Raw genomic sequence first — 288358 nt, forward strand, 5'->3', positions numbered from 1 at the left:
CACTTTAACACTCTGACCGCCACGGTGGTACAAACAAACAGTGCGGCGGTCACCGCCAACAGACAGGCGGGAGACAATGCACCGCCCACACTATCATGACAGACCAATCCAGCACCTTTTCCGGGGAGGATTCACCACTTATAAAAACACAGCGGAAACAGGAATCCCGAAGGGAAAACTCTCACCTCTACACACCCCACGAGGAATGAGGACACCATGGACCCGGAACTCCAAATTCTACCTGCAATAGTCTTCCTGCTCCTCTACCAGGAGCACGAACGCCGGCAGCGAAGACCATGGTGAGTACTGCACCTACGACACAGAGGAGGGGGGAGGCAAAAAACAGGGACACACACACGCAACACCCCCACCCTCACCCACTACAACACACACACTAATGCATATCAATACATCACAGTTACTCCCCCCAAGCCCCCCGGAAGAATGCAAAGACAATAGAAAATTAGTGTAACCATTGTAATATATTAAAAGCAAGTAGGCAGAAATATATATATACACCATGTACATAATATATACCAAGCATAGTAGTCCAGGTAGTGCTCTAAGAGAGTCCGTGGAACACTGGGACCACGCGGTATGGGCGAGGTCCACACAAGATCCCCGACCATGATGGAGAGAACACTGCAGGGGCATCATAGAGCAACTAAACAGGCACCTCATGTGGAGGGAAAGGGGGGGCACCTCAGCCGCTTGAGTGCACGATGCCAAATCCACGAGGGGGCCACATGCCCACTGTTCCATTCTGGCAAAGCCACAGTCTCTCAAGTCTCTACAGTGGGTGGGTTGCCCACTGTTCAGTCCTGGGGAGTGCAAAACCACAGTCTCTCAAGTCTATACAATGGGTGGGTTCCCCACTGCCATATCCTGGGGAGTGCAAAGCCACAGTCTCTCAAGTCTCCCAAGTGGGTGGTTTGCCCACTGTTCAATCCTGGGGAGTGCAAAGCCACAGTCTCTCAAGTCTCTACAGTGGGTGGTTTGCCCACTGCCATATCCTGGGGAGTGCAAAGCCGCAGTCTCACAAGTGGATAACAGTCTCCACTGGTTCTGGAGGGGGCATGGTGCCCAGAGTGCTTCATCCTGCTAAGGACAGAGGTAGTGGATGACAGTCTCCACTGGTTCTGTAGGGGGCATGGTGCCCTGAGTGCTTCATCCTGCCAAGGATTGGGGTAGTGGATGCTTTTCTCCACTGGTTCTGGAGGGGGCATGGTGCCCAGAGTGCTTCATCCTGCTAAGGACAGAGGTAGTGAATGACAGTCTCCACAGGTTCTGGAAGGGGCATGGTGCCCAGAGTGCATCACTCACCCCGTGACGGACCTAGTTGCGTCAGTGCCCTTGCCGCTCATGGGCCAGCGGTGCTTGAGATGGCGGTGCCCTGTTCAGCGGTGCTTGAGATGGTGGTGCCCTGTGCAGAGGTGCTTGAGATGGCGGTGCCCTGTTCAGCGGTGCTTGAGTTGGCGGTGCCCTGTTCAGCGGTGTTTGAGATGGCGGTCTCCATTGCAGGGTCTCAGCTGCTGGCGGTCCTTCATGGCCCAGTGGGGCTTGTACTGGCGGTCCTTCATGGCCCAGCAGGGCTTTTGCTGGCGGTCCTTCATGGCCCAGCGGGGCTTTTGCTGGCGGTCCTTCATGGCCCAGCGGGGCTAGTGCTGGCGGTGGCCTCCTGGGCAGGTGGGCTGGTGCTGGCGGTGGCCTCCTGGGCAGGTGGGCTAGTGCTGGCGGTCCTGTCCTGGGCAGCTGGGCTTGTGCTAGAGGTGGCCTCCTGGGCATCGGGGATGATGGCGGTTTTCTCCACCGTGCTGCTCTTCCCAGACTTGCCGGGTTTCTTTTGGCCCTTCCCCACCTTGGAAGGTGTCACAGCTGACTCTACACTCCCACCGGGACCCCTAGGAGCGGCTTTGGTGGCTGGAGTCTTCCCCCTCTCCCGTCGGGCACTGGCCAACTTCTGATGCTTCACAGGTGTCTGTGCTGTGGCTTTGTGCCACACTGGCTGCCCTGGTGGCCGGTGCATTCCAGATTCCGGTGACTACAGGCACCACTGGTCCCGGAGATGTTGTGGCTGAGGTGCTAGTTCGGGACCTAGGAGACAGACGGGGTGGGGGAGGTGTGGGAAAGAGGTCAAGGTTGGACAGGAAAAGTTTTTGGGACACACTGGGACGGGTAGCTGGAGGGGGTTTGGGAGTGGAGGAAGAGGTGGTGGTTGTAGGAGGTATACGTTTGGTGACTTTGGGTGAAGGTTCATGTGCTGGAGGCTGTCGTGATGTGGATGGCTGTTGGGTGGGTGTGTGCCTGCGTTTGTGTATCTTGGGAGGGGGCGTCACAGACACACTGGGAGAGGACATAGGGGAAGTGTGAATGGTAGTGGGGGTAGTGACTGCACATGAGCATGGTGTGGTGGTGGGTGTGCTGGAGAGGGACGTACTGGCTCTAGAGGTAGTGCATGCAGGGTTGAGTGTAGACGAGACTGGGAGGGAGGAGGGAGGAGGGAGACGAGGAGGAGAGGGACACAGTGGAGGCAGTGGATGTTGGTGTGTCTGCATGTGTGTGATGCTTGCGTGAGTGCCTGTGGGATGTGTGGTGCTTATGTTTGCCATAGCTTCCCTTGTGTGTTGACGTGTGTGCATGCTGGTCTGTAGGTGTGCTTGGGATAGGCTGAGGTAGAGGGGATTGGGTCTGGGTGGAGGAAGTTCGAGGGGGGAGGCTAGAGACGGGGACAATGGCTGCCATCAGTGCTGAGGCCAGAGTCTGAAAAGCTCGCTTAAGGGCCGCATGACCAGAATGAATGCCCTCCAGGAATGCATTTGTTTGTTGCAACTGCCTCTCTACACCCTGGATGGCATTCAAAATGGTAGACTGTCCAACAGTGAGGGACCTCAGGAGGTAAATGGCCTCCTCACTGAGGGCAGCAGGGGTGACTGGGGCAGGGCCTGAGGTCCCTGGGGCGAAGGTGATGCCCACCCTCCTGGGAGAGCGGGCACGGGGCAAAGGCTGAGGGGCTGCTGGGAGGGAGGTGCTGGTAGGGGAGTGGCGGCTGTACCTGTGGATGCGGGGGGCACAGATGTTGCTGCCACCACAAGGGAGCTCCCATCAGAGGATGGGTCCGTGTCCCTGGTGTCAGCTCCTGTTCCCACCATGGAGCTCCCCTCGCCCTCCGTCCCACTGGTGAACTCCGAGTCCGTAGTCTCACCCTCCAGGGCCATGTGGGATGCAGCTCCCTCGTGCTCCGGTGCCACTGCTCCTCTACCTGATGATGCTAATGCACACAAGAACAGGGAGACCACAAAAAGTGGGGGGACGACAGAAGAAAGACATGTTGAGTGCATGCATTACCGCTACCGTTGGCGCACACGACAGACACAGAAGCTCCCTGCACTACGCTGCACTCTTGGGGTCCACTGTTCAATTCCTGGGAAATGGCCTACAAGGCTATGGACGACATCTGCACACATAGATGACACAGAGGCATGACTAGGTGTACACATGGCCTGCCTTGCGGAGGGGCCTTGCCTAGTGAACTCGCCCTGGCCTAGGGAAACCCACAACCCACCTCCCCCACTCAGACACCCCCACTGCACGCAAAGTCAGCAGAATGAGAGTGTACTCACCCCCTTGTGGCTGCTGTGATGCCCTCAAGCGCACCATCCAACTCCGGGTAGGCCACTGCCAGGATCCTGAATATCAGGGGGGTCATGGTTCGACGGGCACCACTTCCACGTTGGGAGGCCATCCCCAGCTGAGCCTCCGCCATCTTCTTGCTCCAGCGGCGAATGTCCTCCCATCTTTTCCAGCAGTGGGTGCTTCGTCTGTGGTCGACCCCCAGGGTCCGGACGTCCTTGGCGATGGCACACCAAACATCTTTTTTCTGGTGGGCGCTGACCTACATGAAATGTACAGGGGATAAAGAGAAGTTATTACCAACTGCACCGTCAAACTGATTGGCCCCCATCCCTACCCTTGCCATGTGGCACATGCATTCACCGTCTTTCATGCATGCAGCACTCTCCCCCCTTCCTTCTTACATCCAGCCCACTCCACACAGGCATAGCCCATAAAAACATGCTCCCTGTGTACTTACCTGTTTGTCTGGAGGACCGTAGAGTAGCGTGTACTGGGGGAAGACGTCATCCACGAGCTTCTCCAACTCCTCCAATGTGAAGGCAGGGACCCTTTCCCCAGACACTTGAGCAATTGTTTCTTCCAGACTGAGGTCACAGCAGCACTTGCAGTGTAGGTCCATTCCTGTCGAAGATCAGGTATCGAGTGATTGAACAGATAGAAAATGACTGTCACGTCCGCGGCGGTGCGTACCGTCACTGCCAGCGTACATCGTCATTGGCTCCTGGGACCCATAGGGTCCAATGTTAACCAATGCAGCATTGCGCTGCGGTCTTCGACCGCCTACCGTGACAGTGTACAATGCCAGCGCAGTTACCTCACATCCCATTGTCCCACTTTACAGGTAAGGCAGCTGCCATTTCAGGGGCCCACATGGCTTCATTTTCAACTGCTTCACACATACCTAGGCCTACACTCTACACACATACAGGCCATCTTTTGTGTATGAATGGTGTTCTGTGTAAAGTGTGGGTACGTACCTCTGAGTTGTTTGACTCTGTGCTCGCTGTTGTCCTTCATAGGCACCGTCCGCTGGGACATGTGAGGAGATGTTGGCATCCTCTGGTGTACCGACCGTTTGTGGACCTGTCGACAATGGAGGAGCGACATGTGATTATCAGACGTGACCGTGCCACCATCCAGGAACTGTGTACCCAGTTGGAGCCAGACCTGATGTCAGCAATCCGCCATCCCACAGGAATCCCCCCTCAAGTGCAGGTGCTGCCAGTGCTCCATTTCCTTGCAAGTGGGTCTTTTCAAACAACAGTGGCCATAGCATCAGGGATGTCCCAGCCTATGTTTTCCAACGTATTGTCCAGAGTGTTGTCTTCCCTTCTGAAACACATTCAGAGCTACATCGTTTTTCCTCAGGTGGAGGATTTGCCTACAGTGAAGGTGATTTCTTTGCCCTGGGACACATCCCCAACATCATAGGAGTGAACAGGTGTACAGAAACCGGAATAGTTATCATTCGATGAATGTACAGATGGTATGTTTGGCAGACCAGTACATCTCCCATGTGAATGCCTTGTTCCCCTGCTCAGTGCATGATGCCCACATCCTGCGGCATAGCAGCATCCCTTATGTGATGGGTCAACTCCAGAGGCACAGTGTGTGGCTATTAGGTGAGCACCTGCAAGCAAGTCAGTGGGAATGGTTGTCTGGGTCTGGGCATATCCCTCCAGGTTAGTGTGTGTCTAACAGTTTGCAGGTGACTCTGGTTACCCCAATCTGTCATGGCTACTGACCCCAGTGAGGAATCCCAGGACAAGGGCAGAGGAACGCTACAATGAGGCCCATGGGCGAACTAGGAGGGTGATCGATTGGACCTTCTGCCTCCTGAAGGCCAGGTTCAGGTGCCTCCATATGACAGGTGCATCCCTATTCTACTCACCAAAGAAGGTGTGCCAGATCATCATGGCCTGCTGTATGCTTCACAACTTGGCTTTGCGACGACAGGTGCCTTTTCTGCAGGAGGATGGTCCATATGGCGGTGTTGTGGCAGCTGTGGAGCCTGTGGACAGTGAAGACGAGGAAGCAGAGGAAGAAGACATGAACAACAGGGACTCAGTGATCCAGCAATATTTCCAGTGAGACACAGGTGAGAGTACAGACCTGCCTACTACATGTACTTTAACACTACTACCTCTCTACTGTCTGTCGTTTTCACCCAGTGTATGGTCACTAAGTTGTCACTTTCCCTTACGATTTCACAGATGTGAGTCCCACTGTGTGACATCTGCTTAGATTCCTCATGGACTAGAGCTGTGTGACATAGGTATGTTGACATTACAATTGAAAGAGCATTTTGTCACTGTAATTGCTAATACACTATTTCAAAATGACAGACAGACTCCAGATTGTTTTGTGCTTTAAGTGTGTTTATTTAAGTGCTCGATATAGGAGGGGGTACTGAAATGGTGAGGGGTGATGGCGGAGGAATGTCCATGGCAGAGTCCAGTCTATTAGTCTCACAGGTGCATTGCCCATATGGGCATAGGAAGTGGAGCTTGGCAGTTTAAGTATGGACAGGGTGACAAAGTGGGACAGTAGGATGACAATCAGGGTGGTCTCATTTCTTGGCGGGGGTCTTGGCATCGTGCTCTGTCTTTGTCCTCGATCTCAGGGACCGTTTGCGGGGTGGTTCTCCCTCTGCAGGGGGTGGGGTGCTGGTGTGGTGGTCCTGTGGCGGGGCGTCCTGTCCACTAGCGACGGCTGAGGTGGTGGGCAGTTCATCGTCCATGCTAGTGTCAGGGGCCCCTTGTAGTGCCGCAGTGTCCCTCCTGGTGTTGAGTACTTCCTTCAGCACCCCTACGATGGTGCCCAGGGTGGAGCTGATGGTTCTGACTTCCTCCCTGACGCCCATATACTGTTCCTCCTGCAGGCGCTGGGTCTCCTGAAACTTGGCCAGTACCTTTGCCATAATCTCCTGGGAGTGGTGGTAGGCTCCCATGATGGAGGAGAGGGCCTCATGGAGAGTGTGTTCCCTTGGCCTGTCCGCCCCCTGTCACACAGGAGCCCTCCCAGTTCCCCTGTGTTCCTGGGCCCCCGTCCTCTGGACCGTGTGCCCACTGCCACTGCCCCCAGGACCCTGTTGTTGTTGGTGTGGTGGGTTAGCCTGGGTTCCCTGTAGTGGTGGACACACAGCTGATTGATGTGTCCTGGGGACGGAGTTATGGGCCCGCTGGGTGGGTGCTGTGCTGGTGTTTCCAGAGGGGGGAAGGTCTGTGGTGGCCTGTGACTGGGTGAGGGGAACCGACTGTTCCGAGGTCCCCGATGGGCCAGGCTGGTCATCTAGATCCAGTTGGACAGAGCTGCTGTCATCACTGTGGACCCTCCTGTCCGGTGATGTTGGGTAGGGGTCCTGCAGGGGTATAAAAGGATGGTTATTACATCTGTGTGTGTCATGGTGTGCAATGAGTGAGTGACCGTGTACCCCAGTGCTTGCATTCCTTGTGTGATGATGGTTTAGGGGGTTGTATGGGTATGTGCAGTGGGCATGCTTTAGTGATGGGTGTCCATGCTTTGTTGTTGCATGCAGGGCTTGGTGTTGGGATGGGTGGTTTGTGATGTTGGGACATATGTGAGGAGTTGGGGTGCTGGGGGTGAGGGTGGGGGTATGTGCTGGCATGCAGGTAGGTTGGGGGATGTAATAATTAAGATTTGTCTTACCAGAGTCCATTCCTCCACCTACTCCTGCGAGGCCCTCAGGATGCAGAATCACCAAGACTTGCTCCTCCCATGTTGTTAGTTGTGCAGGAGGAGGTGGGGGTCCGCCGCCAGTCCGCTGAACCGCCTGGTGGTGTCTTGAGACCACGGAACGCACCTTCCCCCGTAGATCGTTCCACCTCTTCCTGATGTCCTCCCGATTTCTTGGGTGCTGTCCCACTGCGTTGACCCTGTCCACTATTCTTCGCCATAGCTCCATCTTCCTTGCTATTGAGGTGTGCTGCACCAGTGATCCGAATAGCTGTTGCTCAACCCAGACGATTTCCTCCACCATGACCCTGAGCTCCTCCTCCGAGAACCTGGGGTGTCTTTGCCGTGCCATGGGGTGGTATAGGTGATGTGTGGGGTGGAGTGTGTGGTGATAAGTGTGCTGATATGTAGTGGTGTGTTGTGTGAGGTGCGTGGAAGTTCTGTGGGTGATGGTGTTGTGTGCCTGTGGATGCTGTTGTTCTTGCTGGTGCTGTCTCTCTCTGGCCCTCTTTTGGAATTTTTTGTTGTAGGGGTTTGTGGGTGATGTGGGTGTGTGTTTTATATTGTAATGGGTGTGTGGGAGTGGTGTGTGTGTATGTGTATCAGGTGTGTGTATTTCGAATTGTCCAATGTGGGTGTGTTTTGTAAGAGTGTGTGTATTTTGAGCGCGGCGGTGTGTACCGACAATGGAATACCGCGGTTGAAAGACTGCCCCGTGGATTTGTGGGTTGTGATAGTGTGGGCGTTTTTCTGTTGGCGTGACGGTGGAGGTTTTGTTTTTGCCAGTTTATCACTGACCTTTGGTGTGGCGGACTTGTGTGGGTGTCTGAATTTTTGCGGATTCCGAAATGTGGGTCATAATAGCTGTGGGGGAATTCCACGGCCGCGGCGGTGTGTTGGCGGTCCTCTGCACGGCGTTAAGCGGCTTTTACCGCCAATGTTGTAATGAGGGCCAAAGTGTGTAATATGTCCTAATAACCTATCAAAGTAGGCCTAACCTCCTACCTAAAGGAGAGCTGGTTATGTTAAAACTAATCTGCCAATGCCATGTCCATGAGAGGAGCCCCCAACCCTTGTTACCTTGGAATGAGGTCTCTATCCCAGACTCCGTAGGGACACGAAGACTGGGTCAGCGTCAATACGATGTGCAGCATTGATATCAGCGATGGCGGCAATGCTCTCTGGTGGAATCCCTCTGATTATCTGTCTAAAGTGTGATGTATTGATACAGATCTACTTGCACCCCTGACATAGGTGTGTTCCCAAACAATAGATAACAGGCATGCTTGGGGCGGCAATTAATATAAACAATTCCCTCGAAAACATGGAAGTGTGAACACCTATTGTTTGTTTGTCTTTGTCACTTGATCTTGACGCCTTAACGCGGTGGCACTGATAATGCAAATCATAACAAGTGGCCTAACTATAAACAAGGCAGCCATCTTAGAATAATTAAATAATTAAATGGGCTAAGACAGAGCAAGGTAAGTAGGTTAAAAGTCACTAGGTGACGGGGGCACGAGTCTGCAAGCCAAAGGCTAAGCTTACTCCTGTTATCCCATTAAAACAAACTAGGATTCACTACAGTGCCTGAGAACACTAAGAAGTACAGGCAGTGGGTGACCATCAATAGACAGAGGGTGGAGGCTCTGAGAGACACAGGAGCCAATGTGACTACATTGAGGAGTCAGCTGGTATCAGCTGGTGTCAGCTGGTGTCTGAAGAGCAGATTGATCCCTGGGTACTTCACCAAGTAGTTGCAGTGGACAACTCAGAGTGCCTGTGCAGAGTGGCGCAGGTTCCGTTTGAATTGGGGGGGGGGTGGTCTCAGACTCCTTGAAGATAGCTGTGAGTCCAAACATGCCTGTTGATTGTTTGTTAGGCAATGATCTGGAGGATTACCCTTGGAAGGAGGTGGAACACAGATCTCACTTGGAAATGTTGGGACTGCCTAGGTGGGTACGCGTATCCACCCGGTCAATGGCAGCCCGTCAGGGTGGTCAAAAGCCCCTGGAGCCTGAAACAGTGGCCCAGGGGACCACCAAGAAGTGGAAAGGTAGGGGGCACGGGAAACCGACCCCAGAAGTTCCTACGGTCCAGGAGGAGGCGGAGCCTGTGGGTGACACCCCAGAGCCTACAAGGGAACAGGTGGCTGAACTGGGTGAGGTCCTTGAGCTGTCACAGTGGCAGCAGGAAGGGGGGCCCACCAGGAAAGCATTCTGTGCAGCACAGAGGACATGCCCTACTCAGGAGGGTTTGCGGCAGCCGGCTGCAGACCAGGTGAATGGCAAGGAGCCAGGATCGCACCTGATCTATTGGGAAGATGACCTCCTGTATAGTGAGCCTAAGGTTCCTGAGCCTGGATCAGCTCGTGTGCTGGTGGTACCCCGGTGCTTCAGGGCCTTCCTCCTGGGGTTGGCTCATGATGTGCCTTTAGCTGGACCTTTGGGGCAGGACAAGACCTTCTAGAGGCTTGTCACCCACTGGCCCCTAATACGCAGGTACTCAGATGCACATTTTAGGTCTTGCCAGACTTGTCAGGCAAGTAGCAAGAGTACGGGGAAATGTAAGCCTCCCCTCCAACCTTTACCTGTTGTTAGTACTCCCTTTGAGAGGGTAGGTAATTGACATTGTGGGGCCCCTGGATCCCAAGACAGCCATTGGCAACAGGTTCATCCTGGTCTTGGTGGACCATGCCACTCGGTACACAGAAGCTATTCCTCTGAGGTCAATCACTTCCCTTGTGGTGGGTTGTGCTTTGATGGGGGTTTTTACCTGCATGGGGTTCTGCAAAGAAGTGGTATCTGATAGGGGGACCAACTTCATATCCATGTATATGAAGTCTCTGTGGAAGGAGTGTGGGGTAACCTACAAGTTCACCACTCCCTTACCACCCCCAAAGTAATGGTCTGGTTGGTAGATTCAACCACACCTTGAAAGGCGGATCATGGGCCTGTGAGAGCCCTTGAGGCGGAAATAGCACGTCCTCTTGCCATGCCTTCTGTTCGCCTACAGGGAGGTGCCTCAAAAGGGACTTGGATCTAGTCCCTTTGAGCTGATTTATGGCCACCCTGTGAGGGTGTAGTGTAGCCATTTTTAATATAGCTTCATGCACCTTAGTTTATCATATTAGGCTGCTGTGCACTTTGCCCTAGATATATTTTACTCAGCTTTGCACTGTTATTTTACAGTAACCAGTTTTACGGTCTTGTTTTAATTTAGTCTATCACACTGTTTAGCTTAGTTCAGCACTGTGTTCACAAATAAAGCATTCTTGATCGCCCCGTGCTTCAGTCAAGGCTGCAGTCTGGTGCATTGCCGGTAAACGTGGTAGAAGTTTAGTCTCCAGTATTCGTAGAAAATGCACATCTTTACGTAGGGACATTTTCTTAGAACATCTGCGTGTTAGTTATAAAAACACTTTCTAGTCCTAGTATACGTCAAGAGGGAGATTCCGGCCAAGAACCTACAACTAAATGCTGAATGCCCCGTTGCAGATGCTGACCTTTGCTCAGGTATGAGGGTTGATGTCGTCCCGGGGGAACCTGAAAGGCAGGCTTAGAGCTTCACATGCTGTGCTTGAAATATAACTTAGAGAGAAAATAATCTAGCGGCACTATGATAGCCTTATTCTTGTGCTTTACTCTCATCATTACTAGGTTAATCATACTGTGTATGAGAGAACCGGTTGTGACCTGAGTGACCACGACTTCCCTGGGAAGTGCTAAGATGTAATGCGCTCGGCTGCCCAATTGTCTCTTCCCTTTGGGAGAGATGAGGCACTGCTAGTTAGCCAGACCAAAACCCGGATTTAGAGTGACAAGTGTCATCCACTGTGGGTCAGACTCAGTCCCCCACACTGTGAACGGTCTTGCCGCTCAAAATCCAGTAGTCTCATTAGTATAATGAGAGCCTATGTGACAAGGGGACCTTTAAGTCTGGTCAAGAAGGCTTTGGAAAAAGCTCCTAGTAAACCCCCCCAGGATGTATTCAGTTACATGCTGGCTCTGAGAAACCAGACTGCCCAGTTCAGGAGTCTCACACAGCAGAACCTGGGAGCAAGCCAGGAGGACATGAAACGCTGGTATGATCAGATTGCCACTCTGGTCGAGTTTCAACCTGGACAAAAACTGTGGGTAATGCCGCCAGTGGAGCCTAGGGTGCTCCAGGACAAGTGGACTGGGCCATTTGAGGTGGTGGAGTGCAAGACTGAAGTCACCTACCTGGTGGACTTGCAGTCTCCAAGGAACCCTTTAAGGGTCCTGCATGTCAACCACCTCAAGCCACACTTTGAGCGGACTGAACTGTCCATGCTCCTCGCAACAGATGATGGGGTGGAGGAGGACAGTGAGTCTCTTCCTGACCTCCTGTCTGCAGGAGAAAAAGATGAGTCTGTGAAGGGAGTGATCCTCTCCCCCTCCCTGACTGAAGAGGAGCAGGGTGACTGTTGCCACGTGTTGGGACAGCTTGCCTCACTGTTTTCCCTGATCCCAGGAGTCACACACTTGTGAACACATGATGTGGACACTGGGGACAGTACACCCATTAAACAAAAGGTTTATAGGGTGACTGACAGGGTCAGGGCTTGCATTAATGATGAAATGTCCAAGATGTTAACCCTAAGGGTTATTGGGCAATCCAGCAGTCCTTGGGCCAGCCCAGTGGTATTGGTCCCAAAGACTGCTACACCTGGTGCCACTCCAGAACTCAGGTTCTGTGTGGACTACCAGGGGCTCAATGCGGTCAGCAAGACTGACGCACACCTCATCCCCTGATTTGATGGGCTCATAAGCCGGTTGGGAGCTGCCCAATACCTCAGCAAGTTTGACTTAACATCTGGGTACTGGCAGATTACCTTAACTGAGGGGGTCAAGGAGAGGTCAGCATTTACTACCCCAGATGGACACTTTCAATTTAAAGTGATGCCATTTGGGATGAAGAATGCCCCTGCCACCTCTCAGAGGTTGGTCAACCAGGTGTTGGCTGGGCTGGATGAGTTCAGTGCTACCTACTTGGATGACATTGCTGTGTTTAGTTCCACCTGGGAGGAACACCTGCCACACCTCTGGAGAGTGTTAGAGGCCCTGCAGAAGGCAGTTCCCACTATCAAGGCAAGCGAGTGTCGAATACGGCAGGGTTCTGTGGTGTACTTGGGACACCAGGTAGGGAGTGGCCAGGTGGAACCTCTACAGCCAAAGATTGATACCGTTCTGGCTTGAGAGTCGCCCAAGACGCAGACTGAAGTGAGAGACTTTTGGGGTTTCACAGGATACTACAGGAGGTTTGTCAAGGTATATGGTACCATTGTTATCCCCCTGACTGAGCTGACTTCTAAGAAGCAACCTAGGAAGGTGATCTGAACAGAGGCTTGCCAGACCGCTCTTGATGCCCTGAAGGCTGCCATGTACACAGCACCTGTGCTGAAGGCACCTGACTACTCCAAGGAGTTTGTTATGCAATCAGATGCCTAAGAGCATGGTATAGGAGCAGTACTCTCACATTTTAATGAAGAGGGCCTAGATCAACCCATAACCTTCATTAGAAGGAGGTTACTTCTCAGGGAACGTAGGTGGAGTGCCATGGAATGTGAGGCATTTGCTGTGGTCTGGGCACTGAAGAAGCTAAGACCCTTCTTGTTTGGAACTCCCTTCCAGGTTCAGGCCGACCATCGGCCCCTCAGATGGTTAATTCAGATGAGGGGTGAGAATCCAAAACTGTTGAGGTGGTCCATTTCCCTACAGGTGATGGACTTTATGGTAGAACACCGTCCTGGTACAGAACACACCAACGCTGATGGTCTGTCCAGGTTCTTCCGCCTTAGTGATGAGAACTCCCATGAGGTTGGGTAGTTGCTCCCCACTTTCAGCTGGGGGGGACACGTTGGGGGCTTTTCATCCTTGGCGTGGTCTCCTTTAACTTTTAGCCTCTGTTTCCCAGGTTGTTGATGTGTGCTAGACTCTGTTTTTGCTGTTTTTGTTACTCTGGGTGCTTTACCACTGCTAACCAGTGCTAAAGTGCAAGTGCTCCAATACAAAATATGTATGTAATTGGCTTATCCATGATTGGGATATTTGATTTACTAGTAAGTCCCTAGTAAAGTGCACTAGATGTGCCCAGGGTCTGTAAATAAAATGCTACTAGTCTGCCTGCCGCACTGGTTATGCCACCCACATAAGTAGCTCTGTAATCATGTCTCAGACCTGCCACTGCAGTGTCTGTGTGTGCAGTTTTAAACTGTAAATTCGACTTGGAAAGTGTACTCACTTGCCAGGCCTAAACCTTCCCTCTTCTTACATGTAAGGCACCCCTAAGGTAGGCCCTAAGTAGCCCCAAGGGCAGGGTGCAGTGTATGGTTAAGGTAGGACATATAGTAATGTGTTTTATATGTCCTGACAGTGAAATACTGCTAAATTAATTTTTCACTGTGGCAAGGCCTGTCCCTCTCATAGGTTAACATGGGGGCTACCTTTAAATATGATTAAAGTGTAGATTCACTTTGGGAGCAGATAGACATGTGGAGTTTGGGGTCTCTGAGCTCACAGTTTAAGAACACATCTTTTAGTAAAGTTGATTTTAAGATTGTGTGTTTGAAAATGCCACTTTTAGAAAGTGAGCATTTTCTTGCTCAAACCATTTCTGTGACTCTGCCTATTTGTGGATTCCCTGTCTGGGTCAGTTTGACAGTTGGGCTGGTTGCACCTCCCACTAGACAGTGACACAAAGGGAGCTGGGGTATAGTCTGCATTTCCTGATGAGCCATCTGTGCTAGGAGAGAGGGGAGGAGTGGTCACTCACACCTGAAAGAGCTGTGACTGCCCTCACATAATGCAGTCTCCAACCCCTGGTGTGTGTCTTGGCCCTGGCCTGGGCAAGGCAGGATTTCACAATCAAGAGAGGCTTTCCTTTGAAGTAAGCCTACTTCAAAGGGCAAAATGGGTATAAGAAGGGCACCCAAAACCACAGACTTTAGAACACTTCTCGAAACCAAGAGTGAAATTGACGCATCGCAAGCCCTTTTTGACGCACACTCGACAGTGCGGAGATATTTTTGAGGCACCCATGGTACATTTTTACGCTAACAGCGTTAGCGTTGTGTTTAAAATTACATGAAGACTCTTTTTGCATTTTTAGTGATAACTTGACTTGTGTATTGTGGATTTTTGTAGTTGTGGTCTTGTTTAATTTAGATAAATATTCTCTCTTTTTCTAAACTGGTGTTGTGTCATTTTGTAGTGTTTTCATTAAGTTACTGTGTGTGTTGGTACAAATACCTTACACCTAGCACTCTGAAGTTAAGCCTACTGCTCCTGCCAATCTACCAAGGGGGTAATCGGTGGTTAGCTGAGGGTGATTCTCTTTTACCCTGACTAAAGTGAGGGTCCTTGCTTGGACAGGGGGTAACCTGACTGCCAACCAAAGACCCCATTTCTAACACTGGGGAACTCGTAATGACCAGTGTCTTGCACATGTACACTTACTATGTCTTAAGGTTTTGCAAAGACAAATTAGGGGCATATTTGCTCATGCACACATATACCCTCACATGCATTATGCCTTGGGGCTGTAAGGCCTGCCAGAGGGGTGACTTACCTATATTACATGCAGTGTTAGCGGACATGGCACGCTGGGTGAGTGCCATGTCAAATCTGTCACTTTTAGGTTCATCTTGTCACGCACTTGCAAATGCAGTCTGCATGAGGCTAGTTTGATGTCTCTCAGAGTGGCACAATTGGTGCTGCAGCTCTGGGAGGCTCTCTTCAGTACCCATGCCCTTGGTACCAGGGGTACCATTTACTAGGGACTGACACAGGTAGCTGAAGTTCTAAACATAGTACAGTTTTGGGGAAAGAGATCTGGCCCTGGGAACCAGTTTAGCAGGGGCCCAGGTCACTCACTGTTTGAAACCATATCATTTCCAGGCAAAAGGTTGGGGGCTACCATGTCAAATGAGGCCCTTTCTCACAGTTCCTCATCCTCAGAGTTTTCTTGATGTTCCTTCTGCTTCTCTGGCTGCTGTGGCACCTCCTGCTACTCACTGCCTCCTGTTGCCTTTTTGGATGGTAAAACATTACCAAAAAAAACCAAAGCACAGTTTTGCACTAGTAGCACAGAACAGCCCGAAACAATGACCCAAATATGAATTGGAAGATTCAAGAAGAGAGAAATATGTGGGAACTTCCTTTGAAGTTAATGAAAGCAACATCCTGGTCCAGGAAGTGTACTTTTTGTAATGTGGTGCAAATCCATTCAGTAGTTTTTTAGAAAGCCTCCAAATATATAGACAGAGCCAACAGTTTGCAAAATGAGAGCTGATTGGCTGCCACCACATCAACATCCAAAATCCTCTCTGGCTCCCAGCATAGCCACCCTTTCATGTGGCAACTCACCTCCACAAGGGTAAAGACAATATAATAGAACCATACCTTCAACTCCAACTTATGAAGAATATCACCGGCCCCCCTTCAAAGACATAATTTACATTAAAGTAGCCTGCTTAACACATTAAGTGCTACATGTCTGTATTTCTAGCTATGTCAAAAACAAACTACTTCCACGTCAAGCAGGCAAGAAAACCAAACCACATAAATCCAATTTTGAGAGATCACTGACTTCCTTCAAAGTAGGTAAAATGTGTGCATCAACTTTAAAGTGTTACATCTCAGCTTTCCTACCTACCACAAAATAAGCAACTCTCCACAGGAGGTGAGAAGAACAGAAGAGGCAAATCCACCTTCATACTGGAGATCCCAATTAGCAAGAGGGCAGAAATGCTGAAACTGGCAATCTCCTGCCAAGTTCCAAGAATATGGAATCAACCAACAGAGAGCCTAAGAGTGAACCTTAACTAGCTGGTATTCCAAAAGGACCTAGCCCCCCCCCCTCCTTTTCAGACTGCACTTCACAAACTAAGGCATTGTCATATATGTGTATACTGTGACAATAAAACACTGTTGTAGCAAACTTGACTTTTATGCGTAGTCATTCCATATTTTTTGCCTTTTTCTGTACCCTGTTTTTGCTGGTAACAGGACTATATTCAAAGTGACACTACCATTAGATGCCACAGTGCATGTGTTCTGGCCCCAAAATGGTATAGGTAAAGCTAGTTTTGCATAACTGGTCTATTTAATTTTCCTTTAGGGCCACATTAGCGGGCACATAAATTGCATCACTGGCATGTAGTTTAATTTCATTTGAGGGTTGGAGTGTATATTTACACATCCAAAAATATAACAAAATTGTTATTGTATGTCTGCTTGGACCATCACTGTGCTCTGGCTAGGCTGCGGTTTAAAGGCACTATGGTAACACATGCAGTAAAAACATGGTGAAAAGTGCTTTGTCATGCAGAAACAAACCATGTAAGCCCATAAGTTAGGATGATTAATACATAAAAAGGCATAATTTGTATTTAAAAAGTGCATTCTTGCAGTGACTAAAGGCCTAAAAACTATTTCACTGTGTTGGTCCTTATACATTTTCCATGGGTCAGACTTAAGTGTGAATACAATATTTAATTTCATATCCCCTCCTGAGAAATGCTAACAAATTCTTTCAAAGTTATTTCTTACTTAGTTTTAAAAATCTGATTCAAGGATGAAATAAGATTTTTGATAATTTAATTGGACCTTTATAGAAATGTGCTTTAGTTAGCCTGGGCCAGAACTGGCTGAAAGGCATTTCTGCAACACATTTGACATGCAAAGATGGAATAAACATCATTGTGTGGGAGATTTAGCAACCCTGTCTTAGAAGACAATGGCCTGCCTCTGAGCTTAGGAAGGGCAGGGGGGTGTAAACTATTGGCTAATAAGCAATGATAAGCTAATGGGATGGAACAGTTGGCAGAATAAAAGAAAGTCCTATTTTGAGTTGGATATGCAATGGAAAGGATTCTATGTATTCACAGGGCCCTCCTAGACAGCTGGGCTCCAGTCACATAGTGGAAGGGAGAACCTGTTTAGACATTAGGGCTCATCTAAACAGGGTAGTGGTCAAGGATCTGATGACAGGCTTCTCTGGTGGCAGAAGGGGTCTACAATATTGAAATAGGCTCCTGTGTAAGGCAAAGAGGAGGTCCTACTAAGGAGGTGCAGGACTACAAGAAAATAGTTAGGATAGTGAGGTAGGTTCTCTCCAGTCACTGGGCAGTGTACAGGATAAATATGGGACCTCCAACCACCACTTCCTTAGAATGTCCCTGGCTAGATTCCACCTAAAGATGAAGGCTCTGCTAGAAGGAGCAAACTGATTTCTGATTTCTCGCTCTTGCTGGAATGTTAGGACTCACTCAATTATTCTTCACTCCCAAGGGTCAAGTGGTTGGCGCGTGCAGAAGGACTCCTGACTGAGGACCCATCTAACTAGACAGGACTGGATCCTGTAGGAGACATGGTTAGAGAGGGGCCAGGTTCCTAGTAGCCCACCCTGACTAGCTAAAGGCTGCAGGACTGATTGGAAGGAACTTTCCCAACAATGAAAGTGGCATTTAAATTATTTTTCCACATTCAGAGGACTAGCACCAGTGCTGAGGCTTGCCCTAAAAGGTCACACGCTAGGTGTGCAGGAAAATCAGGTCAATCCTTCTCAGTGGTGTTTGCCACTTGAAAACAGGTTTAGCAGGACCCCAGTGTAAAAGTAACTGGCCTCATGGAGCCCTGCCTAGCTTCAGTTTTCAACTTTCCCCCACTGAAGGATTTTGACTTACAAAATTGGACTATGACTGGATGTAGACTTTGGTGAGCAGCCTACCATAAGCCATGGGAGTAGAGGTGATAACCTAAGACCTACATACTATCAGGTGAGCTACCACCACAACAGCTCCTCTTAAGGCATTCAAACTTAACCTGGCAGTTGTTTTTCCACGGCGAAGGGGTAATTTGTCTCTTTTTTCTCTTTAGAATGACCAGGCTTTTCCAGGTGACTGAGAAGATAAAAATAGTTTATCTGACCTTCCGCTCTACATAGGGTGGATGGTCTGATGTACTTACATTCATGACCCTAAGTCAGTTGAACTTTCGTGTAAGGTTTCAGCTGTCAGAACCAGAGGGAAAAGCTTGGCAGAAACATGATAATCCATCCAACTCTAATAGTCTGAGCTGACGATCAGTTCTGTAAAGAGAGTACTTTGTCAGGCAAACTATAACTGAGATGCTGTGTCTGAAGATAAATCGTGGGCCGGAGCGTGGTAAAAAAGTCCATCAACCAAGCAAAGCCCACCAGAGTTTTCCATTGAGTGGTTTTGCTGTCATTCCCAACAGCTTCAGGGGGAGCTGAATGACTATGTATTGCACTTTAAGGGCCCGTCGCTGTCCAAAGCCTTATACTTTACTTTGGCCCAATGTTGTTTTCTTTGTTGTTGGTGAAGTGCTGCACCATCCTTGTGACTTCTACAAATACCCTTAGTAAATAAATCATTTAAAATTTTCCATTAAAACTATATAGAATCACCTGCATTCTATGAAGAGGACCATTTGTGAAAATGTTAAAGGCCTTCAGCTGCTAATCTATCTCTGGTGGTCACGAGAATCATGGAACAAGATGTTTTGAGAAAAAAAAACTCCAAATGACGAGTACACTCCAATGGAAACCATTCACAATTTGCATTTATTTATTAAATTATTCTTGGTTAATTCATAAAGGCATTTTCTGCTGAATAGGCATGTTTGCATGTGTAAATACCGCTAACTGTACCTTCCTGGAATTCACAAAAAAAGCTGGTTTTACTTCTGCAGATTCTTCTGCTGTGAGTGTGGAGAAATCTGCAGTAGTAAGTCCTATGGAAGGGGTGGTAAGTATGAGGAACAAGGCTTGGTTTGCCTAGCATGTCTCATGTTTTAGCCTTTTGAGACAGTTGTGGTGTTGTCTTTCTACTGTATCCTATGCTATCTGCTCTCACTCTAGTCCTACCATCCACCAAAACATAAGTCACATCCGTGCATAGTGCTATAATGTGTTTATCTTATTTCGGATGGGAATACTGTGCCACAGGCAACTGGTATATGTAAAATGAAGACCAAGGCCCATATTTATACTGTTTTTGCACCTACGTCATTTTTTTATGCAAAAGCGGCACAAACTTACAAAATATAATTGTATTTTCCAAGTTTGCGCCACTTCTGCTTAAAAAAAGTGACTCAACTGCGGCACAAAAAAAGTATAAATATGGGCCTAAATTTGTGTTAAGATCACCATTCACCTATTTTCACATTTAGACCCAGCAAAATGGGTTTGCACCAGATGCTCCCACTGTCTTGGCATCTGATTAGCAGATCGGAACTAAAAATGGCATATACAGTGTATAAACAGTATATACTGTGATTCCACAATCATAACATAAATTATTACCATTTTATTTACTACACCTCCAGTGAAATAGATCATTATATCTAGTGAATATCTATAGCATGCTAAGCTTTGAAAGGTTGAATCTCGCCCCTAATTTGTCCACAACTTTTAGAGACTAAAGCAATACTTAATTCAGCAGTTACAATGACAATCTGGAATATGTTTTTTTTTTTTAACTATACAGGAACGTGGGTAGTGCTATTGACCATCTTATTTTCTTCTCCCTTGTTCATACTACACTACAAGTTAATTCACACCTGTCATTTGTGACTGAAGTCTCTATATGCACCACATGTTCTTTCATGTCTGGGATTATTTGTTTGTTACTATAGGCACACTCTTCTTTTTGCAATGTCTTAGATAACTGATAAACTTAGGCTTCCACCTTAAACAATAAATTCTAATCTGTAAATATACTGAAACAAACGTAGATAACTATTCCAATGATCTTGGGTAATAAATGTAAAACAACAATAAATCAATTATTCTTAACAAATAGAGAAGTAATCTTTCATTTACCCAAGACGGAAATAATTTGATAGTGTTGTTCACGTCCATTAACCACTAGTTTGAAGGCTTGTACTTAATAGATAGCTTCAGGCCAAATTGGAAAAATATCATCTCTACAACTTTTCTGTACTTGAACTTTGTCTCTATGGGTTAGAGTCGTCATAAGTATATTCCTCTTTAAACGTTTGCAGACCGATCTTCCCCATCACGTGACCACTGTTGTTGGAGGTGCCTGATAGTTACTGGTCACAGCCAGGTGGCACATATTAGACTACATCTGGGTAAGAGACCATTGGTTGCACTAAACCAGGTAAGATGTAATCATTTATTTTCTTCTCTTGCTCTCCTTCGCTGACTGAATCCATGACTAAATCTAAGACAAGATAAGTGTGACAGTAGGAAATTTGCACAAGAAGGAGTAGGGACTCCGTCCAGATGAATGCTGTGGGCCAGTAAAGGCCATAGAATTAGGGCTGAAACATGTTGACGGAAGACTCCTAAGGATATGCATCATTCTTGATCCTTAACTACCTGGGTGGCACCTATAAAATATAAATCAGTGTCAATTGTTAGTGGCAATTTGAAAACAGCAACTTTTTCAGGATAACTATGCCAAAATAAACATGTAAGATAAAAAAAATCATAACGTCTAACAAGTGCTATATTGCCATCTCAAGATTCAGATGACCTTTAAAAATCATTCTGATGTCAGAATAACCCGTTGGTGGCAGCACTGAAACATATTACACAGTTACCTGTTATGTCCCTACTCTCTCTCTCAAAATGAATGCAACTTCCATTGATCCACTACCCGCGTGCCTGATTATACTAGTGCTAAAATGATTCATTTCTACTTTATTATAATCGTCACAGTAAAGATGACCTGCTGCTCCTCTGGTTGACAACCAGGCTGCATGGCCTCATACACAGCCATTGAGCCATGGTGCAAAGATGTGTGTGTGTGTGTGTGTGTGTATGTGATATCTAACGTTTGTACAGGAAATATGCCTTTCCAGTACAAAGGCATTTTTAGATCATTTCACTCATTGTACTGTGCAGCACTTATGCAATGTATGAACTGTTTGGACAAATAAATACATTTCTTCAGCTTGATTTCTGTCTCAAGGATGCGCTGTTTTTGAGGCAAACCCCAGTTTGACAATTTTAGTATATACGTTTTTGTGACAAAAATGATTTTCTTTTGTTTTAATGCTCAAGTAATCCCCATGTAACATCTTCTTGACACAGCCACACGAAGTAATATTTACACAGTAAAAGTGCCACTTTCACAGCACAAAAGTAGCTTTGTCTGGAAAGTAAGCACCATTTCATTTTGGGTGACTTGTCTTGACATGTCTGCCCCCTTAACTTCAACAACTCCTTTTATTATTCTTTAATGATCCCTGTCACCTTTTGCTGAAAGACTTCAGAGAATTCCTACCTTACAAGTGGAATGTATAGCTAAGGACACCTGTTTGAATGTTCCTGCTCTGCCAATTCAGATGTATAATTTCCTCCACCTACATAGTCTTAGTCCTCTCTTTAGTTAGTGCCAAGCTCTATTCTATCAAGTACCTTTATTCTAACTTACCCAAATACCATCTTTACTTGTCTATGAGACACAGTCTAGGCTAGTTTGAAAACATAAACTTCATATCAGATGTTATTTTAAAAAAAGTATATGGCATTTAACCCCGCCAAGCATACATTCAAAATCCTTTGTCTAGTATATTAGTGCTACCAGGCAAGACTTTTTATTTCCACAAAGAATCTTTCCTTACAAACTATGGAACCTTTTGTTCTGACAGCTTTATATAATCAGTTGTTGCCTTAGGAACCAGGTTGTTGTTCCAGTTTCTCCACTTTACCAAAGCAGTCACTTTAACTCCCCGTGTCTTGTATCTCTTATCTTACAAAATTCAGAGCATCAATGCCTCTATTTAGAAGGTGGTGGGAGGATACCACTTCATTCACTGCCACCAAGATTATAGGTAGGAAGGAGTCGGACTACCAGCTGCCTTGCTGGTGGTGGTTTACTGGTAGTGCCTCTACACCACATTTAATTTCATGCCTTCTGACACCTTTTAACTAGCCAATTGAATGCACTACCTGATTTAGAGAGAGGAAGAGGTAAACAGTTAATGGTGGTAGGCAAGTTTACATTTCTGACATCACAGAGTCAGCCAGGTCACCATCTCTTATTCTTACAGAACACTCCGCCCAACCATGTAAACAAGACAGGGTAGAAAGAATTGTAAAGTCTCCTGGCAATGGTGCAGAAGAGTGATTCCTCTATGAAATCAAAGATGCTGTTCCACCCATCCATTCACCAGCAGGTGTGCCAGATGGTCCAGTTGTGCAACTAACTTGCTTTCACTATTGAGGTTTTCGCAGTACTATGTTTGTGGCCCATTAAGGCAGTTAATTCACCAGGCTGGAACCAGCCTCTTCTACAAAAGGGTCTCTTTGGTTTATAATCTCCGTAAAGAGAGACAAAAATTGTGGGTCATATTTACCAAAAATGTATCCAATAAAACACAACACAGCTGCATAAAAGGGAAAGGTCAGAAATGTGCCATATTCACTACTGTACTGTGCATTCTTGTCCTTTCCTAGTGTTGGCGCACTTTTAGTTGCCTAACGCTAATGCAGGCACCCCTGCACCATGTGCAAGGGTGCCTGCTTTGCAGGCAGGGTTTTTTGATTGTTTTTGTGTAGAAAGGCATCCTCAGAGAAATAAACATATTTCTCCTCAATATGCCTCCCCTAGGGAGGCGTAGGATTTTGATGCATTTCCAGGCCTACCACTAATTGTTAATCTGGGAATGTGTCATAATGCATGGGTAGATGCGTAGTAACATCCACACTCCACCCACGTAATGCCTTCCTTGGGCAGAGTAACACAAAGCATTGATTTGCACTGCCTTGCGTAACTCCACATTTAACTAGTCTTGCAAGGCCTTAACACGTGACCTTGGGTGACTTGGGAAATATCATACAAGGTTTTGTGATGCCCTTGCACCTCCTTTTGTGGCGCAAGGGTTACGCAAACCAATGATAAATATGAGGTTTTGGTTTCACCTAAATCTCAGAGGTGCGACATAAATCTGTTTAAAAAAAGGCTACCTTATTATAATCCTCAGAAAGCCAGACACAATCACTACCTCAGTGCAATCCCCTAAATGCCACCGCCGAACTCTGTGTTTTACAGAAGCTGTTGCTAAGTAACATATTCACTCCTAAGCATAATTCCCCAATGCGGACAATGCATTGACAGCATTGTTTAGAACCTGATCCACCAAAAGTTGTATTTTCTGCGACGTCCCCCAATAAAGAATGTAATTCCCAGTTCCACCCATTACTATGACCATCAGGCTAGGTTGTAACACAGCTTCACACGATTCATGCTGTAGGTTTCATGCGTTGCTTCCTTTACAAATGTTAAGACCACACACTCTTAACTCTGCTGACATACTGTATTATGCTTATTAGACAAATGCAATTATAACATCACATAACATCACATTTTGCTGTTGCTTTTAGAACATGCCGGGTAAAAATATTTTATTGGATGAAATGGTCGTTTCTTCAGGCAAAGTTTGGTTCTTTCATATAATTTATTATACCTTCAAAATGTTGAAGCTGTCTGATAAAAGTCTTGACAAAATATAAATACCTGTAAAGAAAATATAGTTTACAATTCTCAGATAAAATCTGTGTGGGGGATTGGGGAAAGGGGCGGTTGTTTAAACATTTTCACAAAATACACATAGTCACCAAGACCAACAATAAAAATACTTTACGTTTATGCAGCACCCTCTGGGTTGGAAACATTCAAGGGGAAGGCCTACGTATATTGTTAAAGCTTGGTTGCAGGTGAAGCTTTGGCTACAGTAGTGCAGTAGGGACAAAAGAGAACAGAAGTCAAATGTGTTTGGTTGCATGGTGATACACATACACCTAACTAATGGTGGCTTGATGCAAGTGCCTTACAGTTGGCTCTTTACTGAAACTATCCATGTATTAAATGAGCTGGGATTTTAAGAACAATGTTTCAATTGGGGCGCAATGAAAATGCTAAATGGCACGTGGAACGGATACACGACCTAAGAATTAAGGTGGTTCGTGCGTTTTTTAAATTGCTGCTAAATTCACTACTAAACTGTTGTAAGACAAGCGAGCAATGACCATCGTACTGTCAGAATCTGGTCTCAAGCTAGGCTAAAATCAATGGTCATTATCAATTCGCCTCAATTTTTGTTCCATGTACGCTTTTATTCTCAGTCTCGTCTTGATAATAAGGCCAATTAAGGCAAAAAGGTGAGTTCAAACGTAAGTCGTCTGAACATGCCAACTTTCATTATGAAATCAGGCATGTTTGCATAAGCACTGGTTACAATGGAAAGGGAAAATGTGTGCTTCTCCACTCCCTCTCCCCAAGAATGGTGTAGTGGAGCAGCACTGTTTAGATCTTTTCCAATTGCAGCTGGTACTGGCGAGGAAAAGCTCTAACTTCCTCAACGTAATGTACAGTTACCTTTCAGGTACCTTTCTTCAGTAGAGAATGAGCTATCATTTCGCTACATCTCTATTGGTATGGCAGACTAGGTAGTTAGAATTGTTAATTTATTATACAATGACCTCAAAGCCCCTGAGGCCCAGATCTACTAAGCCTTCGCAGCGCTCTTGCATCGTGAAAGGCAACGCAGGGTAACACAAAGACTTAATTGGATTTACAAAGCTGTGAAAGGACCTATATGTGTGGCTTTGCGTGGTTTTGTAAAGAAATGTAATGCAACGCGGTGGTTTGGGCTATGTTGCGTTACATTTCTTAGTTGTAGGCATTCCGTGGGTGGAGCATGGGCATTCACATGCATCCACCCATGGATTTCACACAATTCTTGATTTACTAAGGTTTGCAAAGCTGGAATTGAGTGAAATCGGTACGCCAACCTCTGAGCGGAGGAATAGGGAGGAATATATTTATTTCTCCTTTTTACTTCCTCTTTCTATGTGTGATACATTTTGCATTACACAAAGAAAGAGAATAATCCTCTCTGGATTGTTTTGTGCAGGAATGTATCTCTTCCTGCAGGAAAACAATCCTACCTGGAACCCAAGCACCCTTGAGCAGACTGCAAGGGTACCTGCATTGGTGCTAGGCAGCCGCAAGTGCTCCAGTGGTGAGAGAGAGCTGACCAGTGCCATATCTTTGTAAGTATGTGCAATTCAGTTCTCTCCTATTCACGCAATGGAGTGCAGCAATTTACAGAGCTGCATTGCGTTGCATAAATTATTAGTAAATTTGCCCCCTAGAGGCACTGCAGATAGACTAACAATGCACCCAGGAGAAAGAAAACGGCCCAAACGCATCACTTAGGAGGAGATAAAAGTAGATTTGGCTCCTGTTGTGAGCTTCCAGTTCCACTGGCAAGTGAACTGCTTAGTTTAGATAACGGAAGATCTGTAGTTTGGGTTACAGGGACAAGGAGTTGACTGTAGCACCACGGACTAAACAAAAAGGCAGCTTTTCCAGCTAGCAACTTTTTATTGTGAAACACTGCCTCAAACACAGTCTAATTCTAAAATTCGTATTGTTCAGTCTATATCTTTTCACAGAATACAAATCAAAAGAAGCCATTCATTTTATCAGAGCCCATTTTGGACTATGCAACGAATGGACACTATTTCTAAGGTCTTTCTGTGGCTTCATTTCTGGGAAGCTGATTTTTGTCTCTCTTAGTACTCTTTTCTTACAATTAATACAGCTATTGTATGATCTGTATAGAGTTATTGTCTTTTTGACTGTTTTTTTTTTAACATTGAAAATAATTGGGAATGACAGGGGTAGTCACCTTTGTTTAGCTCTCTAAGGTGGAATTGTGTTTTGCACATCTTAAAACACTTTTATTACCAAATTTAGGGAGCTTGATGTATAAGGTGTATGTGCTAAATAATTTGTTATTATCTGAGCCATACAAATTCAGCCCAATTAGAAACTACAAATGTTCTGTATATTTGCAAGTGAATTATCAAACTGCTACGTGTCCAATTGGTTTGCTTACAGCCACAAACAAAAGTCTCTGACACCAGAATGCTTCATCAGCTAGTCTAGAGGAGTCGTTTACACAAATAAGACCTGATCAGCACCCTCAAAAGGCAGATCGTGATTAATAGAACCCATATCTACAGACACATATGCCTGGATAAAGATTAACAATAGTGCAAAATCTGCATGTCAGGAGGATTTTCTGCGGTTGGACTTTTTGGGCTGGGGAGGGTACATGGGTGTTCTAAGGGAATCAACAAAAGTATTGTCTTTGCAAACATGGTAACAACCACAATATCATACCTTTTAGGGCATTCCAAAATACTGGCAAAGGTTCTGAAACCTAATACGGAATTTCGTTACTGAAAAAGAGGCATTTAGATGTGAAAAAGCCAAACACTCTCACATTTCGTAGGAGTATGCAGAAAGAGATTTTTTCAGTTAGTTGAGGGAAAAAAAGAAAATAACATATTGGGTCCATTTACAACTTACCTATAACAGTAAATGGGAGGACTTTTCTTCCTACTAGCATTCTACCTGTTAGGCATTGGAAGTCTAAAGTTTTTTTTAGAATTCATGAGCATAAAGTACATCATTTTGTAAATCATAAAAAAGGAGAAATTTCTGTAAAATGGTAGGCCTACGCATACGGCGTGAAAAGTTACTTTTTTAAAACTGGTATGTAATATGTAAGTTAAGTATTTCATTTAGAGCATAATGTAATAACGATCTCTGTGATGGGTCCTGTACACTAGATCAGTGGTTATTTAGTTTATTTTCTTCTGTGGTCCACCAATGAATCACTTCTGGAAGCCAGGGCCCCTGAATAATCAATTTCTATAATTTGAACCTTAAGACAATACACTAAAATAAGGAAACAAGTATACATCCAGGAAATGCTCAACTTATGAAGTATTTAAAGTTATTTACAAACAAAACATATGTGAAAATATAAATTTTTAATTCAATGGGGGTGTTAGATTCAAAACAAAAATGGTATGCCTAAAAGATACAGTGATATGATAGCGTCTAGCATATCAATTGTATTTTGTTGCTCCTGAAATATGCTCTCTTTATGTCGGAGCATACCAGTACTGCTTCAGTTAAGGCCATCAATCATCCAGACCTGATTATATTTGAAGTATTTGCCCTGCTCTTAAGAATCAAGATATACATAAATATACAATTTAGTCATCTGCTAATAATATTTAATTTCATAAATTGTTGCGGATTGCCTCAGTAGGTGTGACCACAGATTAAGAACCACTGAACTAGATCATGCATTCCATTGGGAAACAACAACCCTAGGGTTTTACTACTGTTTTTTTTGTACAGTGTTATTGTTAAGAGAAACTTTTATATTCGATTGATTTTTAGGCAAGCATATGTCACAATTTACAAAAGAAAGAAGGGGAGTATACTAGCCCACTGAATAGCTTTGTAATGTTCAATATAATATTGTAGATCTTAGTGAAAGTGATAGGAATGGCTTTGAAGATTCCTTCTTTGGCCTAACTACATGTTTTGATTTGTTCAAAGTTACAGTGCCATTTGTCAAAGCAAATTCTTTTGGAGAACCAAGGAGGTTCATGTAACGGTCACCAATCACTCGAAAAATTGTCAATGACAAAAATTTGACTTAAGCATCAAACATCATCTAAAATTGATGTTATGAAATTTTATTATATGCAAAATCTTGCAATGGCAACTCCGGCAGGAGTAAACCAAATCAAAAATCCAAAACAAAAAACATTGACTGCTACAGGATTGAATTTATGGCATACATATTTTACTTAAACATAGCCTCAGCTAATAGTAGTGGATAGAGATTACAAAAATGTGACTGAAAATATCAGCCCCGGACGGGGCCATGCTGGGAAAACACAAGCTCGTTATCTTTACCCAATCCAAAATCACCTTCAGTAACTAACAATAAGGCAACTATATCTTGCTGAGGTTTGAGACCTATTAGGTAAATTATGTACTAAATTTATTTTCTAAAGGGATATGCATTAATATTTGCCTGAGAGCAGCATTTCTGAATCACCTGTATAGAACGGTTTAGCTAGTGGGTAAGGCACAAGTCTTGAGCTTCCGGGGCTTAAGGGCCAGCCCGTTGCTGACAATCTTTAGATTCTCTGGATAGTCATATTTTCTGACGGTGCTTCAGTAAAATCGACAGTGCACAGAAAAGCAAAAAATCTGAAAATATTTCAAAATTTCCATTCATCTTTATATTTTCTTCTCAATCTAGGGTATGGCACTCTGTTTGTAATGTGCAGTATATAATTGCAAAAAGAGTTATTCTGTTACATTATATTGTATAAAAGGTGTCAAGTAGGTTGAGACATTTTGCTTGTCATTGCAAACTTATGTTTTCTGGCTACTGACAACTATCTCAGTTCTATTGACAAGTGCAACATGTCAAATAAAAGATGTGTATCAGTGTGTTTCTCATCAGGCTTCTGCAGATAGTTTGATGTGTACAATGATTATGTGGAAATCGAGGTGACATAACAAGGCAACTCCCAGACGAATATACAAACTATTTGTTTCACTTCTGTATTTTGTGCTTCCCAATAAATTACACTGTAAATGAATGTTCCCTATGAAAGAAATGCAAGAGGATCCCTCAACTTCTCACCTTGCATGATAAAGGAAACTCTCTGCAAGTCGAGTGGTACAGAATAAGGAAAATGCATCTTGATTGGTTCACTGTGCATGTGCTCTGTATTACTGCCACTTTTAGTTTGTTGAAGCATTCCTTAAGAAATATTATGGGTAATAACTAGCTTAGAGTACCTCAAAAAACAAATCAAACACTTGAGGCCTACTTTTTGTTAATTCTGGATTCTTGCTCTGTGAATACATTCCATACTAACAAAACAAATGAGATTAAAAGGAAAGTAAAAATATTTCTTGTGGATGTATTTTAAGCACACTTTAGGAATGATGCTCAAGAACATGAAGCCCCTCATCATGAGTGGCCTGGGAAATTGGTTGATATTTCCCCACTCTCAGAGTTACAAATACTAGTAAGTTCGAGGATGCTGAATTTCAAACACTTTGCAAACTGTTCACTGAGGGTCTAATAAGAAATGAGGAATTACGGGGACAGTCCCCCAGTACTTCCTCATTTTCTAGCAGCCAAAATCTCCAGGTGAAAGTTAACAGATCTCAGGTGTTACAATGGTTGTCATAATTCTAATTAGGCCAGTAATCTGTTACCGGTCCAATCAGAGTTAGGTTGCCACTTGCAATGAATGCCTAAGGGTTACATGGGTGAACAATGCCTTCTTCCACATTTGCAGTGTCTAAAGAGTTAGCCACATAAATCGAATATCCTCAAAACAAGTAATGGTCAGGATTGGGACATGAATATTTCCAACTCAGTATCATAGCTCAAGGTTTAATTTCCCTCTTTCAGAATATCAAGTAATGCTTTCATCAGTCTCTCATCCATATGTTTGTAAGGTCTGGCGTTATAGAATAGGTCAACATAGTCATTGTACTGACTGTCCACTGAGTCTTTTTGCTGTGATTTTTTGCTTAGGTTTTCAAGAGGTTGGGTGTAATGTCCATAAGGGGGCTGCAAGTTTACATTGGACAACTTCTTGTTGACTATATTCTGTGGAACATTCTTTCTGAAAGCACTTTGCAATAGATTTTGTACAGCATCTGACTGTTCTGTTTCCTTCTTCTTGATAATGCTAGGTGGGCTTTCTGTGGGCTTTGGCTTTCCAGTCATTGTGTCCTCCACGGCATGGTCCTAAAAAAGGAACAGGTATTCATTTTAAAACAAAGTGAAACAGTATTTCTCTATAAATTCTTATAGATTGTAGTTATTGATTTATGATGGCTTTGGTAAAACCAATTTAAGTTAACAGATGATCTAATTAAACGTTATTCAACATGACATGTTTAATAGTGATTTTGGGACTGATAATCTTTTCCTGATGGATACCTGACATTGACAAACAATTTAATAAGCTACTTTTTACGTAGGCATTCCAAGTTATTCTTCTACCAATCTAACTAGGAAAATAGTTTATTTATTGCAACAACAAAGTAAATCTGGGTCATGCCTACAAATATTCCCACTAGGGATGATAACTATGGCTCTATAAATTTGTGTCCTAACTAGGCTGCTAATAATTAAATGTGATCACTTTATAAAAGCAGTAGTGAACACAAACTAAACATCCTGTAGGTTGAGGTAGAAAAAAGGGAAAGAAGAACCAACACAATTGTGTTGGTAGTCCGTTCTGCTGACTAAAAGAAGACCAAAGAATGTGAAAGAAATTAACAATCCTGCTAAAGCATTCATGCACATTAGAAACATTTGCAGGATTCCAGAAAAATGACATTGCGTGCATGTAGGCATATTTTCTAGTCTGATACTTAATTACAGGTGTTTGTTTAAACATGACTTTTAGAAGCATGAAAATATGCCCAAAATTCTAAATCTCCTCTCCTAGTTTTTGAGGAAATGATGACCTTTTCCTGCTCGGACTCGGACAAATTTTCTGTCATACTTTTCAGACATTTATATGTATGTTCTTGTGCAGACCACCTTGCAGAATACATGCTGACACACATTTCTTTAATTGTCTGCTTATTGAGTGATTTCAAATCCTCCCTTGAGCTCGCCCTGCTACTCCCTTTGATCAATTTGGCTTTTGGACAAAAAATATGGATGTACTATTTGGATATTTAATTCAATTCTAATGATTTTTTCAGAACTCAAATATAGTATGTGTCAAATAGGGTCAATACTAGGAGAGGTTGCCTGTAGTTTGATGTTTGTGGATTGATGGAATAAAAATTTGCTTTCTGCTAGTAGCTTAGTCAGGGGTTGTTTCACTGTAGAAGAAGGTACAATGAACCAGATTAATGGCATCTTTTGATCTTACCTGTCATAGAATCTATCTGCCAGTATGACAGAGAAAAGATGCCTGCCACACTCATGGAGAATGGTTTGTGGCTGTTACAGTGACCAGCATCCCAGCAGCCACCTCATTTGAAAAATGTGTTCCACACAATTCCATCATTACTAATGGAATTGTCATTGCTAATGTCAGTAAATGGTGAAGTGTATCCCCAAAACAATGTTGCATTTCAAGAACCCATGTTTGGACTTTTCCCTTACATGCTGCACATTTTTCCGAGCACACCTAGGACACTTTTATTTGGTTCTGTGCAAGAATGCTAAAATTCTATGGAAGTCTACTTCAAAGATGGCAATATTGAAAACAATAACAGACTTGCACTCAAAATTGAGTGATATCTGGTGGCATCATAACAGGTTGATGGTGTTCACGGTTCTGGAGCCAGAGGCAGTGCCTCCATTGGGAGCATCACCTTCCTCCCTTACTATTCGCTATCTACATGAGGGAAGGCAACATAAAGTGGGGTTGTCATTGCATCCCCAGTTCTTTAGCAAATGTCCCATTGTCAATCTCCTTTCAATTAGGACCTAGGTATTAATAGTAATACAAATATTTAGAGCTATTTTCATCATACATCTCTACATTGCAAGCTACTGCCAGATCATAAGCAATAGGAATAGCAGAAAATGAATCATTTTAGAGACTATGAATTTAATACGATGAGACACACAAGTCATCAGAGTACATTTTGTGTGTCACACTGAATATTTCTTGCTTTTAATTGTGGTACTAATCAGTGTATCTTTATTTACATATATCTAGTGCGTACCATAAACGGAATTGTTCCTAAGAACCTGAATAGCAGATGATGTTATTACCAGACTTACATTTGATCTCTCTTGGTAAGGGGAAAGGTTAGGTGAACCCTGCAAGTGCACACACCTGCGACCTGAGGTCTCAGGTTTGCCGTTCAGATGGACAACTAATCAATGTTCCCTGTTGATGCAACATTTTTAGGTCCTTATGCTGGATTCATACACATTTTTCAAATCTTTTATATCTGGAAGATTAACATTAAAAACAATCAACACAATACCTCCATTAAGTCAGTCATCTTTTCTACTCCGCGCCTGTCATTCTGGACAGCATTGTAAGTGGTATATACTCGAGGCAGCTTCATATGTTCAGGCTGCGTAGATGTCCCATGCAAAATCAATTTCCAGTTTACAATTCTTCCTTCATTTTGCATTCTTCCAGACTAATGGAAAAAACATCAAAATACTGGTTTAGGGAAAATGTGTCCTCCCAATAGAATTAATACCTACTCACTAACCAAATTGCAAACATATGTATGCCACACTTTTGTCAGCTTTCATAAATGATGTTGTATCATAAAGGTCCTCAATGCAAAATCTGTGGGTTGTGAAACTCAACTAGCAGAAAATGTCACTCTCATTCATTTATCACAGAGGCTAATCAAATGAAGTTTTTTTTAATGACTTTAGTTGGTATGTTATGATATATTTTTCTAAGGCACTCATACTTTGAGGAGACTCCTATGGATCATGTAAAAATATAAGGGATAGTACCTTAAGACCAAGGAATACATCTATGGAGACTGTCTATAGTACAACAATTGAGGGTTAAATTGTACACAAGGTAAATAAAGCTCCGATGAGAAAATAGAAAAAAGGAGTAGCAGCCTCACCAAGAGATTCTGCTCTCCTTCCCCCATAGGCAGGCTTTGTGTGCAGCTGTATAGTTTGCTGCCATAGAAAACTGCCTCTAAGCATAGTCCTAACCTCCTTTCTCTCCACAGGCAACAAGATGATATGATATTGAGATCCAGTCTGTAAACAATCACATTCACTCTCACATTCCCATCTCTCTCTCTTGGGTTATATTTCATGATCCTTTGCCATGGTTTGAGTTGCATGTCTGTTCTACACTGAAATACCATCTTACATAAAAAGCATGTCCTAATATTGTTTAAAAATAAATAATCCTATTCGGTGTCGGTTTTTGATTAGTAAATCCAATGAGACTATATTTTGTTAGACTATGTTTAGGACAAAGTACTTATGTGAAAAAATATTGTGCTGAGGATATTCTGGTTCCACACCGTGGTTTGAGCAGAATGGATTTCTAATAGGACAACAAAACACAGCCCACATTGACAAAGCTAGCTTTTTCTCCGACGTATGGACAAAACAGCCTACATATAAAATGTACCACAAGAATTTTATGCATAGGACATCGCCTACAGTTTTTTTTTTTATTATAGAGATCAAATAATACGTTAAGGACGCTGCACCAAAACAAACAGAATCCAATCCTATGCACCAGAGGTCTTTTATTTGAGGACGTGCTCCACCTGGGGGGGTCTGTGGATCTTTTTCCAGGGTGTGAATATACCTCTGTAAATACTTGTAAATGAAGATGGACTGGAAATTCGATCTTGTTGGCACTTTCCCAGACTGTCTTCATTTGCATGCACCCCAAAAGTGTATTCCAAAGTGCCATGGGACAGGGACAGTGAGTGTGGTGGTGGGGTCAGAAACATGGCTAAAAAGAACAGAATATTCTGTTGAGAATTTGTTAACATTTTTTTTTTTTACTTCAAGTAATTGCCTATATAATAATGCATGCACAAATTAAATTAAAAATAAATTCAAGTTAAACTAATCAGTTGGCAATGTGCTCTTTTACCTGATGAAACTTCAGCTGAGTAATGTGATCACTGCAAATGTCTATGTATGTGACCTGAGAGAAATTAATACTAGCTGAATACTAGTTGGCACAGTAGGGAATAGTGACTTGAGTATATAGAGTGCTACAAAGCCCCATCTTGTGACAGAGACCACTGTAAATTTTTTAGCAGTTATTTTAAAGAAGTGTTACACAAAGTATAATCACAAAATAAAGTAGTGATTAAGGTAAAACAAATGCTTTCAAAATGCAATGCAAACATTTATATAAATGTGCAATAAAAAGACACACTGCAGAGCTCAAGGACTGATTTGAGTTTGGCAGAGAGGCTATGTCGTCGCAGAAACAATGTAGTACCCTCTCTGCCAAAATGAAGGTCCTCCTGCCTCATTTAGAGTTGGACGGACCTTCAATATGTCGACAGTGGAGATCACTCTGTCTTTGCCATTGACTTACACATCAGAAGGCACCACAGAGTAAGCGCAGTCAAAGATGTTGCCATTTGTCAGCTGACCCTATTTAGAATGGGTGAACAAATGACAAGTTTTTACTGTCCATTACTAGCAGGAAAAACCTGGCAGAAAGGGGCAGTCAAAACTGCAAAATGACCCTCACACCATGGAAATAAAACTCCATTGATGAGGGGATATTTTTTTATGTTCAGAAATGAAATCCCGCTGTGAAAAAAAACATTGAAAATTTGCTGTACGGCTCCGTCATGTTTCAATGACATGAGGTTGAAATTCAGGACACTGGCAGGAGGCACAAATAATTAGGACAAGCTAACTTTAGAAAAGTGGCATTTTCAAAATTCTGACTTGAAGTCCGACTTTACCATTAAAGAGGATTTTAAACTAGAATACATTTGAGTTTTAATAGCACATCTCTATTTGTTCCTAATCCAAAGTTATCACTTATTAAATGTAATAAGGTAACCCAGTGTTAGTCAATGGGAGAGATAGGCCTTACAACGGTGAAAAACATTTTGCACTGCCAGGACATGTAAAACATAAGTACACATGTCCTACTTTTTAAATAGCATGCCCTACATTATGATTGACCTATATGTATTTAAAAGGAATGTTTAGGCCTGGCAAAAGGTTTATGTTGGCAGGTTGAAATGGCAGTTTAAAACTGTACTACAGGCTGCACTGGCAGGCCTGAGACATATTCAAAAGGTAACTTTAGAGGGTTGCACAATGAGTGCTGCAGGCCCACTGGTAGCATTTAATTTAAAGGTCCTACCTACATGTAGTACAATTTACTAAGGACTTGCAAGTAAATGCAGTGTACTAATTAGGTGTAGGCCAATTTTATCATGTTTGAAGGAGAGAGTGCAAGCACTTTAGCACGGATTAGCAGTGGTAAAGTGCACAGAGTACTAAAGCCAACAAAAACTAAATCAGCAGAACAGGAGGAGGGAATGCAACATTTTTGGGGGAATACCACGCCGAAGATGTCAGGTCCAACAGTTCAATATTTTTGCTTCAGAATCATACACCTTTACAACAGATTTACTAGTATTTTAACTATACTTCAATTTATGTAATCCTTAATAGTGCTGTTAGAACTCCACGCTGGCAACCAGGACTGCTGCCTTTCAAAACTCACTTTTACAATGGGAGTGCATACATTTGTAAAAATGCAAGCTCTCTGATACTGCAACATACCATAAAGAGTTCTAATACAAGACTAATAACTTGTAGAACTAGTATACCTAGCAATTGTAATCACAAATACAAGTTTGGTCATACACCTCAATCTTGATCTCTTACTTTATGTTTTTATGTTATTTTTTAATCCAAAAAGTTATTCTACTCAACACTGATGCATTAACCCAGTTCTTGATGACCAAATATTAGTTTTAGTCACAGGCATTATACACCAAATGGAAGCAATCACTTAAAAACCACAACTGAATTTTACTAACTTCTCATTCTGCCTTTTCCTGTCATGTGTTGTTGTCTCTTCAGATGCTTTTTCAAACCTTCATTTCACACTATAACTTCATGTTCCATTTATTTTCTCAATTATGGGGTCTTCATCAATTGAGAACACCTAATATTTACCCCCTTTTTAAATGTAGGGATGCAACAGCTGATTTTGGTGATTCTACTGTTGGCCAATATACGTTATCCAAATCTGGTTGTCTCAAACAGGAGACCATATATGACCCCTTCCATGCCCCTCCCCCCAGCACCTACACTGGGAGGAAACACCCAGGGCTCTTTGTTTTTTATTTCACAAAACAAAAACTTTGCAAAGAGATTGGATATCAACATGGTGCCCTCTTTGAAAACTTCTCTGATCTGTGCAAACAATGCACTTGCATAGGTGCAGAAGGCATTGGTCTATCTGCCAAACAGGTGGAGTTCTTACTATTTGCAGGGCAGTCCCCTGCCAGGAGAGCAGATGCCATGGCTTCTGCTGCCGTGGCAAGATGGTGGCCAGAGTCCACATTGGTCTGAATAACCTCTCTGACCTTAGACTACTACCTTATCCTAATAGTTTGATGTTTGAATTCCACCCAGGACAAAAGAGAGTGAAAGTCAATTGTGGTATCAAGAAATAAATATGTGTGGAGAGAAGTAGATTGGTAAGGTAATTTGGTGTGTGGCCATTTCTAATAAGCTGTGTAATTTGAGGCAATGTTTTGTGGCCCTTCTAATTTAAGCAGTCTGCTTTATTTATGTAACACAATCAAGGCCGGCTTTCTGAGTGTTGCCACCAGGCCCGTTCATTGTTGATTCTGCCACTCATATTTTATCCTGCAGCATTTTTGTCCTAATGAATCCGATTAATGTCCTGTTGCTTAGTAACAGTGTCTTGGAAGCATGCTCCTCGAGGGCTTGACATTTGAGAATAGATCAATTCATATTCCAGAGGCTCAGGAGGAATTTTGAAAGTTACTGTAGGCAGCGTTAACAAGGGGGCAGAGTAATGAATTTTTGCTTGTAATGGTTTTCTCTGGCTGGCTGAGTCGTTGAATGTGCCTTGTTAAAATGACTGGATGCCTTCAGGAGGCAGGATTATACAAGAGCAGTGGAAGGCTGGCTCATTGCAATATGCATGGATAACATACTTCAGATCACTGTAACAGAACAGTATTTTAAAAAGTAGAAGGTTTGTTGTACTATACATAGCAGGCTACAACCACTCGGGTCCAATTCGGAGTAAAGGGGAGCAAAATAGCAAAGTTACCAGATGCAATTACCCTCTGCCTGATTCATACTGGGTGGCTTTTTCCACACCCGTTTATTCTGGATTGAAAAAAATCTTACAGCAGAAGCCAAACCTCAATTCCTGTTTTCTTTTTTAGGTTTTGCCTGCACAGCACTTGCACTGTGCTTGTGAAATCTATTGTACTAAATTTAAAAGGTACTTATATCCCACCCTTGCTTTTCATTGGTTCCTGTGCTTACCACTTACTTTTCCTCTACTTCTATTGGCTGTAGCATTCTATTTCCTGTTGTTACTGGTGTGTTTCTCTTATCAGTGTCCTGACGCGGAAGTACTGTTTTCATCTGCTTTCGTGGAACTTTTTTTTATGTTTTAGCTGTGGTTGTGCTGTGCTTGTTTTGTTTGTCTTCAGCTCTTTATGTAATCTCTTTGTAGCTGTCTTGTTTCCCGACAAAGGTCAGTGTTCTAGTGTACTTCTCTCCAGTGGAGCCTGTTCTGTTGTTTCTGTAACTTTCATGTATTATAACATTAGACTTGGAACCCATTGTTGTCCAAGCCTTGCTTTCAGCCCTGAGCCCTGCCCTCTGCAAAGCCTCCAAGTAATTTGCTATTCCTGCTTGAGACACAATTGATGAAAAGCACATCCGCCTTGTACTTGACTGCGGTACCCAGAAAGGGATTGGTCTGACACAGCTTCGGTCGGTCGGTGCAATACAGCCTGGTTGAAGAACCCTAAACGCGCATGTCAGTTTGGCTTGCCTAAGATGGCCGGCCAAACTGCCATGCGCAGTTTGGTGCACTCACTCCACTCCAACGCCCCCCTCTCATGGACAGCCCTGCCCCTCCCTCCACAAAGCCAGCAGCTGAAAAATAAAACAATAATCGAATATTGTGTTATTTTCCAGTTGCTGGCTTTGAGCCAGTGGGGCGACGCTCCTTCGCCATTGCGAAGGAGCCACCCCTGATCCTGACACAGACATGTATTCCACAGCCAGGCAAAGGCCCAGAATGGTTAAGCAAGAAAATGCCCACTTTCTAAAAGTGGTATTTTCAAACACACAAGTTAAATACCACTGTCACTAAAAGATGTATTTTTAAATTGTGAGTTCCGAGACCCTAAACTCCACATCTCTATCTGCTCCCAATGAGAAATTATGTTTAAGAGATATTTTGAGGCAATCCTCATGTTGACCTATAGGAGAGATAGGCAGTGCAATAGCGAAAAACGAATTGGGCAGTATTTCACTATCAGGACATGTTAAACACACCAGTTCATGTCCCACCTTTTGAATACACAGCTCCTTGCCCATGGGGCAACCTGGCATCTACCTTATGGGTGCCTTTCATGTACTAAAAGGAAAGATTTGGGCCTCGACATGGCAATTTAAAGCTTCACACACAGACACTGAAATGGCAGGTCTGAGACATGATTACAGGGCTACTCAAATGGGTGGCGCAATCAGTGTTGCAGGCCCACCAATAGCATTTGATTTACAGGCCCTGGGCACACAGGGTGCACTATACTATGGACTTACTAGTAAATCAAATATGCCAATCATGGATAATCAACCTTAATTACAATTTACACAGGGGGCACTTGCACTTTAGCACTGATCAGCAGTGGTAAAGTGCCCAGAGTACCAGAAACAGCAAAAACAAAAAGTACAAGAGGCAGAGGCAAAAGGACAGGGGAAATCACCCCAAGGATGTCAGGTCTAACAAAATCCTTTCAAAATACTACCAATTCAAGTTCAACAATGCAAAGTATACAATACTTACTATTTAGAAAGGATCAAAGCTTTCTCTTTTTAGCTGTTAAAAATGTTGGGAAATAATTGGTTAAGTAGCAACAACTGAGATAGGTTACCTAAGTAAGAGCATTACAAAATATGTACTTTCACGAAAAGACTAGAAAATGGCCATATTACCTCCTCCCTCCCAATATTTGCCTTGGCTATTTTTGCTGGCCGTAAAACTCTGTGCACTGTAACTAGTGGTAAAGTACCTGTGCTCCTCCTTTCAAAATAATGAAATTGGCATACCGCTAATTGGTATAATTAACTTACATATAATTCCACAGTATATTCTACAAGGTGTACACAGGGCCTGCAAAGTAATGTCACTGGTAGGCCGTAGCACCCATTGTGACATCAACTGCAGTAACAATACAACCATGACTGTAGATCTACCTTCTGTAGCCTGGATGTGCAGTATTGAAAATGCAAATTTGACCTGTATGAATAACCTCTTTTGATATGTCAAAATGTTTTTTAAAATATTATTAAGTCAATACTAAATAGGTCTTATTAGCCATAAGGCATGATGTGTGGTATTTAAAAGTAAGACATGTAAATGTTTAATGTTACACATCTCCTTTCATTGACAAAGCCCAAAAGCTATTTTCACTGTAGCAAGCCCTGAAAGCTATCTTCACTGTACAAAGGTTTGTTGTTCCACAGGGAAGCATTGGGATGCAAAATAAAATGTAATAAGGTTATCTCTGGCTAGGAAACACCTACAAATATCATTCTTAGAATTATTGAAATATGTATTAAAAGTCCAGTTGACAGGTGAATTCAGATGTTTAATACATACTTTGGAAAATGTACTTTTTTCCTGCCTAATCTCTCTGGAGGCCTATTTGCATGAGCTCCACAGTTATGTGGCAGCTGAAAAGCCACCTTTTGAGATGTGAAAACTGCTCCCAGAGCAGGGCAAAGGCCTTGGTTGCAGGAGGTGTATCTGTTCCTCTGACTGGATGACCACCTGAGTTGTGCCCAGAAACTTCTTTAACTACTAACAGGCGAATTCTCTAACAGGCAAATGTTAGCTGCCACACTGGTCTTAGGTAGAAAGGGGCACTGTGTGATTGCTTGGAGTAGGACACAAAGGAAATGGCTTAAAAGTAGGTAGGGTTATCTATGGGAACTTTCACCCTATTGGTTAGGAACAGGTCCAGAGTTTTCCCTACCACCGGCTGGTGCCAGGATAAATGTGACACCCCATTACGCTCTTCAGAAATCTTTCTGGACCTGCTGTCTGTAACCAGAGAAGAGCCTAGAACACTAGACCTACTTTTCTGCTTGTACAGGACAAAGAAGTGCACTCCAAGTGTCAAGTTACATGGACACAACATCTACAAGAAGCCTTTTTCTGCAATTGTCTAGCTGACCAGTTCCAACTGGACCTGCCCTGCACCCTGCTGGTGGCCTCTGATGGAGTGAGTCTTGACTCCCAAGTGCTGTCCCCAAGGTCCTGGAACCTTATCTGGTATCAAAGTGTACTCCTCTTATCATCTCTTGAAACCTGGGACATAGAAGCTTTTCCAGAGCACCAGGGCCAACCTACCAAGCAGATCCGAGGAAGGTTCGCTGCCACTGGGCCAAAGATTCAGGTTGCTCCTTCTCTGAGCATTTCCACAGCAACCAAGTGGTACCTTGTGGAGAAGGTATTCAACCTCATGGAACCCTCTTTGGATACAGACTGCAACCTTTTCCTGGTGGAAGAATCTGCGATCCAAAAAAGAGACAAAGACCAAAGATAGAAATCTTCACTGGGTAAAGGTGTCAAAAGTATTCAGACAGAGAGGGACCTTCCTTGGGTACAAAACTCAAATATGAGTTTTAATGCCCAAAAATCAACAGATTTAATGGGACCTTGTCTAGTGGGTATCCACGCTCTTCAGCCACAGCTTTCTTCGTTGCCCCACTGAGGATTTTAACTTCTATTTCAGAGACTAAGTGGATGATTTACTAACATTTGATGCAATATAATGCTGCAAGGGAGGTCTCTGTACTGTGTTGTGTGAAAAGAAAAGAGCGGAAATGCACCATATCAGCTAAGATATGGTGGAGTTCTGCCCTCTTATAGTGCTGGAGCACTTCTGGTTGCCTAGCACCATTACAGACACCTTTGCAGCATGTCTCAAGGGTGCCTGATTTGAAGTCAAAATAGTTTTTGTACGGGAAAGCATACCTTCATGCACAAATAACTATTCTTAATGATGTATTCCTCTTTTGTATGAGTGCTGCAGAATGCAGCACACAAGCAAAGAGGACGTAAAGTGGAGAAATAAAGATATTTCTCCTTGTTACACCAGCCTCATATAGGAGCACCATGTTAGTACAAACCCATGATTACTGATTTTAGCCAATATGGGTTTGAGTCAAAATACATAGGTGGATGCATGGGAACACCCATGCTCCATCCATATAATGCCTATCTGATGTAAGGTAAAACAAGGCAGTGCTATGGGCTCCATGCATTACTTTTTGTTTTTTAATGAAGCCAAGCGAAACCGCGTAAATCAGGCTTTGCGTGACTTTGTAAACCCCAACATAGATTTCGTATCGGCCCTCGCTACAAAAGTGACATAACCAATAACACAAAATCTTAGTAAACTTGAGCCTGAGTCCAAAAGTAAAACTTCCTACTGGGACGGGTCTGGTTTCTGTATCTGACCCATGCTTCTTTGAGGTCAGCCTTAACTTGTGCATGGATACTGGTGAAGTGCAACCAGATGACTGTGGTTGGCGCTTAATGCTTTTGGATGCTATTTTATATTTAAACTTTAAAAATTCATAACTCTGGTTTCTCTTCTTGGATGTTATTGTTTTGGTGTAATTGTATTTATTTATTTCTAAATTGGTTTAAGAACTTTCTTGGGTATTAACTTTACTACTGTTTTGGTACTGCATAAACACTTTACACATTGCCTCTAAGTGAAACCTTTATGCTCTGTGCCATAGCATAGCTACCAGGAGTTGATCTCAGGTTTATTTAGTTACTTTAGTAATTCACCCTGACAAGGCTTGTGGTTATTGCTTGAGTTGGGTACTCACCCTCCTCAACTAATACCCCAGTTTCCTACACACAGTATCTACATCGAAATAGTAAGCAAGGTGAGGATTAAAGAAGATTTTAAACTTCTATTAAAAAAGTGAAAGTTCTGCAAAAGCTTGCAGAAATAGAGGGCGTAAATTGCAATAGAAACACCAGAGAAACAGCAGTTGAAAGGATTAATCTCTTCTAAATTTAAGAGTTTGCAAATGTAAAACATTCTAAAACTCATAAGTTCTGGCCCCACCCGAGATCTTCAGTATGGTTGCCAGTTAAGAAGGCGTAACGTCATGCACAGCCCATTGGGTAAGACATTTGATCCTAATCTGTGCCTGAGCTGCTGAAGGCAACAGTGAAGTTCGTTAAAAGGTTAAGTAATATGGTCAGAAATGTTGTGATCCTATAATATAGCCTGAAAAACAGTATAGAAGACTGATTTCAGGGAAGCAAGGTCAGAGTTGGGCAGACCCACCAAGAGTAAGGGACATATCACATAAAGTGACCACTACAATTGCTAATTTACAACAATGTCTGTGCCACAATTTTGAAATTAGTTATGTCTTAAATAGATGAACAGCACTATTTTGCCACCTTAGACAGTGGTGAAATGGTGCTGGAAGTTGGGTTCTGGTTGCAGCACCCCACCCCCCCACACACTTTTTGTCTGGTTTGTGATGCAACTTTGACTGAAGTGCACAGGGTTCCTGCTGACCAGGTCCCCAGTGCCAATGTTCCTTCCCCAAAACAAGACATCTGGTCACTTGATCCCTAAGTTACCAGGCCCTGTAGCAACTTTGTAAGTCCCTATTAAGTGGTACCTCTAGTACCTATAGCCTAGATACTGCAGAGGGTCCCTACGAGCTGAAGCACAACTTGTGCCACTCTGAGGAACCCAGCACCAAACTAATGCAGACTGCCATTGCCGGCTGCGTGATAATGTGCTCCCTAAAAGTGAAAACACATGGCTTACAGATTGTATGCCATGTCCCCTAAACACTGCATGTTATATTTGTAAGCCACCCCTACAGCAGGCCTTTAAGCCCTAAGGCAGGGTGCATTATGTTACATGTGTGAGCATATCTGCAAGAGCAGATATGTTCCTGCTATGTATTTGTCAATTCTTAAACATAGTTAAGTTCACAGGGAAGTCATTTTAAGTACATGTGCTGGACACTGGTCAATACGAGTTCCCCAGCTACATGAGGACTTAACTAAAAATAGGGATGTTTAGTATCAAACATCTCATATTAATATACCCTTATTTACTCCAGTGATGGATGTATTACTACATGCACCCAGAGGGCACCTACCAGGTGCTCCCTGAAAATCTACCCACTGCTGGTGAACTCACTGACTAGTTCTAACCAGCTGCCACCAATAGACGAGAACCTGACCCCCAAGGGTGAGAGTCTTTGCTCTCTGGAGGTCAGAAACAAAGCCTGCTCAGGCAGCGGTGTTATACACCTCTCCCCACAGGATGACCTGCGTTCCAAGGCAGAAGCTTCAAAGAAGCCCACAGCCTTTGGAAGGCAGAACTGGCCTTCCTCAGAGGGAGATGCCGACCCTCCTACCCCAGGGCCCATCTGGCTCCTGGACAGGTGGGAAAATTAGCTATGCAGGAGGTGTGTTACATGTCCAGACTGGACACACCCCTAGGGTGACCAACCTGAAGTGGACACAGACTAGAAAAATTTGCCATCTTGTGTGTGGTGGAATTTAGGACCTCTGAACAGAGTAATGTCCACTACCCACTGGAAGTGGTCATCTAGGGTGTGTAGTGACCCCAAGGGTAAGTCGCCTACTGGCTAATACCCTTCATTTCCCTTAAAGCCCCCCAAATTGAGTACTTAGGGGACTCCCTGGTACCAGATCCTCAAATCTTTTCTGGACACAAAAGAAGCAGTGGAAAAGAAGCCTGCTGAACCCAAGAACCGAGAAGCATGACTGACTTGGCTACTGCACCTAATCTGTCTTGTCGCTGAAGCCTCACAGAGAGCTGCAGCGCTTTGCATATCACCAAGAAGTACTCCCTTGGAGCAGAGAAGCTGCTTCCCTGAATCTCCAGGCAACCAAAGAAGAACTGTGAAGTCAGGGACCACCAAAAACCTCGACACTGAACATTACTACTGCATCAGAACCACCTAGCCTGAGCTGAAGTGGGCTAATGGTATCAGTGTGGTCCCTACGCCCTTCAGAGACACAGTCTACCTTGAATGCGCCCACTGAGAACTTCACAAAAGCATCTGCAGCCTGTTTCTGCAGACCCCTCTGCAACTGTGAGTGACCAGGAAACAAAGACCTGACTCCCCAGGACACCTTTGCACACGTCTACCCTGGACCGAGGCGAACAGAACCAAGGGTTTCCCCACATCTCCCAGCCTTGGGAGACCTGAGCCCACTTATTGGCTTGGTCAGACTGGACCCCCAATCTATGCCTGCAGACTGTTTCTGCGGGCTCCCTGCAACCTGTGAGGAACTCCAGTACTAGACCAGATGCCAGAAAACACCATTGCACCCAAGCTCCATTGCCATGGAAGAAGCAGATTGGTGGTGTCCCCATGTGTCTGAAGACCTCAAGGGTCGAGCCTCTGCTGTGTGTTCCCCTGTACTGATCTTCCAGTCAATCCTTGCAGCAGCTCTGTAACCCTACCAATCCCAATAGACTCACACAGGGCACCCGAAGCTGAACTGCACCCCTGCACCTACACGCCTCAGTGCCACCACAGGTGACCTGCTAGAGTGGCCTTGACCTTGACCCATACTCACCCTAAGTCCAGGAGATTGGTCATGTAATTTACTGTACTATAGCTGTATGCATTGCTTGTTCTTACTTCATAGGATAACGTTGCTGCATCTGAAAAATGCACTGTCTCAACTTTTAAAAACTCTCAAAATTCCTAACTTGAAAAGTACTCACCTGATTCCAGTGATACTGGTATTAAAAGATATACAAAGTGTTATTTTTATAAATTGGCTTCCTTTTTGTCAATATTCTTTAAAGTAGAAACCAAAGGGGGTGTGGTCTGGCCACGAATGAAGATGGTCGCCTGATATTGGAGCTCCATGCGGCGGTGGGCCCTGGACGGTGTCAGAAGCGCATGGGGAGAGGCGGAGGACCACAGATGCGGCCAGGGAGCTCCAGACCACGATGCAACATGCACAGTATGCCCTGGGGAATGCCCCCCACCGTAGATGTCAGCTTTGCTCGCAGCCGTGCGGTTGAGGCCTAAAGGAGTTGGAGGAAGCAGCGGCCTCACATAGGAGATGGGCGAGGCCAGCGGCAGATGAAAGAAGCACTGCTGAGGCAGGGTTCTCCTGCCTAAGACGTTGCACCGGCCAAACTGAAGTGCACAGCCAGGTACGACAGCCGCAAATCACGGGTTCTCACCCTCCCTCCCCCAGCTTTTGCTATCGACAGCGGCCCCCTAAATAAATCAAGCGGGGGTTCGGGACTTGCCTTTGCATGCGTCCCTTCAGAGGACAATAAACAGTAGCCTGGGGACAGCCGGGCAGGAGGATCCCCGCTTGTCTCCTTTTAGGGGGTGAACCCCACTCCATCCTCCCCAAATAACAAAGAGGAAAGACAGGTCGTAGGGGAACATAAAGGCATGAGAAAAAAATCCCCCCCCAAAAAACAGGAAACAGAAACAAAGAGAAAACCATGGAAAACACAAGAACATACGGAACTACCTCCTCCCCCCAGGGGATCGACAACACCCCTAATGTTCCTGAAGTCCGGGAAGGAACGTAGGTAGACCAGCACCCACCAGGACCACTGAAGCCCAGTGGAAAAGTCCAGCCTAAGGCAGTGGCATGTATGGAGGAACTGCTGACACAGGGCCAGTAAGTGAACCCTCTAACCCTTCCCTCTCCAGTTCTATGTCGCCTGTCTAGCCTCACAGCGAGGAGTTGAACCAGGCCTGAAACGGATGGCCAAGACTAACCTATTGTCGTGCACGCCGAGGGGACCCACTCGAGGCCTGAGACTCAGAGAGGCCAGGGGTGGCAACCCCCATCCATTCTTCCACATACCGAGTTGTGACCAGACAAGGAAAGTGTGGGGGTGGTGACAGGACGGTGGCCATACATCCGAAGGAGGAATGCGGCCCCCGTCAGGGCCGTGTCGCAGGGGAGGATGGCACCAGGTCGCACATGGGGAAGGTGCTATCACTACCCAATTCCCCACAGAGGTTCAAATCCAGAGGTTTTCCAACTCTCCCCACTCTCCTGTCGTGCTCTGGTCCATTTAACTGTTAGACACATTGCTCCCCGGAAGTGAAGATCTGACGCTGAACCCAGAGAATAGGTTTGGAAATGCCCAACTGCAAAACTGCTGGTAAACCCTCCAGTAAGCAAACCCGGCAACTCCTCTTCTCCAGAGCGCTCCAACATCCACGTTCAATGTCCACCAAAGGGCCACTACTGATGGAACCATCTATCACCATTGCCAGCCTAGCTATGGACTGTATACTCCAGGAAATTACTGCCGTAGGGCGCATACTGGAAAGAATGGCCTCTACCATCTGTATGCTGGCAGCAGAGACCAAATCTATCCGGCTGGACATTGCCAGCTTCCCTACTCGGCTAACGGGGCTGAAACAACATGTATCGCTGATGGAGAACCAACTTAATAGAGCACTGGACCGGGACCATGAGATCATCACTCTGTGAAGTAAGCTCATGGACCTAAAGGATAGGAGTCTTAGGGGCAATGTCCATTTCTTCAGCTTCCCGGGAACAATTGGAAGGGTCAGATACCCAAGCCTTCCTTCAGTTTACCCTCCCTACATTTACAGGCCTCACCCTTGAGCCCCCATTGGAATTCCAGAGAGCCCACCGCTGGGACTGCGGTGACAGGACAGCACAAACCGGCCTCCACCGATCATGGCCTGCCTATTGTGAAATGAGCAAGCCCATCAACTTATGCCCATGTCCCATACCACACAGAGGAATACAAGATCCAGATCGCTGCAGTATTTTCAAAAGAGACTAGTGACCGCCGCAAACCATTTCTAGCACTTCGACCTCAGCTTCACCAATTGGATGTGAAATATGGATTGTTCGAACCAGCGAGAATATGGGTCACTAAGAAAGGCAAATCTAAAGACTTCTACAAACCTGATGACCTACAAACATTTCTGCATGGATTGGCAACCCAAGCTATGGATACGTTCCCTCTAGACAGATCCACGGATCAGACTAAGGGCCCCATGAACGCACCACCCTTACCGAACTCTCAGGGGAGACAGGCTTGACGCGATGGTTACACACATCAGAGGGGAACGGATTTGTATGGACTCCCGGGGCCTCATGAGGACAGGGACCTAGCGCTACAGGCAGTGGTGCAACACACACAACAACAGGACAGAGACAAGTCCTGTTCACTCCTGAAACCTCTGCATATTTATAGTTAACAGAATAATGGATGAGCGGGCCATACCAACCTGCGAGGAAGAGGCTGCACGGTATCGAGTAGTATGACCCTCTACTCCGATGGACAGCTGAGTATATGACTGTATGCCTTATACTTTAGGATATATCTAGGATGCTAACGGATCAGGAATGTAGACTGATAGATGTACATGGACTTCCACGATGTTTACTGTTTATTGTACTACACCATTACTGTTTTGGTTCTATCTGCCGCAACCTCCCCCCTCTCTCATCATCCCTCTTTCTCCTCCTCCCCCCTTTCCCAGTTTCCTTCTTTTCTCAGCTCCTTCCTCTTTTTTCTCTTATCCTTTCTCCCCCTTTCTCTATGTCTCTTTCTTTTAACCCTTTCCTCCTCATCTCTCGCCCAAGTGGCGTTATGCACTATTCATATTGGGGACGCAGAAGAGTTATGTAAGACACATTGGGTTATGACTGTTATTGTATATTGTGCCACTGTGCAACTGAAATTTGCCTTAAAGCCCGTGGTTATTGGCTAATGGTATATGGTTAATGATCCTCATTTGATAACGTTTTATGATGTATTAATGTTGAACCTGTTGTAGATGGAATGCTGCCCATGTGCTCTTGACTGTCAACTGTTTACCATTTCATGCTTATAATGGGTGCTGATGATTTTTGTGGCTCCGTTCATCCTAGGCTGCCCTACATGCCCACCCAGCTGTTGCTGTGATAAGCCTCACCTGCAAGGGGGACTCTCCAGGTGACCGGTGCTCAAGTAAAGCTGTAAAGCGGAGGTGATTCAATCACCCTCTCCCCTCCTCCCCCGCCCACTCTCCCTCCCGCCGAAACAAGTGCTCCTGTATATATTGACCAGCCCCCCAGCACCCGACGATCATCATGATCTCACTCTCCCACTCCAAGAATCTCTCTAGCCGCTGAATGGCTTGTCCTTTTCCCAGTGCGCTTTGCCCGGCCAGGGTCTCTCCAGCCGTGCAGGCCCCACAGGTTTAGACCCAGAATCCACAGATCTTATACAGAGGATACACCTCTATCCACAACAAGATCCCCCCTCCTCCTTTTCGAGCTCAGTACCCTTCCCCACTCCATCCCCCCTCCTTACTGTGTCTCCCTCACTCCCTCTCCTCCTGTTTTCTACAATCTACTACTTCCCACCACTCCCACTTATCACGTCCCCCCCAGGAGGCCACCCGGCATCGCCTCATCCCTTCTCTATCCCTTCACAGATCGACCACTGAGAAAGGCTACTGGCTTGCTTCAGCAGTGAGTCTTACCCCTCTCCCATCCCTCTATTGACTCCTCTCACATCCCCCTCCCTTCCTTAACCGACGCTATCCTTCTTGTCCCCCGCCCACCCATTAGTCAGCCACACACCATGGCCACTACTATGGACGGCCAAGCCCCTCCTTCCCCCTATCCACTCAAGATCCTGTCTTGGAATGTCAACAGCCTGACCCATTATATAAAATGAAAGAAAGTCCTCTCTTACCTCCAATTCAAAGGGGCAGATGTGGCTCTTCTTCTGGAAACACACCTCGATGCAGCTGAGTCAAGTAAATTGCAACGGGGCTGGGGAGGGAAAACGTTCTTCAGATGCTGCCTAAAATCGTGAAAGGAGGTCAGCATGACACCCAGAAGGTGTGGCGTGGCAGTCCTGATTCGCAAGGCAATACCCATGGTGAAGACATGGTCGGACCCAGAGGGCAGATATGTGTTTACCAATGTAAAGATAGGGGATTTTGCTCATGTGTTGTTTCAATCTATGCTCCTAGAGGTCCCAAACGTCCGTTCTTCATCCAAATCAATCACCTACTCACGGAGATTAGATCATCCTGCTAATTCATAGGAGGGGAGTGGAACCTAGAACGTGATGCAATACTCAACAGGACCGGCCCCATAGATGTGGGAAACAATCAGGACAGAGCCATACTAATGGACGTGTCTGCGGACCACGGGTTGTTGAATCACTGGAGGCTTACACACCCAGCAGATAGAATATACACATTCTTATCGCCGGCCCATGGGACACAGTTGCAACTGGACTACTTCCTGGTGACACAAAACATTGTGGCTCAGATCTGCGACTCCCGCATCCTGGAGTGTGCCCTTCCAGACCACTCCATGAACCTGCTGATCATTGATTCAGTGTTGGTCTCTCTGGGCCGAAAACCATGGTGACTAGCCATGCATCGATACTGCACGCCTCAGGGTAAAGCACAACTGCGGTCACATGTTTCCAACTACATGCATGATAATAAGGGAACAGTTTTATCCCAAAGAATGCTAAGGGCAGCCGCCAAGGCGACCCTCCACGGGCAAATGATGCGAGATGCTGCCCAGGCCAACAAACAAAGGATGGCTCGTCAGATAGAACTGGAGGGTGATATTGCACGCCTCACCCAACAATACACAACACAACCCTCATTCGCCACGCGCCAGAGCTTTAAACGAGCCTGAGTGGCACTTAATGAACTATCCACGTTGCGGGCCGAATATGCACTGCAACGACTGCAGGGTCGTCTATATGAACAGGGGAAAAAAGCCAGAAGGCTCTTAGCAGCCCAGCTTCGTCAGAGAGAAACAGCGCAGGCCATCCCTGCCATCTTGTCCTCCAGGGGCGAGCTGTTGACCCAACCGATGGACATATTCAATTAGTTTGAGAAATTCTACTGTTTATATACCCGGGAAACAACTGCAAGCCCCGCCCAGGTGGAATCCTTCCTAGAAGGAGTCCGCTTCCCTCATCTGACGGCCATTGGTCACGCTCTACTAGATGGGGAAATTAGCAAGACAGAGATGACACAGGCCATAGCTGCTCTCCTGTACCACAAATCACTGGGGGAGAAGGGCTTCCCTATGGAATTTGACAAATGGGCCAGTGGGCAATGCCTTCTGTGAAGCTGACCAGGTAGGAACGCTTGGCCCCATTTCTAACAGAGCAGTGATCGTGGTCTTGCCCAAACCAGGAAGCGATCTTCTCCGCTGCAGTAGCTATCACCCTATATCTCTTCTGAACGGGGATATTAAAATAATAGCCAGTGTTTTGGCGGCCCAGCTGTGCAAGGTCATCCCATACCTTCTACACCATACTCAGGTGGGGTTTATCCCGGGCCGCTCCTCTAGAAACCACCTACGCACCTTACACTCAACATATGGGAGCCTAGGAACTTGCCAGATAAAGCCCTAGCACTCTCCCTCAATGCTGAAAAAGCGTTTGACCGTGTGAAATGGGGCTACCTCTTCATAACCATGTGGAAATTCGGCCTGGGCAACCAATTTATTGCAAAAGAGCAGATGTTGTATGGAAATCCAACAGAACAGGTCAACTGCAGTGGTTTTATATCAGATCCTTTCCCAATACGCACAGGGATGAGGCAAGGATGCCCCCTCTCTCCCCTTTTATTTTTACTGGCCATGGAACCATTGGCAGCTACAATTCGACAATCTCCTCAACTAACCACGATCCCTTTGAGGGGGGTGTCCAAACTCTACCTCTACGCAGACGACATACTGCTCACTTTGACGGACGTTGGGTGCTCCCTCACAGCCCTATTGGAGATTATTGATGGCTTTGGACCCTATCTGGGTACCAGGAAAATTGGGATAAGAGCGAAGTGCTACCTCTCTCCAACCACACCACGCAGGCGGCAATCCACGGCTTCTCCTTCCGTTGGACGCCGCAACACCTTAAGTACCTGGGGATCCTCATCAACCGTGATCTGAACCATATGATAGCAGACAACCTAGACCCCCTCATCACTCATTTGGTCGTGGAAAAATGGTCTCAATTAGGCCTCTCTATGTGGGGAAGAGTGCGTGCAGTGAGCATGGAGTACATAGGTACTAAGCATGTTGCCTCTACAGGTGCCACTTTCAACCCTTAGACAGATCGGCAAGGCAATCAGAGGCTTGGTGTGGGGTTCCTCCCGCCCCCACTTGGCGTCAGCCAAGATAATGGCGAGCCGCTCCCACAGACGCAGAGGGCTTCCGTCGATAGAACATTATGCCTTAGCCCTACAAGTCTCTCAGTTAGTATTTCCATTATCTGAAGTAACGGACCCGACGCAATGGGTCATTACAGAATGTACACTGCTGGATGGCGGAGATGGACTGAGTGTCTTGTACGGTACTCAGACTAGTTCTGGTAACCCGATGCTGAAGGCAATGCATACGGCTTGGCGAAGGGCTCCTCACCTTTTAACGACCCGCCCTCTTCTCCACTCGTGGGGCCCTATATGGAACAATAACAGCCTAAGGATAGGAGGGACCTCTTTTCACTGAGAGCCTTGGAACACAGCAGGTATTGAATACCTAGAGCAGTTGATCGAAAACTGAGAAATTAAATCATTTGATAGCCTAAGGGAAAAAGACGGCCTCCACCCTGCCAAGAATGGCGTTATATGAAACTCATGCACTGCATCCGAAGCAGTATGGGAACTGGACTCTGGACCTTGCAGGTCTCCCCTATTCTGTCTTATCTTAAGACGTGGGGTAGCCTCAGGGGTGTGATGGCGGGCATATAAGGGGTTCTTACAGGTCACCTTTATTCCAGCCCATCTAAGATAACCTACGCTCTAAAAGGTGGGTACGCATATAAGCAGAGATCGAAACGGAGTACTGGATGGACATTCTGGAGGCCTTGGACAGAGGAGTCAGACAAGCACGCTTGGAGTTTTGTCCTTTTAAAGTGATCCATGACTGGTACCGGACGCCCAAAAAGCTGCATAGAATAGGCCTCCAACCCCATGCCGACTGCTGGCATTGGCCCGAAACTTGATGTGATCTATTCTATGTCTTCTGTGAATGTTCATTGATCTGGCCCTTCTGGGAGGCTGTGGCCTCTACCCTTAGTGCTTCTATGACACTCAGACACCATTCTCCTCCTCCTTCGTACTCTTACACGATGTGAGAGAAACCTTTGAGCTAACAGGGCCTCAGCAGCACCTGCTATTTACAGGCCTAGCGACGGCCAATATTTGTATCCTCCGACATTGGAGATCCCCTATACCTCCCATGTTGGAAGAATGGATGGTGGCAATGATCAGAACCACCCCACATGAGCGCATTATATACATGATGCAAGACTAATCCACCCAGTATGAGCAAACATGGGCGCCCTTTACCATAGATACTCCGCCCACCCACAACGACCATGGCTGACAATGTCTTCTCCCCTCCCTTTTCCTAGTTGACTGCTTTCATCTTTTATCCTCCACATACACCGCTACTTTCCCTCTTCTCCCACGCCCCTCTCCCCCTCTTTCTTTTGTTGTATTCCATTATACTGAATCCGGTTTGTCGTTGCCCCCCCCCTTTGACCTTGCCCCTCTCCAACCCATCCTACCATTCCCAAGTACACTCTGGCGCTTTGTTCTCTCTCACAGCTCACCATACCACACTCTAGCACAGGCTGCCTTCCATACCCTTATACCCATAAAATCCTCACTCACTCCAAGGTAGGGACACTTGGACCTGACATCTAGCGCAGCGGCCTACAGTCTTGACCCTTCGATTGAGGCACACCACTGCACCTATTCCTCTCAATGCTTTGCTACTGAACGCTCCGTTCCCATCCTCAGCCCTCCTTCATTGAGAAACCCAGATCACCTGATGGGCAGCCCTACCCTCCCTACCCAGTGCCCCCTGACCGATGAACTGAGTCGCGAGTACTCTCACGGGTTCTTCCGGCACCTAGGCCAACATGCACCCATCCTGAATCATCACCCCAGTGGCCCAATAGCGGCCTGTCCCAAGCTGGACGGAAGCTCCCCTGCAAAGGAGATTATTTCTACTATTTTAAACTGCCTTTACTGTTTATGTGCCAAAAGATGGTTAATTGCATTCTGTTCACTTTTATATGTTTCGAACCATGGCAGTTTAAACTATGTATATGTATGCAGCCTTATTATTTCAATCCAATAAAGAATTACAAAACAAATAAATTAGGAACCAAAATAACAGAGCAAAAAGTCAGACTGTAAAATATTATTTTGCAAAAAAAGTACACATACACGTGTCCCAAATTTTTGAAAATTGTGTACATTTCCTTGTGACTCTTGCATAATGTAGATTGTATGAGGTTTGTACATATTTTAATAATAATACTTATAGGGGTTACTTTAACTGATTATCATACCTCAATGTATGAATACTGTGTTCAATGCAAAAACTCAACAAAAATGCAAATTCAATGCTGTTATTCCTAAATGATTTTTTGCCTTATGCATTTAGCTTCTTCCTACAAATCGTGTAAATATTTGATCGACTGCTTGATTTTATACCACTTTCATTTCAACTTTTCCCAGGAAGGTGAGAAATATTTTGTAGGGTATGTGTTGCACAATATTTGCATACATTTATTAAATCTTCATAATCTGTACTTTGTTGTTGTGAAGCAAATGTTCCTTTCATGCCCTTCCTCACTCCTCATGGTATCCATTGGTTTTCCTATTGTCAAGGTTATTCGGAATTTGCATGTGTGTGTGTGTGTGGTGCACACTATCGCCTGCATCACATATTTGTATCCCACACACACACAAGTGTTTTATTCGTATCTTGCACATGCCTACTTTCTGAAAACCTCTGTTTACTGTCATGAATACATTTTCTGTTTCAGCACCTTTGGCTCTCCATGTGACTCGTGATTTGGTTTTGCTTGCAGTAGAGCATGTATATTTGATCAAGGAATTTACTGGCTCTCAAAGACAACAAAGAACTACAGGTTTATTTATTCTAACGAAACAATGCGTTTTGTAGTACTCTGGGTGTTTGGGGTTCCTGGGAAATAACACGAAGCCTGCACATATTTCCCCAACATTTGCAGTTTATATCAAGCAAGGTGGTCTTGGTAAAACCTTCTTTAAGTCCTAGATAGTTGATGACAGTAGAAAAAAGTGCAGCACGCTAGTGATAAACAGTCCCAATATTTACGGACGACAGACTTGGTAGATTGCATCAGTCATTTGGTTGTTTGCGAAGCTGGTGCATGCTCGATGAGCAAATCAAGGTGTGTTAAGAGTGTTAGTAGTTACAGTAGGAGACAGGCTATAATCTTTTCTTCCCCTCTTGAGTGTACATCTCGACACATCACCTTTATTCCTAAAGTGGGCTTGCTTAGAAATTGGACGGGCAAACATAATAAAGCACTGTTTAAAATCTGAAGCCTGACATCTGTCTAGATATAAAAAGCTCTTAAATGTGAAGGGATAAAAGAACTGAGCAAGTATTAAGAGAAACCTGAGACAAATGGGGGTTCATACATACATCTCTTACAATAAACTCAATTTGAAATCTGTCATACTTCCAGTGGGAGCTCAGGCAAAACCGTTAATAATCACTGTGAAAATTGTACTTGGTGGGTTGAGCTGATGGAAGAGAAGATGGCTGCACGGTTGATTCTCAGATCATTGCCTGGCACACTGCAAAGTGATGTGATTTCTCCGATGAGAAGGACCAGACTTGATGCATAAGGCTCAATCAGTGTGACAGAACATTTGTCTTGAATGGTGGCCAATTTAGGGTCACAAAATTGGAGACAAGTGATAAAAACGTAAAGTGCAGTAGTTCGAGCTGCATACTTTTCTAAGAGCTATGACTACTACTCAGGGAGGAAGAGAATTATGTGTTGTTAGACCTGGCATCCTTGGCGTGGGCTCCCCTTTCTTTTTTGCCTCTGCTTCCTACGTTTCAAGTGTGTCCTGGACTTAGTTTTGTAGGGTTTTGGTACTCTGGGCACTTCACCACTGCTAACCAGTGCTAAAGTGCAAGTGCTTCCTATGTAAATTATATGTGAAATTGGCTTTTTGTAATGATATGTGAGTTTTGACCACTGACTCCACGTTGCACTTAGCCTAGCATTACACTATCACATTAGTGACCACCACCTTAATTTGGCCTATTAACTTTATCTTAGCATTAGACACTGCTACGTTAAAAGCTGCAAGTAGTTTTCCACATTGTGCAAGGTGCACATGTTTTTGTTCTTCATTTTGTTTCCCACCAAGGGTGTAGGCTGATAAGAATGTACTCAGACGGCAGGGAACAGACTTGTTTTGGATTGGCACCCTGGGACTGTGGCCACGTCCTGGGGTGTTATTTTCAAAGCAGGCCTAAAGCAATCAGCATTTTTTGAAGAAATAAACTTCTGCAGGGAAAGGGAAGTTCAAGACTTTTCCTTTCTTGTTTGTTCAAAGTATAAGAGGCTGAGACCAGATAGACGAGGGACAGAGAGTGTTTGCAGATCTCAGGCACATCAAGGATGCTGGAGTGTGCCATCCTTCCCATGAGGATAATTGATCTCTCTCTCCTTGATCGATTCTGGGATCTGGCGATCTGATGCTGAATATCAGGGAGATGAAGCAGTGATGCCCTTTTCTCATGGTGATGCATATTTTTTAATTCATTATTTGTGTAACATTATAATATAGATACATATATTTGGAGTGTATATTGCAGTGGAGAATCATTTGTACATACTTTCATTTCATTGCTGTGACCATTTTTGAACGTGTGTTTTCAGCATGCTAATCTCCTTTTAGGAACCTTGTGTAGTGAAACCATAAATGTCTTCTTTGGACTAAGAAGCACATTCCAGAGATTTTTTCAGTGCATGAGTGTTTCAGCTTGGCCATTAATTAAGCAAAATACTTTTCCATGAATGGCATATTTGACTTAGTAGTCAGTCCCTAGTAAAGTGCATTAGAGGTGCGTAGGGCTGTAAATCAAATCTTACTAGTGGGCCTGCAATACTGATTGTGCCACCCACATAAGTAGCCCTGTAAACGTGGCTCTAACCTGCCACTGCAGTGTCTGTCTGTGCAGTTTTAAACTGCCAATTCGACCTGGCAAGTGTAACCACTTGCCAGGCTCAAACCTTCCTTTTTCATACGTCTAAGGCACCCCTAAGGTAGACCCTAGGTAGCCCCAATGGCAGGGTGCAGTGTATGTTAAAGGTGGGGCATGTACTGATGTGGTTTACATGTCCTAACAGTGAAATACTGTCAAATTTGGTTTTCCCTGTTGCAAGGCCTATGTCCCTCATAGGTTAACATGGGGGCTGCCTTATATAACTTTTAAGTGCAGTTTCCTTTTGGGAGCAGATAGAGATTTTGAGTTTGGGTTCCCTGAAATCACAATTTAAAAATACATATTTTGGTAAAGTTGGTTTTTAAATTGTCTGTTTGAAAGTGCCACTTTTAGAAAGTTGGCATTTTCTTGCATATACCATTCTGTGACTCTGTCTGCTTGTGTATTCCCTGTCTGGGTCAGACTGACAGTTGGGCTGTTTGAATCTCCACTAGACAGTGACATAAAGGAAGCTGGGGTGTAGCCTGCATATCCTGATGGGCCATCTGGTCTAGAGTAGAGGGAGGAGTGGTCACTTACACCTGAAAGGGCTGTGCCTACCCTCATACACTGTAGTCTCCAACCCTCTCGTATGAGTCTGGGTCCAGGCCTGGGAAAGGCAGGACCTTGTGAACAACAGAGACTTTCCTTTGTAGTTTGCTTACTTCAAAGGCAGAAAGGGGTATAAGTAGTGGACCCAAAACCCAAGATTTTCAGATTACTTCTGGATCCAAGAGTAACCTCTGCCAAGAAGAGCTGAAGAGCTGGAGGAGGAGTACTGCCCCTTTTCCTGAGTCTGTGCTTTGCTGGGTTGGCCTGCAGTTGCTGCCTCTGCCTGAAAGAGGACAAAGACTGGACTCTGTGCTATATTCCTGAAATGTCTCCAAGGGCTTGGACTGAGCTTGCCTCCTGTTTTGAAGTCTCAGGGCCATCAAATACTTTTGGCAGCACCTGGACTCTCGGCTGAGATGCCTACCCTGCCAAGTGTTGCCACATCCAGTCCCTGGGACCTTGAAAGGTGAAGCTGGTAGAACAAAGGTGGAAATCCTCACACAGGAGCCATGCAGGGAAATGTTTGATGCACCACCTGCAACGCGGCTGTAAAAATGATTTGCCACCTGCCTTGCAGCTGAAATTGATGCACCACTTGCATTGCGGCTGTAGAGATGACGCAACACCTGCTTGTGACTGCTGAAAATGACACAAACCCCCACAAAGCACAGTTTTTGCATCACTGTGCAGCCAGATTTTGTATGCACCATTGCTGGGCGTCAACATCAACGTGAACCAGCATGGACCCAAGGTGCCCTGTCTGGAAATCGACACATCACTCCCTTGAGAGAGAGAAAAATGATGCATCGCTGACTTTTTGACACACGCTCACCCTTGCGGCTTTATTTTTGACGCAAACCAGGTAATTTGTGTAACAACAATGTTTAAATGTTTTTCTATCGAGTAAGAATCTATTATTCGAAAAATTCATAACTTTACTTTTTAATGTTGGATTTTTGTTGTTTGGGTCTTTTTTGATTTAGATAAATATTGCCTATTTTTCTAAACTAGTGTGGTGTCCATTTTTTTAGTCTTTTCACTTTATTACTGTGTGTGATGTTACAAACACATTACACATTGCCTTTGAGATAAGCTTGACTGCTTGTGCCAAGCTGCCAAATGGGTGATCAGGGTTGTCTTAGGAGTGTACCTCCCTTATCCAGACTAGTGAGGGTCCCTGCTTGGACAGAGTGCAAACTGACTGCAACCAAAGACTCAATTTCTAACATGTGTCATCAGAATAAATACAATGACCACCTCCACTTGTTAGATCTTCCAGTGCATCATGCAAAGGTTGCATGTAGTAGTTAAAAAAGACTGGTGACAATGGTGACTCCGGTGGCACAGGACATTTCAAAACAAATGGAGGTGACTAATGATATGGACAGCTGACTAGGAAAACATGTTATGAAGCAAATTTTGAACCACTTGATTGCATCCTTCAACATACCTGTCGCATTGGACAGACAATGAACCAACATTGAGTAACAGATCGTGTCAATAGCGATCTGCAAATCAAGCAGCACCAGAAGGATTGCTGACCCATCCTTGGCTGCCTAACCATTAGGTTTCATATTTAAAGTAGCAGACTGCTGTCTCTCTATGAAGTTTAAAATCAGACTATCACACAACCATTGATGAATTTGCAGATGTCTGCTGATTTGGGAGGCAACACCATCTTCCAGAGAAATTAGTGTAAAGCAGAAAGAATGATTAAGTGGTATTTGTTGCATCTACTATCCATCTATCAGAAACCATTTCATGTCCCTCAGTGTCCCTATCCAGAAACTGTTCTGGTTTTAACCCCCTACCATTCTGAGTTTGCATGTTTTCACTGATTTTTCCACCTTATCTCTGATTAAAACCTGGTGGGCATATGTAGCTAGCAGACACCCTATAAGATAAATACGCTTTTCTTGGAATGGGTCAATGCTGATGGTATTCTTTCTGAGAAATATTTTTTTTGCTTTCTTTTCTTTTTAACTGGTGCAGAATATTTAATATATACGTGTCCTAGGTGGCCCTAGATTTTTGCCAGTGTTGTGTCACTACTTGCAGGAAAGCTGTTCACTTTCTCACTGGTACAGAATACTACCTATAACAGTATATCTATAACAGTATAAACTTATCAATCAATGTGGTCAGGGTTTGGTTATAATGGTGAATATTCAAACATTAGAGAACTCAAGCAGACATTTGATTTTTTAAAGATTTTTCTTTGATTGCTCATAGTTATGCGTTTCATAGTAAGGTTGATTAACGAGAATGCCTATAAAACATGGTGATCAAAAATGACCTGTCGTGGTCAATTCATGATGTGAATGTGCTACTGGCAGATTGGTTAAAGTCACTAGTCATTGAGTATAATCCGATGTATGTATGTAGGGGCCATATGTGGGGTGTCTTACTCATTGGTAGAGAATCAGTGCTAACAAATAATCAAGTATTGATTCCACTTTGGAATCATAAGCCTCAGCTCTAAAATTAAAATCTCCCATGACCAGTACTTCACTTTAGTGAGCGTACATAAGGAAGATTTAACCAAATATTTCCTCCTCAAAGCCAGAGTTGCCTCTTTTGGGTGTACTAATTACCACCAAAATGCAGGTGGTGTTCTCCTTCATAGCTATCTACATTATAGGGCAACCCTTCAAAAGATCAAAAAATCTTGGCAAGAAATTTGGATGATGAAGCAAATTGTTTGGGGCTAGAGCAACTTATCTAGCCTTGACTAATATCATTATTAACCTGGAATATTGCATAATTATCTAAAGGTATAACATTTATATTTGCTTAGAAATATTCTTTGTACCCTGCTTTTATTCTTTTTCAGATGTTAATGTTCCTTTAACAGATCAAAAAGATCCCCAGCGTGGGCAACTATATAGTTTTCATCTGTGTTCTTTGAAACTTCTACATGTGTTGCAAATTGAGTTAGCTTTTCCCCTTGACTGTCCTAAGCATGGGTGATATATGTGATGGGCAAAGCACAGATTCTAAATAAATTACATTTATTTTCCTTCTTTTCCTCTAGTCTGTTTTTTTTTAGATAGCATGCACTACTTACCATAAACTGAACTGACTCTTGACACAGAGATGATGGCAGACTTTCATATTACGCATCTAAACCAGATAGTTAACAATCAAGACTTAGAAGTGCATGGATACAAACCTATTATGTAAAGGTTATACAGCAATGTCCACTTCATGTGCTCAACCCACTGGGATCTCAGAGCGATTTAGCATGATTTTATTAACTAACATCTGTCCCTTGATGTATTGCTCGACTCAAATTTTGTGATTTAACTATTTTCATTCATACTTTTTTTGTAACCTTGAGTTTTTTTTTTAAATAAGTGTGATACCCCTCTACTTAACTATAGACGTACTATCTTCTGTCGGACATTAGCATCAGGCCTCTGCATGTAGCAGATATATCCTAGCCTGAATTTACATTAAGAGGAGCAAATTAGCCGATTTTGGTTCCAGGCTGAGTGGCTAAGGTGTGCAAGTGTAGAACATATCATTTTGAAGTCACAGGCTCAGTCATGGCCTGTGATCTTTGAGTGTAGCATTAACAATTCTTTTTTCAGTGTTAATGGTCTTGGATTAATTTCCAGCTTATAAAATCAGCTATCACATTTGTCAAACTTAATAAAGAGACAAATAACTGAAATGTAATGTCTTCCTCAGTTATATCTGCAGTTTTGAAGTACTGTGGTGGGGGATGATTTGAGTAGTAGCTCGCTGTGAAAGAAGTGATGATGGGGATGACAGATAAATGCATCACTCATTGACATCTCTGTAGCAACCTCCCCCAGGAACACCTTGTGGAAGCCCACTGATGTAAATATCTTATTTTTAAACAGTGTGTCATAGCGGAATTAAACTGTTTCTAAATTCTTCCATGTTTTGGCAGACAAAGGAGCTGATGAACAGATAAATGCATATATTATATCAAATCACACAATTTGGTCAAGTGTGAAACCTGATATCAGTACATGCTCTGTGGACACTTATGAACTAAAGCACGTGTTAAACATGTTTAAATACTGAAACAGAAACTAATATCATATTCTTTTACGTGTCTAAGGATGAAGTGAATGCTTGCTACAATGCAGGACTGTCAAAGACACAAAGGGTTACCCATGTCATTAATTGAAATACAAGTTAGGCCCGGGTAAACTTTTAGTTACACCAGTGTTATCCTGCAAAATTTTCAGTATTTGGTGTTATGGTTGTTACACAAAATGTAAAAAATTATGCCATTATGCAAATCACATAATTTCAAATCTATCTGGGTAAATCTCATATTGCGGGGAAAGATGTGAATAAAGGGAACGCAAGTGGATGTTGTTTGCAGCACTTGTGGTTTTTAGGTCGAGTGAGCAAGCAATTCCGACCTGTTGTAAGTATTGTGGGCTTTTAACCACGCCCATGTCATGCTTATCACTTTCACCCGTTTCTGGGCTTGCCTTTCAAAAATCCCTTGATGACATTGGTAAGTGCTGTACGTTTGTCCCAACTTGGGGCTTATTTGGTACTGCCTTGCAGACTAAGCCTGTTACATGGATTGCTGCATGAGTGCCAATATGCTTTACTGTGAGCGAACAACTTTTTTTCTTTTGTGTCTCTCCTTTGTGCTCATGCTCATGGCGGCCATGGCACTTTGCATCAACACACAGTGCCCTCACCCAGCACCTCCCGCCCATCCCCCAGTTTCCTGTTCATGCCTGCCCGTCCCCAACACCCCTTCCACGTCATTGCTTGTTCTTATTTTTTAATCTTTTGTTGCTGCATTTTGTACCTCGTGCAACCTTCCTGTTGGAGAGCAGACCCGCCCACATGTTCCAAAAAATTTCTCTGTTGCTACAGGGTTCACCGTCAGCCCACGGAACCTAGCTTCCAGTGTCTTTTTGTTTGCTTTCTACTTCATGGACTAATAGCAGTATTGTAGTGACAGCTCAGTGAGTTGCGGGATCGCTGGAGCATTGCCCTAGTGATAAACTTTTGAGAGAAATCAGGCAACCAGGGTCTGTATAAGACTCTTTTAGAGGTCTCAAGTGTATAAGGTACATGCTTGAGTGTCTAGGCCAGTACAGTGCTTCTCTTTATATTCAGAATTTATAATAGGATATACAGGACTACAAAACCTAGAATGCACAAGAATGGACCTTGGAAATGTGAACGGTCTGCTGTCTCCTGACCTATGTCTAAATGTGGTAAGGCACAAGGTGAGAGAAAGTATGCAGAATGGGAGAGTGATCACACATGCATGTGACAAAGATATTGACTTGTGAAAATTAAAGGGGGGCGCAAATACACACTTGTGCGAGAGGTACACAGACTGCATTTTTCACTTGGCTTGCTTACTAAAGATTCAGGCAGGTTTAAAGAAAATAAATGCAGTAAACATAGTTTTTTTTGCTTTGTATTCAAACTGAGAGATATATATTTACACTGCAGTTTCCACAAAACGTTTCGTTTTTTCTGCAAACCATTGCTTTTCCCACGCACATATTATGAATATATCTTCTCAGATTACTATATATACTTTTATTGAGATTTTATTACCTCTAACTATATATTATACTTTTCTACGCTGGTTATTGCTCCCAGAATTAGACATCTGACCCCAAAACTTGCACACAATATTCCAAATTTTGTCTCTAGAAATATATACAGCAATCTGGGCTGGGCTTGTTGCCCTTCTCAATACTGAAATCCTATTAGATTGTTCCACATGGAATGACTGTGAGGCAAATTTACATACATTTAGTTTCAGTTTAGTTTTAGGTCACTGTAGGAACACTTTTTGTAGGTTATTTTTTATGCTTCTTTAATCCAATGTGAGCTGTGATAACCTCACTCAGCCTTGGTTCTTCTTGGTATTTTGGGTCTTTGTGTTCTATTTGTAAAACTAGTACAACTATGCCAGATGTATTGCCTCCAGCCAATCTTAACATTTGACCCAAAGTCAAGTTGCATTCTGGGATGTATCATTTTGTCTTGTCTCTCAATCAAGTGGGCTTGGAAGTCCTAGCATGTTTTTGGCCAAAAAGTCAACAATGACATAGTGTGCCATAGATCATACCTATGCATAGGTTCTTTTTCCCCAATAGACGTGTGACTTTAGTTTATCCTTCAGAGCTCAACATAACTGACAATAGTTGATGTACCATGTGCAAGACCTACAATCTATTTGGGTCCTTTTTCAACAGTATGGCATTCTTGGAATTGTAGTACCATTTTTAACATTTTAAAGATCGTCTGGAACTATCCACCATTCAGATGGTGTCAGCTAGAAAGCCAGGACTAGCAGAAGGTATCAGATATAACATGGTAACCTTGCCAGCAACACATGTAAATAAAATCAGTATTTATGAAAATCCATATGTGAAACTTTTAGGGGGCTTCTACCTCACTATCCACCAGCAGCATTTTGGTACCTGTAGTTTTGCTTTTCTCTTTATAAATATATGCTTACAAGTCTCACCACACAAAGTGGTTGTTAGACATTACAGCCTTAGGGGGTCTTCCCTTGAACATTTACCTGCTTTACCTCATTTTTGCTGATCTGTTTTTGTTGGTCTTAGGGCTCTGGGCACTTTACCACTGCTAACCAGTGCTAAGTTGTATGTGCTCACCTCCCTAAAACATGGTAACATTGGTGTATCCACAGTTGGCATATTTCATTTACTTGTAAGTCCCTAGTACAGTGCACTATGTATGCCCAAAGCCTGTAACTTAAATACTCCTAGTGGGCCTGCAGCACTGCTTGTACCACCCACTTAAGTAGGTCTTTAAACATGTCTCAGGCCTGCCACTGTAGAGCCTGTGTGCTGTTTTACTGTCATGCCTTAAACTCCCCTTTTATTACACATTAAAAAAACCTAGGTAGGTCCTGTGTATCCCAGAGGGCAGGGTGCTGTGGAAGTAGAAGGTAGGACATCTGCTACTTATTTTTACATGTCCTGGTAGTGAAACACTCCCAAATTCGTTTTTCACTACTGCAAGGCATACCCCTCTCATATGACAGCATTGGGAATGCTTTAATACATTTATTGTAATGTTTGATTGAGGAGGAGGAGTAGGATGGTCATGTTTGGCACCTCTAGACTTGTAATAATACATTATCTTCAATGGTAAAGTTGGATTTTTTATTACAACTTTAAATATGCACTTTTAGAAAGAGGGGATTATTCTGCTCTTAAGCCCTGTGTGCCTGCCACTAATACATGTCTGGGTTGGGTGACAGCTGGGCTTTGTGCATTCCCTCTAGACAGTCACACACAAAGGGAGCTGAGGTGTGCCATTTACATCCCGATGGCCCAGCACCAAGCTGATGGGCCTTCCTGAGCTAGCTGGGAAGGAGGAGCTGACACTTGCACCTGAATAGGGCTGTGACTGCCCCTCACTCCCTCCACAAAGAGCTGCATAAAACCCTGTTGTGTGTCTGGAGCCAGGGAAGGGAAGACCTGTGTGTGCTTCAATGCCTCTGTTTGAAGCCACCCCCACCTCAAAGACACCACTGGCTATAAGAACTGCACTTATGATCCTACAAAATCAGTACACTTTGGGACCTGAGGATACTCTGCCAGGAAGAAGGACTGCTGTGCTGCTAAAGGGACTGCCACCCTGCAGGAATTTGCTGGACTCCTGCTTTGCAGTGCATCCCCTGCTGCCTGCCACACTTCTTTCCTGGAAACCAGAAGGACATGACCTGCATCTCTTCATCCCCATAATCAAGTGACTCCAAGGGCTTGCTGGCTTGCCTCAGGAAGTCTCAGGGCCATCAAAGACTTCCCTCAACTCTGCTTCATCCGTTGGCCTCTGCCCACTGTGAGTCCTGCCCTGCCAAGATGTGCCAATCCAGTCCTGGACGTTGAGAGTGGAATCAGTAGCTGTTTTTCTTCACCTCTCAGAACCGACACAGTGCTCTTTAACACCAACGCATTGCTTATTCAACGACGACGCGTGACCCGACTGTGAGGTTCAACAATGACGCAGCGTCAATTTGAGGACAACGTTGCATGACTCGATTATGACACATTGTCTGCATCAAAAGGGATTCAATGCCGATGTGGGACCTGACTGAAAGGCTCGATGACAATGCTTCCACCAGACTGCTTGAATTGGGACAGATGCATTGAGCCTTCGATAATGGTGTTTGCTCCATCCAAGGTACTTTTCCAGTGGGCCCAGCATGGGTCCTATAGCCAGCTTTCCCCTCCAACGAGGCCAGGCTGAACTTTGGATTTACCCCAGTCAAGCATGACCTCAAGTAACTTTTTAGCACTACTGACTTTTAACCACTACGTTGCAATTAATTCTTTAAAAATTCATATCGTGAGTTTTAGTTATTGGATTGTTGGCGTTTTGGTCTTGTTTTACTCAGATAAATGTTCTCTATTTTTTAAGCTGCGTGGAGTGTTTTTGTTATGTCTTCCACTATGTTACTGTAATTAAAGTGTTGCACAAATATCTTACATATTGCCTCTTAAGTTAAGCTTGACTGCTCATTGCCAAGCTACCAGAGGGCGAGCACAGGTTAATTTAGATAGTTTAACTGACTTACCCTGACTAAGATTGTAGTCCCTATTTGGACACAGTGCTTACCTTTGCCAACTAAAGACCCACTTTCTAATAGTGATATTGGCTGAATACCTGACACAGGCTCAAAATACCCAGACATAACACGAGGCCAGCTAGTAGTCATGGACTGTGTTTCACGACCATTACTGATGTGTACTATATTTTGGAACAATAGCCATGATGCAGGGTAGAGTAACTACATTATAAATGGCAAGAATCGAAAAGTTTGGGATTACCACACTATATTCTTTTTAAAATTTAGTGACATTTTGAAAAAGTAACAATTGCACACTATTTTCGATTAAGACAATATTTTTGCAGTTTCACATTATTTTACCTCACATTTATTTAGATTCATAACATGGTTGGCTCTTTTTGATAAACTTTTTTAGAAAGAGTTGCCATTCAAATCCTCCACTAAATCTTCATAGCAAGGGAACATTTTACCACCAGATCTAAAAACGCATCAGTCAATGCCTCTGATGTATTCAAATCTGTGATGTGTTTCTCTCTCTATAACACTGCACACATTTGCCTCTTCAATATAGTCCCAGAATAAATATTGTAGATCTACACTTTGGTTCGTTGAATTTTGTTATGCTTGTCATTACCTATAATATCCCTTGTTGTCCAGCACAATCACAGTACGTTATTCAAATACTTGTGGCCTTGGATTTAATGTAATTAGGTTTAATAACACTCATAAACATTCGTCATCCATGTATAATTACAACAACAGCTCGTTCGCCATTATAAACCTCACTATCAAGGCTGTTGATGGTAAACTCACGATCTATCTTTATCAACAGAGCATAACACTTTGCTACTCAACAAAAGTCATCACTTCAAAGATGACCTTACCTATGGCCAATTTCAGCGAAACCACACTAATTGCAAATGGAAGGTAGACTGCTTCAATGAGGCCTCTCAAAAGAACCAATATTGAGTTTTCCTTTTGTATGTGCCAAAAAAATCAATGCAATTTTTGTGAATAATTTCCTATTGGTTACCCAAAATCGGATCGTTTGCCTGCAGGTTTCTTCTGCTATTTGTTCCCTCTCCTCTTTTTCACTGCGTGCTTCATCATCCTCACCGTCTCCGCCCCCCCCCCCCGCCCTTCAATGACATCTTTTTAGCCGAAGGCCACATTAGCAGCTTGCACTGCTGCAACTGGCAAAGGGAACCTTTTACTTCTGTTCTGCCGTCCTCCGACTGCTTATCTCTCAAGACTGCCTCATTTGTAAATGGTATTGATAATGAAATTGCTGGCGAGCCTCCTGCCCAAACCTGACTCTGGCTTATTTCGAACTTGGCTCTGCCCATGGAATCTCTGGCTTGCTCACCTCTATATAGAGTGGTGATGTTTCCAGCACGGCTTTTTTGTTTTTAAAGCATCGTTTTTCACTTCAACTAATACCAGTATTAATGATATCAACATATTTATAATAAAATGCATGATTTTCAAACTTTTGCGTTCAACTCGAAGTTCCAGCTTCACACTCGGATACTAAAGGTTAGTTTGCAATAATGACTGCTTCGTCACAGCTCAGTGATAGTACTATGCCGCAGAGCTAGGCTGGCAGCAAAGCCAATGATGCCAAACGACCCTCTTTCTTGCATTACATTAAATGTGCTAAATCTGGAACACCATTTGTGCATGGCAAACTTACAGATGTTCGATGCACTGGCATGTTTTATGCAACAACTCTATTAGCCAGAATCTTTTTAAGCTAGCACACATGGGATCCTTCAGAAAATAAGATTTCAAAGAGTTTAGTTGTGCATTTGCCAAATCCTCACAGCTGCTCGAGAATTGCCTTGTCTGGCAGATGGAACTTTTGGAGTGGACAATGCTAACACACTATATATCGGGGGTAAATTGTCAAGGCCCAAATGGACAGCACGTCTAAAAAGAAACAGGTATTCATCAGTCACTTGTCAACAGTGTGGGAAAAACATTTTCTTGAATAGTTTTTTACCACCATCTTAGGTATGACTTGATTATTTTTAAACTAATTTTTATTGGTTTCAAAAGTTTTATGCAGGTGCACAGCGGGTAAAAATGCATATTGTGAGCATTAGTGTGACAACTGTTACCAGAGGGGACTGGCCATTGTAAGTCAGCAAACTGGTGCACATAAGGAGGTATTGGTTCGAAACAGTATACAATTTAACTAGACATTAAAATACCTGTAATTGTCAGGTCACAACAATTACAAGAAATCATATGAAAGAAAGCGTAAAAATATGTACAAATAGTAGCCCATATCTAGGCATTTATAGCGGATGGTGTCCAATCTAATATACTGATGTGATGATGAACTGATGTGCACATACAACTTAAATCCAATTAAATCCAGGCATACTCTCACAAAGAAACATGCAATCTAGTGTGGGGGACAGATGAGGAATGCAATGGAGTACAGTCATTAGTCTATCTCACGAAGCAAGAGTTGTGGCTAGGGTGCGTATGAGAGTGCCTGTAATTCACTTACGAGGGTGTCCAATTCTAGTGCAATAGGGACTCTATGCAGGCCCCGGGCTTCTTCTCGTCGTAGGGCTACTGATTCAGCTTTATCCAATTTTAGGGTATCAACATACCAGGATAGCAGCTCTGGTAGCCGAATAGCCACCACTGCATCACAATGGATCTCTGAAACTATCAGTAGAGCCAAATCTATCAAGTAGTTAGTAATGCTCCACGACTTCTTGTGTTTAAATAGTCCCAAGAGGCCAATTTCCATAGTGCACAATTCCACCAGCTTCGTGATATTTGTCAATCCATCCATGACTTCCCTCCATAGTATCATTGCTTTCGGACAATCCCAAAACATGTGGGCCAAGTCAGCAACATTATTGGCACATCTAGGGCAATTTGAGGCAACGTCATATATCCTTATCAGACACGCAGGTGTAAGGTATGTTCTGTGCAGTATGTTGTGCTGTATAAATTGACATTTTGCATTGCGAGAGAACTTGTGCAGGTGTACTAGGACTTTGTCCCACTCCTTTTTCGTCAGAGCATGACCAATTTTGCACTCCCATTCCTGTTGAGGGGATTGCAGTGAGTCCTGTGGGGTGTGAGCTAGTGCACAAACAAACCATGTGGTTAATCGGAGGCTGCCTCCCAAGATGTGTAGGGTGCACACCAAGGGTTGTGTGTCTGGTTCAGTATCTGTGGTTTGCCAGAGGCACTGTGATTAAGCCAGCTGTGTGTGGTAGGTCAGAAAATGGCTCAGTGAAAGATTATGATCTACTTGTAGTTGCTCAAATGGAATAAGTTACCAACACAAAAGGATGATGGACGGAGTGCTCAACAATGCAAAAACTCACCCCCAGTCACAGATCTGGGTTTAATCCATTGTTCTTTTGCTCACCATGCCACCCCAGTTTGGACCCAGCCACATGCAAATCAATCTTGACCCTGTTCCTTATGGGAACAGTCCAGCCCGGACTGCCAAGCCAGGTCCTCCCTGGACTGGAAACAAGCATCCTGGAACCGGTTTCAGGGTATCACCCATCATCAGCCAGGCTAGCTTGAATCCAGTGGCACAGTGAGCAAGAGACCCAAGTCTGGGCATACCCTTCCCACTTAGGGCAACGTTAGCAACACAAAAGGATGATGGACGGAGTGCTGAACAATGCAAACACTCACCCCCAGTCACAGATCTGGGTTTAATCCATTGTTCTTTTGCTCACCATGCCACCCCAGTTTGGACCCAGCCATATGCAAATTAGTCTTGACCCTGTTCCTCATGGGAACAGTCCAGCCCGAACTGCCAAGCCATGTCCTCCCTGGACCGGAAACAAGCATCCTGGGACCGGTTTCAGGCTATCACCCATCATCAGCCAGGCTAGCTTGAATCCAGTGGCACAGTGAGTAAGGGACCCACGTCTGGGCATACCCTTCCCACTTAGGGCAACGTTAGCAACACAAAAGGATGATGGACGGCGTGTTGAACAATGCAAACGCTCACCCCAGTCACTGATCTGTGTTTAATCCATCATTCTTTTGCTCACCATGCCACCCCAGTTTGGACGCAGTCATATGTAAATCAGTCTTGACCCTGTTCCTCATGGAAACAGTCCAGCTGGAACTGCCAAGCCAGGTCCTCCTGGACCGGAAACAACCATCCTGGGACTGGTTTCAGGGTATCACCCATCATCAGCCAGGCTAGCTTGAAACCAGTGGCACAGTGAGCAAGGGACCCACATCTGGACATACCCTTCCCACTTAGGGCAACGTTAGCAACACAAAAGGATGATGGATGGAGTGCTGAACTATTCAGACACTCACCCCAATCACAGATCTGGGTTTAATCCATTGTTCTTTTGCTAACCATGCCACCCCAGTTTGGACCCAGCCATATGCAAATCAGTCTTGACCCTGTTCCTTATGGGAACTGTTCAGCCCGAACTGCCAAGCCAGGTCCTCCCTTGACCAGAAACAAGCATCCTGGGACCGGTTTAAGGGTATCATCCATCATCAGCCAGGCTAGCTTGAATCCAGTGGCACAGTGAGCAAGGGGTGCTTGTTTCTGGTTCAGGGAAGACCTGGCCTGGCAGGTCGGGCTGGACTGTTACCATGGGGGAACAGGGTCAAGACTGACTTGCATATGGCTGGGTCCAAACTGAAATGGCATGGCAAGCAAAAAAACTGATGAATTAAACCCAGATCTGTGACTGGGGGGTGAATGTTTGATTTGCTCTGCATTCGGTCCATCATCTGTTGTTTTTGCTATTGTCGCCCCAAGTGGGAATGATATGCCTAGACGTGGGACCTATGCTTGCTATGCCAGAACAGGTTGTTAGACTGTTCTAGGGGCTTGCCTTTTGGCACTAATATCTTGCAGATCATTCTCTGGGCACATTCCTTCATGGGTGATCCCAGCTCGTCCAATTGGCATCCTGCTAACCATCTGGGTAGCCATTGTTGCTGTGCTGCCAAATAATAATGCTTTAAATTAGGGGCTCCCAGGTCCCCTTTTTCTACTGGTAATTGGAGGTTATGAAACGCAATCATGTTTTGCCCTTTTTCCTAATAAAGCTCCCCAACATACCATCGAGAGTGTGAAATGTGGAGTGAGGAACATTTACTGTGAGGTTATGGAAATAATAAAGAAAATAAGGGAGCATCACCATCTTAGACAGCTATGCTCTGCATGCTCCAGAATGTGAGCTGTGGGCGGAACGAGGCAATGGTCCTCGTGAGGTTACCGTTTGTAAAATCGTGCGTAGTGTGGTATGCGCGAATGTCAAGGTACCAAAATTTAAGTTGCTCCCACCTTATAGAATGGAGGCTGTCGGTCAAGTGGTGTGGCGGGCAATATGGGCTCTGGGGGAATTACCAGGACGTAGCCCAATTCACTTCCCGTCTCTAAGTGGCACGGAATTCCTCTAAGGCCTCCTGGATCTCTCCAGTCCCCTGTCAGATGTCCCAGATATAGGGGAGCACATCATCTGCATATAGAGACACGATATATAATTCTTCTCCTATGGGGATGTCCCATCTCTGCCCATCGCATTGCAGCAGCTGAGATAACGGCTCCATTGTTAGGGCAAAGAGCAGTGGGGATAATGGACATCCCTGGCACGTTCCCCTACTGATTGCAATCGGATCCGATAAGAGTTGACCTATCTTAACTCAGGCCACAGGGTCTGCACAGAAAAGTTGTATGAGGCATAACAGACTTTCAATAATGCCCACCTTTAGGAGTGTTGCGAACACGAACTCCCAGTTCACTGTCTCAAATGCTTTTTCTAAGTCTAAAACCAGACAAACTGCATGTGTCTGGTGGATGGGTGGGAGTTCCAGCACTCTGTAAACTTAGGTATCTCTTAGTAACACATTTTCTTGAATACGACATGCTTACACGTGCATCTGATTCATAAACCTTTTTTCCTTAAGCATGTTTAAATCAATGAAAAGCTTTATATCTGTAAGTACAGCAAGGGGTAGTTAGTTGTGCTTAATACAACCTAAAGATTAGCATCCAAGAATATAAAGTAAGTTGAGATCTCACACTGCATGTGAGAAACAAGTGCCTGTAGGCCATGAAAACAGCTGAAGCTCTTTTACATCTAGTTTAGTTCTCTAATTCCTTGGGCACAAATTCACATCCGTGCAAGAAGAGAGGATGCAAAGAAATAGCAAGAGCCCAAGTATCTCGCAGCTTCCCATTTGGGAAACTGAGATTTTAGCAAATATTTGTGAATCATTGTAAAACACATGAAATCTCCCAGGTGTAGAACAGATCTCAGTGCCAGAAAATAATAATAATAATAATGATAATGATAATAATAATAATAATAATAATAATAATAATAATAATAATAATAATAATAAGGATAATCACGTTGCTCCCAATGACTCTTTACAAACTTGGTTATTAACAAATAAGATTCCCCTAAGAACGAAGCCAAGCTACTCCAGACTAACCAATGTTTGTACTGGGGTAAAACTCGAGAGGCCATTGTTTATGTCATAAAGTTTACAGAACAACATCTTTCACCTTGACTTCCTTCAAACATAACATGCATTGAGTTTTCTTATGCTCTACTGATGCAAGTTGAAGAACGCAGTAATCCCACCCTATTTTTATACACATTTTATTAGTAAGAAGTTGGGTTGTCTGGAATGTTGAGTACAGCGCAGCCTTCTTTTCATAAAAAGTTCCCTCTTTCTTCCATTTAATATTTGTTATTAGATATAGAAAGACTAGTTAATCCAGTTGTAAATGTCAAGTTGATAACCAATGCACTGAGCAGACGGAAAGGAATTGGCACATATTCAACGCATTTTTTTAAGGATAAAAAACACAGAAGCAATGGACCAACCAACGTGCCCTCTTCATTGAATTCAGCAATATCGCTGGCGATCATTCCCAAATGTTTACTAGTGTCTGAGCCACAGCTGTGGTACAGTCTTGAAGTGAAGATATTTCTGTTTACACTGGTTGTCAATACTGATGATGCTGTAGATCATAATCTATGCGTTACCAGGAATACTTACCAGGTCACTGATTTTTAGAATCCAGGATCCTGCCGGATTCTCTCCCCATGTGTGCACAGACATGAAGTCCCAGTTTCTGAAGCCACTGGAAGAAGTGTCCCTCTCTCTTTCAGCCAGAAGAACGGTATTAGTCCCTGCATTAGATGATGGTAGACAAATTACAGGTCTGCAGACATTGTTGTACATAATGGTTACAGTAAAAGCAACTTGTATTCACGAGTTTTTTTTTTTAATGGAGGGGCCAGCACTTTCTACGCTACCGAGACTACAAACAGCCCAGTGTGCTCTAGCTTAGTAAGCAGCGCAGCGAAACAACCACAACTCAGTTCGAAACTCAGCACTGCAGACCTGCTGTTTGGTCACAAAAACATGTTTTACAATTCTCAGCTAATGTTTCTTCAGCTATATTGGAAATAGAGGTAAGTACGTTATTTCTATTGAATCCACTCTGCATGCTCCCCCTAATAGGTGAGTATTGTTGTTCTCTCTTACCTTTAAAAGTTGAACGCTCTTCTTAAAAATTTGAATTATAAACTACATTTAGATCTATTTATGATGGACTTAGTAATTAACAAATTAATATAGTGTATTTCTTCTTTGGATAATAGACTTGCAAGTGCTCAACACATGACACACAGATGACAAAACGTGGCCTATATGTTTTACGGCTAGGGAACCTTTTGTACTTGTACTAGACTAGCATTGTGTTTCTCAATCTAAATACCCTGTAGGTTGCATCCTCCAAAACACTTGCTAACATTCTGTAATCTCCACGTTCAAAGCCCCCTCCCTCTCATCTGCCAATCACCTTCAGCTCATCCTCAGGTGCCCTGGCTCTCATTCTTCCCTTCCCCTCCAGTTCATGCTCTGGTCCTCCTCCCTAGCATTCTCCAGCTCCAACTCTGACATCCACATTTCCTCTGTTCCCCCACTACCTAGCATTCCCCTTATCCGTTATCCATTAATTAACCTATTCATCAGTCATCATATTCCAAAAAGAGAAAAGGCTCCGACCTATGACAGGACGCAGATGGATATTCACAACATAAGTCAATTGATTGTTTCACACTCCGACTTATTAGAGTCATATGTCAGTTGGGCTCTATCTTCAACAAACATAGGTCCGTTGGCCTCCTGGCCGCATAAACAATATACAAAAAATAAATTAACTGAATAAAAACCTCTGTGGCTGGTTACTCACCCATGATTTAGTTCTCCATTTGCATTTAGATTTGTATTCAGATATTCAACAAACATAATGGACAGAAATGCCACATACGTCTCATCAGCCAGTACTCAAGATGTGTTTTAGCAGCACATGATTAAAAAAACTGTGTATTTAAAGGAGGATGGTGAGAGAAAATGTACAATATCACAGTAGGTTTGCTTGACAGATAGTTGGCCATGGAATTATCATGCTTCACACTGTACAGCACATGGGAAAAGTGATTGAGCTGGATGGCTGAACTCTACGAAGGAGCCGAGGGGTGGGCCAAATATTAGGTCAAGGGGAAAGGTGTGAGAGGTAACAGGGATGATAGGAACAGACCTAAATCTTCAAGAGGTGCGTCTATGAAAGAACTGGGTATTGATGTGGAGCCTGTGTGCAAAGAGAAGAGAACGGCCTGGGTGAAGACAGTCTGAAAAGGTTGGGAGGGTGAGTCAATGGATGGATTTCACCACTTGATTGAGGAATTTGCCGAGGGGGCTATTGCATAATGTGAGCCATCCTGCCACATGTCTGTGAGTGACAGTTCACTGAGGGGTAGCATGTTAATTTGGATCTTACCAACAGTGATGGTGAAATAGGGGCAGAAGGGAAAGATGTTGAGAATGTGGCAGCTGGCACAGTGACAGTGAAGGACATAAAAGGAAGCGTCTCTTGTTTAAATGACAGCTGATAGTTGTGGGCCTAGGGAAAGGGGGCACGGAATCACAGTTTAAATAGATAGGATCTTAATGGCGTTGGGTGCAGTAGACAGAGGTTAGTGAGGACCCCAAAATGTTAGTTATCAACTGAACGTCCAGTAACAGATGTCCAAGGGGCATTTAAATACTTGAGCGAAGAGCAAGTTGGTAAAAGACGGTGGAGTGAAGAAAATGCTGCAGTCATAAGTAAAGTGGTGACTGAAGAAACCGAATGAGGATTTAATGAGTTTATAAGTGGAAGGCATGATTGCAAAGAACACCATTTCTTACAATAGCTGGCCATGGCAATTTGCCATTCACCATTTGCATGAAGTGATGGATCAACCTTTTGTGGTTGTTGTGCTAGTGTTAGAATAAGATGAAGCCTGGAGGGGGCAGAAGGTGCAAATGAGGTATAATGTGCTGAATGCAGTGCCTAGAGTGCTGTTACATCAGAGGAGACAGAGAGTAGTAATTCTGGGCCTGTTGGGTGGTCAGAGAAAGGTTTTTTAACCTGTTGACTGGTCGGAGGGCATTGGATGAAAGCTTATATGTTGATGTGGTGGTTGTAATGAAGATGATTAGACTGCGTGGGCTTCAGGATGTGACGGGTCGGAAGGGATCAATCAAAGGGAGACTAACATGAGTTTTGAATGACAATGGTGGTGAGAGAGGGGTCTTGTGCTACATTGTGGGGAGGTAGTGTGGATGGTATGTTTTAAAGAATCTATTTAGATTTTATTTGGTTGAAAGGAACAAATCAAGGCAGGAACGTCAATTATATAATGTCAGAGTTTTCATTTTGACAAGTTAAAGTTTATTTCCTCCAGCACAGAACGGGGGGGGGGGGAGACTAGTGAGGTATAAATGTGAACAGTACCTGAGGGTGAGGTGAGTGTAAGATGAAGGTCCCCTCTCCGTGAATATTCAATCGTCGCTTCAAACTGCACATGTTCCAAAGACGTGATGTGATTAGCTTGGCCCTCACAGGCCTTGGTGGGAATCTCAATGCTCAGCTCCCCTTCTGATCTCAAAGACCTGCAGGAATTCCAGGAAAAATAAGGCTTTAGTCACCGTGTTTGAGCATGCACTGCGGCTGATCAGCTTTCTGCGCGCGTCCTCGAGGGACTGTGAGATAAATTGTTGCCAAACTCCAAACGACGTAATGTCTTCCAGTGCGCGGGAGGAGGAAGGGGCGATATTTAAAGTGCCTGTTTTAGTCAGCCCTGAATATCTCTAAATTATTCCACAAAAATCCTCTTAGCTCTTTTAGTATGCAGCAGACACTTTGGTGAGCATCAATTGTTTATGAATGATCTGTCATGGTGCCACGTATTCGCGCTAAAATTATCAGAGGCAGATGATTGCCCGCGTGACTGACTCGTCTTTGTGAGAGATTCAACTTTACAAAAAAGAAAAGGAACACAGTGTTTAGCGTTCCTATAAATAACGGCACAAAGGATAGCTTCACTTTGCATGGTAATTAGGAGGCAGTCTTCTATGGCTATGCGTTCGGGTGTGTCATGTATGTGGAGGCGTAGGATGTGCACGTGTGCTTCCCAGTTTCCAGAACAGGATAGCACTGTTACTGCCATAGCTATCCTACATTTTTATAAAATGATTCAATCGATCACTTTTAAGGCTGTGGTGATCACAGAATTTTACACAATGTGACATCCCACAAGTCCTTTCACCCTTATATTAGACACCGACAGTGATTACTTATAGCATAAAGAAAGAAACCCTAGTGACGTCAAATGCCCTTGCTCAGAACACCAATGCCTCCGTCTTCGATCACTTAGCATTTTTTGTCTCTTTATCTCCCTATCACAGGCTCTTTTCGCCACAACTTTAATACCTTATCATCAATTCTTTATCTCCCTTTCTCTCTATCTCCCTATTCTCATTTCTCGCTTTCCTACCTTTCTCTCTCTTGCTCTGGGTCAGACTGGCTATGAAAAATAAGACCCAGTCGCCAAAATTGAAGGCAGCTGCCCACCACCTGCACAAATGAACCACTGAAGGCTGTCTAATGATAGCTGTATTGTGACACCAGGTTCGTATGATTGTCGCAAACACAGTAGAGAAGGCCTGAGATTTCACGCTGCATGGCTGCCTGGAGGTGGAAGGAGGTTGGCGCCTTGGAGGTTTTCTGTTAATTGTTCTAATACTATTCATTGGCATCAAAATCAGTTGCAACGTGTTTAGCTCCTTGGTGATGAGAGGGCGTGTTTGCTATTCTCGTGACGGAGTTCTCTGTTTCCATCTTATCTATGATAGAGTGTCTGCCCTCGTGCAACGCATCATTCACAAAAGTGGGCCGTCAAAGATTCATAGAGTTTTGTTGACTGCCACTGACTGTTTAATGGCGGCTCCCTTCTGTATTATTCATGGGCCAATGTTCCCTTTATTGTGGGGATAAGAGGAAATCAATAATGCAATGAGTATTATTCAGGTCTCTATTGATATTCATGACAGCAAGAGCAGTGAGTTCTGATCACCAGGCTGCAGGTTAACTTATTTTGTGTACAGGCCAAATTCATAATCAAAATCAGTGCTCAAGATGTTTGGAATGGTAAAAGTAGGATATATAATATTTTTTGTGTTAAAAAGAGCACAGACTCCAGAATCGAGAATAGATAGTGTAGGAAATTAGGTTTCTTGTTGAGGGGGGTGAAACCCTACTCAAGCAGCAACCACAATTTCTTTCAGGGTGAAGGCACAAGCAAACAACAAATTAACCTGTTCTCAACCCTCTAGTAGCTTGGCACAGGGCAGTCAGGCTTAACTTAGAGGCAAAGTGTAAAACATTTCTGCAGCAATTCACATAGCAGAAAAGTGAAACACAACACATGAAACATCCCACAATGATTGAGAAAAATAGAGTGAAATGTAATACATTTTATGAGATCAAAATTACAATAATCGAATTAGTAGAAGCAGAGATGTGCAATTTTAAAGATTTAAGTGAAAGTAGTGCACAAGTATAAAGAGTCAACTGTGTGAGCTGGTCACACCAAGACCATATATGTACTGGAGAGTTCAGTCTTAGGATCCAATATTTATACCTAGAGTATTTATAGTTGAGGTCCTTTGTGCTAGCCAGTTTACAGCTTTATTTTTAAGTTCACTCTCAGATTTCTTTTTCATTCAATTCAGGATGAGAACATGGGATAAAATCATAACATGTGGTGTTGATTTTGGTGGAAGGGGAATAACACTGATGGATAAGGATTGATCACGGCTCCTACTAGGGTCGTGATCTGATTGTGCATAGTTATTTTAAGAACTGAGGAAATTTGAATTAATATACGTATTCCTTTTTATAAGAAATCTGTGAATTCAATGATTTCTATTGTTTTAAGATCTACTCTTTCAACTTTTATTTTAAGATGGAATGTAGTTTTAAAGTTTTTAAGAGTAATTATGTGAAAGTAATATGATTGTTTTTATGGTTTACTAATATATTAACTGAATAAAGAATTTTGACTGAGTGACTGACTTTTATCTGGAGTCCACATTGAAGTAGGAGAAATGACTGGAGATTTCCACTCCCAGAGGTGCTTGGAATTTTCTTCCACCCTGCCTGGACCCCAGTTTGATGGGATCACAATAGACTAGTGTCAAACCCTTTGTGGGTGTGCTCAGGCAGAGCCTTTGTGGTGTGCAAGTGTGGTAGGTGACAGCTCCTCCCCTCATCAAGTTAGAGATGATCCATTCTGCCAACACCTATGGCCCTTTGACACTGTCTGAGAGCAGTACACAAAGACCAATTGCCAGCTACGCCTAGTCATGTGACCCAGGAAAAAGGCTGCAGGCACCAAATGGTTGGGTCAAAAGTGGCATTTTCAAAAGAGGCTTAAAATCCAACTTTGCCATTAAAGAGGTTTACAAATGACACTTTTTAAAATACCAAACTAGGCATTCCTACCAGTTCCCAGTCAAACACTATTACTTATTAAATCTAATAAGTTAATCAAATGTTATCTTAAGGGTGAGGTAGGCCTTGCAGTCATGAAAACAAACTTAAGGGCTTTCCATTCCCAGAACATGTAAAAGATAAAAGTATACGTCCCACATTTAAAAAAAACGGCACCCTGCCTGCTTGGCTGATTGGCGCCTGCCTGAGGGGTGATCTATTTGTTTTACAAAGGAAGGTTTAGTCCTGGCAAAAGGTTTATTTTGCAGGTTGAAATGTCAGGCTAGACTGCACACACTGACTGCAATGGCAGTCCTGAGACATGTTTAAAGTGCTACTTAAGTTGATGACACAATCCGGCTGCAGGCCCACTAGAATCATTTAATTTACAGGCCCTGGGCACAGGTAGTGGCACCTTAATAGGAACTTAAATTAAATATGCAAAGCCAAATCTACTATGTTTTAAAGAGTGAGCTCAAGAACTTTATCACTGGTTAGCAGTGGTAAAGTACGCAGAGTCCTAAAAGCCAAAAGAAATGGTGCATAAACCAGAAGGGTGAAGACAAAAAGTTTGGGCATGACCAAGCAGAAAGGGCTGTGTCCAACCGATGCATATGTAAAAAAGAGTTGCACTTCTGCATCAAAATTACACATTTGTGGAAGTGGAACTATTTCATTAATTTCACACTTAAACTTTGGTTGAGAAAACACATAATCAGAGTTTACTGGCATGTGAAATGTGTTGATACTAAGTAGAACAATCACATTTTGTCCATTATGTAAAAAAACAGTACACAAAAAGGTTCAAAAGCAGCCCAGGGTCCAGGTACATCAGTTTGTATACATGTGCACAATGCCTGCAATGCTTCTCTAGCAGGTGTTTGATCCGTGCCCTGAAATAGATAACAGGATCCAAATACATGGTGCTCTTTACTCGAGATACAGCTTCTAGGATGTGATGATAGTGATTATCCAAAACAGAACAGGAGTGAGATAATTTTAAGGCATGAGCAACCCATTGGTATTAACAGCTTCAACATGCTCAACCTGCAGAAAAGGAATAGCAAACTGGAAACCAAGGGACGAATCACAAATATATTTTGACTGGTGCCATTGCATGTCCTTTGAGGTAAGTTAAAGCAGTGCTTGCTGCAAGCACCTTTTACCACTGTATTGTGAAACCAGGACACTAGCAGTGTTAATGTAAGACAAGAATGTTTGTGTACAACTGTTGTGTATCATTTTGTTGTGGTGATTACATGTTCTGCAATTTATTGTGCTACTCTTTGTGTGCTGCATTATTGTAATGTGTTTTTGTTGTTTTGCACTGAGACTTCTATATTATGTTGTTTTGTTGTCGTGTACCCTGTTATGTTTAGTTCTGTTGCTATATTACTTTGTGTATGCTATTGTGCCGTGTACAGTTGTTGCAAATAAATATGTCTGCAAATGCTAACAGCACATGCCTTTAAAGTTCCTGTGATAAACAGACATGAACCCTTCTGTATGGGTAAATATTGATAATCCGGCATGTGGTATTTGCATATATACACATAAATTCACAGAGCTGCGCTTTATGGAAGGAATGACTGATCCTGTCCTAACTGCACCAGCCTTTTCCCAGTAACATGAAGTCCTGTCAGGCTCAGCACAGAAAAGTTCATCTAACTTGATTCACAACATTTTTGCCAACTTAATTAATCATAGTTGCACAAATAATACACAACAATCATCTAATCTTTATAACTTATTTAAGCCATAAAACAAGTATGAAAATAGTAATTATTTAATCTAAAATACTAATTCATACCGATAATGTGAGGAATTGGATTATTATTTGGGTTGGATGACTATCCCCATTAAGGAATATTTACAACCCTTCTCAGGGTGAACCTTTAAAGTCACTAAATTATCCTGAGCTCAATCCTCTGGTAACCATAGTGTCAAGCAGATAGGCTTAATTTAGGGCACTGTGTAAAGTATGCAACAGTAGAAGAGGAATAAAGTCAAAATGGAAAACAATAGAAATCAATGTAATTTTTAAAAATGTAAGTAATAATAGCACTAAAAAGCACAAAGCATCAATGATAGTCACTGGTTACAGGAGTCCGGAACCAAGACACAATTTGAGGAAATCTGTGGCATAGCGCAGGTTGGATACACCAACTAACTTTGTCCTGATTAAAGATTTTACCTTCTGATGAACTCTTTTATGTTCCAATCCATCAGAGGAGTACTTTTCTAAAGCCTCTCATGACTTCTGGGGGGAGGGCATTTAGAATCTCACAGAGTGTCAGCCCGAGGCTAACAACAAGACCGAGTCCTGTTCCAGTTGTCACTGGTCAGCTGGGTACTTCCAGGAAAGGGCCTCTTGTAGCTTTTTGATTCCCTGGAGCTTGAACAGGAGGTCTTCCTTATGATCCTTGGAGTCACATCTTTGCCTTAGATACAAAATGGTGCAGGCCTAGTCCTCCATGGCTCCTCTAGGATCACAGACAATAGGTTCAGTCCTCTTCTGATCTTCCACAGTTCGAGGAAGTGTTCTGAAGTTGGTGTCTGGGGGTGCCACATTTATGCCTGGCATAGGGTAGTGGGTGGGAATGACTCCTGGGCACACCCTAATCAATAGGGAAAAAGGCCATAGCCCAGGGACAACCCTACCAACTTTGGGCATTTTCAAAATGGCAAAAGTCTTCAGCCACACTGGACCTGGGCTCTGAGGGCAGGGGTTGTGTTTGTGGAGTATCCTATGATAATCCTAGTGTCCTATCATAGCTAATACTAAAGTCATGGTAGAAGCAACCACTGTCCCCACAATAAGTCCACATACAGAAGTCTGATAGGGCAAAAGCAGAGTCCGTCTGCAATCAGACAGTGAATCCACAAGAATTGTCTTGGCATCCTATTCTCTCCCCTTTCAAGTGTGCCCCAACGGTTTTGTGTAAACTCAGAAACAAATGTCTGGTAGAACAAAAGCAGAGTCATTCACCTAATAGACAGTGGAGCCACAAGACACATATAGGCATCCGTTTTTCACCCTTTCTATTGTGACCCAAGTGTCGTACGTGAAACCAGCAGAGATATTTAACTGAATTTGACACTGATGTGTCAAAAAGGATGGCCACAGTCCCACCCTTCATATTCTGTGGAGTTCAGAGGAGTCACCTCTGCCCATTTATATCAGTCCGTTTTTTAATCCTGGGAGGCATTTCACATCCATTCTCATCTTCTGAAGACTAATTACTGGCTGGGAGAAGTTGGAAAGCCAATGCAAATTAGCCTCCAGGAACTTCAAGCAGGGAAAAGGTAACTTTACTTTTGCTCAATATTTAATTAAACATAGGAATCATTAGACTATAATGAGAAGCTGAGCTCAAGATGCGACTGAGAAGATAATGCCTGAAACAAAACCTAAGAGGAGAACTGTCGGGTGAATAAATGTGTTTTCTTTGTCTGTCTCAGGACCTTTGGCAGGCTTGTAGCATCTGACTAAAAGGACAGGCTGTTCATTCATTTGTGCCACAATACAAGTCTTTCAACAGGTTTACTGAGATTGAATCATCACTTCATCACTTGGATCATACAATCTTCGAAGAAGCAGAACGTTTGGTCAGGGAGACCAATGTGATTTACTTGCTAATTCAGACATAAAGTCAGAATTAAGGCTTCTGCCCAGTCACCCTGAGAGCTTCTCCTTGCTAGGCTTCTGCGTGAAGAGCCATTACCATTTTAAGAATCATTTATCTATGTGGTGTGTAGTGCCACATGCACCTTTTGGCAGTTCAGTATTGTTTTGGCACTACATTGCAGCAGAGTGTGGGATACAGTGGACTGGATGATCTTTTGTGGCCAAGAGAAGCATGTAAGGTGTGGTAAATTAGTGAACCGAGTCCCGCAAATAGCAGAGATCAAGTGTCAGTATTGTGCCAGACAAATGCTAGGCACCAAAGACCGGCATTCTTAGGGATAGAATTAAATTTAGTTACATAGGTGTCTAATTTATTAATGCATAAGGTGACCACTTTAAAAAAGGGTACTCTGAAGTTGGCATAGCCCCTGATATGGCAGCTCATCTTTGTGGCAACTGAAATACTCTTGGGAGGCCATTTTAAGTCACCTTTCCAGGTGAGCCTGCAGCAGTGTTTGAATTTCACATGGCACACCAAGAAAAGGAGTGGGCACAACAGACATAGACATAGACAGAAAATAGTTTGAACTGTACATCACTTTTACCACAGTGCGGATGAACAAATGATGTACCATGGATCGCCAAGTGATGTAGAAAAACAGTTTACAAGTCTCCAGTGTAGATTTTCTGGTGTTGCTCCCTTTTGTGTCATTTTTTAAATAATTTGTCATAGCTTCACATTCTGGATTGAGGGCTGGCCCCTAGCCAAAAGCATTCATTTTGAAATGTTTGAAATTAAATGTAAGCCTTTCTGAAAAGTTTCTTCAGCATTGTAACAAAGCTGATGCCCTTTCTTGCTCTAAGATAAATATGTTCAGAAAAATGGTTAATCTGGGCAGAAACCAAAATGAATTTCTTCCCAAAATACCTCAGAAATGTTGGACCCTCTAGAGTAGATGATGTGGTATGCATGACAACCACACTCCATGTAATTACAAACACCTTCTTTGGTCCTGGACATATGAGTCACAGCCCAATACTTTCTGGGTATTGTAGTGTTGCCCTTTTTCTATTGGTGCTATAGACTAAGCCACCTGATACCAATTATTTGCAGATGAAAAGTCCTGGACTAAATGCAGTGTTGTCATGTGGTGATAATATCCAGAAGCTTCCTCCATTTCAAAGCACGCACCAGGTATAAATATTGGACCCTTACACCCAGCTTGTCAGTACAATTCTGGACCTGTGGACTTTGCCAAGAAGAAGGACTGCTGCTGATGAAAGAACTTTCACTCTGCTGGACTGCTGCTTTAAAGGACTGCTTTCCTGCTGTGTTGACCTGCTATTCTGCTACCCTCTTACCTTGTGTGAGAAGGACTGAACCTGCACTTCTAAATCCAGGCCCCCCGAGTGACTCTAAGGACTAGTAGACTGGTGTTTTGATGAGGAGCCTCAGGGGCATACCAGCCTTCCAATAACCTTGAACCCAGCATCTGGGCATCTGGGAGACCTGCCCTAACACCCAAGTGGGGCCACTGCAATCCTGGACCTTTGGAAGTGGGCTTGAATATGCTCTGCCAGCCCAGATGAGGATCCAGCAGAACCAATGCATCTCCTCTATGACGCAGTACATCTCCTGCAGAACTGGATTATTGCCTTTGCTGCTCAAGCATCCCCCTCGGACACAACCTATCGCCTGTCATGGTGACGTTCCCGATACAAGAACTTTGCATCGCCAACCTCAGCCCATTAGGGCTGATGCATCTCCAAACATGGACAATGCCTCACTCAACACAGCCTGTTAGTGCCACCACCGTACAATGCATCTCCACATATGGACATCACATTGCAGCTTCCAGCTCCCCGGAAGCACTGCTGTGCACTGTATCTTCTCAACTGGACATTGCATTGTCACTACTGCGTGACGAATCCTCAACATAAGACTCTGCATCTCTTCTCAAGATTAAGGTACTGTGTTCAGAAGGCCAAGGTGGGTCCCTGTAGCCAGACCGCGCTCCATCATGGACAGCCTAAACTTGTGGCATTGTCCTGTCCCAGCACAACCAGATAATCACAGTTGGCACTTGTGCTTTTTGGTGCTATTTTCACTGAAAATTTCAAACTTGAACTGAAGTCTTGCATATCTCTGGTTCTAATTGGATTTTTGTAGTATTGGTCTTGCTTTATTTATTAAAATGTACTCTATTTTTTTTAAATGTTGTGGGATTTTTCTTGTGTCATGTTTCACTTTATTACTGCTTGAAGTGTTACGCAATACTTTACACATTGCCCGTAAGTGAAGCCTGACTGCTCTGTGCCAAGCAACCAGAGGGTTGAGCACTGGTTAATTTGGGTTTGCTTGTGACCTCACTGTGACAACAATTGTTGCTGCTTGAGTATGGTTTCACCCCCTTTAACCAATAACCCAATTTCTGACACATAGCATGCTACTTAATAGGTCAGTTCTAAATCCTTACTGCATAAGACAGAGCCCAAGTTCATTATTAAGGCCTTAATCAGAAGTTGAAGTGGTCCTTGCAACACAAGCGATTTTTCAAACACCATTTAAACAAAAATTATTTGACTGTCTCTCTACACATTACCATTATGTTTTCTGAGATTGAAGACTGGGTGTGCACAGCAGTAGAGAGCTAGTGGCTTCATGGGGTGAATTACTCAGTGGCATAACTGAGCCAATTCCAGCATTTCTGTTTGCTTTTGTATAAGCTCCTGCTTTTAAGTGCTGTGGCAGACCCTGAAGCATTGGACTTGTATCAGGTCCTCCTTCAGAACTGCCAGTGAGACGTGTTGCATTTTCGCAAATGTCATCTGAGAGTCTGGCTGATTTGGCTCAACTTCTATTTTTTTTTCAAAATGTCTATGGAATGATGGTCGGGTTTGCCTATATAACTCACCCACTCATTGCCCTCAAAGACACACTTTTATGCCCCACCTGATTCATACTTTACGGACCACCAGCGGTCTGTAGTGAAGATAATCATTCAGCCTATTTGTGGAGGAAACATGTTTTTATAATATTATTGTTCTCCCTTTTCTCCATAAGGAAAACACATTTAGCTGGGTAGAAAAGTCTACCGCTTCTCAGCCCAAAAATTTGAGGGTGATTGATATCATTCTCACCCTATTTTCTCCCTTTCACAGGACAAAATTGCATAAATATAATTCAAACCCCCACTGGAATGGCTGCATTCATTCATAACGATTTCCATAAAATTCCTAAAGGCTAATACAAAGAAATCACACATTACTCTCCGCCTACTGCTGATTACATACTTGAATCTTGATGTATTATGTTTTATTATGTGCAGTAGTAAATGGAAATTATGAGTCTGAAAACACTGTTCTAATTATTACAATTCGGGGTTAATGTCCATTCATTGTATTTTATTTTGTTAGAAATATATACATATCTATGTACAAAGAAGGGCTTACAGTCAGCCTCTTCATTAATTGATCTGTTTGCCTCTGCCCAGTAAAGTCTATGCCATTCAGCAGGTGGTTAGTCCATTTAGGTCATTGAGGCCCTCATTAGAAGATTGGCGGTAAATGCTGCCTTCCACCATGGCGACGGTCGCCAAAAGACCGTCGCCATGGCTAACATCCGCCTGCCAGATTATGTCCTGCAGCTAGATTTCTGCCACAAGAAAGGGTGGAAATCCGGTTGTGGCCATACTGGTGGATGGTGTTAAGGTGGCACTGCTACCACCAGCAACGCCACACCAGTAGACCGCCACCAGCTGTATTATGACAAATAATATGGCCTGGTGGTGTTCTGCTGGTGGGCACTGCTGGTGGTAGCAGCCCCCCATCCCGTCCCCTGCCGGAAGACCCCCTGGATGCAGGTAAGTTGGGTTTCCGACAGGGGAGGGGGGCGGGGGTGTTGTGTGTGTGTGTGGGGTTGTGTATATGAATGTGTGAGTGTGTGAGTGAATGTGAATGTGTGTTTAGTTTTGTATGCATGTGTGTATGCATGTGTGAGAATGCATGTATGAATGGAAATGTGAATGCATGTTTGTGTGTCAATGTGAATGTGTGTATGGATGTGTGCGAGAGTGAATGGATGCAAGCAGGAATGAACGTGTGTATGCCTGTGTGAGTGAGTGTGTGTATGAGTGGTGCGTGTCTGCCAGTGTGGGTGAATGGGGGGGTGGGGGAATGGAAGGGGAGAGCATGGATGGAGGGGGGGGCATCTGGGAAGTGTTTTGGGGGGTGGGTGAGCATCCTACTAGTGACAGGGAAGGAATTTTCGTTACGAACGCCACAAAAACTATGGTGGTAGGCAGGGTCAAAATGCTGCTGGCAGCACAATAGCAGCCGCCGGGGTGGAGATTGTTATCTCCGGCCCGGCGGCTGCTACCGCCACGGCGGTAGGAGTGGTATATTGGCAGGTTGGCTGTGTGGCGGTATGTACCGCCAGCCTGTTGGCGGTACTACCACCACATTATCACCGACCGCCGGGGTCGTAATGACTCCCTGAATGTCTTCCCTGTCAGTGACAGCATTTTCACTTGCACATGTGCAAATTCTCCCCAAAAAGTGTCCACTTTAGTGCCACAGCTGGTAGGGAATGGTCTGCTTGTGATTCATGTTTTTTTTTAAATTTAATCTTATGATGGTTCATTTAACGTTTACTTGTTTTTGTGTAAAGATACACATCAACTATAGACCAAAGTATTTCTATCTTTTATAACACGTTTAACGTCTATTGCATATGTTTGCAAAAAATGTAAAGTAAAATTGTGGGTATATCAGGGCCAGACCTATTGCTTTTGCCAATGCTTGTTATACTTATGACTTTATGAATTGTACTTAACCCCTTCCCCGCCAAGGACGTAATGGTTACGTCCCATGGTGCAGCGCTCAGGTGCCACGGACATAACAATTACGTCCTTGTACCGGCGCTCGGGAAGTGCTAGTGCTCTCCCCGAGGGCCATGGGGGCAGGGATGGAAGGGGAATTGCTTCCCCCCCAGTGACATCTGACGACATCAGCGTGAAATTGCACGCTAACCTCATCAGAGGCCACCCCCATGCTTTCAGCACAAAGAGAAATGATTTCATTTCTCTTCCGATCAGGGGGAGGGGTGTGGCAAAGAGACATGAAAGGAAAGACCTTTCCTTTCATGTCTTTCTGAGCATTTCTGCAGCCCGATCATAGAGCAATCGGGCAGCAGAAATGCCCACTAGACACCAGGGAGTTTTTTTTGTTGCATATAAACAATAAAGGGGAGCGACCCCTTGAGCAAGGGTCTCTCCCCTGAAGGGCATTCTTTTAAGGCTTTTTCTGCCCCCGGGGGTAGATCGGCCTATTTTAACTAGGCTGATCTGCCCCTGGGGGGGCTGAAGCCTTTAGACACCAGGGATTTTTTAAAACTTATTTACAGTGGGGAGTGACACTTTAGGCAAGGGTCACACCCCTGGGAGGGGGCAAATTGTTTTAGGTCATTTCTGCCCCCATTGGGGGCAGAGCAGCCTATTTTCTTAGGCCAATCTGCCCCCAAGGGGGGGTAGAAACCACTTTGCGCCAATTTCACGCAAAGGGAGCAACCCCTTAGGCAAGGGTCGCTCCCCTGGGAGCAAATATATTTTAGGCCATTTCTGTTCCCCTTACGGGCAGATCAGCCTATTTCTATTAGGCCAATCTGCCCCCCGCCCCAAAAGGGTCAGAAACCACTAGGCACTAGGGATTTTTTATTTTTTATTTTCACAGATGGGGAGCGACCTCTTAGGCAAGGGTCGCTCCCCTGGGGGGCAAATTTATTTTAGACAATTTCTGCCCCCCTTACGGGCAGATCGTCCTATTTCTATTAGGCCCATCTGTCCCCAGTGGGGGGGCAAAACCACTTAGGCCCGAGGGACTGGTGTGTGTGTTTTGATTAGTGGGCAGCCCCTTGGGAAAGGTTCACTCCCCTTGGGGGCACATTACTGTTGGTCATTTCTGCCCCCATTGGGTGCAGATTGACCTATTTTGTAAGGCCCATCTGCCCCTAAGGGGGGGCAGAAAGCCCAGCAGAGACCAGGGAAAAATTATTTTTTTTAAAAAGAGGGTGGGGGGTATAACCATACCCCCATCCCAAATAAATGGAGACAAAGTTGTTCTGCCCACCGGTGGGCAGATGGGGCAATTACCCCCGATCCACTACCCAGGGGGGCAGAAAGCCTACTAGATGCCAGGGAATAAAAAAAAAAAATGTGGGGTGGTGGCTACCAACCTGTCTGGGCATGGTTATGCCCCCACCCCAACCAAAGGTGATAACAGTCTTTCAGCTCTCCCCCCACAAACTAAAAGATCTTATCCCAAAGGCAAGCAAGAGGACATTTGATTATTTTGGGTTTGGGTTTTGGTTTTACATTTGGGCCATGAGAGCTTGTCTAACTCTCCAAATTGTCCCACTTGGAATGGTGAGGGCTGCACTTTTTGGACTTTGGGACGCTGCCATGTAGAAAAATCTGTGAGACCTAGACAAATCTGAAAACTAAACATCAGGGTGAATCCAGGGTGGTGTGCATCATATGCACCCGCAGCATTTTCATACCCTCAATGGCCTACAAACCTCCAACCTTGCTTGAAATCACATATTTTCCCCACATTTTTGTGATGGAACCTTCCAGAATCTGCAGGAATCCACAAAATTCCTACCACCCAGCATTGTCGGATCCAAACTGAGAAATATTCTGCCCCAGTTGTCAGCCTAAAAACATTTTTTTTTCAAACTGCCCTTCTGGACCAGCTTTGCTTCCCCCCCCTCACTTTTGACATGTTTTTTGTCTCTTCCCTGTCACAGACACTTGGTCCACCTATACAAGTGAGGTATCATTTTTACTGGGAGACTGAGGGGAACGTTGGGTGATAGGAAATTGTCTGATCCCTCAGTTGTCTAGTTTTCAGAAATGTCTGGGTTTGGTAGGTTTCCCTAGATGGCTGCTGAGCCCAGGACCAAAAACGCAGGTCCCCTCCACAAAACAGGTAGTTTTGCATTTTATAATATTGAGGTGTCCATGTAGTGTTTTGGAGCTTTTCCTGCTACGGGCACCATGCCTACCCACACAAGTGACATACCATTTTTATCAGGAGACATGGGGAAATGCTGGGTAGAAGGAAAATTGGACCTCCCTGCAGATTCCAGAACTTTGCAGCAACAAAATGTGAGGAAAAAGTGTTTTTTACCTAAGTTTGAGGTTTGCTAAGGATTCTGGGTAACAGAACCTGGTGAGAGTGCCACAAGTTACCCCATCCTGGATTGCCCTAGGTGTATAGTGTTCAGAAATGTCCAGGTTTGCTAGGTTTTCCTATGTGCCAGAGGAGCTAGAGGTGAAAATCCACAACACTTTGCAAAGAACAGGTAAGTTTTTTTGGGAAAATGTGATGTGTCCCTGTTGTGCTTTCAGGCATTTCCTGTCGTGGGCACTGGACCTACCCACACAAGTGAAGTACAGTTCTCATCAGGAGATTTGGGAAATGCTGGATGGAAGGACATTTGTGGCTCCTCTCAGATTCCAGAACTTTCATTCACTGAAATGTGAGGAAAAAGTGTTTTTTGCCAAATTTTGAGGTTTGCAAAGGATTCTGGGTAACAGAACCTGGTGAGAGCACCACAAGTTACCCCATTCTGGGTTCCCCTAGGTGTCTAGATTTTAGAAATGCACAGGTTTGGTGGGTTTTCCTAGGTGCTGGCTGAACTAGAGACAAAATCCACAGCTACGCACTTTCCACGTCAGTTGTCAATGTAAAAATGTTATGTGTCCATGTTGCATTTTGGGGAGCTTCCTGTCGCGGGCACTAGGGCTACCCACACTAGTGAGGTACAATGTTTATTGGGAGACTTGGGGAAATGCTGGGTGGAAGGACATTTGTGGCTCCTCTAAGATTCCAGAACTTTCTATCACTATAATGTGAGGAAAGAGTGTTTTTTTGCCAAATTTTGAGGTTTGCAAAGGATTCTGGTAACAGAACCTGGTGAGAGCCACACAAGTCACCCCATTCTGAATTTCCCTAGATGTCTAGTTTTCAAAGATGTATAGGTGTGCTTGGTTTCCCTATGCGCTGGCTGCGCTAGAGGGCAAAATCCACAGCTAGGCACTTTAAAAAAACAGGTCAGTTTTCTTTTGGAAAATGTGATGTGTCATGTTGAGTTTTGGGGCATTTCCTGTCGCGGGCACTAGGCCTACCCACACAAGTGAGGTACCATTTTTATTGGGAGACTTTTGGAAATGCTGGGAGAAAGGAAATTTGTGGCTGCTCTCAGATTTTAGAACTTTCTATCATCAAAATGTGAGGAAAAAGTATTTTTGCCAAATTTCGAGGTTTGGAAAGGATTCTTGGTAACAGAACCTGATGAGACCCCCACATGTCACCTCATCCTGGATTTCCTTAGGTGTCTAGGTTTACAAAATGCACAGGTTTAGTAGGCTGAGCTAGGGGCCAAAATCCACAGCTAGGCACTTTCCAAAAAAACACATCAGATTTCAATGTAAAAATGTGATGTGTCCATGTTGCGTTTCCTGTCGCGGGCATTAGGATTACCCATACAAGTGAGGTACCATTTTTATCGAGAAACTTGGGGGGGAACACAGAATAGAAGAACAAGTGTTATTGCCCCTTGTCTTTCTCTACATGTTTTCCTTCTAAATGTAAGACAGTGTGTAAAAAAGACGTCTATTTGAGAAATGCCCTGTAATTTACATGCTAATAATATGGGGACCCCAGAATTCAGAGATGCACAAATAACCACTGCTTCTCAACACCTTATCTTGTGCCCATTTTGGAAATGCAAAGGCTTCCTTGATACCTATTTTTCACTCTTTATATTTCACCAAATGAATTGCTGTATACCCGGTATACAATGAAAACCCATTGCAAGGTGCAGCTCCTTTATTGTGTCTGCGTACCTAAGGTTCTTGATGAACTCACAAGTCCTATATACCCGCGCAACCAGAAGAATCCAGCAGATGTAACAGTATATTGCTTTAAAAAATCTGCTATAGCTGGAAAACTTATAGAAGAAAACGTGGACAGAAATGGCTCATTTTTTTACCTCAATTTCAATATTTTTTTAATTTTAGCTGTTACTTTCTGTAGGAAAACCTTGAAGGATCCACACAAATTACCAAAATTATGTTGAAAAATGTGGTTTTCTGATTCACGTCTTCCTGTTCCTGAAAGCTGGGAAGATGGTGATTTTAGCACCACAAACTCTTTGTGGATGCCATTTTCAGGAGAAAAAACACGTGCTTTCTTCTGCAGCTCTATTGTGGCTAATATCTTGGTCTCATCCTGGGGAACCCACAAACTCTGGGTACCTCAAAAATCCCTAGGATGTTGGAAAAAAAAGATGCAAATTTGGCATGGGTAGCTTATGTGGACAAAAAGTTATGAAGGCCTAAGTGCGGACTACCCTAAATAGTCAAAAAAAGGCTTGGTACAGGCAGGGGAAATGTCCTGGCAGCAAAGGTATTAAAGTACCTATACAATTCTACCCTAGTATTCATCACTTTATTACCATGTAATTTCAAGTCATGTAACTAGTCATAGGTAGCCTACCTTTCGAATCACACCTGTCCAGGTAATTTTTAGAGCGCAAGAAATAACTTTAGAACAGAAATGGCTTGACTGCAGAAGAAAATTAATGACTGTTTCACAATAACATGTGAATAGCAAGAACATGTCATGACCTTCTGATTTGAACCTTAAGAGGGAAGGATCTTTGCTGGAGTTAGACAGGATAATGGTAGGGTATTTTTTATCTTTTTAGTTCTGGTATAGAGACAGCTTTATCTGCCTCACTAGCTTCAGGTAATGAAAATAATTCAGATGAAAATAAATAAACATGCATAGATGGGCTTTGTGTATACCCTCCTGATCCACTGGGCAGCTCAACTGTCATTCACATTTTGCTTCCACCCTCTACAGCATACAACCCACTTTAGACATTGGCTCTCTTGTACTGTGACTGACAACATTTCACATATTTACTAGGCCTTGGGGGAACTCGCAGAGTTTTGCTCTATGGAATTCCACGGAGTTACAAAAAAAATGTGCAAGATTCCACGCAATTCCATGAATGCGCAGAAAAAAGCATGTTGGCTGCGAGCGCTATGATTTAACACCAAGAGCTTGTTCTGTGCTGAAAAATGAGGAGGAGCACCACCATGTGGTGTGCCAGATGGTGCAACTTCCAACTGCGAATAGTTGTGGCTGCCCAGGTTGGAGAAATCTCACTGGGTACCCTCCTAGAGTCTGAAAATCCTGGCATGGGACACAAAATCTTGCTTGCAAACTTACTGTTCAGAAGCTAGGTGCAAAAAAAATTCTGCCAGGCGGTCATTGGAGAAATTTGGTCAGAACTCCACATTGCAAGCTTAAGGCAGAGTGCCCACAATTCCGCCAATTCCACTGGCAGAGCAGAATATATAGCCCAGCTGTAATATTTACACACCTGCATAAAAAGAGGAGCAGTCCTAGGCCAGGACAGGAGGGCCAATAGTCTACTTTGGTAGTGTATTTTTTCAATTCATCCTTTAGCTTTAATTTTTGCCCCCTTTTGTTTTTAAACTATGTCTTCAAATTACAGAAATTCAAACCTAATATTACCTTTCCTTTGTACCAATGAGAATCATATTTCCTTGTGATATACATTAAAACTAAGAAGTGTTTCTGTACCTGTTTTAAGTACTGCTTCCCGCTACAAAGCACCCAAGTAATCAGTTTCAATTATATGCAACATGTATTTTTAATTATATATTCACGCCAAACAAATGACTGCCACATTTAGATGGTGTTGTATTTTCTTTTTTTGCATGCCATAAAACAATCCTAACACCTTGTCAAGTTCAGACTTTGTCAATGTTTGTTTATAAGTGATGCTTTTGCCTTTCCTGCAGAAAGCATTACTGCAGAATGTGCAGAGGTGTCATTATTCATGTATCCATTTTTCCATTAAACACTTATGAGTTTGGCTACCAAAAAAATTCCGTCCGCCAAACTCCTGACAGGGTGGCTGCCGCCTACGAGGCGACCTCCCCACTGGAGCTTTTTTGAGTTTCCTGCTAGGTTGGCAGGCAGAAACCTATGTTTTTGCCTGCTGGCCTAGTGGGAAACAGGCTGCATCATTATCTCCGGCTTGTAATCGAGCCAGCGGCAATTCTGTCACCTGCAGGGTGCACAAGCACCCTCGCAATGTCCACTGTCTGCTTTGCAGGCAGTGAACATTTGCATGATGCTGGCCAGGTGGACCCCTTGCACTGCCCATGCCAAGTGCATGGGCAGTGCAGGGACCCACATGTGGCCCCCTGCACCTGTACTCCACCAATCTTTTCATGGCAGTGCTACCGCCATGAAACCACTGGTGGAGAATGTGGTCTTAATACCCAGGGCAGTGCTGCTTCCAGTGCTGCCCTGGTGGATTAGGATCACTGCCACCACCAAACCATCAGGATTCAAGATCCTGCAGAGCTGGCGGTTCCCTGACTGTCGGACTGCCCCATTGGCGGAGGTCCAGACCACCACCGAGAATGTGGCGGTCTGTAGACTGCCACACTCGTAATGAGGCCCTCAGTGGAGAATTAAACAAATTACAATTATTTTAATAAATTGTTACTTTTCTCTGAAATCTAATCAAAAATATATTTATGATATCATGTACAGAAGATATCTGTGATATCTATGTATGACGAGGAAAGGTAAAACATTTACACTTTGGTTTATACAATTTCACACAATTGAATCATGCACTTTGTTAGCAATAAGCCATTGTCTCCAATGAGTCGACGATTCTCAAAATTTCGAATTACCACTAATAAAATACCTTACCGTGGTTGAAAATTGCTGTCCTTTACAATACATTCTTTTTTTTCAGGCACTCCTTTCCAGGTTTTTGGGTCTGCTAAATCCACCAGGGCTTTGGCATTGAGTAGTCCAAATCCAAATCGACTGTTCACCATCAGTCCTGCACCATTCTTCTTCCAGCCTGGATTGTTTGCCAGTGGGTCATACTCTGATGTCCAGACAACTAAATGTTGCAAATCCCGCCAGGTCAAATCAGGGCTATTTGGAAAAATAGATTGAAAAATGTTAAACTTGATGAAATGCAATATATTTTGGACTTTTTGTTGGCTAGCTTTATGTCATCTGATTAGATGTACGCCCAGCTTCCTGGTGCAACAATAAGTTTGCCTAGCCCTGTATGGGCTCTTAATTGCCTATATAGACACATATCAGAAGTTGTGTTTTGTACACTTGTTTTTATGGCTATATATCACTTTATTTTTAACTGGTAAATCGACCATCTTTTTTTCTATCTTACCTGCTTTTATCCTGCCAATGTAAGCTAAAAATCGCCTCTCGTTTGCTGGTGGCTGCTGCTCTTTCAACTCTACTTCTTTCCTTTTGCTGTCTGGCAATTTCTTATGCTTATTGTTCAGTTTGAGGCTCAAGCCATGGCATTTTATTTTTAAGTCTAATTAGTCTGACACCGTTTTTCCTACTAGTTCATGACAATCACTCTGATTAACCTGCAGTGTATTAGTAATACATAAAACACACATAGGGCCTGATTCTAACTTTGGAGGACGGTGTTAAACCGTCCCAAAAGTGGCGGATATACCACCGACCGTATTACGAGTCCATTATATCCTATGGAACTCGTAATACGGTAGGTGGTATATCCGCCACTTTTGGGACGGTTTAACACCGTCCTCCAAAGTTAGAATCAGGCCCATAGTATTTGTTACTTATGCTTTTTTGGGAGAAAGGAGTATTCCTAAAATCTGCCCCTCTTGCGCGCAGCCAGAAGAGATTCTAAAAAGGAGCTATGATCGCAAAATTGTATTGCAGTGAAACATTTTTAAAGCTTTTTCTACCCAATGTATCGTTCTGAAGCACTTGCCTGTATGGTAAGCATGCTACGCTGAGCAGGCTGCGTGGTTGGAAGAATGTTGTGTTTGTTTTGAACCTATGGGGGAAGTGGTTCCATGATGTGCATTATGACTACCGAGGTGAAGTTATCCTGTTATGGGACACGTTTAGCAGTGGGATGGGTAAAGAAGTGGGAGTGGTAGCTAAGCAATGACTGAATTATTTCATTCTGTTGTGACTGTCCTTTACCTTTAATAGCATTCACTTTTTCTGTTATGATGAAGCATTACAGTGTCTACAGGAAGGAGCAATTGCAGCCAATCAAAACGGGTGGGATTTTGAATTGTAGCTTCAAAGCTAACATAGGTCAAAATGTATTTATTTGAAAAAACCTAGTTTGGTTTATCTGTATGGCCTGTATAATAGAAGTTTAAGGTTCTTGTATGTCTGTGTTGATAATCTACAAGCATTTGCATCAAGTTTTCAATTGTATGCAGAGGTGAGACAAAAGCTGCTGTTTATTTGTAGAGCGGAGTTCTTGTATAGATTTCAGAGATGTTTTCACTTCTAGGACCAACAATCAGAAAACAGAATCCAAACGACTTTCTTGCGTAGTCAAATATTTATAAAGAAAGGAGGGGTGTGTGGTTGAAGACGCACAAGATGGCCACTGGCTAACGGAGCTCCCACTCCATGGTCTGGACCTTTACTTTTTTCTTTGTCTGGAGGAGCAACTAGCCTCTTTCCATTGAGATGGTGGTTTTCTGAAGGTCGGGATCCTCGGTGGTGGGCTGTTTTTAAGGATTTGAGTGCCCAACAGCCTGCATTTAGATTCTCTTCTCCCTCAAGCGGCAGAAAGTGATTGGTGTTTCCTGCTTTACATGGGCTGACAGGAATTTAAGCATTCACAAGCTCCAAGGGATGTCTTGCCTACAATTGTTTGCTGATTTGGGCTCTGTCAGGCAAGTCAACATTAAAACTGATGCAAACCATACTCTTTTCTCCCTGACGATTTCTCCTTTGTTTCTTGTAAGCTTCATCCACACAAAATTTACTATGATATTCCACATCATTCTGCTTTGAACTCCTCATTTTTATATATTCAGCTTGCATTTCTCACTTTTGGTCAGACAATTAAGTCGCTGGAAGGATCTTGTTATTTATTTATCTATTTTATTTTCTCTTCTTTCTCCTTATCATAAGCTTGTGCTGATCCGAATCTTGCTCATCATTCCTCCAATATGGTGAAGGGTGGTAGTATCTCTACGAAGAGCAGTTCTTTCAATAACAGATCTTCTGCCACTCGCAAAGAGAATCTAGGAGGTGGGAGCAAGAGAATTGAAAAAGACTCAACTTCTCTCAAGCAGGAAATCACCCCTCCATGTTACCATGTTGTTTGAAACCCTTTATGATGGAAACTACTACTACTCTCCAATGTCTTGATGACAAATGGTCTTCCCTTGAATCCAGGGTCTCGAATCTTGAACTTCACACAGTGGAATCTCGAGGCACCACTTCAAAAGTAAACATCATAGCCAAGGAAATTACGATTCTTGAAAGACAAACCAAGGATTTACAAAACCAAAATCAGCACAAAAATCTTCGTGCTTATGGTAATAAGGAAGGCGCAGAAGGAGGTGACGTGATTGCTTTCCTACACACTAACTTACCCAAGATAGTGGGTCTCACCACCAGTTCCTCTCTCAACATCCAAAGAGCCCACCAGCTCAGACCAAAAACTTCCTGCACCACCTCTACTTCCAAACCTAGAGGAATTATCATCCTTTTCCTCCCATACACAGATTTAATGCAAGTTCTTCGAACAACATAAAAAGATGATCTGATCTGGCCACAGGATCTTTCTCTCACAGGAAGGCTCCCTAGTCACAGCTGCTTGTTGCAAAGACTTCTGGGACGTGTGCCTCTCTTTGCGTGCTATGGGTGCTAGATATGATCTTCTACACACATGTACCTTCAAGGTCACCTACAAGGACAGGACAACCTTCTTCAACTTGACTGCTCAACTTAAGGACTTCAGTCACCTTCACAAAAGAGAAGCTATGAACACTAGCAGCACCTGAAGTCTTACTCACAATTTAACCCTTGTCTTCTGTTCCCACTCCTCATTGGGATGTTATTTTTGTATAGTTGTCTTCTTTTTTTCTATTTGTTTGTTACCATTTTCTTCTCTCCTTTTCCTCCTCGGGTCTTAAGTCTGTCAACATTGGCGTCGTCCTTCTGTTTGTTGTTAAGTGGTGTTTAGTCTTCTTTTAAAGGGATGCCTGTCCCAAGTATTCCATCCTGACAGGTAAGATTATTTTCATGGTTTATGCTTGCTCTTCACTGTCATTTTCCAGTCCTGTTTCCTTCCTTCTTTCACTGTCTTTTCCTTTTAATTATTTCTCTTACCTTACTTTCATTTTCTTGAACTGGGTGCTCCTGCTGGGTCATTTTTCGTGGCGTTTCTCAGCACTCCCTCTTCAATTTTACTCTTTTATTCTATTTTCCTCTTATGGTTCTGGTCCTTCGGACCCTTTGCCACACTTTTATGGCCACGTATCTTATGGGTTTTCTTTGGCTAATTCCCTGTTCCTTAATCCACCTTCCTTCCTGTTTTTTACTTTTTTTGTCTGTTGATATTTATTTTTTTATAGCCTTCTACCTAAATTTTGTGTTGCTCCAGTGGCGCTAGGGGGTCTTAATTATGCCCCAAAGACTCCTTACACATCTTTCCAAATCTTCATTCCATGTAGCAATATAACAAGAAATCCACCTTCTTGAGAAAGACATCCATATGCTTAAGAAACGTTGGGTTGGTTCTGTTTATTGTTCTCCCACTGTTTATCATAAAAATGGCGTGATAATACTATTTAATAAAACTTTATCTGTTAACGTTCTAAAAACAAGAAGGAGATGCACAGGATAGAGGGCTCCATTGAGACATAACAATTAGTGGGTGTCCTTATTCTTTTATTAATGTTTATGGACCCAATGCTGTGGACCTGCATTATTGGAACTCCTCTCAACCAAGCTATTATGGGTCAGGAACATCAATCTTAGTTTAGGAAGTGACTGCAATCAGTTTTTAACTCTTTTTAGAAAGGAAATCTGCTTTCAAATGTATCCCTAATAATATGCAAAAGGCCTTCCAAAGAACTATTTCAGATAGAGGTCTAGTTGACGCCTGGCATATTTACAAACCCAAACTCTTAGAATATTCTTACTATTGTCCTACCAATCACTCTACCTCTAGAATAAATGATATTTTCCTCTATAAAGTCCTCACTCAATGTCTAATTCACACAGAATTCAGCTGTATGTTGGTCTCTAATCACACCCCAGTGATGATAGACCTTGAAACCTATCATTCCCCCACACGTACCAGTAGATGGCATTTTAACAACTGGTTGTTGCAGGATAAACAGTTTGTCACAGACTTTGAGTGATTCATTACTGAATTTTTTCACATCAACAACACTCCAGATGTCTGGCTCCACCATGTCTGGGATTCCTTTAAAGCCCCAGCATGAGAATACATTATTAATTATGTTTTCCAGAAGAAAAAAGGTTGCCGCTAAGGAATCTCCTAATCTCTTACAACACAATAAGAAATTAGAACATGAATATTATTCCATATCTCACAAAAAATTTCTTGACCTACTCATCCAGGCCAAACTTAGTTTTAATAGAACCTCAATAAATATTGCTTGTAATGTTATTTTAATAATTAACATCAAACATTAGGGTGGCTCCAAAAAGGCAGGTAAAATGTTATCCAATTACCTAAAAGCTAAGAGACAAAAGTTAAAAATAGAAGTTATTCATGTTGCTTCCGGTAACCAACTATTTAAAGACCAGGACATTATGGCTCACTTTGCTGAGTTTTATTCAAAACCTATACACCAAAGATACTCTTCCCACTCAAGATTCTCTAGATTCCTTTTTCAGTACTATTCCTAAATGTCAAGCCTCACAGGTTGGCTTTTTGTTTGCTTGAGGCCGATATTTCATGTGCAGAGATACGTTCTACCATCTCCAGATTCCTGAGGGACAAGGCTTAAGGACCAGACAGATTTACATTCAAATTTTATTCTAACTTTTTTAATCTTCTTGTCCCCAAACTTCTAATACTCATTCAACATCTTCTTGCTTCTGATACATTGGTCGGCTCTTTTTCGGTAGCCATTATTTGCCCAGTTCTGAAAAAAAAGATAAGGACTTGGCTAAATGTAAAAAAGTAAATGCCTATCTCCCTGATTAATACAGATAGCAAACTTTTTTCTAAGATGCTGGCACTTCGAGCTGATGATACACTCTCCTTTCTTGTTGCCACAGAGCAGTCTGGTTTTGTCAGAGGCCGTAACATTTCAGACAATTCTTCTGCATTCTTGAATGTCTTCCTGAATGTCATTTACAGGGCTTCTTGCAGTAAAACTCCCTTAGCAGCACCATCTTGGATGTCATGGAGGCTTTTGACTGTGTTCAGAGTCCTAAAATGGCATGGTTTCCATCCCAGATTCTTCAATATGTCAAAATCCTTTGACTTCAGTATTTACAAAGGGTCTTCAGTGTCAATACTTTGGGCCAGATGTATCATGAAGGCCTTTTGCGATTCAGAAATAGCGATTTTTAAGAAATCGCTATTTCCGACTCGCAAAATGCCATGTATCACATTTGCGAATCGGTAATAGCGATTTCTTAAAAATCGCAAATGCTATTACCGAATCGCAAATTGCGATACCGGCCCCATTCGCACCTATGGGCCTGTTGGCCCATATATGTGAATTTTTTTCACTTCCAAAATTGCGATTCTTAACCAGAAATCGCAATTTTGGAAATGCAAAACCCCAGAGTGCTGGGGGCCTAAGGCCCCCTCTGCTGCACCCCAAATTTTTGGGGGGGACATGTAAGGTGCACACATGTCAAAAGAGCATGTGTGCTTTACATGTACATTTTAAAAATGCATTTTAAATGCATTTTTAAATTTTGCACATGGTTACCACCAGGTTCAACCTGGTGATAAACAGCGATTCCTAAATGCCCAAATCGCATTTAGGAATGGCTTCATACATGTGCTAAGAAATCGCAAATAAGGAATCCTTATTTGCGATTTCTTATTTAGAGAGTCGCAATTTGCGACTCTCTAAACAGGGTCGCAATTTTAAGGAATCGCTATTTTTAGCGATTCCTTAAAATTGCGTTCAGAATGTCTTTCATACATTCTTATCTGGCTTTTTGCATTCGCAAGCGGGCATTCGCACTGTTTGCGAATGCAAAAAACCTTGATACATCTGGCCCTTTGTTCTTACTAGAGACACCAGACACGGTTGCCCCTTATCACTTTTACTTTTTATTCTTGAATTGGAGCCATTCCTAGAAATCATACAAAGATCTCAGATTTTTACTTGTTACAATTGTGGTCCACTCAATATCAAATTTACCGCCTAAGCAGAAAATTTCGTACTCCATAGTTCCAATCCTCATCCCACCGTCCCTGAGTTTCTTCAGTTTTAATCTTGCTACTCCACGGTTTCCAGTTTGTGACTACACATTGACAAATCTGAAGTAATGCAATTTATCAAATTCTGTCTGAAAGATGTGATAAAGGACACTGGTTTTGTATGGGATTCCTCTAAAATTAAGGGTCATATTTATACTTTTTAACGCACAACTGCGCCAACGCAGTTGTGCGTCAAAATTTTTAACGCCGGCTAACGCCATTCCAAAGCGCCATGCGGGCGCCTTATTTATGGAATGACGTTAGCCGGCGGCGCTGACTGGTGTGCGTAAAAAAAAATGACTTACACCAGGCAGCGCCGGCGTAGGGGAAAATGGATCTTGGCCATCAAAAAATGGGGCAAGTCAGGCTGAGGCAAAATTTTGGCCTCAACCCGATTTGCGCCATTTTATTTTACTCCCAACCCCCATTGAAATGACTCCTGTCTTAGCACAGACAGGAGTCATGCCCCCTTGCCCAATGGCCATGCCCAGGGGACTTATGTCCCCTGGGCATGGCCATTGGGCATAGTGGCATGTAGGGGGGCACAAATCAGGCCCTCCTATGCCACAAAAAAAATTAAAAAAATAACCTGAACTTACCTTACGTTCCCTGGGATGGGTCCCTCCATCCTTGGGCGTCCTCCTGGGGTGGGCAAGGGTGGCAGGTGGTGTCCCTGGGGGCATGGGAGGGCACCTCTGGGCTCCTTCCGAGCCCACAGGTCCCTTAACACCTGCCCTGACCAGGCGTTAAAAAATGACGCAAAAGTGGCTGGATGTCATTTTTTTTGACCCGCCCACTCCTGTGCGTCATTTTTGCACGGGAGTGTAAATACGGCGCACATGCCTCGGAGTAATTTTTTAGACGGGAACGCCTACCTTGCATATCATTAACGCAAGGTAGGTGTCCACGCTAAAAAATGACGCAAACTCCAAGATCTTTGGCGCTAGACGGGTCTAACGCCAAAGTATAAATATGGAGTTAGTTTTGCGTCGGATTTGCGTAAAAAAAAAAGACGCAAATCCGGCGCAAACAGAGTATAAATATGCCCCTAAATGTTTGGGATCCTATTTTCCACCTCTATTAAATATACTAGAAAATGGTTATACAGAGACCCTCAAACAAAAGATTTCTACACTTTCTGCTTAATGGCCCCTCTTTACCTTTCCTGGTGGGGCAAATTAGACACAATTAAAATGCTATTCTTGCCCTTTATCAATTTCTATTTACAGATGCTTCCTCTCCGGTTGCCTATTTCGTTCTTTAGATGTTGGTAGAGCTTCTTCTGGTGGTGGCCTTTGAAGTTATCACTTCCAATTGGACGAATTTTGCTTGGTGTAACCAGATTTGTCACAATCACAGATTGGATACTGCTCATTCACCCACATTGCGAGTCACCATTAAGAGAGACCTATTATGACTACCTATGACCTCCTATCTATCAAACCAGAATACGATTAACAAAAGAAAGTTGAACCTCCTTGAATCCCTGTTTTACCTTACAATTAGATTCCTTTCACCCCACTACACTCCTTATTATATGCCTCCTTTTTTACGTTTTACTCGCAACATCATATATTTGTCATTTTGCCCAAAACACGTTTTAGATTGTCTTGCCCGTATTCTTTTACCCGTTTTACCTAGAACTTTAAAAAATACAAAATATTCTAGTAGCTATATGATGCAACCATTTTGTATCTCTCCATTTTCTTAGAGATATGTTTTATTTTGCATGTCATTTACTGAATTGTACATTTTAACGATTTCCTCTTTTGTCAATGCAATGTGTACTCAGTCATATCTCTTTGTTATGCACATCTTGACATTTTGCTAGTTTCCTATCTGTTCTACCATTAATGAAGCTTATTAAAGGTAAAAAAAAAATATATATATATATATATATATATATATATATATATATATATATATATATAGAGAGAGAGAGAGAGAGAGAGAGAGAGGGTAATCTGTGGTTTCCACAGAAGGAAATGCAGTGCCTTTTCCAGTTAAACAGGAAGACTGTGACAAATGTGCTGCTCATAATCTAGACTGTTATTCTCAGTAGTCAGGTAAGATTCTCCATCATCAGAGCCCTCATTATTTGGGACCATCTCTCTCCAATGTATACTCTCAGGAGTGGTTTGTACTCTATTAAGTTCCAAGGTTTAATCGAAGGTGCACCATCCAAAACTAAAGGCTGTTAATACCCAGGCCTGTACCCTTCGTGAGATGTGCTCTGTGAATATAAGGTCTGATGCCCATTCTCTCTGTGGGTGGCAAACTACCCCTGCCTGCACTCTTTCCAGAGCAGAACTGGTTAAAAGACGCATTTCAAGATTAATAAAAAAAAACCTCATGTTTGTGCTCGATATACATAAACAGAAATATGTACTGATATATTTTGCCAGCATAAAGTTGGAGCTTTGAGGAATGATGAAGCAGGAAAAAGAAAGACTAACAAACATTTATATATCATGCAATAAAATCGTATAAGAAAATGTGATTTTAGCAAAGAAAAATAATGTATGTAGAAAATGTGCCCACGAAGTAGTTCGCCATTAGTATAAACAAGCTTAATTATTCATGAAAACCGACAAATGTATGAATATGTCATAATTTAAGCTATATTCTATGATTTTCTCGTTAAACTGTTATATGCTTAGCTTACATTTAGCAGAGGCTTTGGCCTAGATGCCTGGTCTCAATTTTAACTGCGTAGTTTTCACTTGTATTAACAAAGACGTGTTTTGAATCTTTAAAAGTTGTATTTTTCCAGTAGAATGACTAATACACTTATCTCAAGGTTGCGTGTTAGGCAACTTTCATCCCCTTTGAAGCTCAAGTTCAGTTTCTGCAGGTGCAGACAATGAAGACACTGATGCAGAATTAATTGGCAACTTTGTTGCTACTTATGTTCCAAAACTCCAAGGACACCTTATTTGTAGATGAGTATTAAGAGAAAAGACACTATTCATTGGTCAAAGAGAAATCACCCCATAAATGGAAGAACCTGAAGAATTTTGAACTTTTCTTACTTAATCCCATCGGACGAAGAGAAGACAGCCATTTTCTTTGATGCCATTTTGAAGCCAGATTTGAGAAGCCATTTTGATGACACTTAAAGAATTCTCACCCCAGAGACTTTAACTTTAACTTTACTTTGCCTTGCCCATACAATAACTTTTGCCCCCCCACTTTCCTTGCTGCTGCAAGGAAAACTTGACTTAAACTTTGCCCCTTTGAAGTCTGCCCCATGCTGATTGAACCGGTACCTGAAGGACGAAGTCTTACCTTGAATGCTGATTGTATTTGGTAATTATGAAAGGATAAATGTATTATTCATTGTATTTTCCTTCTTAGGTACCAACTGCTTATTTTGACAGAGCCCAAGCTAGAAGTTTTCAAAATTTATGTTGATTAAATTCATTTTGCATGAAGCCCCACACGCCAATGCTAATTAGAAGTTAGTTGAGGTATTCATATGATGCACCGTGCTGAATTGAAATCTTGTTATGCTGACCGATGTATGCAATTAGTCAAATTCAGTTACTTTTATTAGTGATTTGCATAGCTTTAGCTGAGTGTATAATTATTCTAGTTTTACGTAGGTTGCGTTTCTTCTGTCGCTATGGACAGCCAGTAATGTTCGTATATGTGTATCATTTGATTTTGAGACTTACTTACATTGTGCTAAATTTGTTAATATAAGGAAATAAACTCATTAACTTTTAATAAACAGGTGTGGTTATTCATGACTGAAAGGTCATGGTGTGTCAAATTACTGATTTTGTTTAACTAAATTGTTGATTGATTACTAATTGAGTATTGGTTATTGATTATAAATGATTATTGCTCACTGATTTGAGGGGTCCGACAATTTCTCTGGATGAGGAGAACTCAACCCGGTCAAAAGGTTCACCGACCTCCGGCGTGTCCAAGTATAAGTAATTTACAAGGACTGGACGTGCTATCAGGAACCACAAATAGAATACTGACTAATGGCTATCCAAAGAATTGCATGAAAAATGTTTCTAACAAACAGCTTCTCGTGATCTGCTCTAATGGTGTAGCACAGAGAGTGATATGCTGGAAGGTGGCACCTTCGCATGGCTTCATCATGCAAAGGAAATCTCCCCAATATATGAGCAGGGGTAAACCAAGGACGTCACGGGTGCCAAGGATGACATCCCATCCCTCCAGCTACATCACTGGTGGATGAAGGAGGGAGGAATGAATAAACCCTCGGCCATGAGGCATTCACCTATTGGCGAGTTCTTTACGAAGTATTGCAGAAGCAGTGTCTCGACCTGACCCTGCATCAAATGCATCTTTGGGCATACTTACATGGTCTCACAGTCATTGAGTGTGTGAACCATGCTAAAAATTGAGACTTTCAAATAATCCAATTGAAATAGGTTATTCAAGGGAGCCATGAGGCTCTCTGAATTACAGATCTCTGCATTCAGCAGAGGGACTCTTTGAAGATTGGTCAAAATGCTTCTAGTGTTTAAACCGATGCAGGTTCAGAGGCTGCCCATGGACTAACAGTTACTATGGGCTTTTCATTAGGTTCCTAAGGATGTTATTCAATTGCCAGATCTGGATCTGTAGCTAACTATTAATGAACTCCCAGGTGCAGCTTTATAGTCACCTCCTCGCAAGGTAACGCTACAAGGCTGCTGCCTTAACATCTGACAAATTTCACAGCACGGCGAGGTCATTCAGAGGGTCAAAATGTACGTACTCGACCTCATAGTTGTGTGCCTAAACATACAGGCGAGTCAAATACGTTTTCGCTCTTCCACTTTGCAGCAGTGGCGGGGCAAAGTACGGCTTTGTGACCAGGTCGCCACAGAAGATGCGGACACACCAAGCAGGGCTCTGAAACGGCGCACTGCTGTTGCTGGGTTTTAGATAGGGAGTTCTCCACTAGGGAACACGTAGGTTAATGGTTCAGGGTTGATATGAAGCATATTATGAATAACAGCTAAGCTGGCAGAAGCAACATTTATAACATATAGCATTTTGTCGCTAACGCATGATTATTCAACAAAGAGAAAATGAGTAGCATCTTAACAGGAATAATTTTCAGAATCAGAGTCTGCGAAACTCCAAACTGTCAAATGAATCCCCCACTAAGGCCGAGACATTTTCCTTATAATGAAGGTAAAAGTGTCTAGTGTGGCTAAATGGCGGCTATGCAAATAGGACGAAAGCCCTGGTTGACATAATGTCTTCTTTCATATGGGTAAATTGATAAATAAGTTCTCCACCATACAAAAGGAAATAGCTCTCTTGGATTTGATGCTCCCCGTATATGGCCAATAATCCTTGTTATGTTAAACTGCAATTTATGTAATCTGTGCTGTCAAGGGTGTACATATCTAAAAGCTGCAGCACTGCAAAATAACTTATGTTCTGGATGCTTGTCCCAGATTGTGTTCACCACTCTGCCATGGCATTGATACATAAGCAGGAGAATAGCTGGTTTGGCTCAAATTGCCTTAGTGGTGTGCAGGACTATAGCAGCATAAATAATAGGATGGGGGAGCCAGTTGTTGAGGCTGACACCCTCTGAATCACGGTAAAGGTACAGTGTGATCCAAAGGACTTTGGTGCAGGAAGCAACCAGGACAAAAGGGGCTGCAAGCCCACACGCCATAAATCCTTATGGCAGGTTCCAGGAAGAAGATCATAGCATCCCATTATCCCTTAGGACATTTGGATGCCTGTATAACTGTTGTCTGCCCCATTATTGTTGTGCTCAGTGCAGAAGCAAGGTTTTCCTGGGCTACAGGGTCCAGAGTTGGGGTGAACCCTGATGTATTTTAACACCATTTAATGTCTCCCTCTGGCGGTTGTTGGAAAATCAGGCAGGTAGACAGTTGGGGTTACATAATCGCTGGCTGCCCTAGGAATAACTGTAAATTAACCTGTTAGCTTATTTAATAAACCTGCAACATAATTAGCTGCCAATAGAAACTTGGGTGGTCTCATTCATTCTCACAGTACTTTCTTTAATTATTTAAATGCATGTATTAATGGTTTGACCAGAGTATAAGTATCAAAGCTAAGTCCAGTGCTTTACCTGTCTCTGGAACTGTGAAAGAGGACAATATATACAGTGAAAGGGCCCTTTTGGCACTGCAGTAGAATTTCTTCCTGGTATATTTGTTGGTAAGTCAGCTAAAAGCAATTCATAACAATGTATATTGCATTTTGATTCGGGTTTTCCCTGTTATCCTTATATAAACCTTTGCACTGGATATATAACGTTCTGAAAGGTGGAATCTCTTCATAATTGCATTAAATGAAATGCCACACGTAAAGCTTGTCCTTGTAGGATATGTGGCACCGCACTGTGTGCACATGCAAGCATTTTTCTCATAAATATTATTTAGAAATATCTTTTATTTATTACCAACACCATTCACAGGCATTAGGAGTTCCCTAGAACAGCAAATAACACCTGTGTGGTAACTATTTTTTAGACGAAACGCCTCTTGCAAATTGTGAGAGCAGAATTAATGAGGGAGAAGGAAAAGTTGAATGAAACGAGACATAGGGGGCAGAATTAAAGTTAACATATATAAAAGTTATTTACACAAAGGTCACAAGGCACGGAAGATCTGAGCTAAGACTGAAAAAATAGAACTAACAATTCTTTGCCATGCTCTGTCCCAGCCGTAAGGATGGAAGAGGGGTACATCCGCTTCCAGCATGGTGTTGCTTTTTTACCTTGAAATTGGATTCCATGCTATTAATGAAATTAGAAGTTGCCTGAAAATAAATACTGCAATTTTATGAGGATGCCTCTCATTTAAACTAAAAGACCAAGAGCCTCTTGAATCTTAAAAAGGTTAGGCTCAGATCGAGTGGTGAGAACAGAATAATGAGAAGAGAGAGACGATTCATTCTTGTGCTGTGAGGGCAGCAACCTACCAAATGCTTCATATTCATTCTCGCATGTGCTGGGTGCCAGTATGGCTAGGATCTGAGCCAATATCAAATAGGGCTCGTCCTAGTGGTACTCGTCCACCTTTGGTACCCTTCAGGAGCAATTAAGAGATTGGCTTGGAGTGCGAATCCCCACTCAAAATGTTGGCCTTTTTTAGCCAAGCAGTAGTAGGTGGAAATCGGGGTCTTCTAAAGACTGTGCAATCTACACTCAGGTTGACAATCATGATTGCTTTTCTACTTCTTTTCTTGCTCATAAGATGACTATATCCAGTCATGACTCCTGCTCTTGTCACAAACTCCCATTCTTGCCCATAGCAGCCCATGAGGCTTGGTTGGTGTAGCTGTGTTAGAAATGGGGTCTTTGGTTGACAGACAGGTTACCCCTTGTTCAAGCAAGGACCCTCACTCTAGTCAGGGTAAAAGAGAATTACCCTCAGCTAATCCCTGCTTACCCCCTTGGTAGCTTGGCAGAGAAGTAGGCTTAACTTCAGAGTGCTAGGAGTAAAGTACTTGTACCAAAACACACACAGTAACTTAATGAGAAAACTACAAAATGACCCAACACAGGTCTAGAAAATAGGAAATAGTTATCTAAACAAAACAGGACCAAAACGACAAAAAATCCACAATACTCAAGTCAAGTTATCAAAAACAGTCTTTAAGTAGTTTTAAACACACGCTAGCGCTGCTAACATGAAAATGTACCTGGTGCGCGTCAAAAACAACCCTGCACGGCCGGGTGTGCATCAAAAAGGGTTCGCGAGGCGTCGATATCACTCACAAGCGAGACCTTGCATCTTTTCCCCCTTCTGTCGAGTCGGCGTGCGTCGGTTATTCTCTCCACAGGACAGTGATGTGTCGATTCAGTCCGCACACGAGTCCAGGCAGGCCTTGCATTGTTTTTGCACGCACAACGATGGTTCGCGTCAGAAATCCAGCCACACAGTGATCCGAAAACCAAGCAGGGCGGGTTGCGATCTCCCAGCCTCCGCCAGCGATGCTGCACATCGTTTCTCCTGCTCCATGAGTTGATTCTTTGGTTGCGTTTCTGGCGAGCATTGATCTTCAGCCGCGGAGCCAGCGGAGCGACATTTCTTCAGCCGCAGATCGGAGTCACGTACATCTTTTCCCCGCACGGCACTCTGTGCGTGTGTTTCTTCCTCTTAGGCTGCCAGCTTCTCCTTTCAGGGTCCCACGAACTGGATGGGCACCACAGGGCAGAGTAGGTGTCTCTCCAGAGACTCCAGGTGCTGGCAGAGAGAAGTCTTTGCTGTCCCTGAGACTTCAAACAACAGGAGGTAAGCTCTAAATCAAGCCCTTGGAGATTTCTTCTCAAGATGGAAGGCACACAAAGTCTAGTCTTTGCCCTCTTACTCTGGCAGAAGCAGCAACTGCAGGATAGCTCCACAAAGTACAGTCACAGGCAGGGCAGCTCTTCTTCCTCAGCTTTTCGGCTCTTCTCCAGGCTGAGGCTCCTCTTGTTTCCAGAAGTGTTTCTAAAGTCTGTGTTTTGTTACGACTCTGTCGTCCCATTTCTAGGGGGTGCTGTAAGGGGACTCTCGGTAGCCTGGAAATCACCTTGAACAATTATTTAGAGTCCCTTGCTGACTCCTGTTTGTTTCTCTTTTCGCCATGGTATACTTGTGTAGCACTACATTTGCTTCCTGTGACTGCAAATCCCATAATGCACAGCCTGGTAGTCAGGAAAGCCTTGATTCTGTTTCCCATTGTTTTCTATGGGAGAGGTCCAGTTGCTCCTTTTCACCGGATCCTCTCCTCCAGGATTTGCAAGTGTCTGAAACTACACACACTTGAGACCTCTCCTATGCAGCCCAGTTTGGAACTGCTTATAAGCAGCCATTTCCTCAAGATCCCCGTCGTGCATTGGAGTTCAATTCCTTTGTGTTACAGACCCTTTATCGGTTGGAGTTCCAGTCTTCTTCCTGTTCTGTTCCAGTTTCAACCTGTTTCCTGTTTCTCTGCCCTGCTCCTGATTGTTCCAGCCAGAGTCTGCTTCCTATTTCTTAGCCTTGTACCTGTTTGTTTCTTCCAGAGCCTGCTCCCTGTTTCTCTGTCCTGCTCCTGCCTTGTTTCAGCCTGAACCTGCTCTCTGTTTCTCAGTCCTGTTTACTGCTTTTTCCTAAACCCTGTATTCCAGCCCTGTCCTTGCCTGTTCGAGTCAGAGCCTGCTTTCAGTTTCCCAGTCCTGTCTCTGTTTGCTCCAGCGAGAAGTTTGCGCCCTGTTTTCAAGTCCTAGTCCTGCCTTTGCTTCAGCCTGAGCCTGTTCCCAGTTCCTGCCTCTGCCTCTTAGTAGTTCCTTCTGTTTCCGTTTCTTCTCAGTATTTGTGTCTGGTAAGTGTTCTATCAGTCTTCACCAGTGTATAAGTGTCCTCCTTTGTACTGGGGTTGGCTCCTGGCTTCCAGGAGGCAATTCCAGCCCCCATCCTTGTCTAGTGTTATACGTTGTCTCTCGTGCCTAACAGTGACAGTGTGCTATTGCTGTTTTTCCAGTAATCGCCACTGTGTTTCCAGCTGGACCCACATGAGCTTGTCTTGTGTATGTAAGTACTATCCTTGTTTGTGCTCTAGGGTCCAGAGACAGAATCACTTCTGCTCCCTCCTTTCTATGGGGCTGCAGGGTGACTATCTGTAAGAACAAACTGCACAGAGGCATTGACATTCCCTGTCACTGTGGGAAAATCTGCGCCCTACTCTGTGTACAGCCCCAGCGTGTTTGTCCATTAGTAATCTGTTTCCTGTTTGTTCACACAAGGGTTGCTCTGCTTTTACATTCCCGTTTCCTGTGCCTGTCCATAGCTCTCCTTTCTGTGTATGCCTTTAGCTGCTTTTCTGCCCCAGTACACTACCTCTTAAGGATATTCGGCGACCTCAAGGGGTATCCCAACCAGAGTCCTGATCAGACCCGCCCGAAACCGTGACAGGTTTTGGGTGCCCTTCTTATCCCAATTTCTCCTTTGAAGTAGGCATACTTCAAAGTAAAGTCTCTTTTGAATGTGAAATCCTGCCTTGCCCAGGCTAGGCCACAGACACTCACCCGGGGGGTTGGAGACTGCATTGTGTGAGGGTAGGCGCAGCCCTTTCAGGTGTGAGTGACCACTCCCCCCCCACTAGCACAGATGGCTCGTGAGGATATGCAGGCTACATCCCAGCTCCCTTTGTGTCACTGTCTAGTGTGAGGTGCACCCAGCCCAACTGTCAAACTGACCTAGACAGGGAATCCACAAACAGGCAGAGTCACAGAAATGGTATAAGCAAGAAAATGCTCACTTTCTAAAAGTGGCATTTTCAAACACACAATCTTAAAATCAACTTTACCAAAAGATGTATTTTTAAATTGTGAGCTCAGTTGTTCACATGTTCATCCGCTCCCAAAGGGAATCTACACTTTACTCAGATTTAAAGGTAGCCCCCATCTTAACCTGAGAGGGACAGGCCTTGCAACAGTGAAAAATGAATTTAGCAATATTTCACTGTCAGGGCATATAATACACATTACTATATGTCCTACCTTAACCATACACTGCACCCTGCCCTTGGGGCTACCTAGGGCCTACCTTAGGGGTGTCTGACATGTAATAAAAGGGAAGGTTTAGTCCTGGCAAGTGGGTACAATTGCCAAGTCGAATTTACAGTTAAAAGTGCAAACACAGACACTGCAATGGCAGGTCTGAGACATGATTACAGAGCTACTTGTGTGGGTAGCACAACCAGTGCTGCAGGCCCACTACTAGCATTTGATTTACAGGCCCTGGCACCTCTAGTGCACCTTAGTAGGGACTTACTAGTAAAATAAATATGCCAATCATGGATAAACCAATCACATATACATTTTGTAAAGGATGTGGTAAAGTGCCCAGAGTAACAAAAACAGCAAAATCAGAGTCCATCACACATCAGTTAAGGGAGACCACACCAAGGATGAAAAGTCTAACAAGCTGTGTATATATTTTTGTTCCCTTACATCCTCCACCCATAATGGACTACCTATCACACTGTCAATCAAGCAACTTTGTCTCTAGCCTAATACAAACTGTTGAAAGTGGCTCTTTGAAGGGTCACCCCAAAACTTTTTGCCTTCTTCCTCTCCTTTTCTGACCTCATTTTTGCTGGCTTTAGGACTCTGGACAATTTACCTCTGCTAACCAGTGTTAAGGTGCATGCGCTCTCTCCCTAAAAACTTGGTAACATTGGCTCATACCCAATTGGCATATTTAATTTACTTGTAAGTCCCTAGTAAAGTGCACTACATATGCCCAGGGCCTGTAAATTAAATGCTACTAGTGGGCCTGCAGCACTGGCTTTACCACCCACATAAGTAGCTCCTTAACCATGTCTCGGGCCTGCCATTGCAAAGCCTGTGTGTGCAGTTGCACTGTCACTTCGATTTGGCATTTAAAAGTACTAGCCAAGCCGTAAACTCCCTTTTTCCTACATAAAAGTCACCCATAAAGTAGGCCCTGGGTAACCTATAGGGCAGGGTGCTATGTAGGTAGGTTAAAGGTAGGACATCTACATGTGTGTTTTTTATGTCCTGGTAGTGGAAAACTCCTACAATTTTTTATCACTACTGTGAGGCCTGCTCCTTTCATTGGATAGCATTGTGACCACCCTCACATACTGTTTTAGTGGTAGATTCTGACCAGAAAGGGGTAACCAGGTCATATTTAGTATGGCCAGAATGGTAACAGAAAATCCTACTTAGTGCTGAGGTTGAATTTCATATTACTATTTTAGAAATGCCACTTTTAGAAAGTGAGCATTTCTCTGCACTTAAATCCATCTGTAACTTACAGCCTGGCTCCAATCAATGTCTGGGCTGGGCTGGTTGACAGCTTCCTTGTGTATTTCAACCAGACAAAACACAGGACACTCAGTCACACCCACACTCATCTGCATACTGAATGGGTCTTCCTGGGCTGGAAGGGTGGAGGGCCTGACACTTACATTTCAAAGGCTAGTGGCTTGCCCTCACACAATGGACTGACAAACTCCCTACTAGGACCCTGGCAGACAGAACGGTACTGAAAGGGGAACTTGTGAACTTCAAAACCACTCTTTGAAGTCTCCCCCACTTCAAAGGCATTTTGTGGTATACAAACTGGGCCTCTGACCCCACCAACTCAGACACTTCTGGACCTGAACCTGCAACCCGTCAGGAGGAACTGGCTGGCTGCCCGAAGGACTCATCTGGACGGCTTTGCTGAGAAGGACTGCTGCCCTGCTGTTGCCCTGCTGCCCTCTGACTTTGCTGAAAAGTGATCTCCAAGGGCTTGGATTGATCTTGGCCCCTTTTTTTGTGAAGTCTCAGGGCCAAAAAGACTTCATCTCTTCAGGAAACCCCTTGTGCCCTGAAAATTGATGCACAGCCTGACGGAATCGGCGCACGGCCTGCTGGAAACGACGCACAGACGTCTTGTGACAGAGAAATCGCCGCACAGCTGAACTGGACCGAGCAGCCCAACTTCCCAAGTGAAGATTTGATGCAGCACCTGCCTTGCGACAGGAAATTTGACGTACAGCCCTACCTGATCAACGCACAGCCGAACTGGAGTGACGCTGCCGATTCCCTGAGTGGAAAATCAATGCAGCTCCTGCCGTGCAACAGAAAATTCAACACATGGCCCTACCGGATCGGTGCAATGCCTGTGACTTCTTCTAGCGTGCCCAGGATTTCCCGCATCATCCCTGGGCATCAAAAAGATCCCCGCATCGCAGTGAGGAACCAAGACTGCACACCGAAAAACTACACAAGCCCCTTGCAGCGTGGAAAGAAACAACGCATCGTCTGTGCAGCGTCGGAAAATCCGATGCACGCCCTTTTATTCCATGCATATCCTCCTTTGCGGTCTCCGTGCGTGGTATTTTTGACGCAAACCAGGTAATCCACAGACAACTGTTGATTTGCAAGATTTGAGACTCTTTTAAACCTGCAAAATTGATATTGCAACTTATGCTTATTAAATCTTTATTGTTTTGCTGTTATTTTAACCAGATACATATCCTATATTTTTCTAAACCTGTGTGGTGTATTTGGTGGTGTTTTCACTGTGCTAGTGTACAATTTATTGCACAAATACTTTACACGTTGCCTTCTAAGTTAAGCCTGACTGCTCAGTGCCAAACTACCAGAGGATGGGACCAGGATAATTTGGATTGCGTGTGACTTACCCTGACTAGATTTGACGTCTCTACTTGGACAAGGGTGTATACCTCTGTCAACTAGAGACCCCATTTCTAACACAAACCATGAAACATACCATAAGACGGCAAAACAAAATTATAACTACCAGCCGATTACAAACATATTTAGCAAATCTGTTTCTCACAGCTCCTCCTCCATCACACTGCAAGACAAGATAAGAGCACCTCTCCGGTCACTCACACATAACACCAAAAGGCTTCCCTCATAGGATCATTACAAATACAACACTCTGCCAACCATTGAGTTATACCCATGCAAAAAAGGTGGTTCTTCATCACACAGTGGGGCATAAAGTGCTAGATAAATGCAACAATACAATACACAAAAGTGGTAGCATGCATTATCTGTGAATTCCTCAAGACTGCCTTCTTTATTTAAAACAAGTTGTAATTGGGTACACAGATCTTGCTTAATCCAGCTGTACAACATTTTATTTTGGCACGATTGGAGCCCTTCATTCAATTGTACGGTAGACAATTTTAAAGCGTAAGTACAAACATCTAGCAACACAACAATCAACATTCTTAACACTGGGAAAACATTAAAAGAATATATTCTTAGATTTTATTCGCAACCTCATGGAAGCTCAATATTCAGGATCCATCATTGATTATCAGAAGTGCTGTAATGCAAAATGTCGAGTCTTGTGCAAAATGTTGCGAGGGACCTCAGAACCCGACCACCAGGATCACACAGTGAGCATTGAACCCTTTCTGGCGCCAATTCAGAGACATACAAAGGCCTGAGGCAGAGACGGCGGAGGCCTAGATTACCTCTTGCATTGCCAGTAATGGCTGCCTCATAGTCTCAGGGAAGCTACGTGCACTGGCTTCATTTGCTCAGTCAAAGTCAATAACTGTGATGCCGTTCGCCTGTTAGAAGGGCTTATTTAAAAGCACACTTGGGAAAAACAACCTTTCCACCAAATTAATCCCCACCCTTGTGTAATTTGTGACAGTTGTTTTTGCAGTTTCATTTATCGGCATTTCTTACTTTGCTTCAAGAGCAAGGGCGAAGATCCCAGCGGCAAGAGGGGCTGACGCAGAGGTTCCGGTGTGGGTCTCGGTGCATTCATTGTGGAGATCAGCACTGGTCTGGGGACGAAAGGAAAACAGGAGAGGTTAACAGAGACCTATATGGAGTTAGAGATGGGAGAGCTGATGACGCAGAAAAAGAGGGTCCAACATATATTCATATATCATGTAATCAAAATTGTATAATGTAGTGTGATTTTAGTAAAGAAAATAATGTACGAGGGAAATTGTGCCCTCGGAGTTGTTCGCCAATATTATAAACGAGCTTTATTAATCATGGAGAAATGAAAAATTTTAGTAATCCGTCATAATTGCAAATGCGTGCCGTGATTTCTTGTTGAAACTGTTTTATGCTTAGCTTAAATTTAGTAAAGGCTTTGGCCTAGTTGCCTGGTCTCAAATTCTAACAGTGTGGCTTTTCCTTGAACTAATGAAACATATATTCTTGCTTAAAGTTGTATTTTTCCAGTAGAGATGACTAATACACTTATCTCCAAGGTTTCGTGCTAGGCCGGTTTCATCCCCTTTGAAGCAAGGTCAGTCTCTGCAGGTGCGGACAATGAGGGTACAGATACCAAAATAATTGGCAAGCCATGTTGCAACTTGTGTTCCAAGGCTCCAAGGACAATGTATGCATAAATGAGTACTAGTAGAAAGACATTTTTCATTGGTCAATTTGAAGCCACCCTATGAACCCTCCAATGGAAGACCCTGCAGAATTTGGAATGTTTCTTACTTAAACCCACTGGACAAAGAGAAGTCAGCCATTTTCCTTGATGCCATCTTTGAAGCCAAACGCCAGACGCCATCTTAGACAACATCTTGATGCCATTTTCTCTATCACAGAGAAAGAGACTTTGAGAATTCTCACCCTAGAGACTTTAACTTTAAATTGCCCTGTCTTGCCCATGCAGTAACTTTGCCCCTTTCTCCTTGCTGCTGCAAGGAAACTTGCCCTTAACTTTGCCCCTTTGAAATCTGCCCCATGCTGATCGAACCGGTACCTGAAGGACAAAGACTTTCTTGAATGCTGATTGTAATTGGTAATTATAAAAGGATAATTGTATTATGCATTTTGTTTTTCCTTTTAGGTACCAACTGCTATTTGATAGGGCCCAAGCTAGAAGTTTTCCAAATTTGTGCTGACTAAATTAGTTTTGCATGAAGCCCCACATGCCAATGCTAATTAGAGGTTAGTCGAGGTATGCACTTGATGCACCATGTTGAATTGAAATCTTGTCATGCTGACCGATGTATGAAATTAGTCAAATTCAGTTGCTTATATTAGTGATTTGTATTGCCATAACTGAATGTATTATTATTCAGATTTTGCGTAGATTGCGTTTCTTCCGCCGCTATGGACAGCTAGTAATGTTCGTATACATATATCATTTGGTTTTTAGACTTATATACATTGTGCTAGCTTTGTTAATATAGGGAAATAAATTCACTAACTTTTAATAAACCGGTGTGGTTATTCATGACTGAAAGGTCATGGTGCGTCGAAATACCAACTGTTATTGATTCCTAATGTGTTATTTCGATCTATTAATTGAGTATTGGCTATCGCGTACAACAGTTATTGATTATTGATTTAAGTGACCCGACTATTCAAGGATGAGGAGAGCCCAACTCGGCTAAAAGGTTCACTGACCTCCAACGTGTCCAGGTACAGGTAATTTATAAGGGCTGGACGCGTTATCAGAGCCAACGAATTAACAGGAGGAGCCAAGACAAGGGGTCTAGCTCGGCTCCAAAAGCTTGTGTATAAGCTGAGCTCTAAAAATGATTTGACATGTAAATCATGCCACAAAAAGTATGTAAAAATACAAAACAGTCTCTTCAAAATAAAAAATAAAACAATGTATTTCATTAACATGCGGAATCATTTGAGCCTATTTGATTGTATAACTGCAATTATAGGGCATTTTTTTATAAGCGATAGTTTTTGAACATCAATTTAACATTCCTGCCCCAAAAAGGGTTGTTGAACCATGTGCATTTTGAACGCACACGTATTTGAAGGTGCTCTCATGTGATAATGAAGAAAAACAAGGCTCCAGAAAGTAAAATATTTGCCCACGATCATACAGTTTGGTCAACCGGGAAAGCTTGTTTTGAGCTCGAAGGTCGCCTGCCTCTGGCTCGGCTCGAGCTTTCAGTGGCTCGCCCATCTCTTTAGTGAGTGAGCTGCACAACAGGCTTCCTCCCAGCAGCACGACAAATACATCCCAAATCTCTACCATTGACTGCTCCTAGCGAATGACGAGCTAGACGTCTCAACCCGCTTAATATCTCAACTCCGCCTACTTTAGCGAGTTCATTTACTGCATTGGGCTCCTTAGAGTATGAAGGTTTCACGGAAAAAACCCCAACGCGCGCAGGGAACATGTCATCTTAATTTAGCAGCAGAGGAGCGATATCCAATTGAAGCAAAGAGTTTACGAAGCAGTATGAATGGCAGGGCATGTTATTTTGCCTCGCTCTTTCAAATGGCAGCCTACTTAGCAATTACGCAGAAGAGGTGTTATCAACCAAGAGCCTTTCTGCCCTCCCCTTCTACTCCGCAAGGGAAACACTGCAATTTACAAATCAGACAGGCATGCTATTTGCAAATTAAACACCCACTGCAAGTGTAAAGATCTGCACGTGTTCACCGGCGGCAAGGGCTCTCCACAGCTCGACGGGATGGGTATTCCGTGGGCCGGAAGGCGGCTGCTCCGGCCCCAGGTGGTGCAGACTGCATGGCAATTGTCACTGTCAGGTCGCGCAGCTTTAGAAAGCCAGTGCCCCAGGAATGTGGCCTGACAGGTGTAATGACAGGCATTTGGGCAGGAGAGTAATGCTTAGTGCCCAGCCAGGCACAGATAAGGCACTGAGACACCATGGGCAGCCGGCTGCTTCGCCCAGCTGGAGAGAGATAAAAGCGGATCATTTTGCTGAATTATGGCCTGCAGTGTTTCCTGTGTGAATCACTGTACTGACAGGTCTTGTGCCTGCTGCTTGTTCGGAATAAGAGAGAGGGCTGGCCTCAATCAGATTACTACGCGTGAGTAATAGTGGTGCTCAGAGGCAAACATGAAATCTCATTTATTGGAGGTCGGGAAAACACACACTGGTAAATAGGTAGTTCAGCAAACACATCCTGTGCGGACGGCCTCCCCCTTAAGTGGAGAGTCAGGCTGGCCTATGCCAGGTTTTACCGGAGTGGTAAAAGTATTTAATGATAACCTTCACGTGTTTTTCATGTGGTCAGTACAAAAGTGAAATAAAGAATTGACGAAGCCCATAGGTCTTGGGCTCAAGTCGAGGTACAGAAATTGCCAATGCTTTTCGCCAAAGGCACACCAATCAATCTTAATATGGGTTCTTTATTTAAGAAAACAAATTCCAAGATGGCCACAATAGTGTCCCGCTGGGGATATTCTAGGGTTTCCACCCGCCACTCTGCTGAGGGATGGCTTCCACACTCACCCCACACCCAATCATCACAGGAGCCACCAGTCAGGTGACCCTGCTAATAAAAGGGGCTGGGTGCCCATGGCCTGGGCCAGTTGTACGAACCCTATCTGTCCGTGTCGTTACTGATTAGTAGCATGAGGGCATAGGGCCCCCAACACTACAGCAACCAATGTGCAAGCATGTATGAATTATGACACTGGCACATGCCTTCGCGCATGCGTACTGAATCATAGTAATACTTTTTTATTTGTCATTCTAATATGGCAAATAGCCATGTTAGAATGGTAAATCTAAATGTTTGAAAGTGCAAAGGACTGCACGCAAAGCACAAATAAAGAAATGAGCGTCCAAGAAGTACTTTGCAGCTGTCATCTATCACAGCAGTGGCTTGCCAGGGTTATGGAGGGCGGGGTGGCACGCATGGGAGGGGGGCTAGCTGGGGGGTGTTAGGGCAGGGGGTAGAGAAATGTTAATTAAAAAATAAATAAATAAACTTACCTCTGCGCCGCTTCTCACCGCACCACTCCTCTCTTCAGTCCTGCAGGCAGGCACAGGCTCCCAGCCTGCCCTGTGCCAATCCTGACTATCAGTGACAGAATTGACTGGGAGTGCCATGTGCAGGCTCTCTCCAGCCCGGCAGCTGTGTTGCGGGGCTAGAGACAGCCTTCTGCGCATGTATGTTTAGCTGCCGACGGCCGGCCAAACATACATGCACGGTGAGGGGAGTGCACAGTGCACTCCCCTCACTGCTCGTCACCCATGGCCCCGCCCCTTTCACAAGGAAGGCACAATAAACATAGTTTATTGTGCCTTCCTTGTGAAAGGTTCACAGCTTCTGCTGCTGGTGGTGGGGAGGCGTCACTCCAACGCCCACATGGAGGAGCTGACACTGGTCTAAAAACTTCTTTATGTCAGTGCCTTTCTCACTTCTGTCTATTATTCTTGTGTCTCTCTAGATAGTTTCCAATTGCTCTTGGGAATTTACTAAGCCTACTGTTTAGGACAAAACCTCTCATTTTCTTTTATCTGTGATTCTTTCCTACTCCATATTAGAACCACATTTCTTACATGTCTGAGATGGTGTCAGTCAAATAAATTTGGTAAAGTAAATTCATGGGTTGGCTATTCGCATGGGCACCTTGGTGTGATGTCTCTAATCAAAAGTGCTTTCATTTACTTTTTGCCAATTATTTTCATGAGGATCAAAACAAATAGAAATCGTTTTCAATTATTTCCATGTAGACTACAAAAGGGTGCATTACCTCAATCTCCATCAAAGACATCTTTCCAGGAAATGTATTTAATGGCAGCTATTTTGTGGAGCGGTTCTCCTTGCTGGACACAGGTCTGACTTGGCAGCATCATCTATCTGCTAGATCCCTTGTAAACAACAAACAGAAGATGTCTTTGGTTCAGCCAACTTCAGCTTTTGTTTGCCTTTCGACAGCCCCCTTGTCTATAGCTCTCAGAGTGTGACAACCACATCTTGGATGAGCACAGGCTCATTTCTGTCTCACAATCATGCAATTGGTCAACGGGTGTATTATCCCATATCCTAGGGAATGCCTCCATTGTAATGCATCAGCTGTACTGTTTTCAGGACCACTAGCTACTGACAGGAATTCTTTTCTTTAATGTCAAGTCTTCCTGAAGAGGAGGCTTGCCTCAACAAAACAATCTATTCTGGGAGATTAACCAAACAATCACTGTTTTAAGTTTATATAAATGCACCATAATATATGCAGCAATTGTCCTCTCTGTGCTGGTTTCTTTATCTCTCTGTGTCTACCAATCAAAGAGGGCAACTACTTTTACTTCGAACCAGAAGCCTGCATGTTACAGACATTTACTTCAGCAGCCGTTTCAAGAAACATGCACATAGGTGCAGGATGGGAAGTAGTTCAAGAATGGGTCGCCATGGCAAGTGCTAGCTAGGTGTACCCAATATGGCCCTCCAAGATCCCACACATCTTTCCAAACAAAATATTGACAGAACTATCCCCTTGGAAGTTGTGGTAGCTTTCTTGAAAACGTATGCACAATTAAACACTGTCACTTAAACATCATTTGCAGTCCAAAAATATGCACTTCAAAGGGGACATCCACAGTGTCTATTCTGCATCCTTAGGGTGCATGTTGCCAAGGTACCATTTTTGTTAGTGTTTACAAGCATGGCAAAATACTCCCATAGTTGGAAAATACAATCTGAGATACAAAATGCAGCAAATCCTATGTTCTGGGCTAAGGGCTGCTAGCCAGAAACTGGCCATTTGTCATGCAAAGTGCATCTAAATTTCATTTTCTACGATTGTGCACTGGAGAATTTATTGCCAAATGAGTCACTTATTTCTCCAAACAACTTTCAGTTTTCTGACTGATGAATTATGTATTTCCCGAGACTTCTGGAAACTTTTGATAGATTAATTCTTTCTTAAAAGTGACTCATTTGAATCTAATCACGAATCAGGTATTTCTAAAGAATTTGGAAGCACAGAACTAATTTAACAATTGTTTCTGAAGTCTCTAGAAATAAACGTTTTCTGTTAATTAAATTCAAATCTTCAGTAGAAATACAGGGTTCATCTGACAATACGTTTCATGTGGAGTCTTGTAACAGATGACTCAATGCATTTAGAGCAGTACCCAAATTAAAGTAATCATCTGCCAGTTGTTTTCTGAGTCTTTATTGAAGCTATATGTCAGCTTCAGCTGAGTGCACTCAGCTGCCAAAAGTAAATCTGTTCCTCTCAGGAGCCAGACTGTATCCAGCTTCCATTGACAACTAGACTACAGTCTCTAAAGACAAGCAATCCTGGCTTAATGGTGGACTTTTATTAGCAGAAGAGATGTTTCTTCCATCTTGTCCAACTAGCATCATTGTAGGAAAGTCCTCCTTTTTGCCTATTCATCCCCAAACGTCTTTTTTTTTCACAGGTACTGGCGGTTACTGACTTTTGACTGTGCCATGGGTACTGCTAACTAGTCCCTGGGCCAGTGCTCTGTGTAAAATGGATATGCAAATTAGGCTAATTATAATAAGCTATGCCAACCTACCTATAAGTCCCTAATATATGATAGGGCATGAAGGTTTATGGACCCCAGCATAGGTAGTGCACCCATAGGTGCACTGCTATGGTGCCCAGTGTCATTTTAAAAGCAGGTTTGGCTTGCCAGCTGCTTTTAAAGTGAATTTAACCTCTAATTTGACTTTGGAATTAAAAGTACTTCCCAAGTCTTAAACCTCCTTATATTTACATATGGGTCACCCCTAGGGTGTGCCCTAAGTTCCCCTACGGCTGGGTGCTATGACCCTATAAGCAGGGACTTTATAAAAAAAAAAATGTTTTATAAGCCCTGGTGATGGAAAAATAGCCAAATTAGTTTTTTCCCTCACTGTAGTGAATGGGCTCCATAGGCTAACATGGGGATACTTTATTTTTAATTAATGAAATCTCAGAAGGAGCTAAATGTTTCAAGTTTGGTATCAAACTTATTTGTATGATAAACCCAACAACTTGCCACTGTTGAATGTAATATAACTAACTCAGGGAAAGAGTTTTAGAACTCTACCTGAAAGTTGCCAACTTCAGCCCTGTAGTGCCCTTCTCTGATTGGCTAGCCTCTGGCAGCCTGGCCAGGCTGCCTTGATGAGGTGTGAAGGGGCCTGGGCTAAGGACAAATGAAGTGCCGGGGGGGGGGACTGCCTCAGCAAATGGTGAAACAGGATGGGGTGAGAGTAGCCAAACTGTACCTCAAAAGCGGGAAGGACACTTGGTCCAGCAAGTGTACCTCCCCATTTCCTGCAAAACCAGACAGTCAGGTACACCCTCATTAGATTAGGAAAGGGCTGGAAAGGTGTGTGTTAAGGGAATCTTAGCCACGCCAGTGGGTGGGATCAGCCAGACCTAGCCTCCGAGATTGAATTTCTGCCATTTTGGATTTTTTAAGAATGTTGCTCCATAGGATTGATTTTTGCCACATTTCCCAGGAAGTGCAGGAAGTGGCAATCCAAGAGGGTGGTGGCCTGCCTGTTATTGGACAGTTGCCCCCCCTGCTTTCCGCCCCCAGAGCAAGAATAATATGGCAAAGCTACACACAGACTTCAGATCGCTACAAGAAACAAGACAAAGAAAAAGAAGGACTACCCTGCTGGACCCCTGACCATCACCTGGACACTGCGCTCTGAAGGACTACATTAGCTTCTCACTTGGGTTCACCACTAAAAGGACTTTGCCTGTTTTCAACTGCTTCAAAAAGGGACTCCCTGTTTGCTACAGGTAGAAAACAGCTGATCAGAGTCCCCTGCATCAACCACTGAAGAAACTGACCAGCTGACCAGTGGCTAGTGGTCATTTTTTGGATTTGAACCAGGTAAATTCTGGGACTTGGAGTCCTAACCCTCAAGGTGCAACTCAGAGCTTCTGGAACCTTGGGGTGAGTTGTGGATCCTAGAGGACCTTCAAAGACCTTCTGGAAGAAGATCAAGAAGTTTGGAGAAGATTGTAGAACGTTTGAAAAAATACTCCATTGGTGGACCGAACCGACGTTTTGAGTCAAGCCGGCTTACGTCAACTACGACCCGGCCTCATTTGCAGGTGTGTCCCGCTGAAGAGCTCCAGAGCCCGAGACTTTCAGTATTTCAATGCGGGCTCGTGGAAAGGCAATCTGACAATGTCAACTCAAAATCCCCTTGCTGTTGAGGGTTGTCTGATGTTGGAGAGAAAAAGCTCCAAAAAAGTGGTAAAGTCCGAACGTGAAAAGTAGAACGAAGCTTCCCGTGCAGTGTGTCCAAAGAGGTCTCCAGTGAGGTAGGATCCAATTTCATGTTTGGCCCGATTGAAGATTTCTGTCATGAAAAATCTTCTAAACCTGAAAGTAGAATTCTTCACTAAGGTTTCCTGAGAAGCGTATCTGAAGAGTGCTCCAGGGAGGTCAGATCCGACTTGCGACTTTGTCCCGGTGAAGAAACTCGTCTTGAAAAAAAGACTAAGTCAGAAGGTAAAACTTTGACCGAGGCCACTGTTTCACTGTAGCCGGGCTCCATTGTGGTCGGCCTTAAATTTGACTTTGCCCTGTTCGAGTGCGACCAGATGTCCATATTGCTTTTAAGTTTGTGCGAGCTAAAAAACATTTATTCTTTAAAAATTCATATCTGTGCTTTTCCTTTTCTGATTTTATTTGTTTCGTGCCAAATTGAAGATAAAATACAATCTATTTTTGTAAATTGGTTTTGGATTTATTTTTAAACTGTTTTTGCTGTTTTATTTTATTGGGGAGTTTGCTGCTATAGTGGCTACTTCCCCGCCAGGCCCATTAAGAGTTTCCTGCTAGGCCAGCAGGCGGAAACCTTTGGCTTGTAATCGAGCCAGAAGGAATGCTGTAGGATGCAGGGTGCACCAGCACCATCACAGAGTTCACTGTCTGCAAAGCAAACAATGAATCCCAATCGTGCTGGCCAGGGGGACCTCTGAACTGCCAATGCCAAGTGCATGGGCAGTGCAGGGACCCCCTTGGGTCCCCGCTCCCATTCTCTGCCAGCCATTTCAAGACGCTGCTACCACAATGAAATCGCTGGCGGAGAACGAGGTCCTAATCCCCAGGGCAGTGCTACTTGAAGCGCTGCCCTAGCGGATTAGGACCCCCAAAACCGCCGGGATCTCTGATCCTGGCGATACTGGCAGTCCGACTGAGTTATGATCGACGTGGTTATAATATGGCACTCAGACCACCGCATTGGCGGCAGTCCGACCGTCACCGTGAGTCTGGTAGTATAGTGACCATCAGACTTGTAATGGGGACCTTTGTCTCCTAAGTTAAGCCTTGTTGCTCATTGGCAAGCTGCCAAGGGTTGAGCCAGGATTAATTTATTGAGACCCTGGCTGGTCCTAAGTAGGGGAGTTGTGACCTATTGTTAAGTGTAGGTATTCACCTGCCCTTACCAATAATCTGCTTTCCAATAATCATGCTTCTGCAGTAATGGCATTACAGAACAAACTCTTTCGTTTTCATAATAATTTCTAACAGTGTTGAAATTCCAGAGTTTTAAACTGTTTTGCTTTTATTTAATTTACTAATACTTAGTTGTCAATCTCAAGGCAATAAAGATTCTTACTTATGACCCAAGGGTCACAAAGAGGTAGTTAATGCAAATACAGGCATGCACAAAGGCTGTTTGCATTTCTTATCACATTAAAGCAAGACCTACAAGCTTGGTCAATGTTTCTTAAAAATTACCTGAGTAGAGAATGGGTTCGGGACACAGATTTTGTGTAGCATGATGATCTATTTTTTAATTTCCAAAGTCATAACTTTGCTTAATATTTTCTCACTAGGTGAATACAGGGCATCCCAAACAAGATCACTGAACTCTTGCTTGCCAGTGCAGACATAATCCATTTCTGCTCTCCACCCTACATTGTCGATAGGCATATATTCATAACTAGCTGCTTACAGCCCTCGAGGGAAGGCTTGTGAAATTTTAAGCAGTATGCCAGAAACACCAATAGGTGTTTTTAATTTTGTAATGTTATGAAGGTTTGTATAGTGGGCTAATCACTCATGAGGGCATCCAGGAGCTTCGCGGGGGAGGTTGGCGTCTTCCTGGAGATTATTTGAAAATCCAGGATGTCAGCTTCTTGCAGAGCTCAAGAAGTAATGAGGAAGCTCTGTTGTGCTGCCAGAGGTCATTCCATGCTTTGGGGAAGATATATGAGAAGACGTAACAACCTGCTCTGCCTTTGTGCATACAGGGTATGTGCACTAGTGAGAGTTTGGCTGAGCAGAGGTGTCTGAAGGGTTGATGGAAGTATATACGGCTGTTGAGGTAGGCAGGCCTATGTTGTGTTGTGCTTTGTATGTGGGTTTGAGGAGTTTGAATTGAGTGTGTTTATGTATGGAGAGCCAGGGGAGTTTCCTGTGTTGTGGTGTAATTTTGGTGTGGTGTGGTGCGGTAGGTTGAGGCTGAGTCTGGCCACTGACTTATGAATGGTCTGGAGTCTGTTTAGGAGCTGTTTGAGGATTCCAGAGTATAGTGCATTGCCATTGTCTGCTGGTTATGAGAGTTTATGTGGCTATTTTTCTGGTGTCCTCTAGTGAACACTTGCAGATTTCTTGCAGCATCCTCAGGATATGGAAGCAGGTTACAGTGACAGAGTTAACCATGGTCGTCATGTTGAGCTTGTTGTCTAAGATGATTCGTAGTTTTCTTGCAAGTGCGGGATCTAGGTCTGTCGGCCACCAGGTGGAGTCCCACAGCAAGGACTTCTTTCGGAAAATCACAACTTCAGTCCTGTACGAGTTAAACTTGAGGCAGTTGGACTTCATCCAGATGGCCACTGAGATAATACAGGCAGATACGTTGTTTCGTGTCCTGGGCATCTTATCCATGAGGGACAATATTAGTTGTGCATTGTCTGCACAGGTAAATATGTTGATGCAGTGCGTTCAGATGATGTTGGTCAATGGTGCCATCTAGATGTCGAAAAGGGTCAGGCTTAGTGAAAGTCCTCAGAGGACTCCACAGATAAGGTTCCTGACTTCCAAAGCGTATTTAGATTTTTTTGGTTCTTGCGGTAGGGAAGAGGCAGATCCAGGAGAGGGACGGTCGTTAGACCAGATCTTGTGCAGTAGTCTGATTAGCTTGGACTGAGAGACTGTGTTGAAAGGTGCTGAGAGGTCAAGCAGGATGAGGGCGGCTGTTTCCCCTCGGTTGAGGATCATCCTGATGTCATCTGTTGCTGCAATGAGGGCTGTCTCAGTGCTGTGGTTAGGTCTTAAGGCACAATTGTGTGGTGTCTGGAGGCTGTTGTACATTGAAGTAATCCACAAGTCGCTTGCTGATTGCTTTTCCCATAACCTTGGCTGGGTAGTGTAAGAGGGAGATCAGGCAGTAGTTTGCTAGCTGGGTAGAGTCTAAAGAGGGTTTATTTAGGAGTGTGATGATTGCTGCATGTTTCCAGGCTTCTGGGACGGTGGCAGTGGAGATGGAGGTGTTTAGGATGCAGGTGAATGTTTGACTGATTGAGGAGGACCCCATGCTGAGGATGTGAAGGCCTTCCGCTGTATGATTCTCATGATGATAGGTTTCCATGTGTCTCCTGGCATTTCCTGTGTCTTCTGTCTGTAGGTTGGTGGCGAGGCTGCTTGGGTTTAGTTGAGTGTGGAAATTGTAGATAGTTGCAATTTTGTTGTTTAAGAAGTCTGATATGTTGTTGCATAGGAATTGATTGGAGGTGATATTGTTGGCGGTGGCTGTTGGGAAGGCAATGTTCTTGAGGATTGCGAGGATCTCCTTGCTGTTGTTCCAGTTGAGTTATATGCACTCAGCCTTCTTCTTGGCTTCTCTGATTTGTAAATGCTAGAACCTTAGTGAGGATTTGTTGGTGATTTATCGATTCATTCTGGTTGACTCTCCATTTTCACTTTAGTTGTTTTCAATATCTCTTGCTTGATCGCAGGTCCTCTGTGTAGAAGGTAGCCTACTTTTGGGTTCTTACCTGGTTGTTTTGTTTGCTGGGCCCAGGGAATCAGCGCAGTCTGAGATCCATTTGTCAAAGTGATTGATGTCGCTGCCTGGTCTTCAATGTGTTTGGGCTGGTTCTTGCATAGGGTGTCTGAATAGTCTGTTTCCGTGATGTTATTCCAGATTCAGTTGGCCTGACCTGTAGTGATGGTTCTTTTGTTGCATGGGGTGTTGATATAGAAGTGGACAATGGTGAGGTCGGTCCAGGTGGGTGGTGAATCTGTGCCAACCTTGATGCATTTGAATGAGGTAAAAACGTGGTTAAACTTGTGTCTGGCGGTGGAGCGCGTTTGGCAGGAGAGCAGGAACGAGGGAGGATCAGTTAAGGAGTGGGAGAAGAAGGAATATGGCTGAAATAGGGCACAAAAGAGGGCACACAGAAACAGAGAGGGGGACACAAACACAAAGCAGAGGAGAAGAGTGATGACAGGATACAAACTATGAGAAAGAAGTGACAGAAAAGATCACAACAGAGTGAGAGAAAAATAAAAAGGTCACAACAGGAGGGAGAGTAAGATGAAAAACAACACAAAAGTGTGCGATGAGGAGCACAAAACATTTGCAGAGATAGAGATGAAAGCCAGCACAAAAATACACAAAGAGTGAGCTAATGAGAGGAAAAGCTTCACAAACACATCAAAGAGAGTGAGCAGAGGTCAAAAGGAGAGATGAAAAATAGCACAAAAGTCTCAAAGAGGGGTTGCGTGAGAGGAAATCGGCATAAACAGGTCGGAGAGAATGAGTCTAAAGGAAAAAGATGAAACAGAACAAAGAGGTCATAGAAGGTCACAGAGGAAAATGGCACAAAAAGGCCACAGCGACACGGAATGGCACAAAAGGTCACAAAGTGAAAAGGCGAGGGAGAGTTAGAAGTAAAGATGCAAGGTGGGTGCCTCGAGGTGTTGGAGCCTGGTCCAAAAGGACCTTTCAAGTAGCGGCTCAGATTTCTTTCCTGGTAAACTACAATGCCCAGTTTAGCTTGGAGAGTTTTCTCTAGATGGAGACATGGACTTTGTTTTAAGTTTCCTCTAGAATAATAAATGGCTTTGACAATTGTCTGTTCGTTCCTGGTCAACATGTCTATGTTGACATTTCAGCTATCAGCGACTATGATGGTCAATCCTAAGAAAGGGACTTTGCTCAGTTTATTGAACATCATTCATTACAAGTATACATATTAATAAATAGTTCCTTCTTCCACCTGATTTTAGTAGTCCTATGCCACTCTCTTTAATTTATCCTGGTTTATTGGTATGGCATTGGTCTTGCAGAAAGAGAGTGTTGTAGATAGAACTTGTTGCAGAGGGATAAAAATGTTGGCCAGCACAATTCAGCACAAACTTCAGCTGCATACAATACCACTAACAATTCCACTGTGTAAATTTTGGTGACATTTGTTGTTCAGTTGTGTAGAGTTACAAGGGTGTCATTGATGCTGTGTTTTGGAACTGAAGATGCCAGAAAATCATTGTGTACTATTAAGCCACATCTCAAAATCTCCAGTCACAGAAGGTCACAGAACAACCTGCCTAATGAATATTAGCTAGGGAAGTCACTATATACTATCCTCTGTGATTGGCTACAAACACAGGTATGGTCATCAGCAAGAAACAACAGACCATAATCCCTATGTTTGCATTCCTAAATGGGAAACTTATTCTTAAAAGTAGCCTGTGTTCCTTAAATGATCAGGTACTGCTTTTACAAAAATAATCACATTTGGGGAAACTTAGGGAGAAACAGGCAGTAATCCACAGAACATTTGCTTAGGCTCCCCCGTCACCCGATACCATTCACAAAAGGATAGGTGTCCCCTTGGACAGATTTTCGAAGGGGGCACCTTTCCCATTGTGAAACACTTACCATATCCTTTAAGGTGTCAGTAATTGATCAATGGTTTGTGACTGCAGTTGTGGTCTTAAACCAGTGATTCATACCATGCAGAATTACAATTAGGAGGTGACACCCCTAATGTACTCCTTCCTAATTGTAATTCAGTAAGGCTCATAAAACACATATTGTGAGTATGGAAGACTTTGTTTTACTTGCAAATGGGTTTCTTACATACCCAAAAGCCATGTCGCTGTTGCAAACCATTTGATGTTGCTAATAACTGGTTTGGAAATGCAAAATGGTCTAATACACCTAGCCAAAGGTTATCGCCAAGAGACCCTCAGGGGTGAGTCTCTGTGCTTTACAAATACTGATTGATTGAGCTTTCCAACTGTTTTAGGCTTTCACATTCCTCAGCTACCCCAAACAAACCTCAAAAGAATACATAACATAGTGGTTTGTGTGGTTATGTTGTTTTTTGTTATAATTATTCCATACTTGTTGAATCATTTTTTGGTAAAGAGAACTTATCAACAGATAAAAATCAATTTCAGATTGACTTATTCTCGACTCACTTTTGAATTGTGTGTTTTCCTACATAGGACTTTTAATAAATCTAACAGTTTTGCATGGATGAAAGTATTGTAAACTGTGATACCTTCATGCAACCGTAGGGGTACTGATCTATTTTTATAAAAATTGTTTTTAATTACACATTTAGACATATTTTAAGTTATTGAATCAAAGCTTGTGATGCTGCTGAAACATGTTCTCTCAGTTCCTTCATAGAGTCTTGCTTCTTACCTGCCAAAACTGATTCTCATCAGCTGTTGAACATCTGAGTCAACCCTCACCCTAACACAGTGCTTAGTTTGAGCTGGTGGTTTCCGGTGCAGGGCACCGGCACTTATTTTTGAGGGCCGCCACTTATTTTTCATTCTCAAGCATATACTGCGAGCAAAACACACATATGGGAAAGACGGGAAGAGAACAATGAAAAAGCGTCACAAAGGGAGAAAGCTGGAAGAGTGAGCTGAAGGGGCATGGAGTGGCTGTAAATGGATTAAAGAGTCCCGACATGGCTTCAGGATTGGCTGTCTCAGTACCCTGTGCTCGCACATTTAAATGCAGCAGCTGCTTGTTTCAGAGGAGAGCTTTGGGCACTGGCACATTTTAATTTACAAATTAAGCACTGCCCCAACACCCCCAAAAGTGAGATATTTGCACTGCTGAAAATGTATTTGGATTATTATGTGCATCACCTTTGTGCTGGTAGGAAACTCGGTGGAAAATGTTTTGCTTTTCTTTTATTCATTAAAGGGATTTTGGTAGTCTTTCAATTTCAATAATAACCTACTATTCTCTGGTCGGTATAATCCCCACTGCTGTATGCAGTGGCCAGCGTAGAAGAACACTTCTCTGCATACCAAGGAGAAAGGCCCTGCTGGGAGGCACTGCTGATTGAGATAGTGTAGATACTGTCCGTGTACCCGTCGCAGTCACAGTTGTCACCCTGGCGGCCGCCGTTCCCGGATGCCCAGACAAAGATGGACCCTTTTCCATTCCGACCCTAAGAAAAAAGAACGGAATTCCTGTAAGAAAGTGGTCTATGGAGAGGACACACATAACTGGTAATAGTGATACATATTCACTGGACGTATGCTCCATGTGCGGTGTTATTGTTTAGAAATGTCAAAGATCATGACAATCACAGTACTTTTATAGCACTTAACAATAAAATGTGTTAGCTTCATTATTATGGAAATGCAATCTTAAAGTTCCCTTTCCACACTTCTAACCACCTGGTGGACAAAACCTTAAACGTCATTACCATTCGACACTGACTCAGCTGCCTAATTAAGTAAGTTCTTAGTAGAAGTGGGTGAATAGTATTTTCACCCATGAAATTCACAACATTTGTGCATTTTTCAGCGATTACATATTGCATAATTTTTCTCTATAAGAAAGTTCGCTCAGCAAATGTCTTGTCTGAGCCATTTAATGTCATTCCACTGGTACTTTGAAGGAGTTAGGAATAATCGTTGGCTGTATTTATCAAGGCACTTTTTTCTCAACTTGTCAGTGGTTCCCAGGCTAGCATCAAGGTTCTTCGTGTGTGTTAGGTCATGCTGTGGGCCACTTGTTAATGCGCTCTTTGGTCCGGAATGAAGAGTCACATTCGGGAGGTAGCTGCCAGAGAGTCGATGGTTTACAAGGAGACGTGTTTAAATCTGGAATACCGATCTCAAAACAAAGGGCCTGATTCCGACCCTGGCGGTAAAAACCGCCAGGGCCGTGGTCCGCGGGAGCACCGCCAACAGGCTGGCGGTGCTCCTTTGGGCATTCTGACCGCGGCGGTACAGCCGCGGCCAGAAACGGAAAGTCGGCGGTGTACCGCCGGCTTTCCGCTGCCCAGGGGAATCCAAGCTGCGCCGCCATGGGGATTCCGACCCCCATACCGCCATCCTGTTCCTGGCGGTTTCGGCCGCCAGGAACATGATGGCGGTATGGGGTGTCGTGGGGCCCCTGGGGGCCCCTGCAGTGCCCATGCCAATGGCATGGGCACTGCAGGGGCCCCCGTAAGAGGGCCCCACTTAGAATTTCAGTGGCTTAGCAGACACTGAAATTCGTGACGGGTGCTACTGCACCCGTCGCACCCCTTCCACTCTGCCGGCTCCATTCGGAGCCGGCTTCCTCGTGGAAGGGTGTTTCCCGCTGGGCTGGCGGGTGGCCTTTTGGCGGTCGTCCGCCAGCCCAGTGGGAAACCCAGAATGAGCGCTGCGGTCTTTTGACCGCGGTACGGTCTTCTGGCGGTTCCCGCTTGGCGGGCGGCTCCCGCCGCCCGCCAAGCTTGGAATGACCCCCAAAGTCTCTTTAACCTCAAAAGTAACCTCGCTATTCATTCAGCTTTTATCAAAATGTAATTATTCCAAAACATAATTAACAGAAAATGGCAGTACACAGACTTCTTAAATATAATTTCTAATTGTCGTTTTTTTCTCTTTCCCACCGTTCAGGTGGCTAAATAACATTAGTTAAACGTTTTACGTGTGAATGTGGCTTCAGTCACATTTACCTCAACGGCTGATTGAGATTACCTTTTGGATGCCATACTCAAAAGCCTTTTGGGCCAGCCTTCCTGGGCCCTCCACAGTTTTGCCATCATCATTTGGTCCCCAACTAGCGCTGTAAATATGTACATGCTCTGGATTAAAGCCAATGGAGCTGGCTTCTATGGCATCGGTCACAATTCCGTCCAACATTCGGATTCCTATTTTAAAAAGTAATTACAGGTTTAAAAATTAAAAGTATGCCTGTGCTGAAAATCTGCCCACTGTAGCAAAACAAATCTCTTGGGTTACCAATGTAATTAATAATCTCTCTGCTAAGCATAATGGTAGCAATTCCTGGATGCAGGAAAGACTGTCTTCAATCGACAGGAATACAGCTCTATGCATTGATGTTACAGTCCCATTTTGATATTTGTATGAGGTTGTTTACAGCAAGACACATTTTATTGAAAACGGAAGGGAATCCTCTAATCGTTCTGACTTTTGAGTGATAAACTAAACACATGTAAACTGGTTTCCTTTTCATGATGCACAATTTCCAATGTGTCATATATATTAATCCAGTGTTTTAAACTATTTCAACTGACATCTAATTATGTTAACATATTTTCTAGCTTGTCGTCTGTCAAGCCTTTTTCTTGTCTATGTGATTTGCAAATAGAGCTGCTCCAGTTAACAGTTTTTGACAGTCATCGATATCATAAATAATTTGACTGTCACTTTGAGCATCTCCATTTCTAAAAATCGTATGTTTAATGGCGGCTCCTTGAAGAATCAAAACTTTTGTCACAAGTGATAATATTATTTCATACTGCTTACTTCTTTCACGTACAAATATTTTAACAAAACGTTCGATTTCTCCTTTTCTGACAAGGCAAGATAGGTAGATACTCGTTTTTGAGACAACCAGAAAATGCACCAGAAATACATTATTATGAAGGATGAGGGCCAGGCTGAGATGAATAGATACTGGCAGACGATATGGAATAACTAGAGTTTGGTAAGAAGAGATGTACAACCAGCTTCACAACACTGGTGCAGTGACAAACCTGTTACACAATATTCACTTACCTCCAACTCTGGCATTGTAAGCTACTCCAACACCACATTTCTTGTTATCAGCTTGCATGGCAATTTCCCCAGCACACCTAGTGCCATGTCTAAATGAAATACACACGGGAACAGAAATTACAGCAAATAATGACAGATTGAGGATGTAATTCACTGGTACATATGCTCCACATATTACTGTTTGTTGAAGGTTATTGGTTACTAATTCACTAACAAATGCTGTAACATCAACCAAGGGTACTTTAATACAAGGAAGTGTGGCTATGCTACCATAGTGTACACACGAGCAGATTTCCATTTGCAGAACAAATACTACAGCATGGAGAATCTACAGTGGGGCCTTACCTGTTGCTCAGTCACAAGATGTCAGAGATGTGATTTTCCAGGTTGCTGTATGACTCATAAACTTCTTGCTCATCCAAACATCCAGAAGGTTTAATTCTACTCAAGACTTTAATTTATTACATTACCTAGCCAATTCAAGGGCTTTAGCAATTATATAGAATGGCTGGATGCACACATTCCTTATCTAAATATAGGCACTTACAAAATCAAATCTTAAATAAATGACATTGTATTGGTGGAAGGTCCCTACATACACAAGGATCATCCCAATGGAACTCACTCTCATTGCAGCTAACTGGAAAATGACTTTCTAATGGTTATGAAGCTCTTAAATATCATATTTTGTATCAGATCCACAGCTCGCCTCCAAAGAGCTGGCCTCCAGACACCTTACTGCCTGGGTCTGCTGGTTAGATTTCTAAAACCAGATACTCCATCGCTGGCTCACAATCAGGCTCCACCTAAGGCTTTTACACCTTTACCTCAGATCATTTGATATAATTACAGTCCCTTACAGACTTTATTTGATAAATAGTGTACTGAAGCGACCTCAAATGGCTTGGGGGAACCTCAGGTGGCTTACAGGACTACATGAAAACAATAAGTAAATAAGTAAACAAATCAATCAATAAACAGCCTGAGTAAAAAATGGGCTGCTTTTAAAAGGACATGATAATTCTGGACATTAACAGAATAAAAGCAACATTATTTCATATTGTCACTACTGGCTTTTTCTTATACTATGTATCACTGTAGTCCCCAGTTTCATGAAGCTGAAATTTCGCACACCAGTGGTTACAACATTTCATATGGACATGTAAATTGTTAATTTTTGAAAGTCCATTTATCTCGTTTACTGCTACAATTTCTTTTTTCTCCTTTCACAATATTCAGTGGTTTGTGATTCAATGTGGGCCAGGCTCTTCCGTGTTGAGTATTCTAGCCCTTTCCATTGGCTGGATATTGTGTCTTCATCTTATTCAGGACATTGTACTCCATCTTTCTAGTCAGTCTGATTTGCTCCATGGCTAGGTACTAATTTATGTTTGTTGTACATAATATAATACGTGCTTCCCCTGGATACCTTTACCCCTCAGTTGTTCAACACTATTATTTCAATGGGAATGTTTCACTCGGCTTTTGTCCTTGCTTTGAGCTTTATTTTGCAATGAAAACAAATCGTTTAAGGACTCTTCTCCATGTGTAATATTTTTTAGGTTAACTCAAGTTTTCACAATAATCTTTTCAGTATTTAAGGTTTTGCTTGTACATGTGGGGACACGCGAGGACAAATGCAATAATGAATTGGGAAACATTTAAACATACTGTATGCCCCCAAGTGAATTGAAGGGTTGGAACATTTGAGCAACATGTAGAATGTTACTTAGGGAGCTTTGTCACTCACAGAGGAAAACAGTATGGGAAGGATTTGATTAACCTGCAGACGATCATATATCGATTCATTTGGTAACAGGCTCAGCTACAGAACAGTTAATGAACATTTGGGTACCCAAGGTGACAAGAACAATACACCATTAATCACCCTGAAAAATCTGATTATCTACTGTGCATTCCAATTTAATAAAATGCTGAGGTGTACATTCAGAGTCATTTTTTAATAATGTTATCTTGCATTCCTATAAAGGCAGGGTCTTGGAGAGAATATACTGAAGGCACATATGGAACAACGAGTTAGAGAGGATAATGAGAAATCACAAGGCAAGACAAACAGAAATGAATGGGAATACAAAGATATGATGGAGCTAGCTGCTGCTGGAAGGCAATGTGAACAATAGATATTAAGAAGAACTAGGAATGAAATGCTGGGGGGGGTTGGCAGGGCTCTGGGTAAGATGTCCACTGGAGTCTAGGGTCGTTGATGACACGGTGCTTCGATACGACCCTGCCCTACTTTGTCAATATAATGTTTGGCTAAACAGATGCTTACATATCTGGGGAGCACTCTTGACTCGATAGTGATACTCTTTTGAGGATGGATGTTCACTCTGTGATGGTGGTGTCAGCTAAGTGAATTTTGACCGCAGCAGCTGACACATTGTCTACATGCACTGCAAACTTTTATCACGAGAAAAAAAGTGAGAAGCTCTGTGACTTTTTCAGAGATTAGACTTTACTGAAAATACTTCTGAATGCATTCAAGTTTGGCCCATGTAGCCTGCTTTTAACCATTCTCAATTTTTTGCTTTTACCTTAGTACTTTGAATATATTGCAACCTATTGTAATTCATTAAAACATCCATAACATGGAGTTCTCCTGGCAATTTACTGTTCCTCTGTGGCCTCTTTGCTTTAATTCAGTATAATGTGTTTGTCTGCAGCTCTGTCTTTGAGGATATTTTGAGTTAATTGTCAATTGGTTTCTCTGGCGCCTTACATAATGTATCATATCCGTAGCCTGGTTATGTTATTGCTTCTAAAATACTTTCTACTCAATTTTAGTAACACGTTTTTGCATTCGGAATAATTTGATGCACGTACATATCAAAACTGCATTTAAAGGCTACTAGAAATATAAACACATCCAACAAAATGTAATGAGATATGAATTCTTGTGCCAAATCTCAAATTGAAAATTAAGCTACAAGGAAACCACCGTCTGGGTAAATAATATTGTCTCTCTTCAAAACCTTGTGGCATAATTATGTTCTTCCTGGAACACACAGATTTGCTACTTGTTTTTGTATGCTCTGCTTCATGGTTGCATGTTTGTTTCTTCTTAAGTATCTTTCTTTCAGGTCAGGGTTTTGTCTGCTTAATCTACTATCTGATTAACTTGTCTCGCTAAGTTTTATACCCATTTTCTTTTTTTTATTACCTTTCTTTTTCTATTTCTGATTTCGCTATTTGGTGCTACTTCCTATGGCTTCATGTTATCTAATTACACTGTAATTATTCTTATTATGGTGTACTCTTTTCCCTCATTGCAGAGTGACACTCATGTTGCAGTAATAGTACAACAAATGTGTAATTTTGTGTCCTGGAACATCTGAGGGTTTGGAAACCCTGCTAAAAGAGAAAAGGCACTTTCGTGTTTGGCTAGGCTCAATACAAGGATCACTTTTGTGCAAAAAAGCATTGTAATTAGTTGGAATCAATAAAATTAAAGCATAATTTGGTATGGATGTTTTCTTTTATCTTGCTATTGATCATGAGAATGTGGATGTTTTACTGTGACAACGCCTATTATGAATGCCTCCACCTCTTCCATGACCTTCACAGACACCTGAAAAACTGCAACTGTCCTCTCTGTGCAGAAGAACCCCCCTACGGACTCTTTAATGCAAGCAAACTACAGACCGATCTCCATACTGCCATTCCTGGCCACCATAATCCTCTCCGACGATATGAACATCTTCTCCTACGCGATGACAAGCAACTCATTTTCCCAGCCACAGACAAGACACCCAGGATCCTGATCAAGTTCAGTTCCTGCATGAATGAAATCACCCACTGGCTGAAGACCAACTGTCTAAAGCTATACACCAACAAAACGGTAATTGTGATTTTCAGGAAGAGCACATCACCGTGGGACTCCACCTGGTGGCCAAGAGATGTAGGACCAACACAAGCCAACCTTACCACCCAAACCAGGAACCACAGAGCCATTATCACCAGGAAACTCAACATGACTGCGCAAGTAAATGCTGTCATGGCCTCATGCTTCCATACCCTGAAGATGCTAAGGAAGATTTTCAAATGGCTCTCAATCAGCACCCACACAACTGTCACGCATGCCCTGGTCAAGAACAAGCTGGTCTATGGGAACATGCTCTATGAAGAGATCAACAAAAGCTCACCAGAAGGCTGCAGATAATTCAGATATCGGCAGGCAGAATCACTCTCAACTCCCCGTGCAGCACTCACATCACACCACACCACACCTTAAGGAGCTCCACTGGCTCCCCATTCACAAGCGAGCACAATTTAAACTCCTCACCCACACTTTCATGACACTACATAACACTAGCCTGGCATACTCCAACGATCGCATCTGCTTTCACACATCTTCCAGACACATCCACACAACCAGACTTCTACTTGCATAAATCTCACTCATATGGAAAACCAGTTACAGTTTGAGCCTTCTCCTACATTGCCCCTAAAGCACAGAATGGCCTGAGGCTACGTTTAAGAGCCTCCTCATCACTTCTTGAATTTCACAAGATGCCAAAGACCTTGCTTTTCAAGTAGTCCCACGAGGCCCTAGGTGTGCCTAGAATCACATCTGCTCAGCACTAGGGTACCCTCTCAGGTGATACTGCCCTCTACAAATCTGCAGAGCATAATAAGTATGGGCTTTCTCTGCAGAATTATGTAAGCCAATGGATATTGGTCGATATTGCATTGGAATATAAGCACATAACTTTATTGAATGTATACGGTCCTATTGAGTCAGATCTTTTGTTTTGGCATTTCATTAAGATCAAATTAGTCAATATATTTAGCTTCAATAATATTAGGGCTGGAGAGTTTAACCACATGTTAGATCAATTTTTGGGCAGGAAATCTAAATTTAAATTTAAACTGGACAAATCTTACAAATGTTCTAAGACAGCAATCTCATCCAAACAACTGGTTGATGCATAAAAAAAACATGCAATCACAATAGTTCTGAATTCTCTTTTTTACAAACGTTCATGGATCCCTCTTTTAATATGATTATTTCCTGTCACTAACCTTTTATTACGCTGTTTACATTCTTTTTAGATGGCTTTATTTTCCTTTTAGACCATACTCTAGTTATATGGTACTTGGATGTTTCCAATATTGGTCTGAAATCATCTGGTAGGTGGGCACTTAATAGTCATCTTTGATCTGATAAGGACTTCATTACTGATTTTAATATGTTTGTTGAGGAATAGTTTGAACATAATGAACCTTCCTACACATTCATTATTAATAATTGAGTTGCCTTCAATACCTCTGGTAGAACTTTCACAATATCTTTTGATGCTCAGAAAAAAAAGAAGGTTAAGACCCAAAGTAATTTCCCCGAAAAAACTATTTAAACTCTTGAACTCAGTTCGTCACCTCTAAATTATAAAATATGCTAAATGGAGTTTCTAAGGCTAAGTCTGACCTGAAAGAGATTGCTTCTAAAGATGCCTACAATGTCTTGTTAAGTGTTAAATCCAAACGTTTGCTAATTATTTAAAAGCTAAAACTGAATGTGAAACTGTTGGATCTATTATCAATAAATGTAATAACTCTGTTTCTGTTTTGATTCGATATTTCAAAACCTTTCATAGTCTTTATATGCCACTCTATACGAGTGGTACTAATTCAGTTAGTCATAACTAATCATTTTTTCAATAGTATGTCTAAAATATATCCATAGGCAATTCATTTACGAGACCTTGAAAATGATGTTTCATTACAGGACATTTTGGATGCTGTTAATTCTAAAAAAAAAAGCTAAAGCTCCGGGCCTTTATAGTTTTTCCATTGAGCTTATTTCCTCTCTGGCCTCTTTTTATGCACCAAACTTTCAAGATATATATAATGCTTTTTTCACAATTCTCGTGCAACTGGTAGTTTTTGGGATGCAATGCACTGATTACCCTTACTTCAAAACAAGATAAAGACGCAAGAAATTATAAAAAACTATATGTTAGCCTCTCGTATTGTCATTCTAAAATATATGCAAAAATCTTAGCATTTTGTTAAGTGTCTGTTATCCCATTTCTTTATCAAAACTGACTTGATGAGCTTTATTAAAAGTTGATTTTCCTCCGATAATTTGAGAGGATTTTCAAACATCCTATGTCAGTATGCCAAATAACCAAACAGTCTAGTGCTGCACTGCACCTTGATGCTGAACAAGCTTTTGCTCTCATTAGTTGGAATTATATGTTTAAGACTTGAATGTTTTGCTTTAGGTCATAAATGTATCTTTCTCATTAAATTGTTATATTCTGATCCTAAAGTAAGTATTTGCCCTACTATTTTAACTTGGGTCATGACACCACACGTGGTTGCTATTTTCACTTTTGGTATTTGTCATATGTTTGGAAGATTTCTTGAAAGAGTCTGATGTAATCTCCATTCCGCATTTGTAATATAAAAAGGAGGAGGTTAATACACCAGTTTATACAGATGCATTATTATTTGTCATAGTCTTCCTCTTCTTTGGGATCTTTTTTGGATGAAATTCAACTTTATTCTTTAATGCATATGTATAAATTAAGCTTCAAGAAAATAGAAGTACTTCCATTTTATTTGTTACATTTTCACAATGCTTAAAGATTTTACCTTTCAATAGTGGCCTTTAACAATTAAATATCTTGTTATTTGGTTCTCTGTTAATGTTATTTGACAGGCAATGTTTTTTTACTTTGATTTTAAATCTGTACCCCTTTGGTACTCTTGACAGTACGTTATTCGGGGGTTTCTTCTTTAAAGATGTCCTTCGTATGTCTATCAGCTGTGACATTACTAAATAAACCATTCTAAAACATTCACATTTAAGATTCAAACGATAATGTTTCATCTATATTCACCACAATCAACTATGGAATGGCAACTCTGTTGTTCCTTTTGAATCTCTTCAGCTGCAGTATGTTCTTCCTATTTGATATGCATGCTGATCTAGGTATGTTTCGATGCATGTATGGATCACTGATTTTTTCTTTTGTTATTTTTTAATAATCACGAATAAAAACTATTGATTGAAAACAAGTGGAATGCTGGAGCAAGACTGTGCAAGGAGGCAGATATAGAGAAAGGGGAAAAGAAGTACCGGAGAAAATAGAAAATGATAGCAGTGGAAAGAGAGCAAAACAGGCAGAGAAGGGTGAAGCGAGTGATAGAGATAGACAGTGAGTCGTAAGTTATGGGAGAAGGAAGAGACAGACCGAGGGACAGCAAGAAAAGGGGTGAGTATGAAAGACAGTACTGATTTGACACCACTCAGTGCTCTAAATGACATACGATACTATGATCCAACTCAGTAGTACTAAAAACACAGACAGAAATAGAAATGTATTACAAACTAAAACACAGAAATAGAGAACTACATAAAAAGAATAGACAAGCTAATAAAACAGAGGATGACAGTGAAGGATTTAGAGAGACAATGGGAGCTAGAGAGAAAATACAAACCGGTTTGTCAGGAACCACTCTCAGCAGAAACCAGTTAAACAATCTGCCTGCCCCTGATAAATATTAATATTAAAAAAACAGCTTTCTCACATCTTGGTATGTATAGCAGCAAGATGTAATCCACATCAGAGATCGTTTAGGTCAAATAAATAATAGCTGTGTGATATATGAAAAGAAGGACTAATCAATTTTAAAGCAAAAGTATATCACTTTGTCCCTGCAATCTCTCCTAACAATAACAAAAGGAGATGCACTCATACATTCAGTCAGTTCTGTCATATCTGGCTTTCCATTGCGTAAATAACCTTGGTGCTGCCCACGCAAAAAGTGCGGTACTTCTGCACCTATTGCTCTCTGCTTCGGATGCAAGCTGTGCTGGATCAGGATTATCCTGGTTCTAAGAACTAGACTAAATTTGAATGCTGGAAACGTGGCTATGATTTACCTCGCCTCTACGCAGCTAGTATTGAGAACCATACAATGGAGTCGGAGAATATTTTCGCTTTTTTCTTTTAGCCATATTTCTGTGGCACCGGGTTCACGACGTAAGCTTGTGGGGGCGTTAAAACACTGTATTTCATTTTTAACATATTCCCAGGGGATTGCCTCATCATATACGGGGACTGAAGTCTACAGTTTGCTGCTGTTGCTCTTATTTAAAGGCAAGTAAAAAATAAGCAGACAATTTCTGAGATGGCTTTCAAAGGACCAATGCTGGATGGAAGTGTCCTAGAAGTCATTTATATAACACAATATGGAAATCGAAGATCTCTGAACGGTTAGGTTCCATATGACATCCAATTTTATCAAGTTTATAATTTTAATGTAAGGAAAAGGATCTGGGCGTTCAAGCATTAGTCTCAACTTTGAAGGATGGAGAGTAACAATTTACTTCTCCGTTTCTCAATCCAAATCAATGTTTCGAGCAATTTTGTTATTGACTTTATGTCAAACCTAAACTCCCGTACTAAAATGATTACTGATGTCAAAAATCCGCAAGGCATTTGTGGACGTAGCTTTCTAATAGGCTCCCTGGAGGTCAGATGCCTTTGATTAAGTTGGATTCAGCTGCATTCCAGTGGACAGCTCTATGCTGGTTTTGTCTGGCACGACAGGATGTATTCATTAGAAAATCCAAGAAAAACATTTTTACTCCTAAGTGAAAAAGCATTTTTTTCTGCCACGTGAATCCTCCAGGTGGATTAATCATAAAGCAAGAGTGACAAGATAAGTGATATGTTCATCCCTAAGAAAAAATACATAAACAATCTAGTTGGTCTACTGAAAGCAGCATAGGGAGCTTAAGAAGTAATTTGATAACTGAACAAAAAAGGGATTTCTTGTCTTCCAGAAATATTGGATGCATCCGTTTAATGTCATTCATGCAATGTCTTGAGTTTTATTTTGGAAGCTTGTAGCAAAGAGACCAACAGGTAGGGGCACTGCCACAGAGTCTGCTATTAGCGTATATATCTTGCTGAATTATGTTCACTCACTGTACTGCAGAGTTAGAATACGGTAACGGATACACTGCCGAAATATAAATCCCATAGGAAGTAATAGGATTTATATTTCGGCGGACGGGATATCCATCAACGGTGTGATGCAGTAACCCATCTGCCAAAATCTAAATCAGGCCCTTAGTCTGAGGGTATAAAATGACTTCTAATATTGACAATCTGAAACTGTCTACTACCTCGTTTCTGCATGGGTCTGAAGCTTACCTGACATTGTGAGCAGCCGCAATTGTTTGAAAACCTTATCCATACCCGTGATTTGGGGATAAATATGAATTAATAGGTCTTAATTGCCATATAAGGCAATAGTCCCAAAAATGAACCTGGAAAGTAAAACCTACTAGCCCTTCTCAGTGAAGCTGAAAATGTTTTAGCAAATGCCCTTTCAATTTATCATATGAAGTGGACCATGAATAATAACATACTCCCTCAAATGCATATCAAAATTAATGACCGACACCTCTATAAAGCACAATAAAGTTGTGTTAATGCTAATGATAGGGAAGGAGTATAGGTGTTGGTAACACCACTGTATTCTGAATGTTTAGTGGACAACAATACTATTGAAAGATGTCGCATGTTTGGAATGATCCCATGAACTTCTCACATTGATTATTTGCTACTTCTAAAGAGGTGGTTGCTATATTAACATATTTAAGAGCACTTAATCGTATGAGGAGGGTAGTCAAGTAACAATTTGCTCTTTTATTTAAATGTTACATCATGGATTGGGAGAGGAGCTGAGCAGATTCAGGATAGTTGACAAGAGTCTCTTGTGCCCATTCTAGTGCAGGGATTCGTAGGTTCTGTGGATGCCATGATTTTATTAAAGGTTAGGAACACATTAAGGGGGTTATTACAACTTTGGAGGAGGTGTTAATCCGTCCCAAAAGTGACGGTAAAGTGACGGATATACCACCAGCCGTATTAGGAGTTCCATAGGATATAATGGACTCGTAATACGGCTGGTGGTATATCCGTCACTTTACCGTCACTTTTGGGACGGATTAACACCTCCTCCAAAGTTGTAATAACCCCCTAAGTGTCATGGGCTGTGGCACAGTAGTGGAGAAGAACCATAGAAGGTGTATTTTGTTTAGGTTCTTTCTGACAATCAAATACATTGTGTGAAGAAATATTGTATCAGTGCTGGTGTACCACGACAGTACCACAGATAACACCCTGCACTGCAAAAAATCAGGCCAGTTTGGGCATTCCTTTTCTGGCTATTCTTTGAGTTGTAGATTTGGATGAATTTGAGAGGAAGCTGGGGAAAGAACACAGAACATAAAGGAAGGCACACTGATGTGAGCAAAAGCAAATTAAGTATTTCTGCTAAGGAGTTGGTAGTGAATTAGTTTAATGTTATAATAAACACATTAATGAAAACACTAGTGAAATTAATAATGAATTATAATTTACCTGGGGAAATTAAGAATTTAAATATGTTTATGAAAAGCATTGTTTCATTGTCATCCCTAGTAAATTGGAAAGATTCACTCAAATTGTGAGTCAGCAGTTGAAAATGGTGCTATAATAAAGTGGAAGCACTAAAACAAAAAATTTCTGACTGTCCACGTGTAAATGCAACAAAGACATTTTATGTAGGACCGTACTGCTACTTTTTCTTACATTGTACTTGTGCTACATTTGTACTTGTTTTGGATAACAGAGACTTAACAAAGTTACAAGAGGTAGGTTAAAAACACGATATGAAATAAGCACTGGAAAAACCAACCAGTATGATTTTAATGTGCTACTGCATTAGCACATTAGAGCAAATCACACTGGAGAAAGCCAGTAAGAGCAGATAATGAGGGCTCAAGTTGTAAAGCAGTCTATTATGCAGTTGTTTAAAATAGAGTCTCTAGTTGGCAGTGGCTTGCACCCTGTCCAAGTAGGGAACCTCACTATAATAAGGGTAAGGGAGTCAAACAACTGAGATAACCCTTCTGACTCCCTATGTAGCTTGGGCCCAAGCAGTTAGGCTTATCTCAGAGGCAATGTGTAAAGTATTTGTACTCACACACAGCAACACAGTGAAAACACCACAAACGTACTCCACAACAGTTCAGAAAAATAGCCAGTAGTTATCTGAGTAAAAGAAGACAAAAACAAAAAAATCCAACATAAACACGTAAAGATGCAAGTTTAAAAAGATTAAGGGCCTCATTCCAACCCTAGCGGTCTATGACCGCCAGGGTGGAGGTCGCCGGAAGCACCGCCAACAGGCTGGCGGTGCTTCCTTTGGCATTCCGACCGCGCTGTAAAGCCGCGGTCGCCCAGCCGGGTCCGGCGGTTTCCCGCCGGATTACCCCCGGCTGGGAGAATCCTCCATGGCGGCCGCCATGGGGATTCCGACCCCCTTCCCGCCAGCCTGTTTCTGGCGGTTTTCACTGGCAGAAACAGGATGCGGGAACGGGTGTCGTGGGGCCCCTGGGGGCCCCTGCACTGCCCATGCCACTGGCATGGGCAGTGCAGGGGCCCCCTAACAGGGCCCCAGCATGATTTTCACTGTCTGCATAGCAGACAGTGAAAATCGCAACGGGTGCAACTGCACCCGTCGCACCCCTGCAACACTGCCGGCTCCATTCGGAGCTGGCTTCTGTGTTGCAGGGCCTTTCCCGCTGGGCCGGCAGGCGCTCCCTTGGCGGGCGCCCGCCGGCCCAGCGGGAAAGTCTGAATGGCCTCCACGGTCTTTTGACCGCGGAGCGGGCAATTGGCGGTTTCCGCTTGGCGGGCGGCGCCCGCCGCCCGCCAATATTGGAATGACCCCCTAAATGTACCATAGCACTTAGAAACATAATAGCTCAAACTGGGGCTATCACGACGGCTTGATGGAGTTGCTTCCAAAAGTGCGGCGTCATCTGTGAGGGAGTGCGACCGGCCATTGAGATGTGTAGACCCCGGTTACAGTACTTTGGAAAATGACAAGGAAACAAAGGCGCTGCAAGAAGTTGGGGTGGTAAGGCATCGCTGGAACTGGTGCAGAGTTGGACCCCTACTGCCACCCATGAGGTAAGGACTTGGTTCCTTACTGCTAAGCAGGGGAGGCAAGACGTCGGTTCCCTGTGGTTGCAGAGGAGGTGATGCGTCATTGGTGGCGAGACGGCAATTCCTTACGACAAGGCAGGGTTGAAAAAATGAGCAGGTCAGGACGTGAGGCGTCACCTTCGTGGTACCGTATTTACACCATAGTGCCACAGATGCTGCAGCAGAGTAAGAGTTGGGTGCCACGGATGTCGGTGGCTCAGCACTCTAGACACACTGTGATGGGACATCGGAGGCACCGTGGCGGTGCTGGGCCTGCGTTGTAGGTCGCGGTCATTGCACTCAGCAGACTCCAGACCCTTGGTGTGTGTCTAAGCCCAGGCCTGGGCAAGGCAGGGTCTTGTGAACAGCAGAGACTTTTCTTTGAAGTTTGCCTACTTCAAAGACAGAAATGAGTATAAGTCGTTGACCCAAAACCCCAGACTTTTACAACACTTCTGTATCAAGAGGAACCTATGCCTAGGAGAAGAGCTTAAGACCTGGAGGAGGAGTACTGCCCCTTTGCTGTATGTGCTTTGCTGGGCTGGCCTGCAGTTGCTGATTCTGCCTTAGAGAGGACAAAGACTGGACTTTGCTGTGTATCCTGCTTGAGAATATTCTCCAAGGGCTTGGTCTGAGCTTGCCTCCTGTTAAGAAGCCTCAGGCAAAGCAAAGACGTCACCTACCAGCCCTTGGGTTAACTTGCTGTGGACTCTAACTCACTGGGTGGTGCCTATTCCAGTTTCTGGGCCCTGGGGAGTGAAAGCTGGTGAAAAATCAAGTGCATCCACTTCGGACGATGCTCGGACTGATGTGGTTGTTGGATCCCATGACAACACCTGCAACTGAAGCCGTGGTCCCCGCTGGAGTACGAAGGCCCCGACATATAGCCACTGCTGCTTCGCCAAAGTCCTCACCACGTGAGTTCCAACGTGCTTTGTCACTGATGTCTGTGACACCCGACTCTGCTGTGGCACCTTCAGCCTCGGGGCTTGACCGTGACCCTGTGAGGTCACCGCACCACGTCATGACCGCCGGATATCTACCCTGCCAGAAGTGCAAGGATCCGATGCTTCACACTGACACCTCCCATTCACACCGACACCTCCACTCTGCAGCACTGGAACCGACGTCGCACCCGATCCAGCGACACCTCAATCCCCAATTCTGTGCCCAGGGTTGTTTCCTCATTTTCATAAGGTACTGGACCTGGGGGTTCCGTGCGACTTTGTGATCGGTGCCATTGGCATTGGATTGTTGGGAACGACTCCGTCACGATGCCGTGATATCACCAATCTGAAGCATTTGTGTTTCTAAATGCTATATTGAAGTTTAGTCTTTAAAAATTCATAACTGTGCTTGTGCATGTTGGCTTTTTGTCATGTTAGTCTTGGTTTACTCCGATAATTATTGACTGTTTTTCTAACCTGGTGTTGAGTCCTTTTGAGGTATTTTCACTGTGTTACTGTGTGTGATTGTACAAATGCTTTACACATTGCCTCTGAAATAAGCCTGACTGCTTGTGCCAAGCTACCACGGGGGTGAGCAGGGGCTATCCTAGGTGTGTATCTCACCCTGACTAGAATGAGGGTCCATGCTTGGACAGACTGCAAACTGAGTGCAAACCAAAGACTCCATGTATAACATAGAGTTAAGGGATAAATACAGGCGGACAACTTTCTTCTTTGACCTTTGAGTAAATATGTGTGCAGAGTGAGACCTCCTGTCAGTACATTGCTAAACTCTACTCTTCCGAGATGAAATATCTGTAAGAAATGCAGAATATAAGCCTCACTTTGAGCAAAGATTACCAGGAGAAAATTGAGATGGTAAAGTCTTTATAGTGTCATTGAGTAGACCTCGAACATATGACTGTAAATAGTCCCTTGTTGAATAAAAACTATGCTCAATGAAGCATATTCACAAGGGCATTGTCCTGAGTATGTAAAGCAGTACTCGTAGTAGATTTTTATGTACTCTCAAATGCCTTTTGGAATTGACCTCAAAACATCTAAATTGTGTATATAATTGGAATGCTCAGGGAATATTCATATACAACTAGTGCAAATAGAAAGGACTGTGCTGTCTTTGAGCTTTTATTAATAGAAATGTGGACATTTCTGAGCGAATTCACAAAAACCTGCAAGAATAAGTAAAACACTACTGCTATTGTATTACTTACTGTATTCAGAAAACCTTTTGTGAGGCAGTCTCTCTTTCTTTTACCTTTACATCTGAAAATATACGCTATGGATTTTAAGTTGGACCCTACCCTGACTGTTAGGGGCCCATCAAAGGCCACTGAATGTAAACCACATGCTGGCGATCTATTTCTGGAATCTGTAGACTCTCAGCAAGCCCTTTTCACATTACAGTGTGCACATGGGGTTGTTCTGAAGTGGGCCATTCTTAGCTTGATCCTATCAGAATCACAGTCAGCCTGAAGAACAATAACTTGGCACCAAACATCAGATGCTACAAAATCCAATGACAGGAACTATAATTTGGGCAGGTACAAATCAGTAAACATGACGCCTACTATCTCCATCCAGGCCCATAATCTCAGCATTTTTTAATATTCTTCAATTTCCAAATCATCATCTGTGAAAATGCATTTTACGGTGTTGTATTGAAACATACTTAGGACTCCCGAGAGTCACACAAAGAGGCAGAGTGGAGGTGATGATTGTGATGATAATGCTAAAGCAAGCAATGTACAGCTGAAACAAATTACGCACTAAATAACACTTTAAGGCACCCTGCAACTATGTTATGCAAAGTCAGGTTTGTAGAACATGGTAAGTCACCAGTGAAGTGTAACTTAAACATAGCATGTTACATGAGTTAGCAATCGGAACTTGATCAATAACCTGAATAGAAACTCACTTGTTCTCATTCGTAGCGTCATATCTGGGAAACGGATCACGATCGTTATCATTGAAGTCATAGCTGGCTTCTGGATCCTACGTAAAAGATATTCTGTATTATTTAACGAAGACCTATAAATGCTTGAAAGTGAAATGTTTGAATCTCCTTTTAAATATGATCACAAAGTGGAATATTTCTGACTATCTAAAACATCTACGCAAACACAGCGCAGCCAAACCCTAACTCAATCCGTCACTCTTTGTTCTAAAAGTTGACGAAGACTGCAAATAAAATAGTGTGTGAAGTTTGAACACGAGAGTTGTGTATGTTGAATTAAACAATTGTACCAATATTAAACCATCCTGCTTTGGAGTAAGTGAATGCAAAAGAAAAACAGAAAATAGTGTAGCCAAATTGGAAAAGAGGCCATATTAAGTACAATGGTACACTGTCCCTGTCTGTGTGCGACTTACCCCCAGATTGGTGTGCCTGATGCAGACAGTGACAGTATTTTTTACGAAAATGTGCTGTTCCCAGAGAAGTGATGAATTTGTACACGCAGGGAGACAGCCCAGCATTGAAAGGAAGGCCAGTAGCAGAGGCCTGCAGTCTGAAACAGCTTGTCCATCTTTTCATGCAGAAGAACTGCCAGCAGGAGGAGGCAGGAATTGCCCCATACATGGGTTCAATGTGTTACTGCCTTAATCTGTGGGGAGTATCTGTAGAGATCCTGGGATTTGAAGGTGTGCTGAGTGTGCACCTCCCCAGATGTGGAGCACAATAAGTGAGCCTCTTGATGGCTTAATCTCTGCTGCACCCACATCTATGTCATGATGCTGGCTAAGGTGCAGATGTGATCCCTCATTTGCATGGGTCCACACCCCCAGACAAGTGAATAAGTTATTCTTTGTTTTCTTTTTTGTGCAGCTACTTCATTTTCGAAGATATAAGAATATATCACCCAATTTGCAGGCTGCTCTGTTTACTGGTCCATTTCCTGACTCTGATCGCTGCCATCTATACATTGGTGGTATGTATAGTCCGTCGCAAAGGCAACAAAGTATGCATACTGCCAACATAATGGTTCAGTCTCCTGATTTAGATGTGGACAGACCATCACCATAGTCAAACCTTTCCAATGGCCCGGCAGAGTAAAGTCCATCTTAGAAATGACTACCTGTCTGCCCACCCAATCGGGTTGGGTGGGCATATATTCATTGTTTTACTGTCCGTCACTGCCAGGCAATCACTGGTGGTGAGAGGCAGTAGTGGGAGATGCATCCCATGGTGATGGGACATTTATTTTTTATTTTTAAAAATAAAATCTTGTTTCGTGATTTTTTTTTTGAAAGTAAATAAATAAAACTATTTGGTGCAGGGCTGTGTCATGTTGACGCAGCTCTGCACCAAATAGTGAAATGTATTGTCAGGAACCACCGTCAATGCGGTTCCTGACAATGCATTTTAAATTACCACCAGCTTAGTGATCATTTTTAAATTCAGTGGTGCCCCCTTCGCTAGGGGGACGGAGTTATATACTTTGCCCCACCCTGGCTCAACAACGGTTCGTCCATCAAAAGCTAAATTGGGCCCCAGACATTTCTAATCACTCAGATCATGTGACACCTCCGCTATATAGAGATGCAGTGGAGAGAATGCAATGTTTGAAATGTAGTTAAAAAAACGTACATAATTAGCATAGATATCAGTGTGGTTCCACTCCAAGCCGTCGTCAAGCACGGTGATTATCACGCCTTTGCCAGTAATTCCTTTCTTCCACACGGGAATGACGTGAAGATCCAGTTTTGGCAGGGTTGGTGTCGTCCTTGTATCTTGCTAAAAAAAAAAAAAAAAACAGCGAAGCATTGATCTTGCGTGTGTCAGGACAGAGGGATGTAGTATATTACAGGAAAAGCAATTACGTCTTCCTTTATTGATCAAAGGAGAGCCCTTGCTAGAAATTGTGGAACAACAAAGGCAATGCCCAGGCAATTAGAAATCTTTGTCCAATGACAAATCACTGATGCCAATGGATTTAGCAGAAAAAAGCACAGACATCATGACTCACTCAACTCCTCTTCAAGCAGCAGGCGGCATATTAAAAAACAACCCCAAGAGTCCTTGCTCAGAGCATCATTTTTCTGACATAATCATTTTTCGAGACAAGACACAATAAATAAAAGTGGGAGGTGTGTCCTGTCACTGGCATAATGGCCAACATTCCCATCATCTCTTTATTTAGTCCCAACAATGACTCCTCTAAAATGTTGTCAGTCTGAGTACACACACCGCGCTGCACCTGGGAGGTACCAACAGTCACTAATAACTTACTGCTCTGCATTACTTTCAAACGGGGAAAAGGGAAAAAACAGGTAAACTAACGATATTGTACATTTATGTGAACAGTTTTACTGCCAAACGTTGCTGGTTGCAACTCTGGACCTTGACTATGAGTGCCCCAGAGGGTGGCGTTGAGTCTGATAAAATGTGATACCTCAGTAATCGGAATTCATCAGTTGTGATAAGTAGCACCTACTGCAAGTTTTCCCCTGACAATGGGAAATAATAAACAAGTTATTGCACCTTAGAATTACATTTCTCAAAACATCTCTTAATGGGAACCTATGTGTAGAATTGTTTTATTCTGAATTATGTAGCAGTATCGCATATCCCACTTGTGTGTATATATATGAGAATTTTTAAATCAATGTCCATTTTCATTATTTCCATTTATTGCTTTAGATGTTGAAATACAAGGTCCCCTGCCCCTCAAAGGTGGATACTTTTTCCAATAGTTTCTTTTTGAATGAAGGCTGTACTGGATTATATTGTTTGTTTTATGTGACACCGACATGTGTTCTATGCTGTCATAATGTATACTCTGCAACTGTTAAATAAAAACAAATTAAACAAAGAAATTGAAATGCAGAAGAAAATATCAAGGGAAAACACAATAAACAAAACCGTGTTTGATTCGTCCCCTTCCAGTTTCACAGAAGAACATTCTATCTTCATCGGTTTTGCTGTGTGGCCCACCAGGAGCATTGACAACTTACAGAGTACTGTCACAAAGAGGTTTATTTAAAATAGCCATCTGTCCCCGTTTTCGCTTTTTATTACAGCAGTTACAGTGAACAAATACCACAATTTAAGCCTTCTGTCATAAAAGAAGATGTTAGGGAGAACGATGGACTAGTAGCTGCATTGAGAGCAAACGGATTAGGACAGCAGGCATCAGATTCCAGGGTCACGGCCTACTGCGGTGACCCTAGCAGACAATGTACACAAGGTGTACAGGAGGTCTCCATGCATCCATTTTAGGAGAATGATGACTTCCAGCCCAAGACAGAAGGTAGCCTTTGATACGGTTTTTACTCCAGGATCAGTTACAGTGAGCATAGACTGCATACTGGATCATTCGGGAGAGGATGTGGCGTAACGGCCAGAACTGCCAACTTTGGTGCTGGGGAACCAGGTTTGAGTCTTGGCATCAGCTCAACATCCTGTGATTCTGGGCAAATCACGTAATCTCCCCGTGAAAATGAACGTGTCCTTGTGTAATGTAACTGGTGCTCATGTAAAGAGCTCCAATATCGTCGGGTCCAGTTTGTGCTGTGTAAACCTGAAAAAGAAAAGTTTGGAAATCGTCCATGCCCCTTAGACTGCATCCTGTCCTATCTGCTTTGACAATCTCTTGTGCATGATAGACTGGATTTTCTGAAATGTCCTGTGACAATATTCTCTGCCCCATAAACTTTATACTGTCCTATTTGCTTTGAGAAAAATGTCTTCCCTATTCATTTTATCCTGTCCAATTTGCTGAGAACTCATTGGCCTTGCTACCAAATAACCTAGGGTGCTTGCGGTTTTCCAATGACAGGTTTGTGTGTGATTTTGCATTGGCACATTGTCTGCATTAAGCACGTGCTGTCTGCATCATGAATTTTCAGCAGTGCAGTGCTCACATATGAAATCTACACCTGTTACAGAATGGCATTAGCATACAATAGGGAAAGGAATGTGCTCCTACCCATGAGTGTGAATCTTCGATTAGGAGACTTGCTCATTTCCACGTATTGATGGCACAGGTGTCAGTGGGAGGAAATCCTCTCAGGCGCATCTGCGAGTGATACTGAAGACAAATGTTGGCAAACTAATGTCACAAATAAATAGTCTCTCTGACTGGAAGATATTTGAGATCTGATGGTTTTAAAGGATATTTCATTGTTAGAGTGCAAATGATTTCTATTTCACTCCTAATTGACCTTAATTTTGTATACAGTCGCATAGTCTGCTGTGGGTGGGCTACAATGCAATTATAGTATTCTGCCACATGAATCATAATGACCAGGAGTTACGGGGGGCTGAGAGAGGCTCCCCCTTCTCTTCCCACAGCTCATCCTCCCATTTAACATCTCCTGCTGACCGGGTCACCCCTTTGCAGGTGCGTCAGAGAATGACGTCTCACCAACTCCCACGCCTAGCTCTGTTCGACCAAACCACTTTGTTCCTGTAATTTGGCAGGACACAGGGAGATGGAAAGGCTGCAGAAGCTTCCTTGTCCTTTCTCCCGCAGCTGCTTCTGAGAGTGGATGGAAGTGTCAGTGGGAGTGAGGGAGGAGGTAGAGGGAAGCCTCTTCTCAGCCAGTGCTCACAGCTGAACCCACTCCAATGTGTTCAATGCGGACCCAACATTCCAGTCTTCTAATGGAGCCTCACAGCCCTTGTCAGTTGTATACAGTAATCGAGAAAAGGCTTTCTACTGAGTCATAGACCCCCTCTGGTAGGGTGTGGATTGGGGTAATACCAACGGAGTAGAATTTTTGTAGCCAAATTAGCGTAGTCCACTGAGCTTTGAAGCTATTTGAACACACGTTTTCTATGAAGAATGCAGAGAGGGATGCCTTCATGAAAAGTACCCCGATGGCTTTCCCCAGCATGCCCACCCCCTCCTCTTCTGGTTCCTACTGTCAAAGAATGGTAGTTGATTGTGTGTTCATGAATGCTAAAAATACGGGCAAGTGTGTCAACCAGCATGCTCTAGCTGATGGGGGCCACAGAAATAAGGAGGACGTAGCCCCATCAGCCCCTTCCTCTCCACCTTCCTTGTAAAATTGCTTTTCTCCTGCAATTTAACATGCTAAACATACAGGCCCAGAATTATGAGGCCCCCCTTCAGTGCCTGGGACTACTCTGGCAATGTGTGTTTTTTAAAACCAAAACAACCTTTGCTTTAGCCAATGTCTTCATTTTTAAGTTGGTGAGGGCTTGGCAGCTGCCTCAACAATAAAGTTTTCGAAAAACCATGACTAAACAAAACAAGCACTGACAAAGTCAAATGGATAATAGCCAACTCCAGACCTACTAGGTTGGCCAAAGCTTGCTTTTTTTTTTTTTTTACTGTTGAGCACTTCTTGGAAGTGCATGTGTTTCCTTTCTCCATCCTCCTTTTTTTTCTTTATTCCTCCTCTGTTGTATCACTGCCAATGATTCTCTCCACCTCGCTCTCAATTCTGTCAATGTGTTATTTTTAAAAAAAAATATGTGTATTGTTTTTTTTAGGAAGGCCCATTAAATGCAAAGAGTGGCAGGCTGCTTGCTTGCTGGATTGCACTTTACACACATTTCCTTGTGCTCCAGATCCTTCCCAGTGCGCCCCACCCTACTCCCTATGTCACTGCCTGCAACATGACGCATAAGTACACATATCACTGCGCATGTGTGCAGATACGTCCCAATGTATATGCCACGACGCCTGATGTGTGCACACCAGCGGCTATCTTGGAATGTGTTGTCTGAAGTAGAAACCCCCTTCCAAAATTTCGGGTCTCGTATACATCTTCATGTACAAATGGGAAAAAATGATAAATGTATTACATCGGCGATTTAGAGCCAAGATCTATTGCCTTTAGCTATTCTTTTTCAAAATTATCTTAAACAGATAGGGATTTTTGGCAGATTCATCCCCTTTTGTACTCCTGTTTATTTCCAGTACTTTTTCACATGCTAACGTTGACTGTCTGAATACCACATATATCAATTTTCACCTACAAACTCAGGTTTGGTCTAGCAATAATTGGGAGAGCACCACTGTCTTGTGCTCATATGTTCTAGCATCCTTCCTCTATCAGCTTGCACTTTCTTCTAACTTCTTATGTTAGTCAATCAGTCACACTAACGCATGAAGTGCTTGGGTCTGAAGCAGTCAGAATACTAATTTAGGGACAATACCATTATACAGTATTTACAGTACAGGTGTTCTGGATCTGTGGTATTACCCGTGATTTAGCGATTTCACCGATGAATGGGGAATAATTTGCGGTAATCTCACTTCACATACACGTTTTTTATATAGCGCCGGTGGTATCCGTCACAATTTTCCTGTGATCTAATGCTGCATACTTCATTTAATATGACTGAATAGAACATGTTGAACTGCTGTAATCCAATTACTGCACATTTGACACATTTTCCGGGCACTCTAAATAGGGGTTAGAATGTGATCATTAAGTAGAAAATTCCATTATTCTTTAGGAGAGTGAAAATTGTGAATGTTGATAGGCAGCAGCTCTTGATAATCAAATCCCTTCTTTGTGGGTAAAAGACCGAATGAGTGTTATCTGAAACCTAGTTCTAAATTCACTTACTTTCAGCGTGATGCCCTCATGCCATTTGGAGAAATGGGATATTCACGGTAGGGCTGTGCTATGAATTAATGCCTATTGCGCGAAGAAGCGGTAAAGGCACACAGTAAGGAAGCCTCGCTCACTGTGACTAAGCCTATTGAAGCTCTGTTGTTGATGTTCTTTGGGTTGTGCCGCAGGTGCATTCTTGCATTAGTCTACATATAAATTATGTATGTCTAATAGGATGGATGGAATCCCATCTGCTGCTGTGTGTGGTTGGATTTACTGCAGTATAAATGCAAACATATACATTAGTACCGCAATCATTAAAAGAATTGCTCTTTGAGTTCCACCCAGGTCTCAGTGTATAGAAATATGTGCAGATTGCTTACTGTTTTCGAGTGTTCTCACAAAACAACAGACCAAAGGACACTAAAGGTCCACCATGAAGTATGAAATGTTAAACTCTTAGGACCAGATTTTCTAAGACCTGTAATGCAGGCACTCTTGCATCATGGCACAAGGGTGCCTACACTGGTGCTCGGCAGCACTCAGTGTGTCAGTGCACAGACAGCGCATAGCAGATATGGCACATTCCTGCTCTCTCCCTGTCACACAGTGCAGCAAGTTGTCTTGTTGAATTGCGTTGTATGACATTTTAGTAAACGTACCCCTTAGTGTTGTTTTATTAAAAAAAAAGCAACATAATAGCTTTTTAGGTCACTCCAGCTAGAGACAAGCTATTTAATGAGAGACTAGACTTGCCCAATAGGAACAACAGCATACTTCGCATGAACTGTGTGCATTGATCTGGTCGGGTGTCAGTCATGGCTCTATGGGGGCTGTGGTCATCGAGACAGTGATGCTTCAGGAGGCAGGCATAGTTTTTGGATATTCCAGAGAAGGCCAACTGGGAACTCAACCTTGAAAGCTGGACGTTTAGAACCCAACCTTGGGATGAGCCGCTGTAGATATAATTGCTGGGGGCCAGGGCGCTGTAGTACCTCAGAAAAGTATCCCAAAAAATGAAGGATGAAATGCTTGACCTAATCTTAGCCACTGGTGATTGGTAAGGACCACATCCCAGTTCATTGCTGCTTTGAACACCATGGTACCTCAGTTTAGACCCAGCCACATGGAAGTCAGTCTTCACCCTGCTCCAATGGGAACAGTCCAGCCTGAAGTGTCAGGCCTGGTCTTCCCTGAACCAGGTCCAGCACGTTTGCACTAGGACATTTATGCACTGCCTATGAAAGTCACTCTTTTTGGTATGGTTACTCCCACTTTATGCCTGTTGTCAGTGTGCTTAGACTGTTTTTACTGGGATCCTGCTAATCAGGACCCCAGTGATTGTGATCTTGCCTCTAAATTTGGTTGCTTTGGTACCATTTACACCCCACAATTGGCATACTGGTGTACCCCTGTAAGTCCCTAGTATATGGTACTTAGGTACCCAGGGTAGTGTTACATCAGGGGTCCCTCATGGGCTGCAGCATGTATTGTGCCACCCATGGGAGCCCATGCAAACTGTGTCTGCAAGCCTGCCATTGCAGTCTGCATGAGAAAAGTGTATGCACCCTTTCACTTCTGGTCACAGCACCAGGTCACTGTAAGTCATCCCTATGGGAGGCCCTCCTAGCCCAGACAGCAGAGTGCAGGTTCCTGTGTGTGAGGGCACCCCTGCATGAGCAGAGGTGCCACTACAAAGCCCGGTTCCAATGTACTGGACTTTGTAAGTGCGGGGAAGCCATTTTACCTGTGTACTGGCCACAGGTACCTATGGTCCAGCTACATAATGGTAACTCCGAAATTAGGCATATTTGTTATTGAAATGTCAGAATCATACCTCAATACTAAAGTCAGTATTGGTGGCATGATTCCATGCACTCTGAGGGCTCCTTAGAGGATCCCCCAGTATTGCTTCTCACAGTCCTCCAGGGTTTGCAAGCAGCCCACGCTGCTGCAGCCTCTCAGACAGCTTTCTGCCCTCCTGCTGCTTGACCAGTTCAAGCAGGGGAAGGCAGAACAAAGGATTTCCTGTGGGAGAGGGGATGCAGCACCCTCTCCCTTGGAAATATGTGTTGCAAGGTTGGGGAGGGGTAGCCCCACCAGGCAACCAGCTTGCTTTGAAGGGCACATTTGGTGCCCTCCTTCTGTAATCTGGTTTGCAGGAGTCCAGGGACCGCCAGTCCCTGCTCTGGCACAAAACCACACAAAGGAAAGGGGGGTGACCACACACCTGTCCATCACCATCCCAGGGATGGTGCCCAGAGCTCCTCCAAGTGGCCACCTGATGTTGCCATCTTGGAAACAAGATGTGCAGAGGCCACTGGGAGAATCTGTTTGGTCAGAACAGGGGACTGATGTCAATGCCCCCCTCTGATAGGTTGTCACCCTGCAGAGTGACCAAGCCCCCTCTTAGTGCTATTAAGGGACTCCCTTGTGGGTGGGTCCCTAGATTCAGCATACAAGACTCCACCAGGACTCCTCTGCATTGACCTCTTCTGCTCCTGACCACCCGAACCACTGCTGGGCTTCACAGGAACCAAACAAGCGTGCAACCCCTGAGACAATCTCGCCTTGCAACATTGTTTCCCCAGCTCCCTCCAGCAAGTGCAACATTTCCATGGCTGTGCATTTTCCAGGGTCAGAAAGACTTCAGCTTCAACAAAGAGGCAAGAAGGAATCTCCCTTGGAGTGAAGGACTCACTCCCCTGCATTTGCAGGCACCTAAGGCAACAATGTCTGGCTGCTGGGATCTGCCCTCCACAGGAACTTTGTAGATACTCTAATAGAGTGGTCCTCTTGATCCTCTCTGCCCACTGTCCAACGTGGGAGAAGGTGAGCCCTTGACTGTCCTTGCAGGACAGTACCCTTGTGCACAGCAACTCTTGCAGCAACCAAGGCTTGTTGACTACTGCTCCAAAGGATCTTCAGGCCCCAAGCAGCCCCAGCCTCCAGCAATTCATCCTTGCAAGGACAGTCTCTCTTTTGCTGTTGCAGCGATGTGGGACTCCTCTCCAGTTTTGGCTTGGTCATGTATAGAACAGCCAACACATTTGGTCCTTGACATATAAGGCTTCTTCATGACATGAATTATGAGTAGATTACAACAGTCATAGTCAATAATGAGCTCCCAAAGAACATAATGTTCATACGCTGTAAATGTTCTAAGATCACGTACAAAAAAAGTGGATACAAAGATAGAATACTTTCCAATTTAAAATATGTTAGACCTAGGTCACCCTCCAATGATTGAAAAGGGATTCACTCATAATTCCACTTTCAATATATTGGGGCTGTCGTATTTCTCGTTGACAATGTAAAAAAACTGTAAGTAATGCTTCAGAAGAATGCACTGACCATGGCAAGCAAAGACATGATTTCCAAATGGACGCATAGTAAGGGTGTTTTAAGTTTCCATAGGATCCCAATGTTAAGTAATCTGAAACAATGTACCAACATAAGAATGTATGTTAACTACTGTTAGGGTTTTTGGGATAGAGGTTTTGTGTTTAAATCATTACTTATCAACAACTAAATTTTTAGTAGATTTACACAAAAACTACTTTTATCAAGACACATGAGAGGAATGTTTATAAATGGTCCTTTAGTTTATTATATATTATTCAAAGTAATAGTAATGTATATCCTAAAACTTTCTAGTGTATTAGAAAAACCCCTTTCTCCCTATGAAGTGTTTCAGTTATATTCTTTTTCTGCTGTGGTAGATTCCTTGTTTATCATATTTATTTTCAGATTTCAAATAAGTAATAATGATGAAAATAGGATTCCAACATCTATATTTTGAACGTATATCCAGATTGTAAACTAGTAAATGGGAGCATTGATAGAAGACTCCCTGTCATCCAAATCATATTTTGGCACTCTCATTATATCACAAGATTCTTTAAGACTCAGTATCTCTTTTCGAACTGAACCCTAATCTTTGAACGCAGCTTAAAAATTCTGAAGTTGTTAACAATAGCTTACAGGATGCACAGTCCACTGCTGCAGACTTGTTGTTTCTGATGTTTAAGCGTTTGTCATTCTTCACCTTTGCTGGCAAAAAACACGAGAGACTTTCCATGCAAGTGTTAATATTGTAATGCTAACAGTATTACATTTGTAGAACAGGAGCACATTTTGGTACTACAGGGCTCTGTAAACTCTTAAATTTACACCATCTTTTGGTCATTTTCCCTACCTATCTATCCTAAGCGGTAGTCCTTGCAGACCTGTTTTTAAATATGTGGATTTTGCAGTGGTATGTAATGTAAAAAAGCAGGAGAACATATGTCAACTAAGAATTTTCTTTTAATTCAACAACTTTTCCTGATTGCCTCTTGCGACTCACAAATCAGATCTGGTATTGGTTCTTTTCAGTGAGCTTCATGAGGTGAACTGAGATGGAGGGTTGGGCCTAGGGTTATATTGTGAAGCATTTTATTTATTTATTTATTTATTTTAAGAGTTTTCTATAGCGCTAGCAAGACCGAGAGGGTAACAGAGCGCTTTACAACAGAACAGGAAATAAACATAAGAAACACACGAGTCAAGAGTTACTTTGTAGAATGAGGATACAAAGGGGTTCTCATGAATAGAAGGGTGGCAATTCGAGGAAGGAGGGATGGTGAGAGAGAGACCCTTATTGATGTGAGGGTTGGTTTAGGAGGAATTCTTTCAGTAGTTTCTTGAAGGTCATGTGGGAGGGCTTAGATCTGATGTGTATGGGTAAGGGGTTCCATATTCTCGGAGCGTTGTTTGAGAAGGAGCATGATCGAGTTTTTTGCTTGTTAGGTTTCGGTAGGAGGAGGAGGAGAGAGTTTGTGCTTCTCAAAGATCTGGTTTGACCAGATTTCACTAGCTTGTTAGCGAGGTATTCAGGTTTCCCAGTGTGAAGGGCTTTGTGTGTCAGGCAGGCAGTGCAGAACAGGCAACGGGCCTCAATCGAGGGCCATTTCAGACTCTTCAAGGCTGGGGAGATGTGGTCAAAACTTTTAGTTCCCGTCACTAGTCTAGCAGCTGCATGAAGAGTGGACCTCATAGGGGCGAGTCGGGATTTGGCCGTGCCAGTGAGGATAGAGATCCCATAGTCTAGTCTTGAGAGTTCTAGTGCTTGAGTGGCCTGTTTGAGGTCATCTTGGGGAATAAAGGATTTGATTTTGAGAAGAAGTTTAAGGCTGAGGAAGGCATTATTAGCGTTTGACTTCATGTGGTCCTGCATGGTCAGGTTGGAGTCCAGAGAGATTCCCAGGGATTTGACCGTGGTAGACGGGGAGAGAGTGCATTAGAGGGCGTCAATAGATTTTAGCCATTCTTGCAGTTGAGGAAGCTGGTTAGATTTCGAGAGGAGGAGTATTTCCGTCATGTCGTGATTGAGTTTGAGGTGGTTATGTGAGAGCCAGCATAGGGCTTCTTTAAGGGTATTGTTCAGACGGTGGATGTCGTCTAAGGTAGATAGTTCAATATAGAGTTGCGTGTCATCAGCATAGAGGTGGAAGGGGATATTGGCTCGAGTGAGGATAGTGGTAAGAGGGTCCATGTAGATGTTGAAGAGAGTTGGAGAGAGGATAGAACCCTGGGGGACCCCTCTGGTGATAAGGGAGGTGGGTGAGGTTGAGTTAAAAAGTTTTACTAGTTGTGTTCGGTTTTGTAAGAAGGAGGAAAACCAGCTGAGGACAGTACCTTCAATGCCTACTCTCTTTTGGAGGGAGTCGAGAAGGAGTTTGTGGTCGACAGTGTCAAAGGCTGCTGTAAGATCAAGGAGAATGAGTAGGCAGGGTCTGTCAGAGTCAAGAGAGATGAGGAGGTCATCTACAATGTTAAGGATGGCTGATTCAGTGCTGCAGCCTTTCCGGAAGCCAGATTGAAGAGGGTTTAGGAGGCTGTTGGAATCAATATGTTGGGTTAATTGTTGGAGAGCACATTTTTCAAGAACTTTGGCCAGGAAGGGAAGGTTGGAGACAGGTCTGTAGTTGTGGAGGTTGTTCGGGTCTGCTCCTGGTTTCTTTAAAATTGGCGTGATTTGGCCTAGTTTTAGGCAGTCTGGGAATACGCCCGTCTGGAGGGAGCTATTGATGATCATTGTCCAAGTAGGGGAGAGGGACTGGTAGAGTTTTTTTGCCAAGGAGGAAGGGAGGGGGGCAGCTAGGTGGGAGGAGGTTTTGGAGGAGAAGATGAGTTTGGAGATGTCCGATACCAGGAGGGGTTGGAAAGAACTCCAGTTAGCGGGGCCGGCTGGCATCAGTGTGCATTTATTGTGCTGAGAAGTTTGATATCAAACTTCACAGTTTTCAGTGTAGCCATTATGGTGCTGTGGAGTTTGTGCATGACAGACTCCCAGAACATATACTCTTATGGCTACCCTGCACTTACATTGTCTAAGGTTTTGCTTAGACACTGTAGGGGCATAGTGCTCATGCACTTATGCCCTCATCTATGGTATAGTGCACCCTGCCTTAGGGCTGTAAGGCCTACTAGAGGGGTGACTTATCTATGCCATAGGCAGTGTGAGGTTGGCATGGCACCCTGAGGGGAGTGCCATGTCGACTTAGTAATTTTATCCCCACCAGCACACACAATCTGGCAAGCAGTGTGTCTGTGCTGAGTGAGGGGTCCCCAGGGTGGCATAAGATATGCTGCAGCCCTTAGAGACCTTCCCTGGCATCAGGGCTCTTGGTACCAGGGGTACCAGTTACAAGGGACTTACCTGGATGCCAGGGTGTGCCAATTGTGGAAACAAAAGTACAGGTTTGGGAAAGAACACTGGTGCTGGGGCCTGGTTGGCAGGCCTCAGCACACAATCAAATCATAACTTGGCATCAACAAAGGCAAAAAGTCAGGGGGTAACTATGGCAAGGAGGCATTTCCTTATAGCCAGTATTTTGACAATTCACTTCTGTGTACATAGTCCGATTTGAACTTCCTCTTGACAGAATCCCAGGAATAGTTCCAAAAGCAGACAAATATCAAAGGGAAGGTAAAAGTTAATTAAGCATGAGAGATTTGTTAGCCTTCATGATGTAAAGAAAGGAAGGAAAAAGTAATGACAAAGAAAGTTGGTTCCACAGACCTGAGCTCATTATGAAGAAATATCAATCTCCACCACCCACTTATCTACAGGTAGCGATGAGAATATGAAAAAGGTTGGTAGATCTCATGTTCCTGATAGAACTGTGTGGTGGACTTTTTCTGTTCATAAGAGTGAAACAGTCATTTTATTTTGCACTTACGTGAACAAAACATGTAAAAAATAGTTCCTACCAGGTACCACTGCTGATTCCACATCGGGTCATTAAAAAGGTCTTCTGCTGAATCTCGTATCACTCCACGCTTACTCCGCTGTTTTTCGTACTGTTGTTCTGCCCATGATACCTAAAAATGTTGAAAAGCAAAACTGAAATGGATTTTTTTGACGTTGTGTAGATATTCATTTCCTTTGAGCTCTGCTTGAGATAGGGTCTCTCAAATGTGCAGAATTAATTATTTCAGAGGATGCTATATTTTCCTCAAATTTAGTGCACTATTTTGATTTGGAGTCTCTGGGACCGCCACGTTTGCCTGGAGGCATGCACCACCCTCTGGATGCTGTGCTAGTGGTGATTCATTCAGTAAACGTCCATTTGTGCTGTTTTTTCTATGCACAGCATGCTACCTCAAAAGAGGGTGGATTTGGTGCATATCAGCAGCCTATTGGGAGACACTGTCTTACTTTGATAGCATTCCTTCCTCTGCGAATTAACTATATACCCTATACAAATTTCCTAAAGGGTGACCACCACATTCAAGGTCATTACTAACACTAACTCCAGTGCATAAACATTTCATCTACAAATCTTTGATTTCAGACTAAGGGCCTCATTATGAGGCTGACGATCCTGAGACCGCCAGCCTCTGGCAGCCGTCCAACCACCAAATTACTACCCTGGCAGTCGGACCGCCAAGGGACCACTGCCAGGAACAAGGTTCCTGAAGTGGTCGGGGGCAGTCGGAGTCGTGGTCACCCATGGCAGTGCTGAGATCAGTGCCCCCGTGCTGATCACGAGTCCAGTTTCCGCCAGCCTTTTCAAGGCGGTGTCCCCACCATGAAAAGGCTGGAGGAAACCCAGTATTGGTGGAACAGGGGGGCCCCTGCACTGCCCACAACCATATTGTAGGCAGCGCAGGGGCCGCCCTTCCCAACACCCTCAGAATGCACACTGTCTGTACAGCAGACAGTGTGCATTCTGAGGGTGCTGGGGCCCCCTCTGTGCGGCGGCTGAGGCCATTGCTGCTGCACGGTTTCCACTGGGCTGACCGGCACAAATCTCTGATTTCATAGAGACCTTTTAATCGGCCTGGGGGAGACCACCAGCTCTGCAGCGGTCTCCTCTCCACGGGACCGACAGTTTGCCTGCCAACCTCGTAATGAGGCCCTAAGTACTTAAAAGGAAGTGAAACAAGACTACAATACCCAGTATGCATTAGGCTATCACACAAACGTTCAGGACTGGAAACAGAGTACATAGTGGCCTGGAGGGAGGTGGTCACACAACCGTTTTACTATTACTAAACTTTGGATATATAAGCTATATTTGAATGGCATTACATTTTCTTAATTTATGTCGTCTGCTGATCTGTATAGTGAATAGTTCACAAAATCCGACCTGCAATTTTGAGAGAGCAGCTGAAAAGTAATTGTAAATATTCCAAGCAATTAATGAAGATATCTCAGATACATCCCAGGGTTTTCAGCTGTCCATGTTTGTGATCACAAGAAAAAAAAATATACAATTACACCGGTTATTTCCAAAAATTGGAAGCACATTGTTTTTGTCACGTTTTCAGCGGATCTGAAGATGTGAATTAAAGATGTGAAACGCACAACCTAGAGTTTTAGAGTTGGGTCATTAATATCAGTATTCGTGTAACTGTGTGTTTTAAATGTTTGAACGAACATTTGTAAAAGAGCCCAATTAAAACCCGAGAATTTGCGCAGCAACACGGCATGATGCAATATATCACACAGGTACAAAAGGAAGTATTGCTATTAATTTAATGTGCACAATATAATGTCAAAACCAGGGGCGTAGCCTGGGCAGTAAGTCTGGGTAGGGCGGTGACTTTCAGATTTTCCAATAATCAGACTGGTATATAATGTTTAAATACATTGTAGGACAAGCAGGGTGCATGAGCATGGATGCCATTTAGGGTTCGCTGGGGTCGTAGCTGTGACCTCTGGCATGCCTTTTGTTACACCTGGCCTCTGAGGTGGCAAACTAGGTCCCAGGCACACAAGGGTAGCTTTTCTTTTCTTGTTTTTTTTGTTTTTTGACAATTCTTTATTACAGTATTAGTATAAGAGTAATATGTTATTATTCACAATTAGTGAATTGATGACTTGAGATTCATGTGCATGAAAGGGTCTAACAGCAAGTGGAAAGGGAGGGTAATGCGGATTGGTAGGAGTACTGAAACACAATGGGGCATATTTACAAGGCCCTAGCACCTCCAGAGCATCACTTTTTGTAATGCTCTGCTGGCACTGTGCACTGCGCTATATTTACAAGGCGGCATTAAGCCACTTTTTGTGACTTAAAGCCACCTTGTAAATACAGCCCCTGAACACACAGTACTTTGCAGGTAAGGGGCGTGCAAAGTGTTCATTGTATTTTGACGCTGCTGCAGATTCACAAGAATTTCGTAAACCTGAGGCAGCGCCAAAATCTAATCCCACCCCAACAGTTGCATTAGCATGGTGTAACAAGGAGAAATGCTTTCATTTTATCTCATTTTTAGGGGCGAGCTCAAAGCGCTCCGTCCCCTGTAATAATCTCTCTTTGGGCTTCCAAACATGCCCATGTCACATCAGTCACTTTCATTGGTTCATGGGCTTGCCTTTTAAAATCCGCTTGCTTTCATTTGTGAAGGCATGCGTAAGTCATGCCTTTTCCGGTATTTAGCCCACATACACAACACAGGTAAACGACTAAAAACATACGAGGCTCAATGTTTTCAGCATGGTTTCCGGACGACTTTATCTGTTCCACACAGCGCGATCACGCTGGGGTGTACATAGAGCAATCGCGCTCGGTTTTTCCGTTTTCAATTTCAGCACGATCGTGCTGCATTTTACATAGTGCGAGCGCGCAATGTTTTTTTTTCTTTTAATTTGTGTGGCAAGAAAAGTCTGGTTAGCAGTTTACAATGCTAATAGCTCTAACTCGAGCAAATGTGAGACCCGTTGCCTTGAAAATGCTTGTTTGCTCTTTCTATGTGTGCTAGCAGGAGCAAATCACCATTAAAGATTGTTTTTGCGCAGGAAGGTGTAAATCCACAGTAACAGAAGGAATTTCATAATTCATCATGCCCAAACAGCAATAAGAAGGCCATATCAATCCAACCTACTAAAATTAAATAAAAACAGCCCTACAACACCTGAATGCTATCCAGATATAATCTCTAATTTGTAACATGCATAAGCAAACTTAATAGGTCTCCTTATTTTCAAAGTCGCAAGGACCATTAAAATCTACAGGCAGCATTTTTCCATTGCAGGCTGCAGTACAGTAACCTGTTAAAATATGAAGAAAAGCATGTTGTTTTAAATATGTAGGAGCAGGGAGTAGCAGTTTTCCTTTTAAATAGTATTGCTACATGGTATTTCTAAGCATTTTATTGCACATTTCTTTTCAATTCTCCCCTTATTGGGTGGGCAGATATATACGCTTCATTGAAAAAGCTGACATCTCAGTAGCATGGAGATGTGGATGGGGAGTTCAGTCACAGATAATTAGCAGAGAGCTGGAGCAAGAGGTGTGTTTTTCCACTAGCTCGTATTTTTTCAGTTTTCTTCCTGACATGATATTGTTTGGGATTGATATATTGGGAGACAGGTAGTAAATGTTTTGGACACGCTAACATAACATAAGAGCTGATGTGCTGGCCTAAAGACAGACATGAACATTCCAAAATGGCCACCAAGCATAAGTTTTGCCAGTCTCAGGCAATTCACATCTGGCAGCAATTTTGGAACTGTCGCCTAAATTGTGCTGCCACTCTTGTGATTCACTGCACGTGGGACTGTCTCATCCACAGCACAAACAGGAGAAGAAGCTGTGGTGTATAAAGGTTGTGCAGGGGCATTCTTGTGGCCTCAGTTGTATTACAAAATATTCGTGGCCTCAAAGGAATATTTATAAGAGACTATTTATTTCTTCCACCATAGCAGGTGTTAGAAACAAATGTTAATATAACTCTCCGTGATATATCTTACACTGATCCAAAACTTGATGTGTGAAGGGGGCTTATGGTATATGGTGTAAAGTGTGTGTTGTGTTCTGTGTGTTTGTGTGTTGATGTATGGTGTGTGTGTATTGCTGACAATATGCCTTCCCATACAATTAAGGTTGCCTGAAGCAAGAACTAAAAAGGGGCACAAAGTTCATCTGCTTAACAAACATGATAACTAGAATCAGCCATGGGAATAGTTTAGACAGTGTGAGGCATAGATCTTCAAATGTCATGCATTTGCTTTCAAGGAGTAACATGAAATTGTACTACTGTACTTAAAATAACCTGTGCATTCAAAGAAGGGAGGAAAGCCATTGCCTTCATGATTGTGTTAACCACTCTATGCGCCCCTATATAATGAGGCACATTATGAAGTCAAGAACATCTTAGCGTCTTATAGCAGATACCTACAAATATGCAGACCAATTCACACTTATGACTGCTTCCAGCAGGACTATTTGTAAGAAAGAAGCAACAGTGAGTGTATAAACCTCTTAATAAGCCCAGGTAGGGTAGGGTTAAAAAGCTTCACATAAGGCTTACATCCGTAGGAATCATTGTTAATAAAATACTCCCGGGCAACCATGCTCCTTACTGGACTCTGACATGCTTCCTTTAATACCAGTCCTTCTTCATTTTCTCTTTCAATGAATCCCACCACTGATGAATATGGTGGTGCATTATGGAGTTCCTCAGGGTCAATAACCATTGTGCCTTTTTGTCATGTTCCATTTTACAAACACAGGTGAGTAACTGATTATAAATATTTGCCTCAAGAACTACCCATAAATTGAACCAGAATAAAAGTAACATGATAGACAGTTGTTTTAAAATTGGCAGGATATCCACCTCTACATTTACATAATTTGTTCCATGCTATTTCAATTAGGTTAATGTGACAACCGGCCATAGCTCTGCAACACAGCTGCTCACGGTACCAGGCCTTAACTAATAGGCATTTTAACAGTGAGTCCATCAAACTGCTTTCTACAGGCAGGTACCCTTGCTGCTGCCTATGCCAAAATCAATCAAGAATTTACTACTTAGAGACTTCAAATAAGTCACAGAGTTACTCGAAGAACCACATAATCATATTCCCAATCCTGCCCCATGAAACTGCAAGATGAATGTTTTCCCGGGTACATCTACTTACTAGTACCACAAACATTTACTTCTCTACATTGATTTGCAATTGCTTCTCAAGGCATAAGGATAGAATAGCAACAAGTAGCTCTTTTAGAGTGCTTGGGACCAAGCAAAGAGCATCACATCATCTGCAAACAAGATTCATATGCCACCTGTGCTGACTGCAGGACATTCCAAACAGCTGTTCTGAGGTGGCCAGGCAGCTCATTTAAATTCAAAATAAAAAGGAGTGGTGCAAGGAAGCTCTCCTGCTGCACCCTAAAATAGCTGCCATAACAAGTCATGTAGTCCACACCAATCAAGGGGTATTCTTGATTGGTGTGGTTAATCAAGAGTACCACTTTTGTAAAATCAACCACAGAACTGTCCATTCCATAAAATAATTGAATGGCATCATCAAGAAGGAAGTTCTGCTAATTCATTCAAATGCTATCTTTAGGTTTATGAAAGCCAATATAACTGAGATAGGTGTGCAGAGGAAGATAGATACTTTAACAAATATTGGCTAAAGAAATAATTGGCAGTGAATGTGAATAATACCAAAGTGTTAGCATTCAGGAGAAGATCGCAAAAGTCAGTAAGGTATGATTAGCCTTTAGGAAGCAGCAAAATAGAGACATAGGTCATAATACATTTAAAGATGTCAGCCACAGTTATTGCATTGGTCACGTGACATGTTACTTACTACCTGAATGCTCTGCAATAGGGAGGTGTGTATATCTCACTAACATAGATTGAGCTGATAGCCTAGATGGATACTTTATTTATTAAGTTACTGAGCTCCAGAACAGCATATTTACCGTAATTACAACTTTCTCTAAATTCTGGGTATTAGTTAGGCATTTTTACCAGTTTAAGATGGCTACCATAGTCACTGGAATGGTCACATGACCTATGACTTCCTTATTTAAACTCACTGGGAAGGCCAGCAATGTTTGATTGTGACTCGCATGGGTTAAGATGATGCAGCTAGAGACAAACGCTAGCGGTCCCATATTTAGCAGGTATGAGTACGCTGCAATGGAGGCAGTGTTTTTCTAGAGTTTATGTTGTATGACGGTTAAGAAATTTTTATATTGTAATCGTTGTGGATTTGTTTACTTGGGCTTGTAGGTTGAAGTCCCCTTGTGTGTTGCTACAGAGTCTATTTTTGCAACCTGTTGTAAGTAGCAGAATGTAGCTATTCTGGTTGGAAGCCTGACACAGTGTATTATATGGTTCATGTTTGCTGTTTTTAAAGTATTTTTTTAACTTTCTTTGTCATGTAGGTGGTGGCTTATACTAGTATCCACAATTGTGTTTGTGGTGTTTTCTTGGGTTCAACAGGTGGTACACATGGTGTGATGTGGCAGATTGCACATACTGTTTTATAATTAATTTTCCTTATGTGTAGGTATTATTTTACAACACTGAGTCCTGATGATGGTCTGACGTACCTCTGACTGCCACCACAGGCTGAAATGTGGACATTACCTTCTCATTTGACAAGGTGAATTGAAAGTCTATGATATTGCTTGAACTGGGACTGAAAACCAGGCAATTATTGTGCTGGACTGTGTCAAGAGGAGGGTTATAACCCCTTCCTGGATCTTCTGTTGGGATTCAATCTTGTGATCTAGGAGGGGTTATATACAGTGTTGTTGTTGATGAGATGAACATTTGTTGGATTTATTGTACATTTTTTTAACTTTCTGAATCCTATTGAGTAATATATTGGATTTTCACTGTAGGAAGTTGTCTTATTCATTAATTGAAGACTGGATCATATGTACACAAACTATATCCAAACAATTCCTCTTGGAGCATTTTTAAGTGAGGCATTGTATGTACCCAGTTCCTAGGGGAATACTGGGTTGCCCCTAAGTGTGTTCGTTTACTTTCTAAAAGTGGCATTTTCAAACTAACAATCTAAAAACCAACTTCACTAAAATATGTATTTTTAAACTGTGAGTTCAGAGACCCCAAACTCCAGATCTCTCAGGGCAACTAGACTTAAAATATATTCAAAGGCAGCCCCCATGTTAACCTATGAGAGAGAGTGGCCTTGCAACAATGAAAACCACATTTGGCACTATTTCACTGTTAGGACATGTAAAAGACATCAGCACATGTCCTATCTTTAACATACACTGTACCCTGCCCATGGAGCTACCCTACCTAGGGATTTCCTTAGGGGTGACTTACATTTATAAAAAGGGAAGGTTTAGGCCTGGCAAGTGGGTACACTTGCCAGGACGAATTGGCAGTTTAAACACTGCACACGCAGACACTGCAGTGGCAGGTCTGAGTCATGTTTACAGGGCTACTCATGTGGGTGGCACAATCAGTGCTGCAGGCCCACAAAAGAAACATTTTATTTACAGGCCCTAGGAGCCTCTAGTCATTTTATTAGGGACTTACTAGTAATCAAATATGCCAATTATGGAAAAGACAGTTAGACATACAATCTCACATAGGGAGCACTTGTATTTTAGCACTGGTCAGCAGTGGTAAAGTGCCCAGAGTAACAAAAACAGCAAAAACAGAGTCCAGCACACAGCAACAACTTGGGAAGTAGAGGCAAAATGTTAGGGGAGACTACGAAAAGGATGCCAGGTCTAACACTCCTCAGTGGGTGGCCTTAAAGAATCCAGTAAAGATAATGGCTGGATGACATTGAGACCAGTTCTGACCTCTTATACTGCTACTATTCATCCACAATTTCAATAAGCAGTGGAAAAACTAAGTCTTAATACTAAACACGATTGGGAAAAGAAAGTGAGGAAGTGCATAAAGAGGTTACTGTTGTTGCCAAAGTCAGCAATGGTCCAGGCCTTCAGAATAGAATGGAATGTAATTGTCTGAAGCTATTTGGCATTGGTTGAGGTGGTAAGATTTTGGTTATATTTGAAAAATGAGGAAGAGCCAAATATCTACCCTCTGCAAGAAGGAGATTTTACTGATCAAGTCAAAGTCGGCAAAGTGAGTTAGATTTTGAAGACATCTGCAGGGGATTGGGAAGAAATACTTTAGATATCTATATCAAAGGCAGAACTCCAAAAAGCGAGCAAGAGAACATGACTTGTGGGATTTCTATTGTCCTCTCATGGCAGAGTGAGGAATGAATCCCCATATAGATACTTTACCGCAATAAATTGGGTTGTTGGTTGACTGAGTTGTGAGCCCTGGCCAACCAGCAACTCTCATCTTTGTCAGGGTGAGGCACAAACCAGCCCTAAATAAACCTGTGCTCAACCCTCTGGTAGCTTGCCAGAGAGCATTCAGACTTAGCTAACTTAGAGGCAATTTGTAAAGTAAGAAAAATATAACTTTTTAAAATAAATATAACAAGACTAAAACTACAAAAATCCAATCGGTAGAACCTGAAAATGCAATTTTAAAGATTTTAGTGAAAATAGTGCCAAAAAGCACAAAGCAACAATTGTGGAAATCTGGCCATACCAGACCAGGTCAAAGTCACAAGTTGAGGCCAACCGCAGTGGATCACGGGTGGGCAACAGGGACCCAGTTAGGTCAGCTGAACAAAGTACCATAAATCCTGGTTTGCCGACTATTGCAAAGATCTGCATTGAAGTTGAGGTGTGCTGTCAAAGCAAAGTGTTGGTTCAAAGATGCGATGAGGCTGCGATGAGAGGGTCTACATCATCGTCAATGATCCCATCAATGGGGCTTGTGATGTCCATGTTGAGGAGGCAGCATACAATCGAGCTAATGCTTTGGTTTCCGAAGAGCTTTGAGAATGCAATGGGGAGTCTGGTGTCATTGTCGAGGCTGCCATCAATGAGGAATGCGAGGGCCTGGGCCAAGGGTGAATCACACAATGGCTGTTCTGTTGGGTTGCAAAAGTGATACAGGTCTTTATGATGGGTTCAATCCATGCAGCAGTGGCTATACATCAGTCCTACTTGGGTTTGCACAGCAGAGGAGATGTATTTGTTCCACTGGATCTACAGAGGCTGGCAGAGTACCCCAAGCCTACTTCCAAGGGTACAAAACTGGGGTGGCACAATTTGGCAGGGTAGACTCATAGATGGCAGAGTCCAGGTGCAGGTACAAGGTTCTTGGAGCCCTGTTGTGTCCCTGAGGCTTCAGATCAGAAGGACCACTTGCCCTTGGGGTCACTCTGGGTTCTGGATTCAAGTGATGCAAGTCCAGGCCTTCTCACTCAGGCAAGAGGGCAGCTGGCAGTAGGACAGTACACAGCAGGGCAGCAGTCCTTTAGAGCAGAGTCCAGCACAGGGGCAGTCCTGACAGCAGCACAGCAGTCCTTCTTCCTGGCAGGGTATCCACAGGTCCAGAAATGTACTGAAGAGTTGGTTTCTGAGGTCCAGTATTTATACCCAGTGGTGCCTTTGAAGTGGGAAGAAGCTTCTAGAGGAATGTCTTTAATGTGTAAAGGATCCCTATCTTCCTGGCCCTGGAATAACCTCAAGGGGTATGTAGCCCTTTGTGTGGGTACAGGGCACAGCCTATTCAAGTGTAAGAGGAGCTGTGCCCACTCCTCCCTCCCATCCTACCAGTGATGGCCCATCCATCCACACCTAAGCTCCCCACTGTGTGTGGCTGTCTAGGAGGAATACAAAAAACACAACTGGCACCCACACACAGTCATGTGACCCAGACAGGCTGCAGGCACCAAATGGATAAGTCAAGATAATGCTAACTTTCTAAAAGTGGCATTTTTAGAATTGTAATAGAAATTCCGATTTCAACATACCTTAGGATTGTTCATTACAATTTCAGAGACATGAAACATGAACTGGTTACCTGTTCCCATGTCGAAATTACACTTATAAAATGTAATGAGGTAACACCAATATTATCCTATGGTTTAAATACAGTGCACACTGCCCTTTCGGATGTGCACGGCCTATCCCATTGGTGATGTATATGCATTATAAAAGAAGGTTTGGATCTGGCAAAAGGTTTTCTTTGCCCAGGTTGAAATGGCAGTTTAAAACTGAACACACATCGTCTGCAATGAAAGGCCAAAGACTTGTTTAAAGTGCTACTTAAATGGGTGGTACAATCAGTGCTGCAGTTCCACTAGTAGCATTTAATTTACAGGCCCTAGGTACAGGTTGTCCCACCTTACAAGCGACTTACAAGTAAACATAAATTAAACATGCCAATTGGGTATGAGCCAATCTAACATGTTTTAAGGTGATAGCACAAGGATTTTAGCACTGGTTAGCAGTGGTAAAGTGTGCAAAGTCTTAAGGCCAGCAAAAACGACCTCAACAAAAACAGGAGGTATTAGGGCAAAAAGTTAGAGGGAAAACCACACCAACGATGCCAGGTCTAATACTTGCCGAAACTCTCCCTTAGACAGGAGCTGTTAAAATTTAGAATTGGTGTACAGCCAGAGTATAGTGGTGAAATAGAGAAAAATGCCAACGGAAAATGTTCTTGTGGGTTAAATGTGATGTGTGATGGCCTGCATATTCTTCTATATGGTCAATAACTGTTTTGCTTTGTAACGTTATATGCAAGCAACTGAGCTATTAACTGATATGAAATACCTGGATGTATCATGCGCAATGGGAAGATTTTTGATGGTGGTAAAGGAGTTCTTAAGAGGTTTTTAATTAAGAGCTGTCTATAAATAATATAATATGACATTTCTGTGCAACAGGAATAGTATTTGTTTTAGTGTAGAAAGGCTCCCCTGCTTATAACGATTTTAAAGTGAAAAACTTTAAGTAATGTCTCTAAGTATGTTTTCATGTGGTTTAGATTAAACCCCAAGGTATATATAAACTCATTTTTGACTGATTGACTGACCAGCTCTCTGAATTATTGGTTTTACAACACAGTTCAGAGTTCTAAGAACAATCCAACCCTTTTATCCCAACTACCGAGGAGTGTGGTAGCACATTTAGTATATGCCATTCAAGGACCTACGAATTAGGGAGGGGTTCATGGAGCAATGTCAAGCGAGTAAAATGGCAACATTGATGTCTACACATCGACTTTGCCCATATACCCATGCAGTACTTCACTCGTCGCAGTGCTCTACACAATCGGCTCAACGCAATTTCTGACACAGGGCATGGAATTTAACTTTTTAACTTTTCCTCTAACATCATCAGCTGTAAACACCATGAGACTAATTGCCATGTTTCGCTATGTTGACAACACCACATGGAGAAGTGAACTGAGCCCAGCATCGCGTTTGACACCGAGTGTTTAACAGGCGAGAGAGCAGATGTCGAATTTCTTTTTCCACCAGCGCTGTAATCAAGTATCCTGGAGCTGAGTCCAGTGCAACGCACCACACTGCGAATACTATTGTGTAGCCACTGCTGACGCAGCAAGCACATGCTGCTAATGTTTTTGCCGCCTTAAATCAATGGTAAAAATAAAGTACTTGAGGTGCCAGGAGTCTGCTTAAGCACTAGCTGTTCTTTCCGGGTGAAAGAGTACCTTTTCTCTGCGTCTGGTCGGGTACCAAGAGAGGCCCATAAAGGTTAAGGAGGGTTGACGGAGGGGCACACAGCTGTTCAGGTGAGTGGAGTAGGATGCATGTTTGTCGTTCTGCATGTTCATAATCAGGGGCAATTTAAGGCCTAATTACCATTATTGAAATTGTGTAACCTCGCTGCTTTCAGCTAATCATGCAAAACACACCTCCTTTGCGGCTCCTATTTGTAAATCTCAATTTATACATGAATTCCATCTGCACTCTGAAAAATCAGTTTTTTTCATAACTCCTCTCCTTCTGCCAGTTCAATCATCAACCAAACCCAGCATATTGCGCTTATCTCCTCTCCAACCCTTTGCTCTTGTAGGGCCAGTGAAATATTGAATTCGTCTGGACCCTCTCGCTATGTTAGAGAGCAAACATTATTAATAAAATAGGAGTAAACAGAGCATCTAAATGAGTGCACTAAAACACTAATTAGAAAAACCCATGCTGGAAATGTAAAACATACATGTTTGAAATGTGGATGACATGGTGTCCACCATTTGGAGTTCTATGTGAATTAATATATAGCTTTTAAAACATGTTTTGATTAATCATAAGCATATGTACCGACAAAAAAATAGTATTGATGACGAAAACTAATGATTTGATATTATTATTGATTAATTAAATAATGTACTAAATATGATTTGAAATATGTGATATCAATTAAGAGTCATGAAATACTAATTATAAGATTTATATGTTTGAATAGAAAAAATGTTTTATTCTTCATGTATTAGCATAAGTCAAAAGGCTTAAGCTTTAGTATTTTTCCACAGTACAGTGTTGAGATGTTATGCTGACTTCATTGAAATTCTTTAACAAACTTTGTCTATTAGTTATCCAATTGAAAGCTCACAGTGGAAATCTATTGCTTTTTTATACTCTGTTCATTCTGTACTTTCTTGTGATAACTATTAAAAGTTTTAACAATGGGTCTTAGTTTCTGGTAGGAAATAATATCAGCTAAATGTCATACTCTGTGGTTTTTTTTTACAACGTTAATATTCTGCCACATCAGTCATGGTGTGTAAATTACGGACTCCTTATCGTATATTGTTGTTGTTATTGCTATTGACTCTTATTGTTTGGTTGATGATCTCATTACTCCTGTCTGAGTCAAAAAATGTGAGTCGACCTCTGAGGGTAGTAGATGTCACTGCCATATTATGTGTCACCTTAGCCTAATTTAGAAGGTCACATGCCCACAGCTACTCACTCCAGACTTGCAGGTTGTGTTTTATTGCCAGAGTATTCAGAAGAGAATAACAAGATTCATAATAACAATAATATTATTATTAATAACAATAATAATAATAATATTAAGTGCAGGGGCTCAGTTGTTTTTCTTGGGAACCTATTGCTGGCAATGCAGAATGCCAGGGACCTTCAAGGCAAAGAGGTATGAGTCTTGATTCTAACCTTTACATCTTTGTTCCATCACCCTACACTTGATATCTCTTTATCCCTACACTTTATCTCTCCGCCGAGGGAGCAGGAGTGCTTCTCCATGATGGGATTCCAGAATGAGCCAAGATAAATTTCTGCCAAATAAAGGCACAAGAGGGTGAAACTGAGGAGAACCTCTGAGATAGATGAAATGGTGTGTAGAAACATTCATTGATCAAGGCCCTATGCTACTTGAAGAGGTGTTTTGTAGTTCCTTCTTTCTGTGTCTGAATACCCCTGGTAGTAGGGGTGTGAGCAAGTATGGAAGGCAAAATGAGAAATTACACAAAGAGTTTGTCATTAAAACTGAATTTGGAACAATTAATGGAACAAAGTGTCATTTGTTGGTGTGCAAGAGCTGTCTCCATGCCAGATGTTTAGGATTTCAGTGGTGGTGTATTTATATAGAGTTAATCTTAACATGAATCATATGCATGTTGGTTTACCAATGTAAGACCACTGCCAAACTTTCACGATCACAATTAACTACGTAAACGAGTTGCCTTTAGATTTGTTGCATTCAAGTATATCTTTTGTGGGCCGAAAATGAAGACTGCACCCTGGCATCCTGGACCTACACTTGAAACCCCTATTTATATGATTAGTGTAATCACTTTCGTTTTTGCAGTGCTATTAAGAATCAAAACTAAAGAAAAATAACTGTTTATCCAGAGTCGGCAGACAAAGGCCTGAATGGGACAGGAGACACCTATAGCAATGCATGAAATCGCATGCTGATGTCAGAGTAGTAGATAAGCCAATGACTAATGGTTACACAGGAACAACGAACACCACTCACGGGAGACCAGAATGCACACACTGGAATGCTGATCTAATCAAACCTAACCACCCAACTGCTTGCAATCAACACTAAACCTACGTTGAACTAAACCCTCATGTTTCTCTCCCAAACCCGCTTCCTCCGTGTTGCTTCGTCACCCAACTGTTCCCAACACCGAAATCACTCACCCGTTGGCTTATTATTATAAATTTTTTAAAGTGCTTTAGCCCTCTTTCAAAAAAGAACATTAGCGCTATTTTTAAAAAAGCTAATTTTCTGTAGCTTTTTATTCACCAATCTACCTCAGAATGGTAAATAAAAAGGAAAAAATCCCACCTCGTTTTATAAGTTAACACGTCCATGTTGGTGTTCACCTACAACATGAAGTGACGGCTGCATCATATCGCTTTCTTACATTATATTGATGCATGGCTAAAAATGATTGGCAAAGCTAAATGGTCTCTTAGGCGATACATATTGGCTTTGACAATGTTTGTTACAATTATCAGAGAAGTGAACTAAGTGAAAGGAATAGGAAATTAATAGAGGCTTGTTTGCTTTGCTTGCAATTTTATGGTTTAGGCAACAGATGTGTTTGCTACAAGTGAATGAGAAATACTGTGGACACTTTTATTGGCTGGAGATGCTATAAAATGCTAAGCCTATTTTATTACCTAGTTTAAATATAGTGTCTTTCACAGTATGACAGTGAGGAATACACACAATCCAACATATACTGTTTTATTTTCAATTCTAAGTTAAAACATCATGTTACCTGGAAATCTTTGTGGATTTCACTGCATTGTGAAGTTTTGTAAGGCAACTTCGCAACCTGAGTAACTATGGACATTTGTCTTTTGTATATGAAACCACAGGACTGAAAACATGTTTTTGAAGGAGCTGGCAATCATCGATGCTATATATATTGCTTAGTTTTTATATAAATTAGTTAATCCTGTAGAGAAGGACGCAATAAATGGCAGAGCTGCATATGTTTGGTTATTAAGAAAACAGGTCAGGGACAGATGATCATGCAGAGGGTATAGAATGTGATCTACAAATAATAATTTCAAACACGGCAATAGCATGGTTATGGAAGTCTGCCACTATACGTTGTAATAGTAATAATTGCCAAGAATATATAAGGTATGTAATGGGTGTCCATAATCAAAAAATTTCTACAGCTCTGATATGGCTTTCCCCACAGGAAGTCCTGCATACTATAATACCATGTAATCTGACTAATTCACATCATACCGTGGTGCAGGGTGTTATACTTACTCACCTGAACTACTGCAACTTTCTGTATCTAGGTCTTCCTTCTTATTTGCGTTCATGTCTTCTACGTATTCAGCTTACCTCAGTTTGTCTTATCTTTAACCTCTCTTCACATTTCCATCTCCCCTCTTTCATGACATCCCTTCACTGGCTCCATTTCCAAAGCCTGTCATCTATAAGGCACTGAATTTTTTTTAAGACTGGCCCTATATATTTGCAATCCATGACATCCCTTCACTGGCTCCATTTCCAAAGCCTGTCATCTATAAGGCACTGAATTTTTTTTAAGACTGGCCCTATATATTTGCAATCCAGAATGTGCTCTTCCTTCTTCAACCAGAGTTTTGGCAATTCTTTCTATTAGCCTGGCCCATATGGGTAGGCTTTCCTTTTTCAGGTTTGTCAGACAAATATTTGAAGTTGCTTCAGTTCAGTCTACACTGCCTGTTCCTGTTGTAGGGAATTGAAATCCTACTTATTAGACCTGACATCCTTGGCATGGGATTCCCCCAAACTTTTTACCCTCACCCCTCTGGTTTTTCTGAATTTATTTCTGTTGCCTTTAGGACTCTGTGCATTTTACCATTGCTAAAATATGCTAAAGTGCTTGTACTCTCTCCTGAAAACATGGTCAAATTGGACTACACCAATTGGCACATTTCATTTATTTGTAAGTTGCTAGTAAATGGAACTACTTGCACCCAGGGAATGTAAATTAAATTCTACTCGTGGGCCTGCAGCACTCCTTGTGCCCTCCACCCCAGTAGCCTTTTTTAAACATGCCTCAGGCCTGCCACTGCAGCCTCTAGTGTAGTTTTAAACTGTCATTTGGACCTGACGGTGAATGGCTCTGCTATTGGGGTAAGTGTATTGCATCTAGACCTTAACATAAAGGGGGCTAAGTGTGGACAGGATGAGCCATCCTGAAATGATGACTGGAGAGGAGCTGTACCCAATCTCAATTACATTGCAAAGGGCTTTCGCTCTTGCACTCACAAAGGAACCTGGCACCAAGCCTGACCTGCCTTTTGTCACTCCAAGACAGTTTGGAGCCTTGGACAGGGAAGAACTTTCCAGAACCAAATGTGGGGATAGGACAGGAAGTCCCCACAACAAAGACTGGTGCTGTGTATAATTATTGGACTTCCAGAGTCACTTATCAGAGCACTCCTAGACCTGAGGAAGTTACAGAAAAGAAGTGCCTGGCTGCTAGAGGATTGACCTGCCACTTGAAGCACTACCTTGCTGGCTGAGAAGGAAGCTTGGACCTGCTTGTCTATATCTCAGACTAACCAGAGTGATCCAAGGGTTAGTTTGCTGACCTCCTGTGTGAGCTACATGGACACACTGAGCTTCAGAAACCTACTTGCAAATGCCCAGCTGACCTGTTGCACATTGCACTGCCTAGACCTGCACCCATGCCTACCTTAGCCCTGCACAGCACTGCTGGAGTGAGTCCCTGATCCCCAAGAGGAGCCTCCCAAATCCCTGGACTCGTGGATGGCATCTGTAGAAGAATTATTCATCATGTGAACACAGAGTCTGAATATTGCCAGGACCAATTATGCATCCATTCTTTCTTCCATTTGTAAGTTCACTCTTCTGTCATTTCAAGCCATGTCTATTTGCATGTATCCATATTGACTGTACGTGTGCTGTGTGGGACAGTATGTGGTTCTACATTTTTGTGGTTTGTGCTTGTGAGTATTTGTGCATTAGGAATGTGCGTGGCCATCTGTGTATCCGTTGGTCAGTGTGAAGAAGTGGAAACATAGCCAATGGTTATTAGTCATGGTTGTAATTAAGGGCCTTATTTAGAGATTGGTGTCCTTCATATGTGCCCACTGCCTGAGGGCCTGCCACTGTAGTGTCTGTACCTAATTTGCTCACTTGAGCACTGGAGGTTGAAACTTGATGAGTCTTTTAGTGCCTTGCCACACTTATGTCCAGCAAGGATATACCTTCCTGCCTATCTACTGTAACTCATCCTGGAAATTTCTCAACTTGACAGTCAATGTTAAGCTCCAGGCCTCACACATCCTTCATGTGGTGTGCCAGGTCCCCTGGCTTTATTCCCAGGACACTCCAGCAATGTCCAGCCAATTCAAGCCTTTTTACAGTATATGTTGGGGGGATATTCTCCACCAGCCAAATCGTTGGTGATGACCCAAGAAACGTGGCAGAATGGCTATGAGTACACAATGATTGTGTGCCAAAGTATGTCCCTCCCGCAAGAAAAAACAATAAGCCAATCATAGGCTTTATGTACTTCCCCCCAGTGTTCTTCAAACCTAAGGTGCTCGTTACTACAAGGCACAGTTTCTTCCAGGGCCCCACAGTGCAATGTGCCACCAAGTTCTGATGCATGCCTGTGTCTACAGAGTTGCTAGGGTAGCTCCCTTACAGGTGCCCATCAAAACAACATATTACCACAACCTGTTATGCTTCCATCTCTACAGCAGAGATCAGGCTTGTGGTGCTCTTGCAGGTTAATTTGATTGTATTAACGGAATTGGGACCTACTGTTCACATCAGCTACTACAGAGACTCTAACCTCTGTGATAATCACAAAATACATACATCTGCCACTCTCTATGTGTGCTCACATCCAATCAGATTGACACGTCAGTACACAGTCAAGGCTGCCTATATCATGAAGGACATTTAAAGCAACCAATGGTTGCACTGTAGAAAGATAAACAAAGAGTTGCCATAATAACCAAAGGATGCTGGCGGCTAAAAATAGATGCCATAATAACAAAAGGCGGATGGCGGATGCCTTTTTATCCCTCTGTGTATGTATTTGGGTTATAGGCCATTAAAGTATACAAAGGCTCTCTCTATCTATGCTAATAAAATAGAATAAAATGGGTTATATGGTCTCTACTAAAAATGACTGCACCCTTTTAATCAAATATATAAAGGTTAAATATAGGGCACAGCTAACTCATTTCAAATCTGAAATGGCTCACTTAAACTTCACTTAACACTAATTATAATTACACATTTACAAACATCACATTTCTTAGGCTGAACTATTATGAGACCCTTGTAATAACATTATCGTCATTTTAATCACTTTTGAAGTGAGTTTCAATTTTACAAGAATTGAACTCGTGAAAAGGGTCACACAGCTACTCCGGTTATCTGTATTGTTATAAAAATATTTAACTAATTGCCTCATTTAATTTCACTTTTCAAAATTGTGCATTCACCTGTGCTCCATAAAAACATTGCTCAGTTAAACTAGTAATATTGTTAGCACTAGTCATGAATTAAATCTCCTCGATAGGAACAATGGCGAATATTAATACACTGCATTAAATACATGAACTTCTTCTGAAAATAGCTTAGTTAGCAAAGCAAAGGTATGGCACTACAACATTTGGTGATTTATGCATTGAACACTTTTTATCAACCCTTTCAGCATGGGTGCATAGTTTAGTGGATAATTACAGTTGCTTTTCTTGATCAAAACACTCAATTAGTTGAGTAATGAGAGTTGGTTTTGCTGTGCTCTAGTAGGCAAATGAGCCCGTCGATACATCGTCCACCGTTTTCGAATTTCTCCCGAGAGACTGCTATGACTCCCAGCTCTGTCTCATTTCTGCAGCGTGCCACCTTACCTGCTGGACATATCAGGCCTACTCAGAAAAGTAAATATACATGTGTATCTTTAATCATGTGAACATGTACCACTGCACCTAGGGATCACTCTATAATTTTTTGCTAATCATTATTTCTAAGTGTAGATTTAGAATTAGGTGCAGATTTACATATCTCCATCCCCCACAACAGGATTTATATGTGTAAAGGTAATTCTAATAACTTGGTTGTAATTCCCTGCAATGGCTCTCCAGCGCCTTGCAATTCCCATGTATACCAAAATCTGATTTTCCTGTGGCATGTGATATGACAATTGATACGGTGGAACTTCAGGCTCTTTCTGCCTTTTCCTGTCAGTGTCTTCAGGCAGGTTCAAGCCTGGATCAAGTCTGATAAAGAAATTATATTATATGCTACGGTGTGATGTAATGCTGTGTCACGTGGAATTGGATGGGGAGACAATGATTTGCTGGATGGTGTAATTGGTTTTAGTAAGTCTCAAATGTTATGCTGTTTGTTGGTGTGAATGGGGTATTATATGGTGCTATCTGCTGGCACATGTCGTATGGAGAGATAGTGATGTCAATTGATTATAGCATGATTAGAGGTGAAATGATGTAGGATGTCATGGAATGTAAAATGCTTACTGAAGAATGACCAGTGTTGTGTGAGTTAGTGTGGTATAATAATATAAGATATGGTCTGGTATGGTGTGGCATGGTTGGGATCATTGCTTGAAAATCAAACTTTTAAATCTGTTTGATTGTATGCAATAGGTAGTGTAACGTTGTGTTTTTGTATAAGACAACAACAGAAAAATATATAATGATGAACACCAATCTGCATAATTCACAACAGTAGTTTGGCAAAATTCTAAGGCACATATGTAAAAGAAGTTGTGCACCAGCTATGATGCACCACTTTTCTTGCACCCCCCTGCCGACACCTAAAAACACCATGGTTGCACCGTACTGATAATTCGGTGCACCATGGCGGTCGTTAGCACAATAGCATCAACATTTTTGACACTATTGTGGCACTTTGCTACACTAGTATAAACGTTTTTGACGCTAGTGCAGCAAAGTGCAAGGTGGCCCATAGATTACTGTGGGAGTGTCATTTTAACACCTGCTCTGAGCAGGTGTTAAAAATGACACCAAAAATGACGCAGGGAAATCTTTTAACTTTCACTGCACCATTTTTGTGGGCCTCCTCGTGCTGGAACGCCCCTCTAGCATATATTATGTCTGGCACCGGCATAATGTGGTGCAATGGGTTACAAGGTGGTGTAATGCATGCGTTGCTCCACTTTGTAAATATGTTGTGGCAGAAAAGTCACTTTAGTGCCACCGTAGCGTAAAAAAAATGACGCTTTTGCGGCACTAAGGTGGTGCAAGGGACTCTTAAATAAAATAATAAGTATTTTGGAAAGATACAGCATTCAGCTCATTTCTTTTTCTTCCAAATAAAAAAAATATTGTTTTTAGAAGCATTTTTCACATACCCTCGCTTAGCTTCCAAATAGTAGGTGTAGTAGTAATACTTACCCGCTCATCATCCGACAACCTCTTTGTTACATGAATTGCACTTCTTTTTGATCTTCTCGGATGACTATTATGTCTGAATAAGTAATGATTTTCAAGTGATCCAATCTGAAAACAAAAGAGAAAATATAAACAGTAATGTCCATTAAAAAGGTCGCTGTTAAAGTTTATATGCTTGATTATAATCAAATGTATGCCGTGTCCACAAACACTTCAGAAGTGTTGTATGTCAAGATATCGTAGTGGGAAATATTTTCTGGCATAACTATCATGCCCTAAACATAGCTTACAAACATAGTGTTATATTGGGTGTAAATATTCTATTATTTACTCCAATGAAGTGATATTTATGTAAGGTATATTTAGCAATATAGGCTACATTTATGATTGAATATTGATGTTAGAAATTATTCTGACAGTAATATTCTGGTAATATAGGAATTTAGCTGCACGGGGTGGAGGGACAGTGAGGCCTAACGCTTACTCAGGTGGCTCGGTCATTCGTGGGATGTTTAGACAACAGAAAGTATTTGAATATGCAGGTGACTATCCTTGATTGGGAGTTTTGTTGATGAGTGGTGCATAAATGGCGGCAACAATAAGTGGAGCAGTCTCAGCCATGCGGATTCTATCATTCTATGTTATTCCACTTTGATATTGTAAGGAGTCTTCTACTTAGAATCCATATAATTTTCATTCCAGTTTTGAGATTCAAGCTTACAATTGTCTTGGTAGACGTTTCTTTGTAATGCACACGTTACTTTGTCATATACATACAAGTTTACCTTCGTAGGTTGAAAGCATCTTGAAATGTTAGTAATATAGGGCAACTTTAGGCATCTGTACATTGACAACCATTAGACAACTCTTGTGCATGTTGAGAACTATTGGCAAAAAGCACAGTGAAAAATAACCCTAAGAACCCTAAGACATTGATTCAATCTGAAAATAATACCTATTATTTCAAAATCTGCCCATTCATCACTTAGGCACTATTTCGCTTTTTCACAAAAATATAAAATGACTTGTGATATTTGACTGAAGTCAAGGGGACAAAAAGTCAAACTGAAGATGTAGAAGGCACTGTGTAAGCCACAGATCTCATTTATCTTCAGTTGAGGCTTGGTTGGCTTGCTACTTCCAGTTAGTTGAGGAAGAGCTAAAAAACCCAGCTGTAGCCCAAACATCGTTGTATGTAAGAACCTTGCCAATTACACTGTTTTCCCTTCTAACTGCCCTTCTCTACTATCAACAGGTATTTAGAAACCTCTAATTTAACCTTGCTCATGAGGGTTACTACAACCACTAGATACGCAAAAATACAGCTCATCCTGAGAAATGCAAACTCGACTTCCTTAGCATCTCGTGAAATAATGCCTAAGAATGGAGGCCTTTACTAAAAGATCCAACTTCCTTGCAACCACCCCAAAAGTTTTTTATGTGACTCCTAAAAGGGACAGCACTTGTGTTGTTAAGGGACAGGAACACGATGAATTAGATAATAACACATTTAATGCATTTTCCTGATTGTAGTCTACTTTCAATAGGCAAGAACTACTGCCATTTAAAACTTCTAATTCTGTGGGATTGGTGCAGTGGAGTGACTTGTCTTAAGAAGTGGGCTATTCAGACATTTCTTTGGGTCCTTCTCTAGATTATCAGATGAATGTTAATAATTGCTTTCTCAAAATCCATACAACCTAACTTACTAAGCAAACAACATCTCTGGCACCAGATTTTTGGCTGCAGTGCTCAAGTGCTGGATCGAGTAAAGGGCTAACTGCTAAAAGTAAGGAAGATGAAGCCTGCTTGCTGGATATAAAAATTAATATGACAGTAGTTGGCAATGAAAATAAATGTACATAGCCAGCAATCAAGTACCCACTAAGGCCAGTAGATATAGACACAGAAACAAAGCCAAGCAATTGGTTGATTTTACACCATGAAAAAAACACTTACTTGAACACTGACAGACAAATCCAAATCATCCAGTTATATTCAGATGGAGGTTAATATCACCTCATAATATTACCACATTGTTTTAGAATTTTTGTCTATAAATGAGGTATAACGTGTGGTAATGCGGAGTGGTGAATTACTGGGGAAATGAATATAAGTCAGAACCACAAATGCTGGAACCACGCATGCCTAAACAATGCGGTCAGAACAACAACCGTGTTGTTACCACGAATGCCTTAACAACAATTTTTCATTGTAAAGGCATTCCTGGTAAAGGCATGCGTGGAACAGCATGCTTGGTTCCAGCATGCGACCCCCCTGCCCCGTCCCCCATCCCCAAAACAATCGTACCCCAAACCCCAACCCACACCCCTAAAAAGAATTCTGCCCCTACCCCACTATCCCGACCCCACCCCTAAAACTTAAACTACCTCTGCCCCAAAAACTCCTGCTACCATCCACCCCCTTAAAAACTAAAAATACCCTGACTCCCCACCCCGCCCCTAAAACTACTGGAACCCCCACCCCTAAAACATAAACTACCCGACCCCCACCCCTGCCCCTAAAAACTTAAAATACCACCCCCCCTACCTCTGCCCCTAAAATTATTGTGACGCCCCAAACCCCTAAAACCTAAACTACCCCGACCCTAACCCCTAAAACTACACCTAAAAACTAAAAATACCTCGACCCCCACCCCACCCCTAAACACTAAAAATACCCTGAACCCCCACCATTCCCCTAAAACTAGATCGGCCCCCCACCCCGCTAAAACCTAAAGTACCCTGACCCCCACCCCGCCCCTAAAACTACCCCTAAAAACTAAACATTCCCCACCCTCACCCCACCCCTAAAACTACTGTGACCCCCCAAATCCCCCAAAACCTAAACTACCCCGACCCCCCACCCCAACCCTAAAAACTAAAAATACCCTGACCTCCCCACCCTGCCCCTAAAACGGCGCCAGCCCCACACCGATTTCCTCAGACAGCTCCACAATTCTGTGCTGTATTTTGGGGGCAAGTTACACCAGGATTGAGTTGGCAAAATATGTGCTTAAGAACCCTGGTTTTGGTAATACCATATGCAGAATAATTACCCTAAAAAATTCTGACGCTAACCCTGCAATGTTCCGAGAGGTCAATTGTAAGCAATGGAAGCGTCCTTTTAATGCCTGCTCTGAGCAGGTGTTAAAAGCGCCAAAAAAATGGCGCAAGGAAATCCCTTAGATTTCCTTGCACCATTGTTTTGGCTCCCCTTAATGGGGGAATGCCCCTTTTGCATACATTATGCCTGGTGAATACATAATGTAGCACAAAGGATTACAAAGTGGCGCAATGCATGCATTGCGCCACTTTGTAATTATGTCAATGCGTTTTTGGCATTCTAACACCACATTAGCATAAACAATTACGCCAATGTGGCGTTAGAATGGTGCTAGGGGCCCTTAAATATGCCCCAGAATGTTTAAAACTCACTTAACTACTGTTGCTCTTTTTGTCGACTTAGACATCTGAGGTGAAAAGTCGATCCAAAAGTTATAGCAACGCAGAGCTTTTTTGTTGTTTAGCAATTCTCTAGCTCACTCCCGGCTTAGAATAGCGATAGTGAGTGAGGAGCCAAAGGAAGCAAATGTGTGGATTAATGAAGTCATCGACCTATCGGCTTATCATTCAGAACAATTTTTATACTAAAGAATATCGAGGAAGATTTAGAGCTGCCCTACAGTCATAACGAGGCCTTGGATATTTGTTGTTTCACCTGACACAACTAAGACCTCCAGCACAGAACAGAGTGGCTGTGCGAAATTCACATCATTTCATGTTGTGCAATTATATGAAATTTCAGGAAAATGATGTGAAATTTCATGAAATGCAAATCCGGCATTTAGCAATACATTTTAGTGCGAAATTCATCCCCGCATTTATTTTTGGATGCTAGGGTGCATGTTGTGCTAACAAAAAGTGCAACCAGCAGCTCGCTTTCTATTCATTTGCAATCGTTTTGCTAAATGAACTTCACATTCCGTGAGGTGGCATAACGGTGTCATTTCAGGAATTTGAGATATCAATTGCAACACGACATGCTCAAAATTATGCAAGATGACGCCTGCGTAACACACATTTGGGATTTTCAAAAAGGCACTTATGAACATTTGGCATGTTAAACTTAAGGTCACACAGCTCCCCAGACTGGAGTGTCTTCATCCGAATGATAACAGACATATTCAAAGTAAAACATTGGGGCGCAAACCCGGGGCGCACTTAACACAACATGCCATGCCAATTTATCCCGGAGAGAGGTGAGCGGCAATATAGTACTAGCTGCCCCTGGTTTATAGCTGAAGAGAGGCCTGTTTTACCCTAAGCGCTAGATAACATTTGAAGCGACATTATCACCATACATGAAAGAAATGCTGCGCCGATCAATTTCAGAAACGCTCATTTTGCCAAGTGATCGTCTTATTTTGTTATCTCCGACTTCTAAAATGCCTCTTAGAAAATGTCCTGGTGCTTGGCAGCAATTTCCGACGCCAATTTGTTCAAATGCATTTCACCTTCTATTTTTACTGTATTCAGGTTTCCTAAATCTGGTGCCCAGACATGCTTTGCTAGCAGAACCTGCTTCTAGATGTTGAGAAACAAACTACTGTACATTTGTATTTTCTGCCCCCAGTATGCCGTAGACTTTGTTTTTCCTCACTGATGTGGGGAAACTCGATCCTCACACCTAAGGTTATTTGGGAAAGAAACACATCTTATTCACTCATTGAGGTTTCCAGCATTCCTTGCGGCCTGGGGCACAGCTAGGTTTCTTTGGGATATACTTTATACAACGACATTGTCCCATTACCAATCACTATTTAATGAATATTGGGCCAGTAATTTTACATCACTTTATGTGTAGATATCTGCCACTGTAGCAGGGTGATACACAACTTTTCTGGATTCTGGAATATCTGTATATCAACTCTATAGTTAATAAAAGTGTGGGAAGTATTGTGGAGTTAAATTGTAGCAACCACTGCTTTTTGTGCCCACGCACATCTTCTAACGTGCTTGTTGTTCAGTCCATCTCAACCAGCCCCTCTTAATTATTCTCAGTGGTTATCCACATTTTTGTCACTGTGAGGGCACTCAACCTGGGTTGCATTGGTTTGTTCTGTTTATCTTTCAGCTTTGTAAAAATAGAAACCTTGCTACAGGTTGTCATTTTATTTTAGTTTTATGTTTCTTCCTATTTAGGGCAGTGCAGGAGAACATTTATTTTTGTCGATCACATATTCTCTCTTTTTCCGCTTTTAAGGTCTGTGACATCCTTTTTCAATCTCTAGTACGTGGTTGCTGTTGTTTCTTTAAGTTTATTCGAAAAGATCATGATTTTAGTTTTGCTTTGTTTATTTTTGAACCGCGTAGGTCAAGCTTGTTTTGTCATAGCCCAGTTGGTCCATTGCCTAAAAGGCTGCCTGGATTCCATGTCTATGTTTACCCAGACCACCTATCTTGAATTACATTACGCGCTGGGATCAAAACAGAGGAGTGGTATCCGACTTGTATATTTTTATTCTGGCCGATTATTTATTTTTTAAATGGCAGAAACAGACGGGTTGTTCAGGCAAGACAAACTATTCTATGATTAAACGGATGAGGAGTTATTTAAGCTCGTGAGTGGCATGACAGGTGGGTAAGAGAGGCTAGGCTTACATTTAAGTACTTTAAGATACTACAGAATTAACCCTGGACTCCCTCTACAATCTACTATGACCCTGGATGTTCAACGTGTGACCGGACAGACTATGACCTGTATCATGTTCTATGGAAATGCCTAAACTTGGGCAATATTGGTCTACAATGTGAACACCAGGTCTGCAACAGGTGGCTTTGTGTTTGAGCCCATGGCTCAACTGCCCGTTTGACATATTTTACATATACTAGTGAGCGGAATAATCGCTCACTGAGGCAGGTGGGTATCTACCTCAATCGTAGTGGCAAAAATGCATTCTCAGGCACTTGAGGAGACCTGTGACATCAAAGCACACAGAATGGTTCCCAGAAATCTTCTATGTGGACTCTTTTGAAAAGATCAGTGATAGGATATATGATCAGAAGAAAGTTTATACCTGTATGTGGAGGCAATTCGCACGTATGCCTCAAGAAGACTTGATAGCAACCTGTATCCCACCCGGATGAAATGTCACCAGAGCCTACTAATTTCCTAGTTATCAGTGACTTTAAAGTTTGCTGCATGTAAGCCGCTGGTCACGATAAAGCTGAGATTGAGTAGTTTCCTAAATGTGGATACTCATTGTTAGAAGAAATATTTGTATGTCCTTCCCATACTGCCTTGACACTGGATGCTCTATTATGCTCTACATTTTATGTACCAATAATCTAAGTTCATCTTCAGTGGACAACTTGCCACATAGTTTCCAATTATTATATTGCGAGATTCTCATTGGCTCTGTGAAGGGGGGTTTAATAATTTCATTGTTCAAATGCACGCTAATGGTGGCACACTATTCAATACAATGTTGTTCTGCAACTTTTGCTTGTGTACCTCCTCTTCCCTCCATTCTCTCACATCCCTCCTCAATTCCCTCTCGGAGTCCAGCCTAGTCCATGTTTATTTTGTACACCCTTTAGGTACTTACAGGAAAGACAGAATCTCTCTGCATGTTTCTACACATTCTGAGCTACGGATGTTTAAACTTGCATTTCATTGTTATAAATACCTAGTTGCTTTTTGCTGTGCTTAACTTTCCACTAGCGATTCAAATAGGATCTTTCATGTTTATAAAATCACATCCCTTTAATAAGAAAGAGCACCATACCAAGTTTAAAAAATGGTTTGTGGAAAGGGCCATAGCGTGATCATGTATTATAGGGAATAAAGTAGCACATTTAGTACATTAGATGTATGTTGCAAATAATCGCAGAGATCCTTTCCCTTATAATGAAAGTCATGCTTTGGGCCTTGTTCCTCTTTATGATCACAGAACTCCTAGGTGACTTGCAATACCCTTATGATGTGCGACTGGGGTTACTTTATTACATATATTTTTAGCTTAGCTGTGTATCCCACAGAACACCACAACATAGAAATAATACTACACATTGTTTCACTGGGTATGTGGAAATCCTAATAAAGACTTTTTTTTTTTTTTTTAAAGAAGCTAATCCTAATTTTTGGTGTGATAAGGTAGAACCTGCTTTCATTCTTAGTTTTGGAACGGGAAGACTCACAATCTGACAGTTTACTACTTTGCATGGTAAGAGGTAGCCTCACACTGTGAAATAACCAAAAGATGACATAAAAGACGCATCAGGTTTCTGATGATCAAAGCACATATGAGTCTGGTTAGAAATTAGGTCTTCAGTTGGCAGTCAGGTTACCCCCTGTCCAAGCAAGGACCCTCACTCTAGTCAGGGTAAAAGAGAGTCACCCTCAGCTAACCCCTGCTTACCCCCTTGGTAGCTTGGCACGAGCAGTAGGCTTAACCTCAGAGTGCTAGGTGTAAAGTATTTGTACCAACACACACAGTAATTCAATGAAAACACTACAGAATGACACAACACAGGTTTAGAAAAAAAGCAAATATTTATCTAAGCAAAACTAGAACAAAATGCCAAAATCCAATACACAAGTCATCACAAAAAATGCAAAAAGAGTGTTCATGTAATTTTAAACACAAAGCTAACGCTTTTAGCATGCAAATGCCCCTTCGGTGCGTCAAAAATAACCCCGTACAGGTGAGTGAGCATCAAAAAGGGCTTGCGATGCTTTGATTTCACTCACGAGTGAGACCTTGAGTTGTTTCTCCTTTAGTCTGGTTGGCGTGCATCGTTTCTTCTCTCCTCAGGAGAGTGATGCGTCGATCCAGTCATCATTCTCAGGTCCGGGCAGGCCTTGCGTCATTTTTACACTCCCAGCGGTACTTGCGTCAGAAATCTAGCCGCACGATGATCTGAAAACCACGCAGCGTGGGTTGCGATCTCCCCAGCCTCCGTCAGCGGTGCTGCACGTCGTTTCTCCAGCTGCGGGCATCGATTTTCCGGTCACGTTGCAGGCGAGCTTTGATTTTCAGCTGCGAAGCCAGCTGAGCGTCGATTTTGTTTTAGCAGCAGAACTGAGTTGCGTTGATCTTTTCCCCGCACAGTGGTCAGTGCGTGGATTTCTCACTCTTGGCCTGCCAGCTTCTCCTTTCAGGGTCACAGGAACTGGATGGGCACCACTTGGCAGAGTAGGGGTCTCAGCAGAGGCACCAGGTGCTGGCAGAGAGAAGTCTTTGCTGTCCCTGAGACTTCAAACAGCAGGAGGCAAGCTCTAAATCAAGCCCTGAGAGAGTTCTTCTCAAGAAGGAAGGCAACACAAAGTCCAGTCTTTGTCCTCTAGCACAGGCAGAAGCAGCAACTGAAGGATAGCTCCACAAAGCACAGCCACAGGCAGGGCAGCTCTTCTTCCTCAGCTCTCTAGCTCTTCTCCAGGCAGAGGTTCCTCTTGGTTTCCAGAAGTGTTCTAAAGTCTGTGGTTTTGGGTGCCCTTCTTATACCCATTTTTCCCTTTGAAGTAGGCCTACTTCAAAGCAAAGTATCTTTTGATTGTGAAATCCAGCCTTGCCAGGCCAGGCCCCAGACACTCACCAGAGGGTTGAAGGCTGCATTGTGTGAGGGCAAGCACAGCCCTTTCAGGTGTGAGTTACCACTCCTCCCCACCCTCCTAGCACAGACGGCTCATCAGGAAATGCAGACTACACCCCAGCTCCCTTTGTGACACTGTCTACTGAGAGGTGCAACCAGCCCAGTTGTCAAACTGACCCAGACAGGGAATCCACAAACAGGCAGAGTCACAGCAATGGTTTAAGCAAGAAAATGCTCAGTTTCTAAAAGTGGCATTTTCAAACACACAATCTTAAAATCAACTTTACTAAAAGATGTATTTTTAAATTGTGAGCTCAGAGACCCCAAACTCCACATGTCTATCTGCTCCCAAAGGGAATCTACACTTTAATCAGATGTAAAGGTAGCCCCCACGTCAACCTATGAGAGGGATAGGCTTTGCAAAAGTGAAAAATGAATTTAGCAATATTTCACTGTCAGGACATTTAAAACATATTACTATATGTCCTACCTTAACCATACACTGCACCCTGCCCTTGGGGCTACCTAGGGCCTACCTTGGGGGTGTCTTACATGTAAGAAAAGGGAAGGTTTAAGCCTGGCAAGTGGGTATACTTGCCAAGCCAAATTTACAGTTTAAAACTGCACACACAGACTCTGCAGTGGCAGGTCCAAGACATGATTACAGCGCTACCTATGTGGTTGGCACAACCAGTACTGCAGGCCCACTGGTAGCATTTGGTTTACAGGCCCTGGGCACGTCTAGTGCACTTTACTAGGGACTTACTAGTAAATCAAATATGCCAGTCATGGATAAGCCAATTACATACACATTTTGTATTGGAGCACTTGCACTTTAGCACTGGCTAGCAGTGATAAAGTGCCAGGAGTAACAAAAACAGCAAAAACAGAGTCCAGCACACATCAACAACGTGGGAAACAGAGGCAAAAGGTTAAGGGAGACCACGCCAAGGATGAAAAGTCTAACAAGCCTGTACTAGTAGGGTGAAGCCGTTCTTATCCGTATCAAATATAATAAATGAGTAAGAAGTGTCTAAAGTTGATTTTAAAAAGGCTATTTTAAATATCTGAATACATTTCACAAAGTAACAAATTAAATATATACTTGCAATAAATGTCCCTCATGGAATATAAGTGTCAGACATATTAGCCATCAACCCCTTAATAAGCCATGAAATGACACTATGTGAGCATGTCTTCAGTGTAGCATTGGCTAACCTTTTAGGAGAGATACACAGCGTAGCTGTTTGCACACCCCTGAATGGAAATTAGTACTGGGGAGTGAATGCATGGCCTTGATTGCTGAGAATAGCGAATCAAAGGATCTAGTGTCTGGTTTCTACTAGAGAGGCTATTGGCTTTCCTCAGGCGTCTTACCCCTCATCCAAGCCACTGAAAATAAGTCGGTGAACCCCAGGGGCACCTTTTGCATATGTGGCACCTGGTGTAACAATCTTTAGTGTCACTCTCCCATTGACCTTCTCTACAGATCCTATGTCTTCCACCCTCAAAAGGTACCCCTCATCTCTCCTTAGCCCCTCTCTTACATGTGTGAAATTACTTTTTATAGCACTACTTGTAGAAATGTATGGTGTCAGGGTGCTTTAAATCACACACACATTATGCAGAGACACTGGATCACACAAGTGTGTAAATCAAAGTAGAGGACATGTTACATAAACAATGTGAGTTACAAAGTGTAGGAATCATGTCATCCATGAAGGTAGGCAGAATATTTTAAGCGTGTTTGGTCTGGAGAAGCACAAACATAGGAATTAAAACATAACACAGTGGTTGAAGTTGTCTTTATTAATAAGAAATTATTTCTACCCAAACAAACCTATTTTGGCAATGAAAGACTGAGAGGGAAATCTAATGCCTTGCAGTTTGCATGCAGCTCTTTGTTGACAGCTCATACCTCACTGTGCTATATTATCTGATGAAAAGCAAGTAACAAAAGGGAATCTGCATGGTACAGTGCATTGCTGCAGGCATAATAACCCTCTGTGTTACTTTATGATGAGTCAAAATTGCCACTATAGAAAACAAGATCTCTCCAGCAGGAAGATTAATCACAAGAGTTATCTAGGCATTTTTATTACTGCCTGAAAATTGCAGAGCACCTAGGTAACTCTGCAGTATGTGCTTTAATCCCATAAAATATGTCAAAGTGCATCACCCCTCAAGCTCACCGCCTGGTGTGGTGGCAACAGCTGGACCTCCCTAAAGCTGGCTCTGATGACCATTTTGAGATTCTTTTAACTTGGCTTTCTATATTGCTTCTGCCTATCCTACCTTTTACAGTGTGTCAACCACTTTTGTCTGTGACAGTTATATCTTCCCTGTACCCATTTCTTGGCCAAAAGTACATAACATACATGAAGGTGCCTGGCACATGAGTCACTAGGTTGTTTGGATTTGGAAATTAAATGTCTCTCTTGAGGTTTGCGTGTATATATTTATCGCAAAACAGCTTCGGAGTAAGTGAAAAATATGTTATCAAGAAGAAAGAGGACATTATAGTGGAAGGTCTTGTCAAAATAAATTTCACAGAGAATAGGGACAGTGGCAAAAACATTATGACCTGGACTTGACTCCAAATCTACACAAATCATCCAGAGTAGCGGAGATGGCCAATGAGGATAGCCCAAAGATTAGGGTTGGTGGGAAAAATGAGGGAGGTCTGCTGTTGGCTGGATCCGCATCTCTCTGATGCTGTTAACTGAGGTTTCTTGATACTCTACCCAAGTAGGCTTCAGTATTTATGTGTAACATGGGCTAATTGTACAAGACATAGTGATATGTTCTGTTTTGTTGTGGTGACAACCATAAAACCAATTAAAATAGTTTAAAAAACAGATGGAAGAGAACAGAGAGAGCCAAGTAAAGAAGAATATACAAAGAGAACATAGGAAACAGACAGAAAAGATGGGAATAGGGAAAGGCACAAATGGAGCCTGATAGAATGACGAGGTAGAGAACAACGGCAGAGAGAACTAGAACACAGTCATAAAATTAGAGGTTTTAAAAGTGTTCATACTTATATGTGTAAATAGTTTCTAAAGAATCCAGTATGGAGCACATTGATTTTAGGCAATAAAAATACCTATTAAGAAGAAAATTATTTTTGGTTGCTGTTGTACCTTGGAGCCGACGAAAGCCATACACAAATATAACAAATGAGTAGGAAGAGTCTACAGATGATTTTGAAAATGCTATATTAAATATCTATCTAAATACGAAATTATCTAAATGGATATAATTGACACCATTTGCAGTTGGTCAAATGTTCACATAGCAAAGACATACTATGCTATGCCATGGGCCTTTCAGTAAAGTGTTCATACATCAAGTTGGGTCTCTCGGTGCCGTGTTAACCAGTGCTTGAAATGGAAAAATTAAAGTGCAGGTACTCTGTGCCAGAGTACCTGCTTGTTTCTGAGAAGTGCCGGTACTCTCCAATTAAAAGTATTACGTTTTTCTTGAGATGTGCCGGTACTCCCCCTCTCAAAATAAAAAAGTGCTGGTACTCCGTACCGGACAGTACCGGCCCATTTAAAGCACTGGTGTTAACCATGAAAGAGCTGTGAACCAGATTCACAAAAAAAGTAGGTACTCTAGATTTAAGCTTATGGGTGGCTACAGGTTTGCTATTTTTTTGTTATTTACAAAGGCTCTCAGAAGTATGCCTTGAAAGGTGTGCAAAACACAGGTTTCCGGGCTTGCTTCTCAGAATTCCCTGTGACTAATCCCAAGGGGTCCAATTCTCTCTGTAAAGAGTTTCCTTCACAGAGATGTCCACACAGGGATATTGGAGCACCTTGTGCAAGCTTGTAGCTTTTTTTCACCATTGAAAAAACATTTTTCCCAGTGGAGAAAGCCATTCCCCCACACACCTGCTAAATGTAGGGGTGATCTGTTCCTCCTCCCACCCTGCAAGCGGAGGTACTCCAGTCATTTTCTGGAGAAAATCTCTTCCCCTTTCCACGCTGGAAAGCTGATTACTGTATTTGTAAAGCATGGGGGTACCCAGATGCTCAAGGTTGTTGCTGTGCATCAGAGCTACTCCTCAAAGAACGATGTCTTGAGCTTTTTCCTGATGCTGAGGAGGGTGTGCGAGGTACAAAAGTGGGGGGAGGTCATTCCAGGTCTTGGCAGTGAGGTAGGAGAAGGAGCGATCTCCACGGAGGTTGCATCAGACTCTCAGTACCTGAGAGAGGGCAAGAGTTGTTGAACGGAGCTCCGTGGTTGGTTGATAGAAGAAGAGCCTGTGGTTGATTAGCTTAGGTCCAAAGTTTTGGAGGGTTTTGTATGCGATGGTGAGCGCCTTGCATTTTCACCTCTTGTGCACAGGCAGCCAGTGTAGACCTCTGAGGTGGGGGGTTGATGTGGATCCCTCTGGAGAGGTCTAGAACGAGTCTTGCTGCTGTGTTCTGAAAGGTCTGGAAGTTGTGGAGAAGCTGGGTGGGGAATCTAACACAGTTGGCATATCCATAGTCTAGTCTGCTGGTGATGATGGCTTGGATGGCTGTATTTCTGGATTCAATGGAGATCCATTTTAAGATCTTCCGTAACATGAGGAAATTGTGGAAGCTGGAGGAGGCCACTGCATTTATGTGCTGTTTGAAGGTGAGATTGCTGTCGATGATGATACCGAGGTTGCGGGTGTGGTCAGTCGGGGTTGTCAAAGTGTGAAGGGCCACCAGGAGTTGTCCCAAGGGGAGAGGTTGCTTGCAAAGATGATATCCTCCATCTTGTCCATGTTCAATTTCAAGCAGTTGGATTTCATCCATTCGACGAGGTGAGTCATGGGATTGCTGAAGTTGTCTCTGTGGGTGGCGTGGTCTTCGGAAAGAGAGAGTATTAGTTGGGTGTCATCCGCATAAGAGGTGGTGTTGAGCCCATGGGAACAAACAATCGTGGCTAACAAGGTCACGTAGACATTAAAAATTGTGGATCTGAGAGAGGGTCCCTGTGGGGCACTGTATATGTTGTTCTTAGGTTCTGAGGTGAAAGGTGGGAGGCAGACCCTCTAAGTGTGGCCTGTGATAAAGCCGCTGATCCATTAGAGGGCGTTGCTTTGGATCCCAATGTGGTGAAGTCTGGCAGTGAAGGTGAAGTGAAAGATGGTGTTGAATGTGGAAGAGAGGTCTAGGAGGATCAGGGCCACTTTCTCTCCATAGTCGATGTCGTCCATTGCAGCAATAAGGGTGGTCTTCTAGGTGTGGTTGGAGCAGAAACCGCATTGGAAGGAGTCTAGTAGGTTGCGTCTTTTCACGTGTTAAGAGAGCTGCTTGTTGATGGCTTTTTCCAGGACTTTGGCTGGGAAAGGGAGAAGAGAGATGGGGTGGGAATTTTTTAGTTTTCTGGGGTCAGCAGAGGGTTTCCTCAGGAGCAGCTTGACCTCTGCTCGTTTCCATGCTTCAGGGATTGTGGCAGTCCTGATAGAGGTGTTGAAGATGGGAGAGAGGATGCAGCTGATTTCCTTCTGGCCCCGGTTGAAGATGTAATGTGGGCTGTTTCCTGGATGGATAGTGGCATCCGGTCTGTGATGAGGTGGCTGGGGGAGTCCCGAAGATTGGTCAGTAGGTGTTCGATACTGGTGGGTTGGGGGTAAAAGCTTCTGTAGATGGCTGTGATTGTGTTATGGAAGTAGTTGGCTAGTTAGTCACAAAGAGCATTGTAGGTTGGATTGTGTTTTCGGTGGCTGCTGGGCAGGAGAACTCTTTGAGGATCGTGATGAGTTCCTTCGGGCGGTTGGTGCTCTCCTCGATTCGTCTGAATAGGCTGAACCTTTTTGCTTCCCTGAGGTGGAGATATTTGTTCAGCGCATCTTTGGAGGTGGTGCTGTCTGCTACAATGCCACCATCTTTTAGCCTTTTGCATTCTCTCTTGTGTGTGTAGTTCAGGGGTGAACCACCTTGTGGGCTTGCTGGATCTTCTGGAGGCAGAGCTCCTTGCGGGAGCATCTTTGTTGGCACTGTTGAGGATCCATTTGGAGAGATTGCCAGCATCATGTTTGAGGATGCCAGAGAGGATGGATTTGCTGGACTGGAGGGGGGTGGCCCATTGGGTCTCTGTGACTTTTTCTCATCTGTGGAGAGGGGAAGTAGGGTTATGGTGAACTGCGCCAGTCTGCTGGCTATGGCAAAGTGTACCAGGTGGTAGTTGTTCAATGTGCGCTCTATTGTGTGGTTCAACTTGATTTTTTTGCTGGCTGTGAAGATGTGGTCCAGGGTGTGGTTCATGGTGTGTGTGTGGGGCTGGTGATTAGTTGTTTTAGTCTGATGTTGTCCAGGAGATTGGTGTTGTTGTTGTCGCTGGGGTCATCTGGATGGAAGTCCAGGTCTCCTAGGAATATCTAGTCTGTCGAAATGATGGCTAGGGGACGATGAGGTCAGCAATGGCCTTGCAGAATGCGGGGCAGGGTCCCAGGGGTCTGTATGCGAGATGTCCCCTGAACGGTTGTTCTGGCATCACTTTGGATTAGAAAGTTTAGGTGTTCCATGAGGTTGGACACCTCTGCTTCAAAGGTGGTGCATGAGAGGTTGTCCTTATGCATGTTGGCGATGCCTCCTCCGTGGCTGCTGTAGCTGTCTTTGTGGATCAGTTTGTATCCTTGCATAGTGGTGCAGGTGATGTGTGGGGTAATAGGTATGTGTGAGCCAGGTCTCAGTGATAAACATGAAGTCCGGTCTGAGTGTGGATACAGTATCCCTGATTTCCGTGGCGTTTTTGCAGAGGAATTGTATGTTGAGCAGTAGGCATTGGAGCTGTTTCTTGGGCTCGGAAGGTGGCGGTGCAGGAGTGGTGCGGATCTAGGTGTTGCAGGTGAAGTTGCATTGGCGGTATGTGAAGTGTCTGACTGTGATTCGGAAGGAGGAGATGCAACAGGTGTTGTCTCAGTTCCTGGGGGCTAGGGCCCAGAGTTCAGTTGCAGAGTATCAGCGGATGGTGGGAGAGCAAGGATCCTGGTCCAGGAGCAGATGTGCTTGCCTTTGATGCACCAGCGGCACACCCACGGCACTCTCATGCAGTGTGGTTGCGCTGCAACAGCCATTAAGTAGGTCCTGGGGTGGGAGGTGCATGGAGGGGTGGGAAAAAACAGCAGGATTGCAGTGGCAGCAGGGGTCACAGGGGCACGGGCCAGGAGATACAGCAAGAAGCAGCAAAAGCAGTAAAAATGCCCTGCAGCACCATGCACCTACTCAGCAGACTGGGCAGAGGCAGACAGAGGCACCAGGATGCAGGACGTACTGGCACAGGACTTGCTGCTGATAAAAAGGAGTTTGGTAACAGAAAAGTACATATAGTGGGAGCTTCTAAACCTTCTAAGCAAACCACACCTGGGAATGCTCAATTCCCACCACTTAAGTGGGATTTATGAAAGTGGACTTCTCCTCCCTCTTAGTGAAGAAATCCACACTTGTGAATGCATATATGCCTGCTAGGAATCCATTTGTGAGTTCCAGGCAGGTATAAATATGGAAATTATGGTGTAAACATACATATAAAATCACATTTACCTTTGTGAATAAAGCCCTATGTTTTTAACTGCTTTCTAAAAACGAGCATGTAAATATTTTTCACCTTTCCATTGAAAAGGAGCTACATCAAGCAGAGGTAAGGACAGAGAATGATCTCCACCAAATACCAGCTTCCTGAGACATGGAATCTTCAACAAACAGACAGTAGTCGCACAAATGTCTATGAGGGCATTACAATAAAGAGTGTGCTTCTGAAACTTCAGAAACTTGGGGGAATTCTCATGGAGGCATCATGGGCAATACATCAGACTTTAAATAAATCACAGATGGAGAGCCAGATAGTGAAATGTAATCACCAATGTGTTAGCAGGACTAAGGGGGTGATTTAGAGCTTATCGATGGGGTACTCGATCTCAATCATGACAGAGTACCCTGTTCACCAATTTGACGGTCTGCCCAACCTATTCCATCATTGGAGGGTTTCTTTTGATGGTGCAATGGAACAGAGCATGTCACAGGAAGGGCATTACACCGCTAATTTAAGGTGAACAATGTGATGACCTTTTTTTGGACAGAAAAAAACCTAACAATGATCCCCCCCCCCACCACCAAACTGAGGGAAAGACCTTCCTGAGTGTCAGGTAATTAGGTTTTTGTTTTTCAATCACCGATTTTGAAAAAGAAAAGTTTGTAAGAGTTTGGTAAATGGTTGTCAGCACCAATGGTGGCCATTCATCAAACTTTTGTACCGTGACTGGAACAGCCATAATGCTGTCAAGGTACACAGATTACCCCTTCGCCAGCGTGGAGCCCTGAATTTGGCAGACGACTGTTCACCAGAGTGGCAGATGTAATGTTTTCTGTCACCCTGGTAGACAGAGTGCCGCCTGCTAAATTCTGAAGCACACCGTTAATCTTGAGTGGTTACATTAGCACAAGACAGTGGCTTGTGATTTGCAATGTGTTGCCAATGTTTGAGTCAGTTACACAAGACTAATGTTACTAAACTTAAATTAATATGCAGTACTTTTAGAAGCCTGGATAATTAAGGGAGACAGTGTAACAATAAATGGTTGTGGTGTGTTTTCATGAACTATTCTGACAGCATGGTAATTTGGCAAATGCCATTTTTGTTTATTTAGTTTAAGAACACACGGACCACGTGGTTTCTTAAGAGGAGTTATATTTGCCAGGTATACTTGTACCACCCATTTTCGGTCTCCAGCACCTTTTCTTCTTGTTCATAAAGTACTAAATGTGCCAAAGGCATTTACCGCTGTGTATATTGGCAGGCTTTATGAACACGAAGTCCTCAACTGTGATAGAATAAAATGACATTGTAATTCACAGATGTATTTTTAGACATTAGTTCTAATATTGAGAAGCCTAATGAGTCAAGCGGCTAGTAGGGTGGTAAAGTACCATCCCTCTCAAATGTACCATTGCTTTGTGGTTGCTCACGTGGTAACAAAACACTGAAATGTTACTGAATGCTTAGTGCACTGGGGAATCATTTCCAAATGGATGCTTTCCATGATGGACAGCTTCCAATTAATGAGTCAAGATTTCTGTGAACCCTTGCAAGCAGCTTCTTTGCACGTAGATGGATTATTGTAGCCAGGACAGAGCAAAGAACTGGCAATACCTCAAAGCAGATGCAGTGCAAACACAGTGTTGCCGACCGAAAAGTGCATCTGACAAAATATGTATTATTCAGATACATGGTTGAACTGACATGACTCCCTAATTCCTGTACTGCACCGAGGAGAGACTGTTTCCTGTGAACAGACATGAGTAGGAGCTTCTGATGTCCACCTCTTTATTGCATCTATGTAACTGGAATTAAAGATGTAAGTGGAACATATCCAGTGTTGAGGCACATTCGTGAAGGCCTATGATAAATGCTGCCTGACCTCAACAGGGCTTGGTTCATCCTCCCACCTGGCCCAGGGAGCCTTTCCACGAAGGAGCAGAAGTCTTGCTCTAATATGCATATATAGTAACTGCCTGAACCAACGAGCCAGCACTTACAGTATGACATGACCGTCGTCAGCCCACAAATCCAGGTACTACATTGAGACTTGCAGCTTGTGAAAACGTGGCTGCACAGTTGAAAAGGGCACTATGTGACCGCCACCCCCCCTCACAAATGTACAGCCATTTTGTATGGCTGGCTTGAGGGCACAGTTGTCTGTAAGACCTACGGTTACCAAGTCTTCATACATAGAGTCAACTTTGCTCTACCCTCTCACCTAATGATATTGGTTGTTTGATATATCATACCACCTCATGTTCATTTCACTTTGTGTTGATTGCTTGCTTTCTAATGCATGAGGGACTATTTTGTGTCTGAAAAGAACATTGAATCATCGCACATTAAATGATTTTTGCCATGTATGAATTGTATACTAAAAAATTATTATTTGTTTTAATTTTTGTCATTGTAGAAGCCTTTTTAAACGTTTTAGTCAGGACTCAATATACGAGCTAGACCTATTGACTTAGTCAATGGTTGTTTTATACATCTGCCACTAAACCTCTATCCTGAAGTTACAACTTGAGAAATGATTGTACGTGACAATACTTAATACAGGGTTTTTCTTCTTTTTTCATTGCTCTTTTAAAGCAGATGAAGGAGTTGTTTTTGGAAATTGCACAACAATTCCGATGGATTTGTTGAAGCAAATGCACATTCAATAGATTCATATAGCAAACACCAACAACGAGTGTAAATGATCTTTTGTCCAGGATCAGGGGTGAGTGGATGGAAAATAGATTTCGCTCACAACCCGGTCCTCATATGTCTCTGATTATAAATAGATTTGACCAATAGGGACTATAATTGATTATTATATTTTTGTGCGTAGGGGAAGCATTGATTGTGAATTGAATGCATTTCAAAGAAAAACTTGATTATTTATTATGAGGAGGGTAAGTAGTCCCAATTGGGATATCCTCGTTGGTTCACTTATGTATGGTTCTGCTAAGTGTGAAGACTGATTTAAATCTATTGTTTGCTTTTTTTAGGTGCTACCTGTATAAACATGACTTTTGTCCTGGTGATGACCGTTTATTGATTATTTAGGTTATTTTTGGGGGGTCGAAATGTCAACATAAATTTTTGTGGATTATTTCAGAATGAAATGAGTGACTTCTGGACACCTGGACTAAAGGAGTCCTCTAGATGTTCACTCCTTCTCATATATATATTTTTAACCTCAAACTGTATACATTGTAGATAACACTTGGCACTTTACAGTTTCACTCTAATCACGTTTCACTGCACCGTTATCTTGGGAGCACCTCACTATGCTAAATCATGGTAATAATTGAATAAAATGATATGTTTATAAGTTCCTTCAACCTTTTGAGTTTATAAGGTTCTTTTAAAAAATAAATTGTTGCTGTGGGAATCAAGGGCCACACTCCCCCCTTGGGGCCATACATTTCTCAAAAGAATACTTGATACTTTGGCATTTCAAAATGATTCCATTTCGTTCTTATTGACAATGTTGTTGTCTCTATCAATTATTTTCTGTCAATCGCACAGAAACTAAGGATGGCGTTGAGAATGCATGCTCGACCCATGGCCACTGGTCAATGAATGCTTACTACAGTCTCATCTGTGCTTTAGGATAACGGCCTGATTTATAAGCAAGTTAAGATTTTAATTTATGTTGATCCATTTATTATTTTCAGAGTACAAAATTAAATCACACAAATAATTCAATATTATTATAATAGTTTCAATCATATTATGTCTAGGCTACGAGCCTAGAGCTTCCAGAAAAGGTTGTACTGATTGAACTAAACTGCATATAACGCAAAATAAGTTACCATAGTGACAACATAAAGGAAAAATATAACATAAAGACGTTTCAGTCCAGGAACAGAAGCCCTCCAGATATTCTCAAGTGGCATGACATCAATGTTTAAAAGGACCACTGAGTAAGAGAACTACTACTAGGGCTCCCGCTCTTTTATGAGCCTTTTTATTGTTTGATTTATATTGCTTCTATATTACTGTTTGGGCGTCCATTATTATATATGTTAAGAGAAATTTCGAGGTCTGCCAGCATCAGAGTAAATTAAATCATGTTGAAATCAACAGAGAATTGTCACATTGGAAAAAAGCCAAAGCACCTTTGAATTGCGAAGATTATTAATGCTGTGGAATAGTTATGATTTGTCAACAACTTTCTTTTTAAATGCACAAATAGTTTGAATAAGTAGCCACTGCAATTATACAAAACTGAGAAACAAATCCACTTGAAACAAATAAAGTTTTATTCGCTAAGTACGGATTCAGCTTTCCGATCTATAATATAATCTGTGCACGTTTATAAGTGACAGGTTGAAGTTTCAAAATGGCTGCTGTTGCCAGGATGGCAATAGCCAAAAGATCTAAAAGTGATCATCAAACGAACATAAAGCCGAAATTGTACTAGTAGGGATCATGGTTTTGAGACATAGTTTGTATATTATTAAGAGATGAACGTTAATCGGGCTAGAAAAGGTAATAGCTGACTTTTATCATTTTTGACATTTTACAAACACTAGCCAGAAATTCTAGTTTACCTTAATTGTTTTGTAGAATTATCTCTCTCTCTCTCTCTTTCTATATATATATATATATGTGTATATATATATATATATATATTTGATTTTGAAATATTATATTGCTCTGAAACCTATTCTCCTAATTGCAGTACATTTCACTAGTTTAAAAAATGCCCTGGCACCAAAACTATGTTTAAGGATCTAGTTAGAACAACTGTCATTCCAGAAGGCTATAGGGATGTGGAATGTGTTTAGTTGGAGGATAGATTTTGCAGCAAAGTCCTCGTTACAAAGGAAAGTACTCTATATTTTTCCATTTGTCTGTTCAAACTGGGTAGTAAAATTTGTATCCTTCAGCCATTCAATATGATTTTTCTAAATTATGAATAGCGTAAGTTCTGCAGGCAAAACAAAACCAAGTCAGAAAATAGATTCTAGAAATGAGATACATATAGGGGGTCATTCTGCCAGGGTCGGCGGGAGCACCGCCGACAGGCCGGCGGTGCCCCGCAGGGCATTCTGACCGCGGCGGTTCGGCCGCGGTCAGAAGAGGCAAACCGGCGGTCTCCCGCCGGTTTACCGCTGCCCTTAGAATCCCCCATGGCAGAGCAGCTTGCTGCGCTGCCATGGGGGATTCTGACACCCCCTACCGCCATCCTGTTCCTGGCGGTTCACCCGCCAGGAACAGGATTGCGGTAGGGGGTGCCGCGGGGCCCCTGGGGGCCCCTGCCGTGCCCATGCCAATGGCATGGGCACGGCAGGGGCCCCCATAAGAGGGCCCCGCAAAGTATTTCAGTGTCTGCTAAGCAGACACTGAAATACGCGACGGGTGCAACTGCACCCGTCGCACCCCTGCAACTCCGCCGGCTCAATTCTGAGCCGGCGTCCTCGTTGCAGGGGCATTTCCTCTGGGCAGGCGGGCGCTCTTTTGGAGAGCGCCCGCCGGCCCAGAGGAAATGTCTAAATGGCCGCCGCGGTCTTTTGACCGCAGTGCGGTCATTCAGCGGCGGTACCTTGGCGGGCGGCCTCCGCCGTCCGCCAGGGTCATAATCAGGCCCATAACCCTTTTTTTGAAGAAACTGAATTGGTTGCAATTTGGGATTTATAATACCGACTCTAGATATCTTCTAATTTCAAACCCTTTTTTATGTCTTTCCATAAATTCATTTTAAAGAAAGGTACCAAGGAAACTTTTTTCAAATCGGGGTGCTAGAACTCTTTAAGATTTACAAATGTGGATGTAATCTCTTGACTGCTATTCAAAAAACAGTAAAGAGAAGTGGCATATCCCCTCATCCAGTCATACACTAGTGACAGCATAGTTTATTTTGCAGTTTTTCATAGCTCTAACTTCGCCGAAGCACCAGATTATATTACACAAGATCAGATTTTTATTTGAAGGCACAGGAATATTAAGTGATTTGCCCTGAATCGCAGCATATTGAGTCGACTTGGGACTCGAAGCTGGTTTCCAAGCTTCAAATACGGAAGCTCTGGCTGCTACATCACATCATTTCGCAACATTCATAGGAAATCCCTTTATTTCTCCTAACAATATGAATGAATGAATGAATGAATGAATGAATGAAAAACATGCAACTGCCAAAAAGATGTCCTGGCTCAATATCAACAATTAACTGTTCCTCAGCAAATGAAGAAAAAAAACAAAGTCAGCCAACACCAGTTAAGCTTGCCAAATTAAATGAGGATTGGCATGGGGTGGGATAGTCAAAGTCAATGTGGTCAATTTGTATTTTGTCACAATACTACAGTGACACTTGCACCAACATTAAAGAGGCCAATAAGGTTGAGCTTGTTGCCTCATTGGCGTTGCACCTTGACCTGTCAAATATTACTGAAGTGATAATTCATTGGAGGAGATACATTGCGATCACTTCACTGGAAGTGACCCTCAAATAAACTGGAAGGCAGTACTTTAGCAACACGAAGAAATTGGTGGCAAACTATCTCTCAAGAGGCTGAGGTACAGGTTTCTGACGCAGCTTCCTAATTTTGAATATTATTGGGCATCGCTTCTCTCAGAACATGCTGAGCCAACCATGGGCATGGAGCCCATAAAGGTACCACATTTGTGACGTTTTGTATAATGTTTATGTTCTGTGATTTGTGAGAATTAGGGGCCTTCATTACCATATAGTTTGTTACGTTTGTGTTGCGCATTATATGTTTTATCCATCAAGTGAGTTTGCCCTTATTTTATAACCCATTAAGTCATACTGCCTCGTTTTTTCATCCACATGAATGTTCATTCACTTGCAATACATTGTCAAGAAGCCTATTTTCTGAAGAGAATTTCAGTTTTATAGCGTCCGCTGCTACTTTTTGATAGCAATTTAAAAAAAATTTAAAGTGTATGTTGTAAGCCTGGTGTTTTCAGTATCATCTCTTACCATCAAGAGTTGTCAGTGGGTTTTTGAATAAATGTGGCACCTAACTTCAGAACCCATCAAACAGTCCTCTTCGAATGCACCTTTTCGAATGGTTCAATGGGTTGACCGACTGAAAAAAATTACAAAAGTTGCAAAATGAATAAGCATCTGCCTAATAGGAATAGTTCAATTACTAGACCTTTTGTAATGATGCTTTCAAAATGTCAATTGGATTTTCAGTGCTGCCAATAATTAAGACTCTTACCAGTGTTCTGAAACAGTACATATGATGTTCATAGGGTTTGATGACTTTCCTCTCACTAGAAGGTGGACCCACCTCTTCAAACTCACCATGTATTGGTAGTAATGACTGCTACCTCACATCTGAATGGCACATGAGAGATCCCTTTGCCTAGTAGTTTGTTCACTATTAATTGTGCTCCTCACTCTTAATCTCTACTTAAGGTCAGACTTTAGAAGTACAAATTGGTACATAAATATGTACCATGTGAGGCTCGTTTTTTTGGGGGGTCATCACACTCCTTTGATCTACTGTGACAAACCCCTTGCTGTACTGCATGTACAAACACATAATTATAATCAATTAGCCTTTTGTAACTGAGAGAGTGTAGTTTAAATATTACGTGTTATAGACGTGAAATGCTTATGTTTAACAATGCTGCATTAATAATTTAAATGTATTCATAAACGTGGAGAATTGTTCACCTGTGTAAACTAATGTCAACTAGAAGAAATAATAATTTATAATTGTGCACATTAACACGTATAAAACCGCATTCATTAGAATTCGTATATCTTAAATTAGCGTGAGTCGAAAATTAGCTGTGTAACTCTCATATTAAAGCGTATTTTTCTGTTTCTCCAGTGTGCTGACTTGCAAAAGACCATGACCCAGCGATTGTTCTTTTTCTTACTTATTTGCAACAATGCCCAACTCTCCCATTCGCATGCTAGTAGCTTTTAGTATAAATTATGAGACTTCGAAACAAACATGGACACTTTCAAGGACAATAAAGCGAGGAGAAGAAAACTCTTGACCCGAAGTGTGTGCCAAGGAAATGAAGTAACCCCGGATATGCCACCTACGAAAAACGTCAATTATGAAGACCAATTAGGATTTAGAAAGATATCGTAATGACAAATGCATTACTTAATGTATAATATGATTGGTTACCAATAGTGGGGTGTAGTGACTGACCAATAGAATTTTGGGGGAATGTATTTTGGAAAAAGGGATAAAAACCCATGACACAAGAGACAAGACACATTAGGTAGGGAATGATATCAATTGCATCCAGAAACTCTGTCACTCTATTTGGTGACTTGAGATTTAGACAACCATCCTTGCCCATAGACTGCCCCGTTACACTTTCCTCCTTAAGGGGAGAGTGTCCTTTGCCTTAACTTAGATAGACTGACGGTGATCTAACTGATGTCCTGAAGACGAAGACTGATCCTGTATGCTGACCTATCCAGAGGAGGGTAATTACATTACTAATGAAATCTATTTGCCTTTTCTTTCTAGGTACCAACTGCTGTATGTTTTGATTTAGAGATCTTAGTTAGACGTTTTCCAAATTGATGTTCTAAATTGTTTTGCATGAAGCCCCACATGCTAATGCTAATTCGAGGTTAGATGAGGCATTCATTAGACTGACGGAACTGACGTGACTGACATGACTGACGTAGTGCTATGCTGAACTAAAGACCTATAGGAGGTATCATGTATCGCGATCCGTTCTTATTTACATAATCATCTTATGTTCCTGATCTTTGCATTATTGAAAGCTCATCGTAGTTGTCACCTTGTGATTATGTACATATGCTTCTTGGTTTTGAGACTAATGCATTTACTATTAGATTGTAATCAATAGGGAATAAAATTCACTAAAATCTCCATTAAGGTGTGGTTATTCGTGACTGAAAGGTCATGATTGCGCCGAAGGTTTATTAATGACTAAAGTGAAATATATTTTGATGTTAACTGTTGACAATGTTATTGACATATTGATTGACTTATTGATTAGTTATCTTGTCTTACGGGGTCTCACCACTGGGTCCAAAGATTCATCGACCTAAAACGAGTCCTGATGTGTATAAATTAACATAGACGGACGCGTTAACAGTTCTAGTAGCAGAGCGACGGTTTGGCCCTTGGGGGCCCTAGGACGGAGTTTTCATTGTTTAATTTGTTTTCTGTGATAATGCAATTTGGAGAGATGATGAGTGGCTAGGTTCGCCATGGCTTTCCTGGAATCTCGGAGCCTGCCTGAATGAGTTGGTAATGTTCTCGGCGCCATAGTATGCGTGGTTAGGGTCTTTGCGCTTATTAAATCTTATGCATCTCGCAGGTGGTTGTGAAAAATTTGCGTGTGTCTAGGACAAATTAAGTGTTAATTAGAAGGAGTGGGCGTACTCCACAGTATGAGAGTAGGGAAGTCGGCGTACTTCATGTGAATGCAGCACTTATTGCTCAAAATTATCCACGTGGTTGGTTGTTGTATACGGACCTATTGAGGTCTAAGACTCCGGAGTATGATGGTAAATATGGTTTATGTTGTAATCTGTGCGGTTTAATAGGTCAATCGGGCGTGGTTGACAAGTCAAGTTCGAGTTATAATGCATGTGTGAAACCTTTGATGGAGATTTGACGAGTTCTAAAGTGCACTAGAAGGAGTCATTGACAAGTCGAGAGTAGGATTTGCATGTCGAATTCTGCTTGCGTATATGGGAACTGAGAAGGAGAAAGTAGCGGCTGAGGCTTCAAGTGAAATCTCTGTAAAGTTCTGAAGCGAATGTGTTACCCTTCCTGTAGTAAACCGGCAGATTTGTGTTGTCATTTTAAGGTGCTTGCAATAATTCGCATTAGTTTGTATGAATTGTTAGGAGTTAGTGAGGTGTGGACAAGCCGCAAGACTTTGTCAGCTGCAGTGTGTGTGAGTGTGACGTCAGTGGTACCGCGCTGAGATAGGTCAGATGCCGAGAGGGGTCGCGCACGGATTGGCTGCCGTCCGTGAAAGGCAATAGGTTGAGAAAAGGATAGGTGAAGAGTGTCCTGGGAATTAAGCCGTTTTTTGATTAAATACGAAATAAAAGAATTGCAAAATGAATTTTCTTAAGGCATTCAAAAGCGCTTTGAAAGGAGATGTATATATTGTAGCAACCGATGGGGAACCTACACCACCTGAGGGTACTCCAGCTTATACAGTTATGGAGGAGAAGGGTGTTGCACCTTGTTTATGGATGAAGCAATGGCGCAAATTAACAGAGAAAGAGGGGTGTCTAGCGTTTCCAGAACATGGGACATTCAATCCAAAGGTATTAGAAAATTTGAGGTGGATGTTAAGTACGCAGAAACCACCTCCGAGACCGGCACAATATGTGGCTTTGGCGATTTGGGACCTGACGGCTCTTAAACATAGGCAAGAAAGGTTTCACAGAAGATTGACAAGAGCAGAAAAATCCTATGCAGAAGCTAGATGGGACAGTGAGAATAAAATGTGGAGATGAGGAATAGTAGATGGGTTAAAGCTGTTTCCAGCAATAACACAGGGAGAAGAGACACAGGGAAAGAAAGCTTCTTGTAAAACCGACAAAGATTCAGGTAAAATTAAAGAGAACAAAAGGTCCTGGGAAGAAGAGGATGATTCAGATGATGAGGCATTTATGGATAGATTGCTACATGATCGTCCACCACCGTATGCGGTGAGCGACGGTGTTCCGAGTACTAGCTTGGATCCTGGGAACCAGACGCAAGAGAAGGGAGTTACTGTTACGGTACAGACTAGCGATACAGCCTCGATACAGAGTGGTGACAGTGTACCCACTGCACCAGACTTAGCGATACAGTTGCAGCCTCCACCGCAGATAAAAAGAATTTATCCTGATGTTCCAGTGCTTGAGACTACTACAAACTTGGTGGTGCCGCCAGACCCGATATACACAAAGCCAAGGCTGATTCAGATTGAGTCAACTCCAAAGCTAGTGTCTCAACCGCCACAGCTGATACCTGGGTATAACCCTGTAGCAGGACCTCCGTTAGTACCTGTACCGGGTACATTAGAACAGACCTATGGTGTTGCAGCTCCAAGAAGCTTGGGACCAGGTCAGACACCTGCTGCTATATCACTACCTATTACTGTCGGTCCCCCAGTGCCGTTATATGCACAAGAGAAAACAGGGACATGTGAACAGGAAGTCATGACTCATGAGGCGACAAGAGGAGGGCCTATTAGAACTCCACAGATAATGGCCCAAGAAGGACAGGTATGTGAACAACAGAGACCCTTAATGGACCTTAGTCCAATAGTGGCACCTCTTGAAGCAATGCGGCAAGCAGGGTTGGGAGTCTTGACTCCCCAGACTATGAGTACGAATACCTCCCACACTCCAATGATACATGCAGGGAACATTTCACTGCAGGGGTTTACAGTACAACAGTTAAATGAGTGGTTAGAGAAAACTTGTGCTTCACAAAAGACTACAGTGACCACAATCGATCCTGAAAAGGGAAAACAAGATGAATATCTGAATATCGTACGATTAGGGACAGAAGCTGCTGAATTGGCGGAAGGAACTATGGAATTGAATAGGTTGGAATCATACACTGAGGCAGAATTGAGGTACTTATGCCCCAAGATTACCAAAGAGGTAGGCAAAGTACACCAGAGATTAACGAATTTGGCAGACAAATACAATATTGATATTGCCAACACGAAACATTTGAAAAGGAGCTACAGATTAGATTTTGACACTAAAGATTTTGAACACATGAGATCTGCAGGCATGAAGACACACTTGAAAGAGTTGTTGCAAAGTGCACAAATTTGGGGAGCACTAGAGAAATGGGAAGGCCGATGGGAAAAGAAGAGAAATAAGGAAAAAAGAGATAGCCCAGGGTCTAATGAAGTAACAGCCACACCCAATTTAGACACGGTAAAAATCCTACCTATGAGAGAAACAGCTGGTGGTATCTTAGTGCATGTGCCTTGGTCAAGGGGAGACATTTTGTCCTTTACGAATGATTATCCTAGGTTAAGAGAAAAAACGATCGAGTGGTATCAACAGACAGATAGATTCGTGAAGCTTGCGAAGTGTCTTTGGGAAGACTTGAATACTTTATTTGAGATCATTGTTCCGCCAGACTTGTGGCTCGAGTGCAAGAGAGGGGTAGATTGGCCCACGAAGGAGCCGGCAAGGGACAAGGTGACTGGAGCACCTTCTGAAGAGGTGATGAAATATTATCATAAAGTAATTGAATTTTTGAAACAAAAGGTGTCGCCGAAGGTGACTGATTGGCAGAAAATCGACCGGACTTCGCAAGAGGTTAAAGAATCAATACATGCATATTATGAGAGATTGTTAAAAGCATTCAAACATTACAGTGGTACTGAGACCATCGAACCAAAGGACATGAATCATCTTGTGTTTAGGTTCGTCGAAGGGCTGAGATCGGAGGTCAGCCAGATGATTAAAAATCATTAGATTTGTTGGCAAGCTAAACCGATTGATGAAGTGTTACAGTATGCGAAATACTGTAGTGATGAAATTGAGTTGAAGCAGAAAAAGTTGAAGGAGAAAGTGATGGTGATGCAGATAAGAGCTGCACAAGCTGGAATTCAGGGAAGTGGTGTTCAGCAGATGATACAACAACAACCACAAATGAATGGTGTGTTTCAGGCACAGCCGAGAGGTAGAGGTCGAGGTTTTGTGAGCCGTAATTCGGATATGAATAATGTTATCATTCAAAATGACGGTCAGGTAATGAAAAAGATGTCATCATGTCATGCGTGCGGGGGCATGGGGCATTGGAAACGGGATTGTCCGAATGTGGTACAGGATGGTACAGTTCAGCAGAGCATTAATGCCGGTACACTACAAAATCCACGAGGTCCAAGAATGAGACACCAGAACCCAAATTTTCAGAATAATTTGGTGCAAATGCCAGGGGTACAACCCATGCAGCAAATGCAAATGCCGCGTTTCCAAACAGTGTCAGTACAACCAATACAACAGCAGATCCCTATGGTGCCTAGACAGCAAATGCAGTTACCCCTAGCTACGATGGGACAGCAACAGGTGACGCTTCCTCAGCAGGTCACAGGCCAGGTAACAAAGCAAAACAACACTGTACAACAATTCCCATTACGAGGTGAAAGTGATATGAATGAAGAATGGTCAGACAACAGCTCAGACAGTGAAGAGTGCAGGCTTGCAGCCTCTTTAGAGGTAAATCAGAGAGGCCCATATGTAGAGGGAAAAGTAATGGGCTATAAGGTTTCATTCTTAGTTGACACAGGAGCTACACGCTCTACAGTTCGTAGTGTAGAAGTACCGAGATTACCTCTTTCAGGGCGCACCATACGAGTGGTCGGTGTGGCTAACCAGTACCTGACAAATGCAATTACTGACCCAGTGCAGGTTGAAATTGGAAATTTCCAAGGCCTGCATAGATTTGTTGTATGCGATTCAAGTCCAGTGTCCTTACTAGGAAGGGACTTACTATGTAAGACCAAATGTTCGATTACCTGTTCCAACGATGGAATAGAAGTTCAGACAAACAGTGATGATGAAGGAGATGAGGGTCAATTCATAGAAGAAGGAGAGACGAATGAAGATTACCCTCTAATTACTCTATTCCCAGTGTTTACTTTGATCGATCTACCTGCTGATCTACAAGGGTCTGTAACAGAGAAATTGTGGGATTTGACTGGAAAAGAGGTTGGATTAATCAAGGGAGTAGGGCCAGTCAAGGTGCAAATAAAGCCAAATGCAGTGTTCCCACAAGTACCACAATACCACATGACTCAGGATGTCCTCATTGAAGTGACACAGATAATTGCAGATTTTCTCAGACAGGGAGTTTTGAAAGAAGTTCTGAGCAGTCCGTGTAACTCACCTATTATGGGTTTAAAGAAGCCCTGTGGAAAGGTTCGGATTGTTCAGGATTTGAGGAAAATAAACGAAATTGTGATAAAATGCTGCCCTGTGGTACCTAACCCAGCAGTAATAATGTTCCAGGTTCCTTGTGATGCTGAATGGTTTACTGTAGTAGACCTATCACAAGCATTTTTCTCAATACCTCTACACGAGGATAGCCAATTTTTGTTCAGTTTCAAATTCCTGGATAAGGTGTACAGCTGGTGCAGAATTCCTCAGGGGTTTTCTGAGTCACCATCCATCTTCAATCAGATATTGAAGAAGGATTTGGAACCTCTTGTGCTGCCTTTTAATTCGACTCTTGTGCAGTACATTGATGATTTGTTGATTGCATCCAAAACCAGAGACAGCTGTAAATACGATACCATTGCATTGTTGAATCATTTGGGAAAGAATGGACATAAGGTGTCACCTAAGAAGTTGCAATACTGTCAAAAAGAAGTGAAATATTTGGGGCATCTGATTGAGAAAGGGTCCCGAAGAATATCAAAAGAAAGAATAACAGCTGTTTTACAAATGAATCCCCCAACAACAAAGAGAGATGTCAGGATGTTTTTGGGAATGGTGGGTTACTGTCGCCAGTGGATACCCAATTTCTCGATCATCTCAAAACCCTTAATAAAATTGACAGGAAAAGAGGTCAAGGATGAACCATACACAATCACTTTGACAAAAGAAGAGCTTGAGTCATTTTTAGAGCTGAAGGAGTGCATGTGCAGGGCTCCAGCACTGGGAATGCCTGATTATGAGAAACCTTTTCTGTTGTTCTGTCATGAACGTGATGCTTGTTCTTTGTCTGTTTTAACACAGGTCCACGGAGATGCAAATCGCCCTGTAGCATATTTTTCAGCTACTTTGGACCCTGTTGCAGCAGCCTTACCGGGTTGTTTGCGAGCAGTCGCAGCAGTTGGTCAAAGCCTTTCACAATGTGAGGGCATAGTCATGGGATACCCTTTGACAGTATTGGTTCCACATTCTGTCGAAATTCTGTTGACCCAACTAAGACGCAACACATGACAAATGCACGACTTACCAAATATGAGACGATTATTTTGGGGTCACCAAATGTTACATTAAAAAGATGCACTGTGCTGAACCCGGCAACTCTACTTCCCAATGAGAATACAAAAATCAAAGATGGGGAAGAATTTGAGCATGATTGTCTTGAGGTGACTGAGCTCTGTACCAAACCTCGCCCAGACATACAGGATACCCAGTTAAAAGAAAACGACTGCATTATGTTCGTTGATGGGTCCTGTTTAAGAGATTCAACAGGAACATTGAAGGCTGGTTACGCAGTATGTACCATATCCGGCATAGTCGAGGCCTCCTGGCTAGAGAAAGGGTTTTCTGCACAGGTGGCAGAATTAATAGCTCTTACAAAAGCCTGCCACGCTGCTGTGAATTTGAAAGTCACAATCTATACTGACAGCAGATATGGATTTGGAATTGTACGTGATTTTGGCCAACTCTGGTCACAGAGGGGTTTCATGACATCCTCTGGTTCACCAGTAAAAAATGGAGAACAAATAAGAGATTTGTTACATGCAATTCAGTTACCTCTTGAAATTGCTGTGGTGAAGTGCAGTGCACACACCAGATCACAAGAATTTGTGTCAATGGGGAATGGTTACGCAGATCAAGTTGCAAGATTTTGTGCATTAAACTGTATATCATTTAAGAAGCAGTGGGAATTGTTACCACAACCTGAGAACAACACAACCTTAAGTCTAGCATTACGAGTGGTTGATACCTTAGACGAATTAAAGACATTACAAAGCCATGCTAGTAAAGAAGAAAAACGTTCCTGGCAGAAAATGCAGTGTGTACAAAGAGCAGATGATATGTGGGTTTCAGAGGAAGGAAAATTGGTTCTGCCAAACAGTCTTCTGTCACAATTTGCTCTATTATATCATGGGCAGGCACATTTAGGAAGAGATGCAATGATCAGATCTTTTAAAATTGATTGGTTCAATCCAAAATTCAGACATGCCGCAGACATTACTTGTCACAGGTGCGTCATCTGTCAGCAGATGAACGATGGAAAAGGAACAGTGGTAACTTTGAGCCACATTGGAAGAGCTGGAGGTCCATTTAACAAAATGCTAATGGATTTCATTGAAATGCCTGTTTGTGGAGGATTGAAGTACATGTTGGTGATTGTGTGTGTTTTCAGTCATTGGATTGAGGCATACCCCACACGTAGGAATGACAGTCTTACAGTTGCATAACTACTACTCAGAGAGTTAATACCAAGGTTCGAGTTTCCGGTTTCTATAGAATCAGATAGGGGAAGACACTTCGACAATGAGGTGATCAAACTTCTGTGTGCCGCACTCAACATTGAGCAGAAGTTGCACTGTAGCTATCGCCCTGAAGCATCAGGACTAGTTGAACAGATGAATGGTACCTTAAAATCAAGAATAGCAAAAATGTGTGCAGCAACAAACATGAAGTGGCCAGATGCATTACCTCTAGTACTGATGTCTATGAGAAACACGCCAGATAAGAAAACGGGACTGTCCCCCCATGAAATCCTCATGGGTAGAGCAATGAGGTTACCAGCCGTACCTGCAAATGCACTAGTGAATATTACAGATGATATGGTGTTGGATTACTGCAAAGGTTTGGCTGACGTGATTCGCTCTTTCTCTCACCAGGTGGAAGCTAACATAATGCCGCCAATCGGCGAACCAGGACATTCTTTGCAAGCTGGAGATTGGGTGGTTGTCACGAAGCACGTGAGGAAATCGTGTCTTGAGCCACGTTGGAAGGGGCCATATCAAGTAATATTGACAACCACTACTGCTGTAAAGTGTGCTGGGGTTCCCAACTGGATACATGCCAGTCACACAAAGAGGGTAACGTGTCCTGTTGAAGAGGAACTTGAAGATTCCGGTACAGCAACTTCAGGAGGAGAAGTTTCAGAGTCAGAAATCAGTCAAGAAAGATCTGAGACTGCGGGAGAGCCCACTGAGAACAGCCTTGTCCCTCAAGCTGACAGTGAGTTTAAGAGAGGTGACAGAGAGCCTATCTCAGTTGAGGCAGCAGGAGAACTAAGACAAGGAGAGGTTCTCCCAGAAGTAGACGAATACAATTCAGAGCCTGAGTACAGTGTAGAACAGGAAGACGACAGAGAAGGAGAAGTTGAACCAGTTGCAAGTCCATCAAGAGAAAACACTATATCACAAGAGGAGGGCGCTGTTCAACGTCCTGAAGGAAAACACCGAAACAAAACACACAGAGGTGATAATTGGCCAGACAAGCCACATCTCAGAATAAGGGAAATAGCAAACGAGACAATAATAGAAGAAAGCGATACTTCACAGGCAGATGATCTGAGTGAAGGAGAACAACAAGGTGAACGAAAATTAAAAAGAAAGAGAAGAGCAAACCGAAGATACACAGGTCCTGAATGGGCATATGCTACAACCTCTGAATGGCAACAAGAATTCTTAGCATTCTGCTTTGATCGAGAAGTGCCAGGCCAATACTACGGTACCTGAAGGTATTCTACAAGAAAACTTGGATAAAATTAAAATCGTGAAAGCTGAAAAGAGAAAGAGACTTTAGAAAACTACCGGAAAGCAACACTAAACCTGGATTTGACTTCAAGAAACCTGATTACGACAAGCTGCTAACTTGAATTGGCAGAAAAGGGTCCTGGAGTGAGTGAAGACGCTGTAAAATACGCAGAAAGAGTTTGACTTCTTGAGTTAATTGTTCATCTGCTATTCTGATTCTATACAAACATGGCTTATAGTAGCAAAGGAAGTAAGGTGTGTGGTTGGTTAGGACTTATGATAGGTGTTGTATGTGCAATAATGATTGTGGGAGTGATTGTAGGAATGCCATGAAGAGAGAGTGAAACTATTAATGCAACTTCAAAACCCGAGACTACTACTGCTAGTAAACTATCACCGTGGGAGAAATTTGAGCAAGACGCCAGACATCTGCATGAGGGAATTAATGCAAAAGGGGAACTTTCTACTAATGTCTTCTATCGCTTACTAAATGAGTATGTGGAAACTATGGATGCGAAAGATTGTTATGTGTGTACTAAAATTCCTTCATCTGTGCAGGAGGGAGTTACTTATCATAGCCTCCCTCTTACTTATGGGATTAGCTGCAGCTTGCTATTAACAAGATTTTATAATCAAGAGCATGTGCAATACTTTTATTCAAATTTGGATGTTGTGTTTTCTTTTGTGCCTGTGATTGAATTCTTAAATAAGTTAGCTAAAGAGCATGATATTAAAATAGTTAGAGGATTCTTTGAGCCAACACTTACATTTGGACTGCTTATGCACATCGCAATAATTTGACTTGCTTACTGTCTCCTGTAGAGAAAAGCTTTTTAGATCACACAGATGATAGACGCAAAGCATTGAAGGAAAGGTTAGAAAAAGGTTTAGAAAAACGTACTTATGCAAATGATTATGCTTACACGGCAATTAAAACACAAGGCAAATTAGCTATAGATGCATTACCTGTAGGTAGACTGTGTATATATAGGCCAAAATCTGATCAAGACAATCTATTTGTAGGTACGAGTGAATGTAGACATGTGTTTCTGTTCCAGAGTAAATGGACCTTTATGTTAAATGGGCAAGACCCAGCGATTCCTGGAATCTATTACATCTGTGGGTTAAATGCATATTACCGTCTCCCTAAGGGATGGTATGGGACATGTTATTTGGGAATAGTATTCCCAAAGATATACCAGATTGATGACTTAAAACAAATACCTAAAACGTCTGAAATACAACATACTAGACAAAAGCGAGAATCAGTGGCGGCTGTCATTGGTGACATATTTGGAGCTATAATCCCATCAGTGGGGGTTATCTTAAATTCTATGAAAATTCAAAATTTGTCTACTATTGTGGATAACATGCTGACAAATTTTACAGGAGCTATACTTCTGATGGATACTGAACTTGCTGCAGAAAGAGCTATGACTCTTCAAAACCGGCTTGCTTTAGACATTCTTTTAGCAAAGAGTGGAGGTGTGTGCAAAATGCTTAATGAACGTCATTGTTGTTCATTCATACCCGATAACAATAAGAAAATTAGAAGCATGCTTACTAACCTTACTAGAGATAGTACAGATTTGAAGGATCTAAAAGAACCTGGTGTTTGGGAAAAATTTGGAAAAGGAATTGCCCGAGTGGGAAGCTGGTTTACCAACATTTGGAATGGGGTACTTGCAAAAATTATGATAGGTCTATTAATTGTTTCGATTTGTCTATTAGGATTATGGGGGGCATGCAAAATTTATGACAAAATAAAAATAAATTTGTCAAAAAGAGCCAGACAAAATGAAGAAAGTGAAAGAGAGAAAATGTTCAATGAAATATGGGAAAGCTCACATAAAGGGCAAGATGTTGAAATGCGTATCATGCGCAAGGTGAAAAATTAAGATCAAAAGATTGTGTGATGATGAGCGTCATCAGAGGAGAGACTGAGAGAGCGTAGTTTAAATATTACGTGTTATAGACGTGAAATGCTTATGTTTAACAATGCTGCATTAATAATTGAAATGTATTCATAAACGTGGAGAATTGTTCACCTGTGTAAACTAATGTCAACTAGAAGAAATAATCATTTATAATTGTGCACATTAACACGTATAAAACCGCATTCATTAGAATTCGTATATCTTAAATTAGCGTGAGTCGAAAATTAGCTGTGTAACTCTCATATTAAAGCGTATTTTTCTGTTTCTCCAGTGTGCTGACTTGCAAAAGACCATGACCCAGCGATTGTTCTTTTTCTTACTTATTTGCAACAATGCCCAACTCTCCCATTCGCATGCTAGTAGCTTTTAGTATAAATTATGAGACTTCGAAACAAACATGGACACTTTCAAGGACAATAAAGCGAGGAGAAGAGAACTCTTGACCCGAAGTGTGTGCCAAGGAAATGAAGTAACCCCGGATATGCCACCTACGAAAAACGTCAATTATGAAGACCAATTAGGATTTAGAAAGTTATCGTAATGACAAATGCATTACTTAATGTATAATATGATTGGTTACCAATAGTGGGGTGTAGTGACTGACCAATAGAATTTTGGGGGAATGTATTTTGGAAAAAGGGATAAAAACCCATGACACAAGAGACAAGACACATTAGGTAGGGAATGATATCAATTGCATCCAGAAACTCTGTCACTCTATTTGGTGACTTGAGACTTAGACAACCATCCTTGCCCATAGACTGCCCCGTTACACTTTCCTCCTTAAGGGGAGAGTGTCTCTTGCCTTAACTTAGATAGACTGACGGTGATCTAACTGATGTCCTGAAGACGAAGACTGATCCTGTATGCTGACCAATCCAGAGGAGGATAATTACATTACTAATGAAATCTATTTGCCTTTTCTTTCTAGGTACCAACTGCTGTATGTTTTGATTTAGAGATCTTAGTTAGACGTTTTCCAAATTGATGTTCTAAATTGTTTTGCATGAAGCCCCACATGCTAATGCTAATTCGAGGTTAGATGAGGCATTCATTAGACTGACGGAACTGACGTGACTGACATGACTGACGTAGTGCTATGCTGAACTAAAGACCTATAGGAGGTATCATGTATCGCGATCCGTTCTTATTTACATAATCATCTTATGTTCCTGATCTTTGCATTATTGAAAGCTCATCGTAGTTGTCACCTTGTGATTATGTACATATGCTTCTTGGTTTTGAGACTAATGCATTTACTATTAGATTGTAATCAATAGGGAATAAAATTCACTAAAATCTCCATTAAGGTGTGGTTATTCGTGACTGAAAGGTCATGATTGCGCCGAAGGTTTATTAATGACTAAAGTGAAATATATTTTGATGTTAACTGTTGACAATGTTATTGACATATTGATTGACTTATTGATTAGTTATCTTGTCTTACGGAGTCTCACCACTGGGTCCAAAGATTCATCGACCTAAAACGAGTCCTGATGTGTATAAATTAACATAGACGGACGCGTTAACATAACTTTTACCATGACTGTGAACGGCAGTTTTCACCTTATTATAGTTTCAACAACAATGTGAAACCTCATCCAGTTGAGTCGGAGTGGTAGGAGCGGTCGGACCTGGGAAAAATGGGTCAGTTAGAATGAAGTTGGATAGCAACAGTCTGCTACATATGGAGGGTTTTGAGGCTCATATCAACTCATGTTTAAGTTTCTGGTATTCTTTTATTCATCTATTACATCTTGCATGATATATCTCTAGCTTTAATTTGCACACGGATTGAGAGATCTAGTACCAATTGATGGGATAGTACTTGGATTACATAAAGCTGAATTTGACAATTTCCAAAGTACAACATCATAATAATATCACTTAGCATCCTCGTGAAAGGGACAAATTATCAACTCCATATCTTGTCGAAGTACAACAGTTATATCCATATAGTGGTTATAACAGTGCAGCCCAGGCCCTTGTATTGTTTATTTGGATTATAGCACTTCTAGTCGGACTTCAAAAGAATTACACTAGCAAATATGAAATGTGTGTTTTATGAAGTACTGCGTAGTAAAACTAATATTTATTAGAAGTTTGTCCATGTAAAAATCTATTAGCCTGTTAAAACACTATAAAATACGCTATTCATAACTGAATTCTACTTTGAAAAGAATTACAAAGTCTGTGTAGTAATTGCATTGAAAAACAGAACCACTGCTCATGAAACGTTCACTATTTGTAGAGCCAAACTACAATTAATGTGGAGCTCATCATCCACAGACCAGCCTCCCCGCACATAGTTTAATATATCCTGTTCTTTGAGTCAGTACAAAGAGACAAACTAACATGAACAAAGTTATAAGGGTTACTGGGAAAGCTCAAAAGTGGAGCTACCATTTAGATTGAAATTTTTTTTATCATGCACACCCAGCCCTAATGATAATAAATGGCAGTGTAATGATGGATTAAAAATGTTAAGCAAAGAATCAGCAATTCGACATTACACTTAATTTTGAGAAGTAATATGGTGTACTTTTCTATTTGATGGACTGTCTATCCATATAAAATGATTCAGACTTTCCTATTGGCAAGTACTAGATTTCCCGACCAAAATCATAAAGGTGCTGTGCTGTCACAGCTTTTGCATAACAGTTCAATGGATTTTACAGAGGCCATTGGAGCTCGTACAAAAATCTTTTTAATACTGGATCGCTAAACTAACATTCCTATTTTTTCATTGATGTTAGGAAATTGATCAATGCAGCCTCTCTTTTAAAGTGCATTGAGCTCAGCCTCTTTTTAAGATGAATCGCTTCCAGCCCAATGCATTATGACAATCATAAAGCTTGACAAAATTCCCACCTTTCAATTTTTATTAGTATCGAAAACGTCTGCCAAGATAAATCCTGCCATTCCATAGTTCCAAATTGGTTTGCTTTTAGCTAAATAGGCGTTTAGAAATGGTACTACCATCCAAGAGCCATACTAGTAATTAAAATTAAGTGGTCCCAAAAGGGATATTCTACAACGAGTAAGATTATTCTATACATGCTCTCAGAAACTCGGGTTTTTGTTAAATATCACTCCTTGATATTTAAAGGATTCAACAACCTCGAGTTGTTCCTTATTGATGGGCAGTTAAGCGTTGATTTTTTTTTACCGCTGATCTGGATGACCATTTGAAGTGAATAGTTAGCTTGTTCACTGTACTACAATTGGCTTCAAGGGAAAATACTTGCCTTGGGAAACCAATAGCAGTTTTATCCAGACTTACCAGATCATCTGCATAATATAATATGTGAGATGCACAGCAATTAATTCAAGGAGGATTTTCATTTGATAATTGATGAGAGGCAGGGAGATCGTAAATAAAAAAGAAACACAACAGTGCTTCTTTTGTTCAAGTTTTAATAGGAAATGCAATTGGCGGCATCAAAGGCTGCTTGGTATCCGCTTGGCCGCAAGCTTATACCAGAGTTGCCCACAGTCTACAAAGAAGATTCATAGTGTGCCAGCATAAAAAAACCTGTGCATAATATGGTTAAATATGAAAATATTTTGTGACCTGGACTGACCTGGTGGGAACCCTGTTTGTTCCTCTCGTATTAGTTCTAGGCTCTCTACCCAGTCTTCAATCGCACCTAATGGAATGGAAGGCGTACCAAAGTCTTTCAACTCACACCTAACAGCAACACCAACCAATAAGATTATGGATTTGCACTTTCACCTCCTTTCTTTAGAATTGAAGTAACCAGAGAACCTCTCCAGTTGACTGGGAGTTCGGATGTTATGGAGATTAAATTACAATTTGGGTACAAAAGCTTTGCCCACACTGCAGTGTTCTCTTTACATATATTATAATATTAGTGCTTATGGATTTAGGCCCTTATTTAACAGGAAATGAGTGAAATGCCGCGCCAAAATTGGCAGTGCCTCGCTCCGCCATTTTCACAATGCAGGGATGCGCAGTATTTAATTGAATATGGCGCACCCCTGTGTTGTCGCCTGCGCTAAATTTGCAGCTGAGTGCCAATGCACCCACCCTTGCGCTATGGTGCAAGGATGGCTGCGTTGAGGGGGAGATTGTTTTTATGCAGGAAGAGACAACTTCCTACAGAAAAACAACCTTAAATAGTGATTGGAAGAGCAAAAATTAGGAGAAATAACAGTACTTCTCCTTGTTGTGTCATGCTAACACCATCCCTGGGGTGGCGTTAGATTTTGGCACTGCCCCAGGTTTATGAAAACTCGTAAATATGGGGCAGTGTCAAAATGCAATGAGTGTTGCTATGGCACGCCCACAGCAACACCCATTGCACGCCCCTTCCATGCAAAGTGCTGCGTGTGAAGGGGCCGAGTTTACAAAGTGTCGTTACGCCACAAAAAGTGGCTTAACATCACCGTGTAAATACTGTGCAGGGCATAGTGCTACCGGAGTGTCACGAAAAGTGATGCTCCGGTGGCGCTAGGTGCTCTTAAATATGCTAAGACTAAATCAAAGAATGGGAGTGACCAAATAAATTTGCAGATACTCTTCCCACTGAAGCTTTGTTGTATATGTGACGTAGTTATGATCTTAGTCTGTATGCTCCCCTGCTTAAATATCATCCAAAACTGCTTGGGGTCGTTGGCCTTAAGTACCTTAACCACTGCTTCCCAAGCACAAACTTTGATATCTCTCTTATTATTGTTTACATTGTTTATATACTGTTTTAATTGTATCTTATTAATTTCCTCAGCCACGGAGTCTTCAGATCATTCGCGCTGTACAAGTGCTTGTCTGACCTTGGACCATGTTTCCTGATATTCATTATAATATCAGGTCCCATGTTTCTTCAGTTTACTAATACATACCATAAGCAATTCACCAGTTATGTTTTTTTCTTCAAAATTATCACATGACCAGTATCACCAAATGTGTTTGAATGTTTGGTTAGTTTATTCGGCGCTTTAGACCTGGACAGTCTCACTCTTACCAGTAATATCAATCCTTCTATTTACTTGCTGAATGCCTGTATTGTCCCGAGCAGATCCAGAACGCTTCTTAAATTTCAACAACAGGCTCGACTGAAAGATGACAACTACCTTCCAATTCAAGGACTTCAACAAGTATTATATATTTAGTGAATGCCCAGAGATCATACAATACTGTGGGAGGTTAGTAATGTCACCCACATTGATCACATCACACCAGTTGTAATATCCATTCGTTGGATACTGTTGTATACCCATAGTTGTGTGAGGGCTTTCTGCATAAACTGCAAGAATTAAATTAACTTACAGATAATTACATTTGATAAAATGTTTTACTCTGCCTTAAGTGTTTTTTCAGAATGGCCCATTACCGTGGAACCCCTTTCCGGTAGAACATTGAAAATGATGCAGTAGTAAAAAGCCCTCCCTACTTCAGCCAAACATAGAAATATTATTCGGTTGACTTCTTAAATTGCACAGTTATGTTATTTTGTTAAATTACTTTTCAACTTACTTTTTTATTGCAACTATGGTTTTTATCACTTCTCTGCAACACTGAAATCCAGTACAAATAATACAAATTTTAGGTATTTTGGCGTCATAAGTTATAATAAAACAAGTCAAATGTCCAAGAAGAAAGTAAAATATTTCATTTCCTGTAATTAACAGTCGACTCCATAACAGTTACATCAAACCTAATTATTACTAAAACGTTAATGAGAGGGAGTTTTTCTGTGTAATATATGGATACATAAGGGGTGATTCATTAAGGTATTTAATTAATCAAATTAGTCTTAATCCTGGAAATTCAAGTGGAGGTCAGAATTGAAGTAGGGACTGTGACACGCCTACTCCAAAACAAAGTATGTGAATGAGGCCCAAAATGGCATTGCCTATTTACCACCATTATAGAATACTGGAAGAGGCTTTTAGCTTTCTATCTGCTGCATTCTACGTATCCCTGCTAAAAGCATAATTTGATTTTTAGCACACTCATTAACATCCTTGAATCTTCATTAGAACAGCGTAGGAACATCTTGAGCTTCTTGCAGGAGCCCAAATCATAGAAAAAAACATGCAAACATAGGCATTGTACCCCAGCAGTGACAACACCTACCTACAGAAGTGACAACAGCAGCAACCACATCTGTTACCTCAGCAAGGTTCACAGCAGCAGCCATATCTTTCACAATGATAGAGAAAACAGCAGAGTATACAGCTGAAACCCAGAAATAGAAATAATCTTCCAGTACCAAAGAGAAAGCTGCAACAACTGCTTTCACAACAGCACACCAGGGACTGCTGCAGCAACACCCATGTCCATAAAAGCAGTACCCAAAGTTGTTTAAATAGGAGGGATCACAGCATAGCCCACAATAGCTAGCACCACCATGGCAGGAACAGCAATAGGAACAACAGTGGTCAGTAAGGCAAAAAAAACAGATATGACCAAAGCAGTGGTAACAACAGGAGCATCAAAAACAACAGCTGCCCAAATAATTTTGCCCCAAGCGTAGATGCCACCACAACAACCAAGATAGCAGACACAGACCCTGCAACAGCAGTCCTCACAACTGCTACCAAAACAGAAGCAATGGCTGCCGCAAAAGCATCATCTGCTGTAATCACAGCTGTGACCACAGCTGTAACCACAACACCCACAGCAGAGACCGGAGCAGTTTCTACACCTACGGCCATTCTAGGAACAGCAGCAGTAACCACAGCATCAGCAGGGAAAGCATCATCCCTGGTCTGCCACCGCAGCAGCTAAAATAACTTTTGCCCAGCAGGGACCACACCAGCAATAACAGGAGTCACAACAGTAGCCACAACAGTTGTAGCCACAATCACGACCACTCCAGCAAGAGCTGCAAAAAACACTGAAACAGCTGCACAGCAGTGAGAAAGCTTTTACTACAGCGTTAATGAAAACAGGGACCATGCAGTTACCAGAGCTACCACCACAAAAGACATAATTGCAGTGACCATAGTCATAACTGCAGAAAAGACCGCAGATGCCACCACAACTTGTATAACAGCCACAACACCTGGAACACTAGCAGCCATGCAGTAAGCATGCCATGGGCCACAGGGGCAACAACATATACCACCACAGCAGTGTTCAAGGAAGCAATGACAGTTTTCAAAACACCAACAACCATAAATGCTGGGACAGCAGAGACATACAAGGAATTGTGACAGCCTCCAAAGCTGCAATTAATGCAATGACAACAACAGCAATAACAGCTGCCAGTAAGACAGACAACTGCAGTGATCACAGTCGACAAAGAAAAAGAAGAAAAAAATGTTGAGCGGAATACTTGAATTAATCTCAGACATTGGTCATTACTTTGGACCGCATTCCAGTGAACTGTTTTTTCATCATTATACCACAAGAGGCACATACGGTCCACATACAAATCAGTCTTAGTCCTGCTCCAATAGGAAAGGTCCACCAAACCTGCTATGGAAGGTAAATCCATCCAAACAGGGAGACAAGCAAACCCAGTCTGCTTTCTGCCTTGTTGGGCTTCATCATTGACGTACAGCTTGAGCTCTGCAGCTCTACAGCACATCAAGAACAGGACCAATGTCTGGACAAAATCCTCTACACTCAGGGCACCTCACTGAAAACACTAAGCAAGCATTACCAAAAGCTATGGGTGGTTTTAATGTGCTAAAGTAACTAAGCACAATCATGCTGAATTAACTACAGAATATCGGTCTTTCATCCCTGTATTTAGATTTCGGCAGACAGGATATCAGTCACCATTGTGACAGAGTAACCTCTCCGCCGAAATCTAATTCAAGCCCTTAGTCAGAGTACCTAAGACACGCCAGGTCAGTAAAAAGAAAGGCAACCTGTTTGCAGATTGTCAGGCAGAAAAACAGATCAGAACAGAAGCAATAGGGTGAATATCTAACTGGGTTGGAAGAGGTTGAAGATGGGTCACTGGAGGCTGGGAATGAGAAAAAGGGAACTGCAGTGCAATATGAGTCAAAGAATCAAACACAAACTCTTTCTAGCTAGCTTCAGGATAGGGTGTGCACTTTCAGGGGACCTTATGAAGTGGCAGGGAGAAACAACCTGTGCCTCATTACTCACTATGTTTTCAGTTTCCTGAGCCACTCAGTTCGCACACTATTGGTGTTTCTTGAACCTTTTTGGTATATATCCTTCTTTATGTTTTCTGGCTGTATATCTTGGGATTCTCTCTACTATATTGAGTCACCTGGAGAGTGAACCTTGCTATATACACTGCTGCCTCCTGTGCTCTGGAACTCAGAGAGTGACTCCTGGGACTGTCTTGGTTTTGTTAGATGCCCATTATGCAGAGCATTTACATACATTTGTACACTCCTTGTGATCAATGCTCTGTGACTGCTTTAATTAACCAGATATTTAAGAATTCTGGGCCAGATGTATGATTCTGGCCCATTGGGATTCGGTAATTGCGATTTTTAAGAAATCACAATTACCGACTCGCAAAGGGCCATGTATCACATTTGCGATTCGGTAATTGCGATTTCTTAAAAATCCCAAATGCAATTACCGAATCTTAAATTGCGATACTGGCCCCATTCGCAGCTGCAAATTTTTTGCATTTCCTAAATTGTGATTTCTGAACCAGAAATCGCAATTTGGGAAATGCAAAAGGGCAGGGTGCTAGGGGCCTAAGGCTCCCTCTCCTGCACCCCAATTTTTTTGTTGTTACAATGTAAAGTACACACATGCTGAAAGGGCATGTGTGCTTTACACATTAAATTTAAAAATGCAGTTTTACTTCATTTTTAAATTTTGCGCCAGGTTACCACCTGGTTGCAGACAATGGTATTTTGCATGTGCAAAATACCATTCTGCGAAAAATCGCAATTTGCGATTTTTTGCAGAATAGCCTTGCGACCTGGATTTTGCGAATCGCAATTTGCGATTCGCAAAATCCAGGTTGCAACGCAGAAAATCGCAATTTTTGCGATTTTCATTTTGTGGTCTGCGAATGCCTTTGATGCATTGCAGACCACGATTTTGCACTCGCAAACGGCCGATTTCGCCGTTTGCGAGTGCAAAATCATTTGATACATCTGGCCCTCTGTTTCCACAAAAATTCCAACCCCAACCTTCTACTTTGAGCTGCTTCATCAATACCTAGGAACTAACTTTAATTGTGAATCTAGTAGATGTAGTGCCACAGCCATGTTTTGCTATCTCCTACCCCTTACTCGGTACATAATGAGGCATGTCAGGCACCCCTAACATAGGCCCTAGGTAACCCCAAGGGCAGGGTGCAGTGTATGGTTAAGGTAGGACATATAGTAATGTGTTTTATATGTCCTGACGGTGAAATATTGCTAAATTCGTTGTTCACTGTTGCAAGGCCTGTCCCTCTCATAGGTTAACACGGGGGCTACCTTTTAATCTTGTTGGCTTTGCTAGTGCTTTTTTCTTTATTAGTCATGAAATTTGTTGAGTGTTTGACATATTTAACTTCCCTAATGCCAGAGCACATGGTGCAGAAACACACACATGGCATGGAAAGTTAAATGTCACATGTGGACTGCAGAATTTAAAGTGCCATTCACTAGGATGACAAGGAACATGTGGCTTCAGACGTACCATTGTAGCCTGACTTATGCAGTTTACTCCTGCAGCCTGACCTGTTAAAATAATTCTTTTGACAAGGGAAAAATCTTCCTTTTGAATATTAACAAGTCACTCCTATGTAGGCCTTGCAGCCCATAAGGTAGGGTGCTTAGTACTTAAAATTGGCACATATAGAAATTTAATGTAACCATTTCCCAACAGTGACAAGGTCTAAAAATCTATTTCCACTGTGAATGGCCCTGACTGCACTATGAAAAACCTAGAGCAAAGGTTAAAATATTAATTTTGTTTCTTGGGTTTTGGACCAGTGCGAAAAATAATTCAACCTTTCTTCTTAGACATGCAGGAGTGCAAAATTCACATAACTGCTTTAGTATAATTTCATGAAGTTTCAGCAAACTTTTGCATAAAATGCAAATCTGTCACTTTGTCATATATTTTAGTGTAAAGTGTGTCCTTGTGCCCATTTTGGAAATGAGGACGCATTCAAACAAAAGCACCATAACAACAGCTGCTTATATTTTGTTGTTCCTGTGTGTTTGGGGTAAATGTTTACCATGAATGGGGCATTCATCATAAAGTTTTACCATGAATGGTGCATAATTGTGCTGCAAAGCTAATTTACATTTCATCCAGGCCCTATTAAAAGCCCAATACAATGGTGATTTGGGATTTTTAATAAATATTCAGGAAAAGCAACTTTTGGAAATTACTTTTTCTCTGCTTGAAGCTCCTCTGAGCTGTCTTACATTAGCTATCCAGCAGCTGTCCTTCACGTACTTGACCTTAATGAGGTGAGAGAACTGCTCCTGTGCAGGGAGAATGACCATGTGTGGGAAGCTGTTTTCTTCCCCTGGCAGGAAGACCAGTTGCGGTGGGCCCAGGATCTTAATTAACTTCATAGAGATCTGCCTTGTCACAAGCAAATGTCAAGTAACACCTGGAAATGCCCAGCCTTTGCCCCCAGGGTCAGGCTGTCACTAAACTTAGTGAGAGCAAAACTAACCTCCGAACTTTTGTTAGAAATGGGGTCTTTGGTTGTCAGTCAGGTTACCCCCTTTTCAAGCAAGGACCCTCACTCTAGTCAGGGTAAAAGAGTTTCACCCTCAGCTAACTCCTCCTTACCCCCTTGGTAGCTTGGCAGAGCAGCAGGCTTAACTTCAGAGTGCTAGGTGCAAAGTATTTGTCCCAACACACACAGTAACTTAATGAAAACACTACAAAATGACACAACACCAGTTTAGAAAAATAGGAAATATTTATCTAAACAAAACAAGACCAAAACAACAAAAATCCGACATGCACAAGTCAAGTTATGAATTTTTCAAGATTAAATCCCAAAATAGCGCTTAGAAACACAAAATGCTACGATGAGGTGTTACCATGGCATCGTGATGGGGTCGTTCCCAACAATCCGACACCAGCGGCGCCGGCCATGGAGTCACGCGGACCCCCAGGCACAGTACCTTTGGTGAAGAGCGAAAACAAATCGATGCGCGAAGTCGGGGATCGCGGAGTCTGTGCGAAACATTGAATCCGCGCACTTCGAGCGGCATCGGTCACGGGGCAGCAGCGGTGTCAGGCCTGCAAAGGTCATTGCATTCCAGCACGGATCACGGAGTCGGTTGCAGGCGGCGTAACTGGATTCCGCAGAGGCGTCGGTCCGGAGTCGTCCGAAATCGATTTTCTTTCATTTTCACCAGATTTTCCTTTCAAGGGCCCAGGAACTGGATAGGGCACCACTTGTGAGGGCAGGAGTCTCAGCAGAGAGTCCAGGTGCTGGTAAGGGAAGTCTTTGATGGCCCTGAGACTTCAGAACAGGGGGCAAGCTCAGTCCAAGACCTTGGAGAGCCTTTCTCAAGCAGGAATATACCACCAAGTCCAGTCTTTGTCCCCTTGCACAGGCAGAAGCAGCAACTGCAGGATAGCTCCACAAAGCACAGTCACAGGCAGGGCTGCACTTCTCCTCAGCTCTTCAGCGCTTCTCCAGGCAGAGATTCCTCTTGATGTCAAGAAGTGATCTAAAGTCTGTGGTTTTGGGTGCCCTTCTTATACCCAATTTCTCCTTTGAAGTAGGCCTACTTCAAATTAAAGTCTCTTTTGAATGTGAAATCCTGCCTTGCCCAGGCCAGGCCCCAGACACTCACCAGGGGGTCGGAGACTGCATTGTGTGAGAACAGGCACAGCCCTTTCATGTGTAAGTGACCACTCCTCCCCACCCTCCTAGCACAGATGGCTCATCAGGAAATGCATACTACACCCCAGCTCCCTTTGTGCCACTGTCTAGTGTGATGTGCAACCAGCCCAACTGTCAAACTGACCCAGACAGGGAATCCACAAACAGGCAGAGTCACAGAAATGGTATAAGCAAGAAAATGCTCATTTTCTAAAAGTGGCATTTTCAAACACAATCTTAAAATCAACTTTACTAAAAGATGTATTTTTAAATTGTGAGCTCAGAGACCCCAAACTCCACATGTCCATCCACTCCCAAAGGGAATCTACACTTTAATCAGATTTAAAGGTAGCCCCCGTGTTAACCTATGAGAGGGACAGGCCTTGCAACAGTGAACAACGAATTTAGCAATATTTCACCGTCAGGACATATAAAACACATTACTATATGTCCTACCTTAACCATACACTGCACCCTGCCCTTGGGGTTACCTAGGGCCTATGTTAGGGGTGCCTGACATGTAAGAAAAGGGAAGGTTTAGGCCTGGCAAGTGGGTACACTTGCCAAGTTGAATTTACAGTTAAAACTGCACACACAGACACTGCAGTGGCAGGTCTGAGACATAATTACAGAACTACTTATGTGGGTGGCATAACCAGTGCTGCAGGCCCACTAGTAGTATTTGATTTACAGGCCCTGGCGCCTCTAGTGCACTTTACTAGGGACTTACTAGTAAATCAAATATGCCAATCATGGATAAACCAATCAACAATACAATTTACACAGAGAGCATATGCACTTTAACACTGGTTAGCAGTGGTAAAGTGTTCAGAGTTCAAAAGCCAACAGCGACAGATCAGAAAAAATAGGAGGCAGGAGGCAAAAAGATTGGGGATGACCCTGCATAAGCAAAAAAGTCCAACAACTGTTTTTCAGTGATAACAGAAGAGGGGACTTCTCATTGCCCTGGCCACACATCTGGGTGGAAGCACAGGCTCTGCACAAGGGCGGAATGCTTTTTCCATTTTTGATTTTGGTAATAAGGTGCAATGTGGGACTGTTTGCAGTATTGCAAACGGTAACTGCTACAAAAGAGGGTTGGAGTGCCCCTGGAAAGTTTTACCCTGTTGGTTAGAGAAGAACTTGGAGGCATCACCTCCCATTAGCTGGTGCCAGGCATAAATGTAGCCCCCCCCCCCAAGGCACCTCTTCAGAACATTTTCTGGACTTAGGAACTACAGAAAGAGGACTTAACCTGTTGTTTGAGGCATGTAAAGGGATCTGAAGGGCTGGACTTGTTCCCATCTGTATTCAGGACAAAGCAGCGGAATCCAAGGGTCACCTGGCTAACCTCCTGTATGGCTAGAGGGACACAACAAGCTGCATGAGTCAGTTTTACTGGTGTGTCCAGCTGACCATCATCAACTGGACCAGGACTAGACTCTTCTGTTCACCTATGCCTGATACCCTGAGAGTTTCTACCTGTCCTGCGGAGGCCTCAGAAGTGTACTCCTGGTGCTGTTTGGACACCAGAATAAAGTTTGAAAACTTTCCCTCCAGAGCTCCATTGCTTCAGGAAAAGGTACCCAACCAGCAGTTCCACAGAACTGGATTAGATTTCAGCTTCACCCCACTCTAGATCCCAACTCATCTGAAAAAATGACTAAGTTCCATTCCACTTTGGCACTTAAAAAATATCCAGCAAGAAATCTCAAAACCTCCAGAGGACCAGGAGGACCAGCCTCCTTCAGGTATCTGGCCTTCAGTTTCTTGGTGGCAGCTACAGTTTCAGTGGTCAACAGTGTGAGGACAATTTTATCTCTCAAAAAGTCATAAAGTCCTATTCTAAGTTGTAACATAGAGGAGATTTCTGGATTTTTCTTTTAAAAAGTGACAACGTCCTTTTTTGAAGTGGGACATAGAAACATTTTTTAACTTTTTGACTTCCAGACTTTCACTGGGACCAATTCACCCACATCCAACTATTGGCACTTTACTTTTTCTTGCAGTTTTTTTACTTAATTAAAAACAAAACATATCTCTGGTTTAACTTATTGGATTTTTGTCATTTGGTGTCATTTTGTTTATTAAATGCTTCTCTAGTTTTGTTAATTGGAGTGAGAGCTTTTACTGTGTTGTGTCAATTACGTTTTAACTGTTTTGAAATTTCTAAGCACTTTGCATCTTCTCTCTAAGCTCTTTAAGTAAGCATGTCTGTTCTGTGCCATAGCTACCAGGGGTTGAGACAGGCTTAAATTAGTGAAATATTTGATGGGACCTAACACGTCAGTGACTATATTTATATGGCAGTCATCCACCCCAATTAATATTTCTCGTTCTTACAATTCCCATTCATTGCTACGAATTTTGCAAAGGTGTTGAGGCCTATTTACCATTACCTTAGTGAACTGTTACAAAGGTAGCATTGGTGCTTTTGCTGTCGTACATCCACAAGTGATTCACTGAAATATAATACATGTTGACACTATTTTCCTATCTTTTTACTGAGTTGTTGAAGTGTGCTTGAACCATTTGACTCCTTGCTACCAGTGCTTTTAGCCCAGTGCCACTCCTGGTGCCTCTGTCACTTTCCCCTACTCCTGAGGTTAAGTGCAGATGGTATGGGAAGGCTTCAAGAGAGAATAGGCGAAGGTAGAAATAAAAGGAAAGCGATCTGCGAGAGAGAATGGAGAGAGGAGGGAAAGAGAGAAATAATGGATGGATAGATATAGAGCATGTGAAGAAACAAAGGAAGCTGGGCTGGTCTGAGCAGTTTTGCCAAGACTGCTGTTTGTTCCCCATTTTGGCCCACAACAGCCACAACAATATTCATGGGTAAAGGGATATGTCTCCACACAAAAGGACTGTAAGAGATTGTAATGTAATCAGCAAGATAATGCGGTGGATACATATCTCTTTTGTTGACCTGAACAGTGTATACAGTATGTTTGGGCCTTCGTGGGTGAATCGCAAGTGTGCACCACATGGGCATGTACTAAAAATGTATAGCAATGGCTTGTTTTAAATTCAGTGGTCTGGCATCCAATGATAGAATTGGCAAGTGACACAGGATACATTGGGGGGGGGGTGCCTATTCAGTGCGCTCTCAACTGTATTTGCCTTAGTGTGCTGCAAGGAAGAGGTCATGCATATGCCCCTTTTTTCTGATGTATCGCTTGCTAAAATGCTAAAAAAAATACCCAGCACAGGTGTCTAAACTACATCCTACTTCATCAAGTGTGAGGAAGAGTGAATTGTCCAATGCAGATCTCCCTCTGGTAGGGTACTCAATTTATTGTGGTGGCAAAATTCTAGACTCTAAAATGTCAATTTAATCACGCTTCTCCCTAGGTTGTTAAGAATAGATTTTTCACTGGGTTGTTAAGAACAGATGCTACTTCTACGGTCCCCACTTCTTCCATTAACAGGATGCTGAAGGCAGAGGTCAAAATTGTACACAATACTTCTAGGTCACAACTCATTTATTATGTGTCAGTGAGGAGCTGCCTTGCAATGAACAGACCAGTTTGACTAAAAGTTTGGAAAAAAGAACTACGAAATGGCCAGCACTGGCTGAGTCTTGTATTTTTTTCATAACAGGTAGAGGTGAGCAACATAGAAAAGGGCAGGGAGTGTGGAAGGAAATGTGCCACACTGAAAATGTGTGGGGTAGTGGTAGGCAAGAGGATGGTTTAAAAAATGCAATGACACAGCCAGAGCTGGCCTCTTCATAGTGTTTTTTTTATTTATGGTGGGTGGTGGAGAAGATTAAAAGTAACACAGACAAGGGAGAGTGGAGGGGTTAAAAGGAACATGAACAAAATGGGGTGGGCGGGGTTAAAAGCGACATGTACAAAGGGGTGGGAGTGGTTGAAAGAACACAGACAATGGGGGGAGCTTAATAGCAACAAGGACAACAGGGAGAAGAGGGAATTAAAAGCAACACGGACAGTGTGGGAGGGGATTTAAATACAACACAGTCAATGGGGGACAACGGGGGTTTAATGGCAACATGGAAATTGGGGGGTGAGGGGGCTCAAAGCAATCCGGACAACAGGGGGAGGGAGGGGCCTAAAATCAACACAGACAATGGGAGCGGGAGGGAGTTAAAAGCAACCTGGAAAATGGGGGGAGGAAAGGAGTTGCAAGCCTCATGGACCACCGGGGAAGGGATTTAATTAAGCAAGCAGCACAAATAATGGAGGTTGGAGATTTTAAGGCATGAAACATGGACAATGGTGAGTGGGAGGGAAGAAGCAACACAGACACAGAGTGGTGAGACACAAGAGCCAACACGACAGGAAGAAGAAAGAAAAAGAACAAGCATTGGTAATGCCAACAGGTTTTGCCTTTGTTTTTTTCTATCTAACTGGCTTAAATATATTTGAAAAATGTTGTGATAATGTTTGTTTTATATTCTGTAAAACAAACATTATTATAACATTTTTCTAATATTTTTAAGCCAGTTAGATAGAAAAAAGACTGCAGCAAAACCTACTGGTTGTGGCTTCAAAGAAAGAAGACAGAAATGGTATGCGGGACAGAAAACAGAAGACAAGAGCGAAGACAGAAGAGCGAGGACAGATGATGAGAGCAAAGACAGAAGAAGGTATGTGGTAAAGAAGAAAGTAGACAGAGAAGACAGAAGACAGTATGCAGTAAAGAAGAAAGAAGACACCGAAGACAGAGGACAGAAGATGTCATGCAGGAATTAATCAATAAGACAGCAAAAACAGAAGACTGTGTGCAGTAAATATGAAAGAAGACACTGAAGACAGAAAACTGCATGCAGAAATAAAAAAGAAGACGGGCGACAGTGAAGACAGAAGAAGGCATGCAGTAAAAAAGAGTAGTGACAAATCCTTTGTGAGTGTGTCAGGCAAGGCCTTTGTGGTGTGCAAGTGTGCTAGGTGACAGCTGGTCCCCTTGGTTAAGTCTAAATGGCCCACAGTGCCAAAACCTATCTTTCCTTTATCTCACTGGCTGGGAGCAATACAAAATAACCAACTGCCAGCTACACAAGAAAATGCCAGCGAAACCTACTGGCTGTGGCTTCAAAGAAAGAAGACAGAAATGGTATGGGGGACAGAAAACAGAAGACAAGAGCGATGACAGAAGAGAGAAGACAGATGATGCGAGCGAAGGCATGTGATAAAGAAGAAAGTAGACAGAGAAGACAGAAGACAGTATGCAGTAAAGAAGAAAGAATACGCCGAAGGCAGAAGTCAGCGTGCAGGAATGAAGCAAGAAGACAGTGAAGACAGAAGACGGCATGCAGTAAAAAAGACTCCGAAGACAGAAGACTGCATGCAGAAATAAAAAAAAGAAGATGGGCAACAGTGAAGACAGAAGAAGGCATTCAGTAAAGAAGAAAGAAGACAGCGAAAAAAGAAGACAGAAGACGGCATGAAGAAAGAAAAAAAGAAGACAGACGGCAACAAAGAAAGAAGACAGAGAAGAAGACATTGAAGAAAGAAGACGTCAGGGACGTAAGAAGATGGTATGCAGGAAGAAAAAAGAAGTTCCTTCAGAGTCGCAGCTAGCAGGAAAGACACTGGAAGTGTCCAATAGGAAGTGCCTGGAAGGAGTACTAGGTCCACAGGCAACTCGACGGCAATATCAGCAAAGAAGAAGAAGACAACTACAGAAATTGACGTGAAGACGACATGCTGGCCAATCCGAAGCGCGTAAATCAGAGCAATGTTGGAGTAAGGCAATAGTAAGTTCAGGTAAGTAAGGGGCTGGTTCCAAGCCCCTTTTAAAAAAAATTTAATAAGAAAAGATTTTGCAAGCATGAGCGCAAGCACAAGTGCAGGTGAAACCTAAAAATGGTTCTTTATTCACCACTGAAGCAGCAAAAGAAAACTAATTAAGATGAAGCAATCAATACTTGGTCCATGCACCACACAAAAGAAGAGGAAGTGAAGCCAGTGCCTGACCAATTAGGAAGAAGTAAGTAAGAGAGACAATGAAGCCAATGAATGGTAAGCAACGGGTGGGCTCTGAGTCCCTTGTTATATACAATGCAATATCGCATGCAAGTAACAATGCACGCATTAGGCAAGACATAAAAAGAATGCAGTGCTCTTTAGCCAATGATGACTGGTCTGAAACCTTCTCTGACACCATTCACTGTATAGCCCCTTTGATATGCTCCAGATGTGAGAGATCAGAAGATGCCTCCTGGTGCTTCACCAGCAGGACGTGATGCAAAGTCCACACACTACATCAAAATGCAGGGATTAGTAGGAATTTATCGTATTATGCCTCGGTATTTAGTTGCAGCAGCATTAATACCTAAATCCATTAATGTAACCACCAAGAAATACAAATTCTTCGCGTGACGTTGTCATTCATTGTTTTAAGTCCTGAGTCAAAAACTGCACGGCAGCTGCATGTGCACTTTAATGAAGCATTTGGGAAGCAAAGTACACCATAGAATATATCAAAGGTTTTAGTTAACGAAATCTTATGGGTGACCATGTTCATAAACGGCATCAATGAAATTAAAATTAACTAAAGCACTGTACTATGAGTGACACTTAGGTTTAAAGTAATTTTACAAAATGTGAAAATTCCAGTACTTAAATGTGTAACGTGTGATGTCCCCTTAGTGCTGTTAGGGTCGTACTGCATGTGGATGCAGCAGGGAGGCTCAGGTTTAGTGCAACGCTCGCCATTGACAGCTGCAGTTGTGTCAGGTCACGAGTTCGACTGCTCACAAAGTCCACTCGTTCTTACGGAAGCCAGTAAATTGAGAATCATTAAATTGACATGAGTAATTACAATACTCACAAATGCAGAAGTTTGACATGACGCTCTTGATAAAAAAAGCTATTACAATAATTACTAAAAATGCTTTAATGCAGCATTTTGCAGGGTTTGTGAGATTAGATGGAGGTCTTAATGCCACTTCATCCGACATTGTTATCAGGGCACCCTACTGCTGTTGCCTCACGGCACCTAATCTTGTTCGATCTAAATATTTATAAATCGTTATTAATCGTCCATGATATAGCACCCGGGTTACAATATGGCATTTGTTAATGCTTTCTTTGTCGTTAATATTTGTCCTTACGTTGTTTTTGGTTTAGATAACTAATGGGTATGTGATGATCGTTGCTGAATAAGTAGTATTTTGGATGTTTGCTTGTGAGTTTAAACACATCCTTGTAAAGGGTTTGTAAAAAAACACTAGCCTTGTTCATAATCTCTAATGTGATAATTCTATTGAGCCTTCTGCATTTAATACAATGTAGTTATTTAAAAACATTCCTTTAATGTCGTCTAACTGTTGAATAGGGGGCAACACAGACAAATATATTCTATTGATTTATATTTCTCGATGTGCATCGAGGCATTTCCAGCCGTGTGAGGTCGGGAGTGTAGAGTGCCCTTGGGTTGGAGGATTACGGATTACTGTGCCTGCTAGCTTTCAAATGTCCTGCGCTGTTTTTGTGCTTCTAGGTGACCCACTCTCACTTGAACCTCATTGTTAGCAGCCAAATACTTACTGTTCTGTTACTCTCAAATAATTCTATTGATTTCCTCTTTTATGTCTTTATTTACCTTTTTAAGTGACACTTTTTCCGAGGTGAGGTGTTGATTGGAACCTCAGTACAATTGGGAAGTGTTAGTTTAGTTGGTTAGATTTGCAGATTTTGCTGTAGACCCTCATACACTGGACTGTCCACAACTGAAGAAAATCTGTGGCATGGAACCTGAGATGACAAGAGCAATTGTCTATTAATCGTTCATTTTTTTCTACATTGACTACACTTCTAAATGCGAGACCATGTGGCAGGACTTTACAAGATTGGTTTTAACACTGGGCGCATGCTGGCGTCCAAGTCGTAAATCGTTGGTGTTTGACGTGCCCTTAGTATCTCTTGTTTAACTAAATGTGGTCGAACCCTTTTCCAACTCATTACATCCATCCTGTTATGAGTTATTTTATCTGGAGCCAAGGATCAGCCCCAGCCGAGTGTCGACTGTAAGGTGTTCGATGAATTTCATTGTTATTAAAAATAGAAATAATGTTTAGAAACAAACTCCCCCCTGCCTAGAAAACGGGTTTCTGAAGCAAAAGAACATTTTACACATGTAATGCACTGGAAAGAAAACGGCACTGTCCTAGTATTTCGAATTCGCAGGGCAGATGCTGAGGCGCTGACGCACATCAGCGACTCACCTGCACTTTGCTAACGTCAGAATCCTGCAAGGCCCCAGGGGCGCAGGAACTTCCGGTGGCTCCGAACCTTGATTTGTTCTTTTGGACGCATCATAGGCTGTGGAAGTTCGAACAAGTCCTAAGGTCTTCATAGAGCTAAAGCAGCACATTGACGCGGGAGGGGGTGTTAGAATAGCACCTGCTTCTATGGACTGAGGCAGCAATGGTTTCTCCATTGCAGATTGTCTAAACATATTTAAAAGGAATTCACTAACCAGAAGTCTTCATAGGAGAAACGCTGCCGATGCAGAACAATATCAAGGACTCAGTGGTTCATTTGACCTCTCCTCTTCTCTCTCCATTTAATTCTCACTCCATCTACGCTTCTGCCTGGCACCGATTGTGCCCGCTATGATTTACCCTCACTTTCACCTCTGGGATGTGTCCCTCGGCTATTTACAAGAGTCCTTTTACTAATTCCATTATAGGCGTACAAGTCCAATGCCCTACGCTTCTGGAGTGGTTCTGCTAATCAGGCCGTGGTATCCAACACTCCTCACTGCACTCAGCCCACCAGAGGTCTTTGTTCGCTCGTGCAGCCTCCGAGCACGGAAAGGGCGCGCATTAAGGCTGACGTATTCACTGAAGCTCCAGTGACACATTTGCGGGCTCTAATGACGTTATTCTCTTTCCCAGAACTGAGGCTCTTGGTGTAAACGCACAAGCTGTTCTATAGAGCAACCGAGTCGTGTCAGGATATCTAAAAATGATCATGAGTCACTAGAAGGGGAGAAAAACAATTTCCACCATACTGGGGCACTAATCAGATTAGGAAAATGAAAAACACAACCCTACCAGTTTGTAGCAGTTGCATGAAGACATCATGCCAAACTTCCAGGCCCTGCGAGAGTCGTGGGCTACATACACAAGGGCCGAGTTCATTCTGAGCATGTTTAATAGGAATTAGCTCATATATTTTTTTCTACATTCAGTATAAATATCAGAGATGAATTGCGCGTTTTTCGCTCTATTAGTGTACAGCAAGGCCAGCAGAGATATGATGTGCTTACCATATTGTTGGTGTTTGAATCAAATGTTCTAATCTTAACTTCACCACTGGAATACATTTCGTGATCACAGGTAAAAGACTTCCTGTGCCCGCCCTGTAGTTTTCAAACTTTATCGCCCTAGATGCCAATCAGTTTGCAGTGTGTACACCTTAAATTCCACTATCACAACAGAGCACATTCTATTTGGGCACGTTTTTAAAGGACAGTGTTGTGTCTTTAACAGGAAGTGGAATACTATTTTACAATGCTGATCAGACTGATTATACAGAATTCTGACGGCGCCGGACAGGCACTTGCCACCTGTGTGACAAGGCAGTGCGCGAGCCGGGGAGACCATAGTGCTGCACTGTACTCGTTATCAGACACCATCTGCCATGTTGCAAGAGCGAACACAACATCCTGCCTCTAACGCCGGCAGAAGAGCAAACACACCCGTGTCCCTGCCTCAGCCCTGACGCTTGGCTCCTGGAAGCCAAGACGCACAGGGCTGCCCTAAGACAGGCGAGCTCACGGCAATAACACGCTTTATTATTATGTGAGCATTGTCTGTGTGTGTGGGGGGGGGGGGGGGGCGGGGAGGGGGTCTGGAGACGCAACGATGGAAATCAGTGTAGGCTGTTATTTCACTGAATGGGGGGAAAAAACTAAGTGTGGTTATTAAATTAGCACTGAAGTGACTTGATTTTCAGAGATGTGCTGAATAAAGACTGCATTAATGCATGTATTCCTTCATTCAATATAGTGGTTACTGCTATGGGCCAGCAGCTTCGAGGCACTATGGATGTCAGGCATAATATTAATTATGCTAAGTCAATGGTCCAGATCAATCCCAGTATAATGAATGGCTGAGTTCACTCCTAGGCATTTCAACCTGTGACTAGTGGACTGCCCGCACATGCCTAACCTGTGAGTTAATGCACAGCTGTATAAATGGTGTTTGGTGGAGATGAAATGTTATCAGAAACCAGCTGCCAAGTTCAATTTAAAATACTACGACGAGCTGCTTGCACCCCTCGAAGACATTATGACGCCTATGTGACTAAAGTTAGAAGAGTGGTGAAAGTACACTGTACCTGTCCCAGGAGGTCGTAGCCCAAATCCTGGGCGATTGCGCGCGCTGCCTCTGGCCCCTCGGGGATCTCCGCTGCCCACTCGTTGACATACTGCTTGCTTGCCCTGGAGACTTGTGTGGAACAGCAGCAGCAACAGAGCAGGGCCAGGGCCACCGAATGCAGCCTCCGGGACCCCCCTTCCATGGCAGGCTGTGCTCTCGAGAAATGTACAGTGCCGGACGCGCAGCGCCTGCTCTCCTCCTGGCCGCCTCTCCTTGTTGCTATGTGAACAGATACTGTAAGAGCACAGGCGCCGGTCCCCTCCTCCTCACACACAGCTCCTCTCCGGACTGGATAGCACCACAACACCCCTGCAGGGCTGGATGCTAATGAACGCTTCCACGTCACATCTACGAAAGCCAGGGCCCACGTCACACCCACCTCTTGTATCGACTTCGATCTCTCCGGTATTCCCAAGAGGGGATGCTAAAAAAAGAAGCAGGAGGAATCTACGTCGTGTCATTGTCCGCGGAGCCGGCCCGACTCGTCAAGGAAGGAGTAATGCTTCCTGAAAACACATGCACGGCTTCCATCCTTGCTGCTGGACCGTGAACGGATTTTAAGCCATAACTCACACACGTAAAGTGCATGTTTGCACTAGGATGGCAAACAGTGCGCTTTACATTTACCTAGGTTTCGTTCTCGTTTGGCTGCCGCGTGTTCCAGAAGTCAGAGCCTCCCCGCAGCCTCTGACAGGCGCTTAGTGCCTCTTGACTGACGCGACACAAGTTCGGCCTGGGGCCACATCCTGCTTTCAGCAGTCACACATTTTACAGTAATAAGGGCAGTAGCTGGCAGTAATCTCATATTTACGAGCTCGACGGTTATATTCTGACGATGGCTTCGTTCCATATGCACGTCGGATTTCCTGTTCCTGCTCGTCCCAGGAAAAGGGACTTATACAGATATTAAGGAAAACACCCCGTCCATTATATGAAAACACACGATGGAGTCCTTCAAGGACCACCAAAGATGTTGTTGACACGCAGCACGATAGATAATATCAGGCTTGATATCACAAAGCCTGACCTGTTTTTATTTATAAATGAGAAACATGGAGGTATGATGGCACCGCGCGCTCTTGGGTTCGTGCAATGCCGAGCGCCGCTCTTGGCACGGATGCGACTGTATATGCTCACTGGGCTAACTTGGAAACTGCACCCGGTTTCAGGAGACTGACGCTGGACAGCGCAGTGTGGGTGAACCCTGAGACTGCTGAGCAGAGAGGACTGACGGACTGACATGGATAAACTGATACTGCAGACGGAGCAGCAGGGCAGACGTGTGTGACGATGTGAGATCTCCTGGCCTTACCACACTACTGAACCTGTGCTCCAAAACTAGGCGCCCTTCATTGGTATCTAAATTATGCGTCATGAATACGGTAAAGAGATCATATTTACAACAACGTTTTGGAAACCAGGTGCAGCCATGCAATATAGCTTTGCATGATACTATGGGCCAGATGTAGGATGGCTTTTGCACCTTGCAAACGGTGAAAAACGCCGTTTCCGAGGCGCAAAAGCCCTTACGCGATGCAGAATCACATTTTGCGAGTCGGTACCGACTCGCAAAATGTGATTCCGACTCGCAAATAGGAAGGGGTGTTCCCTTCCTATTTGCGACCGCATCGCGATGTAGAGTTGGTTTGTGACCGCGAAAGCGGTCGCAAATCAACTCGCAGTTACCATCCACTTGAAGTGGATGGTAACTCATTCGCAAACGGGCCTTCCCCTTTGTCAATGCTCACAAAAATATTTTTTCAGAGCAGGCAGTGGTCCTATGGACCACTGCCTACTCTGAAAAAAAACGAAACAAAAAGGTTTTGGTATTTTTTCTATTTGCAGCTCGTTTTCCTTTAAGGAAAACGGGCTGCAAAGAGAAAAAAAAAAAAGGCTTTATTTAAAAGCAGTCACGGACATGGTGGTCTGCTGTCTCCAGCAGGCCACCATCCCCGTGAGTGCCTAGACTCTCTATGGGGTCGCAAACTGCGACCCACCTCATAAATATTTATGAGGTGGGTCTTTGTGACCCCATAGCGAGTCGCAGAAGGTGTCTGAGACACCTTACTGCATTTCCTTTTGCGAGTTGCAAATTGCGAGTCGCTGGGACTCGCAATTTTCAACTCGCAAAAGGAAACCTACCTACATCTGGCCCCAGATTCGAAACGGGCCCCTTAACCAGGCCACACAAGTTTTTAGGATAATGGAAATAAGGGGCTGGCAGAGGCTTGTTTTGAAATGTAAGATATAGTTCCAGATAAAATTAATCAAGTGACCAAATTGTTTGGTGTTGTGTAAACTGCGCAAATTTGTTTCCTAATTGGAAACAGAATAGTTGGGAATAGTTGGGAAGTTATACCTAAAGCCTCCGACGCCACAGTTCTCTTGTGTTTTCAGCATGCCATGTGCGTCGCTGACCGTAATTGCTTCTATTCATAAAATGCCACTCATAGGTGTGCTGCGGTGGACGGACTAAGGGGCATATCCACCACATTGTCATGCGGTACAGCCCAGCAAGTCATCTTGCTGCGCTGCACTGCGGTACAAACAAAGGGCAGGACTTTAAGTCAGTATGGCGCTCTCCTGCCTTTTCCTCTATGCTGGCGTCCTTTTGGCAGCCTAGCAGGAAGGCAGGCACCCTAGCACCATGGTGCTAGGGTGCCTGCGTTGCATGCAGGATTGTTTTAGTGCAGGAAGTGACACCTTTCTGCACAAAAACAACCTCCCTCAATCCCCTGAGGCTTTTCCTCTCTCTATGTGTGCTGCAAAACGCAGCACACATAGGAAGAGGAGAAACATGAGGAGCAATAAAGATATTTCTCTTTGTTATGTCTCACCTGGGGAGACATATGTTTTTGGCGCATTCCAAGGTCTACCACTTCTGGCACATCTGGGAATGCTTTAAAATCCATGGATGTTGCATGGGAAAACCCATTCAACACAGATGGAAATACCTCCCCGGGGCAGAGTAATACAACACAGCAATTTGCGCTGCATTGTATTACTTGAGATTTATGAAGCCACTCAGGGGCTCGCATGGCTTCATAAATCAAACTTTTCAGTTGTGTCACTCTTGCTCCATGTTGCCTGCTGCAAGAGCAATGCAAAGGGGCTGGTTAATATGCCCCATAGTTTATATGATTGGCTTGGAAGCCTTTATTCCGAAGCACTTTACATAATAATGCAGATGTACACGAACACAGAGTAAGTGCTACAATAATGATACGTGATTGTGCATGGTGTGAAATCGAAGTACGTGGAAATATAGAAGTGCATGTATTCCTTGTGACCGAGTACTTGTTTGCTGCCAAACAGTGCTGATACTCTCCCATTAAAAAGCACTGGAGCATAGCAGGGATGAAAAGTGCTGGCACTATACCCTTCAAATTAAAGAAGTGCATGTATTGAGTACCTGATAGTACTTAGCCATGTAAAGCATCACATATAACATATATCTATTCACTGAAAAAATCAAAGGTTAAAGTGACATTATAGGTAGGATTAGTAAAAATATCTTACTTTACATTAAAAATACCTTAGAAGTTACTAAAAAAGCAAAGGTTAAGGGAATTTTATAGTTAGGTGAAAACGTCAATTAAAACATAACATTTCAAACTAACAAAAAACCTTCTTGTGGTCTCCTTCCCTGAGTCTAAAACAGCCCTTGGGACCCTATCCCCCGGAGCTGAGTAATTAAATAAAGATAGGGTGGTACAAGCCCCCCCTCCTGAAGCCTAAAAAGGTACCAGGAACCCCACACCTCAGGATCAAAAGGTAAATAAAAAGAGAGGGACTAGTATGTTCCCCTCCTTAAACCTTAATCCAGGGCCAAGATAATTATTAAAAGTGAGGGGGCCACATAGCCCCCCTCATTCAGCCTTTAAAGACCGCTGAGATCCCATGCCCCAGTGCCGGCCCTCATTACAACCCTGTCGGTCGGTGATAAAGTGGGGGAACGCGGCCAACAAGTCGTCGGTAAAAAAAATGGAATTATGACCACAGCGGAAACCGTCAACACAGACAGGCACTTTAACACACCAACCACCACGGAGGTAGCAAAAAGCATCACAGCGGTAACTGCCAACAGCCAGGCGGAAGACAATGTACCGCCCACTGTATTACAATAGGCCCATCCGCCACCTTTTCTGGGGCAGTACCAACGACAACAAAAGGACAGCGGAAACAGATCTCAGAAGTCAAAGGACTCACCTCTGGAGACTCAGGGAAGATCCATGCCACCATGGAGCCCGAACTGCAGGTGTTCCCCATGCTGGTCTACCTCCTCCTACACCAGTAATACCAATGCCGGCTACGACGACCACAGTGAGTACTGCCCCCTAGCCCACAGGGGAGGGGGAAGGAAAAAGAGAGTGACACACACACGCAACACGCCCACCCCCAACAACATACACACAAACAGATGCAACAACATTTCACATTGACCCAGTATCCCTCAGGAATAATGCAAGGACAAAAGGAAGTGATTGAAGTGAGTGTAATAAGATAAAATTCTAGAAATACGTCCTCAAAATTCAAAATAGTATTTACATATATACAAATGGAGGGATACTGCCCAGTCCATAATGTCCGTGGGCCACAGGGCCACATCACATAGACCAAGGTCCCACCTTACTCCTGCATCAACACGGAGAGAACACTGCTGGGGCATCAGGTCAAAAATACACAGGCACCTCGGGGGATGGGAATTGGAGTGCAAAGCCACAGTCTCTCAAGTGGGTGGTCTGTCCACTGCTTGGTCCTGGGGAGTCCAAAGCTACAGTCTCTCTAGTCGATGCCTTCTTCCACTGGTTCTGGATGGGGCTTTGTGCCCAGTGTACTTTATCCTGGCAAGGACGGGGTGAGTGGATGCCTTCTTTCACTGGTTCTGGAGGGGACTTTGTGCACAGTGTGCTTCATCCTGCCAAGGAGGGGGTGAGTGGAGGCCTTCTTCCACTGCTTCTGGAGGGGTCTTTGTGCCCTGTGATGCATATCTTGGGGAGTGCAAGGTCACAGTCACTCACCAGGGTGTCAGACCCACACGATTTGCAGTGGGCAGGATGCATTAAACTCCATGGAGGCAGGAGTACACACTTCCCACTGGCGGCGACGGCTGCTCAGTGGTGGCAGTGCCGGTGCTGGTGTCAGTGCTGCCAGTGGTGGGGGGAGGCTCCTGCCCTTCCCCTGCAGCCTCAGACGGCTGCCCACTGGAGCTGCTGCTGCTGGCAGTGGCTCTGGTGGCAGTGCAGGTGGCGGTGCTGATGGCGGTGCTGATGGCGGTGCTGGCAGTGGTGGGAGGAGGCTCCAGCCCATCTCCTGCAGCCTCAGACGGCTGCCCACTGGAGCTGCTGCTGCTGGCAGTGGCTCTGGTGGCAGTGCAGGTGGTGGTGCTGATGGCGGTGCTGGCAGTGGTGGGAGGAGGCTCCAGCCCATCTCCTGCAGCCCCAGACAGCTGCCCACTGGGGCTGCTGCAGCTGGCAGTGGTGCTGGTCGCGGTGCTGATGGTGGTGCAGGTGGCGGTGCTGATGGCGGTGCTGGCGGCGGTGCTGGCAGTGGTGGGGGAGGCTCCAGCCCATCCCCTGCAGCCTCAGACGGCTGCCCATTGGGGCTGCTGCTGCTGGCAGTGGTAATGGTGGCAGTGCTGGCAGTGCTGGCAGTGTTGGGGTGAGGCTCCAGCCCGTCCCGTGCAGCCTCGGACAGCTGCCCACTGGGGCTGCTGCTGCTGGCAGTGGCTCTGGTGGCGGTGCTGGTGGCGGTGCTGGTGGCGGTGCAGGTGGCGGTGCTGATGGCAGTGCTGGTGGCGGTGCTGGCAGTGGTGGGGGGAGGCTCCAGCCCTTCCCCTGTAGCCTCGGATGGCTGAAGCGCCATGGTTGTTGTTGGGGGCTAAGATTCAGTCACAGCACCAGGCCTCCTGTCCCCCCTGCCTGCAGGGGCAGGCCCTTTGACCTTGTCCTTGCTGTCTGGTGGTGCCTCCTTGCCCTTGCCGTCTGGTGGTGCCTCCTTGCACTTCCCTTTGCCTTCTGGTGGCGCCTCCTTGCCCTTCCCCTTGTAAGCTGGTGTTGCCACCTGGCCCTTCCCCTTGTAAGCTGGTGGTGCCTTCTTGCCCTTCCCCTTGTAAGCTGGTGGTGCCTCCTTGCCCTTCTCCTTGTAAGCTGGTAGTGCCTCCTTGCCCTTGGCAGCTGGTGGTACATCCTTGCCCTTCCCCTTGGCAGCTGGTGCAGGCACACTGCCAGTGCTGATGGGTGTTTCCTTGGAGCCTCTCACGCCTGCAGTAGCTGCCGAAACTACAGTGGCCATGGACTTGGTGGCTGAGGTGCTAGCCTGGGTTCTGCCCACCCTGACCCGACGTGAAGGACGGGGGGGGGGAGTGGTAGGGAAGAGGTCAACAGTGGAGAGGAAATGCTTCTTAGGGACACTGGGGTGGGAAGAGGGTGAAGGTTTGGGAGTGGAGGAAGAGGGAGTGGTTGTAGGACGAGTCTATCCGCTGTGTTTGGGTGCAGGTGCATGGACTGGATGCTGTTGTGAGGTGGATGGCTGTTGGGTGTCTGAGTGCTTGCGTTTGTGTACTTTGGGAGGAAGGGGCACAGACACAGTGGGAGAGGACACAGGGGATATGTGCATGGATGTGGGGGTGGTGACTGCCACTGAGGGGCGTGATGGTGATGGAGGCAGTGGATGTGGATGTAGTGCATGCAGGTGTGAGTGGAGATGCTACTGGGAGAAAGGGAGGTGGACGACAAGGTGGAGGGAGACACAGTGGAGGCAGTGGATGTTGTAATGTCAGCATCTGGAGGGTGTTTCTGTGAGTGCCTGTGGGGTGATGTGTGGTGCTAGTGTTTGCCTGAACCACTCCTGTGTGTTGTCTTGCATGCATGCTGGTCTGAATGTGTGTTTGGGATAGGTTGGGGTGCAGGGGAATGGGACTGGGCAGAGGAAGTTGGAGGGGGGAGGCTAGAGACAGGAACAATGGCTGCCATCAGGGAGGAGACCAGAGCATGGAATGATCTCTGTTGGGCCACCAAGCCAGAGTGAATGCCCTCCAGGAACGCATTTGTATGTTGCAAATGCCCTGAAATCTAGAAATGGTACACTGTTCCAAAAGATAGAGGAGTAATGCAGGGTCAGACCGAGTCAGTAATATTAGGAGAGCCCTCAAACAACCAAGAGGATGCCAAGCTTCATCACTGGGAAATCTCCTCGTCATACCGGTACTGCAATGTCTGGCGGCCCACCCCTTATTCTAGGGATGGTACAGTACTGAAGATAGTATGCCAAAGTCGCATGGTGTCTGAAGCAAATACTGACTATGGAAAAGCTATATAGGAGAGACTGAAAGAATTTAAATTGGCTTGGGGCCTTTTAACATCCCTTTAATTATTCAGAAAAAGGTTCAGGCCAAGATAAAAAAATAAACAAAGGGAGTGACTAAGGGGGATAATGTCCCACAACACTCTACACGGAGGAAAAAGGTAGTGTGCCTAATCCTAGAATGATATGGTCAACATGTTTCGCGTCTTGATGGTCAACAAGTGATCCCATGACGCTTCATCAGGACCGTAACCACTACTTCTCCTATTCTAAAAAAACAAACAAAAGCAAGTGCTAGACAGTCACTTACTGAATGATGACTAATTTTCAGCGTTGGTTGGTCAATCAGTCGCCCTGCATGGAAGTGAGAATATAAAGGTAAATTATTGAGTCTGTCAAGTGATTGAACTATGTATTTAGACTTTATTTTTTACAAGGATGTTTATTTATGTGCTAATAAGTGGATGGGGTATTGCTATAGGCAGGGGGGTGGTGGAGGAGAGTTCAGGATAGAGGCCAGTCTATTTGTATCACAGGTGCATTGTCCAAGGGGGCATACGAAGTGGAGAAATGGCAGTTCAAGGTGGACAGGGTGAGAGAGTGGGACACAAGGGTGAAAATCAGGAGAGTCATATCTCCTGGCGGGGTCTTGGCAATGTTCTGTGGCTTCTGACTGGATCGCAGGGACTGTTTGCAGGGTGATTCTCCTTCTGCAGGGGGTGGGGTGCTGGTGGCCTGTTGTTCATGTGGCGGGGCCTCCTGTCCATTAGCGGCAGCGGAGGTGGAGGGCTGTTCGTCGGTTTGGCCAGTGTCAGGGGCCCTGTTGGTGTGCCACTGCCTCCCTCATGGTGTTGGCCATGTCCCTCTGGTTCTCCCTGATCCCCAGGTATTGTCCCTCCTGCAGCCGCTGGGTCTCCTGCAACTTGGCCAGTATCTGGCCCATCGTCTCCTGGGTATGGTGGTATGCTCCCAGGATGTTGGTGAGCGCCTTGTGGAGAGTTGGTTACATGGGACTGTCCCACGTCGCACAGCAGTCCTTCCAGCTTCTCTGTTGTCCTGTGCCTCTGTCCCCTGTACCATGTGCCCACTGCTACTGACCCCAGGTCCCTGATCGTCCTGTGTTTGTGGTGTGGCCTGGGATTCCTGTAGTGGTGGACACACTGATGATTGACGTGTCCTGGGGAGAGAGGTATTGGCCCACTGGGTGGGTGCTGTGGTGGTGTTTCCTGAGGGGGGAGGCTCTGTGGTGGTATGGTACTGTGCCTGGGTAACCGACTGTCCGGAGGTCCCTGATGGGCCAGGTTGGTCATCCTGATCCAGGGGACCAGAGCCGCTGTCATCACAGTGGGCCTCTTCTGAGGGGAGGGGGAACTGGATGTTGCTGGCATCTCCTCTCCGGTGATGTTGTGTGGGGGACCTGTGGGGATATAAATGCAGTGTTATTGTTTCTGCGTGTGACATCCTGTGCATGGGTGTGTTGGCCTCTATGGTTGTGAGTGCCCTGTTGGCTTTGCCTTGTGTGAGGAGTTATTTTGTGGGCTAGGTGAATCTCTCTAGTGTGCATGCTGTGGTGATGGGTGTCCATGCAGGACTGTGAGTGGTGTCCATGCATTGGTGGTGCATGCAGTGCTGGGTACTGGGATGGGTGGGTTGTAATGGTGGGGTGTATGTGAGGTGGTGGGATGATGGGGGTGAGGGTAGGGGTGGGAGTATTTGATGGCATGCAGGTAGGGGGGTGAAAGTAGTAAAGATTTGACTTACCAGAGTCCAGTCCTCCTGCTACTCCTGCCAGGCCCTCAGGATGCAGTATTGCCAAGACTTGTTCCTCCCATGTTGTTAGTTTTGGGGGAGGAGGTGGGGGTCCACCGCCAGTCCCCTGTACTGCTATCTTGCTACCACAGAACGTACCTTCCCCCGTAGGTTGTTCCCTTGTTCTTGGATGCTGCCCCACGGTGTTGACCCTTTCCATGATTCTCCACCATAGCTCCATCTTCCTAGCGATGGATGTCTGCTGCACCTGTGATCCGAATAGCTGTGACTCTACCCAGATGATTTCCTCCACCATGACCCTTAGCTCCTCCTCTGAGAACCTAGGGTGTCTTTGTGGTACCATTGGTGTGGTGTGAGTTGTGTGTGTGAGGGTGTGTGGGGTGATGTGTTAGGGTATGTGCTGTGAGATGCGTGGATGGTGTATGGGTGATGGTGTTCTGTGGCTCTGGTTCCGTGGGTGCTCTTGCTGTATCTCTCTCTGGTGGCAATTTTTGTTAGTCGTAAAGGGATGTGGGTAATGTGTGTGTGTTATAGTGGTGTGGGTCTGGGTGTGTATGTGTGTCAGGTGTGTGTAGTTTGAATTGTCCAGTGTGGTGGTGTTGTGTATGTGTGTGTCTATTTTGAGTGCAGCGGTATGTACCTCCAAGGGTTTACCGCAGTTGAATGTTCGCCGCTGTGATTCGTGGGTCAAAATATTGTGGGCATAGTTTTGTTGGCGTAACAGTGTGGGTTTTGGTACCGCCAGTTTATCACTGACCTTTGGGCTGGCGGACTTGTGGGTGTGTCTGTATAGTGCCGGATTGCTATGTGTGGGTCATAATATGGGTAGTGGTATACCACCGTGGTAGCGGTGTGTCAGCAGCAGTCAGCATGGCAGTAAGCGGGACTTACCACCAATATCATAATGAGGGCCTATATCCTGGAGAGCCCAAACCTAGGACACAGTAGTTTCCCTGCCCGCACTACCACGGGCAAGGAAACATATATTTGCTCCCAGCTGATGGTTGAATTTTTTTTATTCTCCACCCAGATGGGAGCAAACATGCAATGCTGCTTCCAGCCGATGGGAGATTTAAACATGCTCCTGCAGAGTGGAAGCAGACTTCTGTTCTGTTTCCCTGCCCGCAGCAGTGTGGTCAGGGAAATTAACACATACAGCTCCCACCCAGAGGGACCAAGCATAAATATCTGCTCCTTCCAGGAGAGTGCAATGCCAGCTCCTGCACCATGTGGGGAGCCAACTAGGGAAGAGGGAGCCCTGGGCTCCCAACGTGGTGGTTGGTAGATGCCTCGGATGGGCACCCGGACACCCACCCATATTAAAGCCAAGTTCAGGAGAATGGGGTCCTCATAGTCTTAATAGGTTCAGAGAGGGGTGCCAAGCAGCTCTCCGCCTCTTTTACTTAACATAAAGCCCCAGAGCATGAGGTCCTCTGGACTTGAAAGGTATTGGGGAGGGGGCCATGCCTACTCCCCTTTTTTCTTCAATTAGTCCCTGTGGATGGAGTTGCTGGAGGCTGTTAGGGATCTGGGAATGGGGCCGCATGCCCTCCTCCCCAAAGAATTTGGCCTCAGGGGATGGGGTCCACATGGCCTATTGGGCTCAGGGAGGGGGCCGCTTGGCCCACCCCACTTTTTTTTGTTGGATTTGGCCCACAGGGATGGAGTCCCCAGAGACAATTAAGGCTTGGGGAGGAGGGTTGGATGTCCCTCCCTTAATATATGTTTGGGCCCCAGGAGATGGCTCACAGACTGACCCTATGCCATGTTGCCAAAGGTTTTGTGTGGTGTGGGGATGGCAGTCTGTACAGGTTGGTTGCCTTTGAGTGGGTTGGCTACAGGTTCTACCTGTAGGCTGGACCATGTGGCTAACCATCCGCTGCATGCCACTAAAGATCGAAGGCCATGGGCAGTGTGAGGTTGGCTGGTTGGAAGCAGGGCCTAGCCTTAGGCTATGCTTTGAAGGCCAAACCCTCACCGCATATGGCCAAAGGCTCTGCGTGGAAAGGTGATGGCTTTACATATGGTAATAAAATATTACTTTATGTTAAAAAAAGCATAGACATTTATTGAAAATTACTGAGCTAATTACCTCACGTATTACACTACACATGGCATCTTCTGTGACACTCAATGATAATATCACTGCAACATTTGTAAATAAGTTATTGATGAGAACATTGTGCATGGCAGGTGCACAAGTTATAGTTACCTTAGGGCACAAACTATACCCATCTGAGATAACTACAACTATAACTGCTGAGTTTCTGAGTTCAAATATTATGTTGTTACTGAACATTTCACCTAAATATAATGTTACTTTAATCTTTGTTTTTTTCAGTGAATTTATATAGCACTTAAATTTGGGAATTACCAAATGTTTCCTGATTCCTTTTTTGCATAATTTATGCAGCACCTCTAAGCCTGTAAGGGTATGGTTTTGACTTATCCTGGGTGCTGCCTTGTGTTGGGACAAAGTTAAACCTCTCTGAAGAGCTGTAATGCCAGAGAAACACGTGTCATGGGTTGCTTTTTTTATTAATTCCAGGTGAGATTGGATGGTATTTTACCAATCCAAAGCTGTGATACTGTGCCTGGAGAGGTAAAAGTATTTTGTCATTTTACAGCTTGACTTGGATGGCACTGGCTATCCCTGTGCTAACAAACTTTGTTGCAGAAATGTTAAAGGACTTTGGGCCATATGTACAAAAGCTTTTTCCCATAGACACAGAATGGGTAAAATCCTTTGGTACATCTGTCTCTTTGTCCTTTTCTAGCTTTCTGTGGATGGCACTGTGCTAATTCTGTGCTTATAAACTTTGCTAGAAAAACAAGCATTTGAGGTGAGCAGATTCAGAGTACTTCAGGTGCCACAAGGTGCTCTATATAGCAGCTGCTCTGCACCTAAATTTGGAAACAAATCAGAGTTCTCTCTTTCCTTTTTTGCACACTTTTTGCAGAACTCTAAGCCTGAAAGGGTATTGTTTTGATTTATATATACAGCCAGTAGGTAGGTATAGTTAGGACCTAGTTTCCATAGGAAAAGCTTTTTTTTGTTTTGCCAATAGCTTTGGCAGCATTTGACGAGTCTTCCTGAAATTTTCAGAATTAGTACGCAGGTCATTTCAACTGCTGTATAAATAGTTTTGTATTTTCCCATCAAGTGGGGGGAGGGGCGAGAAAAATGGGAGTCCCAAGACACATTTTTCCCATCCAATTTCACACAGGCATTTTAGACAGGACTACCACCCAAACCGCTGTATGGAATTACACCAAATTTGGCAGAACGTTAGCTCTTGTTACAGAAAGTGTGCTTACTGTGATTTGGTATAAAGCCAGTAGTTTTGTAAATGGCTAAAGTAAGAAAATATTGCTATATGTGGATGTGGATCCTCCTCAGATTTGATGGATCTCAAGCTGAGATCTGATTGGCTGCCAACACTTCGACAAGGAAGTGTTGACAGCCATTTCCAAGCCGAGTCCCCCCAAAAAAGTTACAAATAAAGAGAAGGGGTCAAGGTAGGAATACCTTGGCACCCTATGCTTGGTGCTGGGATCTTCGAGGGACACTGTCTGGGCCAAAAAGCATTTTTTTAAATTGTTGCCAAAAAATCATGGATGATCTGTGAATCCCAGAAAAATCTTTTAAAAAAGCAAGCACAGTTCCCCACGCTAGTTTGTATTCAAGCCCCCAGATTGGCCAGGTCCCAGGGCTGTTAAAATATATATGATGGCCAAACTGCCCCCCTCCATGGGCCTTTTACGGCCCCAGGGACTGGCACCTCCCAGGGACTTTGCCTGAAAATTGGAGAGGGGCAGCGCGGAATCCCCTTCCTTAGTAATAAATTGCCCCATGGGCCACCACCTCCGTGGGGCAATGGCAATTTTCAAAGAGGGATGGGGGCTGTGCAGTCCCTCTCCCAGGCCATATTCAGCCCAAGGGACGACCACATCCCTGGGGCATGGCCAAATTTAAATGGGGGGGCACACAGCCTCCCTCTTGGGCCATTTTTGGCACTAGGAATGACCACCTCCCCAGGGCTGGCCCCACATTAACAAAGGAGAGGGGCTACATGGCCCCCTTCCTTGAGTCATTATTGGCTCTGAGGACCTCCACCCCCCAGGGCTGGCTCCAGTGGTGTAAGGAAACCTGAGGGGGTCCCCAGGCAGTGTACATGGAGGGCCCCTTAAATGGACTCACTCAGGAGGTCTCCAGCCATGGTACTTTGTGGAGGGGGCCCCCTGGTGCTCAAGGCCCACCCGCACTGCGGCTGCTGCGGGCACCTTTGTTACACCACTGTCCAGCTCCCTATATCCCAAAGTGGCCCCCCTTGGGACATAGTAGTTTGCTGTTGCTTGGCGGGACCTATCACAGCTCCCGTCATGCGAGAGCAGACTGTAAGTCCACATCCAGAGGACAGGAGCAGGAGAGCTACTCCTGCCCCCTGGGAGTGGAGTTTTCATCTGTTTCCCTGCCTGCTGTCAAGCTGGAAGGAAAGCAGATGAAACAACTGCTCCCACTCCTAATGAGCCACATTTCTTGCAGCTCCCTGTGTGCGGGAGCAATGGGACCATGGGGGAATTGATGCTCACCCCACAATCTATTAATACACCAGTTGGGCACGTTTTGCACAAAACTGTGGACTCTTCTTGGATAAATAAGCAGGAGAGGTCCATTCTGGTACTGATGCTCATTTCACAGAAATTAATCCTCAAAAGGAAGCACTTACACATATAAACATAGCACGTACCCCAGTTAAAGCTCTGCTTGTGTAAAAGACAAATCCAACTTATTGAACATGTCCAAGGCAAAGCAAGGGTCATTTCTCTTCAATTCTGCATTGAAAAAGACTCTGAAATACCTAATCGAGGTGAATGCATACTTGCTATATTGGACTGCAATATCTTCTGAGCAGGATCTTTTCTGTCCTCTCCTGGAAAGAGTAGAGTCCAACCTTCATCACTTTAATTACTACCAGTATGTAAATGCACAAAATGACCTTGAAACTCTGCTTGTTTGGCCCTGCCCCATATACGTTTGTGGGATGCATTGTCTTCCTACCTTTTTCCCAGCTAGATGGACAGCTTACCAAATGGCCCCCTGAGAGTTTGTGGTTCATAGGAATATGAGCACATCTCCACCAAAGAAGCACTTAATCCATATACTTAAGAGGAAGTATCCTTGTATTGTGGAGATTCAAATCTTTGTAGAAGCGCCATCTTCTCTATACGAAGATTCATGTTAGCATAGATTTCAAAAGGAAGATGCTTGACAAACAGTAACATTGCCAAAATTACACCACATAATGTGTTAGACTTGGCATCCTTGGTGAGGTCTCTCCTAACCTTTTGCCTCCTCTTCCCAGGTTTGTGATGTGTGCTGGACTCTGTTTTTACTGTTTTTGATACTCTGGGCATTATACCACTGCTGACAACTGCTAAAGTGCAAGTGCTCCTATGTAAAATATATGTGTAAATTGGCTTATCCATGATTGGCATATTTGATTTACTAGTAAGTCCCTAGGAAAGTGCACTAGAGGTGCCCTGGGCCTATAGATCAAATGCTACCAGTGGGCCTGCAGCAGTGGTTCTACCACCCACATAATTAGCCCTGTAAACATGGCTCATACCTGCCACTGCAGTGTCTGTGTGTGCAGTTTTAAAATGCCAATTCAACTTGGCAAGGGTACCCACTTGCCAGGCCTACACCTCCCCTTTTATACATGTAAGACACCCCTAAGGTAGGCCCTAGGTAACCCCATGGGCAGGGTGCAGTGTATGTTAAAGGTGGGACATGTACTGATGTGTGTTACACGTCCTAACAGTGAAATACTGCTAAATTCAGTCTTCACTGTGGCAAGGCCTATCTCTCCCATAGGTTAACATAGAAGCTTCCTTTAAAGTAAAGTGCAGATTCCCTTTGAGATCAGATAGAAATGTGGAGTTTAGGGTCTCCGAACTCACAATTTAAAAATACATATGTTAGTGAAGTTGGTTTTTAGATTGTTAGTTTGAAAATGCCACTTTTAGGAAATAGGCATTGTCTTGCTTAAACCATTCTGTGACTCTGCCTGCTTGTGGATTCCCTGTCTGGATCAGTTTGACAGTTGGGCTGTTTGCACCTCTTCTCTAGAGAGTGACACAAAGGGAGATGCAGTGTAGCCTGCATATCCTGATGAGCCAGCTGTGCTAGGAGGGGAGGGAGGAGTGATCACTCACACCTGAAAGGGCTGTGCCTGCCCTCACACAATGCAGTCTCCAAACCCCCTGGTGTGTGTCTGGGGCCTGGCCTGGGCAAGGCAGGATCTTGTGAACAACAGAGACTTTCCTTTGAAGTAGGCCTACTTCAAAGGCAGAAAGGGGTATAAGTATTGGACCTAAAACCCCTGCAAATCAGATTACTTCAAGGATTCAAGAGGAACCTATGACTGGAGAAGAGCTGGAGTTCCAAGGAGAAGTGATTCCTTGGCCTGTGACTGTGCTGTGTTGGGCTATCCTTAAATTGATGCTTCTCCCTGTGCAAAGGGACAGAGACTGGACTTTGTTTTGCATTTTGCTTTAGAGGTATCTCCAAGGGCTTGGAGTAAAGCTTGCCTCCTGTTTTGAAGCCTCAGGGACAGCAAAGTCTTCACAGCCCAGTTCTGATTCTGCCTGCTGTGGATACTAGCTTGCCAGAGGGTGCCATTCCAGTTCCTGGGCCCCTGGAAGTGAATTTCTGGAGAAAAACCTGTCTAACGATGCCGGAGGACGTCATGCGACTTCGTAAAGGACTCTGCCACCCAGATCCACGCCGCCGCCTTTCCTGAGTCCGTGGACCTCGCAGAAGTGCGACGACCCTGTGGGCTTCACGTCGCTGCAGCTGCTGATCCTGCCCGAATTCTCTGACTTCAGAGTGTCATAAGTCTGAAGTCCCTGACATGCGATGCCATGGTAGTGCCTGCGGCCCTATGATGTCATTGCAAACCCGTGAGGTCACCCCGCAGCACCGTGACTTTACCGGACTTCGTGTTTGCCGGAACCAAGGAACCTACTTTGCAACCGATGCTGCTTCACTTCCATCACTCTGCATTAATGACCTGATGCCGCTGCGCGATTCCTCTGCCCTTCTGCCCCAAAGCACCGGAATCAACACCACATCAGATCCAGCGCCGCCTCACTTCCTGACTCCGTGCCCTGGCCTGTTTACTACTTGTTTGCTAAGGTACTGTACCTGGGGGTCGAACGACTCCGTAAACGGCACCATTGGCGTCGCATTGTAGAAAACGACTCCGTCACGACACCGCTTAATACCAACTTGAGCATTTGTGCCTTTAGTCACTATTTTTGTGCTTTTAAGTGCAAAATTCATATAACTGTGTATTGTGGATTTTTATTGTATTTGGTCTTGTTTATTTAGATAAAATAATAACTATTGTTCTAAACCGGTGTTGTGTCATTTTGTAGTGGTTCACTGTATTACTGTGTGTGTTTGTACAAATACTTAACACATTATCTCTGAAGTTAAGCCTGCTTGCTCGGGCAAAGCTACCAAGGGGTTGAATGGGAGTTAACTGAGTGTGAATCTCCTTTACCCTGATTAGAGTGAGGGTCCTTGCTAGGACAGGGGGTAACCTGACTACCAACCAAAGCCCCCATTGCTCACACATAGTCACTGGAGGCATTATCTCATGGTCCTTTATGCAGTGGTAGAATAGAATGTGCACTAAACATTTCGAGGTAGGACTTAGTAATTAGCCAGTAGAAAGTGCTCCAGTTAGGTAGACATTTTGCACACAACTGTGGACTCTCTTTGAATAAATAAGAAGGTGAGGATCCATTCTGGCACTGATTCCATTTCACAGAAATTATACCTCAATGGGAAACACTTACAAATATAAACATAGCAGGTTGAATCTTGACTTGTTTAAGGGCAAATCCGCCCAACTTATTGAACTTATCCAAGGGAAAGCAATGCTGTTTTCTCTGCAGTTCCAAATTGAAAAACACTCTGAAATACTCAATGAAGGTGAATGCATCCTTACTTATCCCCCAGTCTATAAAAGTGCACACTGGGTGCCGAGGCTCTGTGGCCAACCCCCACCATGCTCGGCCAAAGACCGTGCCTTGTGTGGGGCTGGGTGGCTACGGGTCGTTGGCTGCAGGGCCTGACTAGTGGTCAGGCCCTGTAGCAACCTCCCTTGTGCATGGCCAAAATCCATGCATGGCCTGGGGTTGGGTGCCTATAGGGGATTGGTTGCACATGATCAAAGGGTGTGCACGTTGAGGGTTGGATTAGGGTAAGGTAATTTAATATTACTTAACGTTAAAAAAGACCTTAGAAATTCACTGAAAAATCAAAGGTTGCGGCGACATTATTGTTAGGAAATAGAATTTTAAAAAACCTTAGAAATTCACTAAAAAAACAAAGGTTAGAGGAACGTTTCAGATTTTAAATGCACAAAACCATAGAAACTCATAATAACTTGCACCTTTGCCACGCATATTACATCAGTAATGACATCTTCTATGACACCATTTAGAATATAACTCCAACATCTGTAGTAAATTTATTGATGAAAAAACTGTACATGGTGGAGAGACATGAGTTTTAGTGTTTTGAGATAAGTATAACTATAAATATGAATTTCTATGGTATTGTGCATGTAAAATCTGATGCCGACACGGAAACCTTTGTTTGCTCTCGCTTGGCGCGATCAATTTCAAATCTCCTGCTAAGCTGGAGCAAATACCAGGGCCCAGATTTATTAAAAAGATTTATGAAAAAGTGGCGCATCAGCTCTGATGCACCACTTTTTCAGCGCCCCCCCACAGCAAATGACACCATGGTTGCAACATAGTTACCATGCGGTGCCCCATGGTGGCAGATAGGACAATTGCATCAACATTTTTAATGCTATTGTGGCATTTTGCTAAAATAGCATTTAAAATGTTGAATCTAGTTTAGCAAAGTGCAAGGAGGCCCATTGATTACAATGGGTGCGTCATGTTAACGCCTGCCCTTGAGCAGGCATTAAAAATGATGCCAAAAATGGTGCAGTGAAATCTTGTAGATTTCACTGCACTATGTTTGTGGTCCTCCTAATACCAGAATGCCCCCTTGCATACATATGTAAATACGGCACAGCAAAACTTGCCTTCTTGAGCCACATTAGCGTAAAAAAACAAAATACACTAATGTGGCACAAGGAGGTGCTAGGCCTTCTTAAAACTGGCCACAACTCTGCTCTCAGCATGCAGGAGCTTAAAATATGCTCCCACCCACTGAGAGCTGACTTTAGATCTACTCCCCTGCTCACAGTGATGCCAGCAGGAAAACAGGTCCAACTTTTGCTCCCGCCTACAGGAAGCAGCATTACCAGCTGCTCCCTGTAGGTGGGAGAAATGCCGACTACCACTGGATGCAGGGACCTGTCTGGGGCTGCAGGGGCCTTGAGGATCCCCCCGTGGCACCCCAGTGACAGTGTGGTGGGTGTCCCTGGTGAAATTGACCCAGGTAGGAGAGCTGCATGCCCCTGCATGAAAATTGTGGTGGACACTGGAGAATGGGTCCCTGGAGCCAAAATCAACACAGGAGGGGAGCCATGTGCCCCATTCCCACACAATTTGTGCTTGGCCCTGGGGGATGTGGTCCTCAAGGCAAAAATTGGCTCAGGGAAGGGAGCCACATGCCCAACTCACCCTTTATTATGTTGCCTGGCCCCAGGAGATGGGGTCCCCAGGGCCAATTTCAGCCCAGGGAGGAGGGTAGTGCATCCCACTCCACCCTCCATAATGGTGCCAGATCCTGGGAGATGGGGTCCCTGGGGCCAAAGTCATCTCAGGCAGGGAGGCCACATGCATCTCTGCCCATAAAAATTGTGTCAGGCCCCAGGGATTGTTGTCTGGGGAGTGGGCCACCTGCCCCCCCCCTATAAATATCACCAGGCCCCTGGGGATGGGTCCCCTGGAGCCAAAATCAGCATAAGGAAGGGGACCATGCGCCCTTCACCATAATAGTGTGGTGAGACCTGGGGGGTGGAGTCCCCCCTCGAACAAGCATGCCAGTCCCTGGAGGATGGGGATTAAAGAGTGGCCCTAGGAGTTGGGGATCCCCCTGGGCCTAACAAGGCTTGGGAAGTGGGGCCACGCAGTCCCCTGCCCTTTATTTATACAAGTGGACCCCAGGGATGGGCTCCCCATGACTGATAACTGCTTGGGGAGGGCGTCCTAAGTGCCCCCTACCTTTTAATTAAAAAAATAGTCCTGGGGGATAGGGTCCCTTGGGCCAGGCCCTATTGCCAACCCCCCACTGTGCATGTTTGAAGGCAGTATTGGCTGTATTGGCTGAATTGGGGGGAAGGAGTGTTGCCTGCAGGGCCTGGCTGTGGCCGTGCATTGCGTGGGTCTGCATTTTGTATGGTAAATAAGGATTACTTTATGCTTAAACAAACCCTAAAAACTAACTGAAAAGATCAAATGTTCAAGTAAGTTATAGTTAACTGTGATAAAAAAAACTTTTTAATTCACTGAAAAAACAAAGGGTAAAGTAACATTGGAATTTTGTGCTAAAACAAAACACCAGAAATTCACTAGTTATAGTTAGCAGCTCTAACAATAACATATGCACCTGCCATGCACTGCTTATGACTTCACATATGGCATACCTCATGACAAGTTCTATGACATCTTGTATGACTTCACTGATAACATCTCAAAGAATATCATTGATGACATGCATTGTGTGTGTGTGCGTATATACATATATATTATATATATATATATACACACATATATATATATATGTATAAATATATATATATATTTATATATGTATATATATATATCATATATATAATTTATTTTAGTTAATAGCTCTGGGAATGCTTAAGTCAGGCAGGTGATCAGCTATGAGCTGATCAGTTTTTCAAGATGCTGGATATAGGTTTTTATTTTCTAATAAATTGTTGAAGAGATGAGAGGGTTTTGAGGGCTATATATGAACTTGAAGAAAAACAGATCTTGTGAAACTTGTTCTTGATCATTCCTTTAGGCTCTACTGGCTTCTTTGTATTTTTCACCATGAAATACCTGTAAATACATTTAGTAACAACTTGAAAAATCCCTTTAAGCCCTTTGTTATATTTGTTTGAGGAGTCCACCATAAACACAATTTTATCCCACATTATACTATTGTTCTTGTGTTCAGTATACTTTATTTGAAACCAGCAGGTCTATTTTCACCCATAGCCTACTATTCTACCAGATTTCACCTGTTGTTTACATGCTTGTTCTTTAACATACAATTTTTTCGCAAAATGGGCCAGATGTACTAATATTTTGAATAGCATTTTCCAAATTGTTACTTCTCCAAATCACAATCAGGAAATCTGTATTCCTAATGTATAATGCTTTATTTCTAAATTATCAATTCCTTCAGAGTCACAAATCGACCTACCTGATGGAAACTAATGAGGTAGGTTGCATTGTGTGACCAATTAGGAGTCACAGTCATCACAGGGGTGGTAGCCTGCTGGGGATCACAGACCACCATGTCTGTGATTGCTTTAAAATAAAGGAAAGCTTAAAAAGGACAATGGTATGTATTTAAAAAAAAAATGAAATGTTAAATTTGTCATTTTTGAGAGTAGGCAGTGGTCCCTTGCCATCCCCTATCTGTTTACAATTGGCTTACCAGCTCCTTTGAAGATGTGGTAAAATATTAGGGGCGGATTTAGGAGCCCCTAGTACCTCCTTGTGCACATAAGCATAATTTTTTTTTGAATGCTAAAGTGGCTCGAGGCCAAAATCGCTGCGCCAAAATTACAAAGTGGTGCAGTGCATGCACTGCCCCACCTTGTAACCCTTTGTGTTGCACTATGCCTGCTCCAGGCATAATGTATGCAAAGGGTGCATTCCCCCATTAGGGGGGCTGGAAAAATGGCACTTTTGTGGCACTTTCAACACCTGCTCAGAGCAGGCATTAAAAGGAGGCACACCATTGTGTACAATGGGCCTCAATTGGCTTTGCAGGATTTAGTGTGACAAATGTTTATGCTAATCCTGCAAAGCTCTGAACTAGCGTAAAAGATTCTGACGCTATTTCCCTAACTACTGCCATGGTGCACCGTATCTTAGATATGGCGCGCACATGGTGACATAAGGGGGGGTGCTACGGGGCGCAAGAAAAGTGGCACTGCACTGGGTGCAGCGCTGCATTTCTTAAATCAGGCCCTTAATATTTTCCAAACAGAATTCGGCCACAAAACAACAATACATTTCATTTCACTTTAATATTTGGAAGGGATGCCCTAAACAATCCCATTCCAAATACCGAAGCGTTATTGGTCGCAAACCCAAATTGCGATTCTACTTTACTGAATCGCAAATTGAGTTTGATACATCAGAAACAGCTTTTTGTGTTTGTCATTTGCAACAGCAAAAAAGGCTTCGTACATCTTTCCCATTATCACTTTCAGACAGCAGATGCTTTTTCAGATCCTTGTCACTGCAGTCTTCAAAAATAGTTCACCACAACCAGTAATGTTTACTCATGAAGATTCTCAATTTTGAAAGCCTTGCTATTGCAATTCCTTACATTTTAGGAATTACAACACGTTTCCCATTGTTTTATGTTTATTTATTCATTTAGGAGTTTTGTACCGCACAACATTTTGCCTTGTGTGTGCTTCACAGCACTGAGTTTGGCTCAGAAAGGTACAAGAAGTGAAAATGCATCTAGAAAAGAGTTTCTAGATGTGAGTTTGACTGAACGTATCCCTTATTAATAAAATGGTAATCCATTTTTAGGTCTTGCCTTAAACAGCTTATGCGTTGTGTTCGAAATAGGGTCTTTGGTTGACATTCAGGTTACCCCCTGTTCAAGCAAGGACCCTCACTCTAGTCAGGGTAAAAGAGAATCACCCTCAACTAGCCCCTGCTTATCCCCTTGGTAGCTTGGCAGAGCAGTAGGCTTAACTTTAAAGTGCTAGGTGTAAAGTATTTGTACCAACACACACAGTAACTTAATGAAAACACTGCAAAATGACACAACACAGGTTTAGAAAAATAGGATATATTTATCTAACCAAAACAACAAAAATCCACAATACACGAGTCAAGTTATCAATTAAAAATCAAAGAGTCTTTAAGTAGTTTTAAACACACACTAACACTGTTAGAGTGAAAATGTACCTTGGGTCCGTCAAAAAATAACCCTGCACAGGGGTGTGTGCATCAAAATGGGCTTGCGAGGTGTTGATATCACTCATGAGCGAGACCTTGCGTCGTTTCCCCGTCTGTTGAGTTGGCGTGCGTCGGTTCTTCTCTCCGCAGGAGAGCAATGCGTCGATTCGGTCCGCACACGGGTCAAGGCAGGCCATGCGTTGTTTTTGCAGGTGCAACGATTGTTCCCGTTAGAGATCCAGCCGCACAGTGATCCGAAAACCATGCAGCGCGGGTCTCTATCTCCCTGCCTCCGTCACGATGCTGCGTGTTGTTTCTCCTGCTCTGTGCGTCAATTATTTGGTCGCGTTTCCGGAGAGCGTGGATTCTCAGCCGCAGAGCTGGCAGCGCGTCATTTCTTCAGCCGCAGATCAGAGTCACATTGATCTTTTCCCCACACAACAATCTGTGTGTGGATTTCTTCCTCTTAGACTACCAGCTTCTCCTTTCAGGGTCCCAGCCACTGGATGGGCACCACAGGGCAGAGTAGGAGTCTCTCCAGAGACTCCAGGTGCTGGCAGAGAGAAGTCTTTGCTGTCCCTGAGACTTCAAACAACAGGAGGGAAGCTCTAAATCAAGCCCTTGGAGATTTCTTCTCAAGATGGAAGGCACACACAGTCCAGTCTTTGCCCTCTTACTCTGGCAGAAGCAGCAACTGCAGGATAGCTCCACAAAGCACAGTCAGAGGCAGGGAAGCTCTTCTTCCTCAGCTCTTCAGCTCTTCTCCAGGCAGAGGTTCCTCTTATTTCCAGAAGTGTTTCTAAAGTCTGTGGTTTTGGGTGCTCTTCTTATACCCATTTTCCCCTTTGAAGAAGGCCTACTTCAAAGTAAAGTCTCTCTTGAATATGAAATCCTGCCTTGCCCAGGCCAGGCCCCAAACACTCACCAGGGGTTGGAGACTGCATTGTGTGAGGGCAGGCACAGTCCTTTCAGATGTGAGTGACCACTCCTCCCTTCCCTTCTAGCACAGATGGCTCATCAGGAAATGCAGACTACACCCCAGCTCTCTTTGTGTCACTGTCTAGTGGAGGTGCAACCAGCCCAAATGTCAAACTGACCCAGACAGTGAATCCACAAACAGGCAGAGTCACAGAAATTGTATAGGCAAGAAAATGCTCACTTTCTAAAAGTGGCATTTTCAAACACACAATCTCAAGATCATCTTTACTAAAAGATGTATTTTTAAATTGTGAGCTCAGAGACCCCAAATTCCACATGTCCATCCGCTCCCAAAGGAAAACTACACATTAATCAGATTTAAAGGTAGCCTCCATGTTAAACTATGAGAGGGACAGGCCTTGCAACAGTGAAAAACGAATTTAGCAATATTTCACTGTCAGGACATGTAAAACACATTAATATATGTCCTACCTTAACCATACACTGCACCCTGCCCTTGGGCCAACCTAGGGCCTACCTTAGGGGTGTCTGACATGTGTGAAAAGGGAAGGTTTAGGCCTGATAAGTGGGTACAATTGCCAAGTCTAATTTACAATTAAAACCTGCACACACAGACACTGCAGTGGCAGGTCTGAGACATGATTACAGAGCTACTTATGTGGGTGGCACAACCAGTGCTGCAGGTCCACTAGTAGCATTTGATTTACAGGCCCTGGCACCTCTAGTGTACTTTATTAGGGACTTACTAGTAAATCAAATATGTCAATCATGGATAAACCAATTACATACAATTTACACAGAGAGCATATGCACTTTAGCACTGGTTAGCAGTGGTAAAGTGCTCAGAGTTCAAAAGCCAACAGCAACAGGTCAGAAAAAATAGGAGGCAGTAGGCAAAAAGATTGAGGATGACCCTGCATAAGCAAAAAGTCCAACATGCTGCAACTCTCTTGTAAATAAAAAAAATTAAATAAGACATTAACTCATTGATTACTTATTATTACTTATTATTGGTTGCCCCTTCCCGCCACCCCACCTGCCATTAAAAAGTAATATGACTGTGTGAAAGTGCTTTTATTTCCTTTATTTTTGACAATGTTGCATTTCGACCGGACTGCTGTATGACATGTCTGAAAATAAAGAAAGTAAAAGCGCTATGGTTCGGTCAACTCTGGCAGCATCATAACATTTTTTTTTTTTTAACTTCCATCAAAGTTGTACAGTGCATGTGCTGCTATGAAACATGGCTAAAGCATTGACAAGGCCAATTGATCTCATATAAGCGAGACCTATTATCTTGCCAATGCTTTTCATCTTCTTTCTAAAGCGCATCGTTTGGTTCATCCCTGAGGCTTGGAATCATGGTGTTCCACAAATTTGCCCAGTGACTTCATAGTGGTTCCAACTTTCCAAGTTGTTGTCATTTGAAGGTTTTTTAGCATGAAACGGTGAGCAGCTATTAAGTGTAAAGGCTTGTGTATAGGAAGTGTGGCACAGGATTCTGCACATACCCAGGGCCCTTTATTCAGTATGCTATTTGCACAGAACAGAGAACATTCACCTTGATTCTGTTCTCCACTATCAGCCCATGAACTGCTTTCAGAGCCTGTTTGATGTGGCTTCTACTCTGGTTGTTCAGTGCACATTATTTTACTCTGACTTAGGGGGCTTTGCAGCCAATGAATTAGTTTATTTTATATCCCAGAGAAGACAAATTTGTGATTGGGGAGGCGTATCATCATCAGGGCTCTCGTCAGCTTAATTTGGTGCTTCCTTTAGGGCAGTGTTCACAGCACACATAACTGCAAACTGACTATTGGTCACAACTTCAATGTATGACCAATAGCAAGAGGAGCTCAATAATGAAGTGCATTTCCAAGTCGTCAAATTTTTCAGTGGTGGAAGAAGTTGTCGTAGATTGACTGGATCCAGCAATTGACGATCTGGCCAAAGGTGAATCTTCGAAATACCTTACTTTAGTCTTGGTACTATACCCGCACAGGAAGCTCTTTGATCCAAAAGGTAAGATGTGACAACGTCCTGATCACTTTCCACTTTTCTAGTTGGAGGTGAATTTATGTATTTTCTGCATACATTTGGATGGTCATATCTAGGGTCTGAGTAAAAAGGCACATATGCATGTTGAAAAGAAGGTGAGGAAAAGGGGGATCATTGAGGACACTGATGAAAGCAGCAGCAACACATTCCACCCCCTTGTAACAAAACTTACCCTTGGTTTGAGTCTTCAAAGTTATGTGGATCAGATTGTAATATACTCAACTGTTGAAACTCAACTATAATTGAGTAGTGTCTACGTACATGTTTCTGTTGCTCAACAACTCAGTGGCAAATAACACATGGGAATATTTGTGAGCACACTCCTGAGGAAGAGAAGGGAAAACATATTTTGAATGAAAATCCCAAGAGTTTTCTCCTATAACATATGTATTCTGAATGGCAATTGCCTTTGTTATATCCACTATGAAATTTTCATGTGTGATTGAAACTGGACGTACCAACAAAGCACCACACATAGCACAATCAACTTATAAATCAAATATATTATTGGGAAACATTGGGGGGCCGGTCTACATACCAAAACCCTGTTTCACAGTTCTTTACATGAAGAATAATAGGTTTGAGAGATATAATGTAAAACCTCTACTGTGTGGTAACAAAAGTCCTGGCATTAGAGATATGCATTCATAGCAAAAGAGAGACAGTTATGAGTGGTTGATCAGAAAGACGAGGTAGACTAGAACTCTGAAGGAATTATGTACTGATTTCATCTGTTGTGGACAAAGTCGGTCAGGGTGGGTACACCTCTGGTTGTCTAGTTTAAGTATGGACATCCGATCCATAGGCATTGTGTTGAGGGAAGAGGTAACATGAGTGTCTATGTGGATGAGAATAGTGGGACAAATGATTGTGGAAGCAATGTATAAGAGGGGTTGAATTAAGGTTTCTAACTGTGAAAGTCATGCAGGAAAAGTAAAATACTTAAGAGCCAGTTTGGAGTTTGCAGAAATATGGGCATCTGCCAAAATTTGGCAGATGTCTCACCTGCCAAACTTGTGTCTCTAATTTCAGTTGTGGAAAGCACCAGGGGCCAGATTTAAAGAAAAGTGGTGCAGCATGGTGCTGAGGCAAAATTGGCAGTGCAGTGCTGCGTCACTTTAGAAACACAGGGATGCGTCGTTGGTGCACCCCTTCGTTTCCTCCTGCGCTGGCACTAAATTTAGCTGCCAGTGCCAACACAGGCATCCTTGCACCATCGTGCAAAGATGTCTGTGTTGAGGGGTGTGATGGTGTATGTGCGGGAAGGTGCACATAAACAATCACTAATGGCACTTTGGCACTTCTGTGTGTGCATAAACAATATTTATGGCATTTTTCTTTTTCTATGCGTGTGGCAGAATGCCGTACACATAGAAAAAGCAAAAAATGAGGAGGGGTAAAAGTATTCCTCCTCGCTGCGTCCTGCTAACGCTACCCCTGGGGGTGACGTTAGATTTTTGGTGCTTCCTCAGGTTTACGAGATTTCATAAATCTGAGGCAGCATCAAAATGCAAAAGGTGTTGCTGTGGCATGCCCACAGCAACACCCATAGTACACCCCTTCCACACACAGTGCTGTGTGGCAAGGGGCTTAACGCCACCTTGTAAATAAGGCGCTGTGCTTAGCACCACATGACTCTCCTGTGGTGCCAGGGGCCTATAAATACGGCCCCAGGTTTGTTTATGGCCGTGCATCTACTAGCTCCACCATCAGAATCCTTTGAATGATGGCCCATTTGCAATTGGGCTGTCAGACAATGTACTTTCAACCAGCTGCTCCATTTAAGGCAAAGATTCCAAAGTACACCTTTCCTGTCAGGATAGCTATGGAAAGGTTAGTGGTCCTGAAGAGGAAAACCAAGGGAGCCTAGAAAATCTCCCTAGTATCCTGGCAGGTGGTTCAACCATCAAATTCTAAATAAGCCTGATAGTCCCTGGCAGTGAATTTAAAAATCTGATAGTTTAGCCAGCTGTTAAAACCTGGGTGAGAGTGAAAAGATGAGGTTGTTACAAGATTTAGGCCCTTATATTACAAGATATGCGGTAAGTGCCGCTTACTGCCATGCTGACTGCCGCCAACATGCCACGGCGGTATACTGCTACGGGTATTATGACCCACACATAGAAATCTGTCACTATACAGACACACACACACACAAGTCAACCAGCCCACAGTTCAGTGATAAACTGGCGGTACCAGAACCCACACCATTACGCTAACAGAAATACACCCACAGCATCATGACCCACGAATCACTGCGGCGGTCATTCAACCGCATAAACCATTGGCGGTACAGACCGTCGCGCTCAAAATACACACACACATACAAAACAACACCACATTGGAGAATTTAAACTACACGCACCTGACACACATACACACACCACACCCACACACCCACACGACTATAAAACACACACCCACACTACCCACATCCCTTTATGACCCAAAGAATTTGACAACTGAGAGAGAGACAAGCCAGGAGCACGCACTGAATCTGAGCCACAAAATACCATCACCCATACACCATCCACACACCTCACAGCACACACCCCAACACGTCACCCCACACACCCTCACACACACCACTCACACTACACCCATTGCACAACAATGGCACCCCAGATTCTCTGAGCTAATGGTCATGGTGGAGGAAATCATCCGGGTAGAGCTACAGCTATTTGGATCACAGGCGCAGCAGACATCCATTGCTAGGAAGATGGAGCTATGGCTGAGAGTCGTGGACAGGGTCAAGGCCACGGGACAGCACCCAAGAACCAGGGATGACATCAGGAAGAGGTGGAACGACCTACGGGGGAAGGTATGTTCCGTGGTTGCAAGACATCAGATAGCAGTACAGAGGTCTGGCGGTGGACCCCCATCTCCTCCCCCACAACTAACAACATGGGAGGAGCAAGTCTTGGCAATCATGCATCCTGAGGGCCTGGCAGGAGCAGCAGGAGGACTGGACTCTGGTAAGTAAACTCTTTACTACTTTCACCCCCCCTACCTGCATGCCATCGCATACCCCCACCCCTACCCTCACCCCATCACCCCAACATCACAACCCACCCCTCCCAGTACCCAGCACTGCATGCAACAACAATGCATGGACACCACTCACAGCCCTGCATGGACACCCATCACTACAGCATGCACAGTAGTGGATCACTTAGCCAACCAAATTACAACTCACACAAGCCAAAGCTGCCTTGGTAATAACAACCATAGAGAGAAACACACCCATGCACAAGAAGTCACACGCAGTAACAATAACACTGTATTTACATACCCACAGGACCCCCACACAATGTCACCGGAGAGGAGGTGCCAGCAACATCCAGTCCACCCCCAGAAGAGGCCCACAGTGATGACAGCGGCTCTGTGTGCCTGGATCAGGATGACCAATCTGGCCCATCAGTGACCTCTGTACAGTCGGTGACCCAGCCACATTCCCAAACCACCACAGAACCTCCCCAATCAGGAAACACCTGCACAGCACCAGTGGCGGCCCGTCCTTAAGGGCGGAGGGGCCACACACACCCACCTTTTGCCCCTCATGAAGAGGTATTGTCAGGCTGAACAAAGGTCAGCATGACAGACACTCTCCATGTTCAGTTCAGGCAGCCAGGAGCAGACATGCGCGATTTGCGCATACTCCTGGCTGCCTGAGCTGAACTTTGCTGGGCTGAGGAGGTCACAGCTCCCATGGGCGTGACCTCTTCGGCTCAGTAAAGGTGCATTAAGGCCCTCCACTGGGTGATGAGGAAAGCGTCACCAATTGACACTCTCCCTGAGGACTTCAGGTTTAAGCCCTGAAGTGCCCAGGGCAAGTGCCAATCAGTGACACTTCGTCACAGAGTGGGGTGGGGTCAGCAGTCTCACTGACCCCATCCCACTCTGTGATGAGGCTGGGACTGCTGCCTTCCCTCATTGGCTGACCTGAGGTCAGCCAATGAGGGAAGGCAGCAGTCCCTACCCTCCTGGGACCTGGAGGCTGAAGGTAAGTGTGTGTGTGTGTGTATATGTGTGTGTGTGATGTTTTAAATTGAATGTTTGGTGCGCACGTGCATGTTTGAGTGTTATGAGTGTTGTTAATGGATGTGCGTGCGTGCATGTGTGAAGGAATGAGTGTGTGCGATATTTTAAAATGAATGTTTGGTGCGTGCGTGCATGTTTGAATGGTATGAGTGTTGTTAATGGATGTGTGTGCATGTGTGTGTGTGTGTGTCCCACCCACTCCCCTCCCTCCTAAAGCTGCCGGCCACCACTGCACAGCACCCACCCAGAGGAACCCATCCCTCTGTCCACAGGACACATCAATCAGCAGTGTGTCAACCACTACAGGGACCCCAGGCAACCCCACAAACACAGGACGATCAGGGACCTGGGATCAGTGGCAGTGGGCACACGGTTCAGGGGACAGAGGCACATGACAACAGGGAAGCTGGGAGGACTGCTGTGTGACAGGGGGAGGACAGGCCCAGGGAACCGACTCTCCAGGAGGCACTCACCAACATCCTGGGAGCATACCCCCATTCCCAGGAGACCATGGGCCAGATACTGCCGAAGCTGCAGGAGAACCAGTGGCTGCAGGAGTGACAGTACCTGGGGAACAAGGAGGACCTGAGGGACATCCACACCACCCTTGTCACCATTGCTGGGGTGCTGACAGACATGGCCCATACCATGAGGGAGGCACTAGCCACACCAAAGAACAGTTCTCCACCACCGCCAACGCTAGTGGACAGGAGGCCCTGCCACAGGAAAAACAGGCCACCAGCACCCCACCCCAGCAGAAGGAGAACCACCCCGCAAAAGGTCCCTGCAATCCAGGCAGAAGCCAGAGAACGTTGCCAAGACCCCCACCAGGAAATAGGACTCCACTGATTGTCACACTTGTGTCCCACTCTGTCACCCTGTCCACCTTTAACTGACATTGCTCCACTTCTAATGCCCCCTTGGACAATGTACCTGTGATACCAATAGACTGGACACTATCCTGGACATTTCTCCACCATCAACCCAGGCCATTGCAATACCCCCTACACATATTATCACAGAAATAAGCACCCTAGGAACAAATACAACTATGGAGTCTGTCAATTGATTGAAATATGTATTAGTTTAACAAGCTGTCAACATTGCAATTCAAATGTACAGTTATATTTACATAGGTATGACCTGTAGTGAGCGCAGTAAACACACCAGGAGCCAGAGTGGGGCACAGATATCTGAAAATAGAGTTGCCAAAGGGTACAGTAAGTGGCCATAGAAATAGGGAAATCAGGCTGCCATGTACAATGTCCAACACAAAACTGCAATGGAACGTGAAGTTACAGTTTCTTACCTGTGAGCCACTGGAAGTACTGTTGAATTATTGCAGTTCTGTTGTCCACATCCTCTTCCTCTGCCTCCTCTTCGTCACTATCCACAGGCTCCACCGCTGCCACACTACCATCCCCAGGCTCATCCTCCTGCAGAAAAGACACTTGGCGTCTCAAGGCCAGGTTGTGCAACATGCAACATGCAATGATGATGTGGCACATCTTCTTGGGTGAGTAGTACAGGGATCCACCTGTCAGATGGAGGCACCTGAATCTGGCCTTCAGGAGGCCAAAGGTGTGCTCAATGATCCTCCTTGTTTGCCCATGTGCATCATTGTAACGTTCCTCTGCCCTTGTCCTGGCATTCCTCACTGGGGTCAGTAGCCATGAGAGGTTGGGGTAACCAGAGTCACCTGTAAATATCGAGGGATACCTGTTAGCCACACACTCACCCTTAGGGCCATCCCCACACCCATATACCTACATCAACTGGGTGGGACCATGGGCTCACCTATTTGCCACACCCGGTGCCTTTGGAGTTGAGACATCACATAGGGGATGCTGCTATTCCTCAAGATAAAGGCATCATGCACAGAGCCAGGATACTTTGCATTGACATGGGAGATGCACTGGTCCGCCAAACACACCATCTGCACATTCAGAGAGTGAAAGCTCTTTCGATTTCTGAACACCTGTTCATTTCTCCAGGGGGGCACAAAGGTAATATGTGTCCCATCAATGGCACCAATGATGTTGGGGATATGTCCCAGTGCATAGAAGTCAGTCTTCACTTTGGCCAAATCCTCCATCTGGGGGAATACGATGTAGCTGCGCATGTGTTTCATCAGGGCACACAACACTCTGGTCAGCACGTTTGAAAACAAAGGCTGTGACATTTCTGATGCCATGGCCACTGTCGCTTGGATGGAACCACTTGCAAAGAAATGGAGCACTGACAGGACCTGCACTAGAGGTGGGATACCTGTGGGGTGGCGGATAGCTGAAATCAGGTCTGGCTCCAATTGGGCACACAGGTCTTCGATTGTGACCCTATCAAGTCTGTAGGTTAGGATAATGTTCCTGTCCTCCATTTTCGCCAGGTCCACCAGGGATCTGTACACGGGGGGATGTCTCCATCTTCTATTCATGCTCAGCGGTTGAACTCTAGGGGGAAAAACGGTGAGCAGAAGGTCATATTCAAACATACACTCAGATTATTATGCAATTTTTGTTTTACAGGAAAAGTATGTGAACTTGTAAGTCAGTTGATGTGCCTATGTCTGCTGTTATGTGCCATGGCCTGTGCCTCCCTAAAATGGCAGCTGCCTGACCTGTGAGGAGGACAAGTGGAAATGAGGTAATTCCGCTGGCGTTGTGTGTCGTTGCGGTCGACGGTCGATGCCCTCCGTGCAACACCGCATTGGTTATCATTGGGGCCTACGGGTTCCAGGAGCCAATGGCGATGTACACCGGTGGTGATGGTACACACCGCCGCAGCAGTGACCGCCATTTTCTATCTGTTCACTCACTTGCTACCTGATCTTCAACAGGAGAGGACCTACACTGCAAGTGCTGCTGTGACCTGTGTCTGGAAGAGACAATGGCTCAAGTGTCTGGGGAAAGGGTCCCTGCCTTCACTTCCGTGGAGCTGGAGAGACTGGTGGATGGGGTCCTACCCCAGTACCGTTTACTTTATGGTCCTCCAGACCAACAGGTCAGTACACTGTAAGCATGATGCGTGGGGCATGAATGTATGGAGTGCAGTGTGTGTAAGCCTTGTGTGGGTGGGGCTGAGGGGTCCTGGGCTGCATGTATGGTGGTCAATGTCTGTGCGTAAGGGGATGGGAGGGATATGGTGGGCCATGAGTATGACAGTCCGGACGGTATGACTAATACCTTTTCTGCTGTATTTTTTCTGCAGGTCATAGCCCATCAGAAAAAGGGTATTTGGGGTGCCATCACCAAGGAGGTGCGGACCCTGGGGGTCTTTGACAGGCGGAGAACCCACTGCCGCAAACGGTGGGAGGACCTGCCCCGCTGGGCAAGGAAGACGGCGGAGGCCCAGCTAGGGCTGGCCTCCCAACGAGGGAGGGGTGCCCGTCATACCCTAACCCCCCTGATGTTCCGTATCCTGGAGGTGGCCTATCCAGAGTTGGATGGGCACTTGAAGGCATCACAGCAGCCACAATGGTGTGAGTACAGATTAAGATTCTTGACTTTGCGTGCGTTAAGGTGTTATCGGGGTGGGGGATGTGGACTGTGGGTGCCCCAGGCCAGCAAGAACAGGCAGGGTAGGTTCCATGATGGGCAAGCTCAGATATACTCCAACCACAATAATGTTGGTGGGCATGTACTGCTGGGCAGGGTCCTGAGGGTTTCAGGTGAGCAGCTAATGGCGTTCAGCATTGTACCCCATGGGCTGGTGACTAGCATTGTAACTGGTAGTGCATGGCCTAGTGCATAGGGCTGTTCCCTATGAGTTGTTTACGCCAACAGTAGTATTGTTGCTGGCATTGACCAAGTGTATCCTCTGTCTCTTCCCTCCCCTTTTTGTTTTTTCACCCCGTCCTTGTGTGTGTTAGCATCATCTGGGGGAGGAGCAGAGGCATCAGCGATAGATGGAGCTGCATCCCACATGGGCCTAGAGGCCGAATCCACCAACGGTGAGGGCACCAGTGGGACAGAGGGCGAGGGGAAGCACCACGCCAGAGGTAGGAGGGGACAGTAGCGACAGCGACTCCTCCTCCGATGGAAGCTCCCTGGTGGTGGCAGACACCTCTGTACCCACCCAAACTACAGGTACAGCCGCCACCCCCATACCAGCACCGCCCTCCCAGCAGCCCCTCAGCATGTTTCCTGTGCCCGCTCACCCAGGAGGGTGGGCATCTCCTTCGCCCCAGGCACCTCAGGCCCTGCCCCAGTCAGACCTAATGCCCTCAGTGAGGAGGCTATTGACCTCCTGAGATCCCTCTCTTTTGGGCAGTTAACCATACTGAATGCCATCCAGGGTCTAGCAGGGCATTTGAAACAAACAAATGCATACCTGGAGGGCATTCACTCTGGCGTGGCGGCCCAACAGAGAGCATTTCAGGCTCTGGCCTCCGCACTGATGGCAGCCATTGTCCTTGTCTCCGGCCTCCCCCCCTCCAACTTCCTTTACCCAGTCCCAATCCCCTGCACCACAACCTATCCCAAGCACACCTTCAGACCTGCATTCACCCAAATCAACACCCAGAAGTGGCTCAGGCAAACACAAGCACCACACTACATCCCACAGGCACTCACACAAGCAACATCCAGATGCAGACACACCCTCCTCCTCGTCATCCACCTCCCTCCCAGTAGCGTCTCCACTCACACCTGCATGCACTACATCCTCATCCACTACCTCCATCACCAGCACGCCTATCATTACACGACCCTCACTGGCAGTCACCACCCCCACATCCATGGACATGTCCCCTGTGTCCTCTCCCACTGTGTCTGTGACCCCTCCTCTCAAAGTACACAAACACAAGCACTCAAACACCAAACAGCCATTCACCTCACAACAGCATCCAGCCCATGCACCTGCACCCAAACACAGTAGACTGACACCTCCTACAACCACTCCCTCTTCCTCCACTCCCAAACCTTCACCCTCTTTCCACCCCAGTGTCCCTAAGAAGCTTTCCTCCCCACCACTGACCTATTCCCTACCCCTCCGCCCCGTCCTTCACTTCGGGCCAGGGTGGCCAGAATCCTGCCCAGCACCTCAGCCACCCAGTCCACGGCCATTGTGGTTTCTGCAGCTAATGCAGGTGTGAGAGAGGCTCGAAGGAGGCACCCATCAGCACAGCCAGTGTGCCAGCACCACCTGCCAAGACCAAGAACGGGCCACCACCTAGCAAGGGCAAGAAGGGGACACCAGACAGCAAGGGGAAGGAGGCACCACCAGCCAGCAAGGGGAAGGAGGCACTACCAGCCAGCAATGGGACGTAGGCACCACCAGCCAGCAAGGGGAAGGAGCCACCTCCAGCCAGCAAGGGGAAGGATGCACCACCAGCCATCAAGGGGAAGGAGGCACCACCAGCCAGCAAGGGCAGGAAAAGAACACCAGCTGGCAGAAGCAAGGAGGCACCAGCATCTGCAAAGGGCAGGAAGGGGCACACAACACCAGCCATGGCACTTCAGCCGCCCGAGGCTGCAGGGGAAGGGCTGGAGCCTCCCCCCACCACTGACAGCACCGCCACCTGCACCGCGGCCAGCACCGCCACCTGCACTGCCAGCAGCACCACTGCCATGAGCAGCAGCCCCAGTGGGCAGCTGTCCGAGGCTGCAGGGGAAGGGCTGGAGCCTTCCCTCACCACTGACAGCACCGCCATCTGCACTGCGGCCAGCACTGCCACCTGCCCCGCCATCTGCACTGCCAGCAGCACCACTGCCAGCAGCAGCAGCCTCAGTGGGCAGCCGTCCAAGGTTGCAGGGGAAGGGCAGGAGCCTCCTCCCACCACTGACAGCACCACCACCTGCAGCGCAACTGCCATCCACTGAGCAGCCGTCATCGACGGCGAGCAGTGTGTAGTCTTGACTAAATGTGCTCCAGTGCGTCCTGGCTCCTGCAACACCTGTCAGTGTGACACCCAGGTGAGAGACTGTGACCTTGCACCATCCAGGATGAAGCACACTGGGCACAAAGCCCCCTCCAGAACCAGTGGAAGAAGGCATCCACTCACCCCCTCCTTGGCAAGATGAAGCACACTGTGCACAAAGCCCCCTCCCGAACCAGTGGAAGAAGGTATCCACTCACCCCCTCCTTGGCAGGATGAAGCACACTGGGCACAAAGCCACCTCCAGAACCAGTGGAGAAGTCATCCACTTGAGAGACTGTGGCTTTGCACTCCCCAGAACCAAGCAGTGGGCAAACCACCCACTTGAAAGACTGTGGCTTTGCACTCCCAAGGACCAAGCAGTAGACAAACCACCCGCTTGAGAGACTGTGGCTTTGTACTCCCCAGGACCAAGCAGTCGGCATGGACCCCCCTCCAGGCCAGTGGCGTTGTACCATCTTCCGGCTGAGGTGCCTCCCCATTCCCTGTCCCCCTGAGGTGCCTGTGTTTTTTCAACCTGATGCCCCAGCAGTGTACTCTCCGTATTGAGGCAGGAGTCAAGTGTGGCCTTGGCCTATGTGTTATGGCCCTGTGGGCCACGGACATTTTGGAGTAGGCATTGTCCCTCCTTTTGCATATATTCTACATACTGTTTATTGAATTAAGGACGTATTTATCGGGAGGAGCCAAAATGGCGGCCGGGACGGGAGCCTAGAATCTGAGCTCTGGCCCGTGCCCTCGAAAAAGCATCCTGTGGGCGCCCCCCGGTCCGCTGTGGGGGGTGCGGGCGTTAGGGGGGCCGGCGAAGACACCCGGCGACCCCCGAGACTCATGAGCGCCCGCCCGGGCTGTGCCACGGATGAGCGGTGGAGCGGGCCAAGGTGGACTGGCGGCCGAGACCGCGCGGTGCGCTCGATACAGCGCGGCAGTGCCGGGAGGCCGCACGCTGCGTTGTGGCAGGACCCCCAGCAGATTCTTGCTGGAGCGGGGGGACAAGCCGAGGGGGTGCCCCCCTCCCCCCTCCCCTTCACGTGGGTATAGCCTCGGGCGTGGACCCGCATGTGGGCCGCCCCTCCCCCACTGAAGAGAAGACTGCCGCACCAAGGGTGGCGATCCCTTGCCCGGGACTGAGGCGAAGACAGCGGCGAGGCCATCAAAAAACAGAGCGCCCTTGGGGAGGCCGTTGAGGGACACTCCCGACTGGGTCCCCCCCCGCTCGGCTGGGGGCGAGGGTGACAGCGGAGGCATCGGTTGTTCTGGACTGTCGTGCCTCCCCCCCCTGTGGGGGGGAGGGGCAGGCCCGGGGCCTCCTGGGCGGACTGGAGCAGCCACCCTGTGGACCGCCAGCAGCTGCTAGACCCAAAATCTAATGGAGTATGGAATCTCCCGCTAGCAGATCGGAGCGGCTGTCCGGTGGAGGAACAGGGCATTCAGCACAAGGATCGTGCAACACTTCAATTTGCAGCTCCTCCTAGGGGGATCAAAGTGGGTCCACGGCCCTGGAGGGCTGGCCAAGACCCGCCCTCCCGGGAGTACAGCGAGCGAGGGGTATCTGCGGGTTGCCTGGAGCTGCGGCCACCTCCTGCCCCCCCTGATCGCCGAGAGCGGCGGACTGGGCTGGCTGTGGCGCAAGGGGAAGTTCGACCGGCTGCCCTCAAAGGCCACACTTGAGTCCTGCACTACTCAGCAGGTGCACGAACACACGGCCCCGATCATTGCGAGCTGCTCACCCGACGCACATCATGGCTGCAAGAAACAAATCCACGAAAAGCCAGGACCGTCTCACCCAGGGGCAGTCAATAAGTGACCAGCAGTTAGCACCAACTTTACAAGCACTGGAAACCACTCTGCAACCACTCTGTAAGCCCATTCCACTCAGTTCAAAAAAGTACTGCAAGCAATTATGGACACTAAAACTTCCTTGGAGAACAGGATTGACTCAGTGTCACTAGACCTAAACTTGCTAAGAGTGGATCATCGTAATTTAGCGGAGAGGGTAAAGTCAGCGGAGGCGGAGCTAAAAAAAATGAACCCTTCGGTCTTGGCTAATCAAAAACAAATACAGCAGCTGGATGAAGAGGTAAAAACACTCTGGCGCCGTGCCGAAGAGGCGGAAGGCAGATCCCGGAGAAACAACGCACGCTTTATAGGATTTCCTGAAAAGTCAGCAGAGCAGAGTACAGAAATATTCCTGGAGCAATGGCTGATCAAGGAAGTACTAAACGGGATCCCGTTGAAATTCTTCTCTGTGGAAAGAGTACACAGGATACCGGGGAGACCCCTGGCTCCAGGCCAGCCACCAAGACCTCTGATAGCGAGATTCTTAAATTATTGGCAGGATGAAGCACACTGTGCACAAAGCCCCCTCCTGAACCAGTGGAAGAAGGTATCCACTCACCCCCTCCTTGGCAGGATGAAGCACACTGGGCACAAAGCCACCTCCAGAACCAGTGGAGAAGTCATCCACTTGAGAGACTGTGGCTTTGCACTCCCAAGGACCAAGCAGTAGACAAACCACCCGCTTGAGAGATTGTGGCTTTGTACTCCCCAGGACCAAGCAGTCGGCATGGACCCCCCTCCAGGCCAGTGGCGTTGTACCATCTTCCGGCTGAGGTGCCTCCCCATTCCCTGTCCCCCTGAGGTGCCTGTGTTTTTTCAACCTGATGCCCCAGCAGTGTGCTCTCTGTATTGAGGCAGGAGTCAAGTGTGGCCTTGGCCTATGTGTTATGGCCCTGTGGGCCACGGACATTTTGGAGTAGGCATTGTCCCTCCTTTTGCATATATTCTACATACTGTTTATTGAATTAAGGATGTATTTATCGGGAGGAGCCAAAATGGTGGCCGGACGGGAGCCTAGAATCTGAGCTCTGGCCCGTGCCCTCGAAAAAGCATCCTGTGGGCGCCCCCCCGGTCCGCTGTGGGGGGTGCGGGCGTTAGGGGGGCCGGCGAAGACACCCGGCGACCCCCGAGACTCATGAGCACCCGCCCGGGCTGTGCCACGGATGAGCGGTGGAGCGGGCCAAGGCGGACTGGCAGCCGAGACCGCGCGGTGCACTCGATACAGCGCGGCAGTGCCGGGAGGCCGCACGCTGCGTTGTGGCAGGACCCCTGGCAGATTCTTGCTGGAGCGGGGGGAGAAGCTGAGGGGGTGCCCCCCTTCCCCCCTCCCCTTCACGTGGGGATAGCCTCGGGCGTGGACCCGCATGTGGGCCGCCCCTCCCCCACTGAAGAGAAGACTGCCGCACCAAGGGCGGCGATCCCTTGCCCGGGACCGAGGCGAAGACAGCGGCGAGGCCAGCATAAAACGGAGCGCCCTTGGGGAGGCCGTTGAGGGACACTCCCGACTGGGTCCCCCCCCGCTCGGCTGGGGGCGAGGGTGACAGCGGAGGCATCGGTTGTTCTGGACTGTCGTGCCTCCCCCCCCTGCTCGGGGAGGGGCAGGCCCGGGGCCTCCTGGGCGGACTGGAGCAGCCACCCTGTGGACCGCCAGCAGCTGCTAGACCCAAAATCTAATGGAGTATGGAATCTCCCGCTAGCAGATCGGAGCGGCTGTCCGGTGGAGGAACAGGGCATTCAGCACAAGGATCGTGCAACACTTCAATTTGCAGCTCCTCCTAGGGGGATCAAAGTGGGTCCACGGCCCTGGAGGGCTGGCCAAGACCCGCCCTCCCGGGAGTACAGCGAGCGAGGGGTATCTGCGGGTTGCCTGGAGCTGCGGCCACCTCCTGCCCCCCCTGATCGCCGAGAGCGGCGGACTGGGATGGCTGTGGCGCAAGGGGAAGTTCGACCGGCTGCCCTCAAAGGCCACACTTGAGTCCTGCACTACTCAGCAGGTGCACGAACACACGGCCCCGATCATTGCGAGCTGCTCACCCGACGCACATCCTGGCTGCAAGAAACAAATCCACGAAAAGCCAGGACCGTCTCACCCAGGGGCAGTCAATAAGTGACCAGCAGTTAGCACCAACTTTACAAGCACTGGAAACCACTCTGCAACCACTCTGTAAGCCCATTCCACTCAGTTCAAAAAAGTACTGCAAGCAATTATGGACACTAAAACTTCCTTGGAGAACAGGATTGACTCACTGTCACTAGACCTAAACTTGCTAAGAGTGGATCATCGTAATTTAGCGGAGAGGGTAAAGTCAGCGGAGGCGGAGCTAAAAAAAATGAACCCTTCAGTCTTGGCTAATCAAAAACAAATACAGCAGCTGGATGAAGAGGTAAAAACACTCTGGCGCCGTGCCGAAGAGGCGGAAGGCAGATCCCGGAGAAACAACGCACGCTTTATAGGATTTCCTGAAAAGTCAGCAGAGCAGAGTACAGAAATATTCCTGGAGCAATGGCTGATCAAGGAAGTACTAAACGGGATCCCGTCGAAATTCTTCTCTGTGGAAAGAGTACACAGGATACCGGGGAGACCCCCGGCTCCGGGCCAGCCACCAAGACCTCTGATAGCGAGATTCTTAAATTATAGGGACCGCAATCTTATCTTGCAGCTATTCCGCAGCAAAGGCCCATTCAGACACGAAGACTCAGAAATCAACGCTTACCCAGACTTCACACAGGAAGTGCAAAGACAGCGCAACTCATTTGTAAGGGTCAAACAACGCCTCCGAGAACACAATATCAAATATGCACTGCTGTTTCCTGCAAAGCTAAGAGTAACATCAGATGAACGCACCCATGTGTTCACCTCCCCTGAGGATGTCTGGACGTGGCTGCATGCCAAGGGCCTGGCGCGATCCCAACCAGGAACGGAGGAGAGAGAGGAATGGTTGACCGCCCCAATGCGGAAGCGCTCCAAGAGAAGGCCAAAAGGCCAGCCCACTGAGGAACAGGCAGCAGAGGAAAGGGCAAAAGCCCTGAGGGCCACTCCGTTGCACATGCAAAACACCTTTGCGGCTCTGAGGGAGATCCCAGCGGACAGCCCAGACTCCGACTCGATCAGCTCGGCATCCGTGCTCACTGACTCACCTTCGGAGCCGAAACTCACTCCTCGAGCTGCGGACGAACTGTAGACGAGGATTGCCGCTCGCTTTCCTTCCCTCCCCTGCCCCCCTTCCCCCTCTTCTCTCCCACCCTCCCCCTCCCCCCCGGCCGCAAGGGGTGACAACCTGGCTGAGAGGCCCGTGGCGAATCCACACCTGTCTGCGTGCTGGGGTTCGAACAACTTTGACTATATAATTGATGGTATTGTTTGGTTCTGCTGGCCGAGTGGGTGGGGCGGGGGGTTCCGGGGGTACCCAGAAGCACAGGCAGTCTACGGCTGTGGAAAGATGTGGGCCCTATATACGGGCCACATCTGGTCGCTAATATAACTTCCCCACAGGTATTCGAATGGACACCAAGTTTGCTGTGTGTTAGCTGGATTAGTAGTTGGTTATTAGTTAATAGTTTTATATTGGGTCTGAGTAGTGGGTGCATAGGGGGAACAACAGTTAAGTTGAACTCAAAAGGTCAATACAAAATACAGGAAATACTGCTAGTGCTGACACATAGGAGGGCACATTTAATTGAGCTGGAGAGGAGCCGCGCGGACACAGCTGATGATGTAAGGAGGTGGGTGGGTGCTATACATATAATGTGAAATGGCGCTAAGTGCAAACCTCTCTGTGCACCAATATGATATAATTACATGGAACGTAAGAGGGTTGGGGGCCCCAAGCAAAAGATATAGGGTATATGATCGCCTTAAAAGACAGGGCGCACATATAGCTATCCTGCAGGAGACACACTGCCTGGAAGCTGACCTATGTGAGCTGCGCGGAAGATGAGGTGGACAGGTGGTGGGTACAACGTTCTCGACATATGCCAGGGGAGTGCTGATTTGGATAGCTGGCGGGGTTCCCTTTGTTATAACTCATGAGACGATTGATAAAGGGGGCAGATATGTGGTACTAGAGGGGGTCCTGGACGGGAGGCAGTTGTCAATAGTCGGCGTCTACGCCCCTAACAGTGCTATAGTTGAATTCCTGTGTACACTCACCCCAGCATTATTGGTGAACCACGAAGCCCCAGCTATATGGGGAGGCAATTTCAACAGTATCCCAAACGCAGAACTAGACAGGTCCAACAGTACCTTAAAAGCAACTCCAAAAAGAACATCTAGAAGCCCCCTGCTTGCTTGGGCGGCGGACATGAGCATATTCGACATATGGCGCATGAAACACCCCCAACGGAGGGAATACTCATTCTACCCAATACCTCATAAGGTACACACAAGAATAGATATTATGTGGGGGACCCGGGATATCTGCGCCCTGATAAATAAGTCAGAATACTTAGCTAAAACATTATCCGATCATTCTCCACTAAGAATCACTCTGAACTGGGGCAGGAGACGCTTCTCAGATCCCCACCTGGCGGATGTAGGGGGAGGCCCTTCAGGACCAAGCGTTCGAAGAAGGACTAAATGCAGCGGTAAAGCAGTACTGGGAAATAAATAAGGAATCAACCAGCTCCAGAGCACTGGAATGAGAGGCACACAAGGTCGTAATTAGAGGGTATTGCATTTCAACCAGCTGGGGAGTCAGGCGCACGCTGTATACGGAAATAAATAAACTAGAGAAGGAACTGGGAGAATTGGAAAAAGCAGTGGCAAACAAAGCGGTCCCTTATATAACACTGAAAGAGGCACAAACGAAATATAATGAAGCAGACGATCGCCTCCGAAAACACGACCATAAGTACCGCTTAATGCGACTGCACGCGGAGGGAGATAGGTCTGGTAGGATGCTGGTGTGGCTTCTCCGCGAGAACTGGCAACACTCCCCGATTGGGTCCATAAAGGGGCACGCAGGTAAAAAGTTCACCACGCAGGAAGAAATTAATGGGGATTTCAGAGAGTACTACACTAATTTATACACCAAACGTACAACATGCACCCCCTGCAACTGCGGTCCTTTCTGGAGGGCTCCCCAATGGCACAAATATCGCTTACAGATATGCAGCTACTAGAGGCTCCACTAACAATGGAAGAAATAGACAGAGCAGTGCTGCAGATGCCCAGGAATAAAGCCCCAGGCAAAGACGGACTCCCAATAGAATACTACTCCACATGCTCGACACACCTGAAAACACACTTGCTGAAAGTGTTTGAGGAGGCATGGGCCAATAAAACCCTACCTTCTATATTGAGAGAGACAATGGTGGTGGTCCTCCCTAAACAATTGCGAGACCCCACCGATGTTAAATCCTACAGGCCATTATCTCTCCTGAACTTAGACTGTAAAATATTAGGCAAGATCCTGGCCAACAGGCTTGCCCCTATAATGCACACTGTGGTACATGAGGGCCAAAATGGCTTCATCCCAAAACGCAATACCTTCTTAAATATCCGCAGGCTCCTAGGAGTACTGGAGGACACTCCCCCGGAGGCTCATGATGAGATGGTATTATCGCTAGATATCGAGAAGGCATTTGACACCCTGGAGTGGGACTTCCTGTTTGCTACAATGCAGGGCATGGGAATAGGGCCTAATTTTATACAGTGGGTACAGACACTGTACACCAAACCACAAGCCAGGGTAAAAACAGGCGGGGTCATATCAGATAGATTCCTAATCACAAGGGGCACAAGACAGGGCTGTCCCTTGTCCCCCCTGTTGTTCGCCATAGCAATGGAGCCGTTGGCCACCCGAATACGTGCTACACAGGGGAGATGGGGGGTGATCAGGAGTGGGCTGTACCACAGTATATCGTTGTATGCAGATGATGCGTTAATATATGTGCGAAATGGGCCTGAGACAATTCCTTTAGTAATGTCACTACTAACTAAGTACGGGGACTTATCGGGGTTGGTGGTGAATTGGGACAAATCATGCATATTTCCGTTAACTAGGTGGTCCCCGGCAAGACAAGAGAATGCCATGGCAGGCCGTTTGGAATGGTGCTTTGACACATTCAAATACCTGGGGGTACATATATACCACAAAAACGAAGACCTCAGAGACGGGAATCTAGGGAGAGCGTTAACCTCCATGAAGGGGTCGCTAAGATTCTGGACCAAACTTCCATTGTCGCCCCTGGGGAGGGTGGTGGTGGCAAACATGCTGCTGCTGCCTAGGTTACTATATTACTCCACCGCGCTGCCTCTCTGGGTCCCCAGGAGTTTTTTCAAAGGTCAGAATACAGTTTTACTGCAATTAATATGGGGAGGCGCCAGGACAAGGGTTGCACTCACCACCCTGCAGCGCCCGCTTGATGCGGGCGGGCTGGGAGCCCCTAACTTTGAACTGTATTATGCGGCTGCACAACTACAGTGGATACTGAACTGGTTGCACAGGCCAACACAGGCGGAGTCCAAATGGCTACTAGCGCGGCTGAACGGGGCACCGCTGATTACATGGTTAATGAATAAGACACCAAGGGGGGACCCGGTAACCCGCTTATGGAGGTAGCGCAATCATGCTGGCAAAGATACATACAAAAGGGCCATAAGACACTCCCATACTCGCCGCTCCTAGCATTAGGATCGATCCCGGGCTGTGCTAATGTGGTGGGCTTGCACTCACTTAAGACTTGGACCGAGGACGGGATAACGACGGTTGGGGACTGCTTCGAAGACGGGAAATTTATGACAATCGAAGCTATCCAAGCCCTAACAGCAGTGAACCCCGGGGAATTCCTGTCTTATTATGCAATAACCCACCTGATTCAAAAGACGTGGGCTGCGGGGGATGCGGAACCTGAGAGCTCTCCCACACTACACCACATGTTGCAATTCGACAACCAAACAAAAATAGTGACAAATCTGTACAAAATTCTGAACAAACCCTCCGAGCTCAACCTAGAGAAAACAAGGAACAGGTGGAATGCAGTACTCACTGATCCAATTTCGCAAGAGGAGTGGCTGAAAGCCCTCTATCACATCAGGGGGGTGTCCAAGAACCCCAGGTTTTGCTACACACAATTCAATTACACGCACCAAACATACCTATCCCCAGCTAGGATACGCTGCATGTTCCCTGGGTCGACGCCCGCCTGCCCGCAGTGTGGCGCCTCAGAAGCGCATTTCTACCATATGGTATGGGAATGCGCTCACATATACAGGGAATGGAGAGGCTTGACAGAGGAGGTAGCAGAATTAACAGGCCTGACACTCACAGCAAACCCCAAATCTTGTCTGCTAGGGCTGAGAGTCAGAGAAAAAGAAACACAGACACTTACACAAGTTTGTAGACCTAGCATTCATGTTATACAAAAGGCTGATCGCAATGAACTGGAAGGCATCCAAGGCCCCCGATCTGAAAGCTTGGCGCTCCCTCACACTGTGCTGGACTAGGACGGAGGCCCTGGTACTGAGCAAACTTGCATGCGCGGGACAACACCACACGGGAAAGGAAACTTGGGAAACACTGATTACCCGACTAGTTGCCAAAAATGATGAAAGGCCGCCTTGATACCGATGGAGATGACGGGAGAGTATAGACTCAGCAGACACCCATCTAGCCCCAAATCACGCAACTCAAACCTGTGTCCTTGCATTATTCCTGAGGGTTACGGGGTGTATATGTAATGTTGTTGCATCTGTTTGTGTGTATGGCGTTAGCGGTGAGGGTGGGGGTGTTGCATGTTGCAGGTGTGTGTCATTCTCTTTTTCCTCCCCCCTTCCTTGTGTGCTAGGTGCAGTACTCACTGTGGTCATCTTCACCGGCGTTCGTGTTCCTGGTGTATGAGGATGTACACCAGCATTGGAAAAAAGTGGAGCTCGGGTTCCATGGCGTCGTGGTTCTTCCTTGAGTGTTGAGAGGTGAGTCGTTTCCCTTCAGTGTACTGTTTCCGCCGTGCTTTTGATGGAATTGATACCGTCCCAGAAAAGCTAGCAGATTGGCCTGTTATAATGCTGTGGGCGGCACATTGTCTTCCGCCTGGCTGTTGGCTGTTACCGCTGTGGTGTTTGTTGCTACCCCCATGGCAGTCCGAGTGTTAAAGTAGCTGTCTGTGTTGGCGGTTGCTGCCGTGGTCATAATTCCATTTTTTTTACCACTGGCCTGTTGGCAGTATTCCTGCCGCTTTATCACCGACCGCCAGGGTTGTAATGAGGCCTTAGATTTTGATAAGTTGAGTGATGGTATTAACGTGTGAAGGACTTCTTTGTAGGTCTGAAGATGATCGGGTTTCCTAGATCAGGTCAGGACATAGGCCAGTACACCATTATGTCTTAATGGCCTATGATCACATGAAAAATAACTGAGCTCATGTGGAATGATGGTGTGCATTTCGCATTGGAAATTTACATTTGGCTGCAGTATATTATTGAGGCTGATGTAGTGAGTGGCTTCGAGAGGAACAATATAATTTTGTATTTTGATAAGGTAGGCTGATTCTAATGTGCCAATGATAGGCAGAAGTTTGTCCTTGAAGGAGAATGGTCAGAAAGTAATAAATTAAAGAAAATTGTCTGTACTTGAGCTTTGTCAAATTGTAGCATTTGAAAGGAATGAGCATAGTAAAGGCAATATGTTTGAGGGCTAGAATGCAAGGGTCGGTGAATAGGGAGGATATAAAGATAAGGGATTTTTTGTGAGGAGACTGGAAGCACTGCAATGCTCCATTGTTTGAGAGGGGATTATAGTGTTATGGTCAGTTTGAAGTCAGTGTAACTGGCCTTAGGTTTAATGTACACTCCCTAGATCATGATGAAATCTAGCTCCACTCAGTTGAAAAGACAGTTGTGTTTTTTTTGTTGTGGGTTGTGCTACTTGCTATTTTGCATTAAATGCCTGTTAGACAGGAGGGCGGCTGGTGTGATGTGTTTCATTTTTAACAGCTACTCTACCACCCTTTTCAGGAGGACTCCTCTCAAGTTTAAATTCTTAGCCCCTTTCTTCTCACATTGTGCCACCTCACAAGCGATGTCATCTAATTTGCGTTTCCGACCACCATTTTGCAGATAGCATACAGATATTTCCCTTTGTTCTCACTGTAAGGAAGATCCCTTTTTGCACAATCACCCTACCTCGCCCCCAACTTTTGGACAATGCTGCTGGTGTTCAACTCTGTTGCACTAAGGCCCTGTTAACCAGGGGCAAGCATGTGTCCTGACCCTTAAAACATGTGTACAATTGCATAATCCCTGATTAGCATATTTAACTTACCTGTAAGTCCCTAATATATGGTACATAGTGCACCCAAGGCCTGTAAGATAAATGCCACTATAGGTCTGCATCACCTAATGCACCACCACTAAAGTGACAAAGCAAAGTAAAGCATGACTTCAAGCTTCCTCCTACAGCTTGAGTGTGTATTTTTAAAACTGCATATTGAACCTGGCAAATAGACCTTTTGCCAGGCCTAAACCTACCTTTCTAATACTGGTAACTCACCTCTAAGCAGCTAGGCCCTAAATGCCCATAGGATAAGATGCATGGTACTGAAATAGTAGAACCTGTGTTCCTACGTTTTACATGTCCTGGCAGTGAAAAAAAACCAAAGTCTTTTTTTTTTACTGTGGCAAGGCTGACTGTCCCATAGAAAACCAAAGTTACATTATAACACCTTATAATAATATAATAACTTTGGTTTAGTAATAGCTAGAACCATGGTTCAAGGACTCAAGTTAAGAGAAATTTAAAATACAATCTGTCAGATATAAAATTTACTATTTTTAAAATGCCACTTTTAGAAAGTTAGTATTTTTCTGCCTAAAGCCTTTAGTAGCCTTTTCAAAGTTAATCCTCAACTGTCTCCTAGCAGCCTCATAGTAGGTGTGAATGGCTCCCAGGAATGGGAAAAAAGAACATTGGCTGGGAGAAGGTGTCACCTCGTACTGACAGGATGGCCTGGAGGATGTGCCCCCAACTGCACAGTCTTCAAAGAGGCATGCCATGTTACAGGCACACATAACTCACACTTAGGCCTGCCCCTTCCATTCTCCAAGTAGCCAGGTGGCACCAATTTCACTGGGGGGGGAAACTATGCCAGAAGTGGTTTGCTGGGGGAAATTCCTCATTCCCCTAGCCACACCTCAGAGGTCGGTCCAAAGATCTAACCAGGAAACAAAAGATTTGGCCATGTTTGATTTTGGCTGAGCAGGGAACTGTCAGATTGTTTGTGGCCAAACCCCCAGGGAATTATGTCAAAATTGTTAGAGTCACCCCGGGACCTTTTTCTCTATTGAATAGGAAGTTATCACTACCTACAAACTAATGGCAGGCATAAAAGCTGCGCCCCTGGCTACCTTTTCAGAGCTCTGCTGAACCTGCTGCCTTGGCCCAGTATGGATTTTCATCTTCTGTTTCAGCGACTTAGTCAGAAGGTAAATCACCACCATACAGAAGCTGGTCCTTGTGCCCAACCAGCAGTTTTGGTGTTTTTTTGCTTATTTACAAAAAAATTCTCTATTTTTATGTATTGAAATGGTATTTTAGTGTGTTATATTTTTTACACTCTGCATGCTTCAAAAGATCCTCGGATGGTTCCCCGCTGACACCAGGAAAACCATGACTCAGGTTCTAGTCACCAGACGTCTGGGCTGCACAATGCACTCTATGCAGGGATCACCACCCAACTCCTGAAGAGACTCCAGATGAAACAGAACTCAGCTGCCAGACTCATCCTTATCCTCCCAGATGAACCAACATCACCCCCATCTCAGAAAACTCCACTGGTTCCCACCCAAAAAAGATGCTTATTCAAGGTGCAGACACATGCCTACAAGGCCCTCCAAGACTAAAGACCATCATACATCAACCACCGCCTGAACTTTCACAAACCCTCCAGACACCTGTGCTCCCCCTCCCTCACCCTTGCACACATTCCCTGCATCCACCGAAGTCACAATGGGGGGGCGATCCTTCTCCTACCTTGCCGCCAAGTACTAGAATGACCTCCCCATCTACATCTGAACAGCATCCTTGCTTTCCCAGTGAGCCCAGGAAGAACTTAGCACCTTGACACCCTCACAGGTAATTAGCCATGCCCTACAAATCCTAGTTGATTGACTGATTTTAAGTGTTTTGGTATTGATAAATACTTTAGACATTTCTAAGTGAATCCTCTCTGCTCTCCGCTACAGTCACCAAGGGTTGTGCTCAGGTTTAAATTATTGAAACCTAACGTGACCTAATAAGGAATAGTGCCATTATTACTTGAAGAGGACTACCATCCACTTCTACTAATATTCCACTTTCTCACACTCATTATCTCCCTTCATTTCCAAGATAAAATCAGTGACTGCCTTGAAGCTAAATTGGATCAGCCTCCACACACTCATCATAAACTCTGCAAAAGTATGATCATTATCTTCATCTCATTTACTACAGGCACACCACTGCTTCTTGTCATCTCTCCCCACAGACATCCTCACCTCATCAGGTGAGCCAAGAACTTTGCACTTTGATATGTGAATGACACAACCTCCCCCATTAACTTAATTTAGAAAGTAACCCATTTTAGTGCCTCAACGTATTCAAGAACTGGTCACACGTCTCTATCTAATCAACTAAGGCCTTCACTGCAAGAGGGCCATTCTGCTGCCATTTTCGTGCAAACCAAACTATTGTCTGCACAGGGATTTGAATTGCAAGTTTTGAAATGATCACCACACCCCCTGCAATTTTCCCTAGCATATTTTGGCAGAATTTTTGCAAAGAAAAATGCCCAGTAAATACCGGCACATAAAATATTTGGTGCACAAACCACCAAAAATGAACAGGTTTTACCTGATTTTAAAGGACACGTTTTTTAATGGCTAACAATTATTGCAGCTTTTAAATTCCGATATCTGTGGACTCTCCAGCGTGGCCGCTCAAAATGAGCCATAGAACAATTCAGTTAAATTGGATTAAATCAACCCAACTAGTGCAATAGCATCCCCATGAATCTCTGCACTCTTTCAATAAATACCTAAACAGAGTCAGCAACTTTGCCCCGTGGCTGTTCAAGAAGTGGACCAAAACAGACCATTTTCAAGATTCTGACTCTGTTCTGTAAAGCAATCCCCAAACTAGTATTTCCTTATTTTGCTAATAATACTTTTCTAACTATGCGCCTCTATTTACATCATTCCGGTTGAGAGACTTTTCCACTATTCTTTTGGTCCTGGTTCCAATATATTTCCTCCAGGCATTTAAAAATAGTCTTAAGGGTCACCTCGCTGTCCTGGAAGACCCATTTCAAAATTCTGCCTGTATTCCATGAATTCTACTCAAGGACATTACTATGCTTATCGTTGTTTAGCTGGCATAAAGTAACATGCCCCTGATTTTCACTCTGTGTATTATCAGACGTAGGGACATGCCAAACCAACTGTAAGTAATGCTCACAGTTGAGTAGTGATGAAATGTACTCATTACAGATCAGTAATGATG

The 288358-nt window shown here is 43.9% G+C and overlaps 1 protein-coding gene across 1 annotated transcript; it reads right to left on the bottom strand.

Moving 5' to 3' along the window:
• Positions 1-29631: 29631 nt before the first annotated feature.
• PCSK1 (proprotein convertase subtilisin/kexin type 1) lies at positions 29632-239188 on the bottom strand. The gene is made up of 14 exons (XM_069225743.1): positions 238854-239188; positions 181327-181431; positions 161043-161153; positions 148840-148986; positions 147169-147245; positions 132269-132357; positions 131225-131397; positions 129484-129696; positions 114270-114370; positions 93553-93786; positions 75057-75214; positions 72269-72402; positions 32222-32383; positions 29632-30005 (listed from the first exon to the last, which is right to left on the bottom strand). Exons 1-14 carry the CDS (start codon positions 239034-239036, stop codon positions 29646-29648), a joined length of 2247 nt encoding a protein of 748 aa, XP_069081844.1. The 5' UTR covers positions 239037-239188; the 3' UTR covers positions 29632-29645.
• Between the last annotated feature and the right edge of the window lie 49170 nt (positions 239189-288358).

Source organism: Pleurodeles waltl, chromosome 1_1 (genome assembly GCF_031143425.1).
Source record: "Pleurodeles waltl isolate 20211129_DDA chromosome 1_1, aPleWal1.hap1.20221129, whole genome shotgun sequence".
NCBI classification, from domain to species: Eukaryota; Metazoa; Chordata; class Amphibia; order Caudata; family Salamandridae; genus Pleurodeles; species Pleurodeles waltl.

Bases quoted from the DNA above. Each gene is read 5' to 3' on its own strand.
- PCSK1 (XM_069225743.1), bottom strand. From the start codon at position 239,036: ATGGAAGGGGGGTCCCGGAGGCTGCATTCGGTGGCCCTGGCCCTGCTC. The intron at 131,398-132,268 runs GTAAGTGAATAT...TTTTTAAAATAG, and splicing joins TTACAATGCCAGAGTTGGAG to GAATCCGAATGTTGGACGGA. The intron at 129,697-131,224 runs GTAATCTCAATC...CTTTTTTCTTAG, and splicing joins TTGAGTATGGCATCCAAAAG to GGTCGGAATGGAAAAGGGTC.